Raw genomic sequence first — 288,358 nt, forward strand, 5'->3', positions numbered from 1 at the left:
TCCTATCCTATTAATAGTTCTGTAAAATTTTATATAGAGAAATAAAGTGTCATTTTATTCAAACAATGACTGCTTTGAAATGATAATTACTTTCCAATAGACATATATTATTGCCCATTCATTCCCATCTTCCTTGTAATGTGGATTGAAATGTTAATCTAGCATATCTTCAGTTTCTATGATACAGGTAGTGACACTATAGTATAGAATAGATGAGTGGGCTTCGTTTGGCCTTAACTGAATTTGGCAGTCCTTAATATTAAAGTAACTTATATAACATGACTTCAGTCTAGGAGCAGAACGTTTAAACAGATCTCAGTGCTATTCTTATTTACATATACACCAAAGTTGACTATTTCTTTGAATATCATGAAGACACTATTCTGATTACTATCTTTCATTCTCTTGTTTACACTAACTTTACTACAGAGATTTCTCCCATGTACACTTGGTTTCTCATTCTCAGGCAAAGACAATATTCTGCTTCAATAATACAAGAAATGTCTAACTTCTAATTTACTTTTTAAATAATTAAAAACCTTCAGAGTAATAGTGTTTTTAATAGCTTAACTTATAGTAAGGAGTATAACAACTTTACCATGTGCTGAAACTCAAATATACAGATTTTATGCCCTCACAATACAGTAAAGCTTAACTGTATTAAAAATCATTTAATCCTTGAAGTAACAGTGACACAGAATGACACAAAGCCATTATGGATCTTTGGGCTACTATCACGGATTATAATTGCTTAGGTTTTCTTCAGATGAAACAAAATTGAGTTAATGCATGTGGCAAAATAGCCTTAAATGCACCAATAGATACACAGTGAGGATATGGTAATTCTAGAAAGATGTAGGTTCAATACATAGCCACTGCAATAATTAGAACAAATTGTGTATGTACCATGTATAAAGACAAATAAAATTTAATTCATAATTATGTTTATTTGAGCGTTGGCTGAATATGGTTATAAATATTTTGAATCTTGAGAAAATTCTCCAACTGAAAAGTTTCTTTCAGATAGAAACATAAAATTCACTCTAAATTTTGGAGTGTGTGCATAGATAGATAGATAGATAGATAGATAGATAGATAGACAAATATAGTAAAAATATAGTGTGGACATGTACACTGTATCTTAAGAGAACAGCTTTAAATTTTGGAAAAAACAGCTTGTCTGTTTGTGTGTGTGTGCACCTGTGTACAGGTAGAAATAAATTCCACAGATGTTACTAAGAAAATAACATGTATAATATAGGAATATTAACAATTCATATGGATAATTAAATTGTAATTAATTTATTTACTAACATGCTTAAAATATATTTTAACTTTGAAAGATTTCATATAATTAAACAAAACGTAGATAACATCAGAATATCTGTATAAATGTATATATATACAGTTATGTATATATATGTACCTAAATATACATCTATATGAGTATATATTTTAATACGAACTTACACATTATGAGTAAATAAGCATTTTTGATTAACTTTAAAATTAGGGGATATTAACTTATCATTTCTTATTTATAAGGAAAAGTTTAAGAAAATGATTGAAGGCAAGCCTTATTTTGTGTATCTGTTCTCTTTTCAATTGTTTTCTATTTAGTGTATGCCCATGTATTAAAGAAATGGGAAGCTACAATTTAGAATATTTAATATTGAACTTCATGTATGAAGTACATGTACATGAAGTTCAATATTAAATATTTGAAGTTAGAGTACTTGGATTTTCAAGATGCATGTTAATTCTTTCACAAGCCAGTTCCACCATCCTGGGCAGCTCTACCAGCTGAATTTTTCCAACTCTGAGAGTTGAGAAATGGATATTATATTCTTTTTCTCACCCCACCTCCATCCATTAAGGGCAGGTAAAAAAAAAAATCAAGAAATCTGCTTTTAAGGACACAGAGGAAGAGATCCTCTACTGTGAAGGGATAGGGCTTCTCACAATATGCCTTAGTAAAAAGCAGGAAGTATCTCGTGGATAGGGCACATGTCATTATTTCTTCAGCATCAGATGCATTCTGCGTCTGTACCTATATGGCAGTATGTTACCTGACTTCAATTTTAACTTTTGGAGTAGAAGGGAGCCAAGAGTTACATATTTTTGTCTTACATTCACATCTTTTTCTTTTAATACTGAAATTTAAAGAAATTTTAAGCAGATGCAAAAATCAGTATTATAGCTGCCCATGTTGTCCACAGTTAGTTACACCATGCAGCTTTTCTTGGCCAGTTTATTCCATCTATAAGATTTTCCTATGGCCCATTCACCCCACCACGAATATTTTTGAATTAAATCCTAGATAATACCTAAATTGAGACACACAGGGTAAAAAAAGAAAAACAACTACAAAAGCAATACTTGCAAAACTGTTTGGTGTAAGCTGAACACCTCATGGGGGGAAAGGGAAAGGGGGAGGAGAGAGTGGGGGGTACGAGGGACTAGGTAACAAACAGTACAAGTAATGTATCCCATGCCTAACGTATGAAACTGTAACCACTCTGTACATCAGTTTGATAATAAAATTTTGAAAAAAAACAAACAAAAAAACCTATTCTACTGGCAAATATTTCAGGACACTCTTCAAATAATAAAGACATCCTCTTTCTTTCTGGAAAGACATCTGGCATATCAGTGGAATATTACTTTTCTTTTGCTTTAATTCTAAATGAGTAAAGGTAATTGAACATTGTACCCAGTAGGATGCATTACATTTCTGCATTTGATCTATTAAAATTGCATATTAATATTATTGAGACCTCAAGAATAAGGAAACAAGCCCATAATCCCTTAAAAATAACTCCAGAAGCTGCAAATCAAATCTCTCAATTGCCCTACTGATATAGGTCAAGAACAACATTGAAATACATATTATTCAGAATAAACTGGTAATTTAGAATGACCATGCATTATAAAAAATGTGTATTAACATTAATAACTGACATTTCACAGTTGGTATAAAACATTCGAAGTTTATTTGCATTTTCTGGATAAATTGCAAATTTCCTGTGTGTAATGAAATTGTTCACATATAATATGAAATGTAAATGCTGCATCTAATAGTTAGTGGAACTTAATTTTCTAATCATTTAACTTCAACCCGTAAGGTTTGCTTGATTTCTTATTCAAAGACAGAAATTTTAAGTCAAATAGAGTGTAAGGACTGGATAACTCTCAAAGTATTTTATTTATTCAAGAATTATTATCTGAAGAAATGATATAAGGCCTACCTGACTGAAATATTGGCTTTTTATAAGGGTAGATGTTTACCTACCCCAATATTTTATTATCTATCTGGGAATTCCATTACCAGCTACTTCTGCTCATCTTGGGAATAGGAAAATATCATTGTTCACTATCCCAGAACTATATTCATACAGGACCATTTTCTCAATAGTCCTGTAAAACAGGGACCATGTATGTTTTTTATTTTACTTTTTTTCTGTGTCTTTTTGCTTTAGTGGAATTTTTGAGACTTCAGTTCAGGGCCTGGGTATAGTCCCTGTACTTTTTTCCTCAAGGCTAGCATGCTACCACTTACCACACAGTTGAACTACCTGCTTTTGGGATGTAGGGCGTCAATTAGTGAAAAGAGTCCTCAAAGACTTTTGTGCCTTATCTGGCTTTAATCAGCAATCCTCAGATCTCAGCCTCCTACCTAGCTAGGGTTATAGTCATAAGCCAACCGTTCCCCATCAGGATAATGCATCTTTATCACATAGTATACATTTAGTCAAATGTATAATATAAAAAAAAGATTTTCTTAACTTTAGTAGAATATCTAACACTGATTTCAAGTAGGATTTTTATGTGTATCTTATTTCATAATGCACTTTAATTAAGAAAATATATCACATAATTTAGAAACACATTTCAAGGCCTGATTATTTACCAATGATCTAAACATTAAAAATATTTAAAGTGAATAACAGTGAGACTTCCATAAAATAGGTCATACTTATTATCACATAATTGTTAGCTTGCAATATTTATGTAAATTTTCAAATACTTGGGTTTGATAGAAAGATTTTGGGGTTGTTCATCCTGACTCTGGTGAAATTTTATTGCTTTTAAGTCAAAGAAACTTTTTCAGTCTTTTCTTCATTGTCATTCTTCATTTTGTTAAGTTGATACTCGTGTGTGTGTGTGTGTGTGTGTGTGTGTGTGTCTGTGGGTGTGCGTGTATACATGCAGGAAGTTCGTTGGACAGTGCCCAGGGAAAAGCTCTCATTTTTCCACTAGCATAAGTTAACTGTAGTAAGGGGCTTACTTAGGAAATTCCTAAGTAAGTTGACCTCAGGATTTTCTCCCTTTTTCAGTCTTCTTTATAAGAGGTTAAGAAAACCACACAGCCTATGTTGGGGCCAAAAGTGAGTTCCAATTCTGATGTTTGAAAGGTACATCTGTTCAGCAGATGCAGAATTTGTAAGCACAGGTGACAAAGGGATACATATGAACTCTGATTTCACACTGGTCGATGTTGAGGTTGCCTCTTGACTTGCTCAGTGAACTGTAGCTTAATCTGTTGGATGTGTAAAGACTGTGAAGAAAAGACAGGATTTTCGTAGTTTGAGGGGTCAAACTATGTTTGATTTAATATAAACTATTCAGCCTTATGAGCTATTTTTCTGTGAGAGTTCTTGTAGCAGGAGCTAAGTACAGAAATCACTTTCAGATGTGTCCAGCCAAAGATTGAGCAAGAGGATTCACAATCTGATGCTCTTCTTGGGACTCCATCAGCACCAGGAACAAAACCACAAGAAACTGATTTTATTCCTTGGCTTCCACAATAGGTTTTTCCACTATTGTTATCATGACAAGAAACAAGATGTACAGCATGACAACCCAGGAAAAAGGAATCTGTGTAATAGAAATCGAACTCAGAGATCAGTTACATGCATCAGGTCCACGCATACACTGCAAAGTAGCCACTACAACACTCAGGAATTTTCTTAAGCAGGAATATTACAAAAATATAAGTTCCTGCTGTTTAATATAGGAAGAGACTCAATAAACAAGAGCACCTCCAATAAAATGACTGAAAATAAAGTATACTACAGTAGCTCAACAGCTATGTACACATAATTAAATAAGATGAGGATAAGCAAAATGAACTCCAAGAGAAGGAAACAGGAGGATTCTATTGTTGTCCTTACATTTAATGTTCTAGGTGAATTTCTTTTGGTATGACCCATGTGGTTACTGTATATGATTTTGGTATACTGGATATTGGATATGTGCTTAACTGAACTAGGAAGGAAAAGAAAAATGAGGGAGGGTGTAACAAATATGACAAGAAATGTACTCACTACCTTATTATGTAACTGCACATCAGCTTGTCAATAAAATTTAATTAAAAGAAGAAAAAGGTTCTTGACAATAAAAACCTTTGTGGAACAAAGAGCAGACACAAATCAGGGTGAGATAATTTTCTGGCAATTGAACTTAAAGGACATATGAAAAGAAAAGTCCTTATGAGAAGTTGTGTCCTTGCTAGTGGTGAGTGGAGACAGATATCCACAAAGGTGTTAAAAAGCCATGAAGGCCAAAGGACTCTGTCAACAGCATATTCCTAGCCAATCTTCCACCCCCACACACAGCTGGTTATAGAAAGGTTGCTAGGAAAAATCTCAAAACACCATTCTCAACCAGCAGTGCTAGAGGGTGGATTATTTTGAATGGAACTCAAGAAATTTCTTCAGAACATTCTTTTACTTTTTGAGACCATCCCTTTTTTAATTTCAAGCTCAATAAATATTATGATTCTGACAGCTCCATTTGATAGTGATATGATATCACCATGTTCGTTATCTTTAACATTATCATTACTATTCCATCCTGCTGATGGGTCTGAAATCAATCCTCCAACTCTATTCTCCCCTTTGTTCAAGGATGATGATGGTTTACCCTGTGTAAAATTGGTTAGAATACAACTTTACAAATAATAAATTAGAAAATACAACTTCAAAATTTCATTGCAATATCTCACACAGAAGTTGGAAAAGATTTTTTTTTATTTTAGGTACTAAGTAATATCTGCAAATTTGACAAAAGAAGATGATGAACAGACTATTTTCTATACGGTTGGTTATTTAATCGCTTTACTGCTTTAGTCTTTTAAAAATTGAATTTTATTTTTATCATCTTTAAATAGTTGTACAAAAGAGTTGCCATTTAGCAAAGCACTTTACAAAATAAACTATTGTGATCAATCTCACCCCTTTCAACCTTCTCATTCATTCCTCCTCTGCACACCCCTTGCCTCAATCTTCATAAATTTTTATGATTTACATTGCATTCTTGAGCAAATTCTTCCCATCTACTCTTCATTCTTCTACTCCTTCCCGCATGACCCAATATCACTAATCCCTTATCATTTAATTCTTTAAAAATGTTATATATCTCATCCCCCCCCCCCAAGGGCCAGTTAGAAACTGATAACCATATAGGAACCCAGGTTTGTCATCTCTGGGCTGTGCCAAAGAGGACCTGAAACACAGTGACTTTCTTTTTACTCAAGTAAGTTATATATATTTTTGGAGTAACAATTTGGTTGAGTTTTTATAAACAAATTACAGGATTGCATAACTTTGAAAGTTATCAGTTTTTAATGTACACAATTATACAAAATTCTTAAGTGTAAACCCTACTAAAGGTACAGTTTTTCAGATATGCTGGAAATAATGATAATATTTTTGTCATATGATTTCCCAAGTAGGCTGTGGTTATTAAGTATGTGAAATTTCTACCTTCATAAATATATGTTCTCACATTGTCTGTGATGTTTCTAGAAACTGATAGATTTGACTATTTTGTTAACATGTTTTCTTAATATGACCGAGGAAAGTCAAAAGTTATTCATATATACAACACATAAAAGTATAAATCCTTAGCATGTTTTTTTCCTTTCAGAAAGCACACCTTTTTTAAAAACAATTTCTTAAATAATACAAATTAATAGGAAACAAATCACTTTAACTTCATAATTTTATATTTTCTGTGAATAAAGGATTAACTGAAGACAATGAAAATAAGTGTTAGCAATATAACTGTAGTGGCATTTAAAAACACTAAAAATGTTCATATCTTTGCCATAAGCTTTTAATATTTTTCTCCTTTGTTTAAGGATATTTGCCACTGATGTTATAGGTCAAAGTTTATTGACTGAACATTTCTGGAGATAAATAGGTAACCTTTTGTTTTTCCTCTTATTTGAACTCTGAAATTACACAGGGAAAAGAAGGTGTCAATTTGTCATTCTCTGCTATGATGTATAAATTGAAGTGGATGGAGGGATTTCTTCTAAGAAAGGACCATGTAACTGATGACTAATCAAAACATGACAAAGAATCAGACAATGGACCGCACTTTCCTAGTTACCAAGACTAATCTTTATTATTTCCAAGCACAATCAAACTTGAATATGGGGAAATGTGGAATTGAATGAGAAGGATATTCAAGAATATATTATATTGTATGTCATGTGAAATATTTTAACGTCAATAAACAGACCAGCCTAAGGTACAGTTATGCTCTGAACTTAACTGTACTGTTAACTAGAGTCCCTACATATTTAGAGATAATATGACGTGTGCTATTGAAGTCTACCTATTATTTTCATTGAATTAAAATATGTAAGCGAATGATTGTTCCTTAAAGATAACAAGCATTGTTTGTTCCGAAACATCAGTGAGCCTGTATTCACACAGTTTCCAGGTTTCTTTGACAGTTTAATATATCCAATCCCTTGAGGATGTCAAGGAAGAATAGAAAATGCTGGTTGTAGTACATGAAGTATAATGATGATAGAGAAGGTAAGAAAAAAAAAACTTTTTGTCTGATTCAAACAATAACAATCCATGTTATATGCATGTAAGAAAAGGTAAACTTGTATACCCCAACAATGTACTCAGACATAAATTTAGATGTTTCTGTGAGACTATTTGTAAGAATTAAGTATAATTAGCTGCCTTCAAGTAGATAACCCTGGATAATCTTACTAAGTTGAGTAAGTCAATTGAAAGTCTTCAGAAGGTTAGCTTAAAGTTTCCCTATAGGGAAAGAAACTGTGGAGATCTATTTGGGAGAGTTCCAGCTTACTCTGTCTGAAGACCTACAAACGTAAGACTTATGAGTAGCAGGCTTCTTTCCTTCCCTAAACCAAAACCAGACAGCAAATCTCACCACACGTATGGCTGCTAGATCCTTTTCTCTAGGATAGGCACAAGTGATGACAGCCGGGTATTCACTTGGTTGAAGGTTTAAACAATTTTCCCAAAGGGAAATTGGTCCTTTATAATGTAAACTTCCAATAACTACAGGATAGAAGAGCCAAGAACAGCATAAGCAAAACCCAAACAACTAAAACATAAAACAATGTGCAGTTATCAGTCACAGAATATCATTACATCCAATTAGAACAAAAAATAGTTGATCCTTGAGATGAATCCTCAGTCTCTCTGTCTCCCTCCTTCCCTCTGTCTCCTTCCTTCCCTCTGCTTCCTTTCTTCCTTTCTTCCTTCCTTCCTTCCTTCCTTCCTTCCTTCCTTCTTTCCATAATCTCTTTTCACCCTCCTTTGTTTCCTCTCTGCTTCTCCCTCTTCTCTTCTTCTCTTCTCTCTCTTCCTTCCCTCACTCTTTCTCTCTTTTGTTTCTCTCTTTCTTTCTCCTTTTCATATTTAATTTCTGATACTAGTAAAAGTGATCTTTGACAATTGTTATCATTTTTCATTAATCATAAGGAGTTATATACAATTGTTTTAATTCTCCATGTCTGTTTGTGAGTACAATGTACCGTGATCAATGTCCTCCCTTTTTAAAAATCATTTTACTTTCTTTCTAAGCAACATTTGTTTAATGCTTATGCATTTCTATTATTGAGTCACACAGAATCAAATGGATTTGTGTGAAATGGTTACCCATCCAATTTTGTATTTAACTGACAGTATAGTTGGTGGTAAAAATTTGATTCTATGTGATTTATTTGATCACTTATATTGGCATACATCATCTTTAATACTGCTCAAAAATTAAAACACATTTAAACATTAACAAGTATTTACATTTTGAATATCTATGCATTTAATCAAAAGCCATTATAACAGACATTTAGGGACAACAAACTTTGAAAACCATCATCATTAAAATTTTAGGTACTTGGTTATAATACAGGAATATGTGTCTACCAGGTTTTCACAGAAGTAGGCAAACATTATAAAATAATGAATGAGTATTATGGAGTTCCAGTTACATTGTGATTACAGAAACACGTAATGGATAGATTTGGTTAGTACGCTAATGTCCTCATCTTAAACTATTGCTCAGCCTCATGTGGTACAGACCAAAGAAGAGAAAGTGGAGGAGAAAGAGAGTCTACCAATAGGTGGCACTATTTAAGAACATAAAATAAGTGTTAGGACTGCTTTTTTCCTTGGCACAAACATGGGAGGAGATTTTTCATTATGGCACAAGGACTCTGACATTCCTATCTCATGTTCTCATCAGATCCTTCCATCATATCGTTATAAAAGTATACACAGAGTGGTTAAATATTTCCATGTGCAAAATAAAGCAATAATACTCATAGAAATAAAAACAGAAAATGTAGAGATGCACTCTTCATAGAAGAGGATAACCTCTCCCTCCTCAGTGTTCTGATACCTCTTGAGTTAGCACTAGGTGCCCCATTCCACAGTACCAGTGACCCTCACTTTGTGTAACAGCCAAATAATGTTTGCAGATACCATTAAAGTTACACTTGAACATCAAGATGGCGATTCTCTTCTTTGATCTAGTTTAATGTGCCATTTAAAAACAGAATATTTTATGAATTTGGAAGCTACAGAAGTAAAACTACCTTTTTTTGAAGAGAGATATTCTTCAATCTTAAAGATGAAATTGGGCCCTATTTAAAGATCAGAGTAGTCAACATGAACTTAGGGGCTCCTTCCAGACAATAGAAAAGAAAATAGAGGTCTTTACCTTCAAACCTCCAAACAGAAGGAGAGATCGGTTCAAAGGCTTGTGAAACCCCACTGAGATCCCCCAGTCAGCTCCTCCCTATCCACTGCTATAAAGAAATGTGTATTATAGATACAGATATTAATGTAATAGCTTACTGATTTGGCATCAAGAAACTAAAGCATTATAAGTGTCAAGGCATTTGGGTCTCTACTATATGTGGAAGACCTTTTATTTCTTCTTTTATCAAATGAGACTAATTTAAATGAAAATAGATATGTATTAATTATATGGCTTAAGGGAAAGCCTTAGAGCACCATAATTTTGAACCTTTCATGACTTTCACTGCCCTGTTTAGCCACTCTTTCATCCATGTGGGTTGAATATAGTTCATGAAGAACAAAGGTTAAGTCTGAACACATCCAGTTTTTAAGATAATGTTTACAGATAATGTTTCATTACATCCATCAATGTGCTTATTTATGTTATTCATTGTATTTATGCATTTTTGAGTGTGTGACAAAATATACAGATTCACATCTTCAAGTCTATCAGAAATATGGACATTTGGAAATTCATTTAAAAATCTCCAGTTTGTATCATACTGAATTTGCAGAGTAGATACATGAGTGGTATAGTCCCCATATCTAGACTTCATCTAATTTGCATTAACACTGACCTGGTGAATATGCTATACTAGCACTCCAGGCAAAGTGTGTAAGTTACACGTCCACAGTGAGTAGAAATTCAATGGATACTTAGATATACAGAACAGATAAAAATTTTATTTATGGAGGATAGGAATATGGCCTAGTAGCAAGAGTGCTTGCGTCCTATACATGAAGCCCTGGGTTCGTTTCCTCAGCACCACATATATAGAAAACGGCCAGAAGTGGCGCTGTGGCTCAAGTAGCAGAGTGTTAGCCTTGAGCAAAAAGAAGCCAGGGACAGTGCTCAGGCCCTGAGTTCATGGCCCAGAACTGGCCAAAAAACAAACAAAAAATATGTATTCAGATGAACAATGCATCTGTAAATTGCCTTTTGAAGTTAGAAAAATGTAAAACTAACAAAAATGATGAATGTATATCTGAATCCTAACTTAGGCAATAAATTGGTTTCATTTTGTTGTTGTGATTTTTGGAGTATTATTCAATACTTATTTTTTCATTCATTCATTCATTTTTGCCAGTCCTGGGGTTTGAACTCAGGGCCTGAGCGCTGTCCTTGGCTTGTTTTTGCTCAAGGCTAGCATGCTACCATTTGAGCCACAGCAATACTTCCAACTTTTTCTGTTTATGTGGGGCTAAATTGAACCCATGTCTTCATGCATGCTAAACAATCACTCTACCACTAAGCCACATTCCAGCCTCCATTCAATATTTCTAAAGAATGACTTGTTTGCAAATCAGTCATAGTGGGAAGTTGGAAAGGCATTTACATTTGAAAACTCACCAAGTATAATTGAGATCCTTTGAGAACATTCCCTTCAGTGAGAAAGCAGGACATCACAATGCAGTAGACCTTTAATATAATTATTTATAATATATTCTCTTTAATATGTTCAACACACTGGGAAACTTCAAAGATATTAAAACAAAACCTATGGGAAGGTTATGAATCTCTAGTCTCTTCATTGCATGAGCTCATTCCCCACTTTAACACTTAAGTAGCTCTACTGGCCCCATTTGGCTTCCTATGTAAAGAGAACTCAATTATTATCTAACAACAGACTAGTGACAGACTAGCTCTTGATTGGTTGGCCCTTCTGGACCCCATTAAATCAGGAAGGGAATTCAGGTTCATAATAATTCCACAACCACCACACATTTTTGTAGCATGGGTCGGTTTGGGAGATGCTAGAATTTGTTCAAATTTAGCTTTGCTTTTCACTGCAAATATGTAATAAATAATTCATCTTTTCAAAACACTTTGTTTCTCTTTTTGAGGAGATAAGAGTTTCTATAGTTATGATATTTATAGAGATGTAATGAGTTAATTCAAAGAAATGATTAGGAAAGCACATTGAAGCATTAAAAATTAACCTTCACAAATCTTTTTACCTCAGTAGTGATTTGGCTAAGAGTCTTAGTATGCAAGTAGCTACAACATTCATGTGGAAAATGGAGGTTGTCATGTATAGAGCAAGTACCCACGAAGTTAAGTAACAGATCTGCAACTCACTTTACTAGCTGAACTCTAGGCCAATCTCAGCCTTCAAGCTACCAACATGTCTGAATTTTAAAGCAAATGCATAGCTATACCAACAAGCTAACCTCTTTTCTCATTTCCTGTCCTGGCTTAAAAAAATGTTACCTTGTGGAGGTGGAGGAGAATACAAATCATCTTCTTTTTGGAATAAAATTCTACAGTTGTGATTTGTCCTGTCTTCTTTAGCAAGTAAGCTTTGACCCGTCAAACCGCTACTTAATTTTTATTAAGAAAGTAGATGAAGTCAGGGGCTGATGAATCATGCCTGTAATCCTAGCTACTCAGAAGACTTAGATCTAAGAATCACAGTTCAAAACCACAAGACAGCCAGGCAGGAAAGTCCATAAGACTTCTGTTTGCAATTATCCAGCAAAAAGACGAAAATGGACATTGGCTCAAGTGGTACAGTGTTAGCCTTGAGCCAAAAAGCTCAAAGACAGTACCCATTACTTTAGGTGAAGTCCCAGAACTGGCCCGAGTGTGCAGGCATGCATGCATGCACGTAAACACACATAAACACACACACACACACACACACACACACACACACACACACACACACGGGAACATGAAACAATCCACATTGGGTATATGTACATAACAACACAATAAATCAGCATATTCTGTTCCAAACATCAGAATGTTTAGGAAATATGAGGGCTAATTTTTCCTGCTATCTATTGAGAATATGTTGCTTTATATTATTTAATATAATTACTTTCACTTTTGCTAGAGAGTAAAATGTGCTTCCAATAAAAAAGAGTATCCTTTTGTGTATAATTGCTTTTTATTTTAGTTAAACTAAAGTCAGTGAATGATGTGACTCATCTTCCATAAAAATGGCAAAAAAAAAACAGTAAAGAAATGTATCCAGTGCCTAACGTATGAAAATGTAACCTCTCTGTATCTCAGTTTGACAATAAAAATTTAACAAAAAAAAATGGCAAACAATGTTCGCTCCTCAGCTCTGATAATTGGAAAAGGAAGTCAACTTTGCATCTTATAGCATCTATTTTGTTATGACTTTGAGAAATCTTACTCTCCTCTCATTAATGAAAACATAAGCATGATTCTAATTATCCTGAAAGTGCCCTGCGAGTGCATCAACTCCTTTATTAGATATTAGCCATGAGTGCTGGTCACCAGCCCTAAATGCCAGATTTCAAATATTCTAAGGGAAAATATCATATCATTTTTTTCTAATTTAAACTGTAACCTCCACTATGGATGTAACATAATTACAGGCAAAAAATTGTAAGGAAATGGAATGACTTTGAAAAAAATTATACTAAATGAAGTGAAACAGACGCAAAGAAACAAACTCTATAGTTTTCTTCACTGGTAATAATTAGTACATGTTTAGGATATTTCTAGCATAAGATCAAAATATCTCAGTAGCTTTGTACATATGAACACATACGATGATTTTATGTGAAACGAACTCCAAGTTAGGGAAATAAGTGGTTTGCCATTGTGGTTGTTATTTTCAGCAAATGATCTAAAATTATAGTACTTTCTTTTGCCTTTCTTCCCCAGGGTTTTACCCCTCATGTCAATGTTCCTGATTTCGGGAGCCTGGGTATTTTATGTATCTTTGTTGGAACTAGGGAAGAGAAGGGGAACATCAAAATGGAGAGACAGTTGGTAAAAGGTGAACCCATGAAACAATACTTACAAAGGTGTATGTTGTAATCCAACTGTAAAACTCATGGGGTAGGGGGAAGGGGAATGGGGACGGGGAAAGAAGGGAGAAAAATGAGGGAGAAGGTAACAATTTTGATTAAAAAAATATACTCACTGCCTTATGCATGAAACTGTAATCCCTCTGTATATCACTTTGATAATAAATAAATGGGGTTGGCATTTTAGGCAGGTATTATTTAAATTGTTTAAGGTTACAAGTATTGTAATTCTTCAATTGAGCAAAATTCTCCATTCTATTGAGTAGATCTCTGAACAAGACCCATAGTATTATAAAGGATTTTACACTAAGTCATAGCAACAATTGTTTCAAAATAATTCCCACCTCACATTACACACAAGTTTGCAAACAATATATTTAGTTTACTGTAGTACACTTCCTTCTTTGTGTAATTCAGTTTTAACTTGTTCCCATAAACCAAGTATCTGGCTAACTTCATTGCTATTGATTGACTTGTTTAATCACTCCTATGATTATGAATACATAGGTTTATTTTTCCACTTTTTTTCTTTACATACCCCACTCCAATACTGCCAAGCATCAAGACAAAATGTTGTCTTTGCTGCCTTGATGTGGAAACAACAAAAGTTACTTCAAATCATGGAAATGACAAATATCCAAGAAAGAATGCCAGCTTTCTAGGTAAAGTATCATATGTCAATGTTAAGCTCAGCAAAGTAATTTCCACTGAAGGTTTTTTAGATCGTTGAATTTTGGGCTTCTAAAAACCTTTTAAATTACTTGTGTCCTCACCCCATGAAAGATATCCCCTTGTACATACTCTGCCTTGTCTCCTTCTATTAATTGATGGGATAGCTCTGCCAAGGGTAAAGGCCACCTTAGCTGTTATCTTCAAATTCTTCTACTTAAATATTAATGTAAACAATGAAGTATTAATTTGATAATTTAACCTTTGAAGGTTAAAAGATGCATGCTGATGGCATTAAGTCACATATGTAACTGATTTTATTTTTACAAATGTGTGTGCATGCATCTATACATACACTATTCAATTATTACTTATTTTTGATCTTCCAGTTCTGATTATAAAAGACTAGAAAAGAAACTTATTCAGACTTCTAGGTATTATACACTATAATATTATCTATTTCCAATTTCCTTCATATTGTGCAAGTTTCTCTCACTGTGGCCTTTCACAAGAAAATAGGTTCATGCAGAACTTATTTCGGATTTGTTCCCAATTATCAAAATAATAAGATGATATGTGATTCTCTAATATCCACAAGATTTCTAGAAAAATAGTGCAAAATGAATTTTAGCCTCTCCTTTATTACTTTAAATCTGTAGCCAGTCTTGTGCAGCATAGAAACTTATTATCTTTATTTAAGTATGTATATGCTGAACATAGAGCAATAATAATAGGAACACACATTGAAAATGTCACATTATAATATATTTTACTATCCAATAAAATGCAATAGTTTTTTACTTCAGTTCCAACATCTACAATGTATCAAATTATTATAATATTATCATGTAAATTCTTAATGTATTGTGATGTAATGGTCATGTGAATCTATTTATCTGTATGTACATACATATATACATGTATACCTATGCACATATATATTTGTGTGTATGCATATATACATTATACATGCTAAGACAATTGCAAATATGTAAACTTTCTTTCTCAATGGCATCTTAATATTTATTTATTAAATCAATATGAAAAGTTATTGAAAACTAATGTTGAATTAGACAAATTTCCACTTTTCAAAGAAGGCAATAGCTTGCACACTTGACTACAATTGGGAATAGAACAACATCTATTAGCTCAAATTTTTCTCCATCTCTGTGGGGTGAGATATTATTAAACATAGATAATGAAGAATTCACAAAGTATAGCTATGGTTTTCTTAATTATTTTAATGATTTCTTTTTTTTAATTTAATGGTTATTCAAGAACTTGTTCATTAGGAGATTGTGTGTTTAATATTAGTAATGAGATTAAATGAAAATGATACATTGTATCATTAAGGTACCATGCAAGAAATATACCAGTGCTAAAATAACTATTTCTTAGGTACCAAGAGACACATATGAAAACCATATTTCATTGGGTAACACCTCGATTGAAAATCATAACACAAAGGAGAATATTTATCAAGCCAAGTTTGAAAAGTTATAAACACAAAGCATGTAGTATTTAATCATAAAAATACATGTTTTGAGGGGCATTGAAAGTGACTCTTAATAAACAGAACAAAAATGCAAACTTTGTAATGCTTTAGGTAACCATTGTTTATGACCCACAGGCAAAATCAAGGAGCATTATATAATTACCCAATAGTCCCAGCTACTCAGTAGTCTGAGATCTAAGGATCAGGATTCAAGGACAGTCAAGGCATAAAAGTCCCTGTGGGACTCTTACCTCCAATTAACCACTGAAAAGGTAGAAGTGGAGATGTGGTTCATCCTGGCAGAGCACTAGCTTTGAGACAAAGAGCTCACAGACATTGTCCAGACATTGAGTTCAAACCCCATAGTCCATTCTCTCCTCACCAAAAAAAAAAAAAAGAATTATCCACGTTTATATATAATTTTAAAGTAATTACTAAAAATTGTAGTTAAGGAAGATTATCATAAAATAACAAGTATCTCTTGGGGGAAAAACAATATGAAATTGAATGTATTTCCAAAGAGAATTAGTTAGGTTGCCTAAACTAATAATGGAGTTGTATTTATATTTATGAATATCTACACTTAATGTGTAGAAATTAGTCAACACTTCTTTAAATATTCCACAAAGGCTATGGTTTCAGGGATCATTTCAATCAATTATGCCTAGTAAAACTTGAAATAGTGAAATGAGGGAAATAAACCAATATTATTTATTTGTTATTAGGAATTTTTGTTTGGTCTTAATAAAAAAAGCACACATCTTTCCAGATTTGGAAACAATAGAAAACCATTTCCATGATTTTTCCCCATAATATTACTTTCCTAAATAATATATGTAGCAGTATTTAAAACTTTGTTTTAAGTTTTTTGATCCCGTTGTCATGTATCTTTGATTGTAAACTCATGAGACTGTATAGAATTTCCTTGAAATATGGCAGAATAAAAAATTTAAGGTTTATATGTAATTAAATGATTCCTCTATATATTCAAAACCAATGCATTTTGCTCTGTATGTATGTTAATATAAAACCAGATAACTTGAGGTGATGAGTGGGGTTAGGATATAAATGCGGAGAGTTATGGAAGGAATAACAATTATATGAGCATATTGTACTGATAAATTGACATGCTTCTTTGTAATCCCATTGTCCAACAATTTAAAGAAAAAATGCAAATTTAATATACAAGCAACAAAAGCACAAGTTCTCCCCATTAATAATTACCCAATTAGCTAATAGAGAAGTGGGACTGTAGCAAAGATTGGTGAGGAAACACCAATGACAACACCCAATGTTATAAAAAGATGACCATTTTTGAAATAGCTAAGTATTCTGATGGTTTGCATGGGAATATTGTGAAGTATCTTTCAATCAATGTGCATTTATTGAAAGCTCTACTATGAGAAATGTCCTCCAGTTTATTTGTGTGGGGTTGTGTTTAGAAAAGCTTAGTGATCATGAGTGATTGAATAACACACACACAAACACACACGGACATGCATACACAAATGCACACAAATTCACATATCCACGTGCATATCCACATACACACATATACCCATTCAGACACACATACACACATATTACAATGTATATTACTATATATTAGAATATATATTACTATATATCAGAATATATATTACTATGTATTAGAATATATATTACTATATAATAGAATTACTATATATATTAGAATATATATAATTATATATCACTATATATACTATATACTATATATTACTATATACATAGTTATATATAGTTATATATATATATGTATATATATATATATATATATATATATATATATATATATATATATAACAAAACAAGTCCCCAAATAGTTCAAGAGCAGTCTAACTTCTCAGCTTGTTCCTGTATCTAGTAAACTGGAAACATCATCTGAAACCGTCAGTTTTCTAGTAAATATGTCATAAGTATGTCAACATTATGGCTTGTTTTTACTATATGATATAAAAGTAAAACAATATTAATGTGAGTGATCAAACACCAAATGCCATTTCTTTACAATCAGAGTGGTGCTTTATAGGGAGTCTCCAAAGGTACAGCTTTTTTTGTACAAGAAAAACAGCAATGTTTTATCAGTGTCACGGCTATATCTTTGATAGTGAATGATATAAAGTTGGACAGGGGAAACTAGATAAGACCTATAAATTCAAGAGAACACACAGAAATGTGAGTCATATTTTACCAAAGCTTAGTTGGGACTCAATTGGTTGACATCCTTCTGTAATCAAGTAGAGAATCAAATACATTCTGACAAGTATTGAAGTAGCAATGATTTCTTTCCGGGAATAATTATAAATAACCATCTAATTAAATGAGTATAATCAGTATGAATTACTTCAAACAAAGAAAAGTCTTCATATCTATATTTGTAAATCCTATACAGAAAATATATGAAAATATGGCAAAAATTTAATATCATTTCAAGATTTATTTACCAAATATGTGCATAGAAAAACTCAAATAACAACTTAGCTTATATTGAATAATAAATGACAACTTAGAATACAATAGATACCACTTGAAGGACAAGTTTTATTTACTTTAATTATATAAACTCTTGTAGAAACCACTGAATTCCCACAATTAAATTTACAAATTATTGTCAAATGAGTGTGCCTGTGTGTGTGTGTATATGTGTGAAAGAGATACAGAAATAGGAATAGAAAGTGAAGAATTCAGTGTGGCCTCTAAGAATAGAGAATAATATTCCATCAGCATGATACTACTTGAGAACTTGGTTATAAGACACGAGGAGAAGGGAATTTATAATATGGATTTTGATACAGGACATTAGTACAAAAGGTTATGCTATGAGAATTGAATGGTTACCTACTTTAATTTAAAAAATAAATGATATAATATACCTTTAAATCAAAACTTTGGGAAATTACGTATTTGAGTATTTTTGCCTAATTTTAGAATTATCTATTAAGAGTAAATTACATTTTCTAAGAATGGAAAGGACCAGTATAAAATCAAAGTACACTGAAAATAAGCACATGTAAATGAGTCATGTTGACTTTGAGATAATGAAAAATATATGCCACTGATCTGTTTTCTTGAATATTCTTTCCAAAATAGTCTGCAATTTTACTTATAGTATAGATTTTATTCTGAATGCTTTTGTCCCCTGAACTATCCATACATTCATATCTTAACCCTAGAGGTGTTGATTGTGAGTTGGTGAGTAGAGCTGGCATTCACACACACACACACACACACACACACACACACACACACACGGGTGATGGTAATTTCACAACATAAACCAAGACTAGATATGTCATGAAATATGAAAGGAAACTAAAATTAAAATATTGAGATTAATTAAACAATTACACAATATTGAGAGGGGCATGTAAAGTTATTTTACATAGAATATTCTTTATAACAGAAGGTGAAGAGACAATGTGCTAGCATACAATGGAGGCCTTGATATTATGCATAAACCTTGACTGTAATCATGTATTCTCTTGGAGAAGGTAGCAAATTGCTTATTTTATTACTCTGTTTAATTCTTGTACTTGTAGTGTAGGTAGGCAAGACACAGCAAAAATTACCTCCAAGTTATGGCTAATATAATTTCCAAAACACTGACCTTCTTGTCTCTGGCATGTTTTGTATATTTGAATCTAATTGAGCTAAGCATCACAAAAAACTCCGGCACAGGGCCAGCCTCCTCCTTGATTGACCCTGTTCTGAAAGCCGGCTCCTGAAGGAGCTTCAAGTGCAGTTGAACTTCTCCAGGCAGATTTGAAAAGATTCTGCTTACAGCACAAATACACACCTGCTACATGGGAAGAGAGCTGCTCCCTGCATTGACATATGTTTATCAGTAGGCAAACAGTACTATTTGTCACCTCTGTGTGACTTCGCTTCCGAATCCCATAGCAGCATATTGAATATTTCTAGCAGAAGCAGCTGGAGACCTAGTAAAACCAACAGCTTTTTTTTTTTAACTTTTTTGATCTTTTTGTTCCAAAAGCAAAATTCTTTGTAATTAGAATTCAACTAGATTATAAATACTCTTGGGCATTCCACATGGGATCCCAACAGTGTATCTCAATGTAGTCTAAATCATTTTAAATTTATTATTTCCATTGTTTATTTGCAAAGATCCTTAACTGCTCAACAATTATTCCTCCATATGTCATGTCTTAAGATATTTCTCATGACACAAAAAGAAGTAATGTATATGGAGAAATTTTCCTATAGATTAATATAATTCAAAGTCAGTAGGTCATATAAGTGTATGTAGTCCCACTTCCAATTGTTCTCCAAATGAGATTGACTGAAGACTTTGTTAGAAAAATATAGAAGTCTTTCATAATCCACAGTGGAGTATATTTTCATCTTTTTAAATTCTCAAAAAGCACATTGGCCAAAATAATCCGTGCATTGTAAAGTGAACCCAAAAGACAAAACAATAAGAGCTTTTGTGAATATATTCTCATCCAATCACATATTTATGGCCATCTTGTACATTTATAGGCAGATAGTATGGCTTCTGGATAAACTTCAATGTTTAATAGTATCTGGTATCAAATAAAGTCAAATCAATCTGGTACTAAACCAAGTATTGAAAAGAATCATTTTCCAGAGAAGTACAATCTTACATTTAGATGGTGGAGTAAGAAAAAAATATTTTCCTTTGCTCTCTCTATCTCTCTCTCTCTCTATATATATATATATGTACATATATACACACATACATATATACATAGAATATATATGTATTTGTGAATATATACATATATATGGATATATTCAGAGAAATGTTAATAACAATACATATAGTCAGAGTGGTCTTTTACCAAACAGCCTGGCCTTTAAGGCTAGTGCACATTGATCAGTAAAATTGTTGGATGTTCATTGGGCTAAGAGTATACATTGTCCAAATGCAACCATCTCCACCGCAGTAAGAGGAATGACATTATCCTTCAGCTTTCTTCATAAATAAAAATTTCCTGTGAATTTCCCTACCAACTCTGAGGTTGGCAGACTCTCCTTCCTATCCATAAAGTAGTATTACTGTTACAGAAATTGATGTGGGAGATCTTATAGCTAAACCTTGACTCAAGCACAGAGACCTATCTTGGAGGGGATGTTGGATAACACTGAAATTCTCCAGGAAAAAAGGGAAGAACTGATGCTAGCTAGGTCCCTCACTGATATGCTCCAGTAAGATTTAAATGTTAAACTGGATTAAAATTCAAATCATGTTTATATAGCACTCACTATATCTTAGTAGAAAAATGAGAAAAAGAAATGTCAGACTCTATATATTTTAGTTCTCATGGTTGTACAGAGCAGTAATTTAACAGTGCTGATGAAATTAAACTGTGAAAGAAACATAATATTTCAGGTGGCAACCTTGAATTACTAACATAGTAATAATTTGATGATAAACTATATTTACAGTACCAGGAAGTCTAGCCATTCAAGAGATGAAATTGTAACAGTATAAAGAGTAGTAGGACCAGGGGCTGGGAATATGGCCTAGTGGCAAGAGTGCTTGCCTCATATACATGAAGCCCTGGGTTCGATTCCTCAGAACCACATATATAGAAAAGGCCAGAGGTGGCGGTGTGGCTCAAGTGGTAGAGTGCTAGCCTTGAGCAAAAAGAAGCCAGGGACAGTGCTCAGGCCCTGAGTCCAAGCCCCAGGACTGGCCAAAAAAACAAAACAAAACAAAAAACAAAGAGTAATAGGACCAAAGAAAATGCTGTTGTTTTTGTTTCCTTTTTTATTTAAAATAATTTAGAAATTATGTGAATTGATGCTACTTTAATTTCTTCTGAAATATAGACTGTACCATATAAGAAATATTTCCCATCGATGTTGTTTATACTTACTGTATTAAATTATTTACCTTGTTCCACTTTAAAGCAATTCTGTAAAATTCAGTTCCGTTACTTCTGTTCAAAATGTATAACATTTAGTCATATTTCATTTGCTCAGAAATTCTAAAATTAATGTAAGATCTTTGAACTCTGGAGTAAACCCTAGCCACACTCTATAGAAAATGTACATATATATGTTTGTTGGAAAAAATACCTAATAAATGATAGAGCATATTATTATTGTAAAAATGAGTATCTCCATTTTAACCATTTTATTTACAAAATTGAAATTGTGATTGTTTTCATCAATATTGCTTTCCTGTGTATAAAATAAACATTAGAATACAATGCTGTATAATTACTTCCATATCATTATGTTTTAATGTAACTATGCAAATATTGTATGTAATTTCACAAGAAAATCAGCATAGCTATTTACCACTGCCTTGCATCCAGAGAGAGAAGAATTCAGGCAAGATGTGAAATGTAGTGAAAGCAATAGCAAAGTCATTTAGGAAAGAAAGATGGCAGGGAAAGGAGATTCTTACCTGATGTTCTACCAAAAGAAGACACGACTTCTGTTTATCTTTAGCCATCCACAGCATGCAGACCCAAGCGCTAGATTTTAGGAAAAGAACTAAGGCAGAGGCCAATGTGTTTATGGTTCCAGACTCCAAGCTACAAGTGTGACCTTGTTGGTCACTGCCTCCCTTCTGGTTGCTCATGTTCCAAAGATGTCATCCTTATCATTTCCCGAGCCTGCACTGTGGCTTCTGTGACTGATTCTTCTGTCACCAAGGCACCACAGGATCATGGTTCTCTTCTGAGGGTTATGCGACACAAGGCTTGGCTGTTCTGTAAGGGTAGTTTCAGTCCCTTGCAATAACAGTGTTATTGATCTGCAATGGATTTTTGGAATCAATGGAATTCAAGATGATTTCAAAGGGATTGTGGAAAGAATGTTTTATAGTAAGGACAAACACACTGGAAGTGAATATGCCAAGCGTTTCTCCTGCTTTAGTTAGTCCATGGAAACAAAAAGAGAGTCATGCTATAAATAAGCGTTCAATGAACTAAAGCAGGGTTGTCTCTAAGGTGAGAGTAACAACAGTATTCATTACTGAGATTCCTTAGTACTAATTTCTATCCAACATTTCAGCCAACAGGCCTGGGGTCATTTGTAATTTGGAGACTTGTTTTTCTTCCTCTTTTTTTTTTCTTTTCGTTTCTCTTCTCTTCTTTAATTTTTTTTTGTATTCCTTCCTTCCTTCCTTCCTTCCTTCCTTCCTTCCTTCCTTCCTTCTTTCCTTCCTTTCTTCCTTCCTTCCTTCCTTCCTTTTTCTTTTCTCAGACCTGTGATCTTACTCTCCTTCTGAGGAACTTCTTGCATGTCCAAAACTCATGGTTTGTTGCTACCTATTATTAAAGCTCATCAGCTCTTGGAGGTGGAGAAGGTAATTCTGCACCTGAGATCTGTATACAATGAGACTCTAGACACATCAGGACCTCCCTTCTTCCACAGATGTTAGGAATGAGAGTGGAGACCCTTCAACTTAAATTATCTTTGGTCTTCTTTCCTATTGTATATCCTCTCTAATTCTAGTATTGCTTCAGAGCTCTAGATGAACATTTCAAAGGTTTCCTCTCTCCTATATCAATCTGTCACTTTTTTATTTTTAAAAACATTGGCCATGTATCTTCCCTTCACTTACTCATGAAAGGATTTTTAACTAAGCAGTCGTAGAAAACCAGGCTTGTTGAAGTGAAGTTGTTCAGCAAGCAACTTGAATATTGTGTAAATCATTATGCTCATATTTGGTTAGACAAACAACAAGTGGGCCACGTGCCCGTGGCTCATACTGCCGATCCTAGCTCCTGGGAATGAGGTTAGCGTAGGAAAAAGCTTTGCAAGATATTTATCTGGTCCCCATCTCAGCAGAAAACCCGTGTCTGGTGTTACATGCTTCTCATAGCAGTCCAAAAGGGAAGCCCCATTCTTCCATCCTCTTGTTAAAAATATATTAAAATCAATTCTACTTGAATGAAGATACTAAAGTAATTTATACCCCAAATGATCATAATAAACATACAGCTTAAATCTGGTATTGGGAGAGATCATCAACAGAATAAAAATGCACCAAAGGAAACATGCTGTTAGCAATTCTCTCATTTACTCTAAATTCTCACCATTCCAATCAAAACCTATATTAATTGCTAATATCATTAACACTCATTTACACCTAACTAAATAACGTAGTCAAAAGCATATCTTTATATAAGATTTTCATTTTGAAGTGCATATTACTAGATCTATCTCTAAATTATCAGTGTTAATTGATTTTAATAAAAGATGAATGGCTATTCATGATTTAAATTACATAGAACACTGGATAAAATGCATTTCTCAATAAGACATAGCAACAGTGTCTTACAGCTTACACTACTTCATTAAAAATTCCATAAAAATTATCTCAGAGGTCTGATATGAAGTCAACTGAGTAACACAAAATTACAAAATCTGAAAATAGAACACAATAGAAAACAGCAGAACTATTTTAAAGCAAACTAATACTATTTGTTTCTCCTTTTTATTAATTTCATTTCATTTTCAAGGTAATATACAGAGGGGTTACAGTTATGTATGTAAGGTAGTGAGTACATTTCTTACCATTAGTTTCTTTACCAAAGAAAAGAAAATGCAGGGTTAGTAATTCCAACTTTAGTTTTTAAGTTTCCTATTGTGAGGAAAATTCTAATATGAGTGAGGTCAGTATTGACTACACTGCACAATTATTTTAGTCACTGAGACATTGTTACAAAAATATTTAAGTCACATGGCCTATTCCTTGAATAGGACTTATTTTATTTATTTTAGATATGACATTTTGCATTTCTTAAAGCATATGTTTACATTTTTAAAGTACACAATTTATATTAAGTATTTGTGTAAATTTGTCTTAAAAATCTCATTTGTTTTCTCTTTAATAAAATTGGCATTGATATGAAGGTAACGTGCATATGTTCACCCACGATTTAGTAATTAAGACTCATATATTTTAATCCTAACAATCCTCCCAGCTAGTATAGAACATTTTCAAGAGTGTTCATGTCACTTACCAAAATACTTATAGTAGTTAGAATGGGAGTTCAGACTAAAGCTAAAAATCAAATGTATTTCAGCACTGGTGAATCATGCCTATAATTCTTGCTATAAGGAGGCTGAGAATAAAGCATCATGGTTCAGTGCCAGCATGAACAGAAGTTTGTGAGACTCACTCTATACTACAATTACCTAGCTGAAGGCACACCAGTAGACATGGCTCATGATGTTGACAGCTAGGCAGCCTTGCACAGAAACCTGACTAAAGCCCAAAGCCTTTAATTCAAGTTACAGTACCAGGAAGAAAGAAAGAGAGAAAGAAAGAAGGAAAGGAAGAAAGAAAGAATGAAAGAAAGAAAGGAAGGAAGGAAGGAAGGAAGGAAGGAAGGAAGGAAGGAAGGAAGGAAGGAAAGAAGGAAGGAAGGAAGGAAGGAAGGAAGGAAGGAAGGAAGGAAGGAAGGAAGGAAGGAAGGAAGGAAAAAGAGAAAGGAAGGAAGGAAATGAGAGATATAAAGAGGGAGATGGAAAGAGAGAAAGAAAAAAGAATAAAACAGAAGGAAACAGGAAGAGAGAAATAAAAGATAATGAAGGAAAAGAGAGAGGGAAGGAAGAAAGGAAGTATGGAGGGGAGGAAGTAAAGAATGAAAAAATAAAAGGAAAAACGGGAAAGAAACAAATTTATTTATTACTGGTAGCAAAAATTTATTAGGCACATTTTTTCTCTTGTTCCTATGAAATCCATACTGTCTCATAGATCCAATAATTTCAGTTTGAGTAATAATTCAGAGTATTTAACTGTAGCAGATTAGGACAATTACCCTATCAACCCTAAATAAAAGTATTTAACTTCTCTGATCTATCACTTTTGTCCACATTTATTTCAGGGGTAGAAGTACTGTCTATAGCTATCTATCTAGAACTGTTCATAGCTATCTATATATAGACACCTATATCTACCTATATCTATCTATAACTGTGTCTATAGATCTGTTTAGACAGATGTATGTCTATCGAGAACTGCAGCATATCAATCTTGCTAACACTATTCATTGAAAACAAAATTTAGATATGAACTCACCAGTTCTATAAAAGTAAATAGAGCTATGTGAACAGACATCTTCTGAAGCATAAACAAATGAGTAGTCCTTGTGTCCATAAAAAAAAAAAATCAATATCTTTACTTGAATTCCCACAGGCTTAAACCCTGTAATCTACCTTTAATAAGGAAAATTATTTTAATATCAGGAATAGTTCATATCCTCATTCTGGATTGTTTTAATCATTAATATTTCAAACCCTAAATACCAAGAGATTCCCAGAAGTGTTTTCAGAATTCTTGGACAATTTGAGGGTATATTTTAAATCAGAGAAAAATAATGTGTGGATAGCCTCTATAGACCTTTCTTGTCTTTCATAAAGGGTATTTGTGCATAAATGCATGACAGAATATCTATTTTTTTTCTTGAGTGATTGGACAAAATCATGCTGGCACCACAGTTTGGGTTAACTCCAATACATGAAAATACAAAGGGAAATGTAAGAAATAGGAGCAGAATATGCATTTCTATATTTACACTCCCTCCCCTGCAACACATAGAATCTATGCAATAGTTTTTGAGGCATTTTATTTTTCCCAAATATGACAGCCCAATATTCACTTTAATAAATTTTAATTTATTACACATCCGATATTTTTTGTTTGCTCATGGTAATATTAGAAAATACATGCTTATCTGAAATTGTAAAATGATTTCTATTTCATTTTTTTCAATAAACATGTCCTACTTTGCAGAAATCTACACACACTTTGTATGCCACTTTATTACACAAACTACATTTAGTTCTTAGGTTGCCATTTTCTTAGTGTAAAATTTGCAATTTGTGTTCAATGATGAATCTGTAAACTGAAAATCATTTGAGGACATCCTAAATTCTGTATTGCAGTGCAAATCTGACAACACAACCAAAATATTTTAGCCACAGAAAAATGACACTTGTATCAGTGAACCATAATGTCAATTAATTTTAAATTCATAGAACAGCTGTGAATGTTAGGGCCCTTGGGCATTTCCCCCAGTACTCCTATGAATTACAGATATGGTTAAAGAAAGGAAAACAATTCACCACAGGTATACCCAGAGTGCGTGAACTCACAGGAGAGTGAAGACAAAAAGGATGTGATGAAACAGTGTAGTCTGAGGCAGATGGGAGTGAAAGGAGATAAGGTAAGTGAAGTGTAGTTTAGTATGATTATCAAAGGACTACAAGGAGATGATCCATGTGGAGATGAAGTTTATAAAGGCAAATCCATACACATAATTAAATGCACTGTAAGGAACATTTCTACACATCAAAGAGCAGCAAGGAAATGGCTTACTTTTTATTACCTTAAGACAATAATAAAACGTGGTTATTTTCCGTGTGTCTATGTAACACAATTAAAAATTCATGAATGAAATCATCAACTGACTGTAAATCCAAACATGTGAATCATAACTGGAGCTAAGTTAACAATGTTTTAGCTGTTATTGACTTCTTGGATTTATGATTGTGAGATTAAGAGTAGCTAATATGGCTGACTGGTCCTGGATATGTTACAAGGTTCTCTATATTATTTTATGTTTGTCTTTTGTTTATATGTTGATGTTGAGTACAACTATTATTTCAAGTAATATTGTTTCTGTATTTGAGTTATAATTGATATTAAAAATAAAGAGTGAAATTGTAGTGTAAATAAGAAGTCATAGAGAGTTATGGAAGAGAAATATTAATGATTTTTTAAAGGAAATGGAAAGGGATATGTAAAGGTAAATGTCATCGAAAGGCAGAAAAAATAAATTGGGAAGTGTTCATGAAATTTAGATAGAAATTCTTAGCATCAAAGTTAAATACTGAATGAAGAATTAGATTAAAATATTTTGCAAGGCTGGTGAAACATTAGAAACCTTAAAATGTGAATTTATAGAACAGTGACAGACAATAATACAACAAGTGCTAGAAGAAAGGTGTGAATAACTAAGATTTTTTAGCCATGTAGTTTCTTTGTTGAAAAATACACGAACTTGAGATTTAATTGACAACCTGAAATCATAAAACAGAAAGTTATCAAAAATTCAAGGAATAATCAGGTATTATATAGACTCAACTCATCCTAATGAAATTTGGAAAGGTTGTAAACAAGTTTAGAAAGGAATTGATCAATATATCATGATTTAAAGTAGGAAGTGTGCTCAAGAATATCTTTCAACACTGTATCTTATAACGTTCTTATAATACCAGCTACTCAGATAGTAGAGAATGGCTCTATAATATTTCAATCCAGAAATTAAGTGCCTTATCTGTAAAGCAGAAATCACAGATAGTGATGCTGTTGATCAAATGACTTAGCTATTGGAAACATTCTGATTGGTGTTCAACACCGTATTTCTCTGTAATCATTATGGAATTTCTCAAAGTAAAGAAAATAATTACATAAAAGTAAATGCTTCTGATCATGTAAGGAAGAAAAGATACAGTATCAGCTATTGGATTTTTTTCCATATCAGAATACTCTGCAAAGAGCAGCGTTAACATTATCTTTTGGAAAAATATTGCTTAGCAAGATATTTTCAAAGGAGTTCATTATTAGTATGTATGTATGTATGTTTTGTAATTAAAATATATTTGTAAAAATGTATTTTTATTTATTAATAAAGACATGATGCTTCTTTTATAAATCTTTTGAATATAATCATAACTTAGAATAAGGTATGCTTTTTTTCCCAATATAGACCTCTTAAATTCCTTTCATAATAGAATCTAACCAAAGTTTGTAATTAACTAAGTTAATTAAATAAATAGTTTTAATTTCCATGTAACCTAATGCCAAAATATGTTCTTCAAGAAAAGAAAGAATAAATATTGATAGATGCAATAGGAAAAAATTACCTAAAAATGCAATGCTCATAATTATGTTACATAAGTTCTGATTTTGTTCTCCAAGATCCACATGCCCCTTTGCAGGTTAATCACTGTTCAGTTTTACATTTTTTTCATGTCAAGGGTAAAATAATATATTTAGGACATATTTGAAAGTAGACAGTTGTTTATATGTGTAAGATGTACATCAACAGAGTGAAAGAGCTGTGAGCTCCCAAACATCTAGATAATAAAAAAAGAGAAAAAGAATTAAAAAAAAACCCTCCAAACTGACCATGTCCATAATCTTTTACTTGTCAACACTGTTAAATAAAAAAGGGAGATAGTAATCCGCAGAACATGTACTTTGGATTGGCACTAGGAAATAATCTAAATTAATCTACCAATTATTGAAGGATTTGTAGTAGGTTTAGAATAAACCTCACTATAGCTAATAGTTGGGATTTGTGCATCAATAGGCTCTGCTGCTCAATAGAATATAATCTAATGATAATAATAATAGAATATAATCTAGCTACTAGAGACTGAAAGGAATGGCTTATAATTAATAGTAGATAAATATTTTCCCTTCAGAAATTTTTCTTTTTTTTTCTATATATGTGGTACTGAGGAATAAAACCCAGGACTTCATGTATATGAGGCTAGCATTCTACCACTACGCCATAGTCCTAGCCTCCTTCAGAAATGTCTTTACATGGCTTTATTTCATAACTGAAGATGTACACATATAGGGTTCTTAAGCAAATATTAAAATATTTTCATATTTGTAATAAAAATTAATTTACCTAACAATGACATGGGTATCAAGTTATGACAAAAGATAATCTGCTATAGATAAATCTATAGATGACATAAATAATATTTTTCCAAATTAAAAAAATCCCTCAAAGCTTATTTTCATTTAATTCTTCTATTTGTTGTATATATATATAAATATATATATATATATATATATATATATAATCAAACTGAATTACAGAGAGGTTATAGTTTCATACATTAGGCATTGGATACATTTCTTGTAGTTTTTGTTACCTCTTCCCTCATTCCCCCCTCCCTGTTGTTGTTTTTAAATTTCACACAGTACATTAAAAATAACAACAATGATACTTTTGTATCTTGGATTTCATTTTGCTTCCTATCATTTATATGATTATATATGCATAGCTATCCTAGACATATATTAATTATTAACAGTGAGGGAAAACATGCAATCTATATTTCATTGGGTCTTTCTCAATTCACTTACTATATTTTTTTTTAATTTTTATTTTCAAACTGATGTACGTTAGGCATTGAATACATTTCTTGTACTGTTTGTTACCTCCCCCCTCATTCCCTTCTTCCCCCTCCCCCTTTCCCTCCCCCCCCCCCATGAGTTGTTCAGTTCATTTACACCAAACAGTTTTGCAAGTATTGCTTTTGTAGTTGTTTATCTTTTTGCCCTGTTTCTCTCGATTTTGGCATTCCCTTTCAGTTTCCTAGTTCGAATACCAGTATACACGGTTTCCAATGCACTCAGATAAGATTCAGAGATATTGCAGGTACAACCACAGGAAGGGGATACAAGAGGATCACCAATAATAGAAGCTAAGGTTTCACATGGCATATTGAAAGTAATTACAACAGTTATATCACTTCACTTAATATGTTTCTTCCATTTTTTTTCCATTTCCTTATGAACGGGGCAATGTCACTGTTTCTGATGGAAGCATAGAAATCACACACACACACACACACACACACACACACACACACACACACACACACACCACATCACATTTCCTTGATCCATTCGTGTATTGAGGAACATCTGGGTTGGTTCCATATTTTAGATATGGTTAAAAATGCTGCAAAGAACATGATTGTGCTGGTAGCACAGTCCTGATGATCATCCTTTGGGTAAAGGCCCAAAACTAGGTTGTGGGGTCTTAGGGGAGCTCTATTTTTAGTCTCTTAAGGAACACTCATACTACTTTCCAAAGTGGTTGAACAAGTTTACATTCCCACCAACAATGTAGTAGTGTTACCTTTTGGCCACATCCCCTCCAGCATTTGTTTTTATTAGTTTTCTTGATAATGGCCATTCTAACCTGGAGGAGGTGGAATATCAACTTTGTATTTATTTATGATATTTTTATGGCCAGAGATGTTAAGCATTTCTTCATGTGTCTATTGGCCATTCTCATTTCATCTTCAGAGAAATCGCTCTTTTAATCTTTGCCCACCTGTTAATTGGGCAGGAGTTTCTTTGAGGATTTGCCACAGGCTATCTTCAAATTCAAGGCAATACACATTAGTATCTCAACATCATTCCTTAGTGAAATAGAGGAATAAATCCAAAAATTCATATGGAGCAATAAAAGACCCTGATTATCAAAAAACGAAAAAAAATCTTAGCAGGAAGAATACTGTTAGAGGAATATCAGTACAAAACTTCAAACTATATAACAAAACTATAGTAGTAAAAGAGCCTGGTACTGGCACAAGAACAGGCCTCAGGACCAATGGAATAGAACTGAAGATGCAGAAATGAACCTGCAGAACTATGGCCCCCTAATCTCTGATAAGGGAACAAAAAATATAGGAAGAAAAACAGGCTCTTCAACAAATGGTTGTGGCAAAATTGGTTAAACAGAGCTGGGAATGTAACTTAGCAGTTGAGTGCTTGCCTTGCATGCATGAAGCCCTGGGTTTGTTTCCTCGGCATCGCACAAGCACAAAAATCAGAAGTGATGCTGTGGCTCAAGTTGTAGAGAGCTAGCCTTGAGCAAAAAGAAGCTAGGGACAGTATGCAGATCCTGAGTCCAAGCACCAGGACTGGCAAAAACAAAACAAAACAAAACAAAAAACAACAGATTAAACACCTGTAACAACCCAAAGTTATGTCCATGTATATCAATTAGCACCAGAATCAATTCCACACGCATCAATGACCTCAATGTGAAAGCAGATACCCTGGAAACATTAAAAGAAGGAATAGGAGAAACACTAGGGCTCCCTAGCACAGGTTGAAATTTTGTCAATAATACCCAGACACACAAAAAATCAAAAGAAAGCTTGGATGAGTGGGCTTGTATAAAACTACAGAGCTTCTGCATGGCAAAGGACATAGCTATCAAGATAAATAGAAAGTCCACATATTGGGAGAAGATTCTCAATAGCTATACAACATACAAGGACCTTGTATCTAAAATATTCTTACAACTCAAAAATTAACTCCCCAAGAAACAACTCCTCAAATAAACAATTGTTTCTTATTTGGGGGCTATTTCAATTGAACTGAATTTACATCTCTAGCCTCTTTTTTCCCTTTGAAAATTTATTATTTTCAGTAGTTATACACATGTGTTGCTAATTAAGGAAGCAGTTTCTGGATACAATACATGTCAACCCTCTCAATGTTCTCATCCATTTCTTCCAACCCTACCCTTCCCTCACACTTCTTAATTTTGTAGAATATTGATTGAACACTTGACTTCATTTTCTTTCTCATCTGTTCTTCATCCACTTTATTATTGGGCAAGGTTTTTACTCATTTACCCTGGCTGGCCTCAAACTGTTAATCCTATTGCTTCTGAGTAATTGGGTATAGAGTGTAATATCATATCTAGTTATAATTCATTTGTAGCATCTCCAGTGATATACATTATAATGTTCCAGAAAATACTGAATTTAACTACTTGAGGTTCTCAATTTTCTCTTTAATTGGATTGCAAATTTTTGGTCAGCTAAACTCTCCTGTTTCCCCTCACACTCTATCTCCTATCTCATCTTCTCTTCCTTTTCCCTCCCTCCCTCCCTCCCTCCTTTCTTTCTTTTTTTTTCTTTCTTTCTTTATTCCTTCCTTCCTTCCTTTCTTTCTTTTCCTTCCTTCCTTCCTTCCTTCCTTCCTTCCTTCCTTCCTTCCTTCCTTTCTTTCTTTCTTTCTTTCTTTCTTTCTTTCTTTCTTTCTTTCTTTCTTTCTTTCTTTCTTTCTTTCTTTCTTTCTTGTTTTGTGTTGTTTCCTCTTTTTCTTACTTCTCCTCCCCTCAATATTTGGAAAGTTTGTGGTATAGATTCTTGGTGAAGGTGAATAAAAATAAAATTTTATTTTTAACGAGGCATAAGATTGAAAATAGAGATTTTTTCATTGCAAGGTAACTGAATGGACATAGTATCATAATTATTTCAGTGTTTTTTACAAATACCAGTATGATAGGATGGCAAGCAGCGAGTTGATAGTATTTGTACTCAAGATAATTAACTGTTTGTGTTCATGGTCATACATTTGTCTGTATTGTAAAAATACTCAATTTTTAGTAGTATTGTTGAATAATTATTTTCAGACAAATCTGAAATTTAAAAATGCCATAATATCAGAGCTTGAATTAAATACAGTCCTGTTCAAATATATTTATCCAACTTTTCCTTTCACTTTTGTTAACACAAATTACTAAGAAAGGAAAATAGTAATAATCTTCAAAAAGAAAGCATTTCCAACAAAACAAGCCCTATGGGACCAGTAGCATGCATATTTATCAGCACAGTTTTTCATAAGCTTCATATCTTTTTATAACAAAAAGTATCTACCAACAAATTACAATTATGGCAAATCCATTGGATTTGAGTTTCACATGTGCTTGTTTATATGTTACCTCTTTTCAATGTATACCCACACAGTGTCAGCATCCAATAGAGTGGAGTATTTGCTATTTTCTTGAAGGAAAGTATATTCATTAGCTGAGCCTAGAGGAAAAGTATCAAGTTGTCACTTGTGAAGACAAATACTTCAGACTGTAAATTTTGCTTAGTTTGCCTGGGATGGACAAAGTTCTAGTCTTCACTGGAAGACCCATTTAAATTAAGACTTCATCTTAAATAGCATTACTTTTACAACAAGTACCTAAAAGTATGCATTATGGAGCACTTGACATTTTTTAATGTTTAGGTTCAATATGTTCAAGTACATTTTTCCTTACCAGTGTGTCTCTTGAGGGAGAGTGCTTATAATATGAACTGTCAAATAAATGCTACAGTTACAAGCATGTTACACTTTTAAAATATATCTTTGTATTTTGATAGTTATGTTGTAAGTTTGATTATGTAAGGTACAGTTCGTGACACTCTTATCCATACCTTAAGTTGTATTATTTTTCACAAATTTAAAATAAAACATTCAGTGATATTGTATAGTATATTGTTTTATCTTTTCATATTAGTTTTTGATCTGGTAACAGTTTAAGACATGCAAAGTACTTATTCTACTTTTCCAGTAGTAATACATTTTAAAAGATATTTGCCTTGGAGAAAATGGTTGGAGCTTAATTTATTTTCTGATGAGGAATACTTTGAAATGGACCAAACTGAGGATCTCCACATGAAAATTTATGTACAGATTTATAATTAAAACATAGAGATGAAGACCCAAAGGTGAGCAATGCTATTTTGTAATAGATAGAAGAAATTTGGCAAGCAGTGTAAAGTGCTTTTAAATGTCTCAAGAATGCTTATCCATTTGAACTTCAAAATGACACCTTCAAAGACCAACTCTAGTTCTATGAGAAACCAGTGATGGTCTGGACAGTTTTTCACTTTTCATTTTCATGTAAAAGAATCCAATATTTATTTGAATCCAATATTTTAGATTAATGACTATAAATTATCTTTAAATAAGAACACTATGGACATAAAAATGGCTTCATACTTAATATTTATTGTCAGATCTTCACTCAATGAATACTTTTGGATTCTTATAATGTGCACAGAAGTTTAGTTGGGACTTCATTATTTGAGGCAAATGCTTCTATTTTCCTTGAAAAATGATATTAACACATTGAATTATATATGTATATTTTTGTTCACTAAAATTAATTTGAGAAGACATTAAAAAACGTAGAACTTAATAGTTAATCCAGTTAACTAGATTTTAGGCAATGGTTATTTGTAATTTTATGTTTCACGTATATTTTGATAATTCTCTGAACCTCGGGGTTTTGATTATGAATCTGTGATTTTTCTGAAATTTAATTGTGATAAAGCTTAAATAAGTGTTTGGAGAAACTTATTACAACTCTTTTACATAGTCTCAAAATTAAATGTGAAAGAAAATATATCTATTAGGTGCAAAATTATGTGCCAACACTCACCTAAACATTAGAGTATATGTGTCTGCCTTATAATCAGATTCACTTACTAATTTACCTGATTATTAATATAAAATTTACACACAATCAAATTATGCATTATACAATGTAGTGACTTAGCCTCTGAAGATTTAACAGGTCAGTTGTACCACAAGTGAATTAACACTACAGAGTTATTAAAGTAATGATCCACGGAAACAAAATACTAGGATAATTAATTGTAGTTCTTTAATTTGTTACAATGTAATGGTATAAATCTGTTATTGGAAAAAAAACATTCTGAATTGAAAATATTGAAAGAGGGCTACATTTTTGAAACTTTCCATATCATTTAGTAAAAAAATAGATTACATACTTTTAAAATGCACAATATTTTTTAAGTGGATAACAGCTTGGGTATCAGATAATTTAATTTTAATGTGAACATCTTAGTAATAAATCCAATCACCATTTGCACAACAAAGAGAATCCATCTTGCTCTGGAAATTTACCCTCTGAATGTGGAAGGATCTGCAGTACCCACTGCAGAAAACCATGTGAGTATACACTGAGACATATACACTGTGGTTCAGTGTGGCATTTGTAAAGCCTTAGCATTTCAGATAACTTAAAACCACCCCACCACCCAAGGGAAGTGGGGGCGGAGAATTTCACATAGCTCTTCTAAAATTCCGGAAATCTATTCCATAGCTCTAATTTGCCTTAAAGACAGTATCAGCCAGGTAAGTGTGGCTCATGAACTACTCTGGATTCTGAGATCTGAAGATCATGGTTCAAATTCAGCCTGCATAGGAAAGAAGACTGTGAGATTCTTACCTCCAATTAACTACCAAAAATGCGAAAGTGAACAAGTGGCTCAAGTGATAGAACAAGTAGCCTTGAGTAAAAAAATAAAGAAAAGAAAAATAGGGACAGGACCTCAGACCTGAGTTCAAGCCCTAAGACTGGCACACACACACACAGACACACACACACACACACACACACACACACACACACACACACGGACACACACACACGCCAATTAAAATATCAAAAATTGATTATTTAATTATTCGTTCTTTTCTTTGTCTCATTGTACTTTTCCATTTCTCTCATTTTCCAGCAATTTTCATCCTCTGTCACTTTAAGACATTCTGTTTTTACCATATCACATTTATATATTTAAAAAAAATAAAGGCTAGATCATGCATTTTTCTACAGCTGAAGTAGCATCAGCATTTTCATAATAAACATTGCTCTTCAGAGGTTTATAGCTCAACTTCCCACATTCAGTCCGGATGCTTTTTGGCATGTAAGGTCAAAGCCTCAAGCTAATTTGTTTCCACCACTTTTCAAACAAATTAATATAGCCATTTCTTTAAGTGATCCTCAAATAAATCAAACTCTGGAGAAATTATTTCCTAAATATAATAATAACCAGTTGGCTCATACTTATTTTCAAGTGTTATTTAATTGTTGTTAATTTGGTTGTGTCCCACACAGGTGTTGAAAATAATTCTGGCATAGAAGAAGGCAAAACCATGGCTTTCTTCCAAGTATGTAACATTAACATATGTGACCATAAAATAAATTGTCTTCCTGGCAGGTGGCTCACCCTGAAATTAACTCCATCTCTCAACATTTTACACAGAAAACTATAGAACATGGTAAAGCTTTATTTAGAAAAATCTGCCATTTCATCAAGCCTTTAAAAGAATTTGGAAAACACTAATAAAAAGCCCAGACGGGTTGATAATTCATATAGGAAAGTATCAAACTCTACATGTAGGTGAATGATTTTATACTAATTATAACATAATGCCCATGCTGATTCTAGTGTTACCCATCCAAATGCTATAGTAATGAAATAGAGCCCATTTACATCACCTCCGGACCCAGGAAAGGATAAGTTTAGACATTCCATTTTAAGATACTTCTTAGTTCCCAGAGGCTGGAAGCAGCTATTTGAGACACTAATATTTTTTTATTGTTGCTTACTTGTTTTGTTTTTGATGAAATAAAAGAAAAATAAGGAAAGCATAAAAATGGGAAGAAGGAAGAAAACAAAGTAGGAGAAAAGTAAAAGAAGCCGCAAGGATGAATCTGGCTAAAACACAGTGGCTGATTACCATTCCAGAGAACAAACTAGAAACCACTCAACTGCATACCGAACAGTTATCAAGAGTTTTTAGTAAATACAACTTAAATAGCAGTATGTACAGTAAAGTTCAAATAAAATCGGTAACCCACATTTTTATGTTACCTCTTTTTGTCATCTCTAAGGTTTACAGGAGTCTCATTCATTTTTTCTTGAAGAGATGTTCTACCCTATTTCTGTAGCTTATCTGAGTATATTGGAAACCGTGTATACTGGTATTAGAACTAGGAAACTGAAAGAGAATACCAAAATCGAGAGACACAGGATTAAAAAAAAAAAAGACAAACAACTACAAAAGCAATACTTGCAAAACTGTTTGGTGTAAATGAACTAAATACCTCATTGGGGGGGGGGGGGAAGGAAAAGGGGGAGGGGGCAGGGGGAATGAGGGAGGAGGTAACAAACAGTACACAAAATGTATCCAATGCCTAATGTATGAAACTGTAACCTCCCTGTAATTCAGTTTTATAATAATTTTTCTTTAAAAAGAGAAAAAAAAAGAAATGTGCTACTGGGTTTTCCTCAATGGTAATAATTAGTATATGTCTATGATAGTTCTACCTGATGATCACAACAACTCAATAGCTATGTACATATGATCACATAAGATGAAATAAACTTCAAGTTATGGAATTAAGCGGTATATCAGTGTTTTGATTTTTTTTATTAGCGAGTTGAAAGACAAACTACTTTTGTAGTGAGGCTTCATGTTATTCTTTTTTAAAAAAAACATGTTGCTTAGGGGCTGGGGATATAACCTAGCGGCAAGAGTGCCTGCCTCGGATACACGAGGCCCTAGGTTCGATTCCCCAGCACCACATATACAGAAAAACGGCCAGAAGCGGCGCTGTGGCTCAAGTGGCAGAGTGCTAGCCTTGAGCGGGAAGCAAGCCAGGGACAGTGCTCAGGCCCTGAGTCCAAGGCCCAGGACTGGCAAAAAAAAAAAAAAAACAAAAAAAAACATGTTGCTTAGAACATCATATACACATATGCATTTTTTCACTTTTTTAAGATTGTTGTCTGGTTGTGTTAAATTAGCAAGAGTCTATCTCAGAAACAACATGAATTGGTAGTATATGCGTGCTATTCCAGCTAGGTGTGGGACAAAAGTAAGAGAATTTCAGTATGCATCTGGAACACAGCAAAAAGTAGGAGAATATCTAAATACCAGCTAAGTAAAACAGGCTGGGGATGTGATTCAACTCATGGAATTATTGTGTAACACGCATGAGCTACTTAGGACAAACTCTAGGAAACAAAAACTAAAACCAACGAAACCAAAAATAAACCTGGATTTATCAGCAGCAAAATAACATTTTTAATGAAGAAATAATATCATACATAATAATATCATTCTTTCAATGCATACCATTAAATGTCAGGAATTTAATTTATCTTGATGTTCATGGACCATGGCAGGGCTGTTTGCATAGGTTATGTTTAATAGACATAAACAGGAGGTATCAATGAAGCTGCATCAGGAAAATATTCATCATGTTATTTCAGTTTTGAACTTTGAGTAGCCTGATAACCAAGTCTACCTTACTGGCTTTATTATAGACACGATCTTCAGTTAAATTCTGTAATGAAGTGAGTCTATATGAGACTTTAACTAGGGGGAATTCACACATGAATTACTTTGGGCATTTGTGAATTGGAGTGGAAAATAACCTCCATTTTCATTGATGTCCAAAAGAAATGTAAAGTTTCCTCCAATTAAATATTCAATTCATATTAAATCAAAGTAACTTGACCAATTAAACATTTTTTCACACACACAATAATTAGAAATGTATGAAAATACTCTGTATATTCACATAATCATTATTAGGCCCAAACTTAAAAATTGTGTTTAGTACATATATATTGCTTTTCTTGCCATGATTTTTGTATTGGTAATAGTGAATGTCTTAAGAATCTAGGTTCCTTAAATCATACATATGTCAAAAGATTCATTTATAAATCATCTTTGAGGAGAGGTGGATTTCCTTCAGGGTTAGAATCTCCTGAGAAAATATGGGACATTCACTGCATTCAGAGAAAGTGAAACTAATCAGATGGATGTGTGTGGAAAGTGATGATACAAGGCATTATTATTGAAGAAAGGAAAAAATAGTCATCACCACTCTGATTTTCCTTAGTTTGGATGGATTGGGATAGAGTATTGATCCCTGTTCACATTTAAAGACTAGGTGTCATGCTCTTTCAAGACTTGCTCCCTGGGGCTGGGAATATGGCCTAGTGGCAAGAGTGCTTGCCTCCTACTCATGAAGCTCCTCTCGGTTCGATTCCCCAACACCACATATATGGAAAACGGCCAGAAGGGGCGCTGTGGCTCAGGTGGCAGAGTGCTAGCCTTGAGCAGGAAGAAGCCAGGGATGGTGCTCAGGCCCCTGAGTCCAAGGCCCAGGACTGGCCAAAAAAAAACAACACAAAAAAAGACTTGCTCCCAGTTTTCAGGACTGTGTTTCTCAATAGTTTATTTGCTAAAATAAAAAGCTGCCTATGGTATTATGTGTGAGCATAGTGAAAAACTTCATGAAGCATATGGTAGTTAAGTCTAACTCCGAGATATGTTTTTCTAGTACTATATTATGAGCTTGTTTCAAATTACAGTATTACAATATAAGATTTTGATATGGAGTACTTCATAAAGAAATGTCCTTTGTCGCCAACTGTAACTTTTCTAGTATTGCTTGTGTTAGGCAGGAAGTTGGATCCTATACAAGCCCTGCTGGGAATCCAATCTGTATGTGCAATGTGTTACAGGCCTGTCACCCCAAATCGTTTATGGCGAGACATTTTTTGACTTATAGACATTTGTCAGGGTCATGCTGCTGTAAATGACCCTCAGTTTGGGAACTGAGAACAATCTTTGCACAATACTTTTCTCAGAGTAGTTTCTGTTAGCATGAAGTTTTCTCAGCCACCTGAGAAACTAGCAACCAAACTTTAAGGACAAATAACTAAATGTAAGTTCTGCTGGACAACAAAAAGTCCTGAGAATTTCAGATAAATTACTATATTCAAAAGGAAAAATCAGTTTGTATTATACTTAGCACCCATATGCAAACATTAGAATTCTTAGAAAAACTTAAAGAACAAATTAGAACTAGGATAAATATAGGTTACATTGAAGCAGGAGTAATAATGACTGATTAGAGCAGAAAGGTATTTTCTTTCTTATTAGTACAGGAATCAGGATTATGGGATTTTTTTTTTTTTGGCCAGTCCTGGGGCTTGAACTCAGGGCCTGAGCACTTCCCTGACTTATTTTTGCTCAAGGCTAGCACTCTGCCACTTGAGCCACAGCACCAGTTACAGCTTTTTCTATATGTGTGGTCCTGAGGAATCGAACCTAGGGCTTCATGTATATGAGACGAGCACTTTACCACTACGCCATATTCCTAGCCCCAGATTATGGGAATTTTTGAATTATCCTGGGAAGACTAAATTTTGTTTTGTTTACCAATCTAGTTAGAATTTCCTCAGCATCATGATTATTTAACTGTTGGATTTATTCTATTTGATGTGTATTTTTTTTGTGTGTGTACCTGTGTGTGTATGAGAGAGATCAGAGAGAAGGGGGCTAGAGAGAGAGAGAGCATGCACCACATGCACACATGAACCCATACCAGGATTGAACACTCAGGGCATGGGGAATGTCCCTTAGCTTTTCACTCAAAGCTCACACTCTATCATATGCTTCACATAGTATTTCTGGCTTTCCAGTCTTTATTGGAGAGAAAAGTCTCAAAACCTTTCCTGACAAGTCTAAGTTTGGACTAAAATTCTCATATCTCAGCCTATTGAGTAGCTAGGATTACAAGCATGAGCCACTGCTGCTCAACCAGTCAAAAGTGAATACTCTTCTGTTGGCACATTCACTTAAAGAGAGGAATCAACGTTATACTAGATAATGACGTTATAAAATTTAATGTAATATATTCTGAAAGATGCTAGTTTTTCATTGTGTAGATAGATAGATAGATAGATGTGTATGCAATGCTTTGCTGATTTTTTTATTCAAAATAAATCAGAATTTTTTAAATTTTTTCTTTTTCCTCTCAAAGTACAAATCTTCTGGTTTTTTTTCCTTGCAAAGCTAAGTAGCTCTGAAGGAACAATATTTTGGTGACTATATGCCCTGCTGAGGAGAAGGCCAATCAAAGCAAGAAATTGAGGTGGTAGAGGTTCTATGGAGATGCAAGGGAAAGGTGATATACAAATGAAGAGGAGGAAAAGAGGAGAATGCAGCCAAGCATCCAATGCACATCCTACAAAAATGATAAGAGTAAGGGAAAAGGTGGGTAAGGGATGATGGTTGAGAATGTTGAAATGGGTGACATATTGATCAAGAGGAATTCTATTTACAAACTGCTTTGTTACAGTGGCACCTTCTTTACACAACTACTTAATGTTAACAATAAAAATAAACTAAAATAAAATAATGAAATTACCTTTAAAAAGATAAAAAAAAATATGAAGAAGAAAGGGGGAAAATGTCCACAGAAAATTCAAGCAACATGCAAATTAGATTCCTAATGGATTGTGCACTGTGTTCAAGGGAAATTTGCTGTTTGGCTAAACTTTTTTGAAGATTGTCCAGCTGCAAAGGTTACAGGCATCTGAGATATTCTTGAAAAATGCCAAGCATGAATGATTACTATATAAAAATTGGTTTATTAACTTTCAACGCATTCAGATTGATTATTACCATGTGTTTTTAACACTCCTCTAAATAGAAACAGATCTTTATCTACAAACATTTTTGACTACTTGAACTAGTATTACTGAAATAGAATCCAATTTTGCTTTTCTTATTAGTTTAATTCATTTTAGGTTTTCAAATCATTGACTAAGATATTTGAATGGAATTGCGTTTTTCTTTCACAGATTATTTTCCACTTTAGGTAATGTCAATGATGTTAGTTATAAAAAGAAAAATTCTTAGTCAAATTTCTCTTTTCTGTTAATATCATGTTATAGATGCTGTTGAAACAAAGTTAAACATTAAGCAGTCTGGGCTATGACCGATTTCATCTAATTATGAGAAAGGCTAAAAATAAGTAGATGTAGTGACTAGGGAAGCTTTACAGATGGAATTGTAAGGTATCAGAGATTATCCACATGGGCTGTGGTTTGCGAGAGGAGCTGTTTTTGAGATTTCCCTGATTATACTGGAGAAGGAAGCATATTAGCAGGGGTAATAAGCATTTACTATGATTGAACTCATTTCAACAGTCACAAGGTACTGTCTCCACTATTGTTTTGTAAATTATGTACACCCATTTTCAAGTTAGGACATATGAAAATGTCCTGATATCATGTTGGTTTTTCTCTGGGCACTCAGGATATCTCAATTTTACTATAGAAATAAATGAATGGATATTTGGATTAAAGAATGATATATTCTCTTGGATCTTCAGCAGTTCCAAGCAGCAGATAAAACATTTAGGTACAACTTAGATGAAAGTAAAAGCCTGTTTCATATGCTGAAATGTTGAAATTCACTACATTTCTGTTTCCTCAGAGGGGGAGAAGATGGAAAGGCTTCCATTATTTGAAAGAAGCTCTACCGTTTCCCTTTTGTTAAGTGTAATTTGGATTTCTGTGGATCATATTATACACTGTATGATATCTGCAGAACAAATCCTCTCTTTCACTGCTATGAATTTTCGTAAGATGCAAAAATCAAGGGGAAAAAAGTTACTAATTATTTACTCTGTACCTTCACCAGAAATGAGATACTTGGAATTTGGGTATTATAGTTCATTTACCTCGGTTCTCCTCAGCAATGTTGATGTGTTAAGAAATTTTATGCAATTTGGTTCTTTTGTTTTAGTGTTTATCTTAGGCTATTTGTCCATAATTGCTGTTTCTGTACTTGTACAAAAAAGAAAAAAAATGGAAAAGAACTACAAAAGAGAAAATTCATTATTCTTGGAGAAACTTCTTGAGTAATTTCATTTTTTGAGCTATGATTTTTATAATTGCTTTATACAAATTCCTTTTTATTTCAGGTTCTATTTAGAATGCCGTTCAAAAGTTCATGTATTCTGGAACTGAACATGAACAGAAATAGAAAAATTCTGCCATTGCTTATTTTATCTATATAGCTATGAATTTATACAACTTTCTACTAGGCTGATAAATACAGCGGTAGTTCATTAATATCTCATTGTACACATTTATAGTCACTGTCAAATAATCCTTCGCTCTCTGTGGGATATCAACTATATTGAAAAGTATGGACTTTTGGAAATCTGATTAATTTCTTCATAATACATTTATATAGAATGCATTTATATCATGCTGTAAATGTAAATTCTGATTGATTTTGATCAAACATGTTTGTTCCTCCTTAAAACATCCAGTGCACTTGACAGATAAAACATCCAGGAGGGTTTTTATAAGAAGGCATTGAAGAATCAGTTTTCTTTCTAGAAGTTATTGAACCTCAGTTGATTATTGTAGACAAATAAGGAGGAAGACAAAATAAGAGAAAGACCCTAAATGTTATACAGATTGGGAGCCTAGAAATCAGCATGCCTGTGGAATTTTACATATGAAAAGGCAAAGTCATTTGTTTTTCTGTCTCACTTTCTTAAGATTACCAACTCTCTCTCTCTCACACACACACACACACACACACATATACACAGACATATATACACTATAGAGTATACTATATATACTACTCATACATTATATATAATATACACATATACATACATATACACATATACACACACATATATATACATACATATATACATATTAGCCATGCTTTTACATCACTTCAAATCAGCACTCTTAATAGGGTCATCTAAGGAAGTAAACCGACCTTTAATCATCTTTAAGTGATATGCAAGTATTTGGACAGGAATCAGAAAAGTGTAAGGCACCTTATGGTGCTATGAAGGAAATGCTATTCGAATGATGCACCAGAACTCTGTAAAGTTCATTCAGAATGAAGCCAATCGATGTTTCCAAGCACAATGTTAAGAAATCCTTTTCTTTCTTTAACTCTCCAGCTCTCGCTCTCTCTCTCTTTCTCTCACACACATGAACATTGTGTTTATGTAACATAACACGTGCTTATGTTGACATATAAATATATGGTACCCTTTTAACTAAGTAAGATATAGTATTGGTAGAAGGTAAATATATTCTTTTGGGCATTATAATACATATAATAATACTTTCAGCTCAAGTTAGAGCAAAGAAGGAAGAAAGAGAATGCTGCAATTGACTAAAATCTGAAATGCTATCTTTTTAGTTGGGAAACATTAGGAAATATAATTAAAACTTAAAATTATCATATTATGTTTCAATTGAAGAGGATGAAATTTAATGAACACTCATCTTTTGACAAAAAATGTATAATGTGTCATAAGATGTTCAAATTAATTCATTGCCCAAAACTAATTTGTTTTATTTATTTACACTTTATATTTCATTTTGTTCATATTTTTGTTATTTAAATTTTATTTTCATGAAGAATGTGGAATAATTATTATTTGGCTGCTAGAAGATTTATCTCATAAAAATAAACTAGAGTTTATAGTTAATTATTTAGTCTGGTACTGAGTCCAGAAGTCAGGGCGGAGCCCTGTCCCTGAGATTTTTTTGCTCAAGACTAGCACTTGAGGCAGAGTTCCACTTTTTCCCCTTGCTGGGACTGGCTTTGAAATCTTACAATCCTCAGATCTTAGCATCCTGGATTGCTAGGATTACAGATATGAATCACTAGCACAGGGTAAGTGGAATATTTCTGTAACAATTGTAACAATGATATACTAATATAAAATATCTTGTACATTGCTCAGCATTTTTTGTGCATGGTACTTAACGTAATACTCAATGTGCAATCCTCAATAAAAGCTCCTCACTACTCAGAAGGAATGGGTGTGTGCATGCTGCTCATGTGTGTTAGCAAGACTACTCAGTGTAGGGTTGAGCCTTGGTCTGGGAACTCATTCCATGCTTATGACCTTGGACAAGCTGGTCAGCCTTCCACTGACTCTGCATCCTCACATAAGACCTTAGAGGAGAATACAATTTACCATATAGGAGTGGTATGAGTATGGAAAGTTCAACACATGTCCATAAAAACATTACATCAAAAATAAAAAGTTGAATGTCATTTAATTGTTCAGCTTCTAATTGATGCTATTAGTTAATTAAAAATAACTTTCTTCGAAGGTAAAAATGACAAAAATAATAAAAATATCTTTCTATGCAAAAACCCCAAATTCATACCATAATGATCTCTTTATAAAATTCACATTCACCTCCAAATACCACTCTCTGACTACATTGTTGTTGTCAGAAGCAATACACCATTTTTTATGCCTATCTCTTATTATGCTATGACACTACAATAATATTATTCATGTGTTATTAAATTGGCTGAACCTGGTTATTTTCGCTCTGAATATGATTTCTCCCTAAACACAAAGAATCTATCAGAGGTTATGGCATTCATTAAACTCGTTTTATATAAATCTTTATTAATCAGTCATATCATGGTATTTTGCAACAAGTTTTAATGAATGTGAAATTGGCTACAAAGGACTAAAGACAATAGTGTAACTGAATATCATAGTCTCAGAAGAGGTGAAGACGGTAAGATGATCCCAAGGCATACTTCAGTTAAAAGTTCCCATCCTTCATTTACATTAGCAAATAAAGTTCCTCTTAGAGTATTATGGGGTGGTTGGGTATGCATATGTATAAAGTGGCAATAATTTATATTTGGTTATTAGCTGAAAGGGAAACATTACCAAACGTATCCCGTGTAAATAGGTTAAAATACAGAAGTTTATGTCCTATAAATATCTCACACAAGCTTGAGGCAGATTTTAGCTTTCATCAGATAAACAAGTCACTGACATCAAATCACAAGAATTACTCACAAGGACACTTCACATTTAAAAGTTGTGATTAGTGCTAGTTGCTTTTCTATGGTTAATGTCATTCATATTCATATATTTTAAGGGAACTTTGGTTTTCTGTATCAATGTACTCAATTTAAATAAATCTCTCTTCTGATTTAATGCTAACTAAAATAAAGCTAAACAATATAGAAGAGAAAAAAATTATTTTTAAAAATCTGACTTAAGGTATACATGGATGTTGAAGCCAACATGTGTACCTAACTAATGATTCAATTATACTGAACATACTAAATAAAAGATAATATGATACATATATATATATTGAATTCCAAATGTCATAAAAATATCCAAGCCAACAATGGATATTACAACCATATATTCATTACCAGGCTGAATGCGAAAAGGTGAAAATTTAACTGTTTCTCACCTACCCTCCAGTTACAGTACTACAGAGCGGAATTCGTAAACTTTCCATTTTAATTTATGTGTGCTGAAGATATCCTTGAGTACTTTGGATCCTTTTGGATTAGATTATTCCTTTATACTAATATTTGATTTTTCCTGATATGATGTTTTATTTAAAATACAAAGCATTCATTTCCTAAATCATTTTGCATTGCTGTTATAAAGTGAATTGTGCACCTTCCACAGCCCTCCAAGTTTATATGTTGAAATTCTAAGCTCCAGTACCTCAAAATGTGAGTATACTTGAAAAACTTAGTTTTTCAAAAGGTAATTGACTGTTGAGAGTGGTGGCACATTTCTATAACCTAAGTTATCAGGAATTTTAGGTAGAATGTCTTAAGTTCTAGACCAATCTACACTGCATAGTGCATTTCAGAATAGTCTGGGCTATAAAAGAAGGTCTTATATCATGAAAGAAAGAAAGAAAAAAAGAAAGGAAGGAAGGAAGGAAGGAAGGGAGAGAGAAAGAAAGAAAGAATGAAAGAAAGAAAGAAAGAAAGAGAAGAAAGAAAGAAAGAAAGAAAGAAAGAAAGAAAGAAAGAAAGAAAGAAAGAAAAGAAAAGAAAAAGGGAAAGGAAGGAAGGTAAGTACAGAGAAAAAGAGAAAAGACAGAAAGATGGAGGAAAGAAATAAGGAAGGAAAGAATACCTAAAGAAAAATAATGAAAGAAACAAAGAAAGAAAGAAATGAAGGCAGGAAGGCAGGAAGGCAGGAAGGAAGGCCAGGAGGGAAAGAGGTAGGAAGGAAGGGAGGGAGGAAAGGAGGGAGAAAGGGATGGAAGGACATAAATGTATATATATGCATACATGCTTGTATATATATATATATATATATATATATATATATATATGAGTAAGCTGACTGTGTCTAACTTGATTGGAGGCTTAAAGTCCAGAATTCAAATTCTGTGGTATAACTCACACAGGTCCTTGTATATGAGACTTGGCATAGGATTTATATGGAATTAGAAAAAAAAGCTGCACAAATAAACAATGTATGAATGACTTGAAATTTAAATTTACTTTTTGTATATAGTGTTTGCTTGCATCTTGTATTCATAGTTGCACTAAATCTTTATTTGATATTGTTATTGTAATGAGGTCAATCATCTATATTTCATTTCACTAGCCTAACCAAGAATTGTTCATTGCATGAGATCTAATTCTGAACAAATAAAATTATTAAGGGTCGTTTTATCTTGACCTCTTTGAAGAGTAATTACTTAAATATAACCAACTCCTGAGTTCTCAATATCTGTCAGTACCTCACAAGAAGAGCATTACTTCAGTAAGAAATGCATTTTTAAAACATTAAATCAAAGCATTTCTTAATTTTTAACAAATTCAACCTGTTAGATAAAAAGTAGACTCTGTGCTTTTGTAATAAAGAACAAGGGTATGGGCAGTTTTTAATTATGGTTATTGGCTGTTGCAGTGTACAACAAAAATTTTAGATTCAATAACAAACTTTTGGTAACAGACTTATATAGCAGTTTAATTGACTTATTTTTAGTCTTTATTTTGATTATTAAAAACTTAGCCCATCCACATCCTTGAAACGTATAGCATGAATTTCTTTCATTGTGTACTTCAATTAAAGTAGAAGAATTTACTACAGGTCAGATTTCCTGGGACTGTTGGCAAGTTTGTGGTAGTTAATAGAAGACAATTAAACACATGGAAAAACAAATTAGGCCGAGGAAACAGAGGAAAAGAAAAACTGAGTTATTGCTCACTCGATTCTTTAACAGCGGCAGAGAAATGAGTTGCATAAGAAATGTATTCAATAATTCAAGTTTACATATGCTATGGTGAAATGTGGAGAACTGGAAAGAGTATATTCCTGGAGTCTTTAAATATGCAGACAGTTACTACGCTATGTGGAGGCAATGAATGAGTTTTAGTAATTATTTTAGAAATTTAGATGGAATTTAGAATGTAAAATCAAATGATCTTGTTAATTGAGGCCACGCAGACATGGTTTTAAATATGCTTTAAATGTTCTAAATTGAATTACTTCAAAAATATCTCATTGTACATTCTGACTAGGACTAGGACTAGGACTTTTCATTCTGAAAAGTACAAGCAGTGCCTTTGAAAGAAAGATTAGTATGGAGACAATTCTTGGGATGTTATTCAAAGAACTCTCATCATATATTTTAAAACAGAGCATGAATTAAAAAATAATGTATGGGGAAGTTAATATAAGTAAGTTAAAATGAATAAATTATGTTTTATAAGCACATAGTCTTGTGCTCCCATTAATTCTGTGTTGACAAAGATGACTAAATTGTGATAAAATTGTGTCCACATGAACCAACCCATATCTTGGCAAGAATAAATATATTTTGAAGCAGTTGAAATATAAATATGTGCTCACAAAATGAACCTTTAACTAGTGCAAATTAGAAATGTAATATACTAATAAATGTATCTATCTAGAAGTTATGACAGAGTGCTCACTCTTTCAAATAGGTAGGTTACAAATATTCTTTCCATTGTCTAGATGACAACATACAATGCAAGTTAAGTCAATTGTCCAAATATAGATGCATAATTTAAATTCAATAGTAAGGTGTGTGTGTGTGTGTGTGTGTGTGTGTGTGTGTGTGTGTGTTGTATTGGGCTTGAACTCATATCCTCATATTGTTATTCCTCTGATGAATAAGAATATTCGTGTCTTTTACTCGTAGATAACACTCTTCACTTCTGGCTTTTTGCTGGTTTGGTGAAATGAAGTCAATTCTGTCTACCTGTTCTGGCTCTTGGTCACAGTCCGCAGATTTCAGCCTTTTGAGTAGGTAAAAATATAGGTACGAGTCACTGGCACCCATTGCTATTTATCATCTAAATCGCTTGCTCCCCTTTAACGTTGGTACTGCTTGTGCAAGTATCAGCCTAGCCCCCAAAATCTACAAACTGTGCAACAATCTTGTAAACACGTGCCTAGACTTTAGCCACCCCGGCATGCCTGAGAGTTCTGCCCAAGCTGCCTAGGCCCCCCTGTACCAATGATGCGCACCCTTCAGAACATTTCCAATGATGGGCAGAGGTCCTCCAGCTGAGCTAGTGTCTCTCATTTCACTGACTTGGATGGTAGGTCCAAAAGTCTGTGTCATTTTACACTCTTAGTGTAAGCTAGGCTCCGGAGATTCTGGCTTATTTGGTTCAAATCTTGCATCAGAAAGGTGGAATGATAATGACAATCCACTGCATGCAAAGTTTTTGTTTTGTTTTGTTTTGTTTTGTTTTAGATATCAGACTACTGATGTTACTTGCTTTGGTCAATATATTTTAAAAGATAGACAATCAAATATGAAGACTCCTTTAAGGCTCATTCAATGATGCGTTATGGAGACTCCCATTATCTTGGACATACTAAAGTACCTACACAACAGGATTATTGAACTTGCTGATAAAGAAAACAAACTTTCTCCTGAGTCCTAGTGGGTAGGAACCTGGACATCATGTTCAGTTAAGTGGACTTCCTACTCATATGTGAATGAGCTTACTGTACTTACTGATTTAACTGTCAACAGCAAAAGAGGCAACAGTACATTTCTTCCTTACAGAATTAAGTTATGCTATGCATTTTAACATTAAACTGAATCAAGTGAAGTAATGAAACCAATGCATTTGCTGGTTTGCATATAAGATTCAAGCTTTGTTGATTATGTCTACATTTTTCATTCTATTGAAGAGTTGCTGGCTCTAACACCTGCCCTAACTACTGAACTTGTGTCAGCCAGAAGGATACGAAAATGAATCAAATAAATGAGACAGTGTAGAGAGTGCCCAAATGAGTGTCTAACTGCCTCTTTGTGAAATGCTGAGTTACACAAATGACAAGACATAAATCACCAGAATCTGCTGAAAGAGGAAGAGAAGAGTTCAGGGCACTTTGGAAGATTTTTTGTCAGATTTTGGAAGTTGAAAGGATAAATTCATGCCATCTAAAATTCATTTAACTAAAAAGCACAAGTCCTTTCTTAAACATGATATTCATATTAAGTATTGCCCAGTGAACTCTGAATACTTTCTAGCTTTGATCTTAATACATACATTTCTGGATGCATTATATAAGCCCTATTCCACCTCCAAGGGGATATTTCTTGTTCTACTTCTGAAGAATAAATGAATTTTCACCTCGTGCAGCAGGGGATATAGCTATAGAGGTCATTATTTAAAGACATTAGGGGGAAAAAACTAAAATAGGTGCAAAGTTAGTGCATGTGTGACATATAGAACACTTGGTTTAGTTTTAAGAAGTATAAGTGTTCCCTCAAAGATGGTGATGGCACAATACACCAGAAAATTAATCTGAATAGTTTTCACTTCAACACTCTCTAGTGCTGGTCATTGAAAATATGTTTATATGAATTAGGGAAAGGAAGGAGAACAACAGACTGGTGAGACACAGGACAAAGGGCAGACCACTGCAACAGAGATACTCACTATGCTGGAAATCAACTGTACAAATTGGAGGGGTGTTGGAGGGGAGGGAAAATGGAAGAGAAATGAGGAAAGGGATAACAAATTTGACAAGAAATGAATTCACTATCTTACCCATGTAACCATAACACTCGGTTCATAACCTTGACAATGAAATTAAATAAAAAAGAAAATATCTGGACAAATTTACATAAAAGTATGATGGATTATATTCATAAATAAAGATAAAAACAAATGCAATTGTTTACATTTAAACATTCATTAGATTTTCACCACCTATGGAATTAGTGACATTTAAACTTAGACTTTAAAACAAATGAAATAGAATATAAATTGAATAACAATCTAACAAAGAGTTTTTCCTTTCTCTTCCATTCCCTTTCCTTCAGTGGCTATACATATAATTACAGCTACTTAAGAAGATGTAATCTGTAAGATCATGATTCAAGGCTAGCTGGTAGAAAAATTGGTTATTTCACATTTTGATATGAAATTCCATTTGAAGATGAGTAATTAATTACCTGAAAATATGAGAAATAGAAACTAAGCTGTTTAGTACTCAGCAGAAACTTTAGTAGTGACAGATAAACATGAATGAATCTGTAATTTAATTAGTATTATTCACAATTATATAGCCTTTGTATCTAATTAAATTTCAAAAAATTCAATGTACTTAGTCTGTTTTAAATTGACACAGGGATTATACATATTTATGTGTTCCCATAGGATTATTTAATACATGCATATATTCTGCATTGTTCAAATCAGAGTATGCATATCTCTCTTCAAACACAATTTCCTTGTGGGGAAAATAATTACATTATTTCTTGTTGGTTGTTATTTAAATATAAAATGTGGTTCTGCTATTATCAATTGCTGATGTATCACAGACACATGCATACTGTATACATGCAATAGAACAGCAGAATTTATTGAACATAAATTGAACATAAATATGTTCACTATATCCCATTCATTCAACTCCCCATTCCTCTCCCACTCCTCCTCCTAGGTTCTGGGATACTGTGCAACACTTACTTTTATGAAGTGACTGTTTACATTTTTGTCCATGTGTTTATGTTAATTTTCAATTTAAATATACCAGATATCTGAGGGTTCTTTCTCTATCACCATATGCAGGATGAATTTCAAATCATTCATTCAGTTGAAGTTTGTTTCAGACCCTTTTCTTAGCTCTGCGTTTGAAGCAGAGAAGTTGAAATCTTTGCTTCACAAGAATTACATGCCCATATATGTAAAGACATGTCTGAACTATATATGCACATATGCACCAATCCACCCACACACATATATGTGTGCACATGTCTTCTGTTTGGAATTATTTTTGAAAATTTACTATAGAAATTGTAAACATTTTACGACTTATCTGTTGAAATTCACAAGAGTCTTATCCTGTCAAAAATATATATTATATTTAAAATACAATGTGGGAGTTCCTATTTCATTATGATTTTTTACACCACGTGTGAAATATTACTTCTACTTTTCTACAGAATGTGTCATCTAATATCTGATATTATGACCAAAGAAATGCCAGTAGAAGTTGAATTAAAAATAATTCTCACAAAGCATGCCACACAAAGCATAGAGATTAAATGGCACATTAGCAATTTTTGCAATAATTTTCCCTGTTCAATTAATCTGACACTCAATTGGCTTGAAAAATATATATCATCTGAGACAAGCTATCCATCTTTGCTGACACCTGAGGTAGATGGGCCATTCTTTACTTTATAGCACTTCACCTATATAAACCGAAAGGTATAAAATGAATTCTAGACACACAAGGTTAACAAATAGCAGAGTCAGGTTTCAGCTTCCGCAATCATGTCTAACGGTCAAGGTGAGGAACAAAAGTAATATCTACAGTTTGTGAAATATAAGGCATATGTGAAACAGTGTGTCAGTAATGATTAATATTACGAAAATTCTCCAATGTAGAAAGAGGTTTAAATGCACAGAATTTCCAACAATTGCTTCAAATTGTGTGTATGTGTGTTTGTGCATGCACACTTGAGCACACGTGTGTGTGTGTATTCATGTACACCTAAATCAAGCGGGCAATAACTAAACCTAGGGATTGACTTTAAGCTTGGACTGATATGAACCTCAATATTAATGAATGTGTTTTTTCTTTGAAAATAAAGATATTGTGTATCATTTGGAGAGTCGAATGGTACATATGCTTTTGTTACTAGTAAGACATTAATGAAGGAATGGAGTTCAGTTCACATGTGGCAACATTTTTATCTTACTGTCACTGTGGGTTATAAAGTTCATTTGTGATTTATTAGATGTTAAACAAGAGAAATATTGGAATAAGTTTAATAACCAAGTGGACCTTCAGAGAGAATCTGAAAAGTTCAACAAATATTAAAATGGAGAAAGGGCCTAAACTGGACCAAGTGTTATAATTCAGAGTCACCTCATACATAAAAGATAAAAGAAGCTGGTGAATCATAAGAGCAATGAAGCAGACAAAAAGCTAGCCAGGTGTGAATGAGACAAAGAACACGTTTTGCTTCTGAAGCTCTGTAAATGTATTTACTTTTCTCCATGTAAGGCCACTTACACTGACTTATTTTCTGTACTACTAGAATTATAACAGATGATATATACACAATTGAATTCTACTAAACGATGTACAAATTTTGTGGATTAATTATAACATTAGGTCCAATTTACCACCTGAAAATAGTATTAAATATAAAATGAGATTTAATGATTTTTCATATGATTAGGTGTAAAGTTGGGATTAAGAATCCTGATAATGGGAGCTGGGAATATGGCTTAGGGGAAGAGTGCTCCTTTTGCATTCATGAAACCCTGGGTTCAATTCCTCAGCACCACATAAACAGAATAAGCCGGAATGGTGCTGTGGCTCAAGTGGTAGAGTGCTAGCCCTGAGCAAAAAGGAAGCCAGGGAAAGTGCTCAAACCTTGAGTCCAAGCCCCAAGACTGGCGCAAAAGAAAAAAAAAATCCTGATAATGATTGGCTCTGAGAGCAGACACCAAGGATACTAATAATGGTTAATTTTTCTCAAGAGAGTCTTGTAGAGATCTTTTTCTCACTCTTGCTTACTCACTATAAGCAAGCTCTGAAGATTATATGTTTAATGTTTGAACAATTTATAAAACATACACGAATCAATAAAATGAATCCTACATGGAGTATCGAGTCTATATAGAGTGTGTATGTTGCATTTGATTAGGATCCTTTGGAGTCCTTAAACATAATTTCAGATTTTAAAGTATGCAAGGAAATCATCTCCTTAGATTCCATGACTAAAAGATGTTCTTAGGTCATAGAAGAATTCTTAGCTGGATAATTTGAAAGTACATGCAAAAGTCTGCAGTAGCAACTGTCAGAACTTTCAATATCTTGACTGAAGGATAGATCAGTGGACTCTACTCTTGATTTGAGAAGCAAACACTGCAAAGCAGAAATGTAATCCATCTATGTAAAAATACATGAACATAAATATACAACTGTAACATTAATTCTGAAATATTTTACATATGACATTTATATACATGTGAACTATCTACACATAAATATATAGCATGCTATATATGTGTGCATACAATAGTTATCCATGTCTATATCTCTGTGTATGTGTGGCCTCTTCAAAATAATCTTGTTATAAATAACAATCTTGATATATATACATGTACATATGTAAGCATGCCTATATCTATGTCCTATTCTTCTTGAACTGAATTAATAAATTTAGAATTTAGAGGATGTAATGGTTTAAAGACCAGGAAGTAAATGACAAATAAACGTGGATTGCTTTTGGAACATGATTTGTTCTTACGTGTATATAGGGGGATATAAAAGAGGTGAAACTTTAGAGAAAACCATTTCAGTCTGCCATACATTGGCTTGAATCACACATGTATTGAACAATCTAGTAGAAGACTATAGCTATAGATGATTGAGAGATCACCTGTCCAGGATGCTAAAGAGCTCCTGAGTCCATTGTCTGTCCAATTAATAGAAATGATCCCCACTTTGTTGATATTATGCAGATAAAAATAATCAAATATACATTTAGTTATGAACAAAATCCACATTTCAAAACTCTCAAATACATATTACTTCATTCGGAATACCACTTTCCAACATCTGTCAAAAGATGTGTTTTCTTCTTCTTTATTTTCAAAGTGAAGGACAGAGGGCTTACAGTTTCATATATAAGGCAAGTACATTTCTTATCCAACTTGTTACCTCCTCCTTCATTTTCCCCTCATTTCCCCCTTTCCACTCCCCCACCCCATGAGCTGTAGAGTTGGTTTACAACAATTGGTTTTGTAAGTATTGCTGTTGCATGAGAGACAAAAGATTTTTTTAAGGAAACAATACAATAGTGAAACGTGAATCTGGTTTCAAATAATAATGGGCTAAAGTAGGAACTTGATTTTCTCTTTTCTCCAATTGCTATTATTTCTTCTGTTTGTATGGAACATGAATGTGTTTGGAACATTTATCTTCCTTAAGTGATACTTAAAACAAACATAGAGAGGAAGAGTTCTCAGAGGTATAGATAGATAGGTTGATAGTAGTTTGATAGATATAGATAGATATGAATATTTAATATATTATAATATACAGAGTATTAATATTGCCCTTGTACGGGTTCACCCGTGAAATGCTTCCTATTTATCTGTGAAATGCTTCCTATTTAGGTCTCTGGTTGGCCTGCTTCTTTATGCTGACTATGCTCTTGGCTGGCAGCTACATTGCTGTATATAATTTGATGAAGGATTTAAATTAAACATTTTGTCTCTGGAAGTACTGAGATTTGAACTGAGATTGCACTTTGTGCTTGCTAGTTTGGCCCTCTATCATTTGAGCCACATCTCAAGACCTTTTTCATGTGTTGTATTTTTTATAGGGTCTCAGGGTTTGTCCTGGGCTGGCAGTGAACTGAATTTTCCACATCTCTGCCTCACAATTGCTGGCATATATTAGGATGCCAGGCTAATTCTTGCTAACAGGAAACTTCATATTAAGATTCCTGTAACTAAATGGAGATACAGGACCATCATATTTAGAACTTAAATTTCACTGTTTGCATTGTTAGTTGGAGATACACAGCTTTTATTATTGAGAAAATGCACAAAAGAATGAGAAGATACATAGACTACAAAGAGTTTTGAACATAAAGCAGATTTAGCAAGAAGGAAGTTGGGAGGTGCCATCCAGAAAGAGAAGGGTTGAAAAAGGGGAAATAGAACAACAGATGCCATTTGCTGAGCTTAGAAATTTAAAGTATTTATTAAATCCCAGGCAGGATTATTTTTTTAAAAAGATACACAATTCATAATACTCTGATATAAATCCTCAACTCCAAACTAGTAGAAAACCTTATAGCTTTTCTTCTAGAAAACTAAGATTCCCACAAAAATGACAGGAAACCTTCAAATTCTTAGCCTTCTTATCTAGACCCTGGACATTGAAGGTCACTGGAGTAAATTCCTTGAATTACAGAGAGAAGGCATCTGCTCCTGAGGAATTCAGTAGTTAGCAATTCTTACACATTGTTTTGCCTAAAAATAAGGAAATACAATATGCAAACAAAGAAAACTTAAAACAAAGGTGAATGTCTAAGCTTGTACTTTATTGAACCTCCAATATTAGAGAAAGCACTATAATAGTGTAACTGTTGGCTCTTAAAACTTATTAGAGTTGAAAACAAGACAGCATAGGTACAGAACTTTAAAATACAAATACAAACAGAAGCTAGTAGCTAATATAATTAGGCCATTATCAAGAAAACAAATGATAACAGATGCAGCCAAAAGGAAACTACTAACACCCTATAAGCAGTATTAAACTTTCCCAAAATTAAACATAGTAGTACCATATGATCCAGAGATTCCACTCCTGGGAATTTATCCAAAAAAATCACAAACCAGTATACAGCAAGGCCACTACCACAGCCATATGTACTGCAGCTCTATTCACCATAGCCAAGGTATGGAATCAGCCCAAATGTTCCTATGGCTGAATGGATGAAGAAACACACACACACACACACACACACACACACACACACACACACGTTGACAATCAAACAAAAACACCAATTTATTCACTCATTAGAAAGAATGATATTATCACCTTTGAAAAGATATGGAAAGATCTGGAAAACACGTTAGGTGAAGTATGTTAGGTGCCGAGAGACAAAGGCTGCATGCATTCCCTTAGAGGTGGAAGTGAGATTTAGCTCATAAACTTACAAGTAAATTCACTGGATGGCATGCAAATATGTATAAATGTACTAACTAAAATATGGTAGATAAAGCAAAAACTTAAGTAGTTATTGTAATACTTAGAAAGTGAAGTCAAAATTCAACAAAATGAACACCAGAAAGGAGGTACCTGAAAACAGCGAAGAGGGATGAAAGGAAAGGTCTAGATGAATACAGAGAACAGGGCCAGGATGTAATCAAGATTCCAGGGTATATTCTAAAATACTAAGAGTGAGGGAAGGGATAGGTAGAGGAGGGATGAATAAGAATATGAAACAGAGTAAAGTGATAAAAATGTATTCATAAACTGCTATGTTGAATGGCAGTAACAATATTTATAATAAGTAGAAGTTATAATGCATTATGTAAGTTCATTTGAATAGGAGATTCATACTTTCAGCAATTCAATGATGGTCTAGGATGAAAAGCAAAGCTATAGGAGAAGAAAGTGGTAACGATAATAAGATGACAGAGGAAATGTTCATGATAGAGAAGCAGATGGACAGACAGGTAGACAGGCAGATCTACTTAAAGAAGGAAGTCAATTCTAGTTTATATTATTATAAATAATTTCGGTAAAACTTTTTTAAAAATATGGTTTTGTATTCTGATCAATGAAATCAAGTTTCAAGACAAACCATAACATTGTTAATTCATGTTCAAGAAAGTATACAAGACTGAAATACTATCTTTGAGAAGTAATACTTATCACATGTATTTTCATTTCAACATGAGTTATGAATAAAGAATATGGTTGTGCATATGTGTGTGTGTGAGTATGTGTGACTCTTAGTGCCATAGTTTGGTCTTGGAGTGTTTCACTTGTTAATGAACAACTTAGCACCTGAGCCAAAGCCTCTCATTCTTTTCAGATTTATGGTTTATTTGGTTATTTTTTTGTTTTGGAGTTTTTCATATTTTTACATATTTGCAAGTGACTAAACCATAATCTTTTAACCTGTGAATCCAGCAAACTTGAATCATAGGAATTTATCACAATGCTAAGCTTCGCTCATGATAAAAATAGTATCATCAACTTCTTCCCTGGATTAGATTTTTTTTTCTTTCAAATTTTTATTATCAAACTGATGTACAGAGAGGTTACAGTTTCATAAGTTAGGCATTGGATACATTACTTGTACTGTTTGTTACCTTGTCCCTCATACCCCCCTCCCTCATACCCCTTTCCCTTCCACACCCCCCCCCCCGTGTTCAGTTCACTTAGACCAAACAGTTTTGCAAGTATTGCTTTTGTAGTTGTTTTTCTTTTTTTACTGGGTTAGTTTTTTTTATTTCTGACTCCTGAGGGATTGAATTGCAGGTGTGAAACATTGTTCTAGTGTTAGATATTTATTTGGTTGTTTTTTTTCTATTCTTTTGTAGAGCAATGTACTTTTCAAATGTTAATTTCTAAGAAAATGGGCATCTTCCAGTATATTTTACTGACGTGTATGGATCATAAGATCAAAATGTTAATTAATATTTTAAAATGATCATATGCTTAAACTAATGTAAATGAGATTTATTTTTTCATAAGTTATAACAGTATTAGGAGTGAATAAGAAGTGAAATAAATGGAAACTTAAATGAAAATAAACTATTGCATACCAAAGTTCCTTATCACGAAACCATTCCTATTTGCATTAAAGATGTGGAAAGCCAGAAGCCACAAAGTAAAAGTGTGGGTGCCATTGGGTCTGTGGTCTGCACTTAGGCTCTATAAAAGCTGTGTCTATGACAACATCATTTATTATAAACCCACAATATGTGTGTGGTGGCTCCTCTTATCTTTATAAAACACACAATCAGTTCCCCTTGTGTTAGAAAACAATGGTCTAATATTAGCTAAGGAGTCTGTTGCTTCTTCTCCCTTCTAGATAAAATGTCTTTTTAAATCCACTCCTCCTGCAGGTCAAAATCCGAGAATTCCTTACCAGACTATGACAACAATCTGGGTCAAATAATTGATTTTCTGATCTTATTCACTGTAGTTTTGATTGAAAAACATGAATGACAAATTTTGAACCTGTATCATTTTAATCTTTTGTAATAAACATCAGTCGTCAATGTATTATATTCCCTGCTAATATGGCAGAATATTAGAAACATTCCTCAGGTATATGAATGAATCAATTAAGAATATGGATTTTAGTTTATTTATGTGATATTTCCATGCAGATTCTACAAGGGTCTTATGCCAAGTCAGTCACCTAAATATAATGTTGTTTTGATGCATTATGATTTCATCCATTTTCCCTCAAAATTTAAAAGTGTTCCCACAAGCTGCATAAAAAAGAGACAAGGACCTGAAGTCATGCATCATTTCTCTACTATTGAACCTCAAACATGACCCAAGTGTGCTTCAAGGGACAAGCTTACCTATGAAGGGCAAAATTCATCTCCTTAAGTTTGAAGGTTTTAGAAGATGAGAAATATAGGGCCTAGATAGTTGGTAACCTCTTTTGTGACTCTCCACACAGAACATTCCAGAACTCAATTTGATGGGTTTGGCTCCTGGCCTATTCTGTCTCTTTTACACAGTATCCCTATAAATGGAAAAAAGAATATATATATATATATATATATATATATATATCTGTGTGTGTGTTTGATTTAATCTTATTAACTTTATATATTCAGAGATTGACAGCAGTTTTATAACTCCATTGAACAATTAACTTCTGGTTTGTTGAAAACCAGAAAACTGGGGCATGTGTTCATCAGCAGGGAATGAGGTCAAGGTGAGGGGGCAGACAACTGAAGACAAGAAGTGCAAGGAAATAGAGATCTGACTCAATGTACATATGTGAACATGGAAAAAGGTAAATTGCAGGGATAGATGAGATTGGGAGATAAGGGTAAGGATGGTGAAATGGGTGACATTGATTGAGATGCAACCTGACAGAAAATCAAAACCCTTTGTAGAACTACTTAAAGATGATGAAATTAATGTTTACAGGATAATTCTTAATAAACCAAGCAATAAAATTATATTTTATTCCAGATTAAGTGTATATAATTGACATTGTTAACCAAGGCCCTGAAAATTATTAAATAGCACATTAAAAACAATTCGTAAGAAACTCAAAACCATTTGAATTATGTCAATCTTTCCTAACATGTAAAAATCTGAGCCCATTGTTCAGAAAGTTTTTAAATTCTGCCTTATATTATTGAATAATCCTTCAGTAGATGCTGGAATATGGGAGCGATTATGCCATGTAAAGTACTTTGCTTTTCCTCAAGTAACTTTCTACTATTATAAATGTAATCATTTATTTATGTATTCACCAAATAATATTCAAGAACATCCTCCTCCTAGAACATGTAACAACACAATGTCCGTAACTGATGTCCTCATCAGAGATAACCAGGATTAACAGTAATGATAATAATAATAAAGGAGAACGTTGCCTGAACTAGGCAGTACAAAATCTCTTACCACCACAGTAACAGGACATACACACACCCAAACATACATATTTAATAACAGTAATATGAATACTTCATTCTTAAATGAAGTAATGATAATACTCAAAATCATCTTAATTTGGATGTTACTTACACAAAAGGCTCAGATTGATTTTCTTAAAAGAATGTTTAATTTATATAATTTATAATATCAAAGGAGAAAAGGTAAAGAGAAAGTAAGAAATACTCAAAATATCTGTAGAATAGACATAGTCACCAAGATTAAATATATAAATCTAGACAAATGAATCTGTGATCATTTAATTTTTATAAGTTTATAAGCAAGTATATGTAGAATATGAGCCACCTAGAAAAAGGTATATGCTACCCATAAGTAAATACTGTGTGAGTGGTAATATAACTACTTCAAAAGTCATTATGTAATGGTAACTTCCTGAAAGTTGAGAAGATATTTTTTCTGAGCAGGAGTTATTTATCATTGCACTGGGTAATATGACTTAAAACTGCTGTCAGAGAACTGAGTTTAGGATATGAGTGGAAGACTTAGGAAAGCTATTTTTAACTCTAGGAGACAGAGGAGGGAAAAGCTTCAAGTTACCTGTATTGATATCTAAGTTGTTGCATTATGTGGTATTCTAAAAAGAATGAATGCAGCTATGGAAGACTAAGAATGTTATCAGAGTGCAGGTTTGTCAATAAAATGTATATCCAGAGAAAAAGGAAAGCCAAAAGGATGTAGTTTTGAAGGTTAAAAGCAAAGTGAACATCTTACTAATACATGCGGAAAATAAGAGACTAGTATAAAATAGACACTTTCCAACATCAACTTGAAGTGCAGTCAGAACCTCAAATCACTTAAGGACACACACACACACACACACACACACACACACACACACACACACACACACACACACACACTTCTCTGAGACTTGACAATCCCTAAAGAACCATTTAAATGATTAAAGTGAAAGGTAAACTGGATTATTAATAAATAAATAATTAATAAATTAATAAATAATGTGAATTAAGATGAGAATTAAAAGCAACAAGTCTGTAATTGTTTAGCTAATAGTTGTTTAAAAAGAGAAAAAAATAACTAGGGGCTAGGTTAATAGTGGGTAGAAATATTTCATAGAATTCTATTTTGAATTACCTGTGAGTTGTTTTGTTTTATTTTGTGCCGGGACCTAAGTCCTGGCCTGGATGTTTTTTGCTCTACAATAGTGTTTCACTACTTTAGCCAAAATGCCACGTCTGTGTGTGTGTGTGTGTATGTGTGTGTGTTGTGTGTTGTTTATTGTAAAAGTAATGTACAGAGAGGTTACAGTTACATATGTAAGGGAGTGAGTACATTTCTTTCAATGTTTTTACCTCCTCCTTCATTTTTCTCCCACCTGCCTTTCTGCTTGGTTCTCTCCCCACCCTCCCCTGAGATGTACAGTTGGTTTATAGTATCATGTCTTGTAAGTACTGCTGTTGCATTGATTCATCTTTTACCCTTTGTCTCTCCATTTTGCTGTTCCCCTCCCCTAGTTCCAATAAACATACGTACAATACCCAGTGTAACAAAGTCAGTTACAGTGACAACAGGGGTAAAAGCATAGGAAAGAAAGACAAAATAAAAACGGATAGTTTCATAGGGTACATTGGAAATAACAACATCAAAGATGAACTACTTATTTCCAAATCCTGTAGTTCATTTCACTTAGGATCACCTGTGATCATATGTACAGTGCTATTGAACTACTGTGCTCCTCTGTGGACAGTTCATTTCTAACATAGTGTCTGTGAGTATCACTGCTACAATGTCCTTTGTCTCAGCATTTTGATGGGTTCCCCTTCCCTTCCCTAACTTATCCAGGGTACCAAAAGCAAATACTGTGACAATGGGAGCTGAACCATAGAGAAGATAACAAAAGAAAAAAAGAAATAATTTTACATAATACATTAAAAATAACAAGTAAATCACACAATCTGGCTGGTAATAGAATGTAGCTCTATTTGGAGGGTGATGATTATCAAAGTAGCAGCAGAGTGGATCTGACTTAAAATGTACCATAAAAGGTAAATTATCATCACTAAAATCATAACTTCTATGTTAAAAGTTTGAGTTGTGAAGAACAAAGGTGGATATTAGTCAAAAAATGAAATATGGAATATGACTGCCATTACTAATTTACATGATATTTTTTGGTGTTTGGAAGGAAATTCTGCGATAGTCATCACTTATTGATTGGCGATCAATATTTAAGTTTAATATTTTGGAGCTTTAAGATGATTTACTAAGTCATATTTCAGCTTCATTCAATTGTGTTATATGAGAACTGATAGTAATATGAAGACTTCCATCTTTTCAAAGCTTCCATGAATTGTCAATAGTACTGAGCCTCTGCATGAGAGGCCAAGGATCACTGTAAGAAACCATGCTGATGATATAAGATCCATGAAATAAGATACCTCAAGACTCCACTAATCCTAAAATAAATTCCATGTTTTTCCCAAAATGAATTGCTGTGAATATTTTGTAAGTATTCAAACCATTGTTCCTTCTACTAGTTAAGATTTATGGGCGAGGAAAAAATCATAAATGGCTGATGTCAGTTTCCATGTTACATGGAATATATCTAATCTTTTTATATAACTAAATAGAATTCTAGCTAAGGTGGTCCTTTGTTTTAGATGCAAACTAGGACAGTTTGAATAGATATAAAGATGCCATGAAACATTGTTTTTGGACAATAAGCAAATAATAATAATAATAATAGGACTGTCCATAAATGAATTTAATCTTAGCAAGTTTACCCTAGCAAGGTTAAACTCATTTGACTATCCTTTCCAGTTTTACTAAACATAACATAATACAAAGTTATTATCATTAATTCTTCCTGTCAAATATTCAACAAAAGTTCTCCTTGGTGAAACAATCTTTCCCTTTATTTCTTGTGAAAGAAAGATCTGTGTGTTTCTCTCTGTGTGTGATGGATTTTTTTTAAATTTACTTATTGGTAACAGATGCCTCTCTTACTATGCAGTCTCAAATCCAACTTCAAAGTCATATGTGTATATATTATTTACTTGGCAAAAATCCAATACTCTTAACTAATGAAATGTGAAATCAAAATGGCATAAAGAGGCTCAATTGAAAGTAGAGTAGTCTGATGGTGGAACTCATAATTCAAATGCAACTGTAGGAGATATGAAGGTGAAGAAATATGTTAAATAATAACAGAACAATCCTTAAATGATATCATTTACATGTGCAAATTATGTTTTGGCATCAATTATAGCTTAACATAGGAGAGAAGCAAGAGCTAAAAGGCTTCAAATTTCTCTGTTGAAAGTGACTTAAAACATGGTCACTTTCTCATCAAATCCTGAGCAGAGATAATATAAAAAGCGTAATGGGACACTGTGTCAGCAATGCATGAGTTGGGCCATGAAGAAAATAGCTTAACATAAGAAAGCTTCATCTTGAAAAGAACTGCTATTGGAACGCAGTCTTGATTTCATTTGAGTTGTTTCTGCTAAGCCATCAGCAACACAGGACTGTCAAGGCACGAGGCACATGACCAGGGTTATCGTAGAAACATTAAGTAACCAGATAGATTAGAAAACTAAGACAGCTAAAACTGTATTCATAGTATAAAGATCATCATTCTTGTTTTGGATTTCAGTTGGCAATAACAAATGTACACACACACAAACACCTACACACACACACGTATCATAGGATAAACCTAAAATACATTTTAATTTGTTCTTTAAAAAGTATCCAAGTACACATTTCCATTTATTCTTTTGTGTCTGAGCTAGAAGTTATAAGGATTCTTATATTCTTATCACATTTGTCCATTGTTCCCTCCAACACAGTGTTGTAAACTTAAAACCATAGCTTTTCACAATTTATCCTCCATAAATTCATTTTTGGTAATGCCACCTCAATTTATGTACTTGGATATCATTATTTCCCTTTGGCTTTTCCAACACTAGAGGTTATGCAGGTTTTGTGTGTTTAGAATTATTTTACCTTATTTTCATTATATATTTATTTGTCTTAGCATTGCCACCTTTGAAAAGAAGGGAGTGGATGAGAAAATAGAAATTAAAAAAAGGAAAGCAATATTAACAACATAATGTCATAGACGAGAAGCAGAAGCAATTATAAAATATTTACTGCTTTTAAATTTTGTCCTAAAATATGACTCTTCAGTATGACTATCTGTGTTTTAATAAAGTGCTCTTTCATCCAAATTAATTAACTAAATGCCAATAACGATTATCATTTTAGTAAAACTAAGGATATATATTCAGTTAGATAACCAATCCTTGATCACCACGGTACTAAGGGGAGGCTATCAAAAAATAATTTCCAAAGAGAACTTGAGCCAGAAGAGTTTAATGGGATTTTTTTTTCCCTGTAAGAGATTATAATTCTACTCCATCTAGACTACTCCTAAAGACCATGGTTTGACTTCTATGTGATACACCAAACAACAACATTCTTGCAATTTATAGAAGTGTAATTTCTCTTCTATGCTAGCAAAATTCACTGAATATATTCTATTTTATTATTAATTTATTTTATTTTTATCACAGAGGGGTTACAATTGAGTCAGGTAAAGAGTTCTTTTTTCCTTTCATACTGTGTCTTCTGTTCCCTCATTCTCTCCCAGTCCCTCTCTTCAGTCTCCACACATGAGTTGAATATTCTTATATAAAAGGCTTCTCAAGGACAGAGTATGTAACTGCATTTAAATTCTTTTGCTAAATAGTTATTGTGGAGTGTTCCATTTAAAAACTGAGTTTCTTTAAATGACTTTAGAATATGTGAAGGCCAAATGTTTTCTAGAAAGTTCAGTTGAATGGATGTCTTCCCAATTGTGCTTTGACACTTCACAAGCACCTACTGTGTGTGAACAAAGATATCAGCCAGCTCTTTTTTAGATGAAGGATTTCAGTTTATGATAGTGCCTTCATCAGACAATCATTTAGCTTAAATACTTTTTATTATATAAACAAATGTCATATCTTTGTAAAATTGTGAAGAAAACAAACATCTTTTACATTATTTTTTGAAAATTTTGTGTTATATTTATATCCCAGTCCACAAAAACAGACACAGATGTTATCTATATTTATATTTTAAGAATAAACTAGATTAAAAGTAAAAAAATAAATAAACTAGAGTTGGGACCAGTGATGCAATCATAGACTCCTAGCTATTTATGAGGCGGAAATCACAGAATTGAAGTTTCAAGCCAGCCTCAGCAAAAATAATTTTAAAGACCTCCATCTCAACCAATGGCTGGACACAATGGCATACAGTTGTCATCCTAGCAATAAAACTCATCACAACATCACAGTCTACTCAGCACAGTTTAATGCAAGACCGTTCCTTGAAAATAACCAACACAAAATAGGGACTGGAATTTAGCTCCAGTGTTATATAGTATCTGCTTAGCAATTACTGGACTGTCAAAAATAATATACAAGTTTACTATTAATTTAATGAGAATTTCAGATAACAGCATTAATCTCAATCATACAGAAAAATATGCATTTTCCAAAGAATATTTTCGACCCTGTCACTATAACGCCTCTTCTAGACTCGTAATAGAAGGATAGTTAGCTTATTTTGACCAGCTATTACAGACATGCTACCATTTATATCATAGGAATAAGATATTGTTCTATTTGGAGTTAAAAAGTGATTTAGAAGAGGCACAAAATTACTTTGAGGATAATAAAACCATTCTAATTTTTCTTCATTAAAACCACATTTCACTCCTCATCTTTTTCATTTTATTAGAAAATACATTTTCAATTGTGGTTGTGCTACTCTGTAAATATGAAAGTATACATTCATTTTATGTTTAAATGTAGAGTTTCTGTAGTTCTATTTCAAATTCACACACAAGCAAGGCTATAGTGTGTTAAGGTCATTATACAATCTAAATCAATATGCTTCAGTGCAAATATTCATACCCATGAAAATCATTTCCTAAACAAAAGGAAAAAACAGTTATACGAAGTAGGAGTACATAGACAATATGGAATAGAATTATGATATGCTACTTTCATTTAGGAACCAAGATATTTAGTACCACTCGCTAATTCACCATGTAATGATCAGCTTAGATAGTATATTGAAGCTGACATTAAAAATAAGAGAACAGTCAAACAAAATTTTATATTCTTTTAAGTTGAACAAACTAATTTGATATAAGTAGCTTGGGAAATTATTCATAACGAGTATCTAGGTAAATAATTCCTGCTCATTAACATTGTCTCAAAATAAACCCCCTTAACAAGCATATTTGCTAAGAAAGAGCGAACCAATTGAAAAATAGTTCTAAAGCCTCTGTCTTCCCAGACAGCATATAAATAAAATGAGGAAAGAGAAATAAAGATTCCAAACAAAACAAGTAACAAAGATTAAATCTAATTCATTGTAATAGAAGGATTAATATAGTTACTTTGAATTTATCAATACTTTTGGAATTTTGAGGTTTTTTTTTTCTTTTTTATCAAGTAAGTCTGTATGTTAGCATCTATGTAATAGAGAAAAAATGATCTCATTACCCATATCACCACCTTCAGGGCACAGTGCAGCTTGTGCAGCACATGGCAATACTTATGGTGTCAATAACAAGGTCTAAATAACACAAGTTTTAATCACAGCCATCTTTTATCATCAAGGATGCTCCCTGGGCTCTTTTTTAATTTGATCCTTTTGAAATGTGCTGTCCTGATTTTCATGAATTAGGACAAAGTCACCCTTACTCACCATCTGAAGTATCAGATGTTCCTTCCCATTCTGTAATAAAAATTATTTTCCTTGGCAACTCACACAATTTTCTGGTTAAGTATGTGGATGTAATTTTTTATTATTTGCATATTTTGTAGTTGGAAAGCCCTCTGTTTCATTACCATAACTGTTATGTTCATTTTCAAAAAATGCTTTCCATAATTGGCCCTATATAAAAAGCTTAATCAACTTAGTTCATATTCTTTCTAGTATAAGGCATAAATTGAAAGATTATATTGTTATATTAGATTAACTGAACACTATGTAAGTAGCAGCTATCCTGCCATTATTAAGGAAAGTCATGTTGGAAGATGCAGATTAAAAATTATGTACTGGTAACAGTTACATTATCTTTTGGAGTACTTCAGAATGTTATGAACAAAGCTGATTTCTTTTGAGTAGATTTTCCTATAACATGTTGTCTGGATTACTGACCAGGAAAGTTCTGAATGAATGACTATGGTAGATTTCTAATTTCTAACAAGATTATTTTGAATGACAAATTGCACAGCTACACAGGGCAGGAGTTATATCTTTTGTTCCATTTCACACTGACACATTTTCATTAGCACCATATAATGAGAAACAATTTCAATCTTTTCACAGGAAAAAAAAAAGCACAGAGATCTGAGTGCTGGTGGCTCACACCTGCAATTCCTGCTACTCAAGAGACTGAGATTTAAAGATCACTTTTGGAAGCCAACCAGGGCAGGCAAACCTGTTGGACTCTAAAACTAACTACTATAAAAAATCCAGAAGTAAAACTGTGATCAACAAAAGAAATTCAGAGACAGTGTCCAAACCCCAGGATTGCCACAAAAATGGATGTAGATAGATAGCTAGATAGAAATTGAGAAATAGTTAAATGTAAATATATTGCTCAAAGTTGCCATTAATATTTCAAAACTATATATGGGCTTAGTGTTTCAATTTAAAAATCACCTAAAATATTTCATAGCTAATATCTTACAGAATATGTAAAATGTTGAATAGACTTGAATGTTGAATACAGCACAACATTTAATAATATTAATAATCCTATAAGTCATCTTATTTAGCACTGTATGAAAAACAGACATTTTTAGCCTGGATGAAAGCCCTGTTTAAATCAGAATTGAAAATCAGAAGTATAAAAAACATGATCTGATAATGACTTTATGTGACTGAGGCTTTCATTATATTGCCCTTAATTTTTAAAATAAAGTTTCAATTCTATATTTAATAACATAATCTGATGTCTGATGTCCCAGAAAATGAGAGTTGAGTTATATTTCTCTACTAATCCAAATAAGTAAAATAATATATATACATATATATATGTGCATATATGTGCACTCAAAATGAAATGAAGTTCATCTCTGTGGCTTCGTTGGCTTCCTCCATCACACAGATATGGAGCTGAAGAAGCTCCTAGCAACTCTGGCAAGTTCATTAAAGAAACCCCACAGAAGCCTGCATTGTTGATTCAAAGAAAGAGGCTGATTTTTGCTAGCAGAGAAGTAATTTTTATAGAAGATACCCAATGGACTCCAGGAATACATTACTGGGAGCAACATAATATTTTCTTTCTCCCTCCTATGACAGGAAAGAGAGTGGGACCCAAGACTTCCAGGATAGCTGACACTATAACAAGATTTTCCAACCTTCACAGCAGACTTGTGATAGCAAAGATCAAATAAAGAGCTGGAATGCCCCTTTTACTGATGGAAATAAAGCCAAACCCATCCCAAGCAGAGTGTCAGCAGACGCCGTGGGCAAAATAGCTTCCACGTGTCTCAAAGGAATGAGTTGGACTCTGATTTGGGTGGTGTCAGAGTAGGCCTTGTGGGAAGGCAGGGTTTCCACCACTGCATAGGGCTGGTGTCTCTGCTTTGTGATACATTCTGAGCCTCGACAGAAGGTTCAGAGACCTCCAGACCATAATACTATGAGGAGAAATTTTTTTGGCAGACCTGAACTCACATCCTTGAATTGAAATATTAAACTGTGTTTTGTCAATACGGAATGCTTTCCCACTGTATTACTTAATGGTTGAAGAAAGCAGACGAATGTCACCAATACCATCAACAAACTAAATATATATATATATATATATATATCCATTAGGAAAGGATGTGTGTGTGTGTGTGTGTGTGTGTGTGTGTGTGTGTTCATTATCTGAAATAGATGTTTATGTCCTATGACTCAGGCTAGGTGCTATCCATGGGCTATTATTGCTCAAAGCAGCTATACCTATACTTCAAGCTTTTGGGTAGTTTATTAGATATAAGTCTCACAGAATTTCTGCCAGTGATAGCATCAAACTGTGATCCTCAGATGTGAGCCTCCTAAGTAGCTATGATTATAGGTGTGAGCCAACACCTCCTGCCTGAAATAGATTGTAAAGGTGCCATTACAAAGCTGTCTAAATAAGCAATTGTGGATATACATTAAACATATGAATAATCAAAGAAGAAATTGGTTTCTACGAATGAATAAAAGCAAATTGTAAAATGCAATGTACACTAAAAGGAAAGGAGAGATAAAAGACTCAATGAATTGCAAACTAGCAATTATAATTGTAACTATTAACAGGCACACAAGGACAAAATAGAAATAAATAAATAAATTCAGCCTTAAGATCCTCTGGAGATCTACAAAATGGCTAAATTTCGTGTTATTAGAATATAAGGAAGCAAGGAGAAATATTCAGAAAAAGCAATGCTAAACAATTCATAATTTAACAAACAACATAAGAAGAACATGAAACTGGGAGAATTTCAACCACCACAATCTTTAATAACTCCACATGAAAACACATAATGGTCAAGCTTCTAATAATTAAGGACAAGAAAAATATTTCAATAACGGAAAGACACAAATGGAACTTTAAGTGAGAAAGCCAACAGCAACAACAGTAGATCTCTCTTCAGAAACCATGTAAACCAACAGAAATCTTCACAGTATCCTTTGAATGCCTATGGAAAATCACTGCCCACCCAGAATTAAGTAAAATATATGATTGGAATACCAAGGTATGTTTAGAGGAAGGCACACTGAAAGAAAAGAAAACTTCCCCCAATAAATCCACTACAAAGACTAATTGAAGGGAGATTTCAGTCCAGTAAACATAAGACAGAAATAATCTCAGATCATTAAAAAAAAAAAACAAATAGTAGAAAGATATACACATGTGTAGGTATACTATATTATGCTTGTCCTAATTAGTTTTCTAAATTATCATTGATAGTTGGTGCAAAGATAGCATAACATTGTCTGATACATTCTTAATTACTTGTAGACTAAATCAGATGGGGCAACTTACAGGGCCATAAAGGAAAGTCAGATGTTTACATTATATTTAAAATGTAAAACATCCTAACAGCAGGCAGTAATATGTCACGTGTATATAATACTCAGAGCACAAAACATAAAGCTGTACCAAGAGATTTACTGAAATGCATCATATCAAAATGCAATTTTCAAATATATTCAGCTAATAAATTAGAAGACAAGATAAATAAGTATCACATACAAATTAAAAATATACATAAAACAAAGCAGAAAATAAGGTAGCATTGCTACCTTTCATTCCTAGTAATTATTCCAAATGTTTTATTACAGTACAGTGATAAAGAAAAATAAATTGATTAAAGAATATTAAACATGACCTAATTATATGTTATAATTAAGAAAATAAACTCACATATAATACAGGTGTCATAAACCATAAATATACAATTAAAGCATTTAAAATACATTTTACTAAACCTGTTAAAGAAATGATATAAAGTATAATTTAAATGTTTAACTAAAAACATTTAGTTGAGTTATTTTGTACTATCATAACATGATTAGATACAAGAAAGGAAAAAAGGACACATGTTGGATAAAATCAGTGACTATTATTGGTATTTACAGTATTATTTTTCTGTTTATAAAATGAAGATAACAACAAAAATAATATTATTTTTCTTTATTTACTTATGTATTAGATCTCATTTTTATTTACCTGTTTCAAGAATGTCAATATAGGGGCTGGGAAAATGGCCCAGTAGCCATAGTGCTTGCCTGGTATACATGAAGCCCTGGGTTCGATTCCTCAGCACCACATATATAGAAAATGGCCAGAAGTGGCGCTGTGGCTCAAGTGGCAGAGTGCTAGCCTTGAGCAAAAAGAAGCCAGGGACAGTGCTCAGGCCCTGAGTCCAAGCCCCAGGACTGGCCAAAAAAAAAAAAAAAAAAGAATGTCAATATACTTAGTGTTCCCATAACAGAAAACATTTATTTATGATGAGATGACTTGAATGTGTTGATATATATGACTATATCAATGTATATATGTGCTTTAAATATTATGTATACAGATATGTATCCATAGTGATATTTTTATTTGTTTATTTGTTTTCTTTTTGTTGCCAGTCCTGGGGCATGGATTCAGGGCCTGAGCACTGTCCTGGCTTCTTTTTGCTCAGACTAGCACTCTACCACTTGAGCCATAGTTTTTTTCTATATATGTGGTGCTGAGGAATGGAACCCAGGGCTTCATGTATACAAGGCAAGCACTCTACCACTAGGCTGTATTCCCAGCCCCATAGTGCTATTTTTAAACCATATGTATATATAAACCTAGACCTTTTTAAAAAACTTGTTTTATAATCCTTAAAAGGACAAAACAGGAGCTGGGGACTTAGCTCAGTGGAAGAACACCTGCCTAGAGAGAAAAGGCCCTGAGTTTGGTCCTCAGATCTGGGGAAAAAAAAAAATCTGTAAAAGGACAAAGTGATGTTATTTCTTACAGTTTTAGTTTTATTGAACTGATTGCATCATGAGTATGGATTCCCACGGATTTCACTGTTTTAACTTAAGGGAAATGGAGTAAAATAACAATATTTTATAAATGTTTTTAAAATATTTTTTTGCTAACTGAACAAAAAACAAAAGTCACAAATGACCTTTTGGGCAACAAATAGCCTTTTGTCATAACATTAGTGATATTAATAATAGGCTTTATAATAACCATTAATGATGGAGTATTTTCTCTAATTGGAATTCGATATATACTCTTGTTTTGTTTCAACTTGCACAGCAAGGAAGGAATTTCATAACATCTGTGAACACCCCAATGTGCTCACAACCAGTGAAATTCACTTTTTGGCACTGCATTTGGTCAGAATTCCACTTAGTTGTAGGAAATAAGACCTGTAATTCATCCAAGAAAGAACAAAACAAACAAACAAAAAAGGCTGCAGTTTCTGAAACTGTCCTTACCAGTTCTCATTTCTTCTATCTTTATTTACCAAATCCAGCACACTTAATAGGAAAGAATAGTTGCAGTTGTTCTGAGGAAATTAAAGCACTAAAATAGACTTCATTGTAAAAACAATTAGTAGTGATGTGTCAAGTAGAGTGCCACATCTACTTTGGGAAGAAATCCCCCTGTAGTTTGACTTCCATGAATCACTGAAAATAAATCAATTCTTGTTTCTGGAATTTCAGAGTCTATAGAGCTATCACACAACCTGTTCAGCCCTTTGCCTTTCTTTTAAGGTGTTTCTAGCATCAGCAACTCATGGACTTTTGTGTGTGTGTTATCAAGATTATCACATTGCCTCTGCTGACACACCATTGAGGATCATATATGTGCCACTGCAATCAAACTGTCAGTTTCAAATCAAAGTTCATTACCTCCAAGTGAAATGTGTGGAGACTTCCTTATTCCTATATATGAGTCTCATTTATCAAAGTTTGACTTGAAAATTGTATGGCATCAAACGTGTAATAATTTTGTTCCCTAAAGAATACTCACAGAAGTTTAATGTACATGAATGGAAATAATTCAAACAATCGGCATTGAGCTATTCTGATAGTATTGTTCATATCCCTAGGGACATTGCTAGCTCCCCTAGAGCTGAACTTTGCTTAGGGCAGATTACGACTGGGAACTTTCCAGCGCCAGTTATGAAAGTTGCATTTAGAATGAATCTTTTATGGTTCTTCTTGTCTAGAAACATGTGCATAGTTACATACTTGTATGCTAGAGCTTACTGAGACTATATTGAGAATGATTTAATTATTGAGATTATAATTTGACACTTTATTTATTTAGACATTAAAAAGAACAATTAATGGGCTGGGGATATAGCCTAGTGGCAAGAGTGCCTGCCTCGGATACACGAGGCCCTAGGTTCGATTCCCTAGCACCACATATACAGAAAACGGCCAGAAGCGGCGCTGTGGCTCAAGAGGCAGAGTGCTAGCCTTGAGCGGGAAGAAGCCAGGGACAGTGCTCAGGCCCTGAGTCCAAGGCCCAGGACTGGCCAAAAAAAAAAAAAAAAAAAAAAAAGAACAATTAATTAAATCTTTATATCCAATAAAGGAAAATTTGCTACTTATATTACACACCTTTTATATTCAGATAAATCTTTCAGAGAAAAATAATTAAAAGACTAGAAAGTGTACATGATTTTTTATGACAATCTCCTTTTACATGACTGCAGACATTATTCCATTTTAATGACACATTTCTTATTATATCCAATGTCAGAGTAGCACCAAAGCTACTTAGAATTTTCTATGCAAAACTAATGAGAAGAGATGCCTCTTTTTAGCACCCTCTATTAATCGAGAAGGTGCTTACTTTCCAACAAACTAGCTATGTTTTCCTTAAAGGAAAAGAAAGGAAGAATGAGAGAATGGGGGGAGGAAAGGAGGGAAGGATGGACAGAACAGAAGGGAGCAAGGAAGGAAGGGAGGAAGGGAGCAAGAAGCAAGGGAGGAAGGGAGGAAGAGAGGAAAGGAGGAAGGAAATCAAATCAGAAAACAGAATCTAATTCAGCATGGTATAAAAGAGAGGACACACAATGCACATGAATGCTACAATTACATGAATTGGAAGAGAAACTGAATCATCCATGATTATTTATAAATTGGAAAATGAGAATCATGATTCAGAGCCAATCCCAGGCAGACAAATCTGAGAGAATCTTATTTCCAATTAGCCAGAAAATTGCCAGATCTGGAGGCAGGGCTCAAAGGATCAAGCTCCAGCTCTAAGTGAAAAGAAAAAAAAAAAATAGATAGGTAGATAAAGGGACAGAGAGGCAGAATCAAATTATCCCTCAGAACAATGAATTCATATATTCTCTTTTTTGCATGGCTGCAGGCTTTTGTTGATATATAAACCAACAAATGAAATTTATTATGTTTATTTTCACATTATACAGTTGTTGTTTTTCTGCCAGTCCTGGGGCTTGAACTCAGGGCCTAAGCACTGTCCATGCTGTCTTTTGGCTAGGATACTTCCACATGAGTCACAGCACCATTTCTGCCTTGTTCTATGTAATTGCTGCTGAGGAATTGAACACTGGGCTTCATGTATATGAGGCAAGCACTTTACCACTCCCAGCCCATATGTAGTAAATCATTTTATACCTTTTATTTGCATATCTTTCCAAAACAGTGTGTAGTAAACTAGCCTTACATTAATAGTCAAATCTAGAATTGCAAGTTTATAACATCATGATTAAGAAAGACAAAAGTGGTAAAAAAAAGAAAGAAAGAAATTTCCAATACAATGTTGTATATCATGTCCTCTGAGATCAATTTTTGACTTTTACATGAGAAACTAATTCAATATGTATTTCATAAATAGCAAATAAATGGACAAGCTCAGAATATCCATTTAATGAGTATGACTTTCCTGACTGAAACCACACACCTCGTATTCTCTGAAACTTCCTGTGTAGGAAGAATCACTGGGACTGAGAAAGCACTTAAAAACCATAGCAGACAATGGAAAGTAAAAAGGCCATTTAGATTGGCAGAAAGAGGAGCGCAGCAATAAGCCTTCAAAAGATTCTAAGAAGATACTAACTTAGGATTCCTCTCATGAAAGGCCACATATTTAAAGGAAAAAGAAATCAAGCAGTAGAAAAATCATCCTTTTAAGAAGATACTGACAGTTTCTTACATGCATTCGCTTATTTTAATCATGGTAATCTGCTTTGATTTAGTGTTAACTTATGAGTGCATAAAAAAATATGCTCTTCTATTTGGACTCCAGAAATATTGCAGCTCATTATTTTCTTTTGCTCTGCTCAGTCAGCGCCAGCGTCAAACACTCAGTGAGAACTCAATAAATATAAATCAGTAGTGATGATGAGAACTGCCCTGAGATGCACACAGAGGTTGAAAATGCAGTGATTAAGTCCATATGCATTTTAACTTTGAATTTGTCTTTCTAAGGAATTTGAGATCGGATTGATTTCAGTTCTGTCTCGGCTTTATTTTTAGGGATATTGAAAAATTTGCAGACACAGACTTTTCATATTGATAATACAGGAGTTATTTATTAGGCTCTCCTTTGATGTCATCTGTTGCACTGCAGTTTGTAAAAGTGCAAACTCAATTACAGTCAGGATTAATATTTTATACATTAAATTTCCTAAGTTATACTTGGTTGAACAGAATACAGAATTAAAATATGATTCATAATTAGTTCCTTATCAATCACTCCAAGAGTGCAACCAATTTATAGACTTGGTCCATAGTTCTCATTTAAGATTGTGAAATGAATTGTCAGGTAGTAAGAGTAATCAGCTTTAAACCAGAGACAAGGGCGCACTGAAAAGAGTCACATTTGTAGTTGATCAGCAATGTCATGTTGATTTATGTTTCATAAATTTATGATTAATTTATGTATATAATTTCAAAAAGTTTGTCTTAAACAGTGGAACATTGAGGGTCAAATCTGAAAACATTGTATGATTGGAACACACCAGTACTCCTGTTTTCACACCTGTTAAAATAGATAAATTAAGCCAAATTTATTGACCATTTTATATAATTCACAGTCACATAATTAAAAGTATGTTGGATAAAAGTGTTTGTTCAGATTTAACTGGTAAAAGAAAAAGTAGAGGATTAGCATTTTTTAAATTAATTATTAAAGACATAACTCACCTAATTCACATTTTCCAAATTCTTTGGACTCTAATATGAGTAAATTACTACTACAAAAATTATTAGAAGTGGAAAAGATTCAAGATGGTGACTAATTGAACCAAATTCAGTGCACGGCTTGGGGGTATATGAAGATACAGCTTTTTTATTCATTTATTACAATATTTTCAACCATTGATTGATGTGAAAAATGTCACTTTTGAAGTAAGAGCTAAGTGAAAGTTCAAGTAACATATCTCCAATTGGGTTGTGGTCTGCACATATATGAGAAAATGTATTTTCTCTCTAAGTACTTTGCTTCTTTTCTGTTAATCTTGTGAAAATTATTTTTCTGAAAAGTTCATGCTTGGGAAAGTTGGCTTGGCCATTGTTAATTACATTTTGCTTCTTTTTCTTGCTGCAATTTAATTAAGACAACCTGTTAGAAGCTCCTTGAATTTTAATTGCATCCTGTCAGTTAAGACATATTCTTTTTCAGATTGTGAACCTGAGCTCAGCCAATCCAAGTGAAGGGTGGGTCTTGCTGGTTTAGGGATAAAAATGGAGCAGCCTCTCTATTCTGTGTTCCTCATTGCCAAATTTAGAGCTGATAGTGTACCTTTCTGCAGAAGTAAATGTTACCTTGCTGTTGGAGTCAGTGCCCTTACTCCTATGTGACACCAAAACATCCCCAGTTATGTCTAACAATTTTTAACACCCAAAAGAGGAAAGGAGTGAATAAATAAGAGAACAGCATTTTTAAATGGGACATAAATATATTTTTCCTTTATCTGTCTTTGGAGGGTAAGAGGTTGGGAGCAGAGAAAGAATGGAAAATGGTGAACAAATGCAGCATCAGTACTCATTAGAAGTTATGTTGAAAATGAACTTTACAACTTGTGGGTGGGAAGAGGAGGGAAATATTGGGAGAGTGCAAAGGAAGGAGTGACATGGTACAAACAGAAATGTACTCATTTCCTGATGCATGTAACTAAAACAGCTCTCTGCCTCACCTTCTCAATGACAATAAATTTCAAAAATATAAAAGTAAATATATAGAGTTGCAGCACAGAACATAAAAAGATTGTTAATATGTTTATAATTTTTGTTTTCTTTTACATTGTAGAAAACAGGACACGCTAACTACTAGAGTATAGCAGATAAAACTGAGTACTATTTTGTTTGCTTAATTTAGCCTAATTTACTTGTCATTGTGGATCTTTTATTTTCCTGTCTCTTTGAAAAATAGCAGTTGAATTCCCACACACTCACAAGGACCATAAACACAGCTAATCTGTGTTTTCCTTATTTATTTGATCCAAGAAAACATGTCATTGCTGAAATTTCCACTCAAGATTCAAATAGTTTTCCTCTCTTGTCATATTTTTTCCAGGATCCAAAACACACACACACAGACACACACACACACACACACACACACACATACACAAACACACACACACACACACACACACACACACACACACACACACTGCCCATAATGAATAGCAGAAGTTGTCTCCTCATTCATACAGTGACTTCATTCTGATAAAGAATCCTTATTCAAATAAGAAAAGTTATTCACAGGAACTAACAATCTAAATTTTACTACAACGTTATCAATAAACAGGAATTCAGATGGCATTTCAGTGAATTCTGACATTTAAGATTAAATCATTTTCTTATTAGTAAACCACCATCTGCATTTTCTGTGTAAATCATGGTTATTTATCATCATTAGCAAAAAGTCACCTAGATTTATATATCCATATGTAGTTTTTATAAAAGAATCTTAGTTTATACAGTCTAATTATGGAGTGTCGATGGTCCAAACTTAGAGTTCATGAGGTATAATGGTGTAATTCAGATTTCAATAAGTCACCAAACAATGAATGCCAAGACTAAACTTCAGTGAATCTGTCTCTAGTTTGACTCACATGAAATAATGGTTGTGTGACAGAGGACTTCATATCCCATATCCCTTATAAATAAATACCCTTATTTCATATAGTGTATTCAATGTTTTACAAAAAGACTTAATTTTGAAACATATGAACTATGTTTTGAACCATAATTTATTTAAGTTAATAAAGCTTCAAATATAAATCATACAAACAATAAAGAATCACAATCACTGTAATTTCCCAGTTTCTTTTTGCTTTAGTGATACAACAGTGTATTTTTGGTTCCCAGTATGAAACTAAATTTTCCACCACTCTCATTTGTAACAGAATGGTTTATAGGAAAATTGGAGGTCAATTTACATTAAACAGCATAAACCCAACATAGTGATTTAATAAAACACAGTGGGAAGAATATTATCTAAGTGGGAGACTGGCTTAATCTACCTTGCACTAGAAAAAATATTTATAGCTGTAAATATTAATTCAATGTCAGTGAAAACCTGGGCATGTTCTTTGTCCACATAAATTAATGGACAAGAAAATACTATTGCAAGAGGAGTAACTTATTTCTGATGAGGACGCAAAAGTATCACCATACAAAAGTATATAGATCGATGACATTTATTTACTGAACAATGATTTTATAATATAATTATTTACATACCAGTGTTACAGTACAAATCATAGTTAAAATGGGTTCCATCTGATGGCATCAATGTTGCATTTATTTAATATTACATAGGAAATAAATGTCCTAATATTTAATAACAAGCAGAAAACTAGAATAGATATAGACACAAGTAATAATTTGAAATGAATGATGAGGGCCTAAGATAATGACTCCCTGTAACAAAACAAATACTATGTGTTGAATGTTATTAGAAGATATATTTATTTTGTTATATGCCTTACAGAAAACATAAAGCTCTGAATTTTGATTATCACATGTATTCAGTTTGGAAGGCAGGACCTTGTTCTTTAGTCTGACAGAATAAGTTCAATTGATCATCAAGGTAAGTAAATTAAATTGATGAGTTGGAAAATCATGCTGGGTATAATTTTTTTTTTTTTTTTTTTTTTTTTTTTTTTTTTTTTTGCCAGTCCAGGGCCTTGGACTCAGGTCCTGAGCACTGTCCCTGGCTTCTCTTTGCTCAAGGCTAGCACTCTGCCACTTGAGCCACAGCGCCACTTCTGGCCATTTTCTATATATGTGGTGCTGGGGAATTGAACCCAGGGCTTCATGTATACGAGTCAAGCACTCTTGCCACTAGGCCATATTCCCAGCCCATGCTGGGTATAATCTTAAGGAGTAATAACTAAATAAACCTAATTAGAGGTAGTTAATATCACATATATAATTGTGAATATTATGTATGTTATTGCAGTTACTAAATACAGATAAAGTATTTTTTCTCATATTTCTAATGCTTTTATTTAAAATCAAATCCTAAAAAGTTCATGTTCTTAATCAAGTATTTATCTGTTTCTGCAGGAAAATCTAGCCATGCTTACATTGCAGACATCTCACAGTACAAAACATGAAATACAATCTGAAAAGTGTCCTAGGTAGGTAGGATTTGAACAAGACTAGACATCAGGATGAAAGGTTTCCTTTTCAGTTGTAAAAAATAATACATATAGCTTCTTTTCAAATGTTACCAGTATTTGACAGAGAAAATATACTGTATGTCAAGACATTTTTCCAGTGACATCACTGATAATGCTACTCTGAATATGACAAGTTTTATTTTTTTTACCAAGAGACAAAATGCTAACAAAACTGAATTTGACTTGTTTCAGTTATGTAACCATTGACTAGAAAGCATAATTGTGATAGTAGCTTTTATATACTTAAATTATCAACAGAATTGAAGCCAATTATATTGCCTATAAAATTTTACTAAATTTTTTTCTAATTAGTAAAAGTAAAATTTTTGAATTGGGAGATATATTTTCAAGTGCCCATTTCATTTCTTAGTGCTTATTTCTCATTTTGTTAGAAAAGGCATTATTCTTTTAAAGGGCACAGACAGCAGGGAAAAACATATTTTCCAGTTGACATGAGGCATTTAATACAACAGAAATATCTAATTGGTGTCAAGCAAGGTCAGCTGGCTTTGTTTCTTCACTCACGATCCCCTGGGAAATGAAAGGTTAATATGCAATGTCTCCAAACTTACCAAGGAAGTATTGTATTGTTCACAAAACGCAGAAAGAAAATACCATTTCTTATTATTAAAATAGAGAAAGAAGTGAGAGCTAGTTTTTATTTAATATTATTATCAAGGTGATATATAGAGGGGTTATAGTTACATACATAAGGTAGTCAAGCTTATTACCCCTCCTTCATTTTTCTACCATTTTGCCTCCCTCCTTCCCTTCCCCTAAGTTGTAGAGGTCATTTCCAGTGTATTGTCTTGTGAGTACTGGCTGTTGCGTTGATTGATCCTTTGTCTCATCATTTTCTTGTTCCCCTTCCCTTCCTTAATTCAGATAAACATATATACAATATCCAGGGTACCAAAATCAAATACACTGACAACAGAGGATAAACCAGAGGCAAAGAAAGTAAAAGATAATAATTTCACATACACCTTAAAAATTACAGCAACGGGGCTGGGGATATAGCCTAGTGGCAAGAGTGCCTGCCTCGGATACACGAGGCCCTAGGTTCGATTCCCCAGCACCACATATACAGAAAACGGCCAGAAGCGGTGCTGTGGCTCAAGTGGCAGAGTGCTAGCCTTGAGCGGGAAGAAGCCAGGGACAGTGCTCAGGCCCTGAGTCCAAGGCCCAGGACTGGCCAAAAAAAAAAAAAAAATTACAGCAACAATGAAAAACCTCTTGTTTCTATTCCTTGGAGTTCAAGAAATTACATCTATTAAAATGGTAATTTTTCTATGATCTGTCAATAATTTATTATTATTATTTGTACTAACGTGGCAGTTTATTCCAGAAACCACTGACTGGCAGAAAAAATCCTTGCCGTGTGTGTGTGTGTGTGTGTGTGTGTGTGTGTGTGTATCTAAAAGAAATATACTTTCTACTCAAAATGCAATGGAATTTTTGAAAAAAAAAGTTTTATGAAATAAACTTAATACTTTTGCATATTTTCAAGTGTTGTCTATGTGAAATAAGTTACACTTTAGATGGTCAAAAAGGGCTTGTCTCTGCAAGAAAATGAAAATAGAAATAACTTTTTTCTCTTTTTTTCCCATTATTCTAAATGTCCTACAATCCTATGAACTATTTTCTGCCATGCATTCTCAAGAATCTTGCTAAAATATCTTCAACAAACTTGCTCTCCCTTGACTCTCACACTCTTAGGATATCTGTCTACTTTTTTTAAGTGCAGCAATCTTGCGCTATGATTGGAACTGAACAAGTTTTACTAATAGTTCTAATTGGATGGATTCTAAAATGCATTTATGTAATAAGTAGTTTAGTCTACTTGCTGATTATATTTCTTTGAAGCAATTGCAAAATTAATTTAACAATAAGGCATGAATGTGTCATGTTTTGAATGTTTGTAACACTGGTTTAATATATTGCATTTTTGAAATGGGGGAAGGGGTCAAAGTCAGAGAAGCAAAGATTTTTCTCCACAAATTATCTTGGGTCATAAAACATAAAAGTCTATATATCTTATGACTGTGCTGTGAGCTTCTACTGTGATTAAATCTGTTCTATTTGAATGTATTGTGCTTTTTTTGTTTTTCATATGTGATTCATCTTTTTTAAAATATGTATTTTATTGTAATTGTAGGGGTGATGTACAGAAGGGTTACAGTTATGTAAGTCAGATAATGAGTATGTTTCTTTTTGAATGATACCACTGCTTTGTTTAAGCCTTTGACTTCTGTCCTGGTTGCCAGGCAGTTATGCTTTAAAGCAAATTACTACAGGTAGCACTTAAAATTTATGCCTCAAATGTCTTTAAACATTTCCATATGACATGTCAGGCTTCTATAGGAGATAACTATTAGTAAATTTGTATTTGCTCAAGGTATTTCCATTATGCAGTAAATTATACTAATACATATTTCCAGAGAGCTATGGATCTCATTCCTAATTAAAGCTTAGTCTACTTTCTTGTGAAAGAAAACAAAAACCAAAAAAAAATAATTACAAGTAGAAACAATTAAAATTTGCAAAGCAGTTTCTTGATGTTCTAGGTGATGATGTTATGAGAAACAGAGAAGCTTTACTATACATATGATCTCCAACAACCAGTATATTCACAAGGACAGTTACTAAAATGACTATCAAGCAAAGAAAAATTTTCTTCTGCAGAAAGGTGCACATAGAGCCGATTGTCTAGCAAGCAAGCACACAAAACAGAGTGTTCAATCCTAAGAAAAAGTAGGGCACACCTATCTGCTCAGACTGATTGAGTTCAGGTTCACAATCTCCTTGTGATAGGCTAGTTTCAGTAAAATAAGATGTATTTACATAAGGTAACTATATTAAAATTCTTTGAAACAAGTTTAAGAGCACACACGTCACCTCAAATCTTATCCATACTCTCAGCTACTTTTTGAGTAATATGAGATGTATCTTCTCAGGTGAGTCTTAATTGTATCTTGGTCAAAACAGTTTAAGACAAAATTGTACCCCAAACCTTTCCTTACTCCAAAACAGTTTATTTTTTCATTAAAAGGAGCCAAGCCGTTAGGCCAAATCAGGATCTTTTAAGTAACACAATTTGATAGATAAAACAGTTTTTCTGCACAGTAGATAAATGACATCTAAACAGTTGAAGAGCCATTATGCCATAAAATGATTAATTTCTTAAAATTAAGATGTTTAGTTTAAGTTTTAGAATGCCTTTATTGGAACATCCCAAGGAAATAGGAAGAAAAAAATTGTCATATATTGTAAAAAGAATCTTAAATAATATAATATTTAAATGTCGTATCAGTGTGCTTTTAAATGCAAAATAAGTTTGCAAAAACACAAATGAAGGGCTGGGGATATGGCCTAGTGGCAAGAGTGCCTGCCTCGGATACACGAGGCCCTAGGTTCGATTCCCCAGCACCACATATACAGAAAACGGCCAGAAGCGGCGCTGTGGCTCAAGTGGCAGAGTGCTAGCCTTGAGCGGGAAGAAGCCAGGGACAGTGCTCAGGCCCTGAGTCCAAGTCCCAGGACTGGCCAAAAAAAAACAAAAAAACAAAACCACAAATGAAAATATAGTGAGAAGGAGCCTTAGAAACGTAGATGCAATTAGAATAGAAAAATAATTTTTTAAAATTAATTTTATATGAGTCAATATATTAACATCAATCAACTAACATTAGATTCAGAAATTCAGAATGACCATGGTCAAATGATGTTACAAAATGTAATGCTAAGAGATTATTTAAAGGAATATAATAATAACAATAATAAAACATATTTCTGGGCTAAGAGATTTCAGATAAAATGGAACCTAGAGAAATTTAAAAAAGTTGAATCAAATGAAAAAAAGTTTTACTGCGAGGTGATAGTCATAAGAAAATATAAAGGTCTGTGAGGGAGTCCAAATTTTATCTGTGTCCCTCAGTGCCTGGACTTGATTCTTGCAAATGGAAGGTGGCAGAATGTTCGGACTTCTTTTATATAATCAGGCTCTCTGTTGGGAGAGCAGAGATTTTAAGAGAGAACAGAGATATCCTTCTTTGATTTTAAGAAGCTTCTTTCTGCTATTTACAAGAGCTTGAATGGAAGGAAGGGACTTGTGGTGGAACTTCCTTTTGGAAGGAACAAATAGATGTCCCCTAGTGGAGAGCCATCCCCAGCTAACTCTAACGAGCTGTACAAAAACAATGCCTATAACTGCAAGGGTCTGAAAACTTCCAAGCACCATGTGAATGTAGAGTATGTAGGGTAGCAGGAAAAGAGCAATGACTATTGAGAGATTCATTGCCACCTTGAGATTTCTGAGCAGAGGAAGTGACCATGCTGGAGCCAGATTTCGGACTCATGGAAATTGTGACCTAAGAAATACTTGTCTTTTAAGCTACTCAATATGTGGTAAAACGCTGCACCACAAAAGAAATTGCTGTTTGAAAAGTAAGTTTGTCTAATTTTTCCTCGAAGACAACAAGCTGACAAATTATGCACATTAGACCTGCGTGAAACTGGACTGATGATAATTTTAGTGTTATAAACCTGGACCATCTGCATCTCTGTGACCTTACTGGCCAGGAGGGACATGTCTTTGAGGATTTCTGTTCAAGTTCAGCTATGTTAAATCATGTTAAATGCGTGAAGAATAGAAAGTACTTAAATAATAATTTCTACAGAAAGAGAACATTATGGAACTTAATCTCAAAGGAAAGGGGATCTAGAAACAGACTAATGAAATATAACTGCAGAAAGATATAATCTGGCTAGAGTTTTCATAAAAAAAAATAGTAAAGGAAACTTTTATAGGATTTAATTCACCACAACATTGAAGCCTCCAAATCCTTAAAACATGTATTTAAAAAAGGAGACTGGCAGTGCGGAAGCTTATTAACCACTTATTTTTCAAGATTACTAGAGTAAGAAACGTCTTACACTAAAACACATACAAAGAAAAGTATTTCTTAACAGTTTGATGATGATGGTGATGATGATGATGGTGATGATGATGATGGTGATGATGATGATGGTGATGACGATGGTGATGATGATGATGCTACAGCTCAATAAGTAAAATCAGTGTTGATATTGTTCTCCCACAAAAACAAGTATTTTTTTTCAGTAAAATGGGATCGTATTAAAATATGGTTTTGAGTAGCTACTGAGACGACAAACCTACAATAAATATTAAAGCAAACTGTTTTGATATTAGGTACAAAAGGGATATATTGAATATGTCAAGTTTTTTTTTTTTTTTTTTTTGGCCAGTCCTGGGCCTTGGACTCAGGGTCTGAGCACTCTCCCTGGCTTCTTCCCGCTCAAGGCTAGCACTCTGCCACTTGAGCCACAGCGCCGCTTCTGGCCGTTTTCTGTATATGTGGTGCTGGGGAATCGAACCTAGGGCCTCGTGTATCCGAGGCAGGCACTCTTGCCACTAGGCTATATCCCCAGCCCCGAATATGTCAAGTTTTGATACAAATACAAGAAAACTGGTGGTTTATTCTTTTCCATATTCTTCTGATTGTGTTTATCTTTCTTTCCTGTGTACAGAATTCCTTTTACTATTTTCTGTACTGCTGACTTACTGGTTCTAAGTCCAACATTTAAAAAAAATAGAAATTAACAAAGAGTTTTGAGTTGCTTTGGTTGCCTTATTATTTTAATGTTCTCACTTACACAGCTTCAAGACAAGCCGGAATGGAAGTGTTTGTACTGAGTGATAATGAGGGAGATTCTGAACAATTTCAAGCCTGTTATCTACATCAGAAGAAAGTTATTTTGCTCATTCAGCTCTTAACTTTTGTACCAGAAATTGTTAAATATGATTCATGCATTGTAAGAAAAAGTTTCAAAAGTAAAGAAAATGTCCTCAGGCTTGGGTATATTTTATCTCTTGTTTGTTTACAAACTCAGAGGGACTCTTCAAGTTAGAAGTAGTTGTGAAAGGTGTCAAACAGTTCACATGGCAATAAGAAAAATTTACTTGGTGCGTTCAAAAGTTGAAATTTATTTATTATATTCTAGAAAATGAAAATGACTAGGATCATAGTGCCAGTGTGATCTGAACTCTTATAGGGCCTTCTTTAGATTTTATCTTCCAATGGCCATTCCTTGGTCCATGTGTTCACAGAAAAAGGAGGTCTGTCCCTTCCTTCATTCCTTCCTTCCTTCCTTCCTTCCTTCCTTCCTTCCTTCCTTCCTTCTTTCCTTCCTTCCTTTCTTTCTCTTTCTTTCTTTCTTTCTTTCTCTCTTTCTTCTTTCTCTCTTTCCTTCCTTCTTTCTTCATTTCTTTCTTTCATAGAACATGGAAGACTCACAAACATGACCCAGTTTAATTTGATCAATTTCTGAAGGTCCCAGCTCACAATATCATCACTTTGGAGATTGAGTTTCAATCAACAAATGGGAGAGTCATCAACATTCCACCCACAGCAAAGTGGCATGAGGAGAACCCAGTTAAACATAAATTGACCATAGTGGCATAACTCACACAAACCACGGAGCTTATCTCAGAGATTTGAGAATATCACCCAGACACCATTTCTCTTCGAATAGGAATACAGGACTTCAGTAAATCTCACATCATTTGTCAAAGTTTATTTCCAATTTTTTTTTGGAAATTTTTGGAAACAATCCTGCTTTGTCTGTGATTTGTCTAATGTCTATGTTCATTATTTGAACATAGCTAGAACATTGGTGAACACAAGAGGATTCCATATCATCACAGTTATTCAACTATCAGAGTTTTTAAATAATTTTAAATCAGAGAGAAGTCTTAGAAGTTTGTTTGTGAAATAAGATATTACCTATACTTACACAATAAATGGTGTTTGAACAATGAAAGAAATTATATCCATCTTGCTTGGTGAGGTTTTCTATAATTATACAAAAGCCAATTTCCATGTGCATATTCTAATGCATAAAGTGGACATATGTAACATCCATTTCAAATTTTTCAGAGGTATCCAAGAGCAGTAAGTATGTTAACATGGAATGCCTGAATTCATTTCTCACATGCACTGTAAAATAAGTTGCAGATTCATTTTTTTAGTGATACAATGTTCCATTTTATCTAATGTAGCAATAATGACAAGGTGAAAGTCTTCACACTATATAAATAGCCAAAGCATTATTGTATTAGGACAGGCCAAGTAAAAGAAATCACCCAAGAAACATCCCGAAGGTTTTGAAAATGATTTATGATTGTCTGCTCAGAGGAATTAAAGCAGTAATACACCATGATAAGCAAATGTCTACAAAGCTATGCAAAACTAATTGCCTTGTCATAGACAGAAATCCTGCCTTCAGTACTTGATAACAAAGGTAGATGACATTGTTATGTATATGTATTAGTAAAATAAAATACTTTTTTTAAATCTAAGAAACTCATATGTGTTTCTCATTGTGTTATGCATGATAATCACCTCTGTTTCCTGGCACATAAAGACACTTGCAAACTTTGATAGAAAAATACAAGTCTGATTATTGATTTGTTTTCTATGCTGTAGTTGGAATTGTCATGTATATGCCATCTATTTGAATGTAGGTCAATAAGAAAGAAATGACCATATTAATATGATTAATTTGAGAATGAATACTGAAATGAATTTGGTTATTGAATTTGTAGTAAAATTAACAACTTTAAATTCATTATATGGTATGAAGGTTGAATGAGACTTAGAAATCATTATGATAGATGATCCCAATAGCATAACCAGAGCAGGTAGACATCTTTAGAGATAGATATTTATAGATCAGCTACTTACTTGATCCTATGGCACAGGCAAATGGCTTTACTCTTCAGACACTAAAGGATATATTGAAGGAAATACACAGCAAATCAAGCATGCAATGCAAGGATAGGTCATTTTCCAATGTATGAGGTTCTGACATCAAGCATTGTATTAGTGTAAACATGCTCTATTCAAATTGCTTATGCTTATAGAATTACTCAGCAGTAATGTGCTACCATTTCTATGAGTGGAACATGTGTTCATGTTTGTGAGTGTTTATATATGTATCCTTGTGAGGGGCTATGTGTTTCTCCCAATCTCAAAATTTCCTTTAGTTTTTCTTAGCTAGGGTAATCTGAGAATTGTGTAGATAATTTGTTAGACTCTTTTCAGTAAGGTACCTAAGCCTTTTTTAAAGCCTTGCAGATGAGCCATTTATTTAATTTATTTTTTAATTAGAACACCTTGAAAAGCTCCAGTCTCCTTACTAATTCTTATTTTGGGAACAGCACATTTTTAATTAAAACACAATGTCTTCAACCTGACAGCATGATCATGCCTTGGTGTGATGTGGGCACTGTAACAATAATACAGCTCAAATGGCTTCAGGTTTTCTTTCTTTTGGCATCCATGTCATTCTGATGGCTCGACCTGAGCTTAAAGTCAATTATAGCCTGGTACCTGCCGAACTTTCCAAAGGAGACACTGTTAAGCTGAATCTTTCCTTGTAATTATACACACCGTCTTTTTGAAATTTAATGAGGAAAATTCTATTCTTTTTGTGGAAGTATCTTCACACCTTATTAAGTCTTACACCGCATTCTAATCTGAAGAACTTTCCTGAATCACAATTCTAAACTTTTGGCAACTAAAATTGTCTTGTTCACTCATTCTGTGCTATAGCATTGGAACCTGCTGGTAATGCAAGTGTCAAACACATTATTTACCCTAATAAATAGAATCATATACATTTGCTTCATATCTTTTTTTTTTTTTTTTTTTTTTGGCCAGTCCTGGGCCTTGGACTCAGGGCCTGAGTACTGTCCCTGGCTTCCTTTTGCTCAAGGCTAGCACTCTGCCACTTGAGCCACAGCGCCACTTCTGGCCATTTTCTATATATGTGGTGCTGGGGAATCGAACCCAGGGCCTCATGTATACGAGGCAAGCATTTGCCACTAGGCCATATCCCCAGCCCCTGCTTCATATCTTTTGAGTCATTCTATTTAATTTCCGTTTTGGTAAATTTACAACTGATTAAAGTTATCTCCTTCCATCAAGTCAAATCTAAGATTTTTCCCTGTTTCTTTGGGAAAAGTATAGCATAAATTTTTTCCAGAATTGTTTTTTATCAAAATATTATTTATTTAAAAACTCTAATTTCAAGTCTACTTGGCAATTTAAGTATGTTGAAAAAGTGTGGTTATCATAGTGAACTCCAAATGCCAGTGTACCTGGAAGAACATTATATTTCATATTTAAACCTGATACATACATAAAAAGTGCCACTCTATAAATGTTTTCTGAAGAATTTCAATTCATTCAATTAGCAGTAGCTATGCCTTGGATAAACAAATTTCACTATCACACTGTTAATATGCCCAGTTTAGGAAGATGTTTTGGTTTAACATAATTTTTCATATCCTTCATAGAGAATCATTTTATCACAATTTGGGGAAGTATATGTTTCACACATTTAGATTATTTTCCTAATTTTTACTTTTTTTTATCTTTCACTAGGTTACTGTCCTTCCTACCTTTCTAAATTGATTTATTGTTGGCCCAAATTAAAACAAACTTTTGTTATTAGCCCTCTACACATGGAGAATAATTGTTATATATATGCTATTTCATACTCAAACACAAATTTGATTGGACATGTCTTGAGCAAGAGATGTCAACCTGAGGAATCATTGTAGCACATAAAAGCTGAATATGTAGCATGGTAGTCCCTACAAAAACTCTTGACAGCTGAAAGGTGTTCAGAGGTTGATTGCCCACTATGAGCTCTTTCAAAGGATCTATTCATGCACAGTACAACCTGCTGGAAAAGGTCAGGAAAAGTCAAATAACTTAAAGCTAGGGAGTTTTATGTCTTAACTATTCTTTGAACTGTTACTTACTACAAAGACAAGTGTGCATACTTCAAATCACCTGTAGGTAGGTGACTGACTGGAGAGGAACCAGCAAAAGGGGAAAAAGGCATATTAACACGAGGAGAGTTGGGTTTGCATTTCCCACCAGCATTTCCAAGGAAGATTTCTTTGAGCATTACAGAAATTGAAATTTACATACAAATTTCTCAGGTTTAAAATGAGCATAAAATCTCCCTTAGCTATTCATCTAAAAAAAATAAAGGGTTTGTGAATGATTTCGTAAAAGCCCTGGAGATTTCTGCATGAACAATGCTCTTATGCCTTATTCAAGTCCTATAGATTATTCGAGGCATATGATGGTAATTTGCATTGTTTGTAGTATAATTGTTAGTAGTGGATTAGTAGTATTAGTAATTTAATAATATTTTTGTATTATTGTTATATTCTTTCATTAAAACTTTGAAGGATCTAATATAATGGAGTTAGAAATAGAATCAAAATGGGCCTAGTCATTATGAATATTAATAATTTAGCCCATTTCTTTGGTGGAGATTGCAGCATTGGCCTCAGCTGTTAACTTCATTCACAAGAAAGCTAAGGTGCTAACTATTCTGCCTGTAGGATTTTGAGCTTTCTTTTAGTATGTTCTGGCTTTCAGGGAGTCTATCTGAAGCTCCTTTCCAGAGAAAGTCCTTTCAAGGGGCTAAGTCAGAAAGCTGTTATCATGGAGGAGGTGATCTGTCAGAGGAAATGTGGAATGGCACCAAGATTACAGGCAGCAGAACTTCCGAGGTGCAGATAGAGTGAGCATAAAGACTATGTTTGCAACCTGTCACTACTGCAAACATCACCCAATTTTCCAAGGCGACCATGTGGCTTGTTCTACAACTGGCAGACACAGAAGTAAAGAATCAAAGGGAGAGTACCATTCTTACTGATTGATGAAGGCATAGAGCTTATGGTAAATATCCCCAAAGTGTGTACTTAGTGTAACCACTTCATTTACCTCAGGTATTGGAAGTTATTTTGTCTGCTGAACTAAGGTAGTGGTACACTATTTGCTTAAGTGACAGAAGCTTTTTTTTTTTTTTACATGAAAGGTGCTCATTATTTAAAGCTTAATCTCAAATATTTATTTTTGGAGCATACTTTTATGAACAGACTGCAAAAAAATTAAATGATTGTTCATGTATATGCACTATGTACACACATATGCTCATATATGTAGGTATATATATATGTGTGTGTGTGTGTGAGTGTTTGTTTTGTGTGTACAGACAGATTCTATACTTGAAGAATAATATTTTAGTGAAATTCCTTGGATCAGCTTATTCTAGAATTTTGGCTAACTAAGTCTTTTTCATCTGTAGCTTTGGTACATAAAGTATCAGAACAGTACTTTGAACTTAGTTACTTCATTTCATAAGTGACATAAAGTAAGATGTCTATTCAGTGAGACAATCATCAGTGACACATAATTCCATAGTAACAAGACAATGGCCTTGACCTTGCATTCCACTCCAGGGAATAAGAAAAAGCATATTGAGTCTGGCATATAAAGTACCTATCAGTACTTCAAGTACTGGGGTCTGAATGCTCTTTCTCAAACTCTAAGATCTAATCCTTGAGGAATATTAAGATGATATTGAAAGTACAGACTCCTCCATGAATGGGAGCAGTGCCCTGCTAAGGAACCTCAGAGAAAAATCTTCCACCATCCAACACGAGGAGTAAACCACGAGAGGATACCATGAGACAATATGCAATCTGAGAGAAGGGAGAACATCCTTAAACAACAAATCTATAGGTGCTCTGAACTACAATTTCCAACTTCCACACCAGTCATAAATAAATGTCTGATTCTTATATGTGATCCACCACACAGTATTCTTTCCTCATAGCCCAAATGGTCTACCAAAAGCAATTGTCTTTGGATTTGTGGCTCTATAGAGGAGCTGCAAAGGCTCCAAAATGGTCATTTTGGGGGAGATGGGGGTCAATAACATAAAATATAATATGTTTAATTTATATGAATCCATATTATATATAAATATTTCATTTCATTTTCCTATATGAAGTGGTATGTATGTGTATACATTCATATATATGGTCACATTCACATTCACATACCTATGTACACACATACCCATATATATATATATATATATATATATAAATTCCTTTAATTTTTTATTTTATTTATGACTTGCTGTCTCTTTCTACATAGTTTTAATTCCTTTTCTCTAAGTTCAGGATGGCACCATTATAATTCCCTAGCCTAACACTGAAGAAATGTATAAACATATGTATGTATATGAAATATATATGTACATGTACATATATGTATATATATATATATTTATTTAATCCTCTATATCAAGGATTCTGGCTTCTTTGGCTAGTCTTGCTCAGTTTGCACTCTATTAATTGAGCTACACTTCCAGCCCAGTTTTGGCAAAGTAATCATATAGAATTTTCTGCCTAGTCTGACTTCAAATTAGTCTGGGTCTCCCACTCCTTAGAGTTAAATCCTGAATGTGTCCATTTTTACCAACATGTAGGAGTTTTGGTTCTCTGTGTTACTGCAGACCTTTTGCAACTAATTGTAAAAAACAAAGAAAAAAACTGTGAACTGGTTGGTTAAAAAACAATCAAAAATGAAAAAAAATCAATGACAATGCATTTCAAAACTGCAAGTATTTTTAGTAACACACATATACATATCAATCCCACAAAGATATTTATACCATGTAAGTTTCACAAATTCAACTACTATTATGAGTTCAGTTTAAATGTATTTATTATTCCTATTAATGGATAATAAATATAGAAAATAATTTCATAATGACTATATTCAAATTATATTATGGATTAGGATCTTGACTTTTTATTCAGTAAAGGTTAAACATCATGTTATAGGGTTCGAGGGAGGGGGATTTCTTGTCCATCCAACAGTGCACCACTCAGACAGTCTCAAGCAAAACATGAATTTTGGGGGGAAGTTAAAGATGGACCAGTCCCAGATTTCAGAAAAACATATAACACAAAACAGAACAACGGCACTGAGATTGACTTCCAGAAGACTTCTAAGTAACTCCTGCAGCCCACTCATACCCTTGACACTATCAGGAAACAGGCCAGGGAGGGAGGAAAGAACAAAAACATACTAACAAAACAATTCACCTCCGAGGGAGAGCTGAACTGGGACATCATGGGGATGAGAGATGAGCTAGGAGTCAGGACACAGGAGGAGAACATGGAGACATGTGGCATGGTGTAATGGTACTTGAGCTGGCCTGCCCCTAAATAGGTCAGGTCAGGGGGCTGGGTCACAAGAAGCTCCAAGTTCCAAGCACTTGACAGACAGGTTGAGTAACCTATAAGTCATGTGCCTGCCCTTGTCTTTTGGGATTCAGGAACAGCCATTACCTGGGGATGGGACTTCCCCTACTGTAGGAATACAGGCAAACCCACCAAGACCTGATGAGTACAACTTGTCACGTGGCCAATGATGGTGCTGGCCAGATCTGACCTCCATAATACAATCATAGATATCAAAGTATAATAACTTTATTGATCAATAAAGCTTTTTGGTGAATATCATTTTTTAAGTTAAGTACCAAATAACATACAGTTCTAATCCTAACTACCCAGTATTTAGATATCACAAAAATCATGAGAGGTAAGGCAAGAAGTTATTGAGATTTTATTCCAACATACAAGGTGGACTTGGCAGTGCACCTTGCAATCATACTACATGTAAGGCATTGTAGGAAGTCTGAGGCTAAAATCATGAAGCCCTATCCAAAAAATAATCAAAGGTAAAAGGGCTACATTCATGACACAAATGTAATTCCCATGCCTCAGCAGTGAGTGGCCTTGAGTTGAAACTCTATTACTACTAAAAACAAAAAAAAGTTTACATAAATTACTTGACTAATTAGTAGAACAATATTAATTATCATTTAATTCTAACTGAATTAGGTAAATAGTTTGGGTTTATATTTGTAATAAAAATGGGAATAATTATACTTTGCAGAGTTGATTAAAATTAAGCAGAGAATGGTTTTGCTTTTACAGACAAAATCTCAACAGTAGTAGATGGTAACTTACATGATGTGTGTTTATGTATGTGATGGGTCTGTCTATTTTTCTGTCTGTCTGTCGCTATCTTTGTCTATCTATCCTGGGGCTTGACCTCAGTCCTTGAGTGCTGTCCTTGATATTTAGGCTCAATGTTAACTCTTTATCTCTTGAGCTTCAAATCTACTTTCAGCTTTTTGGTAGTTCATTGGGCAGGAGAGACTCTTACACTTTCCTGAACGGTCTATCTTCAAACCACAATCCACAGATCTGAGCCACTTGAGTGGCTAGGGTTACAGGCATGAGCCACCAGCGTTCCAGTGTAAGTAACTCTTTAATATAAATTTCAAATAATGGGATTCAGACAAAAAAAGATGTGTTATAGCTTTAACCTATATCAGTACAGCTAAGATGATATATATTTTTTCCAGTGGAAGCATAATAGCACAGAAATATAACTGAGTTTCCTACATTTTCATTTTGCATGATTGCAGTGTCTAGGATTGGATCAAACAAAGAAAATTGTAAAATGATATACAACAACTGAGTTTGGTTGTTTGCCAGCCCAGACAGGGAATGACATGAGATTCTTATCTCTAATAAACTTCTCAGAAAAAAAAAAACAAAAAAACAGCTAAACTTGAACACAAAGAGGCTCAGGGACAGTACCCAGGTCTGAATTAGAGCCTCAGGACTGGGCAGAGGTGGGGATAGGGAGGCATTATATCAAAGATGGCCAGTATTTCTGTTCAAATTATACAGCACCTGAATGATACAGTGCATAACAAGCAAGTGAAAATCCATAAGTCCAAACCCAAGCATGACAAAACAAATTAAAACATATAATGTTTCCAATAAGTATGCTGCTGCAGTTTTGAAACACATTAAATAATGACTTAATGAGGGTTTCTCATATTTTATAAAATGCAACTGTTCAAAATGTATGCAGACCTTAATTAATTTCCACTCACTGAAGTCTTCATTGTAGAAACGTGAAAGCTGTCATGGTGCATATGGCAGGTCTCAACAGTCAGGAGGCTGAGCAGAATGATCATGAATTCAAGGCTGGCCTGAGCTGCACACATTCAAGGTCAGCCTCAGGGTGTTTCAAAAAACAAACAAAAGCAACACATGGGTGGTACATGGTTTTAAACCTAGCTAGTCAGAAGGCTGAGATCTGAGGATAGTAGTTCAAAGCCTGAGACTTTTATCTCCAATTAACCACCAGAAACAAAAAGTGTAGAGCACTAATACTCAGGGACAGTGTCCAGTCCCTAACTTGAAGCCCCACAACCTAGAAAACAAACACAACAAAATAAAATAAAATAAAAGTGAGGCTAGCCAGTATTTGTTTTCTTAAAGTTTTCATATCAAATATCAATTATCCATATACTTTCTAAGGAATATTATGTCAAAATATAATGATATGAGGAATGAGAGCCTGGCATTTTTACTTATAAATGACTACCAATTAATTTACTATCAATTGATAAATAAGTATACTATAAATGTATTAATAGGTATTTACTACAGTTTAATAGTTAGTATTTTAAAATATAGGTTCAATTTAAAATTTTGCCCTTTATGCATCATAAGTGGAAATAGAGGCATAGAATGATTTGATAAACATCTATTTCCTTTCCAGGAGCTCCAGTGCTATAGGAGTTAATAATGTCTAAGTACTATGTACTTTTTATAGTTAGTATTATGAAGTTAGTTCATGGAACATTTCTCTTTGGGAAAAAAAAGGCAGTTAATTTTCTAATGAAGTCATGTATCACCATAATACCAAAGTTTCATTTTTATATTAGTACTGAAAAGCCAAAATGACTCCATTTTCATGCACCCCCATTTTGTTGATTGTTTAAACTGTGAGTAACCCAGAGCCCACCCAAATTCCAGTAACAGAGCTGTTTGTACTGAAACCACCAGACCACAACTATCCCCATTGCAACGATGGCCCAACCGGTTTGGGGACATTCAGGTAGCTTTGACCACCCTGGAATGTCCCTAGATGACCCTGGAATGTCCCTAGCCTGAGCCAATCAAATTTGTACTCGCACCCCAGTCCTGCTTGCACATGTGGTTACTGTAACTTTGTGATTTTTGCCTTTATAAACCCTGTAAGATTTCAGCTCAGGACCTTCTTCCTAACTTCTGCTGCGTTGGTGTTTAGGACGAGGTCCGGGCTGCAGCTCTCCTGAATAAAGCCTTGCTTTTGCATTTTGGAACGTCTGGCTCTTGGTGGTCTTCTTGGTGGTCTTCTCATGACTTGGGAATAACAATTGGGGGCTTGTCTGGGATGCCCAGAGACCCCGAGACCCCAGACACCAAAGGTGAGAAACAGCACTGTTGATTTGTCTTGTCCAGTCCTTTGTCTGTGTGTTTTACTTTCACTTTCTCTCTTGAGGACAGCCGTTCTGACTCGTATTTTTTTTTTAGGGACTGTCGAAGCAGACATGCTTATACGACAACCCTGGAGGAACTGGGAAGGTCCCAGACCCTCCACCCTTGAAGGGGGAGCCCTGGAACCCCGCCTTGATACTTGTAGGGCGAAAATTGGTCCGGTTTCTAGCCAGCACTGACTGGGAGGGTCTCCTCACTGAGGCTCAACCCGCCCACCTTGAACTTGGGTCCACTCCTGCACCCTTGCAGGAGGTTGGGGGCCGACTTGAACTTGGGACCACTCCTTCTGCACCCTCGCAGGAGGTTTGGGGCCAACTTGGGAGATCTCCAACTCGTACTAGTAACTTTTCTTTTTCTCATTCCTGCTTATTTGGTTCTTTTTGTACTGTTATAATTGTTTTGTTTTTTGTAACCACTTGGACTGAACACCTGATCAGAGCCATGGGTAATGTGCCATCTAGCCCTCTAGAATTGACTCTAGCCCACTGGAAGGAGGTTAAGAGCTAGCTTAGAATCAGAGTGTGGCCATCAAGAAAGAAAAGTTGGTAAGTTTATGTATGTCAGAAAGGCCCATTTTAGAGGATGCTAACTGGCCTCCTGAAGGGAGTTTTGAGATAAACAAAACCAAGATTTTACAGTGCCTAATTTACACTCCCCATACAGGCCATCCAGACCAGGTTTGGTATATAGTTACCTGGAGAGAACTTGTTGACAGAGACGCCCTGCTTGGATAAAGCCTTTCTTATCATCAGCTCCTTCCCCTACCCTGATATTTGTTCAAAAGAAATCTTTCCTCCACCCTATGCCCCTCTGTACCCCCTTGCCAGCACGGGCAGCCAAGGACATGGACACGTCAGCCCGGAGTCCTGACCTGCAGCTGCTGACAGCGGAGGACTCCGGGCCAGCCCAAGACACCTGCAGGTGGCGGGGAGTGACCCCACCAAGCAGCATTGTCATCTCTGTGTTGTTTGTGATTCTGACCATCTCTTTTGTGTCAAACCTGCATAACTACTTGGGTTTCTCAGTTCAAAGACCAATAGGAAAGGACAGGAAAAACCTGGGATGGGCCTGTGTGCCTATCCACAGGAGTGAGGGGTGATCTGGCAAAGGTGCAGCTTAGCCAGCCCACGTGGTGCCACAGGCCCTGGAGGGAATCCATGTTGGGGGACAGCCATAAGGGGGCGTCCATTCATGGTGGAAGAGGACAAGCCAGCACCAAGACAGTTTATCAAGCTCTGAGGAATAGGATGGAGATAAGCCGTTCGGTAGGACAGGCCAATGGAGGCCTTTCTTTTGTCTCTTCTGTTTTCAGGTGAACTTTGGAAACCTGGTGGTAAAAATGAATGATTTGACTGGAATTTCTAAAACTGCCCCTTGAGAAGAACTAAGAGTTGGAAAAGTTTTTTAAATGGTTAAAAAGTTTATTTATCTGATGTGATTCGATTCCTGTGCTATTTTTGTAATTTGGATTTTAAAGTATATATATATTAAACTAATGGGGATAGAAGTAAACTCTCATTAACTCTCTGTATGTAGGAAGAAATGGCAAAACAGGCTAATGTTTCTCACTAATTTATTGGAAAGCTGAATGGATAAGTATTTCTAATTTTGTAATTGTAATTCTTGCATTAAGGAAAAATTGTCATTTGAGTTCAAAGGTCTTGCAGTAACTGGGACTGAAGGAAAAAAAGGATCTTTTAAAACAGGTAGCCTGGAGGCAAAGGGCAGTACCTGGTTTCAGAAAGCCTGTAAGCTTCAGAGTTTTTCCAATGCACATAAAAGCTAAAGTGTTAGTGTTAAAGCAGAGGTTAGTAGAAGGCTTTGGAAATCAAGAATGCATTTCTAGATAAGAAATTTGGAAGTAAAATTGTCCTAAATGATTGTTGCAAAGTGAGAAAAGGAAAATTATGGCCACCAAAATGAGTGTTTAATTCTCATTCCAGTTTGTTTGTAGGTTTTTTGTAAGTTTCCAGCAGGCCCACAGAGAAGGACAGATTCCTACAAGTTTGTCAAGATATAGCATTGGCCCTTAATAAGTTCCAGGTAAGAGCATGCTTAAAAACTACTTCTATGTGGACCACCTTATTGCTTTTAATTGGAGTAAACTGAGACTCATTGATCTGAAATCTGCGGTTTGAAGCCAGCCCTGGCAGAGAAAGGTCCCTGTGAGAGTCTTCGTCTCTAGTTGGCCAACAGAAGTGCTGCGAACAGAGTCATGAATTGCTTTGAGGCTCAAAGTGGTAGGGTGCTAGTCTTGAGCTGGAGAGCTGAGGGACAGCACTTAGGCCCTGGGTCCAAGTCCAGTGACAGACCAAGAGAAATGCCAAAGGTGCATTTATACCAGCATGGAAAAGTCACTCCTGGGACAAAAGTGATTGTGCATCCAGAGGCAGTAAGCCACTGCTTGGATGGCAGAGATGGTGTCAGATCCTAGAATCATTCCTGTTTTCCTTTCAAAAGTTAATCAGTGCCAGGAGGTCCTAGAAGAATAGTTTGTAAGCATGCCTTTTATTGCCCATGTCTATCTACTTTGTAACTGCACAGGAACTTGCCAGTCTTCTGTGCTAGTGGGTAGTAAAGCTAAGTTTGTTAAATGGGGGTAGTTTAAAAATCCCAACCCCCTGCATCTGCTCAAAGCCCTAACTGGCAGTGAATTTTGAGCTGGTACATCTGTTCAGGAAAGAAAGCTGTAGACCTGAGATTGTGTCCTGATTGAGATCTGTTAAAGGCCTGCAAAGGTAATGTAGGCATTTTTTTTAGGTCATCACAGATCAGTTCCCCAGACAGTCAAGAAAAAGCTTTTACAAACTATGATGTTAAAAGGCTACACTGCTGAAGCCCAAAAAGAAGTCTGTATAGTTAAATGTTAAATGTAATTTTCAGTTTGGAGTAAAGCTCCCAATGGACATCTGATGCTGGCAACACCTTGGTAAAATAAACTAAGGTTATAGGTTCCTGGCTAGGAAAGGCCACGCCCCTGAATCAGCCTGAAGAAGTTACAGAAGATGGATGATCTTCGCCCATCAGCTCCCCTTTAAAGATCAAGGCCCAGAGAAATGAATCCGAAGGCCACTGCCTAAACCAGTGGGGTGCCAGCCTGCAAAAGCCAGTGTAAAAGTAAGGATTGTCTTCAACTGTCAGAGAATGTTGGAGTAAGTCGCTGATGGTGTGAGGAAGTAGAAGATGGTGTGAGTGGGGATGTGTTAAGTTTTATAAGACACAACTTATAAAACAATATAAGGAAAGACTTTAGAAAGAGAATTGGGGAAACAAAAATGATTTCCTTTAGATTAAAAGGTTTTGGCATGTTAAAAGTGAGGAAGACAATCCCCAGAAAGTTTGAGTATGTAGCAAACAGTAGGTCTTAAAATTAGAGCTTATGAGTAAAGTTGGTATGTAATCAAAATGGCTTTAATATAAATAGGGTCAGAATTGGGGCTTCAGTGTGAAACTATGTTTATCTGTACCTGCATCTGCAGGGCTAAGGGACTTGTGTGATGTCATCTAAATGTTAACTAGAAAGATCTCATGTATCATTAACTGCTTGATTCCCTCGCTGAGATGGTTTTGTAGGTAAAGCTTAGATTTGCTCATGTGTAGCCTTAGGATCAGATTTGGGATACCCTCCCATAATTCCTAACTTGCAATCACATTTGTTATGAGCTTTTATCCCCCCTCAGAGCCCAATAGCAGGTCCACCAAGACAACTTATGGTATTGTGGGCATGATACCAACCTGTCCCAACCAATTCTCAGTCAGAATCAAACTTATGAGCAAGGAGAACCATGATTGGTTCTCGAGTTACCTATCAAAAGGGGGAAATGAAAAGCCAAAATGACTCCATTTTCAGGCAGCCCCCATTTTGTTGTTTGTTTAAACTATGAGTAACCCAGAGCCCACCCAAATTCCAGGAACAGAGCTGTTTATACCGAAACCACCAGACCACAACTACCCCCATTGTACAGATGGCCCAACCTGTTTAGGGACGTTCTGGTTGCTTGGACCACCCTGGAATGTCCCTAGACCACCCTGGATGTCCATAGCTCCGAGCCAATCAGATTTGTACTTGCAACCCAGTCCTGCTTGCACATGTGGTTACTGTAACTTCGTGATTTTTGCCTTTATAAACCCTGTAAGATTTCAGCTCGGAACCTTCCTCCTAACCTCCGCTGTGTCGGTGTGTAGGACGAGGTCCAGGCTGCAGCTCACTTGAATAAAGCCTTGCTTTTGCATTTCGGAACGTCTGGTTCTTGGTGGTCTCCTTGGTGGTCTTCTCGTGACTTGGGCATAACAGTACATTCTTATTTTTTGATATTGCAAAACAATATACTGCAAGGAACTATTTCATGTGCCTCTTCCTATTACATGATTAGTGTATAGTACTTTAGACATATTTCCCTGTGGTTATGTTGCAGGCTTTCCCCCCCTTTATTAGTAAGGTCTCCTTTTAAGTTTTCAGAAAGCTGAATTATTGTATGCCCTGTATACAATGACATTAAAGTTGAATTAACTTTCATCTTATAGCTGTTGTTTCTTAGTGGTTCCTTAAGCAGGTATTTATTCTTTTGATTTCATATTACTGACCATTTTCTTCTTGCGTGTTGTGTGTATATGTGAGGACAGTATCTTGGGAGATACAATAATGCTAAGAATGGTTAAGAAATAAAATTTTAAAAAAAGAAAGAAAAAGCAATTCTAAAATGTAGGAGTGTTTTTTAGACAGTAAAAGAATTATCGAAAAGAAAGTGCTACACTCTAACAGGATGAGCCTGCTGTCATGCTGAGATTAGACTTGGAAAGAATACCAATGAAACAAAACAACAACAGATAATAGAGGAGAACCTTAGACATTTCACCCATAGACTTTTTCAAGAAGAATTGGAAAATGAACTCAAGTTCTGGGTATAGTTCATGCTTAGTAGGTCACAAAAAGAACTCATGTTCCATGTGATTAGCTTCTCAAGCTTAATCAAAGCAATAGAGTTGTAGTTCTCTATGAAGTACTCGAGTCATCTGCCATAGAATTGTGTTACACACTTTGAATCAGTAAGAAAATTTATTGGATGTCACAATCAAACCTAACCATATTAAGAGATATTAGAGTTTTGTAGGTTTAAATGTTAGCTCAAAGTCAATTTTTCAAAGTATGGACATTGTTTTAAGTAAAGTCAAAGTTTGATACAAAGAAGATCTTTACTTTAGTGAGGAAATTGAATTTGTAAAATTATTTTGGAGTATTTTATATATAAAGAAATATTTAAAAAAAAAAACACAAGTATTCTCTAGTCATCAAATGCCTTGCATCAAAAATGCAGAAGAAAAGATATCTATATGTGAATTTGTGAATGAAAAGAATCAGAGTACTGAAGGCAGGGAGGGAAAGAGAGAAGGACAGAGATCTGTGCAAGATATATATATATATATATATATATATATATATATATATATATATATACATATATATCAGAATATATCAAAATGGAGGTAAAATTCAATAATATATCAAAATACACATAAATACAGTATTCAGGGTACTAAGATCAATTACAGTAATAGCAGGAATAAAACCACAGGAGGGAATATGAGACAAAAACAAAGGTATGGTTTCACATGGCATGTTGAAATTAACTATAACAGTGATTTACCACTTATTTCCTTATATGTGTATTGGAGGTACGGAAGGGGAAGGGAATATCAAAATTGAGAGAGAAAGGATAAAAAGGCAAACCATTGCAATAGTGATATTTACGAAAGGAATTGGGGTAAACCAACCCTACTACTCATTGGGGAAGGGGAAGGAGGGAGGGAGGAGGGGGTGGAATGAGGAAGGAGTTCACAAGTTGGCTTAGAAATGTACTTCCCTTACATATGAAACTGAAACCCCTCTGTACTTCATTTTGATAATAAAGTAGGGGAAAAAAGAATATATCAAAATAGAGGGTGTTTTTTGTTGTTGTTTCCTCATGCTCCCAAAACATCATTAAAGATATACTAGTTTAGGAACAAATGACTTATATCTGAGCCCTGGAAACCCAGCCACCTAAACAAATAAATGTTCCTTGATTCAACATTCAAAACTTCCTTGGCTTCTCAAAGCCAAAGGTGAATCTTGTTATAGAAAATTTCTTGGAAGTAAGACAAAAAAATAGCCAGTAATTTTAGTAGGCACAAAACCTAACTCTGCTCATAAATACCAACAACCTGAAATCTGAAGAATGCCTTCTGGAATGGAATGAAGTGCTGCTAACCTCACCTCCAACAACTCAACCCCTACCAGAAACTATCACCATCACCCCCTGTAGTGGAAAAATATTTGCATAAAGAAGCTGTTGAATAATAATGGAATAATAAAAATGGGCAAGGAGGGAGGGGACAGGGATCAAACTCTGTTATAGGGGTGGGTGGTAACAAAATGGGTTTGGGGTAATAGAACATGCATATGGAGAAGATGAATATAATCAAAGTAAGGTACAAGGTTAAAAATAAAACAATGAAACTTGTTGCCAATGACTTAGGTACGGAGAAAGCCTGGGAAAGAGGATAATAGAGGGCCTGAGATTGGATGGATTACATAGCATAGATAAGTTGTAATGTTAAAATAGAAATGTAAGTTAAAGATAAATATGAAAAAAAACCTGTAGTTAGTATTTTTGTGAAATCTCTTCTTTACTACAAGGCTGGAAAGATAACTGTGCATTTTACAAATATCATACAAATCAGAAGAGAATTCTTAATGGTAGGTCAGAATTCTCTGCCATTTTTTTTCTGACATTGAACAAGGAACTAGAGGTTCTTATTTTTTCAACATCAAAGTAGGAAATCATAACTGGATTATATGACAGATTGCCCAGGGATGAGAGAAAGCAGCATAATCAAGAGGTACAATTCCATACTCCAATTCTAAAACTATCATGCTCAAATAAATGTCATTATGATAAAATATTATTTAGATAGAAAAAACGACTGAAGATTTTTAATTAAAAATATTCAAAAGCACTCATCTGCCACATACACTTTACCTTTCAAAGTAAAATAAATAAATATCATGTATGTAATGTTTGATAATTTTCCCAACTGTTGTCTCTGAAGTATATTTGGGGGTCTTCATCATGTAGGTTGATAATCATTTTATAAAGAGATAGCCAGCAGAAAGCACTGGAGTTTTAGCTGACTTGTTACATTTTGTATAAGTTTCAAGAGATTAAGAATCCACATCATGCTGACATGCTGTAATTGCCCATATTTAATCCATGTACCATGATATCTGCTATGACCGCATAAACCTATAAACAGAAGGGTGATTTACATTGAGACACTTGCTTCAAGTTTGATTAATTTCACTTTAGTGAATGATTTTAGGTGACAGCCTCATTTGGATGTAACACTAACTATCATTACTAAACACATCTGTAATTTTAGGTAGAAGCAATGTGGGTGACATTTTTCTTTTTTGAGGATAATTTATTGCGCAAAGGGGATCCTGTCCCTGTAAAGTCATAATGTTTTTATAAAATTCCCCCCTGCAGCCATGGAGATTGAAATAGAGCCTGCTGTCAGGGAACTGAAACCATCACCTACAGATAAACATACAGCACTAATATCATAGAAAAATAATTATAATTAAAGAAAAGCACACATTAGTTCAGTGGGAGTTGGTGGAACATATTATTTTTATCAATTCACCCCATTTGGGTAAAACTACAATTTCACCATTTTCCCATATACTTCATCATGAAAACTTAGGAAACTGCTTTTAAAAAAATTAACAGTGATTTTACAGAATTCTGTAAGGCACTGTGATATTTTAGTAAATGGACTGTCTAAGGATAAATCTGGGTAATTGACTTATATATCACCACAAATATACATCATTTCTGTGTGCTGGGAGTAGCTGGATCCTTTCTCCTGGTTATTTTGAAGCATAAAATAACTTTGATTCATTTTGATTGGTAGTGAAATTTGAACTCAATGCCTCATATTTGTTAGGCAGGCACTCTACCACTTAGCCACAATGTCAAAACCAATGACTGTGAGCGATAGTCACCACCAAAATATGCTATGGAAGACTAGAATTTCTCCCACCTTTCTAAGTGTACTTTTAAACCTAGGAACCAACTTCTTTGATTCCTTCGACCTCACCTTCCCAGACTCTGATAACCACTGTCTTATTCTTTACTTCTTCCGATCAATTTACTTGTGTGGTGGAAATCATGTGGTGTCTTATTTTGCTTGATTTTTTGATGTTAATATATTTGATTATCTGAGATACTTTCTTACTGATTTCTCTAATAGCTTGTATTAATTCCTGTAATAGCTTGTATTTAATTCTTTTACTAGAGGAATATAGGTCTTCATAGTTTACCAAAAATTATTTTTTTGTGATAATATCCATTTTAACTAGGATGTGTTGGTAGAATTCTGTTTACTTACTAAATCATTCTTCATAAACTTATATTTGTATAACTTAAGAAAATGTCTACACATATTATTACAGTATTAAATAAAAGGAACATGGTTCTCTTACACCAAGACACACTAGAAATACATTTAAGAAAAAGTTGCTGTACAAATAGGAATACTTGTTTTGTTCTCATCTTGATCCAAACCCTTCCCATTCTTTCACACCTGCAAGCCGCTGGATTCCATCCTCTGAGGTAGCTAGGATTTAAAGTGTTGGTGATTTGTGATTTTAAAATTAAACATATTTTCCATCTGAAATTTGTATTTTGTAGTTAGATGATTTAGTCAATGAATGTGTGAGTGTGTGTGTGTGTGTGTGTGTGTGTGTGTGTAATGGCTACTGTCCTTGGTGCTAATTCATGTTAAGAAGTTTTACAAGTCTGCATTTTACATGTTCTATATTTTTATAACTTAATGTTTTAAGTAAAATATACACACTTCCATCCCAAGAAAAAATATGTTTTATATGATTTAAAGACAAAATTATTCTCTCTGTTATGTGAAATGATTAAACAATACAAACAAGATTGCACATGGGACAATTGATAGTTTGAGGAGAATAGTTTATTTGTCAAGGGAAAATTTTCCAGTAGCAACTGAAACAATTAAGAAAAGAAGCATTGATAGTTTAATTTTACAATACAAAAAAACCATCAAGTTTAGAACAATCAGAAAAACATGAATTGCCTTTCAGTATAATGTTTGGGTACAAGTCTACCAATAAGGGGATAAGCCTTAATAAAGTTGCAAATGCTGCGTTTGTCATGATGAAATGTTCTATTTAGAAATTCCTGGTTTCTTGTTAAAGTGTTCTGACATTGTATAAACATCAGATCTAATAAAACTATACAAAGAATTTTTGTTTGATATTTTAATATACATTTCATTAAATGAACTCGTGATCAATTATGTTAACTCTGCTACTGAGATGTCCTGAATATCTAAACATTACATCATTTTCTTTGCCAATACAGGCACTGTTAACATATCCTCTCTACTCACTGATGGGCAGATTTCCTTGTACTTTATCAAATCTAAAAAAGTATATTTCTTGGTGCATCTGTCAAAATCTGGTATTATAGAGCCGGTTCCATGTTTAGCACATTTCTGACAATCTGGAGAATTATAAATTTGAATTATTCACTGAAATAATCCCACATGAAATAATAATAAATGTACTTTCCAATGTTCTCTCTTTCATGTTCAGTGTTATGTGCTGAAGGGCTTGCTGATTAATTATTACTATCCATGAGAAATTATGAAATGGTAAAAAAAGAGATGGTGCAGAATAAAATTAGTTATATCTTAACAATGTATGATTTTAAACAAGATTCTTATATCTTATTGGCCAAGCCAAGAAATCAGTGTGTGGTAGTTCATTTAAATGTAAGAGCTTATATCATTGATTCCTAGTTATGTAATAACTTTTTTTATAAAAATTCTAATATATAGTATAGCTATTTAGTTTGCACAAAATGTATTTCTCTAGATTATTTTATACATTTGTTTTGACAGATGTGGATAACATGTTTATCATTATATAGAAATAAATTAATCTTTGTTCTGAACAAGTATGTATATTCAAGTTGAAAATTTTAGAGGATGCTAAGAGAGAAATTGAAAACCTAAGACAAATAATATGATGTAAATTGAAATTACGTCTGCAAAAGAATAAGGCAGTAACCTCATAACTTTCTTAAACTTACCAGTAGAGAAATGTAGATGCTCCTTTCAATATGTTTCTCCAAGTGTATGTGACATTTTATAAAATAATTTTAATGAGCTGTCAATTCACTGAGAAACATACAATTTAGAGAATACAAACAAAAATTAAATGATATTTAAAGTGGCTTGTAAGGAGAGAACAGGGTGATATTTGATGTCTCATTAGAATTAATTATTCTGCATATAATAAATGTATTTTACTTGACATATCTGGTCTTTGTTACCTATTATTTTTCTTACCTGAGGCTTGGATCTGAAGGCTTAGGCATGTCCCTAAAATTTATTTGCTCAAGGGTACCCCTTCTCCACTTTAAGCATAGCTCAACTTTCAAGCTTTTTGGTGAAAAAAATGCACAGAAGTGTCCCATGGACTTGGCTGCCTGAGCTGGCTTCAAAGCTCAGTCCTTAGATCTCAGCCTCCTGAGTGGCTTGGATTAAAGACATTAGACACCTGTACCTTTGGTTTCTTTTCCTAAAGAAGGATACAATGTCAGAGATCCGAGATACACTTAGTCACTTACACAAGCTTGATTATAAAAAAATTACTCACACAAACAAGAGTCTCATGTATCCCAAACATCTCCTTCCTTCCTTCCTTCCTTCCTTCCTTCCTTCCTTCCTTCCTTCCTTCCTTCCTTCCTTCCTTCCTTCCTTCCTTCCTTCCTTCCTTCCTTCTCCTTTCTTCCTTCTCCTTCCTTCCTTCCTTCTTTCCTTCCTTCCTTCCTTCTCCTTCCTTCCTTCCTTCCTTCCTTCCTTCCTTCCTTCCTTCCTTCCTTCCTTCCTTCCTTCCTTCCTTCCTTATCATGAATTTTATGCTTTGCTTCATTTCAGTTATTCTATATTGGGGGCAAGCATTTTATGAATGAGAAAGAAACAAAGGAGGAACAATGGGAATCCATGTCCTTAAGAGTAATGGTGAGAGAAAAGATGCTTCCTTGAATAGAATAAGGAACAGGGTATAATATTAACGACAAAGACACCTTGGTTCATCACTATTTTGTTACCATGATATACAGTCTAATTTTGCATTTGTCTTGGGAAATAATTTATCAAGCCCGTGATTAATTGTGATGAACCTTTAACACTCGAGAATCCACACCGATTTTCTCTCTATGACAATTTTTGACAAGAAATAGAGATGTTTATGTTTATCACAAAGTTACAAGTGATAAATCCAATTTAGGAGCAAAATATATAGAAGCAGGTTATAATATAACCATGCGTTGAAAAGGAAATTGACTTAACACTGGGAATATGGCCTAGTGGTAGAGTACTTGCTTATATACATGAAGCCTTGGGTTCAATTCATCAGCAACACAGATACAGAAAAAGCCAGAAGCAGTGCTGCGGCAGAGTGCAGCCTTGTGCAAAAAGAAATCAGAGACAATGAGTGCTCAGGCACTGAATTCAAGCCCCAGGAATTGCAAAAAAAAAAAAAAAAAAAAAAAAAAGACTCAAACATTTTCTTGGTATTTAGAAGACACCTAATCACAGCTACTGCAGAACAACTAACTAAATGGATGTTTTATAAACTTAACAATGAACTAATGTCATCTTAGCAACATATCATATTTATACATGTAATTCTTTGAATGCGTTCTGTGAAAGACTATGTAAACATGCTTGCATGGTGCTAACGGAGTGCTAAGATTGGAAGAAATAAGGTCAACAAGAAAAGTGGAGGTCTTACAAATTTTGTTAACATTTAATGCCATGCAAATTCTCATGAATGGCATACTTACAATGTAGTAATTGCATTTCAGAGTAAAATATAAAACAATAGTGGGGGAAAAATTCAACAACATGTCAGAAATATTTCTGTGAGGATATCACTCTTTATTCAGTTTTGCGAAATTTCTCCGTTGGATCACATGCATGATCAGTAACTGATACATAAGAATAGAGATATATACAATATTTTTTTTCCTTTTTGTTAATAGCCGGTAAGTTTTTGAGACCTAACAGTCTTGAAATACCACAAAATTGACTTGATAATAAAAAAGTGTCTCATCTCAACTTTGATGCATTTGGCTTTATTATTTATAAAGCGATTTTGAAAGCAAGAATGTTTGATTCAATAGTATTGTTAAATAATTTTTAGATGATCAACTACTGGCTTACTCAAGATGAATCAAATACTATGATTTTTTTTTTCAAAGACTACATAGTCCTTAGTAGATAAATAACACACAATAAATAAGCAAAGATAAATAAATACCAATGAATGTCATACCATGTTCAAAATTAAAAAAAAAAAAAGTTTGATGGATGCTTAAGGAAGAAGTTACCTTGCCATGTTAATTAAATCTACAGAGAAAAAAAATGTTCTTAATTTAATACAGCATAACTTTGATTTTAGAATTAATTGCAGAACCTCAAAAATTCCCTTGTAGCTATTATTTTTAACCACTTCTTTACAAAGAAAGATACTAAAAAATTCATTATTTTGCCAGTTAATTTTGATTTCAGAAAGCAAATGAAAACAAAAAAATGGCATTAACAAGAACTAAGGTATTGATTATTGGGTCAGGGAGGTAGGGGAAATATACGTGATATTTTTACTCAACAAGAATCTATTGGCTACTTTTGTTGAAATAACTTGAAAAATAAGAAGACTCAATCCATTCTTCTAGAAAATAACCACATGGAGTTAAATAATTAGGAGATATAAAGAGTTAGGTGGGTAGGCTGGCAAGAAAATGTGTGTAATGGCAAACTGGCAAAGTAGTTTTTAAATTTGACTAATAACAAATCACTCATTTAGAGGTTTAATAACATGATTAGCATCTTACAATCTGACTTCTTTTGAAAAATAGTTATTGTTGTTACAAGTTTTTCAAATGTAATGGTTTCAAAATAGATGAATGAACAAATAGGTAAATCTGATGAGATGCTAACCTACCCTGCTCTACTTCCAAAGTCATAAGTAAGACAATGTAAGAGGAAATCAGAATACTATTTTTATGAATACAGTGTAATAGAGCACGGGCAAGTCCTGTGTCATGTAGAATTGTTTCTCATTTGATATTGACCGATTACTTGGTGTGCCATTGTGTATTGTTTGATCATTCAATCTTGGTTTTGACTCTCTGAAATTGGAAAAATTTGTACTTATCACAGATTTATGGGGAATTTTTTAAAATTATTTTTAATGCAATCAAATTTTAATGTGTCAGTTCTAGAAATAATATTTCAAGGAAATAATATAAAGGAAAGTGAAAACTCTACTTTTTTGGTTGTTGGTTTGTTTTTCATTTGCACAAGGAAATTTCTCCTTTCTACACATACTACAATCTGGGTAAAGAGTTTGTTTGCTCTAATTTATTTCATTCTCTCTAGTCCCTTTGTTTCATCCATTTAGGAAAGAAGTGTTACAGAGTTGAGACATTGCGAGAAGGAGACAAGCAGAAACAGGAGACAAGCAAACAAGCTGGGATTAGTAAAACCTGCATGCATTATTTTATAGAGTAAACTGTCTAGAATGCTATATATTCCTTAAGTTGGTGTTCCATATACATGATATATACATGAGCTAATTAAAGTTTCAGAATCGCATATATGTTTCTTGAAATGAAACCTACAATTATATTTTCAAGATAGCTATTGTGAGAGAGCCTAGAAGGCATAAATATTGTTTATTATATTTGGTTGACAAGTATTACCATTGTACATAGGTAACATCAGGTATTTTTTTTATCCTAAATTTCTTAGTTCATGATATATACATACATATATATGTATACATATATGTGGTTTGTGCATATATAATGCATATATAGTTGTGTTTATATGTAGTATGTATGTACATATATGTGTGTTTGTTTTGCTTGACAACTTTTCACATTAACTAAATATCGAAGTGCACACATTTCCCACAGTAGAAATAATTAACACCTCAGCATTTTTACATGTCAAGTTTAAAGCTTTACAATATTTTCATACATGAATGAGCACTTGCAATATTAATATTCTAATACCAGTACATTGACTTAATAGGTGAAACATTTGATATTGGTATAGCATATCTGTATCTATGTATTACATATATAAAATTCATATATATATTTCACATATGCTTATTACATTATGTTTTGTTCAACTGCTTTAGTAAGTTAACTAACATATTACATGCACGTATTAATGCTATCATGTCCACCAATCATTTGTAAAATAAAACTACTCCATTTCACATATGTATGTGAGAATTTTTATAATTAATTCTTCTGCATAAATGAAGAGCATTATGGGATGGAGGAAACATTGTCATCTCAGAGTGCCAATGATATTCATGAAATTCTTCAACTATCAATTTCATACATTCAAAGACTGCAAAGTAAAGCACAATAAAAAATCTACAGCCATTCCTAGTGACTGTCACAATGTGGTAAATTCTTGTCTTAGAAAGCAAAATAGGAATAAGATGAACTGAAAATATGAAATCAAAACTATTTTTCTTTAAAAGGGGTCCTTTTTAAAGAATTTTTAGATACCTTAACAATAAAAACCTCCACAATGATTTAAATAATTTGGATTTTACATACTGTAATTATTTTATTGGCTGGTAACTCTAGATTAAATAACTCAATGTCTAAATTACATTATCTGAATGAATCTCTCTCTATTTCTTCTCTTTCTGTAGATTTGCTCAGAAAGTTTTCAGCTAGCCTGTATCCATGATTTTCCCTCCTCACCTGTGAACTGAGAGCCATCATTGCTACTTTATGTCATTTAAATCTCTTCAGAAATTCATCACTTCAGTTTAATATTGTCACAGTCTATAAATGACTTTACCTAGTCAACTTCTGAAACAATACTATAAAATTTTGTTCTCTGTGATATAGTAAATTTATTGAATTTTCTTCACCAGTTAGTTTCCTTGTTAGTTTTATGGAAACTCTACTCCCATCAAAATGTCATTTTGAGCTTTATTCTGTAGAGTGAAAACATATAATTATCGATGACTTTGGAAAATCAACCTTCAACTGATAGTTCGTGTATTCATAGTACTTTTGAGTATAACACATAGTTATTTGGGAGAATGCAGAAACAGTAGGAGAAAGAACAGACTTGAAAGTTTGCTTATGAAGTTTGAAATTTGGTTAGTCCATTTATTTTAAGAAGCCGAATGAAATTGAGATTTTTCTATAAACCTAAGAAATACATGTACATAATTATGTCTTTGACATCATACTCAATGCTTTGTCTTTGTCAACAGTTATAGAAGAAAAAACTCAAAAGATGACAATCAAGTGCCAACATGACCGGATCTCTCTCTCTCTCTCTCTCTCTCTCTCTCTCTCTCTCACTCTCTCTCTGCCCCACCACCATCACATGAGCCACAGCACCATTTCCAGCTTTTTCCATTTATATGTTACTAAGGAATCAAATCCAGGGCTTCAAGCAGGCAGGGCAAGCACTCTACCACCAAGCCACATTCCCAGCCCTAGTATGCATTGATTATTAAACATATATTCATATATATATGTGTGTGTGTGTTTGTGTATATATATATATATATATACATGCATGCATACATACATACATATTTCTACAAGTTTATACAGTCTAGAAGCACTTATTTACTTTCTACTCTTTGGGAATGTGCTTCATTGGACCATGTTACTATTTCCTTGTCCAAAACAAGTAAAATCTTTGTAATTGAACGTGACTATTGAGCCCTGAGTTGCATGGGTTTCTTTCCCTAAGGGTTAAGAGGAAAGGGTACATGAATGAAGAGGATAAGAGGACAATGAATTCAAGAATGCAATGTATGTCCTACAAAATTCAGAAGTATTTGGGAAGGGGCCAGCTGGGGATGGATGTTGAAAGGGGTAATAATTTTCAAGATTCATTGTAAAGGGTGCTTTGTTAAATGCAATTCCTTTTTTTTTTTTTACAATTTCTTACAGATAATAACAATAACTTAAGAAATAAAAAAATGAAGAATAGTGTATCTAGAAGCATGAAAGTTTCTGGACAGAAAACATGGCATGTAAGTAAATTTAAAATTTTTCATGTGAACAAATATTTAAAACAATTTTCTTGTCTGTAATGCCCAGATAATAAATTAATGTTTCATGATCTTTTACAGAAATCTTTGGAAAATTATTAAGCATATTCATTAATATAAAATGTTTCATGTTCATAAATTTAATACTAGGAAATTGGTCAAATCGTACCTAGGGCCCATGTCAGTAAATAGAATAGAGAGCTAAAACAAGGCTAAATCAATAGGAAACCTTTGCTTACTTTAGGAAACAAATTATAAACATCATGTAAACATAAAGTGGTAGGATATATGTACAGAAATAGCTTGACCAAATGTATTTGGTTTTAATTCTGTTCAGTGATCATTAGCAATCAGAAAAGGAAATCACTAGAAGCAAACCAGTGTAGGAGTAGGCATAATAATTAACCACCACTTTCATGGTAAATGGAGATAACTATCCCGATGGAAAAGAACTCCATGCAAATATACTAAATTTAACCAGAATGCTGTTTCAAGGATACTGCAACAATAAGGGAGAGGAGAACAATAAAAAATAGTAGGATCCAATAGCTTATGTAGCAAATAATTACATGGAAATATGATAATATAGGTCAGAATAGAATAAACTGTTTGAATAAAAGTACTTTGCAGGTTAAATTTTTCTCTCAAGACTTTAATTGCTGAAGAATTTAATAAGGATATTTTCCTGTGACAATTTCATAATTGGAATATTTGACACACTGCTGAACTTAGAAATACGATAGAATCAATTTCAACTAGGATTAAACAACATTTAGAAATATGAAAAAATAAATGTAAATGTACATACAGTATATACCCTTTCAAATGTAAATTTCAGAAGTTAGCTGAAGCAAAATTCTGTTGAATGTAGCATGTTATTTCTAAAATAACACGCACACTTTCAACCTTCAGAATTAAAATAGTGTATTATTATTGGATTGTTAAACCAAATCGTTTTACTTATTTATAAGTGGAGCAACATGATTTAAAATGTTATTTTCCAACAGAAAAGTGAGCTTGACTTGAATATGCCCCATTCAGTTATTACTTTGCCTTTTTTCTTCATTTTAAACACCCATTTTATGTACACTTAACTTGAGTAAGTTTTGAGTGAGGTTAGTTTAACTGTAAATGTGAAGTAAACTATTTGAACATCAGTCTTTAAATGAGCATCTTTTGTCCTATTCAGTATATGCACTGATTCTTCAGAGATAAATCTACTTAGAAAAAACATAAAATATTCAGTAACAGCCCTGCTTATAAGAGAAATCTAGATGCCTAAAGAAGTGAATGGACAAAAGATAGATCTTCAATGTAATCTCAGAAAAATTATGGGGTTTTACTTAGGGTTATGCAGTAGTTCATGTCAAGGAAATAACGTTGTTTCTTTCTATCCTATCTTTCTTCTCACCACAAATTTGCACACATAATGGTCATACTTTTCTTGTGTACGAAAACATTTATATTAAAAGTTAGCAGTGATGGATCCAGAATTTATGAAAGTTTGGTCAATTAATTAGCTTAACAAGGTCACCAATGGTATACATCTCACGTACACTGTCATGAACTGTGCCAATTTTACCCTGAAATGAGTTTTCCTTGTGGATTAGAAAGCTTTCCAACTTATCAGGAGCCAAGTGCCTCCTCATTTGCACCTGACCCGAAGGAGAAAAAGGAAGGCTGGACAACAGGGTCGAGTGCCCTCAGGTTTATTCCTACTGGCTCCTCTCTTTCAAATATTTCACAAATGCCTGGGAAAGATCTGCAGTGCTAACTTTCTTTCCTGAGATCAAGCAAACCTATCCATTTAAATACCTCTCTTCCCATAAAAACTTTCCATGAAAATCCATTCAGTTTTCTTTAACATTTAATAATAACTTTCATTTGTTTAGGAACACTGCCATACATTGTAAATTCTATTCTTAAAACATAAGGTAAATGCAGTAAGTGATCCCCTTAACTCAGAGCAATAAAGAACACTAATTCTTAATTGACTTTCATATGTATGGCTTATTATATCTGGAATTTATATTTTGCTACAATACTGACTGCCAGTTTCATGAAACTATGTGGAACTTTTATTTATTTTTATTTTTTATTCTTATTTCTTATTTTTTCCAGTCCTGGGGCTTGGACACAGGGCCTGAGCACTGTCCTGGCTTGTTTTTGCTCAAGGCTAGCACTCTGCCACTTGAGCCACAGCGCAACTTCTGGCCATTTTCTATATACGTGGTGCTAGGGAATTGAACCCAGGGCTTCATGTATGGGAGGCAAACACTCTTGCCACTAGGCCATATTCCCAGCCCTTATCTGGAACTTTTATAAACGTTAATTAGTAAGCTCATATTATTTCACTCACAAACAGAAAAAAAAAAGTTTCAAGGATGTAACATGTCTCTGCTTTGCTACATTGTAATTTAAACTGTACATAGTCAGGGGTTTTCATCATCACATTTTCTTTTGCATTCTACACACATTGATCATATTCTGTTTCTCTTTTGGGGAGGGGATACTGGGGCTTGAAATCATTTCCTACTGTTCCCACTTGGCTTCTTTGCTTAAAGCAAAAATAACTTGCCCCACTTCTCCACTTATTGGAGACGGATTTTCTTCCTGGAGCTGGCTTCCACCAATTAACCTCAGATCCAAGATTCCAGAGTAGTAAGAACCACATGCCTCAGCAACTAGTCCTCACTAATTAAGTTCTTATCATTCTTTTTCTTTTATCTCTCCCTTCTCATCTCTTTGGTCTTTATTTTCCATTGCCCTTCTCCTCCTTCCTTGGTTTTGATGACCTTAGATTTATTTTGTTTATGTTCTCCTAGGTTCCATGAAGAAAAGAAAGCCTACAATATTGTTTTCTTTGTAGCATTGAAAGGCCCATCTCCTTTTGAAAGCAAGCACCATAATTGCAGTCTTCTAAATGGCTGACTACTATAAGAGATTTTAATTAGCCAATCATATGCTGAGCCTTAACCAAACATAGTACCTTGATAAAACACGAACATGAAAATATCCCTAAAATAACATTAGGTTCCAGAAATGGCCAGGATATCCGATTGTCGTATATGTACTTTAGTGAAGAAATTACATTTTAATAATGATGGTAAGAGTTTTATAGCTAATAACACTTTTTACCACCACTGCTTTTCCTACTAAACAGCACCATCTCAGAATCAAGGTCTTTTAACTTGTAGAGATATCCCTCTATATTCATAGAAAGTCAATAGTTTTTGCAAAGCTATTGAAATTCAAGACAAAATCCATTAATATCTTTGAAAGAAATAAGCTGAAGGACTTTTGCCTCATTCTTAAAATTCATATTTTTCCTCTGATAAATATATATCACATATATTACCACAACCTGCCTGAAAACTATTTCACTGCAGCTATTTATGTACTATTTTTTGGTTTGGCTAATGATGAATGGTTTAGAATGCTACCATTAGCTGAAGAGGAAGTGTCATAATTCACCCACAGCAGACAGAGGGAGCAAAAGTAGTTTTGATAACTAAAACCACGCAGTACATGAAGCAAGAGGAAAGTCAAACTTTTTAGTCCATATTACTATCAATATATAATAACAAAATAGAATTTAAAGTACCTAAAAAGACCACCAGCAGGAGATCCAAAAAAAAAAGAAAGATCATTTTTACAAGTGATTCACTTAAAAGAATATCTATTTTATACATGTAACTTTTATGCCAGAGGTTTTTTTGTTTTTTTTTTTCAGATAAACCACAAATCTTTCCCAAATGTAAGCAGAAAATCAATAGCAATATGATTTTGAAAGTTTTATTTTGCTTTTGGAGTACTATATCACATTTGTTTCAAAAACACCTAATATGAGTTACTTCTACAAATTAAGAAGGTGGATTTAGAAATATTTATGTTTCCAAGCCACCCTTTGAAATGATGCAGATATGCATATATTCTGGCTTTGTAAATAAGTGTGACTTGTAAGGCAAATCAAATACAACAGAAGAGTATGATCTGCTTTTCATCCAATATATTCATCTAACACATTCAACTACTGTTTAGTGGATTTACCTATTAATTTAGTATGAGAATGAATCTGATGTAAACTGAGTATTGTACAAATAAATACCATAGAGAGTCTAACAAAAACAAGTGCAAGTAACATTAAGCCATGGAGGATTACATACAGAATTGCAGTAATTAATTCAATGCACTCGTGGGAAATGAGATCTACTCTGGTGTTTTATGGGGAAAAAGAGACTATCAAGATATGGCAACATATGACAAATTGAAATAATTCATTTCAATCATAAATTGGATGGAGACAAGGTTAAAATATGTTGTGTGAAGGGAGAAGAGAAAGGAAGATGTGACTAGAAGAGGCATAATTGTCTTTAATATTTCTATTAATCCTTAGCAAAATAGGAAAACTAATAACTTGTTAGGAGATGGAGAAGTGGCTCAGGTTGTTGAGTATCAGCCTTTGCATCAGATGCTGAGACCAAGTCTTGTTCCCAGGAAAGAAAAATTCATATCACATGAATTTAAGTTATACAAAATCATCGAAGACATGCCAATCTCAATTGTGTGAAGACAGAAAGTCATCAGCCCTTTTACACGAGAAAAGGATGGAATAAGATGAAATAATTAAATCAATTTGATGAAAGTTGATCATAATCTAGCTCTGATTGTACTCATAGATCTTTTGTGTGAATTAAATATTTTAGTTCTGATTTATTTCCTTAACCATAAACAGAAAAACAAAGGTACACAACAGCATACCCATTTGAGGTATTATGCAGATATAGATGCACAATATATTTGATATTTTGTCAAACCATCAAGACCACTCAGTGCTTTGAAATAGCAATTTTAGTCATAGCATTCACTAACGCAGTGTTGGAACATACGAATGTATATATATATATATATATATATATATATATATATATATATATGGATATATATATATGGATATATATATGGATATATATGGATAAAGGAAATGAATAACAAATCTGTAATTGCTGAGAAGAGGCTTAGAAAGGGGAAAATTCGGGGCTGGGAATATGGTCTAGTGGCAAGAGTGCTTGCCTCATATACGTGAGGCCCTGGGTTTAATTCCCCAGCACCACATATATAGAAAACGGCCAGAAGTGGCGCTGTGGCTCAAGTGGCAGAGTGCTAGCCTTGAGCGGGAAGAAGCCAGGGACAGTGCTCAGGCCCTGAGTCCAAGGCCCAGGACTGGCCAAAAAAAAAAAAAAAAAAAAGGGGAAAATTGACTCACAATTTAAACCTCACTAGAAAGTAATTAACAGAAACTTCAGCATAACACTTGCGGAATTTTTAAAGGTTATTCATACTATTTATTCTACCATACAATGTAGGAAGTTTGTTTTCCTTTTTTACATTATTCATTCATCAATGTTTTTTAGTTGTATTTGCCTTTGAAGAAAACTTTGAAAACAGAGGTAGCAGAGCTTAATTTTTAAATGTAATTTAAATGTAAATGTAAATTTAAATGTAAATGTAAATTGTAATATAATTTCATTTGATGAAATATTTTCCACATATACTTATCACAGTTTTTTAACTCATTATTATTTTCAGCAATATTACTTAACATGAAAACAGTAATGTGTACATTGTTAAATATTGTAATATTAGCATTGTATATATATATATATAATTTAGAACTTCATGAACTCTTAAAACTACAATTTCTCAGTCAATAATTCTGTTTTTAATATATAAACAGTGATGTATTTGCACCATGTTAAGTTAAACTAGTCATTTCTTACTGTTTTAGCAATTCTTGTAATTGCTGTGCAATTTAAAAAATGTATGTAATAAGAATGTACAAATTATATAAAGCTCATTTTCATGTAAACAGAATAATTAATACAGAAATTTCTGAGCTCTTAACTGTCAAAATCAATATGCTTATAACTTACAAAAATCCTGGCATACTGCCTTGAACAACTTAGAAAATATTAGATAATTGGCTTCTAGCACAATAAATATATTCATAAGCATGTAAATGAGTTTCAAAAAGGCTTATATACAAAATACTGGAGGATATGTTTCTGAGTTGCTTTCTTTTTTCCCCACTGTGCTAATAAAGAAGACAAATTATGACTGTTCTTTTGAATACAAAAAAGGCCATTGATTTTAGTATAAGAAAATAAGAAATTATGCAGTTGGATCACAGCTACAATCTAGTCTCTCTCATGTGGGGAAGTTTTCATCTTATATATGCTTAATAAATTTAATTAGAATAGCAGCATCATATTGACTCTGCTACTTCAGAATATGTGAACATGTTATTCATCTCTTTCTATGCTAAACTCTGGTCCATTCAAATCGCTGCCTTTATAAAGTTCCAGTGGAGGGCTGGGAATACGGCCTAGAGGCAAGAGTGCTTGCCCTGTATACATGAAGCCCTGGGTTCCATTCTCCAGCATCACATATATAGAAAATGGCCAGAAGTGACACTGTGGCTCAGCTAGCCTTGAACAAAAAGAAGTCATGGACAGTGTTCAGGCCCTGAGTCCAAGGCCCAGGACTGGTCAAAAAAAAAAAAAAAAAAAGAAAGAAAAGAAAAGTTCCAGTGGGTTCTAGCATTCAAATTCATCCTGAGCAATATGGCAAGACTCTGTCTCCATTAAACAAAAATCTTAAAAAATAGTAATGTATTGGCCTAAAAACTATTAATTTTTATCCTCAGATATCAGACTCCTGAGTAGCTAGGTTTACAGGTGTGAGCCACCAGTACCTGGCTTTAATTCATATGTCCATTATTCAAACTAAAATAGATCCACAAAAAGAAAATATAAAATACAAGTAATCACTTTGAATTACTATGAATAACACCTTCATTTTGAATAACACCTTTGATTTTTGGGTTTGAATTTTTCTTAACCACACAGAAAGCCTCTCTGTGGGTGTTGATATGGATAGTCTAAATGAGAAGTGTTGCTGGAAAGGGACTGGAAAGTAAATATCTCCAGTATATCTCTTTTGATAACTCTTAAATTAAATTTGCTAAATAATTGAAATTATGGAAAGAATATTGACTTGCTTTGAAAGGTTAACACTTGCTTTGTAATGCTTCCAAGAAGAGGGAAAAAAGCAATATACCACAGTTGGAGTTTAAGCAAATGGCCATCCATTAAGGTTTTTCAAATATTTTAAGCATCTTTTTCTTATGGTTCTTGACAGCTGAGGGCAAACAAGGTTCTTTGTCAATTTATGACTAAGCCAATACCTATAAAGATCCTCTGAGATTACTGTAAGCTCCAACTAATGTCCATTTCCTTTATGCTACATTTGGGCATTCAAGACTGATGTCTTCCTTGGTGGCTATCTGTCTCCCAGACTCATTTACCTGAATACATAAAATGAAAAGTGATGAGCTTTCGGGTTGGACTTAATGTTTTGTGCATTAAAAGCTAATTTATTATAGATTAATATGACCTTAACAATACTGGCTTTTCTTCATTTCATTGACTTTTCAAGTAAGGAAAAAAAGACTTATTGAGGTAATGACAGGTGGAATTAGAAAGGGCTACATATTGACAAGTTTTGAATATTTGTCTTGTATATGAGCATATAATGCTTTGAAGGTTGAGGTCCATTTATTGTCAGAATTCTAGCCTATGCTGAATATCTAAGTTTAGATAAAAGAGTGAATAGTCTTAATTATTCTTTGAAGATAAAAATATTAAATACTATTGTTTTTCCCAGTAAATATGATTTTTGCTTGAAATCTCAACCCAAATATATAAATGCCTTAATAAAATCAGGATGAGGCTAGAAATACTAAACTGTGTTAAATATACAGCCTAGATTTCAAACCCTTCAGAAATACCATTAGATAGAATTGGTTATTTTGCTGGAAATGTATAAATCCATACATACACACATATGTGCATTAGTGTAAATTTATAGACAATCTGGATTGAAAAAAATCATTCTCCAGGTCTTGGCTCTTTATATAACTATAGATATGTTGGCCTAGAAGCCACTGTAATTTTGTAAAAAAAAATATTTCAGAGAAATGATTAGCAATGGGTGTATAAATGAGTGAAGGCTCTAGATCTTTAACATTTTTGTTGCCATTTAAAATAATTAAGTAAAATAAAGGTAGTCTCAAACTTTTATTTATACAAGAATAAACTATAAAACTTCAGATAGTGTAACAGCAAATTTTACTTTAAATATTCTTAATATCAAAACCTCTTTCTTATAGATTTACAAAATATGTTACCAATGCAGAGCTGTTTATGTTTCTTTTAATAACTTGATATAAAGAAAAAATACTGTTATAACATCATTTCCATTTCTTTATTATTAACTATTTTTAAAGGTATCTTCAGGTTTAGGGAAAGAGCTGGTTTTCAGCTTCTGTTTTAACAGCAAGGAAAAAAGAATGTAAGCCAAGGAGAAAGGATACACTTGTGGAAAGATACATCACATAGAGTTGAGTTTAAGTCATTCTAGCTCAGAAATCCTTATTCTACACTCTTCAGTGTAATTGTGACTGAAGTCATGTATCAGTCTTAATATCTTGACTTTAAGATATAAACTCAACTGCAATTCAGTTAAATATTTTGAGAGATAGAGAGCATCCAAGATTATCTTGTTAGCTATAATGGATTGTGTCAATATATAGACATTGAAGAAGAAAATATAAGTTAGTCAGAAAAGGAGAAGCCAAAGGAAAAAGGAACATACAATATGATCATAGAAACAGAGACTGAAATCCAAGAAAATCAAGGGTTGTGAATGGCCTGGAAGAGACAAGTAATGCAATTTCTTCCACAGACTCTACAGACAAGACACTGACATCTCAGTGACTCACTCCTTCATTCTTCCATCGTAGATAATAACTTTTCCTTTAAATTTCCTGAGGCTTGTGATAATTTGTTATGACAGCCACAGGAATTTAATATGTCCTAATAAAATCTCTCATCACTTTTTATATTCTGTATTTTCTATAGCTCTAAGTGTCTGGACAAAGAAAAGTGAAAACGGCGATTTTATTATTTGGAGCTGAGATTCTTCTTTTTATTAGTATTTTCAAATATTGAATATAAACTGCTTCTAACGTAGTCACAAAAGTGTGTCACGCAGGCAATGTGATATATGGCCGCAAAGTCAAAGGGATGGCCAGGCGAGGAAGCAAAGCGGGAGGCATGTTACTTAGATATATGAGACTCTGTGTGGTACATGGCTGCAAAATTTGAAATAAGACAGAAACAGTAAAGGCTTTGCTTAGAGAGTTTTAACACCGTAAGTAGTGTGAAGCGAGAGTAAGTCACCAAGAAAGAGCAAAAAGGAGAAACTGAGGATCCCCATCTCTCTAAGGCTCGCCCCGGCTCCTCCCTGTTCACAGCTCTGGTTTGTCGGCCATAACATCAACTCATATTATTTTCAACTCATTCCCCATTTTCTGTCTCTGCCTCATGCTAATTATTCTTCTACACTTTTTTTTTTTTTTGACGGGGGAATTAATGTCACAGAATTTAAGATTAATGGTGACAGAATTCATGGTTTGGTTGATAAATTTTATGAGTTCTTTACGGGAACTTCCTTGCTACTTTTTCCATATTGGAATGTATGATAAACTTATGGGAGAAGAAAATGTGAATGAAAATTACCATAGGCGTATTGTAAACGTTAACATTTTTACATTAAATTTCACATCCACAAAGATCAGAAAGGGTGGGGCTGGAAATATGGCCTAGTGGTAGAGTGCTTGCCTCCTATACATGAAGCCCTTGGTTTGATTCCCCAGCACCACATATATAGAAAACGGCCAGCCAGTGGCGCTGTGGCTCAAGAGGCAGAGTGCTAGCCTTGAGCAAAAAGAAGCCAGGGACAGTGCTCAGGCCCTGAGTTCAAGCCCCTGGACTGGCCAAAAAAAAAAAAAAAAAAAAAAAAAAAGCCCCTGGACTGGCCAAAACAAAAAAAAAAAAAGAGAAAGATCAGAAAGAGTACCTAGAGAAGCATAGTGAAAATCAAGACAATGGAAATGTGGTTGAATTCTCCTGTCATTTTTCTTCTGTCCTAACATAAATTCCTACTTGGAGTCTATCTTTTATGGATGGCTTGAATTTTCTCTTCTGATAAGTTCCTTAGATTCACAGCAAATTACTACCTTTTCTCCCTTATTCCTTAGTGCTTAAACTTCAGTGTATCTGAGAGTATCAGTAGCTCTCTACCACTGATGTTCCTGCCCTCCTCTTCAGTTGAGCAATTGCCCACCCAGAAAAATGAGAGATATTTCTTACACTGTAGCTGACCGTGACCTGATTGCTTAAATATGACCAGATAAATTTAACATTTTTGGTAGATTCATCTTCTTTTCTGAAAGAATGATGTGATAAATATATATATATATATAGAATATATATTCAATATATATTCAATATGCATAATATATTCAATATATATGTTCTCCATATATTCAACATATATAATATATGTTCAATATATATTCAATATATATTTATTATATAATCATATCAGTAGTGGAGAATTGATAAGAAATATCTGTGTGGTTTGAGACACAAACCCAATCCAGTTTTTATGCCATGTGCCTTACTTTTCAACCTTTGAGTAAGAAATGAGAATCCTATTTACAAAACTTTTAATTGAGGGTCTTTTGATTTACACATAAAATTAAGCTCCAGAGATACAGATTTCCTTTATTTCAAATGTCTTCCTGATAGCAACAAAATATGTCATTGCTTTAATGGAAATTATCCAACAACAGATGGCAAGGATTCAAATCATAGACTGAAATGTTGTGACCCTGAAATGCAGTAGGAAAATACAGTAAAAATGATCCTGTGGTTTCCCTCATAAGTCAGACTGGAGGCTGCTGCAATTGTAATTAAGTTACAAGTGATGGCTTTTGGGGTCTCTAAATTACATGTTGAAATCTGAGTCTCAAGAGTCTCAATGTGATTGTAGTTAGAAATAGTGTACTTTCAGATGTAGCCGAGTTAAATTGTAATCATGTGGTGATTCACAATGTGAAATAACCAGTGTTTTTACAAGGAGAACAAATTATAACACACACAGAGAAATGAACGTGGACTTCAGGGGATTAGGCAAGTATATACAAGTTACAATGAGACAAATCACACAAAATGAACTCTGCTAATACCTTAATTGTAGACTTCTAAGGTCTACAATTTTTAAGAACATTGCAGTTTTTATGTACGAAATGCAGTACCCTGGCCACCCAGGACTCAGACCCACGGCAAGGACATCACTAGCACTCAGTCAATTGGGCTTAGAGTCTTTATTTAGTTGTGCACAGCGTCTGCTCTCCACCATCGGGATGGAAAGTACAGCAATGAGCCACCACAGGGCTGAGGTGTTGTTGGTTGTTTTCTGTTGTTGTTGTTTTTGTTTTTTTGCCAGTCCTGGGCCTTGAACTCAGGGCCTGAGCACTGTCGCTGACTTCGTTTTGCTCAAGGCTAGCACTCTGCCACTCAAGCCACAGCACCACTTCTAGCCATTTTCTATACATGTGGTGCTGAGGAATTGAACCCAGGGTGTCCTGTATATGAGGCAAGCACTGTTGCCACTAGGCCATATTGCCAGCCCAGGGCAGAGTTTTTAAAGTTAGAAGCTATGCATTCTATAGCAGGTGGTCAAGTAACACTGAGGCATGGGATAAATGCAGGGGGTAGAGCAAGTCACAAATAGGTTAAGCAAGCCCTTTACAGAAGCACAATTTCGCCATCAGGCTGACCTAATGTCAACTTCATTTTAACAATTGTTATCATGTTCCCCTAATATCAACTGAGCAAACATGAGCGGACTAAAACAGTCCAGTACTCAATCATAAGTGGACCAACCTGACAGTCACCATGGCATTTCTGTATCTACTACTATGGTTGTTACCTAGATACAGAGAGGAACAAGGGCTACACATATTTTTTTAAATGGCAAACTACAAGGAACTATTCTCACAGGTGGGGGTGCAGCCCTCTATCATGGAGATACCAAAATGAAGTTATAGAAGCTAAGAATAAAGTCTAAGACAGTGAAATCTTACAAGTCCTATTGTTTTTGGGAGCTCAAGGGGCTACACTTTCTCTTGCTTTTCAAATAATGATTCTTTCACCAATCTAAAGTTAGTAATGAAATTGAATAATATAGCATTAAATAAATACCTGCTGGAAGGAAAAGAAATGTAACACGAAGATAACTATGTTGGGTAGAATGCATGGGTTGACAAAAGTATTAACAAAAATATGGTAGACTTACAGAACTCAGATAAGATAATTGCTTAGAAAAACAAAGTTAAAGCTCAATAAAATAAACATGAGGAAACAAGAACTTTCATAGGACAAGGTGGAGTTCAGCGGAGAAAGGCAAAGGAAGAGAAGAAGAAGAAAATTCAGTGAAGAATTTGAAATATATCCTGCAAAAATAAGAAGAGTGAGGGAAGGGATAGATAGAAGAGGGATGGGTGAGGATGTTGAAAGGAGACTTTGATCCAGCTGCATTGCATTTATAAATTGCTTTGATGAATGGCTATTCCTTTGTGCACTGATTTAAAAGAGCAAATACATGAATTTTAAATAAAAGGAATAAATAAACAAACTAACAAATAAGAAAGAAAGTCACTGAAAAGAAAATGATGCCTTTTCCTTTTCAGTACTCCCTTAAAAGTGAATACTATTGTGTACAAAGATCACTTGCTAGGGTGCCTCATAATGAAGCAGACTAACTGGTAGCTCTCAAGGTAGAGCTTGAGCAAGAGCTAAGATCTCAGGTCTTTCCCCAGATGATTCATTATGATTTCTCAGGAAAACAACAGAAAACGCCCTCAGCAAAATATACAGTTTCTACTCTGCACTGCTTCCTTCTTTGTAAAATATATATTTTTTCTAATTGAGGCATGCCCATATGACATGAAATGGCAAAAGTAAATGAAATCTAAATATTGTGGTTCTTAGATGAACATTTTTATTTACCAAGCTGATTGCCAAATCACTCAAACTTCTTGGTAATTCTGCTTTCAAAAGACACAAAAACATACATTCTATAATTATACAGAATATTTAATTTTTTCATACTTGTGTTAGGATGGTACACAACTAGAATATTTGGGTTTATTCAGAGAAATAAGTTGTAGTAAAATGTTTTCTTTTACCTTCCTGCTATCATCTTGTTTAGAATCCTGTCATGTAATTTATTTTTCCTCACCAGATGAGACATCTATAATCCATAGTGAAGTACACCCAATTTTTCTTAACTACAATGGAATATACTAAGTCTACTTCTGTGTAAGTTTCAATATATTTAACTATGAATTAATCTGGATAAGATCAGAATATCTTTTGCTCTGATGACATGGCCTATGAAGTTTTGGGACATACCAAAAAAAAAAAAAAAAGAACAGCAATACCACTGAAATGTTCCCTGAGAAAATGAAAACCTTTTGTTTATATCTTTGATCAGTGTATTTATTCTGGCATATTTGGATGTATGTCTATGAGTGTATGTGCAGGTCATGCCTTATTTGCACATTATATCTCTACATATATACATGCCTGTATCTATTTGTCTATCTATCATCCATCATCTATTTATCATCTATCTTTTTTGATCCTCTAACATCTACATGTTCATCTATCTTTTATCTACTGTACATTAGCAGAAAGTGAAACATTTCAAACTCCTTAGAGTTTCAGATTCAACATGTGCACGCGCTCACACACCCTCATACACAAGTACAACAGGGAAGACAAATCTATAAGAATTTTACTAAAATATATTCGTTTTTTACACTTGTATTACGAAAGCATAAAAACAGGACAAAACAAATACAAATATTCGAGGTCTACCCTACAACTCCTCAAACCAATAAACTTAAATCAATATGCACCATTTTCAGCTTTTCAGTGACTGAAAAGGACATCTGTTTCATTGCCAGCTTCACATGTGGACAGAGAACATAATGAACAAAAATAAGCCTTCCAGAAGAAGGATCCAGAGGCCAGAGAGGACAATGAAAAATGTAACTCCTGCCAGAAAGCAAATCCAGCCACTAACAGATGGTCCAACCGGAATTAACTGCCCTGTCAGAGCAAGGAACCTTCCATTTTTCGCAGACTAATAATTGCTTTGTGTTTCCTATTCTTCCTTTTTCTGAACTCAGGTTTTCCAATGGATTATTCCTTATCTCAACACAATTGTATATTAGAAGTGTTAGGCATATGTAAGTTAAATTTGTTTTCACATGTAAATTATTGTTTTGATTAGAGCTCTATATACACAGGAGATATGAAAACTATGTGTTTTTATCACAATCATTATAACAAAAGCTACTAAAATATTTTTTGAGAGAGATCACACCAACTGCACCTTATTGGCTTGGCCAATACACAATGTCTAATGTTTTAATCAGTTCCATGCAGATGGTGACATATTTATTCTTAGTCAAAGTCGTCTTTTGGGATTTGGTTAGGATGACTGAGAAATAGTGACATAATGTACTTTCTACATTGTTTTTCTCATTAAACATTCTGATTTGGCTACATAGTGATCCACTAAGAAATATTTTTCTCACTGATATGTCTCTTTTCCTGGGAAGTTAGCAAAATGTATTTATAATTATTGTATACCCTTGTTTATATATACATATATATGCATATATCAGAATATCAGAATATATCAGAATATATCAGAATATATCAGAATATCAGAATATATCAGAATATATCAGAAATCATGGATTACCAAGAAGAAAAGAGTTTTTATATCACAAAAATTTCTGCTTGGCTCTCACCTGACTCTTTGTAGTCCTTAACTGAGAGTTCAGAAATGTGCCTCCCCCTATTTCTATTGAATATGGAAAATACAAAGGGTGAATGTTTTACACATTTATTTAGGTTTCTAAACAGTTTCTTTGCTAGAACACTGATATACTTCATTGCTTGATATGAGGCTTTCAAATATTTTGCTGCCTTGAGATAATTCCTAGCCCCTCCTGATAAATGCACCTATAGGGAAATTTTCTGAGCAAAGAAAACATACACACACACACACACACACACACACACACACACACACAGATTTAATGGTAGTTCAACCTCCACTTATGTCCTTCCTTCTTCAGGCTGGCTTTTGAAGATCAATAGAATAAAATTATGATGGCAATTTGAATTGCCCTAATTAGAAATCAGTTGGCCTTAGGAATGAAGGCCATACAAGGTAGAAAACAATAATGTAATTGATTTTGTGCTTCGTGTTTGATTTGTATACATAAACCTTCCTCTGTGGAAAATAATGTTCTATTTGTAAATCTTTTGTTATCTGTGATCCTTGTTATTTGGATATCAAATTATTCCTCATCTGTAAATTGACCCAAGCAAACTATTAGGTAGCTACATAGATTTTTTTTTAACTTTTATTCATTCTTCTGCATAACATAGAATAGTGTTTTCTGTGTGTAAACATTCCATTTTTTTCAATCTCATCGATATTGGCCACCTAATAACTGCTGTGCCAAGTCGCAAAACCACCACCAAGAAGACCACCCACCGAGACTCAGACATTCCGAAATGCAAAAGCAAGGCAAGGCTTTATTTAAGCAAGCCGCAACTCGGGCCTCGTCCTACCCACCAACACAGCAGAGGTTAGGAGGGAGCCTCGAGCTGTGATTACACAGGGCTTATAAAGGCAAAGAACAAAGTAACAACAATCAGGTGTTCAAGCAAGCAAGATTAGGACACAGGTACAAATCTGATTGGCTCAGGGCTTGAGGCACTCTGGAGGCGGTCAGAGTTAAGCATTCCCAGCGGTTAGAGTTCTTGACCGGCTGGGCCCTAATGGGCTTGTCCTGGGTTTGCTCACAGGGCCTGCCTATCTCAGGTTCGTATGGTAAAGTGGGGTTCACGTGGCAAAGTGGGGCCTGACTTCAAAGTCTGGCACTTCAATAATCTCATGGAGAGCTATGCTCTTCATTCACAACCCATATTTCACCATTCTTTAAAACACTGTGTATCCAGCTGGGAGTGTAGCTTAGTGGTATTGTGTTTACTTAGCATGTGTGAAACGCTGTGTTTGATTCCTCAGTACCACATATACACAAAAGAACAGATATGGCACTGTCGCTCAAGTGGTAGAGCACTAGCTTGAGCAAAAGAAACACAGGGGTAGTGCCTAGGACCTGAGTTCAAGTCCCAGGCCTGGCAAAACCAAATGAAAATAAATAAATCAAAACAAACAATGAATTCATTCATCAAAGAAAAGTTTGTATATGTTTTAAATTACTATTTATTTAAAGTTGTAAGCTTTTAAAAAATCAAATCTAAGGATTTTCTAGGGTTATTTTGAATCTTTTAGTTGTACTATCAAATAACCTAAATAGGGATAATTTGAAAGCTTTCTTTTCATTAATTTTTTTGTCTTGCTGATTGCTATGGTTCAGGTTTCAGGCACTATACAGAGTTAACAGGAGGAAGTCACTTTTCTTACTCTTGATTTCAGAAGAAATGTTTGCAATTGTTCACTCTCAATGTAATGGTGGCTTTAGATTTGTCTTACATTGCCATTGTTAAGTAGAGTGGTCGTGGTTGGACTCCTAATTTCTTTAGGCCTTTTGAAATAGAGACATGGTAAATTAAGTAAGAAAATAAACAAATAAATCCTGCATCTTAAGTAGAAAATGCAATTTTTCTCCTTGTTTCTATTTATCTGCTACATTACTATTTAGAGTTATAAAACAATTTCTACCAGCAGAAATTTTAAGATTAGAAATTTAAAGATGAATGAGTAACTGTAACTCTTTTTCAAATTAAATACTGGTAATATTCACTATTTTGGCAATCATTAGGATATTGAATTTCAATACTCAAAATTGTGCAGATTTAAAATGGTACATAGTAGACTTTTTTATGATTATATAATTCTTAGTTTTAACTATCTATACATCTTACTTTTAGTAATTTCAGATCAGAAACATATATAAATGTACTCTCATTTATCTTCATTCAGATGCGATCTTTATAAAATAAAACTTTATTATTGTAAGGAAGGGGGTTGAACGTTTATCTTAATCTTAGCTACTTAGGAGGATGAGACTTTAGGATTAGGGTAGAAAGCCAATTCAGGCAAGAAAGTCCACGAGACTCTTATATCTAATTTACCACCAAACGCTGAAAGTAGAGCTGTGGCTCAAGGGGTCAAGTGTTAACCTTGAGCAAAAAAAGCACAGGGTCAGCACACAGACTCTGAGATCAGCCTTGGCACTGATACTTAGTGCGCATGCGCACACACACACACACACACACACACACACACACACACACACACACACAATTGCTGCTGACCTTAACTTATGCCATGTAACCTTAACATGATGACTTTCGATTCCATTTTCCTGAAAACAATTAAAATAATTACTTTATTCTTCTTTTCTTTCTTTCTTTTTTTTTTTTTTTTTTTTTTTTTTGCGGGGGTGGGGGACTGGAAAACAGCCCCATTATCTTATCTCATTGTAGGAATTAGGGCACTTGCCAAGTTCCCTATCTTCAGTATTGTAAATGCTTGTGCCCATGCAAGTAGCTGTTCAGGTATCTCTTGAGTGTTGATTTACATTCTTTGAGTAGTCACTCAAGAATGAATAGCAGGATTATAGGATAATTCTATTTTCAGTTATTTTGGAGCTTACATACTAATTTTCATAGTGGCTACATGGATTTATTTTCCAATCAGTGGTGTAGGAAGGCTTCTTTTCTCCCAACTCCTCTTCACTTTTCAGTTTTGTTTTTAAAAATAGTCTAAAAGAAGTATTCTTTTTACATACTAGAAACTCCAACATTCACATTAGTGACATGCAAAATATAAACTTGGCTTGTCGTGTCTCTATTTATCTTTCTAATAAGGCAATCTCCTTTTGTTAGTTCTTGGTTTATTCATCTAGTTAAAATACAGGGAAGTATCATCAGGAAAGAATATTAATGTGTATAAAAATGTTCTCACATACCTGCCTAAATTATGCATTTGATTAAAATGGCTGCAACTCCTCTGTGGTTCTCACCAATAAGATGTAGCTCATGCATCAAGGTGAAAATGAGACCTTTAATGTGATATATGGCACAACACAATACTTGTAGAAATGAGCAAGGAAGGATAATTACAAAGAAAGTGTATATTTGAGGAAGCAACATTTTCATATAAAGCCTGCATGTAAAGAATATTTCATACTGTCCTTTGTACCATTAGGAGCTAGTCATGGTATAGTAACAATTATATGGCATTATAAAACATGAAAATAAGGATTTGTCCTTACTGAATATTGTAAATTTAATGACCTTTTTTTTTACATTTGCCTGTCAAATTCTTAGCCACAAATCCTTTTATGAGCTAATAACAGTTTACTTTCTGAAGTTAGTTCATTATCCTAATAGTTCCCTTGTGTTCATCATGGTACTAGCTTCCTTCAACATCAGTGGGACTCATTCTGAAGAAGCAAGTAAAGAATATTTTCAAATGTTGACAATTCCAAAGTATTTGCAATACAAAGAAAATATTTACCTTTTCCATGATACTAAGATAACATAGTTGAATCAAACCATGACCAAAAAAAGAAAAGGAAAAACCTCAACCTCACACATTTTCTGTATGGATTAAGGATAAGGTAGTATTACCTTTGGGATTGCCTAAAATTCCAAAATTTGGTAGGAGAAGCTTCGAGGCTATGCATTTTGAGGGCAAATAAGTGATCAGCAAGTTCAAGACCATCCTGGGCTACAAAGTAGGACTCTTACCCAAGAAATAACACCAAAAGAGAAGACTGGAATCTAAAGCAAGTTCTGCAACCAACATACTACCAGGCCAAGGAAAGTAATGCATCGACAAAAAAATCCTCAGATTGTATTTTCTGTTCTCTAAACTAGAGAAAATTACAGACAGCTAAGGAATGCTGAACCTATTTATAGTCACTCACGATTAGTTATTACTTATAGACTTGAGTTGATTGCATTCCACAGAGCAATATGGTTGATCACACATTCCCCTGAAGAGCCAGACTTTGAAGTCAGGCCCCACTTTACCACACGAACCCCACTTTACCACAGAAACCTGAGATAAGCAGGCTCTGTGAGCAAACCCAGAATAAGCTTATTAGGGCCCAGCCGGTCAAGAACTCTAACGGCTGGGAATGCTTAACTCTAACGGCCCCCAGAATGCCTCGAGCCCCAAGACAATCAGATTTGTCCCTGTGTCCTAATTTTGCTTGCTTGAACACCTGATTGCTGTAACTTTGTTTTTTGTCTTATTTGAACACCTGATGGCTGTAACTTTGTTTTGGGGCTTCCTCATAACCTCCGCTGTGTCGGTGGGTAGGACGAGGCCCGAGTTGCAGCTCGCCTGAATAAAGTCTTGCCTTGCTTTTCATTTCGGAATGTCTGAATCTAGGTGGCCTTCTTGGTGGTTATTTTGCAACTTGGCATAACACCTCCAAAAGAGTGAAGATGGTGAAGCACTGACATTTCTTTCTGTGGTAATACGTTCCTAAAGATTGTTTGCTATGTAGCTTTAACAAATGACAAAATCAAAGTAATTTTTGTATCCATCTATTATTTCCTATTATTTAGATAAGAAAAATTTGTAGGAAGCCAACAGTGATAATTACCTCAAAGGTGCACTCGGCCATGGTTTGGGGAGCCAACAACGAAGTTCATCCTATCTCAAGGGCGTGCAAGGTCATGGCTTAGGCAGCCAACAACAAAGTTCATCCTGACCTCTGGCTATGTTGTTATCTCAAGGACATTCAAGGACATGGCTTACCTGAAGGACAGCACTAATCGGGGGATGTTTAATTATGTTCACAAGAGTCTGTTTTATGTAAACCATTCAACTTTATCTTGTCTTACTTTTGTTACTAACTTCAGGGCCTTCTTGTTTTCTTAAACTTTAGCTAATCCTATGCCACTCCCTGGTTCCTAAACTGTATATAAGCTGGAAATTAAGAATAAATGGGGGGCTGGGAATATAGCCTAGTGGCAAGAGTGCCTGCCTCGGATACACGAGGCCCTAGGTTCGATTCCCCAGCACCACATATACAGAAAACGGCCAGAAGCGGCGCTGTGGCTCAAGTGGCAGAGTGCTAGCCTTGAGTGGGAAGAAGCCAGGGACAGTGCTCAGGCCCTGAGTCCAAGGCCCAGGACTGGCCAAAAAAAAAAAGAATAATCAGGGCTGCGGGCGTGAGTTAAGGTCTGGAGCTACAGACCTCCCAAAGCCCATCTTTTTGTCTTTTGTCTTTTGTCTCTTGTCTTGTATCTTTCTTTTTCTTTAATCCTCGTCCCCTCAATCAGGATTCCCTTTCGTTGCCGGCTGGCTCTGGCAAAAATTAATATGTCAAGTTATCAGAGTAATATATATTAGAAGTGCCAATGATAAATGCAAGCCATCACTCAGTATTAGGTTTTTTGATCCACAGATCTTTTTTTTTTTTCCCTGCTATTCTACTTAGCAAGATTATAGCACCCTGATATTAAAGATAAATTACTTAGTTTTAAATCCTTGAGCGTTTTTTTTTCATTTCTGAGTTTTTATGGATTTCCAACATTTTATATCTTTGGCTTCTATTATGTGTGTTTTCTTTCTACCTGCTGTACCAGAATATATGTTTATCTTCTTCCACAAAAGAAGGCTATAGTTTGGATTGTGGAACCCAAAGACCCATGTATGGAACGCTTGCTCTCGGGTAATCCTATTGGAAAGTGTTGGAAACTTTCTAGAGGTGAGATTTTGTAGATGATAAGACAGTGGTATACCTCTAAAGGAGATGTAGGTACAGAGGAGTTTTCCATGATTTATTTCATCCCCAACTGTGAGATGAATGGATTTCTTCTGCCAGGCACTATGCTGCCCCAGGCCCAAAGCAAGGAGGTTAATTAGGTATGCACAGAGGCCTCCAAAACTAATAATATAAAACTTTTTGTTCTCCAAAGTGCTTTACCTCGCTGAAAGAAAAAAGTTGAGACAGATATTTAAAACAACAAATTATTTCCAATGAAATGGGACGAATAAAATTTAAAAATATAAACAATTACAAAACAATGGTCTAAAATCGAATGTTTGGAAGATAGTCTAAATAATGCCTCTAAAATTAGAGACAGGGATAGGATTCAAGTATATGGTAGCACAGAAGATGTCTGTGCATTGACTGTGCATGTGCCTATTCTGTTCTTCATGTCTGTCACCATCCTTCACTAGCTATCTCCACACCATCTCAAACAGGAACACTACGAATCTTCTGAATGTAACACAATGGTGTATTTAGACTTATGATATCCTGAGGGGATTGTTTCCCCCATTTATGATTTCTTCATTTTTTTCTTCTACACAGCAAAATTATTTACTTGTCCTTTTACAACCTTAATTTCTTAACAGTCTAGAGAAGATTTCATGTCTGCCTAAACTCTTGTAAGCCCTTGGAAGATTTATAGTATTTCCATTAGCTTCTCAAAGTCTTCATGCTTAAATATATTTGCTCTAATAATTTTCATGAATTTTTGAATGCAAAGCCTTTTCATGTATTGCTGTCAAGAGAAGTGAAAATGGAAGCAAGTAAATTGAGGTTATGAGTGAGCTTTAGAGAACAACTATATTGAGATAAATCTCAGTCTCCTAGCAAAATATTTTTCACACTCAGCTCTCTTTACAAAAAAATTAAATCCCAAAGATAATAAATTTTATTTATTACTTTTTTATGTATTAGTTTATATTTTATTAAATTATTCTCATGACATTTTATTTAAATACGTGAAATCAATTTTTCTAAGCGTTTGTTAAAAAAAGTTATAATCTCACCACCCAACATGGCATAAGTATTCCATATACTTAAATATAATACTAAGGAATCTTGTATGATTCAAATTGTGTATTATATGAGTGATATAGGTGCGAAATTAGGACACATTTCATAAAATTGAAGTACTTATAAGTTATATATATATATTAAACACACATTTTACATGGGTTATTTGCACATTTCATGTGTTCAGATATAAATATGTGAGTGTATATATTCATAAACAAATCCACTATTCATATACCCATTTTATATATATATATATATAAAACAGCATAACTTCCTAAGTTACACTCAAAACATTGCTCAAAACTAAACACCTGAATAATAGATTTCACCATATTTTTTAGAAATTCTAAAATGATGACAAATTCTACTACTCTATTTCTATCTTCACATTATTTTCTGTAAATCCTATAATATATATATATATATATATAAATCCTATATATTCTGTAAAATCATGTTTCTGCCTTGTGTTGACACGGGAATTTTATATTTCAAAATTGACAATCTTCTGTGAATGTCTTTTATCAGTATTTTAAAGTAAGTCTTACTGATATAACTATTCCCTCCACATTACTTCTTTTCTTCATATAGCACTTGGTACATTTCATTGTGCTATGTTCATGTTTATATTTATAAAGACCCTTTTAATTACTCCACAATATCCATGCCTTCTTAAACAGTCTTTCTTTACATGGATGTCTCATTCCTATTTATCAAATTTGTTTTGAATTTATTTTGAAACACAAAACCACACTAGTTTTGGGGTGCAGTAAAATGTATATTTACATAATACATAATTACATTGTAACACTTACATAAAGTTGGAGGTTAGCATTTCCTTTCATTTTTTTCTTTTAGTTTTAAAATTGTTCCAGAGTTACGATTGTCAATAGTCATTCCACATTGCAATAAAGCCGTGGATATCTTATTCCCTTGTATGTTTCCACATTCAACAATCTCCCATCCACCACTACTCTCACTGGCCTAAAACATACTTGATTTTAATGGAAATAGCTACAGAAATAAAGATTCTTATATATATATATCTATATCTATTAGTAATGTATTCATATATATACAGATATGGCCACCAATATCAATATCTGTCTATATATCTCTATATCTATATTATAAGTAGATCAATCTAATATTAGATATCTCTATATTTATAACAGACATATAAGATTATCAATATTACATAGATATACTTATCTAATATTAGATTGTTATAGATATGCAGATATCTAAACCCAATAGATATTATATGTACTTAATATATTGAATAATATATATCACATGGGTACATGCTACTAATATATGTTATACCTTAATTTAGGTAGATCTTTGTACTTTTAACTTTTATAAAACAAACTAAGAAAAAATTAAGCCAGGTGATTAAGTGTGTTTATTCCCAAAATTCATATACAATAACTTATACTAGGCTGATTTATGTATGTAATTTATGTGTGTACATAGTGAACCTACTTCACATTCATAATGATACGCTTTGTTTGAGACTGAAAATGATAATTTCAGAAAATGGGTAGGGAGGAAGAACAGAAAGAATTAAAGTTTAATTAAAGCCTGAAATCATTAATCAAAGTAATTGATAGCGATATTTGATGTTAGGGAAGGGGGAGAAGAAAGAACAGCGAAGGGTGTGAATATGTTCCAAGGAGAGATGGGAAGTATAGAGGAGATACTGAATTAAAGCAGTCACTTTAGAAAATTAATAGATGGCAATAACAAAAAGATCTATCATTTTAGGAAATAGTGGAGACCCATGTTGTAATAGTATATTTAAAACTACCTAGTCATAAATTAAAAAAATAATAACACAGTTAAATCAATGAATGCATAGGAAAGGCATTTGATTACTCAGTTCAGTGCTTTCTTGGTTATTAGAAAGACGTAGATAGAAATTTAGACATGCTGTTAATCTTTGGCAATCAATTACTATTTTCTCAACAGAAGGATTTGGTTCTTCCAAATTTACAATGGTATAGCAATGATAAAGGTTATCAATGTTTTGTATAAAAATTAATTTCCTGCTCCCACTAGAGGAACAATATATGTCATATTGTTACATAGTAGTTGATAGTCAACAGTAGAGCTTTTCAACAATGAAGTGGTATAGGAAGATTTTACTTTTAGTAAGGTAGGGAAGGAAGTAATATTTTCATGGAATATTAATTTGAATGAAAAATTTTTGAAAATTGACATTATTTCAGGCAATTGAGATGCTATTAATGAGCAGAGGAGCCCTGTGTTGTCTTTGCATTGAATCACAGATTCAATAAAGATATAAATTTCCACTAAGTTATTGTTTTGTGTGTGTGTGTGTGTGTGTGTGTGCGCGCGCGTGTGTGTGTGTTTGTGTTGATCTCTGGGCATGAACTCAGAGCTTTTTTGCTCATGGCTCGGGCTTGAGCTACATCTCCACTTTCAGATTTTTGGTGATGCATTTGAGATACAACTCATGGGATTTTTGCTTATAATAGCTTTGAACATCTGTAGAGATGTCGTCAGCCCACTGTGCAGTGAGGAGTACAGGGTAATCCACTGGCACCCATCTAGTACTTCAATGTTTAAGTGCATCTGGAATGTTTCCAGCATTTTGAGTATTTTCCAGTATTCAAATAAATGTCCATTGTGTCTGGATGTGCTTTCTTAAAGAAAGATTAGACATAAAAGCATAGGGAAAACCTTGTAACACTATTTTATAATTTCTGAGTTAATTAAAAAATTGTTCAGAGAAATTAACTTCATTACATAGAGCCATCTATCAACATGAAGTTTTATTTAATAATCAGTATATTATCAGATGCCCTTACATGAGTTAATTCTATTCCTAAAATATTTATCATTTGTCATAAATGAAGGATGATATCATTGCAAACATATTCCTGTTGTGTACAGTATACTAAATGTTTTTGAAATATCAAAAAATAATGGGCATATATCTGTGTCATGTGTTGACCCGAAATTTCTATAACTGTAGGCCTGGGCGCGGTAAAGCAGGACAAAATTACAATTCTATTTCTTGATCAATCTACATATTTTATTGGTGTGAAAGTAACACATCTATTCTGTGTGTGTGTGTGTTTGAGTGTATAAGTGTGCATGAGTCCTAGGAATTGACATAATGGTACAGGTGATATTTCTGAGCATTAATGCTAGTGCACTACCACACAAGCCACAGCTCTACTTCTGGCTGCTTTGGCATTCATTGGAGACGTGAGTCTCATGACTCTCCTGCCAGGGATGGGTTCAAATCATATTCCTCAGATTTCCCCCTCCTGAGTAGCTAGGATTACAGGACTAAGCCTCCAGGCCCTAGTTTCTGTGCTGGATTGTTTCCCAAAGCTGTTTACCCTATCTACAGATTATGATTTTATTTAGGTGTCTTATTCTATTTTATCCAACAATTGTTTCAAATCTGTTTGATTTCATGTTTCATCTTGTTCATTTGTTTCAATGGAATAAGAGGAATTATTCTAATTCAAACATAAATACAGAGTATTAGATCATTCATCTGACCATTGTAGTATTTTTTTCACTCATAATCACATTAGTACTTGATTCCAAATTGGAATAAGTTTTCCAGAATATATAAGACACAGAAGATAAGAACAATATACTCCAAGCATTCTACTCATCTTAAAAAGCAAGCCTTGCTTTCATTTAGATTTTTATGGAAATATTTAGTTTATGGAAATATTAACTGGAGTTATTTAGAACAGTTATTATAGACACACAGATGGATTCCTTTAATTTGCTGGCATTGGAAATGACCTTCAATTTAATTGTGGTAATTCAAGCTGTGTTTGGCAAGTGCTCTTCATCATTAAAAATAGAGTATTACTTTCACATTTCGGTCATTCACATCACAATTCATCTTCTGTCTTTCTATTTTTCTTTTTTTTCAAAAACAGTTTTTAATTATTTTTAAATCAAATTCACCTTCACCTAATGATTCATTGGTTTCTTAAAAATAATCATTCTTAATGTGCTGTACAGAGGGGTTATAGTAAATTTTTTCAAACTTATTACCTTCGCCCTCACTTTTCTTCCCCTTTTTTTCCTTCCCAACTCCATCCCCCCCACTAAATTGTACAGTTAGTTTACAGAATATTTTCTTTTAAGTATTGCTGTTGCATTGGTTTGCCTTTTAACCTTTGTCTTACCATTTTGATGTTTCCCTTCCCTTCCACACTTCACACAAACATATATACAATACGCAGGGAACCAAAATCAAATACAGTGACAACAGGGGCTAAAACATAAGGAAGAAAAACTAAAGAGAAAAAAACATAAATAATTTAAAATCTTCTGTTTTTCTACCCCTCTTCTCCCTCCCCATTTCTTCCCTTCCTCCACCTCCAATTGATTACTTTATTATTTTTCTGACATGACCAGTCCTCCATTTTCTTTTCGGCTAACATAAATCCAGTAAATTCCACATACATCAGTAAATTCTCTGCAGACTAAACATGAATTACAGTATCAGAGTGACAAAAAAACGTTGATGTATGAATTATAAATTTTATGGAAGTATAGATAAATCAGCCTAAATGATCCACAGTGAAATATATTGACTTTTGTTATCTTAGGAAATTACACAAAAAAAATCATGTTAAATTTGGAAGTTACTAGGGTTTTTGTGTTCGTGACACTGAAACATTTAATTCTTAGAAATTAATTGAGATGCTGAACATTTCTTAATGTGTCCCTTGGCCATTTCTATTTCCTCTTCACAGAAGTCTCTAGGTCTTTAGCCCAGCTACTAATGGGGCAGTTGTTTCTTTGAAGCTTTGTGGTTTTTTTGGAGGGGAGTTTTTTTTTTTTTTTTTGAATTCCTAGTATATTTTAGATATGAGACCCTTGTCTACTGTATGGCCAAAGAAGATCTTCTGTCAATCTGTAGGATTTCTATTTATCTTGCTAGCTATGTCCTTTGACATGCAGAAGGTCTGCATTTTAATGTAATTCCATTTCCAACCTATCTTTCATTTGTTGTGTTTCTGGGTCATTATTAAGAAAGTGTGCACCTGTGCCAAGGAGACACAATGTCTTTATAAAGTGTGCAATTGATTTGATAAGCAAAGAACTAGGGAAAAAAAACCACCTAATAATATATGAGTCAGCCTGTAGATTCTTTTTCTGTAAGTTATTGGTTACAGAGTCTACCATTTTTCATGAGAAGATTTTCTATTGTCCTTTTATGAATTCCCAAGTCCCCTTTACTACTTAAGGAAATACCTTAAATGCATGCAATCTAAAACCCCAAAAGAGATTTTCTGCTAAATTGACTCGTTAGCTGTAATTGTTCATTGGCAATGTACTTTTTGCCTACTACAGAAAAAGTATCTATTTGAAATGTTCACATTAATGCTTTCCATAAATTAGGAGTATCACTTGAATCTCAAGAGATTCTTTGAGCCTACTAGAATATGACAGAGTTGAATTCAATTTTATGACTTCCAAATAAAGTGAAAAGGAAAACAAATTTGAGAGGGCAGGGAGAAATATATGTGTACATAGATTTTTACCACCCCCCCCCCCCCAGGATTTTTGGGAGGTGGGGAAATACCTTTGTAAATTTAGTATATGCATGATAGAAAAACCATAGAAAGAGATTAACATTATTGTTTTGATCTATCATTTTCTAGATTTCTGAATTATCCTTCTCTCCCTGGGTGTTCAAGTTATTGAAAATAAGCTTCGAGGCTACAACTGTCACTCCCTTTATCTTTCCAGGCATATGTTAACAAAATAGAAAGGCTTCAACAATTATTACTCAACAGTAGGAAATTTGTACCTGGAGAGAGTTGTCATCATGCTAAAAATATTGGCAAATATGATTGGTTGCTATTGTATAGAACATGACAGCACTAAGGATTTGGCTTTGTGTTGTCTTCAAATATACTAAAATTAGAACTCTTTATTTAGGTTGGCACAAAGATTGCTTCTGAACTCCTGTGGGTTAACTATCCCTTAGCGGTTTCTTTGTAGTGTGCTGTTGATTTTAGTACAAATAAGACAGTGAAATTTAAATATTTAACCATGCATAGCATATTGTTATATATTTATAGGAACATATTAGAACATCTTATATTAAGAGAAATTCCTATGCTTAAAAGCTTCTAGTAGTCATAAAGTGATAGACAACATGGTGTATTTCTCCTACATCTATTTATGCAGTCCTAAAATAGCTCAGTTACTGTTACTTTTGAAAATTATTAAATTCATAAATGAATATTAGGTTATGATTTTCAAAACATCAAAATAATGTGTGGTTGTATACCTGTAAATATACTAAATGATTCAAATAAATTTTATCTATCAAATTATTTTATTTTATTTATTTATTTTTTTTTTTTGGCCAGTCCTGGGCCTTGGACTCAGGGCCTGAGCACTGTCCCTGGCTTCTTCCCGCTCAAGGCTAGCACTCTGCCACCTGAGCCACAGCGCCTCTTCTGGCCGTTTTCTGTATATGTGGTGCTGGGGAATCGAACCTAGGGCCTCGTGTATCTGAGGCAGGCACTCTTGCCACTAGGCTATATCCCCAGCCCTATTTTATTTTTTAAATAGGATTTAACCATTTGCTCATCTGAAGCTACTTTCTTTTTATTTTATTTTATTTATTTTATTTTATTTATTTATTTTTTGCTGGTCCTGGGGATTCAATCCAGGGCCTGGGAACTGCCCTCTGAACCATTTTGTGCTCAAGGCTAGCTCTCTAGCCCTTGAACCACAGTACCACTTTGGGATTTTTCTGAATAGTTTTATTGGAGATAAGAGTCTCACCGACTTTTTTTCTGCCTCAGCTGGCTTCAAACCACCATCCTCAGATCTCAGCCTCTGGAGTACTAGTATTACTAAGCCATGAGTACAGATAACTTTTCCCACAAACCTGATGCTTTTTTGTTTAGACTGAAAGTATTTAAGTAGTAAAATTATTTTGTGGATTCATAAAAAGGACAATAGAGAATCTTCTCACGACCAGTCTCTGTAGTCAATAGGTAAGGTATCCTCACATTACTAAATATTTCTACACCCATATACATACCCACATGTATACAGAAACATAAACACCTGTATACATTGTTGACGATAATCTGTTAAAATCCTAAAGTATTATTTATTTATCTGAAAATCTTTTTCAGATGGCATTTATTAAGCATTAACACTACTAGGCACAATTTTCCTCTTTAAGTATAATTTCTTATTTTATTTTATAATTTCTCCAATATTCAGAGTAATTCTAAATGTTTTTTCGTATAATTCTCAAATGTTCTATAGCATCTAACAGTTAAATATTATTTAAATTGTTTCTTCTGTTTTCCTATAATAGAGTAGGAAATGTATTCTGCATTACATCCCAGTTTTTAATATTTTAGACTTTAGAGGTGAGATGAAACTTGGAGGTTATTTAATTGTCCATGCATTAATAAATTAGGCCACATGGATCAAAGAATGTTCACTGAATTGAGGATTATGAATTGCTGATCCACTCTCAGTATAAGAAAAAATAAGGAATCTAAATACACGAACGTGATGGTAGAAACAGTTTTCATTCACTTATTTCCTGGATGGTTACTGTCCACCAAGTTAAGGTGAGAACAACTGAACAGAAACACATTTTCCACACAGAAGAATCTAGCAGACATATAAATGATCTAGATATGTAAATGTGGGGTTGGTTTCAAAACTGCATATAGATATACATTATATATTTATATATATATATATATATATATATATTTCATTTCCTTAAGCAGCTGCACAGAATAGGTGCCATATAAGAGCAGTTTATGAATGCAATGCCTCTTCATCAGTGTCTCTGGTGAACATTTTCACCCCCACCCCTTGCCCCACTTCTTCCCTTCCTTTACTTCTTTTTGGACGGGTATATCTGAAGAATTCTTGACTGACTTTTTCTCTTCTTTTACCCCTTCATTCATCCATCCCTCTGCCCTTGCACCAACACATCTGCTGTCCCCTTTTCCTGATTTGAATTTGTTGGGCTTTGACTTAGTCTTTCTGGCTTTTCACAGCGTCTATTATACCTCACTTAATTCATTTGTAACCAATTTCATGCCACACAATAGGTTCACTTTTACATTGATGAACATTCTAGTATGTGTATTTTATTATCACACTTTCACTTCTATTCAGTGACTGCTTGGGTGTTAGTAACAACATATCAAAGTTGCCTTTCTTTACCTATCTGGTTACAGTATCTGACAGTAACTAACTCAATACAAACTCATTTAATATCCATTAAGTTCTACAAGTAATGGTCATATTGGAAAGGTAGACATAGTTTATAGGAGTGAATTCATTTAACAAATTTGCAACCTGTTTGATACAATATTTATGTCTGTGTGTCTATCATCTATCTATCTGTCTACCTATTTGTCTACATATATATCCAAAATATATAATTTAAAACACAAGGTATATATTCCACAAAATATAATTTGAAAAATAATATAATAGTAAAAATGATCAAAAAATAATAGATAACATTTCCTAATTTCTTAACATGTGACAAGAGATGTATAAAAGACTGAAATGAATGTTTTCAGTTTTAAAACATAAAATAGGATCATGACCCCCTTTACTTTTGAAGTAAATAATTTAAAAAGTTAATTTCTTTTTCAAGAAAATCTCCTAATTACTAGATATGGAAGGACTTGGGGGGGACACATATTCAAATGTCGATCAACAGATACATGATTATAAGTTAGGAGAAATGGGTTTTGGTGTTCTGTAACACTATAAGTTAACTGTAATCAACTTTGTATTCGATGTTTCAAAATAGAGTTGATGAGTTTGAGGATTTTGAATGTCCTCACTACAAAGAAATAGTGAATAATTGTAACAATAGATAATACAACTACCTTAATTTGACTATTATGAAATGCACATATGTATAGAACCATAACCCTCCAGCCTATTAAAATGAATAATAAGTACTTGGCAAGAAAAAAAAATAAAGTAAAACATTATAAACAGATAAACTGAGAGCAGCTATTTGTAATCTTTGTAATTGGACATATTTTACAACTTGGGGTTATAGTCTCAATTTCTAGTGGACAATATTTGATAATATGAAAATCACTACCTTTGAATCAGAATTGTGGAAAGGAATGTTCAATGCATAATACAGTTCTCATGTAAAGGAACTTGTTTTCCTGGCATAATTATCTTTCAAGTACCTTTTTTAGACTCATTAGATTTGGTACAACATCCTTTCTCTTAGACTTCCATTGAGCTAGTATTTTCCTTCCTGAGACTCTATCAATACTTTTGTTACATTAAGGTTATTAGCATCTTGATACCTAAAGAACTGGAAATGGTAGCATTTCTTTTTTTTATTAATTGAACATAAATTTTTTTACAAGGTGTTGTGCAAAAAGGGTGAAGTTACATAGTAGGGCAGTGTGTACATTTCTTGTGATATCTTATGTCCTGTTTTTCTATCCCTTGTCTAGGTCAGGTAGACATATATGCAATATACAATGTATCAAGATCATATACAGTATTCACAGACTTGGTCTCTACTGTCTCTCCGTCTCCCTTTCTTAACAGTCATATATCAGGGAGATCATGCCCCTTTGTTTTCTGTGTTCTAGGCTTGTCTCACTCAACATTATTTGTTCGAGTTCTGACCATTTCCCTGCGAATAACAATATTTCACCATTCCTAATCGCTATGTAGTATTCCATTGTGTATAAGTACCATAGTTTTTGGATCCATTCGTCTGTGGAGGGGCATCTGGGTTGTTTCCATATTTTGGCTATTGTGAATTGTGCCGCGATAAACATGGAAGTACAAATGTCTTTTTGATATCTTGGGTTTTGCTGTTTAGGATAGATGCCGAGGAGTGGTATGGCTGGGTCATAGTGTAGGTCTATATTAAGCTTTTTGAGAAACCTCCATACTGTTCTCCAAAGTGGTTGTACTAATTTGCACTCCCACCAACAATGGAGAAGGGTTCCTCTTTCCCCACAGCCCCTCCAGCATTTGTTGTTTCCTGAGTTCAGAGTATAGGCCATTCTAACTGGGGTGAGGTGGTATCTCAGGGTTGTTTTTATTTGCATTTCCTTTACTAGCAGGGATGTTGAGCATTTCCTCATGTGTTTCTTTGCCATTTTTATATCTTCTCTTGTGAAGTCTCTTTAGCTCTTTTGCCCATTTCCTAATAGGTTTATTGGGCTTGGAGGGGCTTAGTTTTTTGAGTTCTCTGTAGATGACCGATATCAGGCCTTTGTCTGTTGCTGTGCTGGTAAATATCCTTTCCCATATTGTTGGCTGTCTTTCTATTTTGGTGGCTATGACCTTAGCTGTGCAGAAACTTTTTAATTTGTAGTAGTCCCATTTGTCGAGTCTTTCCCCTATTTGTTGTGCCCCTGGGACTCTATTCAGGAAGTTCCTTCCTGTGCCTATAAGTTCTAGTGTCTTTCCTATTCTGTCTTTCAGTAGTTTCAAGGATTCAGGTCTGATATTGAGGTCCTTGATCCATTTTGAGTTGATCTTGGTGCATGGTGATAGGCTTGGGTCTACTTTGAGTTTTCTGCATATGGCTGCCCAGTTTTCCCAGCACCAGTAGTTGAAGAGGCTATGTTTATTCCATTGTATGTCTTTAGCTCCTTTGTCGAATATCAGTTGGCTGTAAAAGTGCGGTTTTATTTCTGGGTCTTCAATTCTAATCCATTGGTCTTCCGATCTGTTTTTATACCAATACCATGCTGTTTTTGTTATGATGGCCTTGTAGTAGAGCTTGAAGTCTGGTATTGTGATACCTCCTGCACTATTTTTTTTTTTTTTTTTTTTGCCTAGAATTGCTTTGGCTATTCTAGGTTTTTTGCTGTTCCATATGAATTTATGGATTGGTTTCTCTATTTCAGTGAAGAATGTGGCTGGGATTTTGATAGGGATTGCATTGAATTTGTATAACAATTTGGGCAACATGTCCATTTTCACTATATTGATTTTGCCTACCCATGAGCATGGGAGATCTTTCCATCTCCTGTGTCTTCTTTGATTTCCCTTATTAGATTTTTGTAGTTTTCATTGAATAGGTCCGTCACGTCCTTGGTTAAGTTGATCCCTAGGTACTTTATTCTTTTTTTGGCTACTGTAAATGGAATTGTTTCCATAATTTCCTTTTCTGTTTGTCTATTGCTGGTGTACAGAAAAGCTGCTGAATTTGTGGATTGATTTTGTATCCTGCTACTTTGCCAAATGGGTTTATTAGGTGTAGGAGTTTGGGTACTGAGTTTTTTGGGTCCTTCACATATAAGATCATGTCATCTGCGAATAGGGATAACTTGATTTCTTCCTTGCCGATGTGGATCCCTTTGATGTCCTCCTCTTGCCTTATTGCTATGGTTAGGGATTCCAGCACTATGTTGAAAAGAAGTGGGGAGAGTGGGCATCCTTGTCTTGTTCCTGAGTTTAGGGGATCCTGATTTAAGTTTCTTTCCATTTAATATGATATTAGCAGTTGGTCTGTTGTATATGGCTTTTATTGTTTTGAGGAATGTTCCATGTATTCCTGTTCTCTCCAAAGCTTTTAATAGGTATGGATGTTGTATTTTGTCAAAGGCTTTTTGGGCATCGAGTGAGATAACAATGTAATTCTTAATTTTAGATCTGTTTATGTGGTGAATTACGTTGATGGGTTTACGGATGTTGAACCATCCTTGTGACTGAGGGATGAAGCCTACTTGGTCATGATGTATAATTTTCTTGATCAGTTTCTGGATCCTGTTAGCTAATATTTTATTGAGGAGCTTTGTGTCTGTGTTCATTAGTGATATTGGTCTGTAGTTCTCTTATTTTGTTGAATCTTTGCCTGGTTTGGGGATGAGTATGATATTAGCTTCGTAGAATGAGTTTGGGATTTCTCCCTCTGTTTCTATTTCACAGAAGAGTTTGAGGAGTATTGGTATTAGCTCCTCACTAAAGGTTTTGTAGAATTCGTTGGTGAATCCATCTGGGCCTGGGCTTTTCTTAGTAGGGAGGTTCTTGATTACCTCCTGTATCTCACCGTAAGTTATTGGTTTATTTAGTTGATTTATTTCTTCTTGGTTCAGTTTGGGCAGTTTGTACTTCTCTAAGAATTGATCCATTTCTGTAAAATTATTGTTTTTTTGCTGAGTAGAGGTTTTGGAAATAGCTCCTTATGATTGTTTCAATATCGTGTGTACTTGTTGTAATTTTTCCGGTGGAGTCCCTGGTTTTACGTATATGAGTCTCTTCACTTCTTTTTTTTGGAAGTCTTGCAAGGGGTCTGTCAATTTTGTTTATTTTCTCAAAGAACCAGCTTTTAATCTTATTTATTTGTTGAATTGTCTTTCTATGTTCAATCATATTTATCTCTTCTTTAATCTTTGTGATCTCTCCCCTCCTAGTCGTTTTAGAATCTGTCATTTCTTGTTTCTCCAGTTGTTTTAGTTTCATCGTGAGGGTATTCACCTGCTCTGTTTCCATTCTTTTAATGTGGGTGCTGAGTGCAATGATCTTGCCCCTCAGTACTGCCTTAGCTGTGTCCCATAGGTTTCTTTGTGATGTGAATTCTTTGCCATTGTGGCTTATGAATTCGTTGATTTCATCTTTAATTTGGTCTATGGCCCAAGTGTTGGATAGCAGCGTGGGGGTTAGTCTCCAAGAGTGTGTATAGCCTCTGTGGTATCCTTTGTTGTTGAGGGTTACCTTTAATCCACTGTGATCAGATATAATACATGGGATGATGTCAATACTTTTGTATTTGCTGAGGTTCTTTGTGTGGGCTATGATGTGGTCTATTTTGGAATATGATCCATGGGCTGCTGAAAAGAAGGTGTATTGGGTCTCTGTAGGGTGGAAGGTTCTATATAGGTCTGTTAGATCCATTTGGGAAATGGTGTTATTTAGGTCCTCAGCTCCCTTACTAATCCTCTGGGTGTTGGATCTGTCTCTTGGAGAGAGAGGAGTATTAAAGTCACCCACTATGACTGTGTTTGCATCTATCTTGCTCTGTAATTCTGTGAGAATTTGCTTGACATATGTAGGGCCTCTTTTGTTTGGTGAGTATACATTTATCACCGTGATTTCTTGATTCTGGATTTTTCCTTTTATTAATATGTACTTTCCTTCTTTGTCTTTTTGAGTTGACTTTAATGAGAAGTCCAGCTTGTCTGAGATCAGAATGGCTACACCTGCCGTTTTGGTGGGTGCATTTGCTTGGTAGATCTTGCTTCATCCTTTCATTCGAAGCCTGTTTTTGTCCCTTGCTGTAAGGTGGGTCTCTTGTAGACAGCAGAAATCAACTTTTTGTTTGCGAATCCATTCTCCCAGTCTGCTCCTCTTTATCGGGGAGTTTAAACCATTTATATTTAAAGAGATCAAGGATAAGGGTGGTTTTTTCTCTTTCCATTTTCTTGTTGGGCTGTTTTTTCCTCTTTTTTTTTTTTCTTGTCTTTAGTGAGCTGGTCTTTCTGCTGGACTTTGGCTATTGAAGTTTCTTTCTGATTCTGTCTGTGTGTCTTTTACGATTTCTGTTGGGTGGGGTTCCCCTCTTAAAATTCGCTGTAGGGCTGGTTTTTTATTCACATACTCCTTTAGCTCCTCTTTGGTGTGGAAAGATCTGGTTTTCCCTTCGAATGTGAACTCCAATTTCGCTGGATATTTGATATGAGGTTGTAAATTGTTATTCTGAAGTACTTGGATGGTGTTCTTCCACTCACCTCGAGCTTGGTAAGTTCGTGTGGATAAGTCGGATGTTATTCGAATCCTCTTCCCATTGAAGAAAGTTTCCTTCTTCACTTTGGCTGAATTCAGAATTTGCTCTTTAATCTTGAGATCTGTAGTCTTGAATATTATGTGCCTTGGGGTGGCTTTCCTGGGGTCTGGCCTGCCAGGTGTCCTATAGGCTTCTTTACCTGGATGGGGTCCCCTGTGAGACTGGGGAAGTTTTCTGCAATAACTTTATTGAGAACATGATTAAGCCCTCTGCTCTGGTATTCGGCTCCTTCTTCTATTTCAATTATGCGCAGATTATATCTCTTGTCTTTGTCCATTAGTTCCTGGATTAGTCTACCCTGAAGCTTCACCTTTTCTTGGAGTTTGGTCATTTTCTGGTTGTTGTCAGCTGCTTCATCGTCCAGGCGAGAGATTCTGGATTCTATATGGTCCACTCTTTGTGTTATGGTTTCAATTGCGGAGTTTATGGATGTCAGAGAGCTATTTATGGTTGTCATATCAGCTCTGATCGTGGAAATTTCTTCCTTTAAAGAGTTGTATTTTAGATCTATTTTTTCATGCATTTCAATTCTCAGGATGTGGAGATTTTATTTAAAGAAGGCTTGCATTGTATCCATTCTTGCTTCCATTTCTTTAAAGCAGGCTTGCATTGTATTCATTTTTGCTTCCATTTCTTTCTTGGCTTCCTGGGTGTCCTTCCAGATTTCCGCTCTAAACTCCTGGAATTGGTTTCTGATTTCATTTCTGACGCTTTTGATCATTCCTGTTAACATGGCCTCATTTGCTTTTTTAGTCTCCATCTCTTCAGTCGTGCTGCTTTTTGGAGCTGACGAGTTGGCTTGCCCTTTGATGAACTGAGTTATGTTTCTTTGTGATTTGTGCATCTGGAGATCTGTGTAGGTCTTCCCTCCCTTCTGTGTAGGCATGTCTACGGCAGCAGGTGCTGCCGCTGTGGCCCCGCCCACCAGTGCAGGGTACACCTACCAGAGCAGGCGCTGTCGCTGGGGGGCCCCACCCTCCTGTGCACTGTGCGTCCACTACCACTGGCACTTTAGCAGGATATGCCTCCCAGAGCGAGCCCAGGGTTGTTGGGTTGTGCTTACGCCCTCCCGCGTGTCCTTTGGGGGGGGCGGTATGTGTGGGGCCCAATGGGATCTACTGTCCGGTGTGGCTTGGCACCCTCAGACCTCGTCTCTGCTGCGAGGGGGGGACGTGATCAGGCTCAGGTGACCCTGCTGGGCTGGTATTGCCCACCAGCGCCTGTGATTTTACTTGTAAAAGTCTTCTGGGTCCAGGCGCCTCTGGTGGGGCTTGCACTGCCCACTGTCCCCTGGCCCCTGTTGGGAAGGGGACGGGGCTGGTTCTGCCAGTTCAGGAACCTGTGGGGCCTTGGGGCTGCTCCACCCTTCCCCTGCTAAACTGACTTCCCAGTGCCTGATGGGAGCTCCCCGCCTGATTTGGGGATTCTTTGTTCCCTCTGGGGTGGGGAGGGGGAGGGAGGGAGATCTAGCTTCTTTGTCGGGCTTGGGTCTCTGATAGCTGGTCTCCTGTTGGGGGAGGGGGTAATGGGGGACTCACTTTTGCTGCTTTGTGTGTGTGTCCCGCACAGCCGTTGGCCCTTCAGGGTTTGGCGAAGTGTCGTGGTGGCTTCCCAGGTTCCCTCTTTCTGCCGCGCTGGGTTCCCTTGTCTGAACCCAGTGTGGACCCGAACTTCTCGTCGCTGCCAGTGTGTGTCTTGGTCCGCACCCTGCCTTGTGTCCGTGGAGTCTCCCGCTATATGAATTCTGCACTCCTGGCAGCCTGTCTGCCGATCGCCGGGTTCCCCTTTCCCAGCCTGGCCCTGTTTGGGCCAGGGTCGGCTGGTGGGGGGAGGGTGCCCTGGAGATTCTCTGGCTCCGTGTAGGTTTTCGGTTCTTCTTTTTTGCTCCTTTTTGTTTTCCTGCATTTCTCCACTGCTTCTGGCTGCTGGTTTTGCTGGGTTCTTGATGGGGTGTCGGGTGTTGGAGTTCCCAGCTCGCTATTCAGTTGGAGCGAGTCGGGGTGCCTCCCTATTCTTGCAGTGCCATCTTTCTCATCCGTAGCATTTCTGATTGATCATTGTGTCCATAGCATTTCATTTTAATAAGTTCTGTTAGTCTCGTTCATGCATCATTTCTCATATATGGAAGCATATGTAAGTATTATTACATTATAATCATCTAAAAATGAAACTGAGTCAAATATGTGTGACATAAGTTCAAAATGTCTGCACAAGTACATCCCTGGAGATATTTTGTGTATACAAATTGGAAAAAATTACAGCATTGACATAGGACATAAAATAGGAGGAAAACTCAAATCAGAGGAAATCTGTCTCCTGTATTAATGTACTTTCTTAGAATTTGATTTTTACCAGAAGCTTCTTCTATCCCCCTATCCCCTGTATATATTCATGTTATTACATATTGTCAGATGTGTGACTCAGCAATCACGAATTTCATCCATTTCCTTTCTCCGGATACATATGCCTCCTTCCTACTGATTGACACTGGTTTTATGTAAGAAGGTTATGGAGATATTAAGTAATCACATAAAAACTGAGCTTATCATCTTACTACTCAAAGGATCCTCTATATCTATTCTTTCTAGTTAAATACAATAATCACCAATCCAGACTATCTTAGTGTCTTCTTTTTACGTTCTTATCATATTAGACAGAAATTTCATGCACTTTATATAATGGCACTCTATCAAGGGTTCATCATCCAATCTTGGTCACACACCCTTTACCATTCTCCCTCTTAAAATTACATATTCCAGTATTCTAGTGCATATTATTAATAATTCTATCTGAAAATTTCAGAGTAGAATCATGCTGTTCTTGTCTCAACAATTTCACTTAAAAGAGTATATGAATATTGATTTAATCCTCTATTTTTTCCATATGAAAGCTTTCAAAATAAAACAGCCGCTAGTGCATATATATGTATATACATATATCTGCATATAGATATATGTATGTGTATATATACATATATATTTCTAACACAAAAGAAGAACATTAATTTAAACCTTAGTGAGTACAAGCTACCAGTCCTTGGCCCCAATTTGTCTGTGAAAGTTACAGAAAACTTCAAAGAACACGTCAAGGTTTTTCCATGTAAATTTTTAGTTTTCTTTATGTTGTCAGATTTTTTCAATAGAAGTTTGAAAATTAGAATTTATGCTCATTGATCAGAGCACCGATAAGCCTTCCAGTCAATAGTATTGAGTATTTAAATATTTGCACCATTGGCCTGTTATAATGCCAACACAGACACTAACGATAGTGAGACAATTTGCATGCTCTTATTTAGAAAATAGGTATCTTGTACAAGATAACTTGTGTAATTTTAAATTGACAGTATGTTTTGTCTATATGTAGCATATATTTGTTGCAATAAATTTGACAATATACTGAAAGATAGGTGCTTGAAAATCCATATTGCTCAACATTTTACCTGATTCCCGACCTATAACAATAGTTTGGCTTCATTAAGCCCAAGCTGGCCAACAATGGCCATTTAAAAAAATCAATCTAAGTGAATAACCTTTGTAATATCTCATGTTTTATTTCCTGCGACTTATTACAACTACATAAATATGGGTCTATTTCTTGTGCTTACTTTTGTTTTAAAATAATTGAGAATTAGTAGGAAAAGGAGTGAAGAGTAAATTTTCTTCAAAAGTTCAGAAATTAGTGTGAAACAAGGGTGTCTAACACAGTTTTCTGGAATACAAGTTGTTCTAATACCTGCTAAATAGTACTGTAATAATCTTCTAGATTAGTTTAAGTGATGATTCCAAGGTAATTTAAAGGTCTGAGAACATCATAACTAAAGATGATACATAAGAACTATTGCCTCTTTTATTAATGCAGAATCAAACAAAAAGGGGAGGTACAGTGTTTCCCATCAAACAAGCAAAATAACATATAAAAAATTAGTACTGTGAGAACATTACTAAAATCATATAATGTTTTCAAAGATAAGAAACTTAATAATTACTCAGCTTTCAAATACAAACAAAGGAAAATCTATGTTTCACTTAGAATTTAAAGTACTCTTATAGGTTCAAGTTTTGGTATACATAACACTATAATGTCTTAGGCTTCTGGGGTTAATTGTGTAAATTTCTAACCCAATTTGCATGATAGTATTGTGCAGAGGACAGAGCAGCCAGTATGTTTTCCCCTCAGTGTTAAGTAACACCATACCCATTGCACAAGCCAATTCAATCTCATGTTTATTCATGCAAACATTATTCATCTAGAATACTGTCCTTTTCTGACGCTGTATCCATGCTCTTGAAAGCATATTTAGTTAAAAAGTTCTATGTGTGATAATGCATAGCTACAGAAACAACTCTCATATGTGAAATAGAAGTCATTCAACTTAAAAGATTTTCTTTACTGGTTGTGAGATTTGTTTAATGATATTCACAAAACAGTAAAATTTCACTAGACTGCATATAGAAGAACAATTTTGAAAAATTTTCTAATAACCTCAGTAATTAGGAACAAGATTCGTTGTAACTCAAACACCGAGACGATCAAATATAAAGTGAGCCTAAAGTAACTTGTTAAATTCTAAACTATACTGAAATTCAGAAGTTCCATTTTATGAGTTGATAGTTAAGAAGCACTGGATAACAGATGTCAATTGTGTGGTAAATTGTCAATGTCACATGTTGAAAGCGGTCCTGGAACTTCATTAAGCCATTCAACTTTCATGGCATGTTTGGAATTGCAAAGGGAATATGACTCTGTGATTCATTTGACTTATAATATATTTTCAAATGTTTGGCAGAAATTCACTGAAATAAAGCAAATCTGTATTCAAGTTACAATTTATACATCAATTTAAAAGGTTAGATAAAAATACAGGCGGACTGAAATGAGTTAAGGAGACATTGTATATTGAAGAATAGATCGAGCCCGTTTTAGGGTTTAAAGAACTTTTTAATGCAGTAAATAAACATTTTTCCAGTATATATTTACATGTGCTGGTATGTGTGTGTGTGTGTGTGTGTGTGTGTGTGTGTGTGTGTGTGTTTTACATGTATTTTTGGGTATCATTATAAAAGAGTACAAGGACTTTGCCATGTGTAGAAGAAAGAAGCAATGTTAAAAATTTCATGAGGATCATTGGTGGTTTTTAGTTATTATCATTCATTGAAACAAATCACAAAACATACATTTAAAAAATTAGTAACAGGGCTGGGGATATGGCCTAGTGGCAAGAGTGCTTGCCTTGTATACATGAAGCCCTGGGTTCAATTCCCCAGCACCACATATATAGAAAATGGCTAGAAGGGGCGCTGTGGATCAGTAGCAGAGTGCTAACCTTGAGCAAAAAGAAGCCAGGGACAGTGCTCAGGCCCTGAGTCCAAGGCCCAGGACAGGCCAAAGAAAAAAAATAGTAATAGCAAGTTTCAACTCAAATATAAAACTAAAATCATGCAACTTTAATTGGAAAAAGAAAAATGATGTGTATCTATAACTGTGTCCCCAAACTTATTCATTTTTGAATATCACTGACACACCCCCTCCCAAAAAAATCATGCTTTCTGGGCTGGGGATATGGCCTAGTGGCAAGAGTGCCTGCCTTATATATACATGAGGCCCTGGGTTCGATTCCCCAGCACCACATATACAGAAAATGGCCAGAAGTGGCGCTGTGGCTCAAGTGGCAGAGTGCTAGCCTTGAGCAAAAAGAAGCCAGGGACAGTGCTCAGGCCCTGAGTCCAAGCCCCAGGACTGGCCAAAATAAGTAAATAAATAAATAAATAAAAAATCATGCTTTCATTAAGTGGTTTTATGCCGTTATACATAGCCTTACTCCTCTGCAGATATGCACACTCAATATGTCATTACTAAGTATTTTATTCCTCCTTTACTACTTCTATGAAATTAAAAATAAAAACTTATTCCCTTAAGAAATTCAAAAAAGGGAATTTATTTCACCTATGCTTTTTCTTTTTGTTTATAGTTGAATAATTAAATTAATATCATTCAGGTAAATATTTATCATTTCTATGAAATCTTTATCTATCTCCACAGGACTGGATTATATGAAAAACAGAAATTTTCTAGACAGCTAGGTTCCTAAAGATGCATATCAAAGTTGCCGATGCTGCCAGACAGATTTTAACATCCTCCTCCCACCCCCCTCAGCAAATGTTTACCTGGCTTAAGGTCAGCTTTAATCTTCCATTTGGGAAACCTGACTTGGGTAAAGTGGAAATAACCTAGAATTCTCCTCAGCCCCATTCACTCCAGTTGCCGAACTCAGAAGCATATATTAAGAAATTTAAGCTGAAAGGCATTACTGAAAATAAATTCCTATAGAAGAATATTATGTTCAATGACGGAAGTAATTATAAATATACTCCTAACTACCAGAAATCATTTTTCAATATAGAAAAAGTAGTATTGGGAAGAGAACATTTTTAGGAAATGTTCTGGTATAATTAGGACTTCATCTCCTATAAGCAGAAATTAACTTTTTTTGTCTCAGAAAGGAAAAGCAGGGCTTGGAATATGGCCTAGTGGCAAGAATGCTTGCCTCATAAATGTGAAGCCCTAGGTTCGATTCCCCAGCACCATATCTATAGAAAATGGACAGAAGTGGTGCTATGGCTCAAGTGGAAGAGTGCTAGCCTTGAGGAAAAAGAAGCCAGGGACAGTGCTCAGGCCCTGAGTCCAAGGCCCAGGACTGGCCAAAAAAAGAAAATTAAAAAAAAAAAAGGAAAAATATAATGACATTTCTGTTAGAATGTAAAAAATAATAGGCTTGTTTCCTTCTTTTGAGTAAAAAATTATATTATTTCACGGGTTCCCATACTCATAGATCAGGTCACTTTTGATCCATTTATATACTAAAATACACAAATTATTTTTGAATTGTAAATGTTTCATGAATGTCATGGACAATGTTCTCAAAAATGCTTAGATTTCCTCTTTCACAATTACTTAAATGTTATGTCTTCTCACATCATGAAGTATTTTAAAGCACTTATGTTTTGATCATAGACTTTGCACTCTGTGAGAAGGCAGCCACATTCACAAAATGGTTTTAAATGTGGATAATGTAAAGTAGCTTTGGAAACAAAGTAACTATTAGTGAAACATTTTACTTTGTAAAATTTATTTTAGATCTATGAGACAATGAAGTCATTTTTTGGGATGCACAGCTATTTCAAAGTGTTCCTTATTTCACAATTCAGACCTTTAGAGAAATGCACAGACAATCTCTCTAAAATATTATGTAAGGCTGGTTCTTAAGGCCTTAGTAAACAGATGAAGAACAGCTGCTGGTGACTCACACCTGCAAGCCCTGCTAAATAGGAGGTTGACATCTGATGATCATGGTTCCATGTCAGCCCAGGCAGGAAAATCTGTGAGAATTTTATTTTCACTTAACCACCAAAAACTCAGAAGTGAAATTGCGACTCAAGGGGTTTAAGCCAGCCTTGTCTGGAAAAAGTTGAGGAACATTGGCGAGTCCTGAGTTCAAGCTCCAGTACCAGTGTACACACACACACACACACACACACACACACACACACACACACACACGATTATTATCGGAATTAAACTTGCCTTCTACATTGTCAATGTAAATTTGTTTTGCTGAATACAAATTTTCATTCACCCTGTTTAAAATTTGTCACAGATCTAGTGTCACAACTTTAGGTAAACTGAAGCTTCTGTAAGACTTATTTGAGATCAAGCTGTATTATGAAGCTATAGTAATAAAAACAGCTTGGTATTGGCACCGGAACAGGCCTGAAGACCAATGGAACAGAATTGAAGACCCAGAAATGAACCCACAGAACTATGCCTACTTAAACTTTGATAAAGGAGCTAAAACAATAGTTTGGAAGAAAGATAGCCTCTTTAACAAAAGGTGCTGGCAAAACTGGTTCAACACATGCAACAAACTAAAACTAGATCCTTCCTTATATATCACCCTGCAACAAAATCAATTCCAAATGGATTAAAGACCTCGAAATCAAAACAGACACCCTGAAAACATTAAAGGAAGGAGGAGGAGAAACATTTGGGCTCCTTGGCGCAGGACAGAACTTCCTTAACAAAGACCCAGAAAGGCTACACATCAAAGAAAGGTTGGACAAATGGGACTGCATCAAACTGCAGAGCTTCTGCAAGGGAAAGGACATAGCTCGCAAGATAAACAAAAAGCCCACAGACTGGGAGAAGATCTTTACCGGACATTCAATGGACAAAGGCCTCATATCTAAAATATATGCAGAACTAAGAAAATTACCTTCGTCCAAAACAAAACCGCAAACAACCAATAGCCCCCTCATCAAGACTAAAGACTAAAGACTAAAGGCTAAAGACTTACAAAGAGACTTCTCTGATGAGGAAATGAGAATGGCCAAGAGACATATGAAAAACTGGCCATAAAAGAAATGCAAATCAAAACAACATTGAGATTCCATCTCACCCCAGTAAGAATGTCATATATCAAGAAAACTAACAATAACAATTGTTGGAGGGGATGTGGCCAAAAGGGAACCCTACTTCATTGTTGGTGGGAATGTAAACTGGTTCAGCCACTCTGGCAAGCAGTATGGAGATTCCTCAGAAGGCTAAATATAGAACTCCCCTTTGACCCAGCAGCCCCACTTTTGGGTATCTATCCAAAAGACCACAAACAAAATCACAGTAATGCCACCAGTACAACAATGTTCATCGCAGCTCAATTTGTCATAGCTAGAATCTGGAACCAACCCAGATGCCCCTCAGTAGATCAATGGATCAGGAAAATGTGGTCCATATACACAATGGAATTTTATGCCTCTATCAGAAAGAATGACATTGCCCCATTTGTAAGGAAATGGAAGAACTTGGAAAAAATTATACTAAGTGAAGTGAGCCAGACCCAAAGAAACATGGACTCTATGGTCTCCCTTACTGGGAATAATTAGTACAGGTTTAGGCAAGTCATAGCAGAGCATCACAAGAGCCCAATAGCTATACCCTTATGAACACATAATATCATGCTAAGTGAAATGAACTCCATGTTATGGAAAGGATTGTTATTTCACAGCTGTAACTACTTTCAATGTCCCATGTGTATCTGTAGCTTCTATTATTGATGATGTTCTTGTATAACTTTCCAGTGGTTGTACCTACACTATCTCTGTAATCTTATCTGAGTATATTGGAAACCGTGTATACTGGTATTAGAAGTAGGAAATTGAAAGGGAATACCAAAATTGAGAGACATAGGGTAAAAAAAGACAAACAACTACAAAAGCAATACTTGCAAAACTGTTGGTGAAAGTGAACTGAACACCTCAGGGGGGGAAAGGAAAAGGGGGTATGAGGGACAGGGTAACAAACAGTACAAGCAATGTATCCAAAGCCTAACGTATGAAACTGTAACCTCAGTTTGATAATAAAAATTTGAAAAAAAAGACTTATTTGAGAGACATTTCAATTAATAATTTCCATTTTATACATATTTCAAGTTGTTTTTCAACTTTTTAATTTTTTTTCTATTAACTAATTGTACAAAAAGGTCATAATTTGATTTCATTATGGGTATAATATATCTTGATCAATATAACCACTTCCATTGTTCTCCCATATTTCCCTTCTCTATCTTGTTGCATAATTCATTTTTTAAAATAATGCACATTGAATATAATGACTGCAGTCTCACTCCCTTAGTTCCTCTACTCAAGTTCCCTCTGATTGCGCCCTCCCCAAAAGAAAAAGAATACATTTTCACTTTCTAGTATTCACTTGTATAAACAATTCATTACTGTTTTATGCACTCGGATGTATTTAATTCCCTACAGACAATTTTAGTGTATAAAATAATTTTATTATTTTTGTAATTAATTGTTTATTGTAAGATTACCTAAAATAATTGGATTGCTTTTATAACAAGTATATCTACAAAAGGAGATTTAAGCAAATAAAACCTCATAAATGGAAAATTGGTAATTTTTTTTACCAATTATAAATGACTGCGCTAACAAACCACACAAGGGAATAGCATTATGTCATTTAAAAATGCTCTATTCAAATAAAAACTACTTTAATTACTCAATCAGTGGAGATTGATGAGAAAATAAAATCTTCATTTCCCTTTTGAAATAAAAGTACTTGGCTGAAGACATGCGTGTTGACCAGGTTTGTACAGAAGATTTGGTAACACTAGAGAAGCAATTGCCTTCCATTAAGTTAATTCTCTAATTCAATTGGTGGGAATCATCGTAAATATTTGTCAAGATAGTTGCTTTCCAAAAAATGGAAAAGCAACATGCCAGCTTCTTAATTCCCCAGTATGTGAACTAAATTGTACAACAAAACAGTGCAAGAAGACATCTGGAGAACAAACTAACCACTAGCTACCACATATTTAAAAATAAATTCTGTTATTTTGCACTATTAAATTTCTAAAATAAATGCCTTTCTTTCAGAGAGCAATATTAAAAAAATACAGAAGAACTTCAATAAAGAAATGAGGGAAACCAGGCATCCTCTGTTACTTTGGGTCTAGCTACTTCACTTAATATGCACATTTTTTTTTTCCAATTTTTTCCATTTCCTTACAAATAGGGCAATGTCACTCTTCTGTTGTTGTTGTTGATTTCTTTTTTTTTTCCTAAGATTACTGTATGAAGTTATTTTTTTTTCTTTTATCCTTTACCCTTTATTCCAGTACCCCTTGCGTTGAATATGTTCATCTGAGTTGAGGATGGGAAAGGGAATCACAGAAATGGTAAGATAAAGGGCAAAGAGTGAAGCAATGCACCACAGATGTTCACAGTATACTATGCTGGAAATGAACTTCACAATATGGAGGGGGAGGGAGGTTGGTAGTGGTAGGGAAGGGGAGAAAATGAGGGAGGGGTATACTGATGGAAAAGAAAAGTACTCATTATCATTTTTTTTTTTTTTTTTTTTTTTTTTTGGCCAGTCCTGGGTCTTGGACTCAGGGCCTGAGCACTGTCCCTGGCTTCTTCCCGCTCAAGGCTAGCACTCCGCCACTTGAGCCACAGCGCCGCTTCTGGCCGTTTTCTGTATATGTGGTGCTGGGGAATCGAACCTAGGGCCTCGTGTATCTGAGGCAGGCACTCTTGCCACTAGGCTATATCCCCAGCCCTCATTATCTTTATGTAACTGTAATCCTCTATATATAGAGGATAAAGATAAAGATTTTTTTTAAGAAAGAAAAAAAATGATAAACCCAGCTTGGAGGAAACATCACATGGAGAGGTGCAGATCTAGCATGTACTACTACTAATAGCAGCTAAAATATGCTATCCGGTCTGTGATCTTCAGGTTTGAAAATCGGTGATTGAATAAGGATTATACAGCTGCCTTATGGGATATAATAAGACCACAATGTGATTTCTTCACTGAGCATCCAACAGAGAGGAAGTTAAGTGGAGTCATAAATCAAAATGTCAATATCCGCTACATTGCGTAATTCAAATAATTTAGAGCAATAACAAGGGAACTTAATTATCTCTTTTCTTAAATCCCTAAATAATTAAGCTAATTTTATCTCCCCTTTTCACTGTTTCAGATATGATAGAATGAGATTACAGTAACAACTTTAAGATTATTTATCAAACACAGTTTCCAAATTACTAGTTCATATTTTCTGTTGTAAAGCTGGCATTTTGTACATTTGGGAGATATGTTTTCTGATAGCAATACTAGTAAGAGAGATTTTCTTATTTTGTTAGTGATTTGAAGTAAAAGAAATATCATATAACTTCATTACCATTTTTCCTGTCCATGAAAAGGAAATTTAACTGTGTTTGTACACAATAAACATCATATCTAGCAAAGATGTCTACACAAATTTAAGTAGATAAAAGGGGAAGCATATGTTAAACAAACTAATCCATTTAACCTTGGAGTCAGTTATCTCTGGATAATTTTTTCGCTGTTAAACCCCACATCAAGTGTGTTAAGAAACAAGTGGCACTGAGAAAATGACAAAGAGATTGAAACCTGGGCTGAGCACATTTGCACACGACTTTCAATTGCATATTAAAGACATCTGAAAGTATAATGCTACCATATCTCTTTGGGGTAATCACATCCCAACCTTTCTCCTTTCCTTGCTCACCCCATTAACTCCCTTGACAGGAGATGCATATGGATTGTGAGAGGATTCCAAGTCTTGTCTTTCAATGCATTAGACATGCTAAACTGAGACTAGAAGTGTCAAATACATTTCAGTCCTAAAATGAAATTTTCCAAAAATATATTTTTCTTCAGTGTCTATACATCTTAACCCAAATTCTCAAACAGTTTGTCTGAGCAATGGTAGTTCTATTTTGAAATAAAATCATCAAATGGCATGAGAATGGAGTAACTTGTTATATTCAAATGCGATCATTTAGAAACTGGATATTAATTAACATACTCTGGGAAAAGTTATCCACATTAATGATGAAAATATCGCCTAACTAAGCAGTAGAAGCTCATTTTTACTGGAGTTACATGAACAATAGGCAACATGAAATGCAAATTCTTTCAGTGAAATGAAAAATACTAGGAGAGGAGAAGTGTGGCATCATGACTCAAAAACGTTCCTTTCAATTTCTGATATAAGCAGTATTGCACGTTTATTTTACTATCTCTTTCTTTGTTGTTATTACTGGTGGTATCTTGTGTGTCTGTTTAAAATGTGTATAAAATTGCTTGATTATAAAACAATGAAATCACAATGCAAATTACTATGAAAATAGAGCGGAACAAACTACTTAGAAGCTCTCGTTAATTGCTGAAGATGATTGGTAATGATTCACAATTAACAATTCTCTGAATCTTATCTCTTCTCACGAGATATAATCCATATTATGAGTCTCTGAAATTAGTGAATAAAGACATTACCATCATCATCTGTTGTCTTCCAACAGAAATAGTCAGCAAATTCAGTGACTTCATAATATGTGATACATTCTTGCCACATATCAATATTTGATTTAAATTTATTATCTGCCTGCAAACACTTAAAACTAAGAATTTTCTTTATCAAAAGACAGTTATATGTCTACTTTTTTCTAAAATATATTCTGAAAATTCTGTTATTGATTAACCAAAGAAAAATTCAAATCTAGTAAATCGAAACTAACAGGTTTGTGCTCATTTATATTTCTCATTTTTTTTATGTATGTCTTTTCCTTTCTTCTTGTCACCTTCCTCCCCTTCCTTTTCTTCCAGTGCTTGAACGCCGTGTTCCATGCCCTCCCTGGACTTTCCCTTCTGGAAACTCTACAATTTAAAACACATAGGCAGCCTAGAGTTTTCCCACTAAAGTGGAGGTGGATTCTTTCAGTCTTTTCTTTCCATATTGGCTTCCAGCTTCTATCCTCAGATCTCAGGCTACTGGATAGGTTACAGGGTGTGACTCACTACATTTATTTATCTTTCTTTTCTTTCTTTCCCTCCCTTCCTTCCTTCCTTCCTTCCTTCCTTCCTTCCTTCCTTCCTTCCTTCCTTCCTTCCTTCCTTCCTTCCTTCTTTGCTTTTTTCTGCTAGGACAGGGACTTGAACTCAGAGACTGGGTGTTTTCTCTTATCATTCTCACTCATGTCTGGTACTCTTTCACATGAGCCACAGATCCACTTCTAACTTTTTGGTGGTAAATTAGAGGTAAGTCTCAAAGATTATAGATGTGTGCCTCAAGTTCCAAGTAAATGCATGTTTCCTTATCCCTCATATTGACATATTTCAATACTCTTATAATTGTAATTTTAAATTCTATCTTTTGACTAACACTCTTCTTAATAGTATATTAATGTATTCTTGTTCTATCTACTGTATTTGGCATTATAGTATGCATTCTGTCTGAGTCATGAAACTTGAGATGTTAATTGCCATTTTTCAAACATTCAATCTCAATGTTTAGAAGAGCATTTACTGAGCATTAGGGGTACACTGCATAAAAGGTGAAACAAAATAATTGAATAAATCATGAATTTTAAGTTAGAATTATACTCAAATAAATACATAATACATTACATTTACTGCTTCAGACTCATTACCCTATCTGTGATTCATATTGCAGTATAAAATAAGTAAATCAGACATTTATACCCAGAGACACATGAAAATTTATTTGAAGTATAAAATACAGGGCAAAATTTAAGACAAAATGAAAAGTTAAAAAATTTTTCTGATAGCAAAATGAATGGTTACTGTAATATTAATTATCTACAAATCTTTGAACATGGGTACACCATTTCATATTCTGAGATACTTACCTTAACACTATTACATATGTTGTTTGTATACACAAATTATATATATACATATGTGTATGTATATATGCATGTGGATATACATATATAATATCTGAAAATGCATAATATATATATGCAATTTTATGGAAAGGATCTACCACTCTTTTGTTATTTTAAGGTTTCAATTTCACAAGTCATTGTTGTCTATCCCCACATCAGTCAAGATAATCTAAGATATGCTGGTATGACAAATATAATCCAAAGATATTGGTTTATAAAAGCAAAGTTGTGTCTCTCAAGAATTGTTCTAAAAATCCTCTTCTCTTGGGCCTAGATTGTAGAAATCGTTTTGCTTTCTACCTCCGCAATCCTTTTCACAATGGAGTGGAGAATTACAACAATGCAAATATTAGCAACAAAATGTTCTAAGCAAGAAATGCCATGTCTTCTTTGAACTCAGTCATTACATTGTGTAACAGAATGTTTCAAAATTCCACAATATATTTAGGAATCTACTAGAAAAGATAGATTCCTCAATATAATGATGCTGATAAATACCCTATTCCTATACATTCTTTTTCACTGTCATTCACTTTTTTCACCTCAAATGATGAAATTTATAGTTTCAATAGTTAAAGTGGCTACTATCAAACACTGAACTATGACATTTTAAATTTCATGGATCACTTTAAACATTCTGATTTTTAAAACTCATGGGGCATTTTAATTTTCAATTACTGTCACTTGTATAGATTTATAGTTTAAATAAATCATTGAAGTTGAACAACTAACTTGACTTTTATTTTTTTTTATTTTTTTGGCCAGTCCTGGGCCTTGGACTCAGGGCCTAAGCCCTGTCCCTGGCTTCTTCCCGCTCAAGGCTAGCACTCTGCCACTTGAGCCACAGCGCCGCTTCTGGCCGTTTTCTGTATATGTGGTACTGGGGAATCGAACCTAGGGCCTCGGGTATACCGAGGCAGGCACTCTTGCCACTAGGCTATATCCCCAGCCCCTAACTTGACTTTTAGATTTTAGTTTTGTGAATTTTGCTTTCTTTTCTTTGTTTTTGTATAGTTCTATATCAAGATTATTTCTGGGTAACTAAAAATTTCAATTTGCATAATTTGTTTGAAATTGTTGGTATTGAAATGACATTAATGAATTAGTATTTCCTACTTAAAATTACATGGTAACCCAAACCTGGAAGAATGTATTATTTTGAATATTAATTGCACATGTACTATATGGATTAAATTTAACTTAAGGTAATGTTAATTTATAAAATATGAATAAAACACAGTTAATAACACATAATTTCTGTCCGATATTTTTCTATTCTCTTATTTTCAGCATATCCCTTAGAATGAAGAAGGAAACATTGATTTTCCCTTATGTTAGTCATGAATAATTCAAGTGTTTCATTTGAAACTCAATGTGCATTTCAAGAAATACGTGTTCTAAAATAAAAAAAGAAAGAATGTGCTTTCTACAACAAATAAACAAATGACATCTTACATATTGAGGAAAAGATGTTACAATGACACTGTGGAGAGTGCAAGTTTAGATACACGATGACTACAAAGAAGAGAACTAAACATTCAGCACCTGTTCTACCTTGAGGAGTTAGCTTATTAAGGCTCAGATTAGATGGAGATTCCTTGCATCCTGCATTGATTGAAAGTACAACTAGAGGATTTTTGGTGGTGTTTTTTTGTTGTTGTTGTTTTGTTTTGTTTTAGTTATTTTTCTGGAGAAGGCTTCAAGTCTCACATTATACTACCCAATTAGAGCAGCGATTATGTTAGGCAATGCAGCTTTGCCTATGAGAAAGAAAATGGTCTACATTATTCTTACTTGCACACACAGATACCAGGTATAGTGGATCATCAATTCTGCACATTTTATTGCAGCCACGTTTCTAATTGCTGTGATTCATTATGGAATTCTGTGCCTATTATGGAATACATGGATAAAGACAATGTGTTATATACACATGGATGGATATTCATCTACAAAAGGAAAGAAAAGTAAGACTTAGTTCACAAACATACGTATATACAATATATTAACTGAAATACAGTAGATTCAAGAGTGATCTCAAATAGTGTTAATCCTTAGAAAGCCAAAATCAAGGTTCAGCAAAATAAAACACCAGAAAGTATGTACTAGAAAGGGGCAAGATGTTATCGGGGAAAAAAAGTTACATGAAAGAAGAAAAGAGGGAGAAAAGACAGTTAATAATCCAAGGTGGGTCCTACAAAATTAAGTTGAGTGAGGAGGGAATGACTAGCAAAGGGATGCATGAGAATGTTCAAACCAGTGACAGTAATCCAGACATATTGTACTCATAAATCACTTTGTTAGGTGACAATTCTTTTTTCAACTACGTACTGATAATAATGAAAAAACTATGGTCCAAATGCATACTTGACCATTTATTCATTATAAATGACCAGAGAACTGTATTTTATTAGTAAAATAAATAATAAAAATCAAACATGAATGATATATTTAAATGTGCAGGTGCAGACCACAAACATAATTTACAAAGACATAAGGTTCAATTATGGTTTAGCCATCAAGAATAATATTTCAATTAGACATTAACAAAAGAAACATGAGAAAACAGATTATAGCATTCTCACAAATATAATTAGTAAAATATATTACTCAAAGCTGACAATAATCAGCAGCAAAAATATATTCATAAGTTTGTATGCATGTGCTTAAAAATGTTATGATGCATTTGGATGAATTTGATGATCATGCAACGTGATAATCAGTCATGGATGTCTTAGTTCATTTTTCTTAGACTGTTTAGTGAAAAAAAAATATATATAATGTCTTTTAAGTTCAAATGCATTGGCAGTTTTACTCTGTATAAACCAGAATTGTGGTGTTTGGAGATGTGGCTCAGGGGATACAGAGCAAGCCAGTGAGCAAGAGCATTAGGCACCGAGTTTGAGTCCCAGTGTTAAACAACATCAACAACCAAAATCAAAATGAGTGTCATGTGATATCAAGTTATTTTAAATAATAAAGCATAAATACCCAGGACTTTTGCTTGGATCCTGGAAAACAGTATATACAGGAAAGACTTAATAACACACACAATCTAGAACATAGAAATGACAGAGCAAAACTCAGTCACAGGTACTGGCATTTGCTTCTAATTCAGTATTTACTGAATATATGAACAAAAGAAAAGAATTATAAGAACATTCAAATAAAACAAATGTAACATTAACTGAGAAATGTAGGCAGGCTACCATAACGTCATGAAAATATCAATATAAGTATAAGAGTATATGCACAAATTCTTCAAAAGGTAAGAACTTGTATTATAAACCATTTAATTGAATTATTAATATGAACAAATTGAGTTACTACATATAAGGCGAGATTAAAGTAAATACTATATATGAGGTCCCTTTATGGGTAAAAATGTAGGTAAAAATAGGACAAAAAAAGTGTTGATACTTAAATATTTTGGTGAGTGAACTTCATATTCTTGAGTTGTATTATCTAATGAAAGTATTTTCCTTCTAAAACTCAGATTGAAATTGCTGACTTAAAAAACAAAACAAAAACAAAAACACAATGTCCTTGTTTGCTCTAAGTATGTTGAATCTTCATGTAATTTTGTTACTTACTTCCATCTAGTCCCCCTATCATATATCTAATTTGATTGCTAAGTATTTATGTAGTGTGTATAGCTTTGCAAAATCACTATACGTTATACATCAAGTTGCACTTTGTATGAAGTGGCAAGCAAAATGATTTCTCAACTGAAATTTTGCTGAGTGCTTTTCCACTGAAAGCCACAAAGGACATTTGAACAATGGTGATGTCTTTTGTCATCATCCAGGAGGCTAATGTCCATATCCAGGTATTGGCAGGAATGTTCGTGCTGAGAGTGGTGGGAGTCTCTGCTCCAGGTCATTCTTCCAAAAGACTGTATCCATAACCTATATTTAAAATATCATCTTCCCTCTATGTACGCAGACCTTTCCTCTTTTTTTTTTAAGCCAATATTTTGTTTGTTTTGTTTTTGTTGCCAGTCCTGGGCCTTGGACTCAGGGTTTAAGCACTGTTCCCTGGCTTCTTTTTGCTCAAGGCTAGCACTGTACCTCTTGAGCCACAGCGCCACTTCCGACGTTTTCTGTATATGTGGTGCTGAGGAATCGAACCCAGGGCTTCATGTATACGAGGCGAGCACTTTACCACTAGGCCACATTCCCAGCCCCAATTTCCTCTTTTTATTAGTAAATGGCTATTTTGTACTGGGACCCACTCCAGTGACCTCACTGAATACTCTGCTTTTAAATAGGAATTCAACATTTTAAAGCTAATACGTCTTAGTTTCCATAGGTTATATTTATTTTCCGTTATTTCCAATCTATACTTAATGTTATTATTAATATGGATATACTCCCTGATGATTTTCTTTATGAAGTTTTTTCTCTTTATGCTTAGGTAAAAACTAGGTTCCAAAGCTACCTTAGCAACCAGGTTATCACTGTCCCAATACTTTCTTGGATATGAAGTACAAATGTCTTTCATTTGAAATCTCACTAAGAAATTTCAAATTACTTTCTGCTAAAAATTTTGTTTCAGCCAATTCCTCAAAGCCCTGTAGCGCTTTTTTTTCCTTGACATAAACAAGTAATTCTGTGTCTTCTTATTTTTTCCCTTTTCTTTTGAGATTCAAAAATAAATATATAATTGAAAAGGAACCCTTAAGGCAAGAGAATGAAAACTGCTGGGTTAACTCTGGTAGAGGTGAGAGATCAAAGACAGGTAATATTTTCAGGTACAGAATCTTTGTTACAATGAATAATGGATGAACCCTAGAAAGCACAATCTGTTTCAAAGCCTCCAGCCTGGAGAAGGTGTGGCAGCTGACACATAACAATAGGGATCTGGCTTGATAATCAAAGACCTTCAGGATTTGATTAATTGATCTTGAAGGGTTTAGCATTAAGACTTTCTTCAAAGAAGGTCAATTATGAAGACTAAGTTCACCTATCTTGGATATTTTTGCTCTAAATAATATAATTATTTTTTGTTTTTGTCTCTTATTTTCGAGTTTGTTATGAATCTAGCTTTCTATTTTTAAGACAAATAATAATCTCTAAATTATAAATATGAAGTTGTAATATTTCCACAATAAAGTTGTTAAGTATGGGATGTTTCTGAGCTTTCAGCTTCCTGTTCCTTTCTCTTTCTCTCATTCTTTCCCAAAGTTTCTATCTCTTAATTAATTAAATACTCAGCTATGATATATATATGTATATACATACATATATACATGTATATATGTATATATATATATATATATATATATATATACCTGAACATCTAAATTCGGAGGAATACTTAATCAAAGGACTGTCTTAGACTCAAAAACATTTCCTTGAGATAGGTTCTTTTTTTTTTTTTTGGCCAGTCCTGGGCCTTGGACTCAGGGCCTGAGCACTGTCCCTGGCTTCCCGCTCAAGGCTAGCACTCTGCCACTTGAGCCACAGTGCCGCTTCTGGCCGTTTTCTGTATATGTGGTGCTGGGGAATCGAACCCAGGGCCTCGTGAATCCGAGGCAGGCACTCTTGCCACTAGGCCATATCCCCAGCCCTTGAGATAGGTTCTTAATGCCCTTAGAAAAAACATCACGCAAGGTGTTGGAGTGACCTAAAATTGTTCAAAAGCCTGAAAAGAAGGGGGAGGGAGAGGAGAAAAGGGAGGATAAGGGGAGGTGGAGAAAGAAAGGGAGTAGAAGAAAGAAGGAGAAGGAGTGGGGGAAGGGGTGGAGAAGGCAAAGAACCACAGCCAGGGGACCTATCAAACTATAATAATCCACAGAGAAAATAGGGACTATATTATGAAATGGCAGAAACACATACCCTGCACTCATGGACTGGCGGCAGAAGAGCCTTGATGTCAAAACTATGGCCATAAAACACTAAAGAAATTAGTGAGGTGAGCGATGCTCTCAGTAAGGAGGTGAATAAGGTTTTTTTTATATAAAGACGAATAACTACTCACAATTTGAACAAACATTGGTAGTTATGGAAAAAATGTCTATGAGGAATATTGTAGATGATTGCAAGCATCACCACAAACTTTTGTATAGATGAAGAAGGGCATTCATTTGCTTGAATTATAGTGGTTGACCATGGTTATTTTCCTTTTGATCATTAAAATAAACGGACATCATCACCCCATTGATAGAAAACTTTCACTTAGTAAAATGACATGAAGTAAGTTAACTTCCTCGCTTATATTAGTTGAATATTCTTTAAGAAAATGTTTTGTGTCTGTATCACATACACACACACACACAATCACCTATTTTTAGGAAATGTTTAAGATATTCTTTGTGGGACTGTATTTTGAAGTGAAAAGTATAAGATGATATAATAAATTTATTTAACAAGATGGATAGAAATGAAAATAAAAACTACATTAATATGAATATATTTCCAGTAAAGGAGTACATAATACTGTCTTTAAACAACAAAGATATATTTATATTGATAATTGATTTACTATGGTACAAAATAAAATGCTGATAGAGCTGAATTTCTTTCATTATATAAAAGAAAAACACAACTATTCCTAAAGAAATTCACTAGTAAAAAACAAAAAAAAAAACAAAAGAAAAGAAAAGATTAAAAAAAAGAAAGTCACTAGAATTCATTTCTTTTTTTTTTTTTTTTTGGCCAGTCCTGGGCCTTGAACTCAGGGCCTGAGCACTGTCCCTGGCTTCTTCCAGCTCAAGGCTAGCACTCTGCCACTTGAGCCACAGCGCCGCTTCTGGCCATTTTCTGTATATGTGGTGCTGGGGAATCGAACCTAGGGCCTCGTGTATCCGATGCAGGCACTCTTGCCACTAGGCTATATCCCCAGCCCCTAGAATTCATTTCTTTAAACATTCACATTCAGCTTTCTCCAAATCTTTTTATTATTCAAACTGAGACATTTTAATCTTTAAAGACAAGTTTTACAATTGAGAAAGAAAAAAAATTCTTTCAGATTGCTATATTGACCAAGAAACAAGGTATTTTAGATGTGAATTTCAAATCACTTTTAAATACTAGGGACTGCATTAGCTGTAATTTACTAGGCCTTGCAAAAATAAGATTTCATAATCACTCATAAACTTCCTAGAGAATATTTTACTCTGAGCCACCAATATATTAATGAACACAGTGATGAAAAAAATCTGGCTTCTGTCTAAATGTTAAATATTTAGCTGGCATATTTTATGAAGAAACTTTAAACATCCAGCTGTATAATTGCTTTCTAAATAATGCTTTTTTCAATTATCTTTCATATCTATACTAATAGAATTTGAGTTACAGTGAAGACATTACATATTTAGTGGTGTCAATTTTATACAAAATTTATTTCATATGGAATATATAAGTATTTTGTGATCTAAAATATAAATTCTGTTTCTATGCACTGATGAATATATTAGCAACAACAACACACACACACATATATATACATGTATAACAGAGCTTTAAAATGTGAAGTTTTTTTTATAAATTATATAACTATCTTCTAAAGTAAAATGATTCATTACTTAAATGGCAAATGCTATTAATTACTTAAAATAATATTGCAATTCATTCAATGGAGCATTAGATTGAATTCCAGAAAATTTAAAATTGAGTGAAATCTGCTTTTGCAACACCTATGAGCTTCATCACTTCACTGATTTTTATTCATCAGATATTACCTTGTTTATTATCTTCCTCCAGTATGAAGACTGGATATGTTTAAGTTAGTAACATTCTGTTCTTCATTTAATGAACACTAAATCAGTATCATTGTTTAATGTACTGTTACCTATAAATATATTCTCAACTTTGCGAAATTTCAGTAAATACCACTGAGGCTGATAACTATACTTAATAATTTATGAATACATGAGAACCATTAATATAAATGCAGTAAATGATAAAACTATATTTGTAAAGCTTAAAACAGAAGTAACATTGATAATATGCTAATATCATACCAGTTATATTAATATATTTGTGCTTAAATATTAATGCATTGATGTAATTTTTGTTCCAAAATTGTGAGTAATTAATATTCTTTATATAAGATGAAATGCCCTGATATTTGATATTTTAATACTCAATGTTGATGTTATAACTGACTTCAAATGGTTTCCATTGAAATGTTTGCTAATTTATCTGTTTCTAAAAGTGGAGATGATGATGATACATTCTCTGGATTCTTCATCTGAAAATGTCCTGAGGTGTCTCCCCAGCATCTATTCCAAGATCCAAGATCCAATCTTCCCCAATATTCTTTTTTCTTCTTCTTTTACCCACAAAATCATTCACTTTATCTCTATCACAATTTCTTTATATATACACACACATAGGTTTACATGTGTGCAAACACAGATAAACAGATATGCATATGCACAGAGTGCATAGGATTATTTAAGACAGTATGGACCAACTTTTTCCAAAAATAAAACAACAATAACAACAACGAACACCCAGAAATGAGATAGTAAGAAAATTCTGTCAGCAGGGACATTTAGGATTTCATTTCCAACCACACAGGATAAAACACATGAGTGCTGCAAAGGTTACGCAAAAGTTTGACATTTTGAAACATATCTACGCACCTGCTCTTGAGAAATCTTAGTTATTTTTACAATGGTTGAATATAAGTTAATTAATGTTTCCATTATAAGCCATTTCTCTTTTCATTTTCAAAATTAATCTCCATTTCTTCAAATGGGAAAAGGAACTTTTAATCTACTTAGTGGATTTCGGCATATCATACCCTACGAGGCTTTCATTATTACTTAGTAATGTGCATCCAAAGAGAAAGAGAGATATAATGTACAAGTCAATTTTATTTTTAATTTTGATAAACCACAAAATACAAATAAAATTTCCTGATTGAAATACTCAAGGTGATCATTTCCAATCAGTTGCTTCTCAAATGAAATCAAGTGAAAACATTTGTAAACAATTAGTAACTGGAAATGCATTAACCATAACTGAAAAAAAAAGAATGTGTGGCTGCCTTTTTAGGATACAAAACCAAATCACACTGAGAGGAAAAGAATCATGAGTTGTCCTGAATTCTATCCACTGAAATTTAGGCTTACCCTGCCTTAAGTCTCTACCAAGATTAGCCTGATAGGAAAGAAAATGCCCCTTTGTGAATTCTAGATAAAATCCTCACGAAATGAATCATTGACTCATATACTTAAATTCAATATACCACAAACTCTAATCCTCTGTTCTTTTTATCTTTTCCTTAACAAGATAAGCTATACTATCATTTAGATAATCTTGAAAGGTCTTTTTGCAGGTTACTGAAAAATGAAAAACAAGAAAAAGCCTTTCTGTCAACCTATAAATCCTAGTAACTGTGTCAATAGTTCAAACCATTGGCGTATGTTTATATTTTAGGTTCTCTCATCCACCCTGAGATTTTAGAGGTCAATTATCCATATATGTGAGAAAGAAAAAACCGCCACACACAATATTAGATTCAGGTTCTACACATTAGGACCTGCAGAGCTAATTGAGTTCTGATATTATTAAAAAAACAAAAAAAAATATTTCATAAAATAAAACTCTTCCTCTTTCAAATGAGAATTCTGATGACCAGAAAACTAATTTTAGCCTGATTTTCATAATCTGCCTTATGATTTATACTTTTTTCTTATTGCCTTAATAAATGTTCATCCTTTTAACTAGATCAGCCAATTCACATGACTCCAATGCCTTATTCAGATATAATATCCATCAGTTACAATCATAATGCAGTAATCATAATCATAATACAGTAAAGAATTAATGGCGAAACAAATTCATATGAGGTATTCTGGAATTGGGAATGCTTTAAGTCAGAGTAAAATACTTCGTAACACAGAAATGTTCAATCATAGTATTATGATTTAATATGAACTGACACATCTAGTAGAGAAAAATACTAAGACTGACAGCTAAAAGAGTCTTAAAATAAAATGAGACAATATTCCTTGTCTGCTTTTCCTTCATTAGTTTTAAATTATGCAGCAGGATGATTTAGTAGTTTAAGTCATAAATCGATATACTTCATGGCTAATGTAAAATGAAAACTTACATTCTACAGAATCAGATTTGCCTTCTAATGAAATAAATGTCTTATTTGGTAATTGAGTTATATAAAATATAAATTTAGCATTATATGACTTTTAAAGAAAGAGATTGAATGTATTTCCATTAACCATGCTTGATTTTCTAAATTCTGATTCGTTGAAATCTCAAGAAGTTGAACATTTGAGAAAGACTGCCTCTCTCAGGGTTAACTTATTTCTGAGAAAAGAAAAAATAAGCACAATAAAAATGAAGAATACACCTTTCGCGCAGGGGCAGACGGGGGGCGGGGGGGAGGGGGAGGACAGGCACCAATTCAGAGCCATATCCAAACCATCCTCTTTATTGAGTCTGAAGCACTACCTAGTTTCCATGTAAGCTAAGTACCTCAAGGCCAGGTCCCAGAGAAGTAAGGACAGCCCCTGTGTACCAGAGCCTCCAGAAACTGTGCAACCTCCTGCCCCTGCCTCACTTTTTCTCCTACACAGACAACCACTACAAACTGGTTCCAGAGGAAGATTTATTTTGCCTACCCTTTCCTATTGAGCCTCCTGACTGCTGGTCAGCTGGTTTTTTCCCTGTGGAATGACACGTGTTTCATCTCCAGGAACCCGTTGTGTATCACACACACACAAAAACACACATATATACACATATGAATTATATGTATGTATACATATGCGTGTGTTTGTATAATTTCCACAATGATATTCCTGGATTTTCATCCCTTTCAATATCTGGTATTTTAAATCCTAGGTACCTTTGAAACAGCAATATTTTCACTTACAAAGTATTAAGTATAAAGATGTTTAACAAAAAACTATCAATTTTGATTTTATTATACGCGTCAATGACATTAGAATTACTGAAGCAATCTCAGTAACACATCACGCATTAAGGTATTTCTGTGATGATTTCCAAGAGTTTACATTTTAATTTCATTTATTTTAGAACATAAGCTGTGATGTTATCTTTACAAATGTAAAGTTCACATTTTAAGATGGCTTCATAATATTTGTGTAGAGACCTTTCCACAGAATTTTACGTTGTTATAATTTCCTACAATTCTTTGACACTGTTTCTCTCCTGAGGGGGAAAAAATAAGACGGAATATCAAATTGCATGTTCACTTAGTATAATAAATGTAGTTTTAGTGGTTAAAAAAATGGCAAACATCTTTTTATTTTTCCTTGTTCTCCTTACTAATATCAGGAAACATTTACAAACTAGTGTGTTGAGGTTGTGTTATGAAGAAATATGTGCATTACAAATTACCAGCAGAACCTAGCCACAGAAAAGAAAAGAGTTCAAAGCTGAGATTGTGATTCTCACAATATTAATTTGCAATCCTTCCTTCATGATTCCAAGGTTGCTGCCCACATTCCAAGCATTTGATATCTTCTAGGTTTCCAGAGAACTCTGCTATCTCCCCATTTTGCAGTAACGAGTCAATGAAGCAAAAAAGTATGTATTACTAAACATCATCTACTAGGATGCGTATGAGAGGACAGGAGAAATAAGAAAGACGTTTCTCTCAAGAGGAAATTCCTCAAAGACACATAGAGGGACTGGGAAAATCAATGATCTTTGTATTGTTTTTTCTTTGTATCTGTGTAATAATTTTCCACTTTTACGACTTTATTTTATTGCACTAGATTGTATTAGCAGAGAGTTTACCTCATTTCAAAGTAATACTTCCTTAAATATCCTACCTGAAGTCATAGTGTGAGTCGAGAGCCAGGTCTTAGCAAGATGCAATATCCATATACGGTTTTAGAAGTCGTGACCAAGGAGAGACTGGCAGACACACAGTAGGGTTGTAGAGAATATTTTCCACTTATCTTAGGAACTCAGATAGCAGGGTGTGGAAAATAGCAGGACTGGAGCTGCAGGAATGGCCCTTCCCATAATGAAAACAGTAAGAGCACCCACTATTTCCTTTGGAGTTCATGACAAATCCCACAATCTAAGTCCAGCACTTGACTACTCTCAGTGACTTTTCATTTCCTAAAATTTACTGCATTTTCCATCTCTTTATTATTGTGCATTTCCTACCCTAACTTTGTTAAAATATCTAATTTCTTATATAGATCTTAATGGTTATGTCCTCCAAGTATCATTTTCTCTCATCTAGAATAAAAGCATTTCCATTTATTTTTATTCATCAATTTTTATTGATCGATTATTACTTATCAATATACTCCCAGACCATCACTCTGAACTGAACCCCCAAGCTCTTCCCAATATGTCAACTTCTGTGACTAGATTTATTGTACTTAATCCGTCTCTAATAATTTCTTGTAAATAATTATTCACTTGTTGATTTTTATCGTACTCAAACACAATGCAAAATTCAAGATTACAGCAGACATATTACAATGATTTAAATAGATCTTAAAAAAACTCAAATCCGTGCAACCTTGGGAGAAAATATTTAAATAAACTAAGGTCACTGGAGTACTTAACCATATAAATTTTATGTATATATGCATAAACACATAGGATACAGTGTTAATAAATTTAATATGTAGTAAAATGTCTCCTCTGAATTACTTTTCCATAATTGTAACATTGATTTGCATTATATATGCATGTATATATATATATATATATATATATATAGAGAGAGAGAGAGAGAGAGAGAGAGAGTTTCCACTGGTAAATCCACTATTCCCATCACAAGAAATAGACATACAGCCATGAAAATATTAATTGGGATTCAGGTTTATCTTCTCTACTTTGGTAGATAAAAAAGGATAATTTTCCTTTCATTGTTTTAATTTCCTGTGGAAGACTTTCTACTAATATGTTCAGGAAGTTGGATACATTTTTAGAGATATGTTTTCTTTATTTTTCTTCATTAGTTTATTTATTTATTTTGTGCTGGTTCTTGGGCTTGGAGTCTGGGCCCTGGGTACTGTCTTCTGCATTTCTTTTTTTCAAGGATAATGCTACACAGCTGAGCTACAGCTCTGTTTCTGCTTTTTTCTTGTTTTGTTTTGTTTTTATTGTTGTTGTTTTGTGTTTAATTGAACATGAGTCTCACAGAGTTTCCTCTCCAAACTGACTTTAAACTGCCATCCTCAGATCTCAGCTTCCTGATTAGCTAGGATTACTTGTTTAAGCCACTGACAAAAAGGGCAGATAGTTTTTAATACATAAGGAAAGATTATAAACAAAATGACTCTGTTAAAGAAGCTGTAAGTATACCTTAAGATATATTGGGAAAGGCTAGCAAAAAGGAGCAAGAAGTAAAATGCTCTGAAGAGAGCTCAGTGGGCTGGCTACTCCTAAAGATGAGGACAGTTGAGCTTGAAATAAATGTGAAATTTAATATCTAAAACAAACATCCAATAAGGCAACAAGAGAGTCTGTAAAACAAAAGACCTTTGATAAAATATCTGAGCATGAACTCAATGCAAAACAAAAACAAACAAACAAACAACAATAGCATTTCTATGTTAATAAGGAAAGGTCCAGAGAGAGGAGCAACAATATGTAAAACAAATTAAAGATGAGCTCAAATCTGCTGTGAACACATGATTTCCCTAAACATTAGCGACATGGACATCGAGGAATGAGAAATTGTGTAACATCTATAATTTTGCCTGGTAAAATATTGTTTGGCATAGTGTAAAAGTAAGGATTGCTCCAAAAAAAGGTATCAAGGTAAAGAGGAGAACACAAGGAGTGTTGAAATACATGTAAGGTCAAGGCAAGTGTGGCACGAGAGGGTCTATTGCTGATATATAACTACAGGTGTGTTCAATGATAAGATGTGAAGATTTGACTCTAGATGTAATTTATACCTCAAAACACTAGAACATAAAATTGTAGTATCCTTTATGTTTAAGGATATCATATGGACTTGACACACAAGCAAATAAACATATAATGATAATTATGGTCTCCAAAAGACACAACATACTGTTGAATACTGTAGAAATGAAAATAATAGTCAAAATATGTCAACTCTCTTCCACACAACTGAAAAAGTGTTTTGTTATCTGTCACCTCCTGTGCCAGCCTCAAGGGAGACAAAGAAAACACACTGCTTCTCTTGATTCAACCAAGCACTTAGAAGGCAGTCCTCCCTTGGGGAAAGAGGAAGAATAGATTTCAAACAACCACAGAAAACAGAATAAATAACAGACTGAACAATGGATTTCTCGATCTGTCTCGTCATATATCCCTAGATTTCAAAACCTAGGCTTCTTCACAGAACTATCATTTAAACATTCTGTGAAAATTCATTGAGGATTGATTAGGTTATATGGCTATTCGTGGAGAAAAAAGAAATTAATAAAAGTGAGAAAATGGAAACATGCTATATAGATATCCATTAAGTTGGAAGATGTATCTAAATATGTTTTGTGAAAATGATTAATTACATTCTAGGAGCTTGCATCTGTTAATGATAACTTACAAGAAAATATGTATGAAAAACTTAACAATTAGATGGATATTGTATGTATTATATTATACATGTGTATTTACGGATATCTCTCTACAACAATCTGTCTATCTATCTGTCTATCTGACTGTCTATCTATCATCTGTCAACAATCTATGTCTATCTAATCTAACATATATGTGTATGTGTGTGAGAGAAACACTATTCATTTAAGAAATTGCATGAAATTAATAGTGAAGTATTTCATAGTATGACATACAAAGAAAGAAATCCAAGTTTCAATTAAAAATATTAACTACATATTGGAATCTATAAAATAAATATAATCTCAGTATGAAACCTTTCAATGATTTTATTGGGCATGAATTGAGAGTCTTGGAATTACAAAATACAGATGAAAGGGAGCATTTTTGTTCCTCAAATCCTCAATGACAACTAAGAAGATGTAACTTTCAGAGAAAGGATTGACAAATGTAATTACATCAAATTAAAACAGGCACAGCAAATCAATCACTACGCTATAGAGACAGTCAACAGAATCAAGAATATTTTAGTAGCTATACATCTGATAAGAATTTACTAACTAGAACATAAAGGAACTCTAAATTATTTTCCAAAGAAATCATTAACTCAGTTAACAAATTAGAAAATGAAGAGAAGGTATGATTTTTGAATTGTTGTAGACTTGGACAAGACCCATTACTTGTGAACCCTGTCTCCATGCAGAAAGTTGCTGGTTATTTTTGCGTTAGGGTCTCACTTCCTTCTCACGTGTGGGCCTGCTTAGGTTAGGCCTTCTGCTAGTGAGCATAAACCACTGTTCCCAGTTCTTCATTGTGAAGGTGAAATGGTAAACATTTTTCTGTACCAAATCTCAACTTCTATTCTCACCGAAACTCATTGCCAGATTAGTCCTCTCTCATTTTCATCACCAAATTATCTTCTCTCAACCACTTTGCACTTCTAACCTTTAGATTTAAGGGATCACTGGCATCTGCTTTCAGAACAATGCCCTGACTTGACCTATGTGTCATGTAAACGCAAGACACATCCTCGGGAAGACCACATGAAGCATGTCAGTAGATGGTTGTGATTCATGTGTATACACCATGCTCATGCACTTACACAGAAAGGCCAAATTCTTACTCTTCCCTTTTGAGGTCTCACCTTTAATACATTTCTAATTGTCCTAGCTTAAGTCTTACTTACCCTTTTGCCTATTTCCAATAGCTCAATCCAATGAATCCTCCCTGGTGACCGGAAATTTCAGTTTCTTTGGGATATTTTTCAGATACCTTGAAGATGCTTCTACATCCCTCTCAAGTCTTTTCTAATGCTACTTTTTAAATTTTTGTTTCTTTCATTATTTATTGTTAAAGTGACGTACAGAGGCGTTACAGGTCCATACGTAAGGCAGTGAGTACATTTCTTACCCAACTTGTTCCCTCCTACATCACCCCCCTCCCTATTTCCCTCCCCTCCACGAGTTGTACAGTTGGTTTACATCATATAATTTTGTAAGTATTGCTGTTGCATTGGTTTGTACTTTTATCCATTGTCTCTCAACTTGAGTATTCCCTTTCTCTTCTCTAGTTCCAATACACATATATACAATATCCTGGGCACTAAAATCAGTTACAGTGATATGAGGGGTAAAACCATGAGAAAGAAAGACAAAAGAAAAAAAGCATAATTTCACAATGATAAACCAGTTGTTTCCATAACTTGGAGTTCATTTTTCTTAGCATCATCTTATGTGTTCATATGGACACAGTTATTGAGCTATTGTAATCTTCTGCTAGGACTATCCTAGATGTGTACTAATTATTCCCAATAAGGGAAACTATAGTCTATGTTATTTTGGGTCTGGCTCGACTCAGTTGTCAAAGTGATGTACAGAGAAGGGTTACAGCTTGATATATAAGGCAATGAATACTTTTTTTAAATCAAACTTGTTACTCTTTCCTCATGTTTCTCCCATGTTCCCCCCTCTCCAGTCCCCCTACCCAAGTTGTACAGTTGGTTTACTCCACATTGTCTTCTAAGTATTGCTGTTGTATTGGTTTATCTTTTACCATTTGTCTCTCCATTTTGACGTTCCCCTTCCCTTCCTTCCTTCTGATAAACATATATATCATACTCAGGGTACCCAAATCAGTTACAGTAATATCAGGGGTAAAAATCATAGGGAAGAAAAGCAAAATAAATTGGTATAATTTCACATGGTACATTGAACATAACAAAAATGGTAAAACACTTACTTTCAGAATTTGATTTCATTTCATTTAGCATCCTTTTATGTGTTCATATGTACATAGCTATTGTTACTTTCTTAGGAAAGTATTTTATAATAATACTTTCAAAATGTGCAAACAACTATAGCAATTCCCCCTACTCTCTAAAATGGTTCCTGGCAAACAGTGCACATCCTTGGTGGGAAACAGATTAAGGAACAATTATCTGGATCTTGTCAGCTGGGTAAAAGATTATTCAATCAAAAATCAAGGACCAAGCTTGTGGTACTTAGTCATGATTTTACAGGAAGTAAACGTCTTAGCAAATATGTATTGACTTAAAGTAGTGCAGGGGTGACAGCCACTGGGTAGGGGGGTTCTTCCCTTCAGCATGAGTTATAGAACAGGCTGAACCCAGCATAGACATACCAAAAAAAAAAAACAAAAACAGTCATTTACCTATTACTCGGGCTGATTTCAAAGTTATGCAGAGGAATGGCAAAAAATTCTTTTGAAATTGTTTTAAAGTATGAGCAATAAAGGCGTGATATCTATCAAGATACATTGTACATATAAGCTAATTTGTTGAATGGTAACACCTTTGTACAACTACTGAAAGGCAATAAAATGATTTAAAATAAAGACATTAAATATAGATTGTAAAGTCAGATATGTACATAGATCATATATTTCTATACCATTATCTGCTGCTCTACAGTACAACTCTCCTTAAGTAAATATTGAATATACAAAAATATTACTACCAACTGATATTTGATAGAAACCTACAGAATCAGAAGTATATATACATCTTTTTAGTGTTTTTTTTCAAGTAGAAACAATCTTATTTTTCTCTGCTATTGAGATATAATCATAAATTAGCAAATTCAGTTTATTATGAACCTGTTTGAAAAAAATACTGGGAAAAATTAGTATTTTTCAAAAGCATTAAAAATTGATTAAAATCCAATCTGTAACTGAAGATGAAATTTGCCTCACAGTATATGACTTATTCACTTGTATGGAAAGACCTTTGGCTAGAGTAGGTTTTCAAATATCAACAATGAGTAACCATTTTTTGTTAAGTGTTATAAGAGACAGCCAACTGTGTCCATCCCTAACATTGAACTACCCTCAAGTTAAAATTTCCTCATGACCAGGTCACCATTCTGAAATGCTCCACTGCCTAGATGTGATGATATTTGTGAAGTGTTTGCTTTTTTTTTGTTTGTTAGTTTGTTGCTGTTGTTGTTGTTGTTTTGGTTAGGCTAGATTCTACTTAGTATTCAAGAAGAAATAAGTTCAATGTCAGTAAATGATTCACATTCATAAAGGATTTGGCTCCATTTGCTATGTATTGTACAGAAATCTACCATGTACTGTATTCAATTTAATCTGATATAGAAGAGGCCTCTTTGTGAATCAACTTTAATCTTCCGTGGACTTGCAAATGAGAGGTCAGTGCTAATTGAGAGAAGGCTTAGATACTCTGACACCTTTTATCTCTGCACAAAGCCTCTGTGCTCCTTCGTGTGCTCTAGTGCTCCTCTTTCCCATACTGCTTTAGGAGGTTAAGAAGATGAATGCTCATTGCTTTTAATCCTTATCATGATTTATGAGCCTCTTACCATCCCTACCCTGCAGCAGCTACAACAGTGTGGCTGTTCTGCTTGCTGCTTAAATTACACAGACATCTGCAAAGTAAATTACAGGTTGTTGTCCCCTAGACCATAACTGAACATTCTCTTTATCTCCCCTGCAGTTTTTTTTTCTTTTCTTTTCCTTTTTTTTTTTTTTTCTTGAACAAAGAGTATATGTATGCTTGCTTTCTTGTTTACTGATAGTAAAAATGACCTGGATTTTGCCCTGCCACATAACATCAAAGAAACAGGACTTATAAACAGGATAATTTTAAAGACAAAGATTCCCAATTTATTTATGTATTTCTTTAATTTTTATGTCAGCCATGAGACTTGAACTCAGGACCTGTGCACTATCTGTGAGCTTTTTTGCTCAAGGCCAGTGCTCTACCACTTTGAGCCACAGTGACCCTTCCCATTTTCTGGTGGTTTACTGGAGATGAGTCTCACAACTTTCCTTCCTGCGATGACTTTGAACAGAAACCCTCAGATTTCAGCCTCCTGAGTAGCTAGGATTACAGGCGTGAGCTGACTCTGTTAAGCTTTATGTGTTTCTCATCTTTATCTAAGGGAGATCAAAATAAGGCTCACAGAAAGACAGTTATGTTTAAAATTAATTGGTAATATGTTTAATGGGAAAATATACTTAAATGACTCTTGTTTTCTGAATATGATTTTAATAACACATTGTGGCATATGACTTTTAAAAAATCAAAACAAATTATAATGAAGAAACACTAATTGAAGATAGAGTAGAAATTTTCGATTTTTTCCAATATTGATTATTCTAAGCTTCCTTTAAAACTCATGGACATTTTTAATCATCATGAAAACTCAAAATATCTTTCTTTTAAATAAATGTTACTTGCTTTGCCATCATAATTATACTGTTGACATGAGGAATATAGTTCCCAATGTCAGGTCCATTAATAGACATGTCTCCAATCATTGACCTATTTCAATAGGCATGTCTTTAAAATTATGTTTGTTTGCTTTAGGTGTGATCATTACAACCCCAATATTATGCTGCCGACAGAAAATTGCACAAGGAAGATATACAAGACAATTTCTCTTATATTTTACAACATACATTTAAAAATAAAAAGCAAATAGTTCAATAATTCTTTTCTTCAACTCCATTATCACTCAGCAGGAATCTGTCAGCACAAAAACCAAAATTGTTCATATCTCTTCCTTTTACCCGGTGTGTTTCTACTACTTCTCTCTGCTTTACTGATCAGGATTGTCAAAAGTTTTGTTAGTCACTCTTGGGCCCTACACATTTGTTTCTAGAAATTCCTAAGGGTTTGCTTCTGTTGCCACCAAGAATTGGTTTCAAAACTTCCCTTTTGTTAATATCATTTTTCTCTGTCTGTTGTAAAAATTAAATGTTAATGGAATCCCAAAAGATTCTGGTAAGCTAAAACTCTATACTATTGAAATGGTATTTAGAGATAAGTGTATTAACTACTGACTAAATACAAATAACGTTCTCAAAAAGTACAGAAGAAAGATATAAATGCAATTAAATCTGTGTTTAAAAGAGTAATTAGAGCCTGGTGCTGGTGATTCATGCCTTTATTTCTAAATACTCATGAGGTTGAGATCTGAGGCTTAAACTCAAAGGCAGCACAAGCAAGGGGGAAAAGAAGGCCCTTACTTCCAGTTAATCAGAAAAAAAGCCAGTAGTGGAACTATGGGAAAGTCATAGGACACTAGCTTTGATGAAAACAAGTTAAGGACAGAGACCAGGATCATAGTTCCTGCCCACACAAAAACCAAAACAATACAACAAAAAGGAGCAGCACAAATAAACTCCCATGGGTTGGGCTAAATGATTTTGTTAAACACACACACACACACACACACACACACACACACACACATTATTCTTTCACATTAAAAAATAAACAATACAAACGTACTAACTGGAACTCAAATAATGAAAAATGCAAAAGGCAAAATTCAGCTAAATAAAACACTCAGAAAAGGGTATTGGAAAGAAGTAAAGTAAGAGTGTGGGGTAAAGAAATAGACAAATGAAGAGAAGTGGGGGAAATGTAGTCAAGCATCCAATGAATATCCTAAAAAGAATAAGAAGAGTAAATAAAGGGGATGGTACCTGAGGGATGGATGAGAATGTTGAAAGGGGTGACATTCAACAGCATACATTACATTCATAACCTGGCTTGTTCAATATCAATTCTTTTTTATAAATACTTAAAATAATAAAACAATAAACTAACGTTGTGCCATCAAACATACAATATAAAGTTCAAAGCCCAGACTTGCTTTTTAATATATATTTTTTCAAATGTTTCATGCATTTAGTCTTCCAGAATCATCTGTATTTTCATATTTAACAAAGATTTAATTCTCCAGCTTTTTAAATTGATTAAAATATACCAAACCTAAATTGGATATCTACCTACCTACCTATGTATCTATCTGTCTATCATTTATCTATCTCTCTATCATTGATTGATCCCTGCCTTGAAATACATCAAATATAGTGTGGAAATATATGGATATACTTATATTAGTGACTTTTATACATTAATTTCCTTTTGTAATAAAAAACAACATAAATAATGTTTGTACTTTTTGAAGTTTGGTACTGTTGAATTGGCTTTCTTATCTTGAGTGATCTTGGTCATTACTCTTCTTATGCTACTCCATTGATAGTATCTTTAGCATTATTTTCGTACGTGAAATTATAAAAACTTTTCTAGTAAAAGGAAAACATTTTCAAGCCATTCTCCTCAAATGTTTATCAATTAGTATAAACTATACTCAAATTGAAAAAAGATGGGGCTGGGGATATAGCCTAGTGGCAAGAGTGCCTGCCTCGGATACACGAGGCCCTAGGTTCGATTCCCCAGCACCACATATACAGCAAACGGCCAGAAGCGGCACTGTGGCTCAAGTGGCAGAGTGCTAGCCTTGAGCGGGAAGAAGCCAGGGACAGTGCTCAGGCCCTGAGTCCAAGGCCCAGGACTGGCCAAAAAAAAAAAAAAAAAAAAAAAGATGCATGTGCTAGAATCTTCACATGAGTACTTTCTGAGGTTATCAAATTATTCTCATAAATATATTATCACAGAGACAATTATAATTGCCTCTGTTTTGTTTTTCAACTCAGTGTAAACAACAGAAAGTCCTAAGGGGAAAATAGTTTGCTTTGTTTCTTTTATTTTGTCATTTAGATGTCCTAAGTTTTAAAGTAAAATGTACATTAGTAATGAGAAGGTACTTGGGGAATGGCTGACTGATAAATCATATACCTAGCATGAACAAATGAGAACCTGGTTTCAAACCTTGGCATGTATAATGACGATGATGTTTATTATAATATTGATTATAATTAAGTGAATTGATATTACATAGATAAGGAATTTAAGAATTATTTTAAATTTAATCAAGTGCAGCAATTGACATTTATAATGCCAGCTACTGAGAAGGCAGGAACCTGGATGATGGTGTTTTGAGGCAAGCATCGGCAAAATGTTGGTAAGACATCTCTCAGCCATAAGTTGTGTGTTGTAGCATACACCTGTGATTATAGCTATGCAGGAGGCATAGATAGGAGGATGAAAGTCTGAGGCTCTTCACTGAGAGAATTGGGAGACAATAAGCACCCCAAATCACTAAAACAAAAATTGACTGGCTGTGATTCAAGTGGTTGAGCCATGATTTCTAATTTCAATATGGCCAAAACCTTGAGTATTTACATTACTTTCTACATAATTCAAAGCTTTCATAGTTCAAAATAGGGTTCTTTCCACATAGAAATGTTTAATATTAAAGAAAAAGTAATGAACAACCATGACTACTATTTTCAGATAGTAGTCATAAGGTGAAAGAATTATTTTCAGTGCAAACTTAATCTAATTGTCAAATATATGTAATGTAGTTTGTTTGTCTATAATATATACATAATTTGTGTGTCGATATAATATATATAATTGTCTAATGTATATGTAAGTGTATATATACATACATATACATAGTTTTTACTTCAAACTTAAAATTGAAATTAGTTAATGTTTCAAGAAAACAAAGTTATATTTTGAAAAGACACACTCAGGAAATAAAAATAAAAAGCATATTTTTGTAATTTTTTAACATCTACATGCATAGAAATGTAAAGAAATATCACTGCAAAACATACAATGCCATATTAGTTTAATTATTTGTCTGACTTGTATTTTTAACATTTGTCCAAGTCATGTTATTTTAAAGTTTAATCCATTGACCACTGATTACGAATGGAGCTAATCAAGGTAATTTGCCTATAATCTAAAAACAGATTCCTTCATTACTAGAAGGGGAATATCAGAATGACTCTTTAATACTTATAAAGGTTAACAGTGCTTAAATCTCAGACTCTGTATTCTTGCTATTAGAGAAGAAAGTACAGCTTTTAAGTTCAAGTAAAATAAATAATCCAAATATAGCAAATCATGCCAGTATTAATAAGGATTAGAAATCCGTAACTTTCCCTCACAAATTCCAGTGTAAGAGCTTCAACTTACATTTGTATTTGAAAAGAAACACATCTGATTTCACAAGTAATGGCCACTTGTTGTTATAAGCAAATGGGCAAAGTATCATGAAAGTACAATAAAAACAAGGAAATTAATTTTTTTTCTTTGGGAGGTACATATATTCTAAAGTAAAGGGATAGAATTTGAGGTGTTTTCTAAGAGCTTAATCACACAATTATAAAAACATGTGTCATCACTTACCTTTGTAAAGACCAGCATCCTTTAAAATTCCAAATTGTTACTGTCACGTTGACTCTATCCCACAGTAGAAAAAGTCAGGAAATAGATCTGAAAAGACAGGCATACACAGAATATGAATGTTAACTGTTTTCATATATTTATTTACTTGAAGACATATTATATTTACTTAATAGTCAAGAGAGCTCCTTTATAGCCTGCAACTATTTTTTTTTCTCGCATTACTTCTGTTATTACTATTTTGCCATTCACAACTACATTATAGACAGGTTCACAAATGTCAATACCTTCTCTGGTTCTATGGAGCACATTTTCTATATTTATTTGTTTAAAGCCCCATCCAATTTTTTATGGATAGTTTAGCCAGACTTTCTTTGTTGTAATGACCATAAAAGTGAGCACACCTTTGTAGAATGTTCTTTGATTGGAATTTTTCATGTTTTTTTCTCATAATTATATGGAAGTGGTGGGGTGGGGAAAACAGACAAGAGAAAATAAATATCATTATTACATTACATCTATGGAGTGTATAACTGTGACTTGTTCTTTCTGATTTTAATTGTCATCATTTCACAGGGTAAGGTTTGTCATAATTCTAAACAATTCTGAAGTTACTTGTTTTTTTCCTCTTTGATGTGTGGTTATGAGCTAAGTCAATATGAGCAAGCCAGAATCAAGAAAAAAACTTAAGTTTCACTTTTTTGCTGGAAAAATACTACAAGAATGACTCAGATTTCCCTGTGCCCTAGAGTTTTTTAATTCTTATTTGTATACTCATTTGTTCATGCATTCATTCAATAATATATATGGACCAGTGAAACTCATGAATATCCAATTTATATTTTATGTCATAATGAAACACCGTTCTCATTTGGTTGTATAGATTGTTTCAATTTTGGCCTCAGTGAGATTTTTGAGTTGCTATCTCTGCATTTGACATAAACTATTGGCTTACTTATTAAAAATTTCTTATATACTGGCCCTGTAGGGTATACCACATTAATTTTATGTGGCCTAGTATGTCCACTTTGCGCATTTCAATATGTCATGCTGCATATAGCTTTCCAAGTATCAGATCTCTAATAATATATTTTTATTCAAATTGGTCATGTGGATCTCTATCTCAAGTTCATATATTTCTTACATTTTGTTCAAATATAACCATGGAACTGACGCAGCTATTAAAATAGCATATATTAAAATCATATCCTAATATTTTTTCAGGGGGAAGGCACACAATTGTCTATGTCTTCCATCTTATGAGATGAAATAAAAGTCAGCCAAGATCCATATTTTTGTTGTTTTTTAAGGCTTTATTGCCACTACTTATTACATTAGTCATTCAGTGAACTATTGAGCATAGAGTAGATACCAAATAGAAAAATAAATTAGATATGATTTCTTTCCTGAGGAAATGTACACAATTGAAAGTAAAATAGATATATATGCAAATGCATGAAACACATTTCAAGTCCCCAAATGAAGGTTCTATACAGGAATAAATGATGAGTAAATTAACTTTGGTGCAGTGATGGGAATTAGATTATAGAGAAAGCTTGAAATATTTGAAGTACATATTTACAAGCAAGGATTTTTCAAAGAGAGGAAAAAGGAAGCAGAAAAATTCCTGAAGGAAGAAATAATGTGATGGAATATTACAAAGTTACCAGCAATGGTTCCACAAAGGAACATTTAATTCTTGATCTTTTTTCCCCCTCATCCCTGTTTCTCACCATCTGCTTCTCCATTTACATTTTACAAAGATTTAAGCAAATACGATTTCATAACCTTCCTAACACCAAGTATTTTGTGGTGGTAAGAAATTAACTAAGAATGTTGTTGAATATCATTTGACATTCTGGGTTTCCAGCCTCAATCAGGCCTTCCATACTCAGCATCCTTTCCATCTTTCTTTCCAGATTGTCCCCTACAGGAGTACTTGCCAGAGTCATTCTTCTCAGGTCAGAATCAGTGAAGCAGTCCTTATAAGTTCTTCTTGTTTCTTTTCCCTAAATGAACATTTCCCCTAGTAAAAGTTTCTAGGTCTTTGTGGTGAAGGCTGAGAAAGGACCAATCATTAATATTTCCAAGTCTTTTATGCTCTTTCCTCAATGGAATCCAGATTCTCTTTCTTCCATCATCTCTTTAGTTACACAGACATGACCACACACACAATTCCCTTAGAGAAGTGAGAGGATAAAACTGCTCATTTTATGAGTCAAGTTAGACTTCTCCTCACTGTTAGAACTCTTCTATTTATTCCAATGAATTTAGAGTCTTCTAGCCTATGTAGTTTATTTGTACAGACTCCATCTTGAGCTTAAATGATTTTAATTCTAGAATGGACTTAATTGTCTAATTTCTTGAATTGTTTCTAATCTCTACAGCTTATTGGTATAGCTCTGGCATTGTTGTCATTAGGGCTCTAACTAGGCAGCCCATTACAATCACCACAGGTACACTACAATAATGTGTATCACACTTATTTCATTTTTACCCTGTAGTACCTGCCATTCCCACAATGAGGTCTCACTTACATTCTTCTTCAAAGATTCTGTGTCTCTTCTCACAAACTCATTTCTCAGTCCTATAAAGGTATGTCTTCCAGAACTTTCTAGCATGGCAAATAGATCATAGATGACAAAGGCACTATAAAATTCCATCCCCCTAAAGCTTTGAGTATCTTTTTTTAGATGAAACCAAGGCAGGTTGGACATGAATAACATGCTTTTGGCTTAATTTCCCCAATGAAAAGGGCCATTATGTCTCTGTACAATTCCCTGAACTACAATACCAAGTCCAGATCCTTAATTGGATACAGTATTTTTATTATAAATCTGACTCCCTGAGAATAAGGAGTGATATATGCTGGAGGTTGATTCTTAAAGAACAGGAGGCACAGGAGCCAGAAAAAGAGAACTAATGTTGCATTTTATGTCTACACATAGAAGAAAAATAATATCCCGGCTAACAGCCATCAGGCAGGAGGAATTCCATTTCATCCTGTGAGAAAACCAGTTTGTGTGTTCTATTCAGGCATTCCACAGATTGTCTGAGGCTCATATAGTTTTGAAACGGTAATTTGCTTTACCTAATTTTTACTTGATACAAAAGGTAATTTCATCCAGATACATACTCACAGCCGACATGCAAAGAACATTACTAAAGCAAATTTTGTCAACAGCCCAGTCAAAAATATAAATAAAAGTGACCATTACTATCTACTTAAACACAGACAAGATATTAAAGACATTGGTTATCTTTATTTTAGGGCCACACATTGGTAATCAGAGAGAGAGGAAAAAAATGCTCTCTACATTATCGGAAAGGCATCATGCTTTGCCAGGAACTAACCACCACACGTGGTCAGCATGAAAAGGCCCACTACAGACTTGTAATCTATTGACTATCAAACGAGTCACCTGAAGAAAGTTCTAGGTAACAGTGCACTGGGACAGCTCAAAGATAAAATGAAACACTAACAGCATGAAATTAAGCTATTAGGATTCAGGTTTTCTATCTACAGCAATAACTGACAGTTTTGTTTTAGAATAATGCCATTCCTGTTTCAAACACTTAGGTATTATTAAGTTAAAAACACATTCTTAAATGATTTTAAGTAAAATTGAAACCAACAAATAAAATGTAGTTCCCTTATGAAGAACAGGTCTTGCAGGAATGTGATTATTACAGAGATACCACTCTGGTAGTAATGCATCTTTATTTTAGAAGGTGGAATTGAAAGAAAGATAACATTAGGAAAATAATTGGAGCAGCACACAGCTTTTCCATTAGGAGCTAGCTTTGCTTTGTCATGTATACAAAATCAAAATCAAACTATATTATTTTATACTCATTTAAAAGAAAAGTAAGGAAGTTATCTTAAAATCCATTGTAATATATTGACATTAGATGTTTTTAGGAAAACAGAGTTTAAAAATACCCAATGTTCTCCTGAAAGCATAGAAGTATTCTATTTTGAAGGGATTCCATCTACTAGAAATACACCTACTCATTAAAATGCTGTTTGCTGAGTTTGAACTTTAAAGTGCAACTTCAATTCTAGAGAACAATAACAGTCATATTTAATTCAGATTGAACTTTTTCTAGTAATGGCTAAACGGATTTCTTAATCTATCTTAAAACTAACACTCTTGATGAAAATAATAAGTTTTAAAATTTAAAGTTTTATGACTAGCACTGAAAAGACATTGGCATCACTCTGCCATTTCATTTTATGTAGCTTGGAAAATAAATATTAAAGAATTCCATTCAAACTTTGAAATTACTCTGTGTAACTCTATAGACATATTTATTATAGCTATTAAATGAATTAATGTATTTTCCTATTGTTGAAGAGTTGCCAATCTCTGCTATATTTTCTCTTGGAAATTACATTCTTTATTATATAAACTTAGGTATTTCTTTTTGAATTTCATATATAGAGCCACACATACATCATAAAAGGTGTGTGTGTCTGTGTGTGCGAGTGTATATGTGTGTGTATGTGTGTGCAATTTTCTCCTGCTTAGTTTGGTATTCTCTGTGGAATACTAATCATATCATGCCAAAGATAAAGAGGAGAAGAGCATGCAAATTTCATTTTTCTGTTCATCATAATGCATCATTCTATTTTGTAGATTGTTTAGATTTTTGGTAGACATGGTTCCTGAGAACTTCTACAGATGCTAAGATCCCTTTTAGAGTTTACACAAGATTTTAATCACTGATATCTTAACTCCAGTTAATATTTCTCATGTTATGATTTTTAAATCTGATGAAACACTTGAAAAAATCCTAGAAACTCTACCAAACTCAGAAAAGGGTATATTTGGTCACACATGCCTCACAGCTATAATCCACGCTCCTGAGGAGACTAAGATATGAGAATTAAAGTTCAAGGCCCAACAATGCATGACAGTTCGTGGGACTATTATCTCCAAATAACTACAGAAAGACCAGAAATGGAGCTGTGACTAAAATGGCAGTACATCAGCCTTGAGTGAAAAACAAAACAAGACAAACAAAAAAGAACAACAGAAGGGCTGGGAATATGGCCTAATGGCAAGAGTGCTTGCTTCGTATACATGAAGCCCTAGGTACAATCCCTCAGCACCACATATATAGAAAAGTCCAGAAGTGGCCCTGTGGGTCAAGTTGGTAGAGTGCTAGCCTTGAACCACACACAAAAAAAACATGGTGCTAATATTATGATTCAATTCAAGTAGACAGACAGACCATTTAAAAGATATTTATGATTGAACCCTCAGAACATAGATTTTAAAAACATGAAATGTTCATTATTGAGGAGGCTGACAGAAGGGAGTATTAACACCTTGAAACTAGTATATACACTTTATTCTAATGAGAATTATATTATGTCAAAATATTCCAAGTATCAATCCAATACGCATATTTTATTAAAAGAATTGTGTTTATAAAGAGTCCCTCAATGAGCACAAGAAAATATAGATACGGTAAGTATAATAATCTGCATAAATTGTCACAAAATTCTGCATTCAAGAACTTATGTATTAAATAAGCCTTATTTTTTTCATTGCCTAAAGTAAAATAGTGATGTTCTATGTACACAGAAGTACAAATTTCTACCAAATTTATAGAATACAAAGAAGAAAAATGCTTTTCAATTATCTTTCAATTTTTGTGTATCATAGAAACTCAAAGATCTCCAGTTACACATGTTGGCATGACTTTATGTTCATCTCTACTTTTTTTATGAAAATCAGTAAGGTGATTATTGTGAGAAAAAGAACAAAACAGAATACAAAAATACATTTTGACAATGTAGAAAGCAGACACAGTAATGATAAGAATCCTAGCTCACCAGAAAAGAATGTTTAGGTCATAGGTGTAAATTATGCATCAATCTACAAACTCAAATCCAGAAGTTGTGCCCGAAAAGATTTAGCAATGCAAGGAAATTCATGAGTAAAAAGAAAGATTGTCTGAAAATATCCTTAAGAAGCTTGACATATTTTTGAGATTTTGCACAGCAGTAAACTAACAGCTCCCCCCGTGCCTGAACTAAGCCAGAAAAATTGCACAGAGGGACTGTACCAAAATTTCTCTTGATTTCTGGCCCTCTGTGCCGGGTTGGAGGTAGAATGACAAAATGGGAATAAATGTTCTCAAGGAATTTGAGAACTCACTGCTATTAACTATTGGGAAGAAGTATCTCAGAGACTCTGGTAGACTAATCTCACATTGAGTTGTACAAAGAAAAACACAGAAAATAGAAAAAGTAAACAATAGTAAACAGAAAATATTAACTATGATGAACTCAAACATCTTGCATTAAACTCTTATACCAGCACAGTTAAATAGCTCCCTTCTGTAGTTAGTCTATATTTTCCTCATAGTCAGGAGGCTATATGTTTCCTTTGGAAATTAGGTGTGTTTTTTTGTGAGACTTTGCTGTATGCAGCAGAATAGTTTGGTTTGCTTCAGTGAGCATTGGCCTGATGTCCTGAGAATGGACATAGCATATTTTGTTGTTATGTGATAATTTTAAAGTCCCTAATAAGAAAAAAAATAGCAACATTTAATAAATAGGAATTCAACTGAATGAATACCTATGACCCAGCACTTGCGCTTTAAAAGCAAGTTAAAGAAACCTTTTTAAAGTTTTTATTCTGCTAAATCTAAATTAGTCAGCTACATTCAGAAGTCTCAGATGTTAATTATTATTAGGATGGATGAGTGATAATATTTAAAGGGAAGACATTGATGAAGATGCATTGTGTTCATATGCTGTTCATTGTGTTCATATGTAAAATTGTAGCTCTTTTGTACAACCACCCAAAGATGACAAAAGAATATTAATACAGATGGATCTCAACAGCATTGTTATGAAAACCTAGAAAATATTCAATAACCTTATACATTTTATAAAGGAAATTATTTTGCTCAGTAACTAAAAACTACTATAAAAATACATCAAGTGAAAACATGTCCATAGATGGAAAACCTACAAGGCAAATCATTATGTGTTTGAAACTGCAATTCAGTATTTTCTAAGAATTCCCTTGCTAAATTAATAAGACACAATTTGAGAGTCCCCAGGCATTATATTTTGTTGCTTTTGTCTTCCTCTCTAGCTATCAGCCATTTTTTTCACAGTGGTTCTTACATGATGGTTTTGCTGACCATTGGGTGCTTGACATGTTTTCATCAAATGGATTCAGGCAAAAGTTCCTAACCAGGCTAAAATACACATGATAGCTTCTCCACAGAAAGTAGTTGCCCAGATGAAACCAGTAACAGTTCTAGGTTTAAGAACATAGTTATATGTCTTTTCATTTCTTCAACACAATCTTTCTCTTAGTAGGGAACCAGTGACTCATGCCTATAAATTTGGCTATTCAAGAGACTAAGATCTAAGCATCATAATTTGAAGCAGGCCTGGGCAGGAGAGTCCCTGAGACTCTTATCTCCAATTATCCAAAAAAGTCAGTAGTGGAGGTATGGCTTAAGCGGTAGAGCTACATTGGAGCACAAAAGCTCAGGGCTTAGTTTAAGCCCTGGGACTGCATATATATATATATATATATATATATATATATATGCATATGTATATGTATACATATGCATATATATGATATATGTGTCATATATCATATATATCATATTTAAGTATACTTCATATATGTACTATATAATACTTGTACAATATTACATGTGCCATAATAAACCAATTGTGTATTTGAAAACTTATGAAACTATCTTAAATATACTTGCCACTAAAACGTTTCTAATTCACCAAGGGGGATAGCATAACATCAACTGTAGGTTAGAGGAAATAATGGTAGACACCCTTTATTGAAAATAGCCATTTTCTAAATGCTCATCTGTACTTTACCGCTTCAAGACTTACATGCTGATGTTGGCTATGCCATTTCATTCTGTGTTTTTGCTTTGATGCTTATGAAAAAAATGATCAATGTATTGAAAGCTGTGATTTTGGTGAGCATGTAAATGGAGTAATTATAGAGAAACTAAAATCATGACTGAAGAATAGCCTGTACCTATAAATGTTAGGAGTTGTTGTGATGGTCTTTATATTTGTAATGCAATGTTGACTATTATTTTTAAAAAATGAAGCATTCTTTCAAGAGGTCAATGCATAAAATCTTTGCTTCAAGAAAACCACACAGAACTGGATGTGTCATGGTCTCCGTGGTGGAGTTATACCTCAACTCTTTCTACTTTTTAGATGTAAGAAATTGTCATTGTTTCATGTCATTGCTTACTGTAGCTATTTAATTGCAGAATGCCGTGTGCAGAATGCTTGTGTGTGTGTGTGTGTGTGTGAGAGAGAGAGAGAGAGAGAGAGAGAGATACTTATTAGCATAAGGAACTTGAATAATATATTACTGTACTGAATGTCCTGCTTAAGTATCTCTAAAAAATTCCATAAAATACATGGCATATGTGAGTTTAGAATATGTTCACTGTCAAAGTCCTCTAAACTAGTTTTCCACTATTCAATTATTTTGGTGATCATGGGATGTTTTTGTTTTTGTATTTTTTTTCTTACAGGTTAATTGTATGAACTTCCAGCTACATAGTCCAGTACTTAGCACAGCTCTGAATACACTTGACTGCACAAAGACCTCTCCTTAGCTTTCTCTTTTTGTGGTTTTCCTGATGTAAATGGCCTCTTTTTTGACCTATAGAAATAACACTACATTTAAAAAAGAATATTCAAAATACATTAAAGAGATTAAAGACCTAAAGCTTGGGTATTGACCCCATCAGAGCTGACATGCTGAGGGCTTTTGCTTCTCAATCCTGAAGACAAAATAAGCACCTTTTATTATGACCTTGAGATTCAGACATTTTCTTACTGTGCCATTAATAGAAGATGAGCATTAGCACAAGCCGAAACTTTCAGTAATATGCACATCAAGCAAAACTTTATAGGTAATAGGGTTAAATATCATTAAAGAAATGTTCTTTATACTTAACTATTAGCTGTTTGAAATGATTATGAAGGTTGTAATTTTAGTAAACTACCCACTGAAGATATCTAGAGGAGTGAAAGAGAGAAAAATAATCACACTCCCATTGGAATAGAAAAAAAGCCAACTAAATAACAACATTTAAAGAAAGGCTGAAATGATTGCTATATTTAGTATTTTGCAATTGTTCATATGAGAGTTTTCCTGCAAAGGCAGTACTAATACTGTGTAAATACTTCTTGTCATGAATTGCTGTTTCTACTGATACAGATAGAGAGATACAGATAAGAGATTTATCGCTCTCTATCTATAGCTATATGTGAGTATATATGAATGTATATGTGTGTGAATATACATATATATGCATATATGCATATATCTATACACACATATATGTATGAAAGGAATGCCAAATCTTTGGTCTTTCTTATGTTCCATTCTCGGTGTAATCTGCAATTTGTTCCATTACCATTAAAAATTTATATGTTAAAAAGCATAAATCTTATTCTGCCTTCTTTATTCTAATATGTCTCAGAATTGCCTGCTTCTCTCCTCTGTGTGTGTCTCTCATTTATTATCATCCCTATCCTAGTCTGAACCACTCAGTTGTTTACCCTGAAATCATTGCAACATTCTTTTTTGTTCTCAATGAATTTACCCTGTCTAGGTTCATCTCATAAATTTCCTATTACCTTTCCTAAAACACTTCTCTAACATATGCTTTAAATCTGTTGAGAGAAATGAATTAATCTTTTTACTACGAATTTCCAAAGGTTTGTGATCAGCCTTAAGCCAGCTTTGCTGCCCAAAAAAGCTCCTGGAATTGGAGAATGTACATTTCTCTATTCTAAAGGCTGATCCCGGCTTGCTCAGGTCCTTGATAATTGTGACCTCTCCTGACTAGATGCCAGTAGCATTAGGATGCCACTGTAACAAACTAAAATAGTCATTAGATGTAACAAATATACAAGAAGAGGAGCAGGAGGTGGCAAGAACCACCACTGGAGAACCACTGGTCCACTTTAGTACTTCTCGGATTATTTTTGGCAGTTTTTCAAAAATATAATTCATTCCTTTGTTTTCCTAAAAAGCATTTATACAATGTCACATCATGATTCCTAACACATGTGTTATCTGTGAACCTCCAGATAACAAAATCTGTGAAGAGTGGTCCTGTCCATGTATTACCTTAAAGCTAAGTACCATAGAGACATTCAGAAATTCCCTGCTTGTCAGAGAGATCTTCAAGAGTGGATAACATGTGGGCATATTGACAAAAGTACAATGATAACCAAAGTACAAATAATATCTACATGCCATTTTTTCTTTCTTTATCTTTCTCCTTCTTTCCTTCCTTCCTTCTTTCCTCCATTCTTCCCTCCCTTCCTCCTTCCCTCTCTCTCTTTTTTTCCTTCCTTCCTTCCTCCCTTCCTTCCTTCCTTTATATTTCTGTCTTTCTTTCACTTACTTTCTTCTCTTTTCTCCCTCCGTTGATTTCCTTTCTCTCTCCCTCCTTCCATTCTGTTTCCTCTATCATCCCTCTCCTCTCTTCTCTTCTCTCCTCTCCTCTCCCCTAACCTCCCCTCCCCTCCCCACCCCTCCTTCTCCTTCCTCTCTCTCTCTCTTATCTCTCTCTCTCTCTCTCTTATAAATGGGGATTGATGTCAAGGTGCCTTCTTGCTCCACCACTGGAACTACTGCTTCACTTCATGTCTGTCGTTTTTTAGTGGTTAGTTTAAGATAAGAATGTCTAAGAAGTTTCGTGACTGGCCTGACTACGAACCCAAATCTTCAGATCTCAGCCTCCTCATTAATATCGTATGCTGGAACCTGACTTATTCATGCATTTTTTTTTTAAACAGTGTCATAGTTTGTAGCAATACTGGCCTTGAAATCTATGCAGGTAACATTCAGCCTCCTAAAGGTTAGGATTATGGCTGTGCTGGTACAATCAACTTGTAAGTGTATGTCTGAAATAAATTGGTAAGTAGAGTACATAGATACATTCTTCTTCAATGTATATACAATATGTTATACCAAAGAGAAATATTCCACTGAAGTGGAACATCATAAAGGCAAAGGCACTGTCCATTAAACAAGAGGACAATCACACAATCATTGGTCAATAGGTGTGCACAGAGTTAGAAAAACTTGTTTCATTTCATTTCAATGTATTCCTAGTTAAAAATGGATAAGTGTGTGGCTAAGTCACTGATGGACTAGGTTTCCTGTAAGGTAGTGGAAATGCTTGCATGAAAGTCACCCAGCAGCAAATCTATTTCTACACTTGTCCATAGGGCACTAGTCTTTCAGGCTGCTGGATTGTTTGGACCCAAATGTCAGAGCTTGCTGTAAATAGGTGATGTCTGTAAGCCAAGATACAGATAAGTAGCCAAATAAATGAGCTGGTCCTGAAATTCAATTCCAGGAAAAGTTATTTCATTTGTCCTTGAGGGTGTCTGTAAAAGCATGTGTGCAAACAAGAGATCTGGATGTATACACTCTGAACTGATGCATTACTTGCCAATGCTTCAAAGTTGTACCCTTTAATAACGGTAGCAAGGTTATAAAAAATGTATCTCTGAAACAGAACTCAATCGTAGTTTCTAATGATGGTATGGTATCTGCTGAACAACTTGATCATACTGCTTGCCTTGTAAAATGGTAAGCCAGTGATCAGACTGATTTTAATGCACTCTGTTGGCCTAGATCCATTCCAGGTCTTGTAGCATTCTGTCAGCAAAATTTCCATATTGAATGTCAATGAGTAGTTCTACTGTGATTGCTTGTTTTGAAGCCAATATTCTAAACAAAATACAAAATACATGATGATTGACACAGAAAAGCATCTAGTTTGTTTTGGAACAGAGAAATATTTTAAATTTCCAATGAAAACATAATATACTCTAAGGAGGAATAGTACTTTCTACCTATTGTATATATCCAACAACTATATTATATAACTATCTATGTGTCTGCCTGTCTAGTCTGCTTCTATATATCTATATGCAAGAAATGTTGTTAATTTAAGCATTACTTTCTTAGGATTCAGAAAAGTAAAATAGCATCTAATATATTTTGAAAGTTCCTGTTTTTAGTTTGCATGGATATATAATGTAAATAACTTCCTTTGAAGCTATTTTTTTGTTGTTACAAGTTCTTGGGTATGAACTCAGTGCTTGGGGATTGTCCTTGAGTGTCATTTTCTCAAATCTAGCACTCTACCACTTGAGTCACAGCTCCACTTCTGGCTTGCTTGGAGTTTATTGATGATAAGAATCTCAGGTACTTTCCCTGTTCTGGCTGGGTTCAAACCGTGATACTCAGTTCTCAGCCTCCTGAGTAGCTAGGATTACTGTGTGAGACATAGGCACAAGGCAGAAGGTATTTTTTGAAACACGAGGTACTATATTTTAAAATAATGAGCCCATTTGTAAAAGTGTAATCTTGTAGTACCTTAGAAGAAATTGCATATCTGAAAACTAACCTATCCAAGTAGCATTACTTTTAGCACCCAGTTACTCTGACAAAATTTAAGTATAATTTCACCTACCTCTGAATTTTAAGAATCCATTCGTTCTGCAAAGCTACAATCATGTCTATAGCTTTTGCTTGAAGAGTGTCAAGAAAACTCTTTATTCAACAGCATGCTGGCACTGGCTCTCATGATATTATGAAAGGAAGACAGGAGGACAACCAATCCCAGGCTTGTCTGGACAGCATGGGGAGTTCCAGAATACCCTTGGATACTTGCTCTCAAAACAATAACCAAACCAATAACTACAACAAAAGCCAGCATAACAAACACAAAACCTAGTGATTTCATTTGATAAAAAAAAGAAAAACACATTCAAATAGGAAGAACATATGTAGTCCTCCTATTAAGCAAATCTCTCTTATGATATGTTAAACATCCATATATATGCACATGCATATGTACAGAGCAATCATTATCAAAGCTTTAATTAACTGCACACACTTAGGTTTCATTTTTTTATTATCTATACTTTAAGATGACTCTCAGCTGAGAAGTAAACTAGGATATCCCTCTTTCTAACAGGATTAGCTTGTTAAAATAAAGGACATGCTGTGGCTCTTTGTCTCCAAGGGAAGTCATTTGTTTCTTGGTATTTAGGCTTGTATTTTTAGATGTGACTAATAATTCCTATGCAAGAGGCATTTCTGCCCAGAGGATTAATTGTAGCTATCATGCCCTCAAAGCCAGCAGTGGATGCCACCTCCTGCTGTGAGACGACAATGATGTCAGACACTTGAGTGACACTTCCCCTGTCCACGCCCCATAAAATCCCACCTGGACAGGCAGCTGCTGCAGGGCTTTGGCATGTTTCCAGCAATTGCTCATTTCATGCTTTTGCCTCTTAACTTGCACATGGAGTGTCAGATGAAGTGCTCAATGTTCAGCGAAATGATGCATAGCTCTTGTACCTCCAGCAGACAGAGTTTTACAAATTTCAAGCTGTGTGGTGAGAGAGTCACCATGTTTTATCTACAATATCCCAAATATACAGAAAGATGTGTAAACTCTCCTGATGGCACAACCTGATTATCTGTAGAGAGAACAGAGATGCAGAGAGAGTGAGAGAGACAAAGACAGAGACTGAGAGAGAAGTAGAGAAAGAGAAAGACAGAGAAGCAGAAAGAGACAGACAGAAACAGAGACAGGGAAGAGATTGATTCTCTTCTCAGAGAAAATTCATGCTCCTCTCTGGATATATTATGATGTCTCTTGACAGTATATAGTCGCCAAATGATGTCCTATAACATAATTTCACAAATGAGAAGTGGGACCTATGCTTTAGATATATAAAACACTCCCCTCTTAAGTGCAGATGAGTATAAAACTGGAGTCTAGACTTTGGGGGCATGGCAAAAATGCACACTTGTGTGACACAAAAGTAGTATGAAGATATTTCTGACCCACCATCTCTATTGACATGATTGAACCACCTTATAACTTGATATAGTACTTTAAATTGTGCAGAATTGACTCATGAGAATGACTATTTGCTGATGAGAGAACAACCACAGATAAGATTTATTCACTGCATGTTGATTTACCAAATCAAAATAAGTGAGTAGTCAAAGAAATACATTTTGGAAAAGTGCCACCATGTTGTAGTTTTGTTTACATTCACTGCTTTATTATTGAATAAATGAAAGGTAAATATGAACAGCCAGATAAAGAGTTATAGCAAAGTATGTAGAGAAAGGTTCAAATTTCCTTTGCCTTTTCTTAATTTACTATCATCCTTTCAATATTGGGGTTTCCTAAAACCTATCTTATCAGTGTATATTATACAGCTGTTTTACAATATGTAATCAATATTACCATCTATAAAATAATTTCTGTATGTGAACTAGAATTTAAAAAATATTACTTTTTTTCTAGTGTAAGCTTTGAGTTCTCTATATTTCATAAACCATATTTAAGCAAAATTGCCTTTTCAGAATTTTTATCAATCATTTTTCATGCTGTCACTTAAGCTCAACAGATAATTTTCAATATGGTAATCAGTGGGAAATATGTACATTAAGATAAGAAAATTACTCTTTTGCCAAGCACTTGTTTAACATGACTTCTACTAAATTATTTTAAAGAAAATTAGTGCAGCATTAAACCAATTTTAGTGATTTACAATCACTAGGAGTGTCCCTTGAAGTGGTTCTGAAATTAATGTTCAGTTTGCAGTTTAAGTAACCACCTTTAGCAATGGCTTTCTCTAAGTGGAACTTCCTTAAGAGCAGCACTCTGACTTAATTACAGTGACAGTTCAATGTTTATCACCCTTTGGCTGCAGTGGGGAATCTTAAAATGAATGAACATAAATGCAATTCTTTTTTCTCATGAGGCACAGAAGTAATGAAGCAATGTATGACATGAAGACAAAATTCTAAAAATAGTCTCACTTGTCAACAGAAACCAGGACATTGAACTTAATTGCTTAAGTTAATGGTGCCTATGATACCGATTACAGAAATCCTTGCAAAACATTCCCAGATGCATGGGTACTACTGTTGGTTCTTTTTCTTTCCGTTGTGCAGATAATTTTGCACAGTAGCATCTAAATATACAACTAGTAATACCTATGATTGTTTCTTAAGTATTTTCCTATATGATTCCTTTGTAATAAAGTATGATTTACAATTTATTTATTACAAAACATTAGAGAAGAGTCATTTTAGGTTATTATTCTTTCTGTCAGTAAAGAAAGGGAAACTTTATATTCTCCTATTTTGTTTACCATTAGAATTAAAGAAGAAACTTCCATTTAGACATACTGTAGGCATTTTTAATTAATCACACAGTAAAATCTATAGTAGGATCAAATGAGATTAAACATACTCAACTCTTTCTATAGAGAATACATTGTAGAAAGTTCAGTAGATGTTTAATATTGAGGATAGTACTGAATTCCTTCACAGAATGCCTTTAATTTGTTACACTTGCACTTATCAAACACTGTGGTTGTACATTGTGCAAGGAGATACTATAGATACAACTAGCTCAGATTTCTAATCGCAGTTTCATGGAAGAACATTCATTCTTACTGTAGATTTCAGTCACCAAAACATGTAATTTTTGCTGTTGTTTTGATTGTTTCCATTCATTATCAACTCATAAATCATCATTCTGGTCTGAAGGAAGCACTTCTTTTCTGGCATATTTAAACATTATGCCATCAAGGAGTCATTAGGAAGTGAAATGATTGACTTGAATATAAGTACAGCACATGAGAATGGCTTCTATTGTAACAGCTGCCAAATCACTCATGGGCAGTTCACATTTTAAACTATGGACAACCTTGACATTAGGTGGATGCGGCAGCCGAGGGGACAGTTGTTTGGTGGGAGTTTCTATCACTCTACTCAGAAAGGTGCACATTTAAAAAAAATATTATTTTTGGTAGTGCCAATTGATGTTCTGACTCCAGCTGACTATATCTGAAAACATTTAAATCCAAGCTTCAATAGACTACTATACTCATAAAATTCACAAGTCTTTAACAGATATTTTAATATTATTTAGAGAACCTAACTTCGATATTAGGAAGAAACCTGAGAGTAATTCAGATATAAACATGTGCTTATCCTTTGTTATGCTTTATTTTACTGAAATCTATAGATGGACTTTTTCTTCCTTGTTTACAGCTTTTAAAATTTTAATTTGATGGCACTGGAGTAATTGGATCCCTCCCTACATATGAAGGCACACATATAGATGCTCTCTCTCTCTCTCCCTCCCTCTCTCTTTCTCTTTCACACACACACACACACGCACACACACACTTTTTCAGTTACTAATCTGCCTTTTCAATACTTGATTTAATAATAGGCTTTTATTTTATTTATTTATTTATATTTTTTTTGCCAGTCCTGGGCCTTGGACTCAGGGCCTGAGCACTGTCCCTGGCTTCTTCTTGCTCAAGGCTAGCACTCTGCCACTTGAGCCATAGCACCACTTCTGGCCATTTTCTATACATGTGGTGCTGGGGAATCGAACTCAGGATTTCCTGTACACGTGGCAAGCACTCTTGCCACTAGGCCACATTCCTAGCCCTTAGTAATAGGCTTTTAAAAAGTTCCTTTCAGGGCTGGGGATATAGCCTAGCGGCAAGAGTGCCTGCCTCGGATACACGAGGCCCTAGGTTCGATTCCCCAGCACCACATGTATAGAAAACGGCCAGAAGCGGCGCTGTGGCTCAAGTGGCAGAGTGCTAGCCTTGAGCGGGAAGAAGCCAGGGACAGTGCTCAAGCCCTGAGTACAAGGCCCAGGACTGGCCAAAAAAAAGTTCCTTTCAGACTTCTTTGTGCTAGATATGTGGACAGCTAAGTTAATGCTGACATTATTAAGCCATTGTGCTGAGACACTTAGAGCAATGTTCAAAGGATTTAAAGAAGCCATATCAGGTGTTGGCTCAAGACCCTTTCACAAGACACTGCCTGTTAAAGGATGCTCTTGGGTTATTCTGAATATCTGGGTGAAAAGCCACTATTGCAACAACATTTAAGTCAACTAAAACTTTGTTCAATCCATGAGAGCAAGCCATGCTTGTCTCACATTGAGCTATGGAATTATTTAAAATTGTGTCATAAGAGTTAATATACCAACAGATATATAGGCAAAGTGGGCATGTGAAGCTGATGCTCTGGAGAGAGAAGAATAAAGAATTCATAAAAAATAATGAGTTCAAAAGTGTATATGTAAAACACATAATAATCCTTCGAGTAGAATGAAAATTTTGATTCACTATTTGCCGTTTTATTTGCATTTATTTATAACTGCTCAAGTATATGTAAAGTTATCAGTACAGAATTATCTGAGATAAATGTTGATTGGTACCATTTTTGTGGAATACTTACTTGTCTCATTCAGGTATATGAACATGAGTTAAACAACAAGGTTGACAAAACTACATTTGTTGTCATAGAATCCTAAGTTCACTACTTTGTTTAGCACTGTAGCACTACTTGTTTCACAATCTATGCAATGAACATTATTATTAATAATTACAAATTATACAACAAAAATAGAAAGCCAAAGTGAAAAAAAACTATGAAATTTTGTGAAAACTGTGACATTCATACTACTTTCTTGCATATATCTTCTATAAGTGAACAATGTAACCATTAAACCATCGTACACAAACCATCATGAAACAGAATTTACATTTAGTACAATTTTTACACAAAGAGCCAATATGTTGAATATTGCAACATCTGAACTACATAACTGGATAATAGATTGCTCTTTTAGTTTGGCAAGACTCACCCTGAACTCAACTTCATAGAGTGCTCTCTGCTCAGACCTCAGAGGAACAAGGACAAATTATAGCCTTGTGTCTTAGCTGATTGAGTATTGTAGCCTTATCTAATCAAGAGGAAAGAAAATGCAGTTTGAGATCAGAAGAAAATAGAGGGTACATATATGCCTTGTGATGTATTAAAACTGTGATTTGTGATTTATTTGCTGGATCTCTTTAATATCAACCACACATCATATATATGTATACATATATGTATGTGTATATATGTATATATTAACAAACTTATACATTTTCCATGTATATTACAGTATGGTAAGACTGAAATAAGGGGAGTTGTTAAGTAAGCATCTTTCTGATGATTGGCAGGTGATTAAGACAGAGAACAACAACAACAACAAAAACACATTAGTTACCATTCCTATTTCTCCGTAATGAAGAGTACCTTTATTTTATAGATTTTCAGATGGTATGACGTAAAAAAAAATCGATATCAATTTCCTCATGTATTCTGATCAAATTGCACCTTTATTTTCTACTTTTCTTTTGTTTTTCCCCTACGTTTAGGTAAAATTAAGGTATATGGCAGTGTATTCCAGTGATGGTAATGTAACCTATCTGGATATGAAATTTATAAATGCATTTTATACATCATGCATCATACTATTACAGCAACTTGTGTTCAATATGTTCAATGTGTCTTCATACTAGCTTACTTAACATCTATTATACTTTACTTAGTGGTTAAAGAGGTAGTTGTTGTGACTGCATTAAGAGAATTTAAAGAAACATTGTTCCAAAGAATAAAGACCTTGAGTTAAGAACCTTAGTAATAAATGATTTATTGAATGGAAGACAGTTTCCTAAGTATCTATTTTTACTTTTTCTATTTCTATTATGAAACTTATATGGGGCAGATATTTAGGCAAATTTTAACTTAGATCGAAGGTTTGAGAAATAATTTAGTGTGGTTTATAGCATCATTTTGCATAATTAATTTGATGTTAGATTGAGCTTCCTTTTTGTTTATTTTTTTTTCCCTCAAATTTTTGTTATCAAACTGATGTACAGAGAGGTTACAGTATCATACGTTGGGCATTGGATACATTTCTTGTACTGTTTGTTGCCTTGTCCCTCATGCCCCCCTCCCTCCCCCCCTTTCCTTCCCCCCCCCCCCGAGGTGTTCAGTTCACTTACACCAAACAGTTTTGCAAGTATTGCTTTTGTAGTTATTTCTCTGTTTTTACCCTGTGTCTCTCAAATTTGGTATTCCCTTTGAATTTCCTACTTCCAATACCAGTAAACACGGTTTCCAATATACTCAGATAATATTACAGAGATAGTGTAGGTACAACCATAGGAAGGTGATACAAGAACATCATCAATAATAGAAACTACACATACACTTAGGACGTTGAAAGTAGTTACAACTGTGATATATCACTTGTTTCCATAACATGGAGTTCATTTCACTTAGCATCATCTTATGTGTTCCTAAGGGTATAGCTATTGGGTCCTTGTGATGCTCTGCTATGGCTTGCCTAAACCTGTACTAATTATTCCCAATAAGGGAGCCATAGAGTCCATGTTTCTTTGGGTCTGGCTCACTTCACTTAGTATAACTTTTTCCAAGTCCTTCCATTTCCTTACAAATGGAACAATGTCATTCTTTCTGATAGAGGCATAAAATTCCATTGTGTAAATGTACCACATTTTCCTGATCCATTCATCTATGGAGGGGCATCTGGGTTGGTTCCAGCTTCTCGCTATGACAAATTGTGCTGTGATGAACATTGTTGTGCTGGTGGCATTACTGTGATTTTGTTTGTGGGCTTTTGGATAGATACCCAAAAGTGGGGCTGCTGGGTCATAGGGGAGTTCTATATTGAGCCTTCTGAGGAATCTCCATACTGCTTGCCAGAGTGGCTGAACCAGTTTACATTCCCACCAACAATGAAGTAGGGTTCCCTTTTGGCCACATCCCCTCCAACAATTGTTATTATTATTTTTCTTGATATATGACATTCTTGCTGGGGTGAGATGGAATCTCAATGTTGTTTTGATTTGCATTTCCTTTATGGCCAGTGATGTAGAGCATTTTTTCATATGTCTATTAGCCATTCTCATTTCCTCATCAGAGAAGTTTCTTTGTAAGTCTTTAGCCCACTTGTTGAGGGGGCTATTGGTTCTTTGCGGTTTTGTTTTGGAAGAAGGTAATTTTTTTAGTTCTGCATATATTTTAGAGATGAGGCCTTTGTCTGTTGAATGTCCGGTAAAGATCTTCTCCCAGTCTGTGGGCTTTCTGTTTATCTTGAGAGCTATGTCCTTTGCCGTGCAGAAGCTCTGGAGTTTGATGCAGTCCCATTTGTCCAACCTTTCTTTGATTTGTAGCCTTTCAGGGTCTTTGTTAAGGAAGTTCTGTCCTGTGCCAAGGAGCCCAAGTGTTTCTCCTACTCCTTCCTTTAGTGTTTTCAGGGTGCCTGTTTTGATTTCAAGGTCTTTAATCCATTTGGAATTGAGTTTGGTGCAGGGTGATATATAAGGATCTAGTTTTAGTTTGTTGCATGTGTTGAGCCAGTTTTGCCAGCACCACTTGTTAAAGAGGCTATCTTTCTTCCATACTATTGTTTTAGCTCCTTTATCAAAGATTAAGTAGGCATAGTTCTGTGGGTTTAATTCTGGGTCTTCAATTCTGTTCCATTGGTCTTCAGGCCTGTTCCGGTGCCAATACCAAGCTGTTTTTATTACTATAGCTTTATAATACAGCTTGAAGTTGGGTATTGTAATTCCTCCAGCACTGTTCTTTCTGCTTAGGAGTGTTTTTGCTATTCTAGGTCTTTTATTGTTCCATATGAATTTCTGGATTGCTTCCTCTATTTCATTAAAGAATGGTGTTGGTATATTAATGGGTATTGCATTGAATTTGTAGATAGCCTTTGGCAATATTGCCATTTTGATTATATTAATCCTCCCAATCCAGGAGCATGGGAGGTTTTTCCATTTTCTTAGTTCTGACTTAATTTCATTTTTCAAGCTTTTAAAGTTCTCTTCAAAGAGGTCTTTCACTTCTTTGGTTAAGGTTATTCCTAGGTATTTTATGTTTTTGGGGGCTATTGCAAAAGGAGTTGTTTTCCTGATTTCAGCCTCGGTCTTCGGGTTGTTAGCATAGAGACTAGCATAGCCAGTCGTGGGCCTTGGATTCAAGGCCTGAGCACTGTCCCTGGCTTCTTTTTGGCTCAAGGCTAGCACTCTGCCACCTGAATCACAGAGCCACTTCTAGCCTTTTCTATGTATGTGGTGCTGGGGAATCGAACCCAGGGCTTCATGTATATGAGGCAAGCACTTTTACCACTAGGCCATATTCCCAGCCCACCCTTTTTGTTTCTTTAATGAATATCATAGGACTGTTTGTATCACTTGCTCATACTCTCCTTGATGAATCTATTTATTTTTCCTGTACCTTCTTATAATAACTTTTAACCCTGCAGAGATAAACTAATTATGCAATTTAATAAAAAAAAAGTCTTGCATGATCTTGTTATTACAATGAACATAGAACTTAGAACTTCTTTACCCCTACTTTATGTCTAGATCTTTGGTTCCTTTAGGTCATATGATTCAGACACTTCCAAAATAAGCAAGGCCTTACATCATGTCTGACCCTCCACTGGAGTCAAATTCCACAGTTGATCACGGAAGACTGTCAATGACATGAGACAGTTTCTTACAGTGGTCATTTGCTGATGGGAAGACTTCTTTCACAATTCTACTGTCCTGCTTCTGTTTAGTACTGCTTGAAATTTCTTCCTCTCAAAAGAATTTGACTCCCAACACACAAGTTCAGATTTCAGAAATACAAATCTAGCCATCTGGGAATTTAGTTTCAAAAGTCAGAGGAAACCTGACATCTTCCTACCAGCTATGTTTTATTCTTCAAGAGAGGTGAATTATTTTTTGTTAATTAAATACTAATCTTATATGGACATTCATTTTGTCTGATGACAGGTAATGTACAAAAAATTGACATGGAATGGCACAATAATTCGAGGTCATTTACTGGTTGTTATCTGGGGCTGAAAAAACTCATAATGCTGTTGCTAAAGAAGAATGAGGAGTTCATAATACTACTTTGAAGTTTCACAGAATGGTGTTGTTGCTATTCATGTCATGATTAATCAATGGCTCTAAAATCCTCTGTAAGAAAATAAAGTGTGGAGTCCCTTAGTTAATATCAAATATTGATCACCAGCCTCTGGATTTTACACAAGAATAAGAATAATTCAATGGGAAATAGTTTACAAACCAGTCTCCACAACAAGTCAAATTTGGACTCCTTACACATTAAACTCTGGGTAGTTTCATGCATATGTGTGTCTGTACATATATACATATATGTATATATGTATATATATTCTGATTTTAGTTAGTGGTATATATACATATATATATATATATATTCTGATTTTAGTTAGTGGTCTAACTTGGCCTAATTTTATTTAAATATAACCACTTCCCTGAAATTGTCACCAGAACAATGCACCCACAAGTTCTTATTATTAAATGTAACAGTTACTCAGATGTGCTTTTGATCCATCCTTTCACTTCTGTCAACAGCAAATCCAAGGGTATATCTTCTAGTGTAGCCAGGCACCCCCACCCCGTTTATCTCATACTTCTGCTTCATTTTCTTGGTCTCTTTGTCAGATAAACTGTGTACAGGGAGATATTTCAGGAATTGGTTCCTGATCCTCTTCTCTATTCTGCTCTCAGTGCTTGAATCATCTCTTGTTCTACTGAGACAGTGTTAAATATCATCCTAATCTTGTGCTCTGATCTCACAAAGAGCACCTGAGTGACATTTCCCATTGCCAGTTTGACAAATCTGTATCTCTAATAAGCAGCTTAAACTTCATGTCTGCCTCAGAAAACCTGTTTCCTCAAGGAAACCTGTCCCTCACCTCAGGCTTCCTCATTTCAATAAATGTCATTTAACTCCCGCAGGTGTGCAGGATAAACCCAAGGTGTCATTTTAGTCTCTTTATTTCTGGCATTTGGCAATGAAAGATTCCCAGCATCCAGAAGATTCTAATATTAAGGTATATACAGAATTTACAACTGGATATCACTATTATTGCAACTGCTATTTCAATCTGTATGCATACAGCAACTTAATAATCTCTTCAGACATTATAGCTTGCCTATGGACCATTCTCAATCCAGAAAGTAAGGAAATAATTTACCTGTTAAGTTCTCATTGTAACATGTTGGCTTACTTTTGTAATATAAATATTATCTTTATCTTTTAAATGTACATAAAACCCTAAACTCAAGCTCTGCTTTATTTCTTCTCCTATCAACCACATTTCTTCCCTCTAACTTTGCTGTGTGTTCAACAGAGATTTTTTTTCTTCTTCTGTTAATGAATCCAAAAGACAGAGCTTACAATGAGTATGCATGATATAAATGATTGAAAGTACATGAATTATCTACTTCTTATCTTTTCCATTTTTATTCACTACCTTCTGGTCACCTGATTGCTTGAAGCAATTACATTCTCCCCGCCCCCATAATTTAGAAGTGATCTCCTTTAAAGTGAATCATTATCTTGAAAATTACATATGTATAAGGCACATTTTAAATGACACTTAGCAGACATACTTGACCTTGTTATAATTAATTAGATAACACTGACCCAATAAGTCCTTGTTGCAAATCCTTAACATATAAAGCAGCAAATACAAATATCACACAAATCTAAGTGTGTCTGTTAGATATTCATTGGCAATATTTAGATATGTGGAATATAAAAATGACTTGAAAATTATGCCAAAGTATAAATTTAGTTGTTTCAAAGTACTTTTAATGTATCTTTAACAAGTTGTACAAAAAGAGGTGACATGTAATAAAGTAGTTTATGAATACAATGCTTCTAGGTCCGTGTCATCGTCTTCAACATTCTAACCCTACTTTCAGTCCACCCCTTCCCCTAATTTTCTGGTCCATACAATAAGTTCTCGACTGCATTCTCCTCTTGTTCCCCTTTTCATTTGTTTATATCTCTGCTCGTCTCACCCCCCCCCCCCCCCGCATCAGATGTACATATTTCCGAGTGTGTTGAATTTTGGGGGCTTTGACTTAGTCTTTCTAAAAGATTATACTCTTTGAGCTTTCCATAGAATGTTATACCTGTGTTAATTCATTTGCAACTACTTGCCTAAGGCCCAGCATGTTTACTTATGGATTTGTAGGTATATTATCTCTCTTACAAATTAGTGCAACCATGCGACCTTTGTTACTGTGTGACTGGCTTACTCAATGAATTATTTCCCAAGTCTTTCATTTTCCTTATGTACAATATTGTTCTTTCCAATACTTGAAAAAAAATAATATATGTATAATTTCCTTGATGCATTTCTTGAATGAGGGTTATCAGTATTGATTCCATATCTTGGCTATGGTAAATAATGCAGTAATGAACGCAGTTGTGCTGCTGGCTTTATTATAAGCATGTTTATGTTGTATATCATCCTCCACCAAAATCAGTTCAGAATGGAACAAAGACTTCAATGTAAGACCAGAAACCAAGAAAGTGTTACAGTAAGGAATAGAGAAAATACAAAGGTATGAACTAATGCTAAGTAAAAATTTAGAAACACAAAAAAAATCAAAAAATGATTTGATGACAGGGATTACACAAACATTAAAAAAAAAAACAAAAAAAACTGGGGCTGGGAATATGGCCTAGTGGCAAGAGTGCTTGCGTCCTATACATGAGGCCCTGAGTTCGATTCCTCAGCACCACATATATAGAAAAGGCCGGAAGTGGCGCTGTGGCTCAAGTGGCAGAGTGCTAGCCTTGAGCAAAAAGAAGCCAGGGACAGTGCTCAAGCCCTGAGTCCAAGGCCCAGGACTGGCAACAAACAAAAAACAAACCAAAAAAAAAAAAAAAAAACAAACTGCATGGCAAAAGACATAGCTAACAAGCTAACAAGCCCACAGAATGGGAGAGGACTTTTACCAGCAGTACTTCAAACAAGGACCTAATATCCAGAATGCACTTAAATCCTCAATATAATTTTACTGTAGAACACATGGATATGTCTCTTTAAGCAAAATTTTAAACACTTTAAAAGTCCAGTGGTACTGATCTATATACAACCACAAGAATTGCAATGATCTCTGATGATACTAAAGAATAAATATTAAAACACGGAAAGAATGAGGCCCTAAATTCAGTAAATATTCAGTAAATATTTCATGCATTCTTTCATAATTACTAAAGCAATTTGATAATAGTAACAAATTGCAAAATGCAGGAAGAGTAAAAAACCAAGGCCTTATATATAGTACAAATTCTTTGCATTCTTTTATAACTGGCAAGGCAAATAGTATTTGTCTTTTCATCACCATTTCATCATGACAATTATAAATCTTGTCTCCACACTCAGAACCTATCAAATAAGAAAGCAGAACTGTGAATATGAAAAAGTTCCCAAAATAACTGTGTGTGATAAATGGACAATAATTTGAATTTTTTAGAGGGCAAACTATTTGAAAATATAGAAAAAAAACAAACATTATCTTTTCCATTGAGAGTACAATTTAGGATAACATGTTAAATACAAAATTAAGCCAAAGATTCCTATTTATTTTCAATATAATAATATTTATTGTCACTTAGAGGTGATTTTCAACAGCTGATTTTTATAGATACCCTGTCATCTGGGTGCCTTTTAAACCAGCATCTAAAAATAGATTTACAGAAATATTAATTTTTTACACATAAATTTATTTTTGCTTCTGCATTGTATTCTAAAAGATTTGAAACAGCCTAGTTAAAAAGCAGGTGAGAGTGTAATATCATCATAAAGTAAATAGAAAACAACCTAGAGAAAAGTGAACCTAGATTATACCAAAATATAAGGGAATGTGAAAAATAATAAGGGACACCACTAACAAATATAATAGATAAACAATCATTAAGTTAAATTTGAAGTTTAGATTAAAAGCCATATCAATACGCAATAGAGGAATATAATCAGTATTCTCCTATTCTTATTTGAAACAAAAAAAATTGTTTACCAAGGAAACAAATGTTTCTCTATAGTCAGTTGAAGAGGGAAAATCAACCTTTGAAGTCAAGTGGGAAAGATGGGGAGATGTAACAGATACAATCATCAAAAGCAACTCTCAAGTGCACTCGACAGTAATTTCCTGGGAGAGCTAAAAGAAGACAAACTTACAAAGCTACTGATTCAAAGCTCTAGGGATGTTGTAATAATTCTCCACACTAGAATTAATTTAATTTTAAGCAATGGCACAGTAGAATGTACAAAAATAATTGAAAAGTTGGAGTTTTTTTTTTTTTTTTTAACGGAAACAAATAACCAACAAGAAGAGGGAGGGCAATCAAGTATGAAAGTGGATGTTCCTTTAGGACACAAAGAAATTTAAAAGCCTCTCCTAAATGTACTTAGAGGGATATTTAACATAAGAATGTGCAATTAAGGAATAAAAGGATAGGAAATGGCAAACTACAGTAAGTAGAACAGTAAATACTGGGAAAGAGCAAAGTGAGATGTGAGTGATATTGATGTTCCTCTGCATCATACAAAGTGGATAAGATGCCAATTATTTTGAATTACTTAAAAAGATGAATTCATTAAAGAATAAAGGGTAAAGAGGCTATTAGCCACTTGTTCATTGGTCACTACTTATGTGGGAACCACTCAAAGTGTTCTGTCTTTCCCTGTCTACTCCATACCACCTTTTTATTCCCTGTTAAGTCCCAGAGCCATAGAGCTAGGAATGTAGCTATAGATTTGTTGCTCCAATAAAAACAAATAGTTTGTTCCCCTACTCCTGACAGTGAAACTGGCAGATAAGTAGTTTAACCTGTACAGCACTATAAAGGTCAGAAGACCTATACACTAGGTGGCAGAGAAATCTGAATAAAATGAAGCACAGATAACAAAAGACAAAAACAACATAGAAAACCGACATTTTTTACTTCATTTGTACTTTTATTTCATGGACATTCATCAGAATATTCCAAACAATAAATAATATTTATACAAATATAGAAACAATTTTTGAATGCAAATGTGTCTATATTGTTCAAAATTTTAAAACTTAAAGTTAGAAAACTTATAAGAATGAATGACTTTAAATGACTGTGACTTATAAGTTATAAATCAAGTTTTCATAAATTTAAGTATTGTATAATATATGATTTGGGAAAGATCAATTTTACTTGACTTTATATTCGAAAGCAATGTATTGGTTTTTTATCTTGCCTTAAAAATCATTTGAGATTTAAATTGGAAAGCTTAGGTTGATTACGCATTGGTTACTAGGCTGGTCTAAATTAGTATTAACCTTGTATAATTAATAATTAGTTTGGTATTCATCAATGTTATCACCAGTAAAAAGCACTAACACTATATACGTGGATGAAAATAATTGTAAACTGATAAAGATGGAAATCTAATCATCTTTCTAGAGATTTAATTGAAATACACTGTCTTCATTCACAATACGAATAACAGAATCATTTTAAAAATATTATCAAGGAAATAATATTCTAAACTTAAAACTCCCAGAGAAACTCATAAAATAAAATCAACTTTATCAAAAATCATTTTGAAGTGATGAAATGGGAAATGATGTGTTGTAAAGATTGTCAAGTTGGTGGGATTTGTTTTATATGAAGAAACCAAGGGAAACTTGATTTCTATCACTTGGTGGAATTGCTAACAGTCAGGAAATCCCTTTTCATACTGTTACACCCAGAAGGTGAATTGTGAGCATGTCAGGAAAGAATACTACATTGTGCATATCTAACCCCCCTCATTTGGCACACAGAAGATAAGACTACTTCATATTCTGTTACAGCACTGGACATAAAAGTTGATGATTCTATAATATATTCTGTAACAAAACTTAGTACTTATTTAGCATTTGAAAAGAACAATATCAAATTAGTGAGGGATTACTTACATTCAATTCTTGTTTAATAAAAGTTTCAAAATATGATTGTGTTTATGTGCTCACCTCTGTGCACACATGCGCACAAGTGTGGATATGAGTTCTAGGGCTTGAACTCAGGTCCATGTATGTGCCCTGGATATTTGCTAACAGTTACCAGTATACCACTTGAGCCCTGCCTTCCGTTTTGGCTTTTTGGTGAGTACTTGAAAAGAAGCGTCTTCAAGATTTATCTGCTGCAATCATCAGATGCCAGTCTGAGTATGAATGTCCAAGAAATACATGATTTTTTTTCAATTCTTTCAATATTATTTAGGTCTCAGTGTGACTATGATGGCTGCTATCACATTTACCTATTAGATTTGCTAATATTATCCAAAAGCATTATCACTGACTAAAATTAGTTAAAAGCCCAAAAGGACTTAAATTGAAAATATTCAGTTAAGTACACATTCTGTCCTGAGCTCTATATAAAGACGCAGTATCTATTATTCAAGTATGCTCTTTCCAGTACATCAGATAAATGATCAATCTTCTAACCTAACAAGTGAATACACTATTTAATTTGAAATACTTACACACATCATTAAATTACCTTATTGAAATCAGTGTTGGATCCATCAGAAAACAATTGAGTAGGGTTTTTTGCTAAGGGAATTATAATTTTTCCTTCATCTTATTTCTTGGCTTCGTAGGGATTTCACATTATGAAAAGTTTTCTAGAATATGAAAGCTATCAAATACAAGTAGGCAAAAATTCACTTTCAACTCTGAGTTAAGTGAGTCATAAAATCGACAAGGTTAGCAATTTTTCCTGAAGGAAGTTGGAAGTCAAGAGGGAGCTAAATAGGATCTGAAAGTCAGGTTTTCTAAATTGCAGAGTACAAGATTTCAAGTTAGCAATTTGTCAAGTATTTCCTGAGTCATATCTCTGTCAGCTGATATAAAAGCCCAGTCTCAATCATCTTTTAAATATCATATACTATCCTGAGTTACCCTGTCTATTGCATGAGTCATGAGTGGAGCCATTAAGGATTAATGTTCTTACTAGAGAGTTAAAGAAACAATGTGTACTCAAATTAAAATCATAGCATAAAAGGTGCCATCTGTAATACTTTTAATTCATTGTAATATAAATATGCATGAGATTAAGTTGAAGAGGAAACATACATAATATCTCTCTGTCAAGGCAAACGTGACAAAATATAAAGCAAAATGTAATCCATAGTGTCAATTTCACATTTCTATGTAAAAGGAACTTTGTCTCTGGTGAAATAAAATAAATATGTAATTTTTCAAAAAACAGAAATCTCAACAAGAAAGGATGTTAATGATGTCACAGAAATTGGTAATTGTATTTTATTTTTTAAAAAGTAGGTGTCAGAAGAAAAGTCACAGAATGTAGATAGCAATGAAAAATACTTCTGCTATTTTCTTCAGGATAAATAACTCATGAAGTTTTCTTTGATTTCAATAGGCAATCAAATATTTTCAGGTGAATTCCCAAATATACAAAAGTAATATTGACTTCAAAAGTCAGATGACACAGAGTACACACGGCAATTATCTTTAAATTGATTACATCAAATGATACTTGAAAAGTAAAGGTCAAAATTCATTTGCTCTTTTTTTTTTATAAGGAAAATCAAACCCCTGAAACCCCTTGATTATGGAAGCGCAAAGCTGAGATATATTTGGAGTATCACTGTGAAATCCGGCTGCTACAGAAAGACCTTTAGTCACTGTGTGGCACTACGGTAAGTAGTTGAAATAAAGAATTCTAAAGGAAGTTGCTTAATTCCCTTGAAGCAGGGCTGAGGGCAGGCACTGCCCATGGCCAGAGGGTGCGGCTCAGTAGTTCCTTACCTCCTCACAGGAAGAAACAAAGAGAGATCAGGGGGTACAGAACAAGAAGAATCTTTCCACAGTATGGGTCCTGTGACCTATGTCTAAGCTCCACATCCATGCCCATCTTTTCTATTAGGTGCCAGTAATGCTAGGCCATTATAAACCGTTCAAGAGATTCATCCACTGATGAGTTAAGCATCCCCAAGAATGAATTACCTCAAAAAGTCTGTCAAATAACAACTCAGCATTCTAACACAGGAGTCTTTGGAGTATATTTCACACCTTAACTATTAGATCACCCTGCTGAACATTTGCATCAACATAAAAATGAAACGATTTGATGATTTTCATTGTCTGGATAATTTTGGCCATAACTAAAAATACTTGTTTAAATATTTGCAATGAGTGTAGGGGATGATCTATATATTTTGAGTGTAATTTTATTGACCAACATTTGTGAAAGGTTCACCAGAAAGGAAACCTGCCCTGTCACATGGTTCAGACAGAAAGGCATTTATTGAGGGGAGAGCACACTGCCAGCCCACACAGATGGAGGCATGGGGAGACAGAGGGGAAGGGAGAGGAGAAAAAAACAGAAAGAGAGCAAGACAGAGTAATAAAGAAAAGGCAAGAGTGAAGGGGAAAGAAAGAAAGGGAAAGAGAAAAAAAAGAATAAGAGAAAAGGAGAGAAAAGGAAAGAGAACATGGACTCTTGTTGAGCCAGATTATACAGGGAAAGGTGGGAGATATGTCCAGGTGGATTGGATGTGACCTCACACCTAGTAACTCAGGTACTGGGCACAGAAACAGGTGGGGGCATCTTCATGGAGCCCTCCCAGGGGTGGACCTTACATTCCAGCCTTTTATTAATTATGAAAAAAGACACAGACTCTCTCTGGCTACTTACTGCTGGCAAGGGGTGTTCATGTTAGGGGCAAAAGGTAGAGATGTGGCCCCTCCAGGAGAAGGTAAGCAACAGCTGTCCTTTGGTGTAGACGTCAGTCCTTGAATGAATCCTGGAAGAAGTCTCATGAGGCAGGGGCTATAACTTATTAATAATTGACCACAAACACTGTCAGAGTTTTTTCTCTAAAACTGCCCGCTTTTTCCTTAGGCTTGTGGAATAGATCAAACCCAGAATAACTAGCCTTTGAGAGGGACTGTAATGGGGGATCCTTAGAACCCAGCCTGCATTGCACTCTCCAGGGCACAAGCCAAAAGGTTGGGCCATTGAGACTGATTTTCTAGCCTATGAGGTGTTTTGACTATATGGAGTTGACTGGTGAGGACATAGGGGTCCAGTAAGGACGTAGGAGGGTCCATAAGGATGTAGATGGGAGTACATAAGGACCTAGATGGAGATCCAACAAGGACATAGATGGGGGTCCACAAGGACATAAAAAGGAGGCCCACAAGTTTGTAGAGTCAAATTCTCAATTCAGTCACCCCTGAATGAAAACATACTGGCCATAAAGGCATACAGGGTCCCTCAGTCGTGGTCAGACAAACAGACAACTTGTAGACAGGAGTCACTCACCAGAAGTAGAGAGAAAATGGTGTGGTGGCTGTGTAGTAAGCAATGGTATAGGCAAGAAGTCCAAGGCGAGGTTCCCCTGGTTTTCAGCAGTTTGGTCCAAAGAGGGGGAAGTCAAGGGTGTGGATTAATCCTCAGAAGAGAAGAGGGAGGAAGGGACACAGCAACCTCTGACTCTGTCCGTTTAGGAGTCACAGCACCAGATGTAAAGTTCTCCAGTAAGGAACCCATCGCATGGTTCAGGCAGAAAGGAGTTTATTGAGGAGAGAACAAACTGCCAGCCCACACAAGACAGAGGTATGGGGAGACAAAGAGGAATGGAGAAGAGAAAAAGAGAGAAAGAGAGCAAGAGATAATAAGAGAGAAAAGGTAAGAGAAAAAAGGCAAGAGAGGAAAGGAAAGAGAGTAGGGACTCATGTTGAGCCAGATTATATAGAGAAAGGCGGGAGCTATGTCCAGGCAGACTAGATCTGACCTGAGAGAAGGAGGAGGTAACTGCCTCCAGGTGTGCCAGTTACCTAGTTAACTGAAGTACTGGGCACAGACTTAAACAGGTACAGGCATCTGCATGGAGCTCTCCCAGGAATGGACATTACAATTTGCAATAAGCAAAACAAAACACTGTGATGAATTGAATATATTTAATGCTTTCATCCTACAATGGGCACACTTAAAAACCTTATCAACACTTTTGAAAACATAAATTACAAAACACTCCCTTGAATATTTTTAAGCTAATAAAATCTCCAATAGAATACAACTGATGTAAATATTAAGCCTATGTATAATAAATACAAGAACAGAAGAAATAACATACATTTTTATTTTTTATTTTATTTATTTATTTATTTATTTATTTATTTATTTATTTATTTTTTGGCCAGTCCTGGGCCTTTCAGGGCCAGAGCACCTTCCCTGGCTTCTTCCCGCTCAAGGCTAGCACTCTACCACCTGAGCCACAGCGCCCCTTCTGGCCGTTTTCCATATATGTGGTGCTGGGGAATCAAACCAATAGTTTCATGTGTAGGAGGCAAGCACTCTTGCCACTAGGCCATATTCCCAGCCCCAACATACATCTTTATATATCTTTACATTTTTCACCTGGGAGGGTCAATATTGTAGTATATATATATATATGTATATATATATACATATATATAGAGAGAGAGACAGAGAGAGACAGAGAGAGAGAGACAGAGAGAGACAGAGAGAGAGAATAAGGTGTTTTAACTTAAAAAGTCATTGTGAGTGATATATTCCCATATTTAAATTCATGTATTAACTTATTATCTGCAACATGAATTGACAAGTGTTGTCATCATACAAGACAAATACATCCAGAAATTTCAAAATGGAAAAGGCATTAAATTTTCATGTAATGCTGCTCCAAATATTCAATTTGTTCTTTTGTTTTCTTTTTGCTTTATAAAAGCACGGAAGAAAGAGTAATATTTAAAGCATTCCTATTGTATATGAAACCATATCGGATATATTTTTCAGATGCTACATTAAGACTTAGTACTTCAGGAAAGATGATAGTGTTGGGTCCAGAAGCGGGTTATAAAAGATGCTGATTCCATGGGGTGCTACCTGTGATTCTGAGGCCAAGGATCATGGTTTGAGGGAAGTCACAGCTTTGGCTCAAATTTAAGCATAAGGTCATCATAAGCAAAAGGTCCTGAGTTCAAGTTCCACCAAATGATAATAGTAAAAGTAGCAGTAACATTAGTGTTATAAAGATTTCCATGCTGGGAATGTGGCTTAGCTGTAGAGTCCTTGCCTGGCAGGAACAAAGCACTTGGTTCATTTCCTCAGCACTACATATACAGGAAAAGCCAGAAGTGGCTCTATGGCTCAAAAGGTAGAGTACTAGACTTGAGCAAAACAAGTTAGGGACAGTGCTCAGGCCCTGAGTTCAAGCCCCAGGACTGGGGAAAACAAAAGATTTTCATCTATAATTCAGTTGGTATTCTCATCGTAGAGTTTATGTTAGCTATACTCTTTTAGATGCATTATGAATCAGAACAGATGGTGAGGACAGTCTTTTGGGTGAAACTCTGTAACAAACATAACTGAACAAACTAAAAGACCTAAAACAAGAAATAGCATCTTTAAATGTGATCGGGACAGTTAAGCGTCTGTTATAGAATTCGGATAGTCAAAGTCCCTGTCTCTGGTTAAGAGTTTGTTGTCCAGCTTCAGTGTCCATACTACTTATGCATTACTTGGTACTTTATGGTGTACTTCTATCTTTTAAAAAGGATATATAATATAAAGATGGTTTTTAATTCTTTACTTTTTATTTTTCATTATGGAAAATTGCACCCAATATCTTGAGCATTGAGCATTTTGGAAAGCATTATATAAAAACTCAGTCCTTCAGACATCTTTATTCAGCCAAAAAAAAAAAATGAAAAAATATATATACACATGTATGTGTGTCTATAGCACACACTAACATATATGTGTATATGTATCTCAGTATATAGCACACACTAACATATATGTATATATACACACATATATATGTATACACACATATATATATATGTATATATCAAAGCCTATAACTTATTAGGGCAAGTGAGAAAGTGTAGGAAGATGGAAGTTTTCGTTGCAATTGAATCCAATTGTATATTTTCATCAAACTTTTTCTGTTAGAACTTTGTCTTTTTCATTTTTATGTTTTGAAAACAGGAGGTGTTATCTAAATTTAAAATATATGTGAATACATATATAGAATTATATGCATGTAAACACACACAAAAAAGACAAAGGATGGTATACTTAGGGAAGGATTCCAGTGGTATAACTCGTATGAACTACTACCAAACTGTATAAGCAAACAAATATCAGAAGGCTGAAGTATTTTGTTTCAGGAAATGAGGCAGATGGGTGAAGAAAGGAAGGGCCAGAAAACACAGTGATTATATTCAATGAACATTACATAATAATTTGAAGTGTGTGACTTAAGAATGTGATTGTATTTGGAAATGATGGAGAATTTTGAAGAAGTGACATTGATCAAGATTCATTGCACTCTTAATCTGGAAAGCTGAATTAAAACCCCCTTGTACAACTAGCTAAAATAAAATAAAATAATCTCACAGGGAAAAAAGACAACTAGGTAAGTGTTATACCTTTTTTTTAAAATTTCTGAAAGTCATTTAAACCCGGTGAAATTCTAAGTTATCTTTGCCAATTATTAACCAAGTGCATTCCTTTGTTAATTCCATTAGACACTTGATGGTGAATGGTGGTAGGTTAATTTAAAAGTGTATCTCAATAGATGCAAGTGGAAACATACTTGATATGTAATTCCACTTATTGACAATAATGTTATTATTTCATGTCTGGACTTATTCTTTCCTGAGTCAGCACTATGCTACTCCAGATTAAATGGGTGTGAATTACAATTTTTCATTCTTCAATTCCTATCCTCATTGGTTATCTTCTTCAATTACAACACACATTCAGCTAAGAAATATAAATTCTAACTCTCTTAATGTGAAAATTAAGACTACCAATTTTATGTAGAAAACTTTGAATTAATGCTAAGGAATGTGAAGAAGTAAAAGAAATTGATTTCATTGAAGATTATAATTACCCTTTGCATACATTTGTTTAAAACCTTTGTACATCTAAGAACCTACACTAATGAGAGTTTAATACCACAGTGTTGACTTAAGGTTAAAGCTTATAATACTTTGCAATTAAGCTTCTCTTTGTTGCTTGGCTTACTTCCTTTAAGAACTCACTAAATTTATTTGAATTTCAGCCTGCCAATTACATGAGCATTTGTGATTATAGTGTATTTGTAGAGTATGTAGGACAACAGAGATAGCACTGTCAATCTGTAGTGGAAGAAAGAATAGAAGAGTAAGAGTAGAGCGCAACTATACTCACATATATTGTATAGGTTTAGGAACCTGAACTCAGGACCTTGAACTTCCTCAGCTTTCTTGCTCACAGCTAGTGCTCTACCTCTTGAGCAAAGCCTCCAGTCTGGCTTGTCTGCAGTTAATTGGAGATGGAGCTTCATATACTTTTCTGTTTGGACTGACTTTCAACAGAGAACCTGCTGAATAGCTATGAGTAAAGACTGGAGCCACAAGTAAGACAAATATTTATAAATACATTAAAGATTCAGATAAAATTGTAAAAGTACACTAGATCCTAGTAACTGCTGAAGAAATTTTATGCAATATCTTTCTATACTACTTTACCTGATATTCAAATTAACTGAACAAAGTCAAGCTGCTGAATGATATGCATCATATGAAGTATTAAAATTGCTAATGTTAAAAAAACACATTAAATATTAAATGACAACTTATGTATCATTGTTTCTTTTTAGATTGCCTTTGACAGAAATATGATATACTGATTAATTATATGTGACACTGTAAACATTACTTAAGTATAATATAAAACACAGTTTTATTTTATTTCTCTTAAATCAGTAAAATATATTTTTTGGCTATGTAGTATCTTTTCTTCCTTTATTTCTTTAATCATTTTCCATGGGGATTAAATTTTCCTTCAGGTGGTAGCAGGGATGTTGAATCTTTATTCTGAACTCATTTTGAGAACTGTATAAAGAGTGAGTTTTAATATATTGGATTGGTAGTAGGCTTGGGCTGATAGAAATCCCATATACATATTAATATAATGGGGAAAAAAAAGATTGGTTTTGTTTAGGAAGATATTATGAGTCCTAAAACTCTTAGTTTGTCCCTCATCTATTTTTTAAAGAAATTATTTAACTTACATTTCTTCATTAGCTGCTTTATGAAAACAAATTTTTTAAAGAAATCCAGGTAAATATATGTATTTGCTTATTTTTGTCATTTATCTTTCAGAGCCATGGCATGTGCCGTATACTTTAACATTCCCTTGACTATCAAACAACAATTCATTTGAAATCACATTAAAATGCTCCTACAGTACAGGTTTCATTACTGAATAGTTTTGTGTATTTTAAGCTGAATAATGAAAATAGAGTATACATTTGCAATGCGTATTTTGCTTAACATAAAATGTCTTTCTCGCAGATCCATTAAATGTCCTGTTCTGCTGACACATAAGGTCCATTAAACATCTTGTTCTGCTGACATATCAGATTCCTTAGACTTTCCTGTAGTATTTGTGAACCTGTGCTAACAGGTAGCTAGCTGTACATGTCACTAAAACAGGTTTCACTGCCCTTTGATAGGATAATTAGAGGTCTCTCCAAAGTGTTTGAAAATCTATTTTTTTCTTTTATTTATCAATGTATTTATATTTCTAATGTTGGCATGCCACTTACATATTAAAACAAAATCGAGTTTCCCAGGACTCAAGGGAATCTTAGGCATTTGAAGAAACAATTGCAAGGCAATGAGTTCAGGTTGAGTCAACAACAAATGGACAAGTGCAATTTCCTTAATTCCAAGTTTTTCAAGTGATACTTTACCTGTAAGCAAATACGATATCTCATGTGCAATAGATATTTAAAGTCTAAAAAATAAAGCAAGGCGTAATGATTGATAAGCTTGGCCTGGTATGTATTAATTCAAATTGCCATTATGAAAGGCTAGAATACATTGTTTTTCTTTATTAACAAACACCTGTAATTCTGTCCAAATATCCTGTTGAGTAAAATATATGTTGTATGTCATCTTTCTAAGTACTTTTTTTCCTTCTTAAGGGCTTTGATGAAATGTTAGGTATGGTACTATAACCCAGGAATTTTGTGTTTCCACCCTGAAATCACAGCAGAAATCTGACATATTGGACTGAAGTGCTGGATAAATACATACTCTATCGCACTCAGCACGCAAGCTCAGATCTTTGAGAACAACCTCATGCAGTTTCCCTGTGGAAATATTACCATAAATATCATCCTGCTTTGTTGACTTTTTTGTAGTATAGAAAAACTTGTTTACTCATGCAAGAAGAATCATGTATTAGGGGAGATCCTTGTAAGTACAACAAGCTATTTTCTCTATTTATCTTTCTGTCCCCAAAAAAAGAAGAATCATATGTGCACATGAGGAACCACAAGAAACCATTCTAATTCATCTTTTCTTCTCAGTCTCATAAAGTCTCAAATTTAACAGGACTTATAGTCCCAAGAATAGAAAATTACTATTAGATCACACATTTATTAATTTAAAAAGTAAATTATATGTTAAATCAGTCTTACATTTCACAAATCTTACTTTACTCAAATCTTCTGTAATGAAAATTCCTAGTTTAGCACTAAGTAGTGGAAATTATATTACATTTATTTGCCTTCAAACTTTTCCTGTATTATTCAAGGAAATTATATTACATTTATTTGTCTTCAAACTTTTCCTGGATTATTCAGGACACTCCTTTTTTACTTGTCCATTTTTGATGCAATAAACAACATTGAAAATGATACTACTATCTTTAGTGACTCTGACTGGTTGAGCTATTGTAACAAATACACAAGTGTTTAAGTCTATTAAGGAAAAAAAATTCTTTTTTAAATTCTTTTTAAGGTGAATGTTTTCTATATGTTCATTTTTTAATACAATACATATTACTTTAACTAATATTTAAAGCTTTGGTTTTTCCCAATAGTCCACAATAATTTGAACATGAGAATTTACTGTAACTAAATAGAGATCTCTTTCTAATTTTATTTAAGAGGAAAATTAAAAATGTTTCTAACATATTCTTACAGAGATTATCATAGCTATTTTTCCCCTAATTACTTGGCTTTGTTCCTAAAGCCAAAAGAAAAAAATTCCCTCCTTCCTAATATTCTTCCATCTTCCCTTCCCTCTGCTTATTTTTCTCTTTCTCTTCCTTTCTTAAACACCTACCCATAAACAGTGAATTGGCTATCTTTTATGTCCTCTGGACTGGGTAGAATCAGAGGCCACGTTAAACTGACCAGTTTGGAGCATATGTGTCTTTTAAACCTTTAATTTTTTGTAAAAAGAATGGAAAGAAGGGAAGGAGGGAAAGAGGGAAGGAGGAGGGGGGGAGGGAGGGAGGGAGGGAAAAGAGAAATAGAGAAATAAATATCTATAGCTCCCATTCTCCTTCTTTCCCCCTGAGATTTTCCTATTTCCCATTGACTTATCAATTTAAATTTAAAATCTCTGCTTGTTATAACAGTCAGGTTTTGGGCTCTACTTTGAGGCTGAAGTCAATAGACTGACTTCCAAGACAATCATGGAGGTCATCTGTCAAAGACTCACATGGCTCACATGTGGCATCCCATTGTCTTCTTTCCCGCCCTCGAGAGAGTCAAATTATGCAAGAATTTCCCAATTCTCCTGGCCCAGTAAGACCAAGAGTATGGAAGGAGGGAAGAAGAGGAGTTATTCCCATTTGAAACCTAAATGCCTTCCTTAAGTCCCTGTGTATTCTTACACAGGGACTTAAGGGTAGAAAAGAAGAGACAAGTAGATGAGTTGAAACAGAAGTATTTTGCATGAAAAATCTGTGCACCAAGAGTATTTTATCACAGTTTTTTTTTGTGATTAAAGAAAGAATATATGAGAAAATAAAATTGGAGAAAAGTCTGCAATGAAGTACAGTCAAGAAAACTGAAGGATCTTGTGGATGGAGTAGGCTAGAGAGAACATTGGAGGAATCTTGTTTTAGCACCTCGAGAGACAACAACAGAGTTCAGAGTGGGGAGAACTGAGATTGGCAATGAAACAAATTGCAACTTTAATCAGTGTTTCACTAGAATCATAAAAATGCTAGTAGCTCTAACAGGAAATGCTAAGGCATCAAGAGTAAGTAAGGTAATGAAATCCTAAAAAGAAGGTTCCTCCTTGTACTTCTTGCTGTATTAAAAGGCTGAATGTTATAGCAGCCAGGGACATTGACCTTGAAGTCAGGCAGCTGGGGAGGATGCAGAGCTATGTCTCTGATCACCTGTAAGTCAGGCAGCTGGGGAAGATGCAGAGCTATGTCTCTGATAACTTGTAAGACATGGTAAGAACTTCCCAATCACTCAGCCCTCAGCTCTACCATGCGGATAACTATAAAACATGCAAAATGTGGCAAATTTCCTGACTCAGAGAAAGGCATCTGTACTTGTTAAATACCATGGACTTCAGTTCAATTACAGAAATGATACCATGAAAATGGACACTGTTATGAGAACAAAAGAGGCATGAAAGTATTTTGTTCTTCTATAACTATGTGATCAAAGAATAATATCTTATTCCAGGTAATACATAGCTGTGGACATGCTGGAAAGCAGAAAGTTATAAGGGCTTAATTTATACTCATCTCAGTCAAGTGAATTACCATATTTTAATAACTTCCTACATCACAGTAGTAAGCCTGAGGCAGTTCTCCATGGTATAGACTGAACTGAGGAGGCAGGCCAGAAGGAAACCAGATAAAGTATAAACAAATCATAGTCAGTTAATAGAATGATAGGAATCAGATTTTATATTCGATATAAGGCAAAGCTATAAAATAATTTGGGCAAATTTGACAATTAACAGCTGGTACTGTAGAACAGATATTATTTCAAGCTTTTTTTGATCTTTCAGAATCATCAGTACAATATTCATCAAAATATGCAGCTATACTCATAATAGTTTATAAGCAAACCTCACATTCTCCTCACAATGAAAAAAACTCAATGGCCTTGACTATTCAAAATAAATCATTACCTAAAGGAAGTAGCTAGAAAGCTGTTTCTCCAATGTTTTACCAAATTAACATCTACTCACACTTCAATATGTTCAAGTCATAAAACGTGCAACTCTAGGAACATTTAAAAATCTTAGCAATGATGATCACTTAAAAGGAGATAAAGGAGTGTTTAACACAGTATTAGGAAAGATAAAGGTAAAATTTTGTCAGCACATTTATCAATAATTATCTGTAAATAAATCTGGATAACTGTGTTGCTGTATGGGACATAGTTTCTTTAACTCATTTCTAAGAAGAGGAATTTTTGCAAGGATATAAACAAAACTTAAGATATGATCCCCAAACTATATCCATAAATTCAACATTTTCTACTGCAATTATTTGCCATGCAATGATACCTTCAAATTTCAGAAGTGGATATAAACATGTCACATTGTATTAGGTTTTCCTAAAAGCTTGGTATAACAAATCATGTTTTTTCTTCAATGAAGGTGTGAAGGTTTTAGGCATATTAGAACAAGTTATTAATTGCCATTAGAATGCTTTCATGTTGTAGCAAAGTAATATTGTGTATAATTGTGCATACAGCATGGGTTAACTTTTTAAAGTATATGGCTTCAGAAAGCAGATGTGCCTAAATGCCTAGAAAATGATATTTGAATATATATTTAGAAAATAAGCCTTTATTGTTTTCCCTCATAATTAAAGTCTCTTGATTTTTAATGATTATTAGACTGTGTGCATTCTCAGGCCTGGAAGAACACATTATTAATAGCTTCTTATTTCCCTTCCTTTTCTAAAACAAACACACAAACAAAACAGAAAGAAAGAAAGAAAGAAAGAGAGAGCGAGAGAGAGGGAGGGAGGAAGGGAAAGAGGGAGGGAGGGAGGGAGGTAGGGAGGGAGGGAGGGAGGAAGGAAGGAAGGAAGGAAGGAAGGAAGGAAGGAAGGAAGGAAGGAAGGAAGGAGAAAGAAAGAAATCTTGGTAGAAATAGCACATGAATTACATACTTTTCCAGAAGAAACATTGATCTGCTATTTTAATTTGATTTACTCAATTTTATCTTGAATTATTCCTTTTCCGTATTGCTAGAATTTAAGCTCAGCATTCAATTAGTAAAATTATAGCGTTGTTTTCCTGTGGGGAGTGCCTTTTAAATAAAATGGTTAACCAAGGAACTGCTATGTGATTTACTACATTTATCTCAGCATGTATTCTCCTTTTCTCTAGTTGGGCCAATTAAAGGCCTAACAAAGGCCTCTTAGCTTTGTACATTCTATACTGCTCAATATCAGCCTTAAAAAAATATCAAACCAGTCTGAGAGAAAGCATTGCCTCTCCTTTACTATTTAGAAGTGTAAATTCTAATTCAATGAAAGATACTAGTGTGCACACACCCATGAGCCCATGTGTGTGTGTATGTGTGTGTGTGTGTGTGTGTGTGTGTGTGTATGTGAGTGTTTCCCTCATGTACCTGCATATATTTCTCTGGGTGACATTGTCTCTATTATCTTGTTAGAGGAGAAGGTATTGATAGATAACATTGTCTGATTTAGAAAGATACTGATATATTCATATATGCTAGGTGTTATTATGTTAACACATCTTTCTTGGGATAAATCGTTTTTAGTTGTGTTTTATACCATTTTCACTTTCAGAATGAAAAATATTGTTCTTTAAATATCATGATATTAGTGAGTGCTTCCTTTTCCAGTAAATATAATGTTCTGTTTGGTACTAGACAGGTTCATAAAAGTTTTTTTATAGTATTAAATTTTGCATACATATGCATAACCTTTGCTGTATATTTTCGTACTTCTGTCCTAAGATAGCGTAACACCTCAGAAATATGATCAGAATATTGAATTGATTACTTTTTTTAAACTTACTTATCAGAACTCAAGGAAAAATGAATATAACTTGCCATATCTCTATTGTACAATATAGGAGGGATAGCTTTTCACCAAGTTTGTTCCAGAACTTTCTATCCCTTGAATGCATTCCTTCAGAGAACTTTGGAATGATGGTACCTTTTTTAAGCGCAAGTGCTTCTTGTGTCTAACAGACAAAAAAGAAAGAAAAAAAAAAGGACAGTTTATATTACATAACTGTGAGGTCTTCTTCAAAATCTTGCAAGGGATTAATAGGCAACAATTTTAAAGTCTTGCTAACTAGATAGAGCACTAGCTGAATTTGATTTTGTTTCATAAGTTATTATAATGTTAAGATTTGAAGAAGATTTATGAGCAGTTGAAATTCTACAATCAATCATGTACATGTGTGTCTAGAAGTGTGTTTGGGCTGCTCTAACGATGTGGGTAGGTCAATGTTTATGTTCTTTGCTCTTTTATCTTTTTTGTGTACATACATGTGATTAAACATAATAGGATTTCAATTTCACACTATGCTTTACCTATTCTGAATATTCTCTGACCACTTTTATATTCCATTATTAAAATTAATGCAACTTGATACAAAGAACTCTAATTCCTATAGGGATGTGTAAAGGTTTATTTTTTTCATGCTAATGTTCATTTAGGTTATTTTCCCTTTTCCTCACACTAAAATAGTTATGATTTTTCTTGTAAATGCTTCCTGAATATGAGTACTTAAGTTATAAAGCAATGTGGACACATCCTTGTACTAATTTTTAACTCTACCAGAAAATTCAAAATTATCTTCACAGGAATGTATGAGAACCTATATCATCCCTAATACTTAGTAATGTCTGTTCTCTCATTAATTTCTAAAATGTATCTTTCATCTGTACATTGCAGTGCCAAGAGACAGTCTTTTCTGTTTTGTTGTTTGCATTTCCATTATGATAGGTATCATTTCAATGCAAGTGTACTTAATATATAATGCGATAAGAATAAAATATAACACAATGGTGTATAATATGTTGTAAAGTCTCTATACTTATCTCCTAATTGTGCTAATGGACAAAATGTTATCTTACTTTATCACTCTAGAAGAAAAAGACTGGAGTGTGTAGTTTTGAGTTTAATTATTGGCTACAGCCCACCGATTTAGGAAGTTGCGTGAAATCTCTGATGTTCCTAGCTCTCTGTTCCAGCAATGAGGCTCCTCCTTGAAGCACTATCTCCCATAGGATCGTGACAATTGGGCCATCAGAGCAAGCAGCATACCTGAAAGCAATCTAAAAGGCCTTCGAAACACCCAAAGAAATTCCAAATAATATGATCTGACCATCAACACAGTCCTCCACAGACAAGCTGTAGGAAGCTAAGTTGAGCTTTGTTGCTAAACAAGGTTTTCAACAGCTTTTCCTTATACGCATGCCTGAGAATGTTAAGAGAACTCATGGTGATCAATACGGTGGCCAGTGATATTAGTGAACACCCCGAAGCTGCACTGTTCTGCATGACGATTATTTCAGAGTGGAAAAACTAGCAACAGCTTAGTTCCTGAAACTGAACTACAAAAGTATTGTTGTATAGATTAGCAGATTGCTGTAGATTCGGAGAAAGTAACCTAATAAATATTAAGGTTTTAACAGACATTTTGAAATTCACTTATATAAACACAGAAAGGATAACTGATTTAACAGAAATCAGTAGGTTTAAGTTGACCACATGCCAAGTTGAGTGAATTCTTTGGATAATTTGCTAAAATAAGATAACAACTTGGGGCTGGGGATCTGGCTCAGCGGAAGACCGCCAGCCTGGCCAGCGCGAGGCCCCTGGTTCGTTCCGGGTTCCGAAAAAAAAAAAAAAAAAATCACAAAACTATAAGTTAACAACTTAACGGATCCTTTCCTTGGAACAAAATCATCTGTATCAGTTTAGTTTTTTGCTACTAATAACACAGTGCCTTTTTCGTTTTGTTTTGTGAGGAAGATCATATTTATTTGAGAGAAGAAAAAAAAAAAACCCAGAGTCAGGACAAAGGAGAATCAGGTTGGTAGAAGGATTTGAAAGAAGGTATAGGTAATAAAAATGTCACAGATCTTTAACCTACAAAGTTTTATTACAATTAACACAGATAATTAATTCCCCAAAGGTATTCATGGTCTTGAAAAAGTGAAATCAATCAGATTTCATTGTGAAATTTAAAAATATGATATACTAACTAGCCAATAAAAGCACATTCTTATTCAAGAAATAAAATGTAATCTGCTCGCCATAAAAGCATAAATATACTTTCTCTATTGAAGTTGCTTCTTTACTTCTAAAGTCAAATACATCATCATATAATCTTTTCTCAACACACATTGTAATTATGTATCTACAAATAATATTGTACATAGTTGTTCTTGCTTTTCATTTTTATATAAATAAAATCATATTATATATCTTTGGAAATGTATTTCATTTGTTTTGTTTTGTTTTTGTTGCCAGTCCTGGAGGTTGGACTCAAGGCCTGAGCACTGTCCCTGGCTTCTTTTTGCTCAAGGCTAGCACTCTACCACATGAGCCACAGTGCCACTTCCGGCTTTTTTCTATATATACAGAGCTGAAGAATCGAACCCAGGGCTTCATGTATACGAGGCGAGCACTTTACCACTAGGCCATATTCCCAGCCCTTGAAATGTATTTCATATTCTTCTAGTTTTAAAGACTATATCTAAGCATATTGATGTGTGTATGTATATACGTATTATATGTGTAAAAATGTAATTCTTTCACATTCATTACTTCAGTTTGCTGTTTTAAAAAAGTACAACCATATATCGGTACACATAATGGTGAAATGACAGGTTGTTTTGGATTTATTGTCCGTTATGAACAATACTGCTACATATATTTTTGATGGATATTATGCTTGATGTTCATACAGTTTTTCAAGGCATATTCCTTGTAGCAGTATGGACACACAACTCTTTTGGTACTTATCATATCTCAGTAGTCTTCAGTCTTTGTTTTACCTCCCAACAGACTCCAGATGGAGCTTTCCAGCACATTTAACTCCTCTGTAAGACAGTGTATTTCATATTAATAAGAAGACCAGTTTTAAAGTCATTCAATAAATTGTGATCAAATCTGTATGGTTTAGTAAACGAGGCTCCATCCAGTTCAAATGTTGATTACTTACTTTCTTCAAACTACTTAGATATGGACTCTCTCATCCCCAAATTTGGGATAATTTTCCTGGCCTAAATTATTTTCTGGACTAGTAAGCTTTACTTTTCATATTTTTTTTTTCTGAAAAAACATTTTTTCATTTTTTTTTAAAGAATTTTACTATGAGTGAGCTCATACACAGGATCTATTCTTTCAGGATCATACCTTTTATTCCCTCTGTTTTGTAAGACACTTGTTGCTTAGGGACATAGGAGATTTACGTTACTCTCGTGTACTGGAAGATATCTTTGATCTGTTGCTCATGTGAAGTTTTGCTTGAATTCTTTTCTATGTCTTACTATAGTGTGTTTGTCATGGGAATCTTTATTTGTGTACACTTAGTAATATTTTGGGTTTCTTAAATATATGGGTTTGCATATATTTAAATACTTTGGCAGAATACATTTCTACTTGGCCACTAAGGCATTTCACTACTGTTATTCTCCTGATGTTGTCACTGATTTTCAGTTCCACTCCCTCACTTCCTGTTATTTCATTGTTAATACCGCCATATATATTTCCAAATTATTTATCTTGCCCAAATAGCATATATTTGTAATGACAATCAGCTGTACACATCTAATTGAAAAGCCTGTTTTAGTGTTCTTCCAAAAATTAGTTAACTTCATTTGAGATTTCATTAGCTATGTGAGAGGTACTGTGACATTTATCAACTAATAAAAATGCATGATACTGATATAAGATGGAGATACGTGGGACAATGAAGTTCAGATACACGGAAGAATAGAAAAACTTTGCAGCTTTCTCTACCTCGAAGGACATTGTAAGACAAAAATATTATTGAGCAAAAAAGAAAAATTGACAATTATCTTTGTCAAGGCATATAAATGGTCATTGAGCACTGGCAGATGGTATATTCATAACAGTATTATGGTAGCAATACTGGTCATTTCCCTAGTAATTTTTTTAACCTTTTAAATGACTGTGTCTGATTTTCAGGAGCATTGAAAATAAGAAAGTAAAATAACTGAAACTAGGAAAATTTGTATCCAATACTTACAAATCAATACAAGTTACACAATGCTATGTAAAATGAAGATAAAGATCTGTCCTTCAAATTGTAAATATGTAAATTCTGATTTCCTTAATGATTATGCTTTTCTTCCAAAAATATACAATTATTTAGCACAGACCTGAACATAATGTTTAAATTGATGAATATTGATTGTAATATTATTAATCTAGGACTGTCATATGCAAGTTTTGTATTCTTATTTTTATATGTTTTTTTCAGACCATGGGGTTTGAACTCAGGGCTTCGACACTATCCTCAAACCCTTTTACTCAAGGCTGGTGCTCTACCACTTTGACCCATAGCACCACTTTTGGTTTCTGAGTGGTTAATTGGAGATAAGAGTCTCATGGGGACTTTTCTGTCTGGGCTGGCTTTGAACCAGGATCCTCAGATCTCAGCCTCCTGAGTAGCTAGGGTTATAGGTGTGAGCCACCAGTGCCCAGTTTGTCAGTGTTTTTAGAATATCTATTGTCTGGCTTAGCAGTAGAGTGCTTACCTTGCACACTTGAAGCCCTAGTTTGATTCCTCAGCACCACATAAACAGAAAAAAGCTAGAGGTGGCACTGTTACCAAAGAGGTAGAGTGGTAGCCCTGAGCAGAAAGAAGCCAGGGACAGTGCTCAGGGCCTGATTCCAAGCCCCAAAACTGGCAAAATTAAAAAAAAAAAAAAGAAAAAAATCTGTGGTTAGAAAAATTAAATCTCTAAGATTTAATCTCTACCATTTAATCATCAAAATGTATTTCAAATAGCAAAACTGCCAAGCAGCATATGATACTATATCAATTAGACCTATTTTACTTTTATATGATATCTACTTTTTTTTTTTACTTAGTATATTACACTCTAACAGGACCCGTTCAGCCAGTATGTTCTCCCCTGTTTTTTGCTAGTTTGTTTCTATTTCAACTATCATACCCTTGTCTTGACACTGAAGGTATGCATTTTACTCTATTAGTGGTTGTCCTGAGGATAATTGTTGAATCTGTCTTTTTCCAATTATGAAAGGTGTTCTATAAATTCTTGGGGCTATATGTGTTTTGGGATGTGTGCTCATAACTCCCACTAATGTTGCCCATTTAAGCTTGATCTATTGCTTCTCTGTCCCAAATGACTCTAGCATTCTCCTAATGCAGCTTTCCTTATAATCTTCCCCTTACTTACAAATATTGTACATGTGGACATTTATTAAATTGTAAACCAAAGCAATATGAAAACAAGATTTTTTCAAAAGAAAAAAATACTAATATTTGTATCGATATCAATCTTTTTGGATGTCACAATATAAAATAAAATATTTGCACATGGTCAACTGACAATAGGCAACATTGCACTAAAAAAGCCTATTTCTCCAATAAGTGACTGGGAGTGATCAATAAAATAATGAGCTGTAGGAATTACTAACCAGAAGCTATTCCCTAGAACACATTAAAAATGATGCACTCATTTTACATTTTAAAATATATTAATACTTGGTAAAGCTATTTACTTCTTTAAATATGTGGTTAATTTTTTAATGGTGTTCTGAGCACAGCCAACCTGGAAGTTCTTGTGTTTTTGTTTGTTTTGTTTCATTTTGTTTTTTATTTATTTTCATTTTCTTCCAGTTTTATTTTTCCAACTAGTAAATGTCACATAATACCTTAGTTATGACCTCATTCAATAACAATGCTGCCTGCCACTCCCCATTATCTTCTATTTCTGACACTGATTTTCAGCCTTCCTTCCTTCCTTCCTTCCTTCCTTCCTTCCTTCCTTCCTTCCGTCCTTCCTTCCTTCCTTCTTTCCTTCCTTTCTCCTCCCCCACCCCACCCCCATCTGCCTTCCCCCAGCCCCCTCTCCATCTCTGTCTCTGTCTCTCTTTCTCTTCTCTATCTCTCTTCATCTTTCCCTTCCTCCTCCCACCTTCTTCTCTCTTTCCGTCTATCTTCTTCCTTGCTTGCTGATTTTCTACGTGGGAAGTACTGGAGATTTAAATTCAAGGTCTCATACTTGGTAGGCTGACTCTCTACAGCTGATCCATACTCATATGTTTTCCACTTGAGTGTCATACAATGTGAATAGCAGTGTGGGTATTGTACATCTTCATCTATATGTAGATGAGTCATCACCTAGAATAGACATTTTTCTAAAACTAAACATTGGTCTTGTAATAACTTTGGTGTGACTACCTCATACATTTCTCACCAACCTACTATCTGCCCCCTTATGATTTCATTTTAGGATTTTTATTTTAATTTTTGTACCATGTCAGTCATAAAGTCGTACCTTCTACCATCAGCTTTGCTTTACTTAGTACTCCAAATGTTTTCCATAATGATTCTGCTCATCTAATCCTTGAGCATCACTAAACACTTTATTTCTCAGATTAGCAGCTGATAGCTAATAAATAGCCAAGGAAATAGGGCCCCCTTCAAGTAAGTTTCTGACCTTCTCTGAAAAGTACAGATATGTGTATCTTAAAAGATGTTGGTTTAATTTTCTGAGTCTAAACCACAAGAGTAGCCATGGAGAAGAAGGAGGAGGAAGAGGAAGGGGAGAAAGAGAAAGAGAAGGAAAATGAGGAGTATAAGGATGAGAGGAAAATGGAGAGAGGGAGGAGGAGAAAGAAGAGGAGGAGGAGCAAATAAAACTATGTCAATTTAGCGTCATGACTAGTATAGTAGTACTAATATTTGAGAGTTCCAAATAATTGATTTTCTGTAAATACATGATTTTATATAAGTCTCACCAGAAAGACAAAGAATACTTACTTAAGTCAGGTGTGAAACACATGCCCATGAATAATGAGAGAATGGGATCAAAATCATTTAGTTCAAAAGGACTGAAAATGCAAAGATGCTAACAGTCCCAAAGGAAAGAACTTCTTAAGCCAAGTACCATATTTCTTGTGTAACTTATACAACTTTTTCTAACAAAGAATTCTGTTGATAAGTACACCACAGTCTTGGAAGTGTAACCCATGCCCTGCACACTTTCCCCAGCTGCCAACTTCCCATCATCTTAATCGTTGCCACAGTGATGTCCTTGATGAGTATGATACTTTATTCACTAGAAAGCATTTTGGTTTTCTGAATTTTATTGCCTTCTTGAGCTTATAAAGTGGAACTCAATATCCTATTTCTTACTTCCTTTAAGGAAATCAAATGATCCTCACATTGTACCGTGAACATAATAATAATTTCTTAATAACACAGCCACATTGCTTATTCTTCATTTTTCCAAAATAGACAGAATACATATCTTGCCTCTTATCTGCTAATATTGCACACTATTATGATAAGAGTACACTTGAAAAACATCTTATAATAGGTGGTTACACTAAATATTTGCTCACTCACATCTCAGTTAAAAGTCTGTGACCAAGTAGCTGAAATGAGCCTAACTAACCATGCTCATTGGGCAGGGTGTGTGTGCAAATGAGCATTGTTATTAATTTAAGCTTATCAAGGGACAAAATTGATTTTTAATAACATTTTGATGTCTGAAGTTAATTTCAGGAACACATTGCTTAGGAGAAAATCAAGGACTGGTTGTTCTCTATTCTCCAAATAGTTCAGAAATTTACTACAAAATGTCCTTTTCCATCAGCCATTCTCAAATTAATGATTTGTTGTTACCTTGTATTTTCCTCTCTGGGTGATACTTTGGCACTAAATTTAGATATGCATAGCACATTTGTTCCCAGATATTACATTATTCTTCAGTAGTTTATCCAGACATTTTTCTACCAAAAAAAAACCCAAAACACCTTACATATCCATAAATCAAATAGTCTTTATATTCAACAAATCCTATCCCATCTGTACATATATTCTTCCTCCTTATATTACATTCTATGCAATATATTTCCTTAAATTAAGTAGTGTATATTTACATTAAAAGTCAATGTTTAAATAAATTCTGTAAAATCTAATTATATTTAGGTTTGGGGAAACATATCCTTTCTGCATAATGTACTTTTCTAACTTTAAGCAGCCTCTGCATGTGGCATCCTGGGACAATAACATTGTATCTTGTTTTCTTGAAGAAACTTTCATATAGGTCTATGCACCTTTGGTCCATTGTCCTGGACTGATGATTGCCCTTTTCAATTCTCGTCATTCATATATCAGCTAAAAATGTTATCTACAGATAATTTGTTTCTTTCTGAAATTTTGTTATCTTTATATTTTATGTTTGTCATTGTTTCCATCACAGAGGATTTGTTTCACAATATCTACAGTACTGACATTTTAAACTTATTAGTTTCTAGTTTATAAAAAAAATCAGTTAACAAGTGATAAAACAAAAATCCAAATGACTGAATGAGTTAATGAAGTATTCATCTATTCTGAGTCACTTTTGTGACTAAAGATCACCATATTTTTAAAGTGGTTTAAGGTAGTTGAGCTAGACAAACAATTTTATTTCACATATAGGCAATAATTTATCTCTATATAAAATGCCTTCATAAAGTAAAATTATATTATAAATTATCAGAGAAATAGGAATTATTTACTGAAGTTGCTGAATTGATTTTTTCAGGAATAGAGAAGGTTGCAAAGAGTGAGCTCTACTATTGATCAAAGAATCATGACACTGTGAAAATTTAGCATTACATTGCAAAGCAGGAGACAAGCTGTAATAGTTTTAATAGCTTCAACTTAGTTTGCAGTTTGAGTGTATGTCTATTTTGGCTTACACTTTCTGAGAATGAAATATACATTAGATAGAGAAGATAATCGTGCATTACAGAAGGAACATAAAGTTAAGTATCAATTATCTGATGTTTTCCTAAATATACTAGAATTTTCATGCTGATGATATAAAGTTTGCTTATACTAAATATTTCATAAGAATTATAGCACGCTCTCCTTTTTCTATAATATCTGGGTTATAATTGGCAATTTTAGATAATGTACACAATAACTACGCATGTGCTACTCCTTAATTGATTCCCACAGCTACACATATATTCAGTATTATGTAAAATCAGAAGTACTGTCATTTCTTCAGCTGTCCATCCCAAAGGAAGTAATTTGATATTTCTACAAGTTAAATGAGTCACTTAAGTGTATTCAACTGAGAGTCATTCACTTTATTGACTGAATTAATATGGTAACTGATCTTATCAATGCAATTTCCTTCCTTGTACTAAATCTGTATCATCTCAATACTTACTTATTGGCTTTCACATTCTTATTTTAAACTGGTTGACAAAGTTCAGAATGAGATATTAGAGATGTTTCTGATAAAACACAGATTCACACAGTCAACAGCCTGCTGGAGGTTGCCCACTGGACTGCCCATAGCTGCCTATGGTTCACTGCTTCTGAATGTATTACTCCTACTCCAGTTCTTCCAAAGGCTGCCCTGACAGAAAGTTCACCGTTAATTACCCAGCAGCCTGCTCAGAACAGGGGAAAGTCATGTGCTTATCATCCTATCGGTATGACATGGGAGAGAAGCTCCTGGCCTTCTGATAATATTTGATAATAGGCAAGGATGGGAGTAAAGACTATTATCACAGGGAATGATTTGAACATATGAAAATGAAACCAGAGGAAATATAATAAATATCCTTGGGTTAATTTTTTTCTGCTAATACTCAGAAGCTATAACTGGCAGTTTTTGTCCATGAATGTTTCCAGGCTGAAGAAGCTAATTCCACTGGGATTAGCTTAGCTTGAAAATGCTTTCATGTGACCATTGCCCAAATGCATTCATATTATTGTAAAGGTAATGTGCAGGGAAGTTAGAATTACATAAGTCAGTTAATGAGCACATGTTTTTTATCCCTTCCCTTCATTTTCTCCCAGTTTTCTCTCTCATACCCTTCCCCTACAAGTTCAATAGTGCATTGTCAACAATGTCTTTTGGATACCACTACTGAATTTGTTCACCTTTTGTCCACCATTATGTGTGTTCACTCCAAGCAGATAAACTTACCTGCAAGACAAAAGGTATAGAAACCCAAAATAGTGACAAAGAAGGGGGGGGGGAAGCAGATAATGAAAACCCTTTTGTTTCCATTTCTTGGAGTTCATTTAGAGAAAACAAATATTTTTATATGAACATAATAAATTTGAAATGCCACAGTTTCCTTTAGAAACTTGATATCCTTAAATATAGTAGCTGATTTCATTCCTACCAGCTTTATACTAAAACTTCCTCCAGATTATTAAAGTACTATGAAGATATAATACATTAGAAATGAACACTCTTAAGACTGTCGAAAATTTGATACATCTACTTAGGATGAAGGTGTAAAATCTGATCAAAGTGACATAAGTTCACTAACTCAGTAGCACTTTTAGTAAACTCAATTGCTTGCAATACCAAATTGAACCATATGCAGCAATTCTTCATATGGATTTTATAAAATTGCCTCAAGGGTGAGGAAAATAGTTTCTCAGTCTAGACTCATGGGACTTCATCTGGTCCTTCAGGTAACAGTGATGAAATATTGACAGATCATTTCATTTGCTTTGTCAGCATACTGATGTGATAGTATCGAGACACTTTTGTTGAAGATGGTTGTAAACTTTAAGCTGCAATATGTGAAGCATTGAAAGTGTCTTTCACATTATATTCTAATAGGTCTTCCATATTGTTGCTTATCATTTGCTGTGTACTATTTCCCTTTCTCATGCAGCCCCTTTACTCCATTCTGAGAAGTAATTAATTTTTTTCTAATATTTCTTTAATTCTATAGTCCTATCATATATACTTGTATCTCAAATTTTTGTGTTAAAAGATTTGTTCAAAAAGGTTGCATGATGGAATCTCACTACCATATACATAATATTTTAGAGTTTAGCTTGATCTCATGCATGTGCACGTATGTGCTTAAATATGTATTTATATATACCCACTTCCACATATGAAAGAAAATATGTAGCAAATGTCCCCCTGAGACTGACTTACTTCATTCAATATAATGTTTCCAGATCTATCTATTTCCTGGTAAATGAAAAAAAATCATTGTTTCTGAATAAAATTTATTACGTATACACATATATCATGCACAGATAAATTATGTAGATATAGAAAATTCATTATATATATAAATTATATATTGGTGTATATGTGCACACTTTTTTTCTTTTTTTCTTGATCCATTTATCCATTTTAGGGCATTTGAGCTATTTCCATAATGTGGCAGTGGTGCGTAGAACTAAGAAGGACATGGGTGTGCAGATGACATTATTGTATCCTGAATTCTATTTCTTTGGATGAATCCTTTGGGTTTTTTTTTTTGTTTTTTGTTTTTTGTTTTTTGGCCAGTCCTGTGGCTTGGACTCAGGGTCTGAGCACTGTCCCTGTCTTCTTTTTGCTCAAGGCTAGCACTCTTCTACTTGAGCCACAGCGCCACTTCTGGCCATTTCCTGTATATGTGGTGCTGGGGAATTGAACCCAGGGCCTCATGTATACAAGGCAAGCATTCTTGCCACTAGGCCATATCCCCAGACTGGATGAATCCCTTTACTAAACTGAAATATACAGAATTGTTTGGAGGTATATGGACTTAACATTGTGTGTGTGTGTGTGTATATGTGTGTGTGCGTGTGCGCGCACGCGCATGTATCAATACTGGTAGTTGCTCTGGCGTGGCTTTTTCACTCAAGGATGGCTCAACCAACAGAGCCTTACCTCCATTTCCACCTAATCTGGTATCAGTGCATAAAAATCTGTTAGTAATTGTATGTTTACCTAGAAAAAAGGTTTTTTCCTAGAAGATATAGTTAAATACTGAATTTCAGTAAATACACTGAGAACATTTAAACCAATATGAAGAAAAATAAACCTTATGGGTGTATTAAAATGGTAATATATTGAGGAAATAGAAAATAATAAATGAAGACAGTGATAATAAATTATAACTCATAAAATACAAAGCATATTTTGGCATTTTAGAGAATGGATCTAATCACATATTATATGCTAATACTGTTTCAGTAGGCTTTTCTTCTATTTGAATAAAAGATAGGTTTTTAACATTTATTTGTAACTCCATGAATAAGCACTAGATAACTTACCTTGCTACTGCAAATGTCCTACTCTCTCTATTTCCTACTCATGCTTCTCATACTAATTCTAAGCTATATTTCTACTATTACATTATCTTTTGATCTATAGAGATATTTAAGAAGACTAATATATACAAATGTACTTGTAGTAATCATAAATTGATTGGAAAATCAGTGTATTGGGTAACTAAGACCATTGAACATAATGTAATGTTACTTGCGGATTCACACCTAATTGAATGATGAAAGTACATACTTTTCCTTTTAGTATCAGTATTTGAATTACAGGTCATTGAAAAATAGTTCCTTTTTTTTTTAAAAAAATAATTCACAATTTATTGTTGTATGCCGAAACAATGGGCTGTGAAAAAGGACAAAAATCTTTCTCTTTCTACAAATGCTCCAGATTTTTTCTCACCTATGATTTATTTTCATTATGATGACTCATTTCAAGACAGAGAGTTTCATTTATATGTTCAGCTACATCAGAATAGCCATTGAGATTAGCCACATTATAAAAAAATAAGCCCCCTGGCAGGTCAACATAACTCCATGATTCAGAAAGGTTTCATTAACTTGTAAATGACTAAAACATGTACTGAAAAGATAAAACAAGAAGCAAAACCAAATGCAGTACTTCTTTTTAGAGAACAAGTACCACCCTTTCACATCAATAATGATTTATTACACTTGCTGCTAGCTAAAAGCACCTGTCACTCCTAATACACCAGGCTGTAGCTGGCATTTCATGATGCCAGTTCTTTTGGGATCATAAAGCAAATAATGCTCTCATTAAGAGAGTGATAAGTATTTGAATTCTGTGCCAACATTTAACTCATGTGTGCCAATTGAAAAGGGGAAAATGTTCTTTATTGATTGGAGAAAGCATCTTGTTTGAAGATAATTGACTCTGCATCTTTCATTGACATAACACCACCTCCGGAAGAAACCTATGCTCAACTTAGAAAACAAAGGTTAGATATAAGAGGCTGATCACTTTGTCTTTCCTCAAGCACGGATCCTATTGACCGAGTGGAATTCTGTCTGCTTGTGAATCAAAGACTTATAGATCAACTTGTCCATTTAAGAAACTGAAAGATTTCTTCAAACAAGAAACATACACAAGGGCAAGACACAAGATACATGGAGAACTCACAAAGATTACGAGGGAGGTGGAGTGAAGGGACATGGAAAAGGTTACTTTTAAGAAGACACAGAATACAGTAAGTACTTTAGTGAATTAAAATGATTACTTATCCATAACCCCTGAAAACTAGATGTTCAATCTTCAAAATGTAGCTTGGCATAACAATAGAATATTTAAGTAAAAATTTCAAGGGCAAATGGCTAAAAATCACAGTTACTCAAGTTGACGTGTGCAGTGGCTATGTGTGTGATCACCCATTCACTCACCATAAATGTGTATACATATCCACACATACATACACACGTGTGTGTGTCCATGGATATACATATATACCTGGAGAAGATGTTCAGTATAGAATTGTATTATCACTATAACATCAAATAAAAAGGTAATCAGATTTACTCACAATAAACATGGATAAGAACAAATGGGGAATAAATTAAGTTCCAGCAAAGAAGAAAATGAATGTTCCATGAAGAAGCAGTCCTTCTATTTTATGTGTTGCTTGAGGTCAAACAATGGAAACTCACATTTGCCTTTGTGGTTTCCCAAAGTAACTTTAATTACACAGGCTTGGTAAAGCCATAGGCATTAGTTTATGATTTCAATAGTCTAAAGAGGGAATAGAAGCTGAAAATGGTAGTGTTTTTTCCTTTCCTTTTTTTTTGTTTGGTGTTAACAGCATTTTCAAGGAGATTTCTGAAATGCACAAGAAATGAACTGGTTTGTCCAAACAGAAATGGCTACTCCAGTGTGATTTCATGCTAACAGTAAGGATTGCACTCCAATTACAGCAGAGAGGTGGATTCAATGAGGTGAAAAGAGAAGAAAAATGCAAAAGTGAATGTCTAGGTAGGTAATGGACCAGAGAATCTGGCACAAAGTGGATGTTGTGATCTCCATTAGAAACACAGCAGTAGATAGAAGGAAAGTATAGCGCATGTCTTAAAATCTTAGATATCCACAAACTGTGGACTGGACACATAGTAGCATTGAGTCAGAATGCTGTAAAGATGACTGACAATAAGTGAGTGTGGAGGTACTGATAGGAAATCAGGGAAGACTTTGCAGATGGTTGATATTAGCTATTTTGTTGTTATTGTTGTTGAATTTGAGACACACATTGTATTTATTGAATTCCCTTGGGCCCAGCACTTAAGGATATCCAGATCTGAATAGCCAGGACTCTATCCACCATCACAAAGCTGTGACACTTACTTTGTTGTGTTTTATTTGGGGTACTAAGGTTTGAACTCAAAGCTTGAAGCTGTACTTAGTCTCTGTAACTTAAGACTCTAGGACTCACTTGATGGGTCCTTTGTCTTCTTTGCATGCTGCTGCTGAGAAGCCATCTTCAGCTTTGCACACCTGGTTGTGCCCAATGTCATACATGCAATTTTCCACTGAGGTGAATCTATGAGGGCTAGATGATATGCGTTCATCACCATGCTGCCCTTGATATAAACGAAAGGAGTCACTGCTGTAAAAGCTGTGAACAGGGGCAGATGGATCGTGGAACATCGTGGGCACGAATTCTCAACTCTCATGCCAACAGCACACTACACTGTATGATTGCTCAGAGGCTAAAGGAACACATGCAGGTGTCCCACACAGGGAATCGCCCAAGCTCTGTGAACTCAAAGAGAAACAATGAGGTCCATGAGTTGCAAGCATCCCAAAGGTACTGCAGGAGTTGTTGCATCTGTGTCAGTCCCGGAAAAGTCAGTTTCTACAAATTTAGGGGCAGGATTTTGGTATACTAATAAAAATTTATTTTTCACATACATGATATACCTGGACATGGCCTGGAGCTCAGAGCACATGTGGATCCATGTTCCTGTGTGGTGGGAAAGGACATTGATATTCCCTCTGCTAAGAGTACACCTGCACCCAGGCAGAAAAGGCAGTACGGCCTGGGAGAGGAACCACACGGCATGAATAGCTAGGTTTTCTCAGTCAAAAAAAAAAAAAAAAAAAAAAAAAAAAACCCTGCATGGGGGCAGGGAGCGGGGAGGCCTGCACGCGCATGCGTGTTTCGGTATGTGCATCTATCCAGCTCTTCTTCTATGATACTTGTCAATATCAGCTTTTAATTTTTGAGCATTACAGTCTCATGTCAGCTATGCAACTTCACATAATCCAGGCCTCTTTGACAAGTTGTTCCTACTTAGACAGGCAATGCATTTTAATGCTTCAGTCACATCACTCTTTAAACCCAGAAAACAATCCCCCTTGGCATCCAGGAGAATCTCTACTAACATGTCTGTTCCCTCTCTGCATTGTCAGCACTCTCGGAAGCACGTCTATTTTAGCACTCATAACGTAAACAGGAGTTTCTATCCCCAAGTGATTTTTTTTACACTGACTCTCTAAGAATAGCTGTTATGTCTTGTTTATCTTTGTGTCTCCAATTTGTAACTCAGCGCTCAGCATATGAATGTTTAAAGTACTCACCAAAAAATTGCCCAGTTTTGTCATTTCTCTGAACAACTAACAAACGATTTAACAAAATGAATATTGGGACAATGAGATACTTCAGTTGTGAGAGAGTGGAGCATATGAACGGAGAGAGGACATGTGGGCAAATAAAGTCATCATATTCAATATACATAGCCCGGAATGGAACCATGTAACTTGATGCTGCTGTGGGGCTGGCAAAGAGGGCAGAGAGACATGGATGGGGTGACACTGGTCAAGATACACTTCATTTATAAAGATATTTCTTGAATTAAAACCCCTATGTAAAATATTTAAAGATAATTAAATAATTAGAGATGTGTATGTGCATAGATATAGGGTGATATATAATCTCTGTGCACCCACACATGTGGACACACACACATGCATTCAAGCCCACATATACAGTGAGGAACAATGCTGAATTGTATATCAATGAAGTAAGCATTCCTTTCAAGAAGATAATTTCCTTTGTTTAGGAAAACGCTTTGCTGGGGCCTTTTTCTATTGAAGTTTTCATATTGAAAAGAAGTTTTAAAAAAGGTGGGGAATGAGCTCATCGGTTTGACTGTACACATATACATAACATGAAGAGGTTGGAGGGGGGATTGAGGGATGAGGTAACAAACAGTACAAGAAATGTATCCAATGCCTAATGTATGAAACTGTAACCTCTCTGTAATTCAGTTTGATAATAAAAACTTAAAAAAAAGAATATGAAGAGGTTTAATACACTGTGATTATACTCAAAATTTTCTATTAGGGGCTGGGGATATAGCCTAGTGGCAAGAGTGCCTGCCTTGGATACACGAGGCCCTAGGTTCGATTCCCCAGCACCACATATACAGAAAACGGCCAGAAGCGGCACTGTGGCTCAAGTGGCGGAGTGCTAGCCTTGAGCGGGAAGAAGCCAGGGACAGTGCTCAGGCCCTGAGTCCAAGGCCCAGGACTGGCCAAAAAAAAAAAAAAACAAAAAACAAAAAAAATTTTCTATTAGGGATTTATGTTTGAGTGATATTTTTTGCATCTGATTTCCTGAAAGGCAAAATAGTTAAGTTGCGCCAAGAAATGTATCCAATGCCTAACGTATGAAACTGTAACCTCTCTGTATATCAGTTTGATAATAAAAATTTGAAAAAAAAGCAGTATTGTTTGACAATTATAATCCTAGTAACTCAACTGATATTTGAGTTACTGTGCTAGCATGGACAGAAATGTCTGTGAGGTTCTATATCCAATAAACAGCAAAATTCTAGACTGAAGATGTCTCCCAAGAACACCTGTAGTCATCAGAAAAAAATAAATAAATAAAACCAGAAAAGTGCAAAGCCCTAAGTTCAAGTACTGGTACTGGAAAACACACACACACACGCTAAATTTCATAGTTGGTCAAAATAATTTGGTACCTGCTAGAATACGCAATAATTATAAACTCTACTAGTGTGATAACAAAAATTACTAGGAGACAAGGGTGGTGACCAAGCCTGAGAACTCCTCATCCCTGCCCCACCTTTTTAAGACATGGCCTCCTTGTCCTCTGTCTTCATTCCACTTCTGCCTAAGCCAAGTGCAGAACCTCAGCCCCCCTAAACGCTGGCTGAGTGACCCTATCTTACTAAGTTTAATTCAAAATATAGTAGTGGGAATTTCCACATCTGTTTTGGTGAAGGTAGGCTTCTTGAGGTGCCCTATTTCTTGATGGTTTTCCCACTGTTTTGATGCAGGCAAGCACAGAAAACTTGAAAAATATGTGAACATGGATATCATACTGTTACAAGATGAACGATGTCTCAGTTCCTGCACTGCACTTACAGAAAAGATTTTCTACCAAATGAACTGCCATTTTCGAATTTAAGTAAGTAAGAAATAATTTGTATTCTACCTAAGTTATCATGCTCTTGAAGTTTTAGGGAGTTTTACAGGTCTACATGGTCTCAGCATTACTGCAGATAAGGAAAATTACCTATAATGCAGCAAAAATAAAAGCCAGTTAGTAAAAATTGACCACATTCCTTCAGATAGAGAATATATTTTATATGAAATTATACTTGAGTTATGTCAATAATTCTGAACTGACATATTTTTAAAATATTAAAGTAGCTGATATTATTTAAACAAAAGAAAGTTTGTTAATGTCTAGTTAATTTAAACATCATAGCTTTTCTCAACATTGAAACTGCAAAACTAATGCTGAAACCGTAGATTTTTTGGTTTCAACTAATGTTTTTACTTTGTAGACTTTATTATAATTTTCATATTTTTTTTCTCTGCTGGCAGGGAATGTCTTCTTACTGATCTTTATTAAAATCAGATGCAGTTTTTCTTTAATACAAAAAAAAAGGGGGCTGGGGATATAGCCTAGTGGCAAGAGTGCCTGCCTCGGATACACGAGGCCCTAGGTTCGATTCCCCAGCACCACATATACAGAAAACGGCCAGAAGCTCTGTGGCTCAAGTGGCAGAGTGCTAGCCTTGAGCGGGAAGAAGCCAGGGACAGTGCTCAGGCCCTGAGTCCAAGGCCCAGGACTGGCAAAAAAAAAAAAAAAAAAAAAAAAAAAAAAAAAGAAAATCTTCTGATCTTGGTCATCCTATATTTCAGGTGCCAGGAGAAGTAATTAAGTATAAATGATACCATATTTATATTATTGCAAACACCGTCTGTATGCCACTTGAAATGTGACAGAATATAGAAATGATTTATGACTGTTTATTGCCAACCTAAACTTAACCTTATACCCAAACTCCATTCTTAAACATATTGTCACTTGTTCTTTTAAATTATGTGCTATTCTCCACATCATTATTCTAGATGCTTCTTGGAGGCATCATATATGTATTTTGATCTCCTAGAAAATAAGATATGGAGACCATTACATTGCCACATTTTTTTCAAGGGGTGATATCAGAAACACACTTATACATATTGCATTTATTCTGTAATTAACCTTCACTGAATTAAAAAGCCATTTGTTTTGTCAATTAGATCACAAACTTGACATAAGCCTAAACTCATCAATTTATTTCCCTATCTCCATGCTAATTCTGGCATATATATATATATATATATATATAATCACATTATCATGTTTGTCCCTGTACAGATCAAGGTACCAGGAGAAAACAAATAATTCACTCAATTTCTAAACTTGAGAACCTTTAAGGGCTGGCAGGTTTGGTGGAATTCAAAGGAGCAATATAGGGCCTATGGATTACAGATACTGAAACAACATCAATTCTCAATGAAAAATGAAAGCAATAAAGAGAAACCAGAGGTCATTGTAAGGACAGGTCTATTTGACAAGAGCTATTGGGAAACATTATGGGAAAAAGAACATCACTGGAGAAATAAAGCCAAATTGAGAGAGAGAGAGAGAGAGAGAGAGAGAGAGAGAGAGAGAGAGAGAGAGAGACAGAGAGAGGGGAGAGAGAGAGAGACAGAGAGACAGAGAGAGTCTGTTCCTATCACCTTACCTCCTGTCACCACTTTTTTTTCTCAATATACAGAATCTGAATGGAACGCAGAGCATGAGTAAGCATGGCATATTTAACATAGACTCACAAGGAAAACATCAGGCATCAGGGCCTACATAGGGGAAAATGGATCTGGAGTAGAAAATGTCAGATTCGCCATTGTTGATAATCACTCGATCCCTTTACTAAATCTCTGTCTTTGTCTTTATCATCATACTGAAATGAAGAAGAAGAGGGATGATAAGGCAGTCATAAAGCCAGTGTATATGTTACAAAAATAAGGAGAACAGGAGAAAGGGTAGGTAAGGAAGGGGTGAGTGAAAATATGGAAAGGGTGAAACAATATAGCTGATAGTCTATTCATAAACTGCTTTGTTAAATGGCAACTCCTTTGTACAAATAGTTAGATAAGAAAAAGTAGAATCAAAACTTTCAAAAGAATGTTCTTTCAAAATGGGAAATGTGATTTTTCCCTCTCCATGACATTAAATAAAATCTGAAGACAAAACTACAAACATTCAATGATATACTAAAGTCTTTAAACAACTTGGACCCTGCTTATTTTCTATGGCTTTCACTTAGTAATATAAAGGTATGAAATTTTAAACAGCCATGGTGTTTGAATTGGAATTTCAGCACCACATCTGGTGATTCTGCTTCCTTTCTCTAATATCTTGCCTCAAATCCATTCATCGGTTCAACAGGAATCAGTGTTCATGACTTGCATTTCTGTATATATTTGATACTTGGAATCATGTGGTATAACCAATTATATTAATATCATTGATGTGCATGTGTTTATTCCTGAGGTTTGGAAGCAATTTATTTTTATGCATGTTTCTTGCATTTGGTAAGAAAAAAATTACAAAAACTTTGGTTCTATGAAATTTTGGAAAAGATACATCGTCTGTGAGGAATGTGCACCTCTAGCATCTCATCTCCACACTTTGGATGCTGATGGAGGAATAGATGAGATCGAACTCAGCCTGGACTTTGAAACAATAAAATGTGGAAAAACAAATCATACAAACAAAATTCTAAAAAAGACAAAAAAATGAGGTAATTTGCAATAATACACCAGTATTCTCAGTACATTTATTTTCATGTTGAAATGTCCTGTTTTCATGATTTCTTTAGGGAAAAAAATGAAATCATCTTGTTTTACAGTGGTATTGAGATATAATCAGATTCTGGTCTTTGAAAAGGCACTGTTGTGAATGTAAGTTACATGTTTAGTGTGATGGATGATTTGGTGTTGAGTCAAGATTACATATCTCTATCTCTGCTTTGTGTGTTCTCCATGACACTGCTGTCTGACTAGAACCTCTCCTTTGTTTTGTTTAATGCTCATCTCCTATTCATGGTTATTATTTTTATGAGGAAATCAATAATATCCAGAGGGTTTTTTATTCTGTTCTCAAAGGTTAAAATTTACTCCTCCAACATGACTGTCTAAAGATTTTATGAAGGATTGGACTACCAATGCATTGGATAACTTACGGAATTTCTCCAATTTAACTTGGAAAAAAATTAAAACTTGAAAGCTACATCATGAAAATGTAGTGCAAGTGTTTCTTTATTCAACTGGCCTGTAGTTGTCTCCTTCATTATCATTGTATGCAGGAGTAAATAGGGAAAAGAGAAGGAAAGTGATGGAAACTTAGTATTCTGACATCCATAAAATTCACCTTTTATTCAAGTGCTGGTTTTCCATTTGAATGAGGAACCCCCGTAACTGTGAGGATGAAATAGAAAAAACTGGAACACTTATCACTCTTAATCGTGAAAGATTGAAAAGTGGCAACATTAAGTTAAAATAAGTTTTGGTTAACTTCCAAAAAAAGAGATAACAGTAATTTTAAAGGTAGCACATGCAGATATTGGTACTGACATTAAGGCATATTCATCAAGTCTTTGGCTACATAGAGAAATAGATGTAAGTTCTATTTTTACATTTTATCCTTATGTAACTGCAGGACAACTATTTTCTGGAGGCTTTTGTAGATGCATTGAAGTAAACATGCTCAATTGACCTGACAAGTATGTGGTGATTTCTGAGGCAAGCTGTCCTTCAGCACACAGTAAATAAACCAGGGTTTAAACCTACATATTTGAAGATATTCCATATAGATTTGCAATTGCCAAGCATCTATACCAAGTGCTTCCCAGGTGTTCTATATGTATTTATGCATGTCTTGACTTGTTCCAGAGGGATCAAATATAACCAAACTGCATACATAACAAAATAAAATACAACTTGGCAAAAACGATTCTGAGTACAGTGCTGAGCAATAGAAAAAAAAAGATGATTTCTTTCTTTCCTTTTTACTAAGATTTAAGGGAAAATTGACTAAGTATCTTCCTTTAATAACTGAAAATCACGTGAATAGCTATGCTCATTAGCTAGATTTCAATAGAAGCAGACGATAGCTAAGAAACTGTTAAGTTCTACATCACTCTTTGTGACTTTCTCTCTTAGATTTCCAATTCAAACAGACTACTTTTCTTCACAGAGAAAGAAAAAAAATCTGAAGATGAAATGTATGAAGTGTGAATCTGCCTTGTCTTCTGAATTGCTCATCATATATCTTCTTGGGTAAAAATGTCTCCTTTTTTTGAAGGTAAAAAATGTAGTTCTGCACAAACTCCTTTTATAAGATCCAAGTGTGGCTCAGAAGTTAATATTAAAGTTGATATCAGATGCTCTTAGTGCAATGTAAGTTCAGGTTCCTCTGATGTATTCAGCAAAACTCACATTGCCGTGATGCACCAGATGGACTTCTGAGCTTGTTATACCGCAATGATGGAAAGAGATTGACACATCTTGCCCTCAGAGAACTGATGACTCAGTAGTAGAGGCAGAAGGACATGATTAAAAGGCAGGGACAGCTACATAAATGAGTGCTCTGGGCGAATGCCCTGCAGAAGGATGACAGGCTGCTAACAAAACTGGGAGCCCTGACCTTATCATTGTATGCAGGAGTAAATAGGGAAAAGAGAAGGAAAGTGATGGAAGGGGACCCAAAAGCTGCTCTCCATTTGAACTGAGTTTCCTTAGATGAGCAGATCAATTAGGGATAGAATTATGGAAAAGGGATGATTTTCCCTTTTGAAAGAAAAAAGACTGAGTTACAGAGTTCTTGCAGTAAGAGCGAACTTATTTTATAAACATAGAATTGGAAAGACATTATTTAGGGGAATTTAAAATAAACCAGTGTGTGTTATAAAAGAGTTGACATAGATATAGAAAGATCAGATTATGCAATGTGAATTTTTCAGATTTCAGTTGTTGTGACTCCTATTCTGAATAATCTGCTACATATTTTCATTTGGCTGATATATGGAACCCAGATTCTGATAAACTGTCTTTATACAAGTGCTTTAATATTGTTTCTTTACTTTCTCTGGTTGCTTTACTTTCTTACATTAAAATCCTGGACATTCCGCCCCTGAGCTAATCACACTTGCTACTGGTGTTTAAAACCATAATCAAAAATTAAAAACTCGACTTTTTCCTTTGCTATTTCTGTTAGGCTCAGATGACATGCTTACCTGTGGTGCTAAATTGTTTCTGTCTACCTAAAGAAGATTAATTATTTATGTACAAAAATACACCATTTATCACATTTATCTTTGAAAATACTGCATTTTTTTTTCAAAAAATGTTTTAGAGTTTATGGAAGATTTTAAATTCGAACAGGGAGTTTGGGGATGGAGATTTATCCTGCCCTTTTAGAACCCCGTCAAACTACACTTTTGTCCTAAGAATTAAAAGAAATGAGACCCAAGAGAAACAAAGAAAAGCAAAGGAAGTCAAAAGAGTTTGACAAAATAAGAGAAAATTGACACAACTGTGATTTAACTGATTACTCATCCGAAAAATGTTTAAATGACAACGATTACTTAAAGTATTTATCTGGCTTTTCCCATAAAAGCTATGTTGGCAGTTAATCAAATGCCCTGATTGATGAGGGCAAGCTTTTTTTTTTTTTTTCTTTTACAGAAGGCATCTGGATAATGAATACGTGGTGTCTGGCAAACTTAGAACTATGCTTTAAGCCTCTAACAGAGTGTATCATCTCCAGAAACTGAAGTCTTAGGATAAAATATTAATAAGCACTCAATATACACATAAAACCTAACTGCCGCCCTGTGTATTATGTATTTTTCATAAGAGAGAGTGGGAAAGGAAGGGACAAAGAGGAATGGGAGAAATAGGAAAACGGGAAGGGGGCAGGAGGAGGAGATGGCGAGCTGAGATGTAAAGATTGAGGTTCCAAGCCCACCCAGGCAGGAGAGTTCATGAGACTTCAATTAAGACCTGAAAACTGGAAATGGCCTGTGGCTCAAAGTGGTACAGCTGTAGCCGAGAGCAAGAGAGCTCAGCAACAATACTCAGGGCCTGAGTTCAAGGTCCATGAATGACCAAAACAAACAAACAAACAAACAAACAAACAAAAACAATGTTATTTGTAGAAATGAGTTTCCTTACCCCCTAGATGATAGAACATTTGCAAAGAGATGAAGTCATGACTAACTTTCCTGCCATTACTCAACTGTTGGTGGAGAGCCGCCTGGTACCTACCGCAGTGTGATAACAGCAAAGAAGAAACCAACTATGAGAAACAAAGGTTTGCCTCACCAGACTGTATGCAATGTGTTTGGTAGGGTGTTTGTTGTTGTTGTTGTTATTGTTGTTGTTTATTTTGTTTTGTTTTGGGTCCATCGTGGGGAATAAACTCTAGGCTTGGTCTCTGCCAGTGAGTCCCGTTTTCTGGTGGTTAATTGGAGATAATAGTCCCTCAGACTTTCCTGCCTGGGCTGGCTTGGAATGGGATCCTCAGATCTCAGCCTCCTGAGCTGCTAGGATTACGGGCCAGAGCTAATGGCACCTAGTGTTTGTTTGTTCCTTGAGCAGCCTTTCCACCCTTTTGGTCTGTGATTAATAAATTTCTCTAATATAAAAGTAACACATTCTATCCATTTTAATAGCCCCAATAAGCTAAGACTGCTACTACTGGGAGGGGAGATAAGAGGGTAGGGGAGAGGTCACACTTTAGAGGTCACGCCTTATCAAACAAAAAACCTTAACAGTGCTTTTTAATACTGAGCCTTATTTCTTGGATTCTATGTAGTTGTCAAGTATCTGGGCATATGAAACACTCCAACTATAAAAGTTTTTCTTTGCACATTTGATTTTTCTCTTTTCTTTTTTCTGTCCTGGTATATTCTCACTTGGAAGTTTTGCTTTGAGAACATCTTGCGATTGCTTAATTTGGTGTTAACAATATACAGTTTCTTCATTGGGCCTGTTGATTGGAATCTGTTCCTGTGCACTTTGAAAGTAAATTGCAAATCATTTCCTATAAGGAAAATAGCAGAATTGTCTGTGTCTCTGTGTGTGCACACATGCATGTGTGCATGAACACACACACGTTGGACATGTTGGTCCTGAGGTTCTGTTTCTGAGTTTTTGTTCTCAGGGCTAACATACCATGTGACCCACATCTGCACCTGTGGCTTTTTGGTGGTTCATTGGAGATAATAATCTTATGGACTTCCTTGCCCAGGCTTGCTTCCAACCATGATCTTCTGATTTCTACCTCCCAAGTAAAGGTTGCAAGCATGAGCCTCTTTATTCTAATCCATAATCTTGTTTATTCTAATCCAAAATTAGTTTATTCTAATCCAGTATGGAATGACTTGAAAACTCAAATTCAAATGAGATTTAAAATAAGTTTACTCTATCTTTCTAGACGTTCTGTTTGCCACTTCTATGGTTTACAGTGGCAGGAAATCCATCTTATCATTCTCCCTAAGTTACCAAAAGCAGAATATAAATGTGATAATCACTAATACTAATCATAAGCAGCAACTGATATTTTTTTCTGTTCAGATGGATGCATAAGTTACTTATCCCCATTTCTTAGATACAAAAACTGAGACTCAAAAGTCAAAGCTCTTGTCAAAGTTAAGCCATAAAAATAGGTCTGCATTGCTCTTATTTCCAGCTTTCTCTACCCGAGGATTCAGTTATAGATTTAATAACAAATTCTGTTTTAAATTCATACTCTTTAGTTTTCAAAAGTTGAAATGACATGGCTTTCCATTCCATTAATCATTGCAATGTGAGTTCCAGGATAAAGACAAGTACACTGTATGACAGACTGTTTTACCCTTTCTCAGCTACATTGACTGCACTAACAGGCTATCTGTGTACATTTTATCAGCTTTTATTTTTTCTAGAGATATTAACAATATGTCTGCTGATCCTCCAGGACAGAGATGCAGAAACACTCATTAGCTTTAGGGGAATAACTTCCTGAGATAGCAGCCATCCCAGATGTAGTCGACGTTTTACCAGTGCAAGCGCCAGGGCGCCTCTGTCGCCAGGAGCGTCCTTCAGAAAGCTGTGCTGCACTGGGTTTGAACTTTGAATTCAGTAATGACCTTCATCGACAGCAGGAATCACCCCAAAACCTCTGGCTGTCGTTTCACCACCCTGAGTATTGAGAAAGACTCACATTTCCTCAGCAGCCAAGTCAGGGGTCAGTAACTGAGGAGAATTGCTTGCTTTTATAGATTATTCGGTCATGATTTTAAAATCTTTAGAGCCATGAAATTCAAGAGCCTTTCTCACTTTATATTTTATTTCCTACTTATATGAGACACATATCCCAGAGGTAGCGTAGGAACAGGTCTGTTTTTTTCATGAGTTGGTGTTTGGAAGGTAGTGGAAAATCATATATTTTGCATATGAAATATTGCAAGACAATTCAATCTAATCACTTTCAAAAGAAGCACAATCCTGTGAGAACTTAACTGAGCAAACTGAAAATACCACACAGCAAGTTCTGTCACTTTGATCTAAACAGATGTAGAGTCCTGCTGATTTTGCATTAAGCATTGGTGATGGGCCCTGGTTGGGTGTCTGACTTTTCAACTTAAGTTTTGTGATATTGTCTCTGAACTCTGAATGCTCATTTCTTTTCCATAGTTCTGTAACTAATAATGAGGTTATTTATTATCTATTTTTGATATGTTAATTCTTGTCTTGTGATTGCACCTTTTGGGATTACTACACATTTAAAAATGTATGTGACTTGCCTAAAATACTGAAATTCCCAAATCTTTCCCAATGAACCCTATCAAAATCTGGGTTTCCATTCTAACGAATAAAACTTCCCTTGATACGTTGATCTTATTAGAATTTAAGTTCTGATTTTCTTAAGGAAATTTCATTCTTTTGGTTCTCAGCTTCCCCCTTGGACTATACACAAACATGTCTTCTCAATACAAATTAAAACAGTGACTCATTCTGTCAGAAACAGGAGTATTTTTGTCTTCTGTGTGTATTCATAACAAAGCAAAAGATTTTTAACTGTCATGGTTGTAACTTGAATGGCGAATGGCATTATGCTCTCTTTAGAGAAAGCCTGACTACTTCATAGTCATTCTACCACAATTAAATTTTCGAGTTCTTTCAGTTATTGGTCAAATCCACCAATTGCTTTTTTTTTTTTTCCTTAATGTGAATTACAGCTTAGTTTGGATAAATGAAATGAAGATGCGTTTTAAAGAATCTCCATCATCAATAAACTTCATCGGTCTGGAAGACTACATTGTAAAGATTTAGACTATGATCTTGAATTCTGAAATAAAAAAAATTGCAATACTAAATTAGAGGTAAAACATTTAAAATAGCCTGAAAATAATTATAGTATTTGGAAAAAAAATAAAATAATGTTAAAGTTTTATAATCCCTTGGATTATAAAAATAGTAAAAAATCAGGAAAGTTTGTAAATATTGTTTTAGTAATAAAGAAAAATAATAAAGATGCAGCAAATAAAAATCAATAGCTGAAAATTTAATGCCTTAATTAAAGTTCAACTGAAGAGTTTCTTCAGAAGAGTTTTTGATCTGCTGAAAGACTATCAGCGTCATAACAAAAAAAGTGGAGCTTACTCAAGTAAAGCAACAGAGAAACAAAACTAAGAAAGATGAACAGAGGTTCAGGATACAGATGGATAATATCAGGCTAAGACTCTCAGGCTGAGAAATGATATATGCTCAGAAGGAATACTGAATATTTTCCTGGAAACACTCAAAATTTGGTGAAATGTCTTAACATACACACCAAATCTTGATGGAAACACCAAATTTAGACCTGTTATAGTCAAGGTGTTAAAAACCATCTGAAAGGAGAAATGTAAAGCATTAAAAACAAGAATCAAAGGAGCTGTTAAAACATAAAACAACCCCCCAAATAGTCATTAAATATGGACATTGAATCATATTGACAGTTGACTTCACTCAGAAAAGTATGAATGTCAGGAGACAACAATATATATTTGAAATTGGAGAACAAAGGAAGCAGTCAATAACATTTTAGCCTGTAAAATTAATATAAACAGATGAGAAAGAAATTAAGAATCCTTCACAAAAACAAAAGGAAAAATTTTTTGGCGTTAGATTTTGTCTTGAAATATAGATAAACAGATAGATAGATAGATCCATAAAAAGCATGCGTTTGCAAATATCATTGACTATGAACCTGTTCTGTAAATGGAATATTATTTAGAATAGTAAAAAAGCACTTAAAATGAACTGCACAGGTAAATATACAAGTGCATACATTATATACTTGTTCATCAATCTACTTGTGCCTTCTACTATTTGGAAACATGTCTATAGACATGTCAGAAAGACTTGAATATTATATTTGACTTGACTGTGTCTTTGAATACTCAGAGCTGATTACATTTTTCTGGGGGTGTCTTAAAAGGTGTTTCTGGGAGAGATTAGTATTTCAATTGGTGAAATAAATAAACATTCTCCACTCAGTGTGTGTGGGATTCATTCTAACTTGCACAAGATTGGAACAGTAGCAAAGTGTAGGGCAAAGATGAACTCAGGCTTCCTAGATCTTGCCTGCACATGGTTCCCCAAACATGATCTGTTCCACTATCTCTCCAGCTGTAAGGATTTAAGCTAGATTCTAAATATTTACCTTACCAATATTACATTTTTGGACGTTGCATTCTGCATTATACATCATTTGTGGGTATATGAGTGTGTGTATGTGCATGTGTGCTTGTAGTCAGCAAGAGAAATGGAGACATATAAAGAGATCCTACTGATTGATTTTCTAGAAAACACTGAATAATTCAGATTTTAGTATATAATCTGAAGTATAATATTGAGTAGGAAATTTTCAGATTACTGATATTATATTAACCAAGTTTTTAAAGTTATAATATTTAAACCAGCCATTATTGAAATAAAGTATATATTGTCAAATATCTTTACAAACAAAAAATAAATAAATAAATCTTAAATTGCTTATAGATTTAAAACAAAATGATAACAATGAGAAATGGGAAAGTAGATAAAAATAATGAACAAATATTAAAATAATAGATGTTAAACCTGCAATTTTGAAATTCAAATTTACTTTAAACTTTCAAACAAAATGAGAAGTAGACATTAACAGAAATGTGTTAAAACTTATACTACACTATGGTATATATTTTGAACAAAAGATAAAGTTATAGTTAAATAGTTTCAAGTTCTTAAAATATTTCCTGGAATAAATTGTAATAGAATGGTAAAAGAGACTTCAAAATCTTAAGAGCAAAAAGCCCTGCTAGACTAATTAGGAGCACTTATACTAATAGAGAAAAAAATAATTTAAGTAGTAATTATGATAGAAGGACAAGGGTTGATGGTATTAGACCAAGCAATGCACCTGGAAACACATAACAAATACACCTGTAGCTAAAGCACAGCCTAAAAATACATGAGACAAAAATAAAGAAAAAAAGGAAGTAGAATGAGAAATGGGCAACTTAAAAGTAAAAGTTAAAAACATCAATACCCCACATCCGTGTGTGTGTATCTCAATGCAATGCATAAAAATTGACTGTATTTTTACACAAGAACAAAACACTGTCTAAAACTATAATGAAAGTCACTATTTACAGTAACAACAAAAAAATAAATCCCTTGGCAATACACTCAACAAAAGGAATCTGATTTAATTTCTTGAGAGGTATTATGGACAAACTGAGTCGGAAGACATTCCTTCAACATAGATCAGATGGTTTAAAAATGGTAAAATGATTACAGTTTACCAATTATATTTAACACCAACCATAAAAATCTGAGCTGGATTTTTTTTTTTCCTCCAAATGGCCATGTCTCCTGAGTTTTTGTAGAGAAACAAAACAGAGAAAGCAGTCTTGAAAGGGAAAACAGTTCGAGACTCAGGTTTAAGTTTTTCTGCTTTGCGCTGGGGATATGGCCTAGTGGCAAGAGCCCTTGCCTCTTATACAAGAAGCCCTCGAAGCCCTCGGTTCCAGTCCCCAGCACCACAGCACCACATATACAGAAAATGGCCAGAAGTGGCGCTGCGGCTCAAGTGGCAGAGTGCTAGCCTTGAGCAAAAAGAAGCCAGGGACAGTGCTCAGGCCCTGAGTCCAAGGCCCAGGACTGGAAAAAAAAAAAAAAAAAGTTTTTCTGCTTTGAACTCAAAGCACAAAATCAAGTAAATCATCAAATCAGGGAGCTTGAGGAAAATGTTTGTAAATTCCATTTGTGTGTATGTGTATATGTATGTGTTTATATTATACAATAAAGTATATTTTTCATCATAAAGAATCACATTTTTGAACTCAGTAATAAAATTACCAATGACACAATTAGGACTAACAATGTGAATATTTTGCTAAGAAATGCATATTATTTGGCAAGATTATGAAAATATAGACAATACAATAATTTACATGTGAATTACCCAAATAATGCAAAATAATGTACAACCTTACATGATTATTAGGGGGAAATTATGTGATAAAGATATTTTCAGGTATATGGAACTTTGAATCCTTATATATTTCTAGTAGAAATATAACATAATATTGTTGTTTTGGAAACCATTGCTGTTTTTGAAATCAATACATTGGATCCCAATTTCATATGTGACATCATTTTCATATTTATACATACATACAGGAAAATGAATAAAATATGAATATGTATTCTATACAGATCAACTTATAACCAGAATAAAACTTTTCCTAATAGTAAGAAGTAAGTATAGTGATAATATGTAGCAGTCTATCAATATAATAAACTTTTCAATAATATGAAGTATTTATATTTCACTACATCCATAGTATGGATGAACAGTATAAATATACTAAATAATAAAAACATTATTTATAAAAGCATAACCATTGCTATATAAATATTTTTTACAAGATATCTAGAGTAGACATTTTTAATGGTTGTGAGCTGAAATAACTAAGGAACAGGGACACTGGGAAGGTTTAAGTATGGACCAACAGGAAATGGGTACTTGTCTAAGGAGATAATAATAGACACTCACTTTTTTTTTTTTTTTTTTTTTTTTTTTTTGGCCAGTCCTGGGCCTTGGACTCAGGGCCTGAGCACTGTCCCTGGCTTCTTCCCGCTCAAGGCTAGCACTCTGCCACTTGAGCCACAGCGCCACTTCTGGCCGTTTTCTGTATATGTGGTGCTGGGGAATCGAACCTAGGGCCTCGTGTATCCGAGGCAGGCACTCTTGCCACTAGGCTATATCCCCAGCCCGACACTCACTTTTTTTAACGATCATTTTTCACAGCTCTGCATGCATTTATATCCATTCAAATAAATCTTAAGTGCTTTAGAGCTCCTTTACTGCTTGTATATTACATCTCACCTCAGATGTTTCCAGAAGAAAATAAATACTTAAAAGAAGTGTGTTTTGTTTGTTTGCTTGTTTTTATTTCTTGCTATATACATGTGAACCATTGCAGAGATTGTGCCTATGTAGGAAAAAATAATGACTTGACACTTCAATAATTTGATATTGGTTTTGATCAGGATAAGGATATTAGGACAAAATGTCAAATCTATAATATTTGATTAAAGACTTATAGGAATAACAGTCATTAAAATAATTCCAATATCAATGATTCTTACCTTACTCCTGCCAGTAGTCATCACATTGATTAACTGAAACTTTAGTAAGTCATTTCATTATTGTATTTATACAAATACTTTAATTTAGGAACACAAAATAAGGAATGTGTTTTATTTATGTATAACACATTTGTTTCCACTTTCATTACATAAGTCATGCTTTGTTTTTTTCTTTTTGCACTTTGAGACAATATTTTATTTGGACTTTGAGACAATATCTATGTAGCACAATCTGATCTTGCACTAGTATCTCTGCTTACTAAATGGTGGATTTGTGTCATCATGCTGGATTGTAAGTCTCAATAAAGTATACTTTGTCACATCAAAAAGTTTCTGGGAAATATAATACTCATCCCTAAGAGTGAAAGAATGTAAAGTTACAAGTGTTCAAAAGGTGTCCTGTGAAAATTGGCTGTGAACAATCATGGAGATGAGTTAATTTTTCTGTTTAGTGAAATTGTCCAAAATAGGCTCAGAAAAGTCTTTGTGCAATTCTCATCTCCAGAAGATGCTGTCTCGCCCTGAACAGCAACACTGTAGCTGTGAAAGTTCCTTCATCACTTTAAAGAAGGGAGAAAAAGGCATAGAAATGAAAACATCTAGTTTGACAAGCACCAGATGCTACAGTGTGCAGCATCAGCATAGGACAGACCTACTCAGTGTTTCAGGCAAGGAAGAAAGTGGAGCAACTAGCCAGTGAGAAGAGCAAAATGGTGCAGATTGCACTTCCTCTCTCAGGGTCCAGCAGATAATGAAAGAGCACTGTCTCAATTACAATGCAACAATTTCACAAACTGGGATGTCATTTTCCTTCATAATTAACAGGAAAAAAGTTGCTTATTCTCTGAAATGTAACTGGTTCAACATTTAATTTACCAATGTATACTCAGTATATTAATGAAAACAGCTTCCTGACCAATAACTATGTATAATAACTAGAAAGAAAAAAATAGATTTGGTTATATACAAGTACCATTTCAACTCCTTTTTTTAAAATTTTCTTCATTGTTTTTCATAAAGACTGGAAAAAAATCATATTGTGAAGTGAGCCAGACCCTACGAACTTTTTTTTTACATAAAGATTTCCAGAAAGACCCAAAGGATTGGATTATTTAGTGGTTTATCTAGAAATAATAGAGAAAAGATTGCTATTACGTTTGTTGAAGAATAACAATTTTGTATAGCTTACTTTTATCTAAATAAGATGGGAACATTGTTTTAAAAAGAATTGGATTAGTTCACAAGTTGTAATAAAAAACACAAATTACTGACAAGTCTCTGTGGGTCAAGAGCCATAGTAATTTAAAAATTATAATGTGCTGGTTAAAACATAGGAATGTGTATAAATTCAGAGTCTAGCAACAGAGTCCAAAACACAAACAAGGTATCTTCCTGCTGCAGCTCAGGTACACAAGCTACTGTGAGGAGTGGAGCAATCTGCAGGGTGTAGGAGGGAGATACCTTGGCTAAAGTGTCAATGAATCAGTAGCGGTTAGACAAGATGATCATTAGTGGGAAGGGAATTTCAGGAAGTCAGTATAGCTGGAAGTAAAGTGGAAGACTATGAATTAGTTACTGATAGAGAGGAATTATCCAGAATCACGCAGTGAAGCCCAGAGCCCTGCAGACAAGCAAAGCCGTGCTAATTCATATTTCAAAATGTACATGCAGTTATATCACCTGAGCTCCAGTCCCCACATTGTCGCTAATTACTAATGGAAGTCAGCACATTTTTACAGCTTTTCTGGGAAAACATTTAAGCTTCCGTTCAAATATTCATGGATTGAACTACAAGTCACCATATGAAAATAACCATCTGTCCACAATTACCTCAAACCAGCCTGCCCCAAACAGACTGCCCCAAACTTAATTACAACCACTATGAGCCCAAACTATCATCACAGAAGTGTTCTGCACTTGCTATTTTATGAAACTTAGAAATAATATTTTTATTTGGCAGTGAGAGAAATGAGGCTTGAAAATTCATATACCACATTTCTTATCCATTGCAAAACCTTATTCTCAATACACACATACATATATGTGTGTACTATATGTGAATGAACTGCACATGTACACATTTTCATCCATACTATATATACATAAATAGAATACACACTTATGCATATATGTATACATATGTGCATAGAACATGATTCTATCTCTGAGTCTCTGAGGGACAAAGTGGGAAAGGAAACAGAATTTTGGAGTGTAAAGAACATTGAAGTATTTTGCATCTGCATATTAAAATGGAATAAGGAATCTCACTGAAATCTAGAGGAACATGCTGGTTAGAAGAAAGAGCCATAGAGGAGGCATTCTGGGTAGAATATTGCAGATGTGTAAGCAAAATAGCATGGTAAAATTGTTTGGCTGAATTGATATGCACCAAGAACTAAATGATAACAGAATAAAACAAACTAAAGAAGACAGGCATCAGTGGAAGAGAGATGATGGGTAGAGAAAGTGAATGACAATGATTATTATATACTGTGTAAATGGGCATAAAATAGTGCAACGAGTGCTGTTAAAATGGTTCATGAATGGGGAGAGTAATGAAGAGGAGTGACTGTGGGGGTCAGTTTGATGGGAAATATTATATGGCCACATAGAGGTAACATAGAGGAAAAATCATTTTATAATTAATATAAGCTAAGGAAAGTCTTTGTGGAAAAAGAAACATAACAATTTTACTTTCTAGGTTTACTTTCCATAGTTTCCAGGAATAACTTTCACTGGGGCCCAAGCCTACATATGACTTCTCAATGATTCTACATGGCAAACCAATTAATTTGAGAGACTCAACTGAATCTGTAAATAGAATTTTTTTCTGCTCATCCTTTATTCTTTTCAGAAAAAAAATGAACAAATAGATTGAATTCCAACTACAGAGCTGTTATGGTTCTTCATGTATATTTATATTTTAAATGGACACACCCTCCAGCATCTTTATTTCATATTCCAGGAGAACAATATCTGCATAATTTGGCTTTGAACCATAATCCTCAGATCAGAGCTTTCTAAGGGTCAGTAGGCTTACAGGTATGATCACCAGCATGGGACTGCCATGAATAATTCTTGATATAGAAAAAACTAAAGATTATTTGTGAAAGAATGAATATTTCTTGTTGATTCATATAGCAAACTTGTTTGCTAGGACAGAAAAAAAATGCTTACCAATACCATTCTGTCCCCAGAAAACCACATAAAGACTGTTATGTTATGTGACATTAATTTTTGTTTTCCATAAATATCCAAATAAATGTCCTGCTACAGAAGACATGATCACATAAAAATGTCCATTTATATATTACATTTATGTTGTATTTATATATTATATTTACAGTTTACTCTTTCCCCATTGGTAAATAAAACAGTATCTGAAAATATGTATTTCACCATTCTGGCTTTCTTTGAAGAGTGCTGATCTCCTTGGCACACACATAAACACATGGGAAAACTTCTTAGAAGTCTTTCTAAGTGTCTCTGACTTTTTTTTTTTTTTTTTTTTTGGCCAGTCCTGGGCCTTGGACTCAGGGCCTGAGCACAGTCCCTGGCTTCTTTCCCGCTCAAGGCTAGCACTCTGCCACTTGAGCCACAGCGCCGCTTCTGGCCGTTTTCCGTATATGTGGTGCTGGGGAATCGAACCTAGGGCCTCGTGTATCCGAGGCAGGCACTCTTGCCACTAGGCCATACCCCCAGCCCCGGTCTCTGACTTTTTTGCATCAGGAATGATTTGCTGCTACTCATTAATTTTCTCATTCTTTTTACCTATAGTTGACATTTATCTATAAAATACTTAAAAATATTTGTAGTGAAATACACGATTTTCCTATTAGGGAAAGTTTGCTAATTTATACAATAATGTAAGTTGTAATATTAATGTTATGAGTTATATATATGGAAAGGAAAATTATGAAGATGAAAACATAAGAAATGCCATTTGTAGCCACATGAGTGCTTGTCGAGATACCATATCAAAATTTGATTATTTTTATTAAAATTAATTTTGATTAAATATAGTTTGCTAAGCTATACATCATCAAAATAAGAATTTCAAAAGTTACTGTGAAACAACTATCTACCAATTTTCCAAAGCACAAGGGAAACAATTGCACAGAAACAAAATGGTATAATTTAATGACTACATACAATGTAATTTTATCCTTATTTTCTTATTCCATTCTTTTTCCCTAGAATCGACGTTTCCTTTTGTTACTGTGTAAGTGAATGGGACTTACTTTGGAATTTATGTCCAGGACACCTCATAATTCTCAGAGGAAATAATGAAAAAATAAATCACTTACTTCAACATGTACTTAGGAAGCTTCAGCATTAATGCCTAAATCAAATTAAAGTTAGGTAACAAAGTTACCTGACTGCCCTAGCATTAAAAATACATACAAGTTATATTAAAACAGACTGGACATATTTAACAATAAATAAACTTCATGGAATAGATCTAGCATTTAGTGGCAATTCTCAGTCATATTTTTCCAGTGTGTGTAAGCCTGTATTGGAAAAACATTGCTTGCTTGCTCTGGGAAGTCAACTGATTTTACATTAATGTCCACTTGCAATCATGACTTACATTTTAATGGTCAAACCAAGTTTCTGACCTTTATATAATCTGCCTATCATTAAGTAAAAAGAATGTGTACTTTTGCTGCAATCACTGTATTTAAATGAATCTCCAGAATAACTCACGCAAACAGAAAATACAGTTTCTCTAAACCTATTCAGATTTTTTGATAAACAGTTTTTGATAACAATATATGAATATTCGAGATGTCTAAGTTTTATTGGTAAAGGAATTGTTGAAAATATCCCACCTACAAACCTTCTTAGGATATGCTTGATCACGAATAAGTTTGGAATAAGTTAATGCTAAGTTCTTGCCCCAAAGAATGCAAAGTTAAGCAAATCAAATATCCTAAAACCTAAAACATCATTCACAAACTTGTGAATAGGTAAAAGATTGTACTCCCCCCAAAAAAAGCATTTTATGAAATGCTAATCATAAAAAGTGATGTTTAAACGTCTTTAAAGTGAAAAACAAACAACAATTCTAAATTTATATGTAAAATGAATCAGTAAAGAAGGGTATGAGGCTAGTTGTGGTGTCTCATGCCTGTAATTGAGCCCAGGCTGACTGAAAGATCACCATTTCCAGGCCAGGATGTCCTGCATAATGAGACCTGTCTCACAGGAACTGTGACAGTGCAGTGAATGAGGAGGATGGTTTGGGGCATGAAATCCTCATAATAAACTTATTAACCACTGCTATAAACTGCCCCACATTTTTCAGACATCCTTTCAGTCTTGAAAACATGGTTTCTTCCGTGCTTGCAGGAGGCATTATTAATAGCCTGTGATCTGTTTCCTTTTCTCTCCTTTCCCCACCAACAGGAACTGGGTGAGTTAGTACAGCTGGGTGACTTGCCTAAGGTTAGCAATGATCTGACACAGATAGATGTTGTCTTTGAAAGTCCAGTATTCTTTCTCTGCATTGTTGAACCACACAAGTGAGAGTGGGAGAACAGAGGCTCGTACTTTTTCAAGTAAAGAAGACAGACAGAAAGAAAAATACCAGGAACAGTAGGATTGCATTTCTTCTTTTTAAATGTAGATGCCAATTGCCAATGTAGCATTATAGAATGTACAATGTCAGAGATGCTAATTGTCATATTGCATTTTTTTTTTTTTTTTTTTTTTGGCCAGTCCTGGGCCTTGGACGGGGGGCCTGAGCACTGTCCCTGGGCTTCTTCCCGCTCAAGGCTAGCACTCCGCCACTTGAGCCACAGCGCCACTTCTGGCCGTTTTCTGTATATGTGGTGCTGGGGAATCGAACCTAGGGCCTCGTGTATCCGAGGCAGGCACTCTTGCCACTAGGCTATATCCCCAGCCCCGTCATATTGCATTTATTATAATCATACCTGATTGTATAATGTTTCTTAAACTGGGATTTATTTGAAGATAATATGTTATCAATGTATAAATAGCAATGTACATTATTCACCATTGATGATAAAAGTTTGCTGCAATTATTTCAGAAAGTTTTTTTTTGAGACTTACCTACTAAGATTAAGATAAAATCCATCTGTCCATTCTTAGAGAACGTCAATTCCACCACAGAGACATGCACAGGACAATGTAAACAGCACAAACTGAATGTATAATGCCACACAGCTCTTTGTAGAAATACGAATTTGTGAATAAGAACATTAGAAATAAAACCTGAGAAAAGAAACAATAGATCATTTACTGACTTGTCTACATGATATTTTTAAATGATTACAAGTGATAAATAAAATATTTGGACCTAGTTGTTATCACAAAAAGAGGTCCAGAAATGAGTTTTATGAAGAGTAAAACTTGTAAAGGAAGGGTTTCTTTTTTTTTTTTTTCTTTTTTTTTAACCTGGGGTGAGAGTACAAGCCTATTCTAAATTGGTTGTCTACACATATGTCTAGTGTTTGAAATCATCTTTTTGCAAGAATTGCATAAAAATGATAAATTCTCGTGTTATAATAGTAGAGACATGCTCAGATAATCTCAGTTAAACATTCAATTCAGGGAGTACATATCAATTCCTTACTTCTTGAAATGTTCTTTGAGCACCGTATCACATGTCCACATTTGTAAGATAGTAATTAGAAAAAGAAAAGTAACTGATACAGGGATTTGGAAACTTAAAAGAGAGGAATGCTTTGCCGGTTATGTACTGCACCATGCTTGCTAGGGAAGTATGAGCCTAGTCCCCCCTTTCATCTTGTGCATTTCATCTGTCAGAGAGAAGTAAGGGCAGGACGACCTGGGGTAATGAAGCATCACTTGCTGAATGTTACCCATTGCTGGGACACATGCACGGCATCAATATTAGAAGCTTCTGTGGAGGGAGCTGGTGGGTTCTTATCTATCAACACAAGTAGGCTGGCAGGCAGCTGCCACACTTCCTCACCAGCCTGTTTGAGTGGGGATTTTTATATTGTGTGATGAGAATTTACCTTGAATCCAGACCTGGGGGACCAGGGGTGCAAAGATATCCTCAGAGATCTATATCTTTATGTTTTGTTTTGTTTTTAAATACTAACTCTTGCCTTGAGCACTAGTAGTAAGGAAAGAATACTTCTATGCTTAATATCAGAAAATAAATTATACTAAACCATAAAAAATTACTCAAAATATAGGTGAAGGCCTTAGCCAGTTTGTATTATTGAAAGACCTCACAGCCACTCTATTTTGTAAGAGTACAAAAGAATCTAAAAATTCTCTGTTCACGCACAAAAAAAAATAATAATAATCAAGCTTTCCTAGCCTCCCTCCAGGTCTTGACTTGAGTCATAAATCATGAATCCAAAGTTATATAATGGATACTTGCAAACAACCCACTACTCTGTGAAATCAGCTCTTCCGTATCTCTTCCATTTGTTTTCCTCTTTAAGGTATACCAGATGGCTAAAGGTGGCTAAAGTACCAGATGGCCCAACCTTCCTTTTAGGGTAATAAAATATTCTTTGCTGGATGCACAACTCTCTGAGTAGACTAAAGTCACAAATGTACTTTAAAATAGGCAAATTGCATGGAAAAAGAATTGTACTTATTAAATCTAGGTATGAAAAGGTCTATAAGGAAAAGAGTAAACCATTTCAAGTTTTAAGTTCCAACTTCTGAAGGTAATAGAGTCGTTTCCTCCTACACTCAAGACTGACATTCTAAACACTAGGTGTCAATCGTTTATATTTTGTGGACTCAGTTCACTGTAACCAAGGTATGGAAACAACCCAGACACCCAGAAGAAAATTGTGTGTGTGTGTGTGTGTGTGTGTGTGTGTGTGTGATATACATAGATATATACATATCATCATATACATCACATGTGATATATACACTTGCTTATATGGAGTGGAATTTTACTGATCCATTAGAAAAAGATATGCTGTCATTTGCAAAGAAATGGGTAGTTCTGGGGGGAAAATATATATTAACTGAAGTTAGTCAGGCCGGAATGGAAAAAGGAGAAGTGTTTTCTCCCATGTGTGAAAGCTAGAACTAATATGTAAGTGTAGAAATAAACACATGGTTTGTATGCAACTATATAAAATTACCTTAATTGAAATACAGTATTTGCCAGGAAGCATTCAAATGATGTCATTTCTAAAAAAACTCAAGAAAACAAACTCACAATCCAAAGAAATGAATTGCACTATACACATTTGAAAGGAGGGGTGAGGGTGTCAAGGGGAGGTGAGGAAGAGGAATAAAGAGAGCAAATGGGAATAGATAATGCAGTTAAAATATTCAATGCATATTCTATGAAATTAAGGAAACTCACGAGGGAAAAGTTTGGGTTGGAACAGGTAAGAAAATAATAAAAGGGCTAACCTCAACCAACTTGCATTGTATTCATTACTTTATTGAATGGTAACTCCTTTGTACAACTACTTAATCAAAATAAAATATAATTATAAAAGCTACATGCCAAGTAGAATACATGACAGACAGTCAAGGCATAACCCCTCCATGAGCCTGGCATATACTTGGAGCGTAGAATCAATATAGATAGAGCAACTATAAAAATGAGCAATATTAAAATGTGAAGTATAGCCAATGTAATGAAGACAAGATAGAGCAGATTCTCTGTGTCAGGAGTATAATAATGAAGCTAGTTTGTAAGGACTTAGGAGTCCTTCAAGAATGCGTTTATTATGTCACCAATCTCCTGCATTTGGCTTAAGAGATAAAAGCCACAACATACCATGGTTAATCAACATTGGTGTTTTCCAGAGCTAAAATTGCATATGATATATTGAAAAGGAGCCACCTTCTTGACAATTTTAGCCTACTGTTACCAAAGAGCAAGTGAGGCACATTATCAGATGCATCAGTCTAACTGTGTTTACTCTAAAATAAAGTGTTAATGATGAGCTAGTACTTTGAGAAGGACAGTGTCAGACAAGCATCTTTTGAGAAACTTAAAACTTATGAGCCTTTCCTTATTTTGAACTTTTATCTTTTCTCAGTGTTTTCTCTATTCATTTTACCCTTAGCTCCTGAGTGCTTTATGTAGTTTCTTTAAAATTAAATTTTATTGAATTTATTAACTTTATACTTTGTTAATTATATCTGATGTCAAGTATTCATTAATACAAGTATTTTTTAAAATCTGGTTTATACTTTGTGAAAAGTTATTTCAAACATGAGAGCATTCTTTTAAAAGTTATGTTTGTAAGAATAATCAAATAAGCAAGCTGGTCACTAGTGGCTCACACCAGCAATCCTAGTTTCTCAGAAAGCTGAACTGTGAGGATCTCCGTTCAAAGCCAGCTCAGGGAGGAATGTCTATGAGACTTTTATCTCCATTAACTACTAGAAAATCAGAAGTGGAGATGCAGCTCAAAATAGTAGAGCAGTAGCCTTGAGCAAAAAAAGCTAAGGGACAGAGGCTAAGTGCTGAGGTTTAAGCCCCAGTACTGGGGGTGGGGGTGGTGGAGGGGAGTGAAGGAGGGCACACAAAGAAGAAGATCAGATAAGTTGCCTTGTTAAATGAAGAAATGATAAGCGATTCAGACCGTGATTGAATCCACAAGAAATACGATTATCTTTGAGGTATACATTGATATCTACACTTGTAAAATCACTGAGAAGGATTATTTCATGGCAGAGGAGGTCAGAACAAGGACCCAAACAGCTCTTTGCTCAAAGAAAAAGAAGAGTAGACAAAAATGGGATGCTCATTTTTTTTTTTGGGGGGGGTGTACTGAACATATTGCAACAGTCTGTTACTATCAATCCCAAATAGCACATAATGGCAATCAAAGTGAGTATGTAAGTAGAATTGGGTCATATTACTATCATGCTTCCAATACATTGGATATAACATCACTACCAATATCATAATCCCCTTCATGAGACTTCTACATGCTTATTCTCATCAAATATGCATTTTATCTATCTTATCTTATTTTAAACAAATGTCTTTAAATAAATCTAGTGTCTGTAAATAATTCCTAAATCCCTTATGAATATATCCAGCCTTGACCTCTTTATTAAGTTTCTGATTTATTTAATCAACTATCTTTAATATTTTCATTTAGATGAGAAGATAATAATTTGAAATTTAAATTTATATTACATTCTTTCCCCAAATATCTTCAAACTTGCATTATAAGTTATTTAGTAGCTCAGATTTTTTTTTTTAAAGAACCAAAAGTTACCTCATTATTTTCCATTGGCTAGAACATTTCTCTAAGAAACCTCTTTGGTCTCTTGCTGAACAAAATACTTGTAGTGTCAAATTTTTCCTAATGATAAACCATGTTTGTCCATTGTCTACCATTTTCTAAAGTGTAGGAAAGCTCCTTCCAGGTTGCCCACAAGAATGGAACCCAGTGAGGCCTATACTCCACAAAGCAGCCAGAGCAAAATAACTGTTTAAAATGCAAATTAGATCTTCTAATCCCCCAGTAGCTACCTGCAACTCACTTTGAAGAAAACGTGATGTCCCTATCATGATGTACAGTAACTTTGTGATACTATAAGGTTATACCTGCTGGAATCTTGGTTCACTGACCATACTGTGCTCTATTCTCAAATTGTTTTTTTTCTCCAGCAGATTATGTTTATCCCTGAATTCCTGTCATTATGTACCAATTATTTGCATATACACATAGAGAAAAAGATCTGTCCTGAGCACTATTATTCATTCTTATGTATTAAAGTATCAGCCAGGTATATATTATTTTACTTTCCATTTAAAACTTGTTAAGCTTCAGACCATAGCATCCAACTTTTTGGATATTATTCCTGAAAACATTAATATTTTAATTTATTCTCACTTTCTTTTCCTTATTTTGTCAAAAATTATTTTATCTTCATTTCCCAATATACCACTAATCCAACTCCTTATGCCACTTGGCTTTACCTAGTTAATCAGTCATTAATATTAAAATTAACCCAAAATGAATATTGAATTTAGACAACAAACTCTTCATGCTTGAACCAATCCAATGCTATCATTTAGAGATGACCAACAGCTTCTTCACTTGCATCCCTACTTCATGATCTGCTGCCAGCTATAGCACCTCTACAACAATTCATTCTACAATGCAATGCCTGAATTGTGACCTTCAGCCCAGAAAGCTTTCAGTATCTTCTTTCACATTTCTTCCTCCTTAAAATATTAAATAGTCTTAACATTGCAAACATTTACTACTTAACATCATTATGATTATTTCATTCATATTAACTCCACCATATTCTACTTCTTTTGTTATACTAAATTACATACATTTTATGTTTTATTTGTGTAAAATTAGTTCTATTTCATGAGATATATATTTGCTGAAATAACCCAAGATACCATATCTTACATATGTACATTGTAAAATATTGAATTAAACCAGTGATATTTCTGTAACTTTTTCTATGTGGATGGAGGTTTTAAAAGGTATAAAAGGTAGGCACTTCACAAAGAAAATTTCTCAGTTACCAGTAAGTATGTGATCAGATAATACCCATGATTATATGATCCAGAAAATGTAAATGAAAGGAACACATGAAACATGGTAAAAGGGATCATAAGAACTGATATTGAGTTTTAATTCTAATAGATATTAAATGATAAAAAGTATGGCAATAAATAGAATCCATAGAATCTATCTATCTATCTATCTATCTATCTATCTATCTACCTATCTATCTATCTATCTATATATACTGTGATTGCGAGTATCGTGTGGCTAAAAGAAAAATGTTTTGATAAAAATATACCATGGTATATACCAAAACTAGTAGTAGTATATCTTGCATAACTCAGAATTCAATTCCTAGTATAAACTCAAGAGAATCCAGTGCATATGTGTTCCCAAATATATGTGGAAAATATTACTAGAAATCTTCTTTCTTTACACTTAAAAAACGAGCAACAACTGAAATGCATTCAATAGATGGAAGTAACACACCTTGATACTTGTAAAGAAATAGGTCCCTACTTTGCAATGACATAATCAAATTACCCCTGGAAAAAATACAGATAAAACTAGTAAAAAAAAAAAAAGGTATGATATAGAAATGGTGATGTACTTAGAATTGGCATGAATTTTAGAAAAATGGGATGAAAATACAATCAGAAGAAGAGCAGAAAACTGGGAAGCAAAGGGATGGTGGTATGGGAATGAAAATGGGCTGGAGGGGGTCCAGAGATGGACCAAATTGCATCACAGTCTATAATTCAATTAAACAATAACCATCTAAGCTTCTCCTAGGATTTTTGTACTTTGTTTTATACAAACGAAACCGCTCAAATATTATACACTAAAATTGAAAGCTCTTTTAACTCAGAGAGCTCTTTGATTCTTCTTGTAACACAATTTTAACATTGCAACAGAAGCCTTCTGCGGCTTCTAGTTAATTACCACAGGTACATGAATTTTTATTATCCTATTATTCACAGTAGTATGATTTAGTTCGTCTACATTTTTAAAACTAATTTGATAGGGAAATATTTTTATGGTGACATTTATCACCAACAAATGAATTATAATTCTAAAATTAATTTTAATGTCCCTAAACAGAATTTCCCATAGAATAAATTCCGATTCATTCAAGATATTTAAAAATGCAAACAAAATTAATATGGACATGGAGAGGGGTAATCACTGAAATAAAATACAAACACCTTATGTCTTGGGCTGCGAATGTGGTTTAGTGGTAGAGTTTTGCCTAGCATGCATGAAGCCCTACAATTCATTCCTTAGTACTGCATAAACAGAAAAAGCCAGAAGCAGTGTCATGACTCAAGTGGTAGAGTGCTAGCCTTGAGCAAAAAGGAGCCGGGGACAGTGCTCAGGCCATAACTCCAAGACTCATGACTGACCAAAAAGACCAAACCAAACGAAACAACCAACCAAACAAACAAACCAAAAAACACCTTATATCTCTCTGAAGTATAAGGTCAATCAATTTGAACTGTTTCATATGTGTATGTAATAAACTATGATATGACATCTTTGCATAAGCAGCATGCACAAAAGAGAGAAAAAATTGAAGTTAAACTATGTAAATTAGGGCCTGTCTGGGAAAACCTATTAGGAAGTGTAGGCAACATGAACAGAAAGGATGAAATGAAGGAAGATGAATACAGTTCATGTAAATGTGTGAAAACATAACAATGAAGTTTGTTGGGATTGATTTGATAAGACAAAAAATGAGAAGTAGCAAAGAAGGTTTTGAGTCTGGTCATATACACATAGGGCCATAAACTATTTGTGTCCACTATTTAATGATAATTTTAAAATGTAATCGGAGCTGTGATGTAGCTCAGTGGCAAAGCACTTGCCTAGCATGTGCAACATCCTGGGTTTGACCCCTAGTACCCAAACGCAAAAAAATCAAAACATCAAATATAAAATAAAATGTATTCAGAAAAGAAAGATAAGGGCATTGATTCAACTTAGTTGAATCGATGGTGCTTACTTAATGGAATAATTAGTATGACAACTCAGATTTCATTGAACATAGACTAATTTGATTCCTTGACCTTGGAGACTGCTTCTCAGCCTAATGTAGGTGTTACATCATAACAAGTGGAATAAGAAATGTACTAATTGCCATACATATGGAACTGTAACCCCTTTGTACTTCACTTTGACAATAAAGGGGGAAATAAAAGAATACTCTGCATGCAACATTACTAGGTTTGAAAAGGGAAGAATCTAGCAATGTTGCATGAAGGCTATTCTTATGATATAACACCTACATTAGGCTGAGAAGCAGTCTCCAAGGTCAAGGAATCAAATTAGTGTCCATCTGTGCACTTCAGTATTTTTACCATGAAGTTCCTTAACATATTCAAATCGACAAAATTCTTGTGATCATGAGAATAACACAGCCAACATTTCAGAAGGTTAACGGGTCATGTGGCTATATTTTTGTTTTGCTACCACACATACTCGTGTCAAAGTATTTGCCATCTATGTATTAATATACAAAACCTATGCACATCTTCATGATGACAATGCTGCCTGGGAATACAGATGGAAGAATCACCCAGGAAAGATGCCATTTATGGTCTGGACAGTAAGTGAAGACATGGATATTTAGGCAGAAAACAGAAAAGGAACCAAGAGACCTGAGAGGGTGAAACAGATCTTGGGGAAGCTGAAAAGAGATGAAAGCAGCAAGTTGAGCAAACCCAACAACAGAGGAGGTAGAGCTTTGGTGACCTGAAAGCTAAGTAATAAATGAGCATCAAGGTAAATACTCAGCTGTCTCTAACACTGGAAAATCAGATGACTAGTAAACTTAGTAAGGATTTGTGAGTGCTATCCTTCAAAGAACTGATACTCTAAAAGGGTTCTATTAAATTCAGTAGTGATTATTCACTAGACACTGTGTTGCAAATGAACAGTTCAACTTGTGGAGGAGCTCAGAATGAAAAATCTGAGAAAATGAGGGAAGACATGACACTCTTCAGAAAGTAATGTACTCATTACCTGACCTACCAAACCATAACCCCTCAGTATAACACTTTTAAAGTAAAAACATTTACAAAGAGAACTGGTTTTAGCTGGTAGCTCATGGCTATATCCCTAGCTACTCAGGAAGCTGATACCTGAGAATCATGGTTCAAAGCCAGCTCAGGCAAGAAAGTAAAAAAGACTCTTAGCTCCAATTACACATCATAAAACCTGAAGTGGTGCTGTGCCTCCCAGTGGTGGACTGCTAGCCATAATCAGGGACAGTGTCCAGGCCATGAGTACAAACCCTACTCTATCCATCATCATCATCACCATCATCAACAACAAATAAGTAGCTTCAATAGCTTCAGTATTTAAGAAGAGAGGAGTTGAAGTTTAGAAGTATTAGATTTACTGTCCACCTAGAGCAAATATATTGGTAGGTGATAGGGAACACAGGCTTATTTTGAATTAAGGATTCAAATTAATTCAGGGCCTAATGCTACAAAGGAAGTAATCTTAAATTAGAGTCATATTCCCAGCCCTTTTCCACTCTACTTTTTAATGAGCAATGTTATGTCAAAGGATAATTCAAATGGAATGAATAGTGAAAGCTTCTTTGAAAAAAAAGGGGGGGATGCTTCTTTCTTCTTTCCATTTTTTTTTCTTTTTTTGGGGTTCCTACCTTGATTTTTTAAAATTTATTTTCTGTTTAATTTTTTAAAAATTCATCTTTAAGGAGTGGTTCAAATTCCGCTATTTCACAAAGTGGTATATAAATGCAGTGCATCTTGATCATTGTCATTGCTTTCCACATTTGCACCTATCCCTCCCAGCTTGCCCTTTCTTAATTTTGAAAGATATGAATTGGGTTTTTCTCTTAGCACCACCCCCCTTTCTCCTCTTCATCTGTCTGCCCCTCTTCTCATGACCCCACTCTACCACTTTCAAGCACCACTTTCGAAGTAACCTAGCTCAGGTTCAAAGGCCAAAGACAAAGGATGCATACATTCCTTCATATGTGGAAGCTAGAATCAGCTTATAAATTCATAAGTAAATACATTCAGTGGCATGCAAATGTACACAAATAGAATAATTGAAATTGATAGATTGAAGGCAGAACTCAAATAGTGTAATTTCCTAGAAAGATAAGGTCAAAGTTTTCTCATATGACAGTTAATAAAGAATAGGAGGGTCTTTCCAACATATTTTGGGTTATTTTTGATGTTTTTATTTCTTAGAACAAACAATTTTAAACCACTGGCATAAAGTGAGGTTATCTCCATATTCGTCCTGGGCAAGTGATTTTAATTCACTATTTTAATGTAAGAATAGGTATATATTATATATTCTTACTGTAGAAATATGAAATTAAATAGTAAAAAGCAGCCATAGATATATTACTTATATTTTAGATGCATATTTAAATTTCATAGAATTTACTAGTCTGTATAAAGATGTCATGATTAATATCTGGCTATAGTCACACAATTTTTCTTATTCTGTGGAAAAAAGAAAAGAAAAGAAAGCAATCTTCTTATCTTTCCTGTTAGTTTATGCTTGTCTTTTAAGTAGTGCACAAGCAGCAAAGACTACAATCTCAGCTGGTCATAGAAAGAAGACATCCTCCCATATAAGGAAAATAGTTATTGTGTCTCAAGAGCTCTATTGAATTTTTATTGCTCAGCTGCTCAATAAAACTCCTTCTTTTCTCTGTTGAGATCTGCTGAATGAGACAGAGTCAAAGCTAAACCAAGTAGAACAGTAGTTGGCATGAAACTTTCTATTTTTTTTCTATTTTTTTCCATTGTTGTGATACAATAATTCATAAGTTAGGCATGGGAATAACTTAGTAATAATTACAAATAGTAAACAGATCAATTATAATGAAGGTTGTTGTAAAATTTCATTAAAATTTCTGATGCATTCATTTGTACAATTTTTGACATCAAATCTGAGGATTGTGTTTGGTTAGAAGAAAGCAAAACTACAGAAAGTAAATTTGTGTGTGATGTCCATTTACAGTAATTGAAATATTAAATATACATTTTTCAGAAACATTGAAAAATAGACCTCCTTTCACTTCAAAAGATATCAAAGTTTGTGGGCTGGGGATATAGCCTAGTGGCAAGAGTGCCTGCCTCGGATACACGAGGCCCTAGGTTCGGTTCCCCAGCACCACATATACAGAAAACGGCCAGAAGCGGCGCTGTGGCTCAAGTGGCAGAGTGCTAGCCTTGAGCAAAAGGAAGCCAGGGACAGTGCTCAGGCCCTGAGTCCAAGGCCCAGGACTGGCCAAAAAAAAAAAAAAAAAAAAAAAGATATCAAAGTTTGATAAACAAAGACTGGTACATTTTTTTCTGATTATATCTATATACTACAAACCAAAACCAAAGTTTCAATAGTAAAATATGGAATATACTGTAGAAGGTAGCTCTTTTTCAGAGTTATTCTTTTGTCTGGCCTACAGTTAATCATCTATTAATAAAGACTACTGGTTAAATTATTGAGTTATATACATATATATGTTTTCAAACAACTATTTTTATTTCTCACTACACAGGAAGATTATCTTTCCTTATTTGGAGTTGAATATCAAGTGGCAATAATTATTCATTTCAACTCTCTTTCATCAGCCTATGTTAGAAACTGCTCTCCTTAAGTATAATACAAATCACTTTCATGCTAGTGTCTTCTCTCAAAACACTGGAAGGTCTAAGATGATGTTTACACCCAGGAAATCAGGTACAATAATTCTGCTGAAATATTTTAGGATATGGAGCTTTAACCAGTACAAATAATTACTACTGTCTTGTTTTTAAGAAGTTAAATTTATACTAATGTACTAATAGCCATATAGATGTCACTAATTAAATGTACTCCAACTTTTCTGGAGGGAAACAGACACACAATCAAAACAACTAACATATCATTCCATTACATCAAAGAATTGAGGGTTCTGAATTGGGATATGTTTTTAATTCTTTGTAATAGCATCTCCATAGACTTTATTTGAATTTAGATTTCTGTTTGCCAGTAGAGCCCAATACTTCTATTATGCAATTAGTGGAAGCAAAGAAACCTTGTTTGTACAAATAGAAGCTAATGAGATGGTACAATCAATGAGAATACATAATAATCTTTCTACAACTACAATCACAGAGTCCTCACCACTTAATCTAATTCTTAATGAAGAATTAGTTGCTGCCAAGTAAATACCCTGAAAGAAATTAGCTTCCTCCTGTGTGTATATCTATAACTGGTTGACAGCAGGAGCCTCACTATCAGTGGTAGTCCCTCTTTTAAAATCATCATCTCTTTTTACTATTAAAATTTTATTAATCTGCTTAGTATCATTTCTATTAAATTTTGTAAAACATTTCCCAATAAATATATTCTTGTGTACAGAAAATCTTTTTAAGGGAATCCTATATTTCATTGCCAACTATTCAATAATATTTTTTACCTAAACACACCAATAAATGTTTTCTTTTGAATATCCCCTAGCTGTAGACATACAACGTGTGTGTGTGTGTGTGTGTGTGTGTGTGTGTAACTTATTTTCTCATTTCACCAATTTAAAAATTTGGGAATACATTAAAACATGTGGGAATACAATAGTCCCCCTACTAGGTAAATGTATGGATAATGACCAGAAATTTGATCCATAGGCTCATTCCCAAATTACATGTTTTCCAGCCCTGATACCTTCCCTTAAGTTTTATTATTACTCTTGGTAAAGCACATCTATTCTACAAATAAGGCATGTGCATTTAGAAGAAAATTATATTTTAATAAGAACCACTAAATGACAAAGTGAGTCATTTCTACATATAGATTTATTAAGTTTGAACTAATATATGGCTAAGGAAAATATTGGAAAGCACATGAAATCAAAGGGTACCTTTTGGAATAAGCAGCATGGATGGAGCCCGACAAGAGAAAAGACTCATTTACATCAAAAACCTCAGAACTGTCCACATTATTTATTTCATTTTAAGGAACTATATTCTATACTTATTATGTATTTAAAACCCTACTGTGGCAACACTAATAAATGATCTTAAGGAAGAGTGGGATACAATGACTTTTATTAGAGATGAGGAGGGGGATGTTCTCAAGTTCAATGACTCATAGAACAGAGCAGTTGGAAAGAAATTCAATAGGAAACAGAGAAACAATCAGAGAGAAAAACACAGAAACAGCAAAAGAATTAAAGAGAAAGATAGAGAGAGGGATAACTAGATCTGCCATTTCTAGTTGAGAAACTGTTGTTAAAATTAATTTGTAATTTATTGCAAAATGATTAGACTACAAAATTCCAAACACACTGAGGAAGTTAATGTTGAACGAAAATGATATGTGGATCAACCTCTTCAAATGATCATAATGGACCCCATAAACATGTACAAATACTTTCCTCACCAATTCTTCTTAAAAAAATGTTAAAGTGTGTTCTCCATAATTTCTTAGAGAGAACATAAAATTTGGGAACAGAAAATCTAGAGCCTTTGTGGGTGCTAGAAGGCACTATCAAAGTTTAATTGAACAAAATGAAATTTCCCAGCTAGTAAGTGGAGTAAAGTCCATGAAAACAATCTCAAGTGTAAAAGCTGCAGAAAAAGTGCATTGATGAATGTGTTTCTGAGGTAACAGAAAATGTTACTGAAGAGATACACAAAATGGAAGACAGCTTGTGATACCTTGCCATCAATTCTGGCAAAAAAAAGCGACATATATCTGGCTAAACTTTGTTAAAATATAGATAATAGAAAATGAAAATAAGTGAAATAACTTGATAAACACCAGTATTTCATTTCCACCATAATGGCATGAAGCCAGGATGTAAAATGGGTTCTTGAACACTGCCAATTAGTAGTAAGCCTTTCAAAATTTTGACGAAAATGGTTGTCAGCGGTTCCATTCCCTAAAGATGCTGTTCTGGCAGAAGCTCCCATTTCTTTTCACAGGAAATGTTCGTTAATATATTGTAAGTGGCTTGCTGGGCAGAGAAGGAAAAACAACCCTTATTACTGCCAATGTTTGTATCATTATAACTAGTTTCTCACCTCCAACAGTGAGAATAGGCACATTCTAAAACTCTTTGCAAGGTAAGGGAAAATAATAATTTCGTAAATTATTTGTTTTCAATTGCACTTTTTATAGTCCTCTCTGCTATTTAGTAAACCAGAATTTACAATTTATAATTCATGTGAATAATAACAATCTTGAATGTTTGTACCCTAAGAAAATAAAAGTCTAAACACAGAATGAAAATATTCTTTGTAAATATGTTTACAATTGCAGTAGTGGAAATCTGGAAGGGACTTAAGTAAAAAAAAAAGTTTAATATGATTAGTTTAAGATGAGTAACAGAATGATTATATCTGGTTCAACCTCTCTATAGCAGTTCCTTGAAGACTAAATCTATATCTACCTCATCATCCAATAATCCCTCTTGTGGGCATTTACCCAAATGAACACAAAAGAGGCCCCACTAAAGCTATCAGCACAGCTATATTCAATGCAGCATTATTTCCATTGCTAAACTACAGAGCCAACCCACATGTCCCTCAGTAGATGAATGGATCGAGAAAATATGGTATATGTACACAATGGAATTATATGCTTCCATCAGAAAGAATGACATTGCCTCACACTAAGGAAATGAAAAGACTTTGAACAAAATATATTAAGTGAAGTAAGCCAGACCCAAAGAAACATAGGCTCCATAGTTTCCCTCATTTGTAATAATTAGTTACTTATATAACTGTAATCCCTCTGTACATCACCCTTACAATAAACTTACCAACAAAATTATTGCAAACAGTGCTTTTCACATTAATTATTTTAGCACATAATAGACAAGTTGGTTGTCGTCATTTGACATCTGAGTGTGTCCATTAATCTACATCTGAAGTTATTTGTCAAAGGCTATGTGCAGTTGGAAGATGTTATTCTTGAAATAAGTGCCTCCACTTTATGGTTATGGATTTAGAAAGAATGTCTTAGATTTCAGTCAAAAGAGTTCATTTATAAGGTTACTAGACATCTAGATCATATGGGAATACAATTAAAAGAGAAGTGTTTAAAACATACCATATTTCAATGATATTATAGACAATTGTACAGATTCACTCAAAATAGCTATATCATGTTCCCATTGCCAAAGTTCCTGACCCACAAAGGCAATCTTCCCATGTTCTTAAGGTATTTCTGATACATATATATTTTCCTATCAAGCTCCTCATAGAGGATGCAATTTCTGTAGCTGACAAATGTGTAGATATCTACTGAAGAAGGATTTCAGAAAAATACTTGTGGCAGAATATTGGAAAAGAGGCATATAAAGGACAGAGTAAACAAACTCACATTTTAATCTAAGAATGAAAGCCAGAGACAGACTTCACAGAAAGAAATAGCTAACAAGGTTTATAGTTCCTGTGAGTCTTCTATTTCTATTCATAACATTGTGAAATAGAAGGAGAACTGACAATGGCCCTTGTTCAGATATTTGTGGATTTATAACTGATGCTGGTAAAAGTTGCCAAGTCAGCCTTATATTCAACAGAAACAGATTGAGAGTAGATACACTGGACCTTTCTGGTTTATGGGTTGTGCTTTGAATGCTGGGGAAACTCAATTCAGTTTCATGTGCAATTCTGCCTGGAGAGAATAAAAAGTAACACTACTAGACATTCTGTATTCTTTACAGCATAACTCAACTCAATAAATAGCACAGCTATTAGAGAAAAGCAAGAGTTTTGTGCAACGTCATTAAAAATAACTCTTTAAACAGCTGAAATTCTGCAAAGTTTGAAATAATTCCTTCAAAACTGGTTATCTTTTAAAAAGCTATATGTCTTAATAGTGTTAATATAATCCTAGTTGTATAAATAAGAGTATAAATAATAGGAAAGAGTTCAGAGTAATAGGAAATTGTACAATTTAACATATGACTTAACAATAATTTGTGCTTCATTCCATTGATCACCTCTAAGGATATACTCATTTTTACATTTATGTCCATTACCATTACAATCATTGTCATCATTGTCATCAGTTTTACTCTACATTCACAAAGTGAATGAGAAAATGTGATATTTGACTACTTGCCTTTGGTTCGTCTCAACATGCTGATCTCTAGTTTTTCAAAGTAATTATTTAAGACTGAGGTTTCTTCCAACTTGATCTTCCTAACTGACTGAATTTTATATTTCTTACCATATGTCTTTTTACTCATGTATCAAATGGCATATGTGCACAGTCATATTGGGATGTCTTAAAAGTACCCAGAAAAAACAAAAATTGCAAATATACCAGTTGTTTACTATTCCATATGTTAGCAAATTGAAACAATATAATGATATATTTCATGTCCCAATTGGAACCAACTAATAATTCCTCATCCTTAATCAATATTTAAATACAATCTTTCTCAATGTTCTGAAATTTTTATGTACTCTATAGCAATATGAACTTTCAGTACACCTGTTGTGGTCTTGTCACTGCCCTATTTTGTCTCTGCTGCAGCAAGGATCTCTTAATTCATCCTTTCTAAACTGTTTCTAGCTAACCAAGAAATCTAAAAAATGTTCTTATTGCTATAAAACTTGTGATGTACAAAGTTTTTAAAATTCTTCATTGATAAATAAACAATATTTATGTTAAAGTTATACATGAGTGTCTGGAAATTTTGTAAATAATTTACTAAAATTAAAAACAGAAGAACATTTATTCCATTTCTTTAAGAAGAACAAGATTCTGAATATTTTCTATAAACCTTGGCATGCTAGCTCTTACCCCAAATTCCCACCATCTCTGAGTTTTAATCCCCATTTTCTACAGCTAAAACCTATCTGCTCTGCACAGTAGCCATAACTGTTTACTATTCCCAAAACACATCAGGGTACTTGCACAGTTTGCTTATTCTATACACAATAAGCAATAGTTACTTCTTGAGTTAATACAGACTTTTATGAGTTTTGAATAAGTTATTGCCATAATTTACTCTCTTTTTCCCTTTAATATCTGTATTCTAAAAATGGTGGTGTGATGTGTAAGAGAATGAAATAATTATAGATAGATAGGTAGATAGATAGACAGGTAGGTAGGTAGATAGACAGATACTGGGATTTAATTCTATGTAAAATCAGTGATACTAGATTACAGGATCCGTGCAATATGTTTGTTTTGCAAAAAGGTGTAACTGACTGATCTCCGTGCATTTTGTAATTGAAAGGTTAAATTAATACTCCCTGTACAACTACCTAAAGATAATTTTTAAATTAATGAAATCACTATTAAGAAGAACAGAAGTCTGACAGACAAATCCTATAACTTTCACTGGACACTAAGATCCTTTGTGTCTTTTGAATCCTATGTGTGGTCAGATGACTTACTCTGTATTCTCCTGTGTTGGTCTAGGCAATATTACATTCTGCAGCAGTTTAAAGAAATGCTTTTTTAGTTGAACATCAATGACAGTGTGTTCATAATGATTATTTTTAACCAAAGCCACCAAGTAATGATCAAAATCACAAAAAACTGTTTATAATCTGTTTACTTGTTTTGCTTGTATTTTTATTTCAAAGATGGATTTAGCTAATAGCAGATTTATGTACTGACAATATCACTTCTTGTTATTGTTTCTTTTCAAATTTAAATATACCTTAAGGTTACATCAAGAAACTGAGAAAAAATGAATTATGAGAGTGATTATTTTGTTCTATGACTTATAAAAAGGGAACATCTACTTCATACTAAGAAAAAAAAACCACTGCAATTCCTTAAATTATCTTATAATTTTATAAAACCCATAATGATTCAGCTAATACAAAAAAAGCTATCTTGCCCTTTTTTTAAACAAAAAGTGAACATTTCCCTCTTTATCCTACAGCTAAATTGTGGTACTTAGCCTTTCTAATTTATTTTAACATTGGATTGCATGTCTTATTAAATCTTTGTATGTGCTCTAAATTTAATTGTGCAATTCAATTAAAAACACCACAGAGGAATCCTTTAGACTTTCATTTATATCTTCTTTGATGTTCTCTACTCATTTTTAATGTATATCACTTTTAATGTTACTCTACTCTTTCCTTTTCTCTTTATAATGCTCCTCTGTTCTAGCTAGCTAGCTAGCTATGTGTGTATGTGTGAGTGTGTATGCGTATAGTTGAGTCTTTTCCCTCTCTTTCTCTCAAAAATATGCATACGTATACACACTGAGTTCATTTTTTTTCCAGATGTTTAGATATTTACAAATTTTTAAATACTAGAAGCATTTAGGTTCACTTGAAGCACCAGGATTCATTCTGGTGTTGATCGTTAGATTTTATTACCATAACACTTGCTCTTTTGCTCTGGCTTATGAAAGTACAAGTATACTTCTGTTTGGCCTTTTTTTTTTTTTTTTGGCCAGTCCTGGGCCTTGGACTCAGGGCCTGAGCACTGTTCCTGGCTTCTTCCCGCTCAAGGCTAGCACTCTGCCACTTGAGCCACAGCGCCACTTCTGGCCGTTTTCTGTATATGTGGTGCTGGGGAATCGAACCTAGGGCCTCCTGTATCCGAGGCAGGCACTCTTGCCACTAGGCTATGTCCCCAGCCCCCGGTTTAACCATTTTTCAAGAAGAATCAATTTCTAAATGCAGCATATTAATATGTATTCTTCTTGCAGGGCAGATTGGTAGAATTTTTAAAACACCATTAATTTTATAAACTCTAAGATGAAGCTTTAGCCAACAAACCAGGGATAGAAAACCAGAATTGTATTGCCTTTTTCTTTAACTAAAAGCAAAGAGAACACTCTAATAATTTTAAATTAAAATATCAAATTAACCATAGTAATGAAGATAGAATGATGATTGATAGGGAGAAGAAGGAATACATGTTTCTGGAAAACACAGGAAGTACATTATCCTAGGGCAGGCTTTGTAAGACCACATTCTTCTAGAAAACAAGAAAAGGATGAAGTAAAAATAATTCATAGTCATTAAGCAAATAGCCCTTCCTTCTTCCTTAGTAAGAAAATCTAGGAACGATAATACATACACCATTAATTTCCAGTTTGAGTTCTTTCTAGCAATTAAAAGTGACTAGATAAGGTCAATGAACTGAGAAGGAGTGACTGGTATTATTTTGCAGGAAAGCTTTTGTAATTGGTATGTTCTTGTTTGTTGGAACCTCTTCACCCTTCCTCTACTCTTCTTGCAGTTTCTCAGAGCTCTAACTCCTGAGTCCATAAAGCTTTCCCCCAGTAAACAATCAAAAAGGTCTTACCTAATATCACTGACAAATTGCCTCAAATTCCTTCTCATCTCTATGTTCTCTTCTACATTCTTATAATATCTACCGTTTTTCTGAGTCTGGTCATTGTTTTCTCCCATTTAGTTTTCTTTGGCTATTATATATTTAACAAATTCCTTGACCCAGAAGCCAATTATCAATACTTCAGCTTTTTTTGTGGTATATCCAGTCTTTCTGAAATCCTAAATTTATTAAGAGTACAAGTTATGCAACACAAAATTTAATTTTATACTGTCAGTAGGATGATTGCTTAAAAAACATTTCTTAGAATTTGCATTAAAGCAAAATTATATTTTTAAACAAACACAACTATGTTGTTCCCAAATGCCTATTATAATCTTAAGTACAGTAACTTTTGGCAAAATAAAGCTTCTTCCTAGAATACTTAATGATTATAAATTATTTGCACTTCATCCTTTTCTTGTTTTCTAGAAGAATGTGGTCTTAAAAAGCCAGGCCTTGAATAATGTACTTCCTGTACTACTTTTTACTTGATTAACACTATGTAACTTTTTTATTTCTTTATTGTGTAATGGAAAATTGTGTATGCAAGAGCAATCTTAACAGATTTCTTGCTAATGTACTTTTAATGAAATTGATTTTACTGCAAATAATAGGCCTGGCAGAGATTGGACCATTTCTCACTTCAAAGAAATTTATCTCACTACAAAGAAATGTATTGCTGTAAACCTGGGCAATTAGGCGTATTTATTAATGGAACCCTTAGAAATCACATATGTAAGTGAATATGAGCTCAGTATTAAGAGTTCTTGCATCTGATAGCAATGAACTTGAGCACAAGCATATCAAAACAAGTTGAAGATTAATGATTGTAATGTAAAAGAGTCACTGTACACTCTGCAATGAAAATAATGACAAATTTGCCAATTACATTATAAATTACATAAAATAATGTACTAAACGGAATACAGTGAACAGGATTTTTTTTCTACATCAAGGTCTCTCAGATTAGAAACTCTTTGTACAATACAACAACTCTGAGAATGCATATAGACAGTAAAATATTACTTTCAAACATTTTTCTTTGTAGTGGCACTAGAAAATTGCAGAACAATTCTTTATAATTCCAGAAGAAAAGATAGGCTATGAGCCTGTAGATAATTATAAGATTATTTCATTGTAAACAAATGACATTTATGCCAAAACCCAAGTAAATGATTTTTGTCAGTCTTGTGGCTTGAACTCAGTATCTGGATGCTGTCCTTGAAATTTTTCACTCAAATCTAGGTCACTATCATTTTGAGCCACAGTGCCACTTCTGGTTTTCAGGTGGTTAATTGGAGATACGAGTCTCGTGGTAGTCCCTGACCCTGGTTGGATTCACACTCTGATCCTCAGATCTCCACCTCTTGAATAGCTCAGATTAGCAGCGTGAGCCTACAGTGCCTGGCTATAAATTTACTCTTAATGAAAAGATATCACATTCAATGAATAAAGTACTCATAAAGATAACAGTGTGTTTATAAATTGTTGAAGACTATTTTAAATTAAAATTTTAAATAATACTATGTTGCTCATTAATATTGTAATGGTCATATTTATGTTTTTTCTATAATCTCAGAAATTTAGTTTTTACAAAATCAAATAAATAAATATGGTATTATGAATAAGTATAATTGAGGAAATTCTCATTAGAGATTTTAAAACAACATAGCAGTTGGATAATAAGTGCATTCACGGGGCTGGGAATGTGGCCTAGGGGTAGAGTGCTCGTCTCTTATACATGAAGCCCTGGGTTCGATACCTCAGCACCACATATATGGAAAAAGCTGGAAGTGGAGCTGTGGCTCAAGAGGTAGAGGTGTAGCCCTGAGCAAAAAGAAGCCAGGGACATTGCTCAGGCCCGGAGTTCAGTCCCCAGGACTGGCAATAAATAAATAATAAAAATTTAAAAAAATATATTAAAAAAATAAATGCACTCACTGCCTACTAATGAAACTGTAACCCCTCTGTACATCACTTTGACAATAATGAAATGAAAAAAAGACAAATAAAAACAACATAGCAAACAAGATGTGTGTTATTTTCAGGAAGCCATTAGTTTACCAGTCTAAACATCCTGTTGTGAATACTTATGACCCATTGTCATTTTACTCTTGAAGTCTTAAAATTATCCCAATATTCAGCCTACTTGAAAGACATGTTGACTTTTTCTGACCCCACTCAATATTTATGTCCATGAATAGTGAAGGTCCCTCAGAGGTGATTCAGGGATGTTCCTTCAAAAAAGAAACCAGGTTTTACCTACTTTCCAGGCACTTCTATTTAGTATCAAAGTAGAGAAGATGATATACAGTGCTTGAAATCTGTTCAACTTCCAAGAGTGCGAAAAAGGTAGATCATGTATCGGTGTATGTTATAAGAATATATTGGGAAATACTTGACTTTGAAGAAATATGTAGTATAAAAGTACATTACTTCTTGAAGGGGAACAATTGACGACAACAACTACTAATGCTACTACTTAAGTGTATGTCTTGCATAGACTTATGTGCTTAATTGTAACTAAAGATAATGACATATTTAATTGTTATAAGAAGTCATACTTCTGTGATGTGGTGTGCTTTAGGACTTATTCTGCATGTGATATGAACTGGACAATTAATAGATGTCAGTTTCCTCAAAAATACTAGTGTAAAATTCCTTGGGTTAGTTACTCATTAGGGGAAAAACTTAAGTAGCAACTGGGTGATGCAAATACAAAAAATCAAATCAAATTGGGTGATAGTCATTTGTAGACTAGGACTTTGAATTATGGATGACAGTGAGCAAGATTGAGAGAGATCCTACAACCTCATCTGGGTTGCTGTTTGTCTCTGTCAACTTGAGCCGCTACAACACAGTACCAGACTGGATGATTTGGGGTGACAAAATTTTCCCCATTTTGTAAACTGAGAAGTCTTATCCACAACTCCAGTCTGATATTCAAATGGTTATTTGCAGGTGTCTTTGTTTCATACCTATGTTCCCATATAATCAGGAGGCTATGATCTGGAAAATCCAGTTTTGAAGTTAGACTAGGCCCCAAAATTTCTGATACTACTTCTTCAATGAACCAGCCCAAAGCTAGACTGATGTGTGAATTGACTGTTAAAGCGCAAGTGGTAAGCAAGAAACCCAAAGGAGGCATAAGTCCCTGAACACATTCAGTCCTCAATACCAGTTACAGAATAATAATTACATCAACAATAACAATGCAGTATGGGAATAATTGTGCATATTATCAGTATTTAAGTATTCCAAAGTTGATTGGGACCATCTTTTCATCCTACCATGAGCATCAACTAGAAATTCTCTTTTTATCTCTTGTTTCATCCTTAATAACTTTAAATACATTTAAGGAATAATATTGAGAGACCTGTATCTTTGACTACAACCACATTAGATGAATGTATCATTTTGTATTACACAGTCATTTTCCATTAGATTAAGAAATCGATGTACTTCTTTTAAACTTCTAAGCATATAGAGTGCATTTGAGGTTATCCCCTGAACAATCAGACAAGGATTTCCCATATTAATCACCACCTCTGGGTTGCAATTAAAACCCATAGCTACATGAAGCACATGATTCTAGGCCTACTAAAAGCACTCACTCATAATTCATTCCCTAAATGAGAGACATGATGTCATCATTGTTATTTTTACTGAGTATCTTGGGTCATGTTAAGCAATTGGGAGAAATTTGGTTTATTGGTGAAGAAAATTGGAAACACGATGAATCGATACTAAGATGTAAGTTCAGTCTTACCAAGGTATAGATCTCACATGTTCAAATATATTGGGGATTTCAAAGACAACATAGAAATTGCCTTAAACAAAGGGATCTCCTGTTACTAACTCTTCTTAGAGGAAATAGATGTTCAAGAAATATAACTCACTTTGCTATGTTGTAATCATAACAAGTGATTTAAAACTTGGATTTGTATTTTCTAAATTTTTCAGTGAGAGGAAAAGTCTTGTGCTTATGTAGATCCTATACTATACTAAGTTTCTAGGAATATAATTATTTAATTTTGTATCCATACTGACTGTGATGCTTTTATCATAGGGTGGATCACATGGGTATTTTAAGAGTGAAAATAAAGCCGACAAAATAGGTAATTTATTTTAAAATGTAGTGAAATGGATCATTGTGTAGTCTTGTGTAGAATAATTTCTTCCGGCCTACTACTTCATTTCTTATAAGTAAACTATTGCTATTTATAGTAGACATTTTTACCTTTGATTAATTTTTTAAATAAAACAATAAATTTATACCGTATGTGAGTATAGGTCTTGACTTTCATGCTTTGTTTATTCTTCTAGGTATTTTGAGGAACAAAGTAAGCTCCCTGAACATCAGCAATAAACAGACAGGGAGTGTTCCATGATAAGGTCTATTCTAGAAATCTGGGAGTGAGTGGAGCCAGAACCCATGCTAAACTAATGGCTTGACTTCAGGATAGATTTAGACATGATGGGTTTTTTGTTTGTTTGTTTGTTTTTGTTTTGTTATTTTTTCCCCACAAGCTGTATTACTTTGTTAAATAACAGAATCTTTATATTCTTCATGCTAAAACAGAGCAAGTTATACTATATGTTTCAGGTTTGTGTTCTAAACAAGTATTTTATTAAACACATGAGTATCAGTCTACAGACCCACTGAGAGTGAAATGAACCTACTTGCTGTTATTGTCATATACTTACAGATGTCTATAGACTTTGGTGATTTTTTGTTCATCATTATTATCTCATTAAGTCTTTTCTTCTGGTTTTCATAAAAATAACTCATTTCCATCTAACAAAAGTATGAGTGGGCCATTTAAGATGGCAAGTAATGAGCTCAGGACCTTGCTTGAGGGTTATTTGAAAAAGAAGTAAAATGAAATGCAGTTGTTTAGCTCTATGTTTCAGTAACCATAACTGTTATAGTGGAAGCCCTTGACAATTACACCTTACAATGTGAGGATTACCCTGTTGACTATTTCAGCATTTCCTCCAAAATGCACATTGGGAGCAGCTTGGAATGCTGTGGAACTCAATAATAAAGTTCTGTTTCATCCTCACCCAAATTCAGTGCACAGTGCCTCCTTCCCACTGATATCCTGAGCTGACTTTTAATTGATTCTC

The sequence above is a fragment of the Perognathus longimembris genome, chromosome 19 (genome assembly GCF_023159225.1).
Source record: "Perognathus longimembris pacificus isolate PPM17 chromosome 19, ASM2315922v1, whole genome shotgun sequence".
NCBI lineage: Eukaryota > Metazoa > Chordata > Mammalia > Rodentia > Heteromyidae > Perognathus > Perognathus longimembris.